The following is a 288,358-nucleotide window of genomic DNA, read 5'->3' as shown; positions in this document are numbered from 1 at the left end:
GGGAGGGAGGGAGAAGAAAGAAGAAAAGAGGGAGGGAGGAGAAAGAAGAAAAAAGGGAGGGAGGAAGGGAGGATAAAGGAAGCAAAGGGAAAGGAAGGTAAGAGAAGGAAGCTGAGCCAATGAAGGAGAAGGGAAGTTACAAAGAAAGCAAAATTTCTGAACATTCAAGTCCCCATATGCACAGAATTTGTGTGGGTTCAAACTTGGCAGCTCGCCTCTCTGACATTTCAGTTGTAGAGCTGAATTGCAGGTGTGAGCCTGGGGGCCAGAGCTCTTCAAAGGTCAAGTACCACTTCACCTTGGCTTTTGTCCCTGGCTCTATGGAGTTGCCCTTAATGTTGACATTTTAAAGTTGCTCTGAATAATCTGTACCGTGAAGTATATTGGACAGCAAGAGGCCAGTAAACTTGCGAGATTCTTTTTTAAACATAATTTCCAGATAGTTTGTTTGCTAGATGAAGTTACTGAGGGAACAATTTTGAGTGATCTTAAGCCCATGGTAAAATGATGTATGCTCCCTCTCCAGCATCACATGAAAATGAGAGTAAGAACTTCATATTAGTTTGTATGACAGCACATAGTTTCTTTTGCAACTTTTTGAATGAGCATGTTCTAATACACACAGAAAACGCATGCTATGACATGCTCCCATGACATTCAGCTCCAACAGTTGGCTAGCCACTAGCTAGCCAGTATCACTAGCCATCTTGTTTCATCTATGCCTCTCCTACCTCCGCCCCTGATGAATCAAAAACAAATTCCAAGCAACATTTTCATTTCACCTTTAGAACTTCTGTATACATTGTTTCTTTTCATTTCTGGTTCCTAGGAATGACAGATGAGCCTCAGGTTGATTTTCAGAGTGAGGAGTCCCCCCAGAGATAACCAGAGGCTTGTGGATTTAGTGGCCAGAGGAGACTGGGAAGGGGAGTTGGCGGAGGCTGTGAGGAAGAAAGGCAGCGGGTGCTGAGTAAACGCGGCGAGTGGCAGGTCAGGGGCCCAGAGCCATGCATGAGGGCTGCGGTTTCAAGGAGGGGATTCCCTATCAGGTGTCCAGAAGGAGACATGGGCATGTTATGAAGGAAAGCAGGGGAGGCCTGGGTTGCCGCTGTGATCACCACCTGGGCCGGTGACATCAGCAGCCCAGAGCTGCCAGGGAGGGCGCTGCGCCAGGAGAGTCAAGGTCAGAGAAACTGGAACTTGTTCACTTGAACTGTCAAAACATTTGTTTCCACCCAGTTTGATAGAAACCTTTCTAAACTGTATTACACACTCTTCTGCCTCCTTGAGGAGAGAAGTGCAGGGAACATTTAGCCTGTTCTTGATGACTGAAAGGAGTCACCATCAAGGACAATTTTGTCTTGACCTCAAATATGGTCATGCCTTCAGAGATTGAGAATCATGTTACAAATGTGCTCCTAAACCTAATGGCCACCAGATTTCTCTTTTATTTTAATGGATTAAGGTGAATGTAGGAGGGATTGTCTCTTCTCTCCTGTTGGCCGTCCTTTTTTACAACTATCAATGTGCCTGACCGTAAGACCCACCCTTGCTTTGCTTCTAACTTGGTGCTTTGAACAATGTTATGAGGATTGTTATGCCTGTATCTCAGGTAAGAATAAATTGACTATGAATGAAAATCCAAGGGTTTCAGCTCTAAGTAAAGTGTGTAGATTGTGTGACATCTATTCTCTGTCTTCAGAGTCCCTTTGTGGCTTACTTTTTTATTAGCTGAGTCCTGGGCAGTTAAGACTGCTGAATATGTGATATATTACTTCTGTATTGCTCACAGCCGATTGACACAAGATTTAAAGAGAACCTAAAATCAGATTTCATCATTTACCAAAGATAAGAAAATATGTCAAGGCATAAGATGGGCAATCAGTAGCCAGAAAATACAGACACACCATGGTAAAAAACATCCTTCTAGATATCCGTGGGTCTTGGTGGGGGAGAGTTTAGAACGAAAACAGTAATTTTTAGAAGTGTTTTATTCAAAAGAAGTATATCTAATGAAGAGACACAAAACTTAATTTAAATAAGAAGACATTTATATAAGATAACTACATCAAAATCAATAAGCCTAGGAGAAAGATATTCATCCCATGAGGTGGATGTAAGATAATTTCCCAAAACAATATGAACTTTTGCATACAGATTAGAAAGCAAAGTCACAGGGCTTCAACTCCCCGGACACCTGCTGCAAGTCTCAGCTGTGCACAAGAAGAGCAGGTTATTTTTCAACTTACGTTACTGAAAATTCCTTTGCTCAGTAAGGAAACCCTGTCTATTAGATTTCATTTTGACCAGTAAGGAGGTGTAATTGGTGTGCTATAAGTGAGAGACGTCTTAGGTGAGATGCTCCGGACGTTTTAGGGTTCCTAATGACAAGAACGCATGGTACTGGCAGACAAGGGGCCTGGGTGTTAGGAAAGATTTTCGAACTTCAGGGAAAAGATAGAAGATGCTAGGAACTGAGACCCCATAGCATTGACTCTCAACACTTACAGTGCAGCAAATCATCTGGGAAACCTGTTCATTGAATTTCCCTTGTTGAGGTATAATGTACATACATTGAATGTACAGATATAAATATTTGTACAACACTCAAGACCTCACTTTGAAAATGAGTTTGGACAAATGCAGGTACTTTGTAACCCACACTGCTATCAAGATATAGAGATACAGGTCACATCTATCAGCCCAGAAAGATCCCTCATGAACTTCCCAGGCACTCACAGCGCCTGTTCCTAGTGATACAAGATAGTAAGAAAGCTAGGAAAATTCCTTGGCAAGTGGAATAGGGGACCTGAGACAGAGAGCTGAACACGATGGCCGAGCAATTTACAGCCAGGTGCAGGCGGTCACCAGGGTGGGAGGGCCCCACTGCCTGGCAGGGGACAAAACCGGGAAAACAAGGACTTGGCCCCCAGGGTAACCTTTCCTCCCCTGGCCTTTCCTCCCTGGAGGTCACATCCAGGCCTCAGGTGTGTTTTAGCTCCAGGCCCAGAAGAGCAGCAAAACCAGGTAAGTGATGCCAGAACCAACTGCAATGACTGAAGACCCCCTGCCCTGTCACTGACCGGTCAGAGGCGACAACGGCCCTGAAAGCGCACACCTGGAGACGGGTTCATGTTCTACTTGAATCCCTCCCGGAGACCTCCCCTAAGATTCCTGCCTGCGAGAGAGAAAAGCCTCAGAACGAAGGACCCAGTGAGCACCCTCCCTCTGGGGAACAGCCTGAGCCATTTTCTTTTCCTTCTTCCCCCACTTCATTCTTCACAGGGACATGGCTCCTCAACTCTAAGGCAATGGGCAGCTGGCAGCTTGTCCCAGACTAATCCCCTGACCTGTCCCAAGGCCCCCTCTTCTCTGACTTCCCAGGGAGCTAAGGCCTACACTCTCCTTCTGCTTTCTCCATGCTAAACCCTCCCTTCTTCATTGTCCCCATCTTTAATAAATGTATCCTCATAGTCACCTGGACTCATGCTGTGAAATCTTCCCTCCACGAAGTCAGGAACCCACGCACTCCAGCCAGCCCTAGGCAGACCCACTCAGGACCACGCCCCTGTCCGGTAACATTAGAGGCAACCCCTGTTCTGATTTCTTTCTCTCTATCTTAATTCTGCTTGTTCTAGCACTTCATATACGTAAATCATATAGTAGGTACTCTTTGCGTGTGGATTCTTTCACTCAGCATCATGATTTTGAGGTCCATTCATGTTGTCATGGGAATCAGTTCTCTCCTTCTCTGCTATTGAGTAGCATCTTATTGTATAGATATACCACAATTTGTTCATCCATTCCCTGGTTGGGCAACATTTCGATTGTTTTGGTTTGGTGTACACATTTTCACTTCTCTTGCATAAAAACCTGGAAGTGGTGTTTTTGTCATTGGGTAGGTGTATGTTTAGTTTATGAGAACCTGCCAGACCAATTGACAAAGTGTTCACACCATTTTGTTCTCCTAGCAGAAATGAATGAGAGTTCTAGTTGCTCTGCATCCTCATGCGGTCAGGGTTTTCTATATTTGTTTTTTGCCATTAGTTGATAATATCATTTTGCTTTTAATTTGCATTTTCCTGATCACTACTGATGTTGAACACCCTGTGTGTTTTCTGGCCATTTATATATTTTCCTTTTTGAAGTGCCCATGCAAGCTTTTTGGTCAGATTTTTCAATTGGGTTGTCTTTTTATTACTGAGTTGCAGGAATTACTCAGATATGCTGCCGGCTATAAGTCGTCTGTCAGATACATGCATGGCCAACATTTCCTCCCAGTCTGTGACTTGTTTCTTCTTTTTCTTAATAGTATCTTTTGATGAGCTGGGGTTTTTTGCATCAAGTGTTCTGCATAATTTTATTTTTTATTTATATTTATTTTTGTTTTTATTCTTTCCATCACCATTTATCCCCCCATGCCCTCTTCTACCTTCACCCACCCCTCCCCACCATAATCACCACACTGATGTTTGTGTCCATGAGTTCTTTCTCTGTTTTTCCCTTCTTTCTCAGTCCTTCCACTCCTCGAGCCTGAGCAGAAGTTTTTAATTTGGATGACGTCCATTTTAAGATTTTTTTTCTTTTATGGTTATCTGGGGCACCAAAAATAAAATATTCCTGCTGGGCCCACCCCAGAGATTTGGTTCAATTGGTCTGTGTTGGGGCCAAGGCACTGGTGCTTTTTAAAGGTTCTGGAGCCCTTCCAATATACAGCAAGGGATAATAACCCCAACACTAAAAATAAATATGACTGGAAATAGAAAAAGCTCTAGAAAAATGAAATTTGGAAAATATAATAAGGCATAATCCAAGTGAACATGGAGGAGGTCCCTAAAACCCCGATGTGTCTGCGCAGGGAAAGTCCCAATGAGGAGATGGGGTGAGGAGCATGTAAGAAGGACAAGGTGTCACAGAAGAGGTTGGGGTGCAGTCCTAGATCTGGCCTCAGGCCTGCACAGTACTCAGAGAGCAGAAGTAGACCTGATAAAATTGTGTTTGAGGCAAATCAATGAATGAGAGGGGCAACGGCCTGGAGTGGATGGGGGACAAGGGGTGGCACTGCCCAGCTGCAGTTTTACTTCTTGGCCTGACGCCCAGAAGCAGACCCTGCAGCACCAGTGAAGCTGAACACAGATGGCTGAGAGGGAGCAGAAGCTGAAGATGGACGGAGAGACAGTGAGAGAGCCCCAGGCAGCTCTGAAGGAGTCCAGGTTTCCGGTCCCAAGAATTAGAGCCTGGGAACTGGATGACTTTGCTGAGGTAACTGAGGAATGATGCTGTAATCTCAGAAAATCTCAGAGCAAGGGAACAGTGCCAGAAAACCCAAGATGAGAAAACATCCAAGTTTCGACAGCCCCATGGCTGTCAGAAATGTCAGGTCATGGCAATGTCCAGCATTTACCCTGAGGAGATGCCCCTTGAAGACTAGGAAGCCCCAGGCACCTGTCCAGAAAACTCACACCTGCCTTACCCACAGAAAAGCAGCTTTAACTGCAATCCCAGGTGACAAGATTCTCCTCTCCGGGATGAATCTAGTGAACACAAGCCTCAGTTGAGAGCATGTTCAGTCCTCAGAAGCTGTGATATTGATTTCTTTGCCCACGACAGCATTACCACCAGCCTCACACTGGTGTTCACTGGGCTCAAATATCATGATACCCATCTGCAGTCTCCACAAAGAGTTCTTCAAGATCAAGTGTTCCACAATGATTTATTTTCCATCCATCTTCTTTGGTCCTCTGTGAAAAAGTAAAACCAGTTTGGTAAGGCTTTGAAATGACTTAAAGGTCTTCAATGCCAGTCATAAATAGCTGCTGCTCAATTCACTAGGCCAGTTTTGGCAGGCATGTTCTCTACCGGATTACGCTTTCAGAGCCTTTACATCTACCCAGGTAAGTAAGTGGTAGACACAGACATAATTCCCTTCTGAACTCGGCCTGTCACTAAGCAAGCTTTCTATGCTCACCAAGCAACAATTATTATAATTTAGTTTCATACAGAATTGTCTACAATATAAAAATATATTGATTGGTGAACATGAATATTCTATCCTCGTAACAATTATCTTTTTCAAAATAAGTTATTTGATAATCCTCCACTCTATAAGAAATGAATCTGTTTCCTATTGCTACTGTTAACAATTGCCACAGACATAGCAGGTTCAACAACACAAAATTATTACCTTAGAGTTCTGTAGGTCAGAAGTTTAAAATTAAGGTGTGGGCAGTGCTGTATTTTTTCTAGTATTTTTCTACAGGAGAATCTATTTCCTTGTTTTTACCAGCTCTTAGAGGCCACTCACATTCCTTGGCCCTTCCTCTATGTCCAAATCCAGAAAATGTTACATCTCTTAGACTCTTCTTGTGTTGATCACATTTCCTTTTGTGACCACAACTAGGAAAAGTTCTCTATTTTTAAGGGCTCATGTGATTGCACTGGGCCACCTACATAACCTAGGATAACCTCTCCATCTCAAGATCCTTACCATAGTCACATTCACAAAGTCCATTTTCCCCACGTAAAGTAATATATTCACACATTCTGGAAATTAGAACACAGACATCTTTGGGGAGGACATTATTCTGCCTACCACAAAGATAAAAGGTAATCTTAATGCCATTTATACTTTAAGTGCCTTTCATAATCTCAGGGTTTGTGAATTAGAGTTTATAATATGGGTATCACATATCTCAGGGTTTTTTTTTTAAAGGAAGAGCCATCTTTCATTTGTTAGACTTAACAGCATCACAAGACAAATTACTTGTCAGAGTATTTGCTAACGCCTACAATATGAGATAGGACTATCATCTAGGGCAGAGTAGTACATGTTCTTTTAGGGAAATGGTTTCAAGTGTATGTTAATTTCTCACCCCTTGTCCAGAAGGCCCTGATTTACATGTTAAATGTAAAACTGTAGAAGTAAAAAAAAAAAAAATTTAACTAGTGAAAGTCAAATTTCTGGGTCCTACCAACTTGAAGCATGACATCTAGATGGATCAACATCATCCCCCAAACACCTTTCCCCTTCAACTCCAGGCCATCAGCGTTTACACTTTGAGGACTTCCCACAAAAAAAAAACAGCTGTCAGAAATCTACATCTTTCAAGAGTCATTCACTGGATCTTTGAAGACTTGAAGAAATGAGTAACGTCTGTTATGACTCACAGCAACATTTCCTGGGATGGGGCTGAGAGTTTCATCATCACAATTGAACCTCGTCAGTCCTCACCTAGTCTAAAAACCAACAGCATAGTGAGGCAGCAGGAACTAACCTCCCAGAGACTATTATCCTTCAAAGACATCTAGACTAGCGCTGTCCAACAGAACTTTCTTCAGTGATGGAAACATTCTGTAATAAGAACTGCTCAACACAGTAACCACTAGTAACTACTTATGGTTCCTGAACACTTGAAAGGTAGCCAGTGTAACTAAGCAACTGAATTTCTTATTTTGATTAATTAATTTAATATAAACACTCACATGTAGCTACTGACTGCCATATTGAACAGGTCAGATATACATGTAGGCCATCTAGGGGAAAAGGAGAACTTGGCTATCAGGCTATATTTTGATCCTGTTGATCCCATCGAGAGGGGTAGGGATTAGGCACTCCAATTATACCATGCATGGATCAGTGCAAACTCAAGCATTTCCAGAGTCTGAGGCTCTAACTAAACATCAAACCTACTGATTCAGCATCAATACGCAAACAGCATCCGGAGCATCCAGAACCACAGGTTTTCTGTTCTGGCTCACAGGATGACCTGGCCCTGTTCAAAGCAGCAGGCTCAATGGGCAAGAATGCCCAGAAATCTGCACAGGTCAGCCTTGCTGGCTTTGCAGCAGCAAAAAACACAGACCATGGCTGCTGCTTGGCCACTGTGCCAACCACAGGGTAAACTTCCCATCTAACCCCCAACACCTAGGTAGGGTGGCCGTGCCTTACCTCTCAGTTTGCACCTGCCATTACATTTTGTTATTTGGAACTTCTAGCAGTTCTAGGAGACACCAACAAAAAATAGACATATTCAAGGAGTGTTCCTGGGTCAACTCTTCATTCAGTCCGTGCCACCTGCTCAGTAACTCAACCCAGTAACTGGGTTATAAGGAGAACCAGTATTATCCTGAGCTCCCCAAAGCAGAGGCTTTCACTATTATTCATCATACCGACGGACGCATTCACTAACATAGCTTATTTCTATCAGACTCACAAGAAATCCATGGTGGCTACAACTGCCCATATATGCATGTGAAATGCATTTTATTTTTATAAATGTCCTCACCTGTGTTGCTTCCTGAAAGTAGCTCCCATTTAAAACCCAATTTTTGCAAAGCATAAGTTTAAAGATCACTTTTCCTCTGTACGCTACTGCCACCATCACCAAGTGATCACTGCTCCTTGCAGTTAAATTTTCCCTATAACACCCATTTGTTCTGCTACATTTACCCCAGTTCCTGCCAGCCCCAAAATCTCTAAAAGCCATCAAGATTGGAATAACTACCAGTTCAAACATCCTGCTGACAGGCCCATTTATACATAATCTTACACCAAATCAGGTCTGTCTAAAAGATTAAGTTGAAGAAACTGTCTCTCAGAAGCCTAGGATAGTTATTCACCAAAATCCCCTAAATCCACCCAATTCTTCCATATACAAAACTCTAAGAAGACAATACTTCCTAGTCCTATACTTCCTAGGAAGATCTGACCTGGTATTTTACTTCCTACATTAATGACATCTGTATAACAATGCTTTTCTCTCACCAGTATCATGTACCAATAGACTAAGCCTTGGATAGAGGAAAATTATGTCTCGAGAGGGAGAAGTTTTAGCCCTGACTGGTGTGGCTCAGTTGGTCAGGCATCATCCCACAAAGCAAAAGGTCACTGGTTCAAGTCTCAGTCAGGGTACATGCCTGGATTGCACGTTCAGTCCCTGGTTGGGGCATGTTCATGAGGCAACCGATCGATGTTTCTCTCTCACATTGATGCTCCTCTCCCTCTCACTTTCCCTCCCTCCCCCTCTCTAAAACTAAATAAATATAATTTTTTTTTAAAAAGAGAGAGAGGACTTTTTAAAGGGCTGGCCTTCAAAAAGGGCTGTTCTCTTGTTATTATTGAATGTATGAATATATGAATAATCAGATTCAACAAACATTGTTTGTTCACCTCTATGTGACAAGAACTGTGTTAAGCGTCAGGGATCCCAAGATATTTTCTGGTCCTCAAGAAACTCACAATCTAGAGGAGAAACAAACAAATAAATAGACTATTACACTACATAGTCATTTGCCCTATGAAAGAAATAGATAAGAGCCCTCAGAAAAGGTCAGATCCTCACAATGGGGAGGGGAAGCAGGTGGTAGGCTGTGAAGACATTCAGAGTGGAGTAGCGATTAGTCAGGAGGTTGGGTTGGGGGACAGGTATTTCTGGCAGAAGAAGCAACTATTCAATAGCATAAAAAAAGAGAAACTACAATATGACCTCGCATATCATGGACTGCCAGAGCATGAAGTATGAAAGATGAGGTGGGAGGGAGTAGAAGGTAAGCCTTCCCAGGGAGGGACAGCTATTTCCAGCTAAAGGCCTGGATTTTATTCTGAAGGTAACAGAAAAACTACTGGAAGATTTTTAAGCAGGGGAGAGATATGATCAAGTTTGTGCTTCAAAATAAGGGCTCAGTCCATGGCATGGAGACTGAACAGGAAGTCAAATCTCAGAGACAAGAGGACCAGTGAGGTAGCTGTGTAGTGATTCAAGAGTGAGGTAACAAAGCAATGGAGAGAAACAAGCAGTTTTAGGAAATATTAGAAGTAGAAATATCTGAGGTAGAAATGAGAGGACTTGGTAATTAAATTGGGTATGGGGGCGAGGGCTGGAGTATTTCAGGAGGACATTCAGATTTCTTGTTTGGACAATGGGTAGTGTCATTTGCTGAGAGAGGGAATGAAGCGGTCCCCATTACAGGACCCCGTGAGGAAGCTCACTTCACCAAGACCAGTCCTCACTCATCTTTCATTAGCTTCACTTCCCCATCCCCTGCTTTCTCGGTTTCTGGTTTCAGTCAAACAACAGCCTCCAGCCTTTCCCTGCCCAGCTGGTTTACTCCCTGAAGGAGCATCTGCCTTTATTCCATTCTTCCTACTTCACTGCCCTTTGATGTATCCTTCGGGTACATGCTTCTAGTCAACTCTCCAGTCTAATTGACCACCCCTGACACCTCTGCACTTAACTCATCTCTGAAGCTACCTTCATTTACTACCCCCACTGGCCTTGGCCTTGCCTGCCACTCCAGGCTCCCCTGCAACACATCCCAGGCTAAACCCAGCCCATTCTGAGTCACTCAGAGCCTGACAAAAATATGAGTTCATATCAATCCACAGAAATATTCTAGAACATACTATAAAAGAGATGTTTGTAAACCAAAGTACAAAAACTATCATTGAGCACGTGCTTGAATGAGTGAAAACTCATTCCAGAGCTTAAGAAGGGTCTATTTGTGTTCATTTTCCTCCCATGCACTCTAGAGATTGCTTTTCCTTTATTCACATTGAGCAAGGCTCTTCCAGAAAAGACAGGAACAAGGGGAGAATCAAGATGGCAGAGGAGTGAGTGGAAGTCACACTGACCTCCTCCCAGGACCAACCTGGAATTACAACTAAATTGTGGAGAAATCACCTGGAACAAACAACTGAACAATAGTGAGAGAGGAGCCTTGTAACTTCGGACAGACAGAAGAATCAGCTTTAGCACAACCTAACCGATAAGAAGTGAGGTAGAGACTCAAGAAAGTGGATGGGGCACCCACGGGAGGCAGCACCAGAAGGATACTGAAATGGCCAATGGGATCCCCCTGAGAAGAGCGGGGTCTAAAACATAAGCGGGGATCTCCAGCCTACAGCACCAGAGCCCAAAAAGTACACAGATAACAGCCAGCTGCAAAAAGTTGCAGGGCGCTCTCTGCCAGAGATAGGCGGATGGAGACACAAAGAGCCGTTTAAAGTGCCGGCGCATAAATTTTTGTTTGCAGCCACTTACCCGGGGCTCCGGCAAAGGTGGGGACAGAGTGGGCTACAGCCGCCTGGGGAGAGACTGGAGAAGGAGGCTTTGGGGAGAGAACTGAGAGAGAACCCAATGGGACCCCAGTGCTGACTCATCCCCCAGATGGCAGCAGCCATATTGCTCAGGCTGACCACTCCCCTGAGTGGCAACAGCCTGAGAGGACCCAATAGCCCCACCCCAGTAGGCTCTGCCTAGCCTTGGTGGCACTAAAAACTGACTGCTGAGCACAGAGTGGCAGCCACAGATAGTAGATCCCTGGCTAAAGGGGGCACAGAGTAGTCTAGAGACACTCAATGAGAGACTGGAGACAGAGACTTTGGGGAGAGAAACGAAAGAGTAGACAGCCTTATCCCAGTGCTGCCTCCTCCCGGATACAGCAGCATCCATCTGGCTCAAGAAGACCACTCCCCTGAGCAGCAGCAGCGAGAGAGGACCCAATAATCCCACCCCCAGGAAGAGTCTCTAAGCTGGCCAGCTGAGTGCAGAGTGCCTAGATTAACAGCTGAAGGAGACAGCCACAGACAGTAGATTCCTGGAAGTCTCGAACAGACTGCCTAAGGTCAGACAGGGTCAACGTCTGACATCATCAGAAGCAGATTCAGAAAGAAAAAAACAGCAGTCTCCTACCATAGAAGTTTACACCACAAAGTCAGGAAATCAAGACAGATCAATCTAAGAAGGAGAAACATAAAAAGAAGAGCCTCACAAATAATGCGGAGACAAAGAAACACCCCTGAGTCAAAGGGAAAGGAGGAATCCCCACAAAGAGAACTAAATGAAATAGAGGCAAGTAAATGATCAGATATTGAGTTCAAAAGAATGGTTCTAGGAAGCTCAATGAGGTCAGTGAGCTCAGAGGGAATTACAAAAAACTACAGGGAAACTATGAGGAACTTACTGCAAACTATATCAGCATAAAAAAGGACATAGAAACTGTCAATGAGACAGGAGGAAATTAAGAATACAATTTCTGAATTGAAGAACACAGTAGAAGGAATCAAAAGCAGGCTAGATGAGGCAGAGGATTGAATCAGCGAGCTGGAGGATAAGGTAGAAAAAAGCTCCCAGAAAGAGCAAGAAAGTGAAAAAAGACTGAAAAATAATGAAAAGGCATTTAGGGAAATGCAGGACAACCTGAAGCGGACTAATATCTGTATAATAGGGATACCAGAAGGAGAAGAGGCGGAGCAAGGGATAGAGAACCTGTTTGAAAAAGTAATGATGGAAAACTTCCCTAATTTGAGGAGAGAAAAAGTCACAGAAGTCCAGGAAGCACAGAGGATCCCATTCAAGAGGAACTCAATGAGGCCCACTCCAAGAAACATCATAATCAAAATGGGAAATATCAAAGGCAAACGGAGAATCCTAAAGGCAGCAAGGGAGAAAGAGGTAGTAACATGTAAGGAGCCCCGATATGGTTAGCTGCTGACTTCTCAACAGAAACACTGCAAGCCAGAAGGGAATGGCAAGAAATATTCCAAGTCAGGAAAAGCAAAGGCAGGCAACCAAGACTGTTCTACCCATCAAAGCTCTCAATGAGTCTATGAATATCCGGTTCCTTTCACCAATACCTGATATTACCAATATTTTTAATACTTATTAATCTGATTGTGACAATGGTGTGTTACTTTAATTGTTCCTTTATTATTTGTTGAAACTAAACCTGTTTTTGTATATTTCTTGCCTATTTCCATTATATTTTTAAAAGCTTTAAATGATTTTTTGGTATTCTTTATCCAGTTTTTGATTATATGTTTGTAGAATTTTTTCCCTAAAAAACCCCCAAAACTATTAACCCTTTTCTAGATGTGTTGCAAATACTTTCCTATTCTGTTACTTGTCCTTTAACTTTTTTTACATGAATATTATTGTATAGCCTTAAATGTTTAATATAGTCATATTGTCAATAGTTTCATTCATAGCTTCTGGGTTTGAATATGTACTTCAGGGTAAGAAATTTATTATTTTGTATTTTCTCTTTAAACTCCTTAAATTTTACATATTGATTTTTAACTCACCTGAATATTTGTTGTATAACGTGTGAAATAGGGCTCTATATTTGTTTTATTTCAAGTAATAGCGGTCCATGCACCTGAAAGCTTATTTTCCCCATTGATTTGAAATATCAATTTAATCATATATTATAGTGTTAGAAAGATACATGTGTTTGTTCCTGGAATGCTCATTTTATTTCATTGACCTACTTGATTATTTCTGTGCTGGTGACATGATTGCTGAGACTTTATAATGGATTTAAATTTTTTAATTTTATAATGGATCTTGATGTTTAAAAAAATAAATAAATAAAATCAATCTGCATTTAAAACAAAAAAAGAAGAAAGAAGGAACTCCTACGTTTTGCAACAACATGGATAGAACCGGAGAATATTACGCTAAATGAAATAAGCCAGTTGGTGAAAGACAAATACCATATGATCTCACCTATAAGTGGACTCTATTCAACAAAATAAACTAACGGACAAAATAAACCACAGGCAAGGAAACATGGAGCAGACTGAAAGTGACCAGAGGGGATGGGGAAGAGGACAATGGTGGAAAGAAGAAGGGACTAGACAAAGAACATGTATGAATGACCCATGGACATGACAACAGAGTGGGAATTGACTGTGGGAGAGGGGGGTGGGGTGAGATGGGTGGAGGAGGGCAAAGGGGGAAAAATGGAGACAACTGTAATAGAATAAACATGATTTAAAAAGAAAGAAAGAAAAAAAGACAGGCACAAGATGGAGTGCAAAAACAGGCTGGAGGAAAGAGTTATGATTTAGCTGCTTCACTCTGTGCTGTGAGATCTCCTTCCATCCAGTGAAAATCTTCATAAGTTTTTTTCAGCAAACAAAGCTCTGAACCTACCAACGTAAGTGAAATAAAGTGTAATTTACAAAAGTGTTTTTAGACCCCTGCTATTAGAAATATGAAGAATTATTAGGAAGAGAGATTACCTGAATTATTCATTGCTTCAAAAAATAATCACTGATTTTCGATGGTGTGCAAGGTTTGTAAACTGCCTTCCAGTAATTTACAAAATAGTGGGATGCCACTAGAAAAGGAATTGGAAAAGGAATGTTATGTGTGCCAAAATGTTGGACACAATAATTTATTATCTTAAATTAGATTATAGTTGTACAATTTGTAAGCCTTTTTCAAATGATGAAATTCAGTGCTGGCAAATTATTGAAAACAATATACCCACACCCTGCTGTCAGCAACATAAACTGATACAATTTTTTACCAAAGCACTTTGCAGGTACACTCAAGAGCCTTAAAATGTTCAGATCCTTTGATTCAGTAACTTATAGAAATTTCATTTTAAGGAAATAAGCCAAAGGAAGTTAAAAGTTATATAAAGAACTATTTTCATTGAGCACAATTTCTAATATTTAAAACTTGGAAGCAATCAAAGCAATGGGGGAATATTAAAGTAAATTAATATAAAGCAACTCAGTGAAATACTATGAAGTCATTAAAATGTCAATAATGAAGAAGTAATATAGAAACATGACAAATGCGGAAGTGCTGAGTAAAAAGATTATAAAATTGTATCTATGTCATAATTGTAAGTAAAAATATATTACTTATTTTACCTATAAATAAGGACTGACAGAAACATGAAAATATGACATAAACAATTTTATTTATATTGTTAGGAATTTGTGCATGAATTTTGTCTTTTTTTTTACATTAAAGTATATTGAAAAGCTTGGTACACAAAAGAAAGTCTGAGCATGAGTGCAGAAAGATTTCTACCAGGCTAATGCTCTCCTCTGCTTCCAGACTACGGATTCGAGAGGCTATTACCATTAATTCCCAACCTAAACATGTTCCTCCTCTCAGGCGGAGGGAGGAAATTGAATTCATAGCACAAGATACTACAGGGTTAGGGTTTTCACAGAAATAAGGTACTGAGTCTCCCTTTCAGTGTAGAAGGAGATGCAGAGACGCGTGATGACAAAACAGTGTCTGACACTGTTATAACTGGGAACTGGCCTGTTTCACGTAAGCCCTATAAAAACTCTATGAAACAGTGTTCTTTCCATAGGAGAAAACAGACTCCTACTTCCTGCTGGCAAAAACAAATGCTCAGAGAGGTTATGGTTTGCTCAAGGTCACACAGCTAGTTGGTAGTGGAGCTGATTTTCAAACTGATTCCAAAATCTCTTCGTTCTACTCTCTACATCACTTTCAAGCGAACTTGGGAGAAGATGAAAGGCTCATTGTTTGTGATGAAGTTCGTCAGTTTGCACCTAAGTCATCAGTCCATTTGACCCTCGAGATTTTAGGCCAGTGTTCTCAATCCCAGTTTTACATTAAAATCATCTGTGACTGAATTTTAAAATCATCTCCAGATATTTCAATTTAATCGTTCTCAGCTGTGGCTAAGACGAGAGAATCATACGAAAACTCCCCAGCTGATGTTTTTTTCATTCAATCGGACTAAGAACCACTGATTTAAGGCCCTTTGCATTTCCAACCTTAATCCTGTAGTGTAAACCTTTTAACTGGCTCCCACAGCAGAAGCTAGAATAGCACTCCAGTCACTTTTTAATTTATTTATTACTGTGGTAAAATGTACATAACATAATATTGACCATTTTTACCATCTCAAAGTGTATAATTCAGTGGTACTAAGTACATTGGCAATGTTGTGCAACCATTACCGCTGTCTAGTTTTAGATCATCCCAGGCAGAATCCAGTAAGCAGTCACTCATTCCTTCCCACTTGCAGCTTCTGGCAACCACCAATCTGCTTTTTGTCTCTATAAATTGACCTTTTCCAGACATTTCAAATAAATGAAACCATGTACTACGTGGCCTTATGAACTGACTTCTTTCATTTAATATAAAGTTTTCAAGGTTCATCCATGTTGTAGCAGGTATCAGTATTTCATTCCTTTTCATGGCTGAATAATATTCCATTATATAGAGATATGTATATTTATTTATGTATATAAATAATCTCACATTTTACTTATTCATTCATCTATTAATGGACATTTGGGTTGTTTCTATATTTTGGCTTCCATTCACTCTCCTCAAATCTGAAGTGCCTTAGGGCACACATTTACAGAAGCAGAACTGGAGCAGGAAAATTTCCTAAGTTAACAATAGGGCTCAGGAGTAGATTTGTGTAACATCAGCAACACCTGCAAACTTGCTAGAAATGCACATTCTCCGACCATGCTCCAGACCTAACTGTGGGGGTGAGGCACAGCACTCTATGTTTAAACAAACCCCTTGAGGTGACTCAGACACAGGATGAAGTTTGAGAACCAGTGGAGCAACTAACACAGGCCTGGGATTTCTAACTCAAGATGTTTCTGGGGCCTTCACTCAGGTCAAGTGGGTCCACACGGTACACAAAGCACAGTCTAGCCCTGGGCAGCCTCTCCGGTGGTTCAGAAATAATATCCCATCTGTCAGCATCCAAGATGCTAGGGTCACTGAGTTCAGCTGGTACATGAGACAAGGTTGACACAACGCCTTCAAGTCATCACAGCTGTCTGTAATAAACAAACACATGGTGTAGAAAATAGACTGAATTACAGAGCTGCACCCTAGCAATTTACATTGTTGAGTGTCTTCTACCAGGAAACTGAAATCAATGCATCCACTTCAGAAATGCTGCTGGAAAACCATGGGCCAGGGTTCCACCGCAGCTTTCTGCTTTTCCTCGTCAGCTGGTAAGGGCCCTGCTCTTCCTGCCGACCTGGACACTGGCTCACCGCTCCGTCCTGTGGGGCCCATGTCCTGCCACCTCTGTGCCTTTGCTCAGGTTGTGTGTCCTCCCTGTGACACCCTCCTCCTCACACCCCACTCATCAAATCCCATCATCCCTCAACCTCAATCCAACTCATATGTTCTCCTTGGAAAGCCTAGGGGGGCCACCCCAGCCAATAGCCACCACCTCGTTGTCCCCCTTATTTTTGGCACTACCATTCCTTACTCAATCATACTGTGTAGCGATCTTCTATCTGGAATCTTTTTTTAAAGAAATAGCCTTTATTTTTTAGAGTTTTGGGTCCACATAAAAACTGAGCAGTCAGTACAGAGATTTCCCATATACCCTCTGCTTCCCTCCATACACAGCCTCCCCCATTCTCAGCATTCTCCACCAGAGTGGCACACGTTACAGTAAATGAATCCACACTGACACACCCTTATCATTCAAAGTCCATAGTTTACATTCATCATATTCACACTCGGTGTACATTCTATACAAATGAATAATGCCATGATCCACCAGTTCGGTATCACGCAGAATAGTTTCACTGCCTTGGAACTCCTCTGTGCTCCACCCATCCCTCTCTCCCCACGGCCCCCGGCAGCCACTGATTTTCTTACTGTCTCTGCAGTTTGTCTTTCCCAAAATGTCATAGAGTTAGACTTAGAGTGTGAAGCCTTCTGAGATTTACTTCTTTCACCTAGTAATATACATTTAAGTTTTCTCCATGTCCTACCCTGACCAGGTAGCTCAGCTGGTTAGAGCATCGCCCCAATATTCTAAGGTTGTATGTTCAATCCCCAGTGAGGGCATATCAAGGATCAACCAATGAGTGCTACAATAAATAGCTGTTTCTCTCTTTCGCTCTCTCCCTCTCTCTCTCTAAAATCAATAAATAATTTTACAAATTCTAAAAAAGTTTTCTCCATATCTTTTCATGGTTTCACAGTTCATTTCTGGTCATTTTTATTATATCGTTATTTTGTCCTTACATTATAAAAATTTAATTCCCAAATATTCTGTAAGCTCTGATACATATGATGTAGCAGGAAAGAAATGCTATTTAAAACTATGACTGTGGCCACTTTAACATATTAGGATATAAATTATCTTATAGTGAAGAAACATATCATGTGAGCCTGGATGTGTGAGACTTCATGGGCAACATAAGCAAGCTCTGGGCATGACCTGGAAATAAAGGAGAAAATGAAGAATTAGCTAAATTTGTCTCTGTACAGAAGTAACTGGAATTTGGGGATTGGAGGAGCCAGTCAGCTGGGAAGACAGCAGCTCCTAGGGAAGAGCAATCCTAAGAAGACAATGGCAACATGGCCCATGATCATATTAAGGGACAGGTCATTTGCTTGTGATGTGTTGTGCTCCAATTCTTCCACTTGGTCCAAATTTTGAGGACAAGCGGGCCCTCTGCGGCAGGGGATGATGCAGGCCGGGTTAGAGCAGCCAACACCAGGACTTGACAAGCCTAGGCAGCGGGCTGCACAGGAGACCACAACCCCTCGGAGACAGTCTCGGGAAACGCAGAGGGCCCAGCCCTCACAGACAGCGAAATGGGACTCTGCCAATGCATAAGGATACACAAGAGGAAGAGCTCAAAGCCGGCATCACTTCTGTTGTAATTATGCAATGTCTACCATGCGGGAACAGCACAATTCTTTATTCAGCCTTCCTAGAACACTGTACTGTTATGGCGGTCACAGGGTGGGGACACTTTGGGAAGGTTTCCTGCCAGAGGGTTTAGGAGGTCCAATACGTTAGGCTAAAATCACAACAACAAAAAAGTGTGCATTGAGTATCCAATGGATGCCATATATTCATTTTTTTAAATAGTCAAAACAGGAATTTAATGCCTTGACATTTTTTCAGACTAAAATTGTTGCAGCCATAATACAGAAAGAACTTTGGGTCCTCAACCATCCATTTCTACATTAGAGTGGAATGAAGATTTCTTTCTAAGGTGGAGCTTCGCCCCACTCCGTTTGACCTCCCTGTTTCTGAGCTGAGGCCATGAACACTTCAGGCTCAAGTTCCTGAGCAAGAACATGTGGGTCCTATGCCATCTCAGCTGATGGGAAACCACACCACTCCACACTTAACTTGCCCCAAACAACATCTGCCCGTCAGGACTTACATATACATTTTCTTGAACTCACTGGTGCCTAAGATTTGGGGTTGTGGGGGCCAGTGACCCCACAAGGATGCTGAGTCCAGCCAGTCTTCCAGAGTGACAGAGGGGTGACGGTTCCAGCCCCGGAGCCTGCTGCCTGGGTGGGCGGCCTGGCTAGCAATCATGAGCTCAGTGGCCCTAGGCCTAGGCCTGTTTTCTGGGCCTTGGTTTACTCATCTGCAAAACGGGGGTGATCTTATTACCAATCTCAAGTGTTTGTTATAAGACTCAAATGATGTAATACATGCAGAGGGCCCAGAGCTCTTGGTCCCCCATTATGCTCATAAGCATAAGCTCTCATGCCCCTGGTTAAGCCAAAACAGCAGAAAGCACTGTGCCTGGACCCTATCACATGCCTCCCAGAGCAGTGCTTTCTAATGGATTATGCTGTAGCTTATTGCCATTAGCCTTTATTAAGGGACAGCCAGTGGCACTTGTCACTAGGTTTACACTAAAGAAGTTGTTGAGGACACCATTTATAACACTGCAGTGTCCTCCTCAGAAGGACTCTAGAGGGATCCTTCTTTCCACCTTAGCCTGGGGAGCTGCCTCTCCTGAGCAGACTGTTTTCCTCTTGTGCTCATTGCGAATGATTCACCGATCAGAGCTGGTACAACTTTGTGACAGGTATTTTTGTATTGGCCTCAAATCTAGCTCCATTTTATGACCCTGCCCCTTGTTTTCCTTATGCTGCATCATTCTCTGCCTTGTAACATTCACCATCATCATCATCATTTGCTGAGCACCTGCCAGGGGCCTGACTTGTGCTGGGAACTTCATGTGAATTGTTATTAATACTCGCCCAGTTCTATCAGGAAGACAGCATTTCCAATTTAAAGGTAAAGAAAAGCAGGTACAGGAAGGTGATGGGATCCGTCTAGGTCCCTGGGAGATCAGCCACACTGTCACACACGCCTAACCGATGCTCTCCCCCAGAATGGGAGGCATTTCTTTATACTGTAATAAATCCTTTATGGAACAAGGCATGGTATGAATAAATCAATCACATTTTAAATGGTGTCTTCTGCCCTTGCTAGTCCCCTCATGTAACTGGTGGGACTATGAGTGTGGTGTCCGATGCTTCAGAGCCCCTGTGTGTCCCAGGATACCCTGACCAATAGCCCTGGGGGTAAAAGGAAGAAGAGATCAGGGAGCAGCAAAAGCACAGGTGAATTCTGCTCCTGGTGCCAGAGACATGATGTGATGATCACAGGACCTGCCTCCCTCGCCCCCCTCCAGGCCCCAGGAGCAATGCCAGGACCGATGGGCTTGCACGTGTGCCATGCCACTAGTTGCCCCAGAGGCATCCATGATCACATGTGGCCCTTGGGCTTCTCCCGTGTGAAGTGTAGGGATGGGAGATGCTCCCTGGAGGAGGTAGCATGACATAGCTCCAGACCCACGCTCTGGAGTCTCCTGCCTGCGTTTGTATCCAGGACTACTTCCTCTCTGGGTGCCTCAGGCTCCTTAACTGTGAAACAGGTATGAAAATAATATTAAAACCTTCTCGTGGGGAGGTAATAGTGTATCAGTTAAGAACACAGAGACAAACCATCTTTGTTTTAATCCAGGCTCTGACACTAGCTGAATGATTCCAAGCAAGTTGTTTAACATTCTGAGCCCAGTTCTCCATCTGTAAAATGAGGATGCTGATAGTTACTACTTCAGAGGAGTACGAGGAAAAAGCATAAATTAATATATAGAAAACAATTTCAACTGCACTTTGCGTATAGTAAGCTCCCTATTAACTGTTAGCTATTACTATTACTGTGCCTGCAAAGTGCTTAGAGTGACTAGCAATTGATGTTAGCTATTATTCCCTCGCATAATTAAGACTGAACTACAAGCAGCACTCTGGGAAACGCTCTCCTCCACGACATGCAAGGGCAGGAAGTCACTAGCAGCTCTTTGCGTGGGAAACTGGGTGCACATCCTCCCAGCTCCTTTGGCCTTGCCAAAGCAAGGAGGGCTGGCTGGAAGGAAGGAAGTAGAAGGTGAAGACAAATTGTCTTAGATGTAGCTGGAGGAGGCTTTCTCAGCTCCTTGAGAGAGAGCCCATCCTTTGAATTTCCAAACTTAATAATCTCATATGCTCAACTCTAAGCTGTACGTAGACCAATTAGCTTTAAGACCTAATGACTGAGGATGTGTTTTTTATGTAAATTCACATAAACAGATAGAGCACATTCTTCCTTTTCTAAGTAACTAAGCCACCTGGGAAGAAGTCGACCTCCAGTTACGCTGGTTAGGCTGGGGTGAGGTAAGGCGATGGTGGGGCAGGGGGTGGGGGGCAACGACATGGGACCACACCAGCCTTTTCTCCACCCTGACAGCTTTCCTCCTCTCTGTCCACCTGAATCATTTCCCCTTATTGTCATACCTCCAGGCATGGAAAGTTATGTCGGCAAATTAGAGATGAGGTCAGAAATAGACACAGGGACATTTATTGAGAAGGATTTCTAAGGAGAAAAAAGCAAACTACAAAAACAGAAGCTGGGACCTGGCTGGGTAGGTCAGTTGGTTGTAGCCTGGTCCCACACATCTGGAGGTTGTGGGTTCTGTCCCTGGTTGGTGCCTATGTGGGGCAGGGGATGGGGCAGGCAACCAATCAATGCTTCTCTTTCACATCTCCACCTCTCTCTCTCTCTCTCTCTCTCTCTCTCTCTCTCTCACCAACAAACATATCCTTGGGTGAGGATTTACAAAAAAAAATAAGCCCAGAAGCTGAAGCACAACAAACTGTACCTAAGGCTTCAGATAAAGTAACAAGCATGACAGAAAAACACAAATAGAATAGGATCTGAGAATCAGGAAGCATATGTTTATTACTTAATCTTTATTAAATGGTCATTGTGTGCCAAGCACATGTGTATCCTATCATTTGACCTTTGGAGAAAGGTAGACACCATTATCTTCATCATCTGTAGATGGGTAAACTGAAGCTTAGAGAGGTTTAGAGATTTGCCTGCTTATTAATGTGCCCAGTATTTATCAGGCAAGACTGGAGAAGATTCAGAAAAGATCCATAAAGATAAATAAATCTAAAATGTAAGGCTTTTATTAAGAAATTAAAAGTCTTAGAATTGTTTAGCATAGTGAAAGGAGGGCTGCAGGGAATCGAAGAGTAGGGGAAAATATTGTACTGAGGCCCCTTCCCTTTTCCTAATAGGTCCCTGAGTGTCCCAGGATGTGGCTGGGGAACTAGCCCCATCCTCCAATTGGAAAGAACTCACATGTGCTCCAGCCAATCAACACTGACCATCTCCCACATACACTCCCCACAGTGAGTGATGAAAGGATGGGTAGGAAACCTGATTTGAGTAATGGAATATGAAGTGTATTTTCTGGGGTGTTCCAAGAAAACATTTGTTCTCTTCCATGGAAGCTCCCCCAAAAGACATTCTGTGTCCACCAGGCCTGAATAAGGAAGAAGCATGTGGCCCTGAGTGGCAACAATCATTGCCTTGTCTTCAAATACTCATTGCTCCTTTCTTCTTGGGAATAAATATGATTCAATTTCCAGCTGGGCATATTTAAGTCCAACAAAAGATTCTATGTCCTAGTCTCTCTTCCAACAATCCTATGTGACTAAGTTCCAGCCAATGAGATGAAAGCATAAGAGTTGTGTGGTACTTTCAAAGAGTTTCCGTGTAATAGAAGAGGCAAGCCTTTCTTATGTTCTTTTCTCCTTCCTCTGGCATAGAATGCAGATGTAACGGTTGGAGCTCCAGCAGTCATTTTGGACCTCGAGGTGACCTTGGGGAAGGGACCAGTGCCCTAAGACTTGCAGCATCAAGTTAGAAATCTGGACCCAGAATATGACGTAGCCACTATACCAGCCCTGGACTGCCTATCTCTGCATTTCTCCTATATAGGGGAGAAATATACTTCTATCATATTGTAGCCACTATTACAGTGGATTTTCCATCACACTGAGTAAATTCAGTTCTAACAGATGGACCCAGACTTCTGCTGACAACGATCTTGCAATTATAAAGGAAGACAGACTTGGAATAAAATTGATAACAAGGGTGGCAGAGAAGAAACGAAAAGAAACCAGACTTTTCAATCCATCTTGGAGCTGCTGAGCCAAGCTAACTTTATCATGGGCTTCCTAGTTACACGAACCAATAAATTCAATTTATTTTTTTAAGTTACTTTGAGTTGGGGGTTTTGCCACTTGCAATCGAAAGCATCCTGGTGGATACATGCTTAATAATATTCTTAAGAAGGTAACATATTAGTGAACAGTATTTCATTTCCAAGGAAAGCAGTATAAGCAGAAAAGTATATTTAAGGTGCATTTGGGCTTTCCTTACAGTAGAATCATTAAACACATGACGAAGGCATGAATGATTTTCAAAAATCACTTAACATTAATTGAATCCCTATTATGGGCCAGGTATTTCATGTAAGTTATCATTCATTCCTGCAATAGTACTGAATGGCAGAAAATATTCTATTTTACAAAAGGCCTAAAGGTTCTCTTTTGTGTTTTGTTTTTAGAGAGCAGAAAGGGAGGGAAAAAGAGAGGGAGAGAAACATCAATTGGTTGTCTCTCAAATCTGGGACTGAACCCTCAACCTAGGCATGCGCCCTGACCTGAAATAGAACCTGTGGCCTTTTGCTTTGTGGGACAGTGCCCACGTACCTGAGCCACACTGGTCAGGGCAAGGCCCAGAGGTTTAAATAAGTTGCCTAAGGTCATATAACTATTAAAGACACAGTTAGGACTGCAACCCAGCCCTGCAGGGTCCCACACCCATAGTTTTTGTACTGGTACAGAGCCCCTAGCCATAGATTCCTTCCAGTCTGAAAGTTCTGCAACTGGTTTTGTTTGTTTTTTTATCTTTGCTTTTGGAAACCTCATAGCTCACGCAATTTTGAAGAGCATTTGCTATCAGTCTCACCAAAAAGAGGGACCTGCAGTTGACTGACCCAGCATATCTTCCTGGTCAGAGATACAACTGTCCCCTTTCTTTCTCACCCTATCTTGTCCTCTCTCTCTGGCTTCCTCAGAGGAATGACACATTTGGGCATTTTGACTATTTCTTCCTCTCGGATTAGACCGAGTGCTGAAAACACATGTCCTAGATACTGGATCCAGCTCTGTCTGCCGCACCAGTGTTTGTTCTACTCCTCAGCTCAATGTTCGAATTTCCCTTTCAGATGATTGCGGCTGATATAGTGCATCCAAACTGAACATACCTGATATCCAATTTACACTGGTTTTTCAAGACTTGTTTTTTGCTGATGAATGGACACATTGAAAAGGTTTTGTTCAATATTTATTGAAGTTTAAGAATGTCATGTTCATTTGCTAACATTATGTGATTCATCACAGGCAAATGCTGGCTCTAAAAGTGAAGTCCTGTGAGGTGTACTACTTGTGACTATGCTATTTAAAAATGATCCTTGTTTGTTAAATATTTTTAAATATTTCAAAGTTAAAAAAAGACAAAATAAAATTTCTTTCTCTTGGTCAAATTACCACATTTTTTATTTAGGTAAGTTATCACCACTTCATAATCCTCAGATGAGGTAATATTCGTGACAGTCGTATGTAAAGGAGTACATAACTATCAGTCATTAATATTTCTTAGAATACTAATGACATTTTGTCTTCACAGACAAGTCAGTTTCAAGTTTTCTATACATACGTTACCGGAGTATGATTTATTGTGGAACTCTCAGTACATTAAACAATATACAAGTGAGTTTCCCAAATACACCAATCCTTTGGAACATTTACCACTGCTATGAGCCACTTAAGAGCTTCACTGGTGGCCAAAAAAAAAAAGATGCAATAGGGATCTTTATACAGGAAACAGGTATTTCCCAATAAGCATTTTATAAGGGAGAAATTCTAGCAGAGCACTGTTAAAATAATATATGTTCAAGAAAATGAGAAGACAAGCCACAGACTGAAAAAAAATATTTGCAAGGGGCTTATCTGATAAAGGACTGTTATCCAAAATATACAAAGAACTGTCAGAACTCAGTCCTAAGAAATCAAACCACCCAGTTAAAAAGTAGGCAAAAGGTATTAACAGGCATTTCACCAAAAAAGATATACAGCTGGCAAGCAAGCCTATGACAAGGTGATCAACATCACATGTCATTATGACATTACAAATTAAAACAACAATAAGAGATCCCTGCATAGCTATTAGAATAGGCAAAATCCAGAACACTGAAAACCCCCAAAGCCGGCAAGGATGTGGAACAACAGGAACTCTCATTCATTGCTGGTGGGAATCAAAAATGGTGCAGCCACTTTGGAAGACAGTTCAGCAGTTTCTTGCAAAACTAAATATACACTTAACACATGATTCAGCAATCCTGCTCTTGGTATTCATCCAAATGAGTTGAAAACTTATGTCCATGCAAAATCCTTCCATGGATATTTATAGCAACTTTATTCATGATTGCCAAAACTTGAAAGGAACCAAAGTGTCCTTCAGTAGGTGAATGGACAAATAAACTGTGGTACATCTAGACAATGGAATGTTATTCAGCACTAAAAAGAAATGAGCTATCACGACATGAAAAGACATGAAGGAAACTTAAATGCATACGTAAAAGAAGCCAGTCTGAAATAGTTACATACTCTATGATTTCAACTATATGACATTCTGGAAAAGACAAAACTACAGAGACAGTAAAAAAGATCACTGGTTGCTAGAAGTGAATAGGCAGAGCACAGAGGATTTTTAGGGCAGTGAAACTATTTGTATGATACTATAGTGGTAGATACATGTCATTATACATTTATCCAAACCCAGAGAATGTACAAGAGTGAACCATAAAGTACAGACTTTGGATGATAACTATGTGTCAATATAAATTAATCGATTATAATAAATATATTACCTAAGCAGGGCACACTGACAGGAGGAGGCTGCGCGTATATTGGGGCAGGAGGTGTATAGGAAGTCTGTACTTTCTACTCTATTTTACTGTCAACTCAAACTGCCTAAAAAATAAAGTCTATTTAAAAATAGTGTATGTTCAATTAACTCAATTTGATTAACATAACTTAATTGATTACTTAATTGTAGGTACAATGATGAATTAAGTTGTACAGATGACAACCCTCAGCCTCTACACGTTTAGTTAAAACAGTTATTATTCTAAGACTTTAAAAGCAATTATATGTAACTCATCTCTTATATTCTGCCTATGGAGAACATCAGGGTCTATTTTGCACCCCCAGGCCAAATAACCAACCACAATCAAGTCAATTTTGTCAAGTAATTACAAAGGTTCAAACAAAGCCAACTACAGAAATGCCACCTTATGCCTCTGTCAACAAAAATTAGCTGCTGCCAATCCAATACCAACGGGAGTCCCCCAGTCTGGGGAAAAAGGAGACTTTATTCAGCTGAACAGTTTGCAAAGAGGGGAAATAGGCTACTGGAGGAAACTGAAAGTGAGCGCCCCGGAGACAAAGGGGAGGCTCCATTTATAGAGAGAAAAACCACCCTGGTACTGATTGGTTCATTTTTATGCAATTGAGAAAACCAAATTTGCACAATTTGATAGGTCCAAATAACACTGTCCTAATCGGTCAGAACTGCACTTTCTGATTGTTATTATGAGGCCACTCTGATGGTTGGTAAAGATGCAAATGAGGATATAGCTGCAAGGCCCTGACTGGATGGGGCAGGTCTCTCAGTCCATTGGTCAAAATACAATTCTAGGAACTCCTTTCTAAGGTACGGCTCAAACAGCAGGAGCTAGTGCAGGAGGCTTGGCAGTTTAGTCTGTGGCTCTTCCCTGAAATCCAGGGGGTGTGCATGTGTGTGTATGTGAAAGAGAGAAGGGGCGGGGAGAGAGAGAGTGAGAGTGAGAGAGAGAGACAGAGACAGAGACAGAGGTCCTCTGTAAACAACAGCTGCTAGGCTCTGATTATGATTTTGGGCCCAGTTAACCACAAGGATCCCTTTTTGCCAGGTATATTCCTTCTCAGGAGCAACACCTCCATTATCACGCAGGGTGGTAGCAGAGGCTCCGCTTTCTGGAAAGCAGAGTAGTGCATTTCCACTGGGCACAGCCATGAAAATAGACCAAAGAAGTTTCTGTAACCCTGGAAACAAAGCCAGACATACCATTTCAGTCTAAAGGGCAGATTCTAAACAGCCCAAATGCTATCAAACACCATTGTTAATGCTGCACACGTAGTCTTCACACTATACACGCATTCATGGGAGGTGTGGCAGGAAAGTCCATATGAAAAGATCAGAACCTTTAGTTTGAAATTAAATAAAAAGTGTGGAAGAATGTTTTATGCAAATTATTTCTCTTCCAAAGCTTAGAACGATATATCATGCCAGGCAGAAAGGTTCTTTACAACTACTGTCAGCTTAAAGAGTAAAAGAAAACAACCCCATAGGGAAGATCATTTTACTGTGCCTCGAGTTCTGAGGAAGTTCATGACCATCAACATGAAAGCATACTCAAAGGGCTTATACATCAGGGTATGCACTGAAGTTTGGAGGTTCATATTTAAAAGAAAATAAGCATATAGTGCAGCTTCCCATTGGAAACCTTACTAAAATGCAAACTTACAACTTGGGATTCTTTGAAAGGACCTTGAAAGGCATTTAGTCCAACCTGTTACCCAATGCAGGACTCTCTTCTAAAGCATGTTTGATAAACCATCTTGCTGCCTCTGCTTAGAGAGAGAAAAAATCTGCTGTTCTCTAAAACTCCCCATTCTGCCCAGCCTGTACTGCTCAGTGGGTTGGGCATTGTCCCACAAACTGAAAAGTCGCTGGCTCAATTCCTGGTCAAGGTACATGCCTGGGTTGCAGGCCAGGTCTCTGGTTGGATACGTGCAAGAGACAACTGATTCTCTTGCACATCAATGTTTCTCTCCTTCTCTTTCTCCTTCCCGTCCCCTTTCTCTAAAAAATAAATAAAATCTTAAAAATAAAAAAAGTAAAACTCCCCATTCCACCATTGGGATGTTTTTGCTTATCGTTAGCAAAATCTGCCTTCATCAAAATCCCTGACACTGGGCCACACCCTCCCTTTAGGACCACAGACTAAGGATAATTCCTCTTCCTGGCTCTAGTATTTGCGAGCTATGTGACCTTCAGCAAGTTCCTGAATTCCTCTGTGCCTCATCTGTATCCACTGAAATGAGATGATAATAGCACCTACCTCATAGGGTGGAAACATGGACAAAATATTAATATACTGCCTGGTTAGGATTAGTGATCCATAATTATTAGCTATTATTATAATTAGCTATTGTACACAACAACCCTCCTAACAACTATGGAGTGGCGATTCTGTTATTAGGCTTGCAAGGAATGGACAGACATTCTCATATTACTTTAGTCAACGATTGTCAACCTTTCCCTGGAATGCTAGATTTTGGGGCTACATATTTGAAGGTGTTTAATAATGGCATCCACATTTGTCCCAGGATTCATTTGTTCCCCTTCTGCACCCCTATTGTTTGGGTCTGACTTTACCTTCCCAACAGACCTTGTGAAAGCCAGGCTCTAGCGTGTTCTCATTTCTTTGGCACCAGCTTGCCAGCAGGTACCACCTCTGACCTGCAGCAGGCTGAAGTCTGACTGTGCATCACTTCATGTGATGCTCAGGTTTGCAATCTGGCTTTCTGGAACTATATAACAATAGAGATGATTTTTAAAAAATTATACATTGCCAAATTTGCCAGCACACTTGGAAAGGGTTTGAGGTAGTGCCATAAACCACCACACATCTATTAAGAAGCAGTATCTTAAATGGGGTTTAGTTGGGGGTCATCCTGGGAAACAGAAGAGTCCAGAATCTTTACCTTGGAGCCAGACCTCATGGAGACTAGAGCTCAGTTCAGAAGCGGAAAGGTTGCTTAGGATACAATGTGGCTCTAACAACTGGGTTATAACAGTAAATAAAATTGCCATCTGTTGAGCTGTTAATATGGGCCAGGCACTATGCCAAACATTTTACAAGTGTTAGCTATCTTTCTTTAAAACCCTGTTTGAATTGTGGGATGAAATACTCAGATTAAAGTGTTCAAAACAAATGTACAGCATAATGAACAATCACAGAGCAAACACTTGTGTAACTACCTCCTCGATCAAGAAATAGAATATCTCCAAGCACTGCCAAATCTTCCTTCCCCAGGTGTCCCCTTCGGAATACAGAACCCTCCTCTCTCCCAGAAGCAATCACTATTCTGACTTTTGTAATAATCACTTCCTTACTTTTTTTATAGTTTGCTCAACAATATGTTATACAATACAAACTTCATTATATAGTTTAGTTTTGCCTAGTTTTGAATTTTAAAATAAAATCATATGCTATGTATTATTTCTTTTAACATTGTGTTCATAAGATTCATTCATGTTTTTCCCTATAGCATAGTTCACTCATTTTTCAGTGCTGCATAGTACACCACATTGTGACTATATTACATCTATTTATCCATTCTACAATTGATGGAGTTTGGCATTTTTTTCTAGCATGAGGCCACGAACAATAAAGTTATAGATATGTTTGTATATATATATTCCAATGCACACAAGATATTCCTCTTAAATACATATATCCAAGGACAGAATCACTGGCTTTCAGAATGTACATGTTTTCAGTTTTACTAGATAATAATAAAGTGTTTTCAAAAATGGCTATGCTAGTCTACATTCCCATTGGCATATAGATTTCCTATTGTACCGCCTCCTTACCAACATCTAGCATTATCAGATTTTTCATACTTTGACAATCCAATGTATGTGTGTAGTTTTTAAATTGTAGTTTTGTCTGTTTTTTTTTAACTTTTAAAGTTTTAATACACTTACACTTCAAGCATTCATCTCTATCTTGCTCCTTTTATTCAGCATTGCATTCATAAGATTCATCCATGTTGTTTCATGTGGAATCTCACTGCATTTCCCTTATTATTAATGAGGTTGATCATATTTTCATATATTCTTTGGCCATGTTAATATCCCTTTTGGTAAATGCTTGTTCAAGTCTTTTGCCTTTTGGGGGGTTGGGGAGGATGGCTGTCTTTTTCTTATTGATTTGTAGAAGTTTTTTTCCCCAACTTTTATGTGTTTTATGTGTTGCAAATATCTTCTCCCATTCTCATGAGTATCTCTTTAATCTTCACAAGCCCAAGAAATAAATATTACGGTGTCTATTTCATAGTTTAGGGAATAGAACAGAGCCTTAGAGTTTAGTGGCTTGGTCAAATTCATCCAGCTATCAGCATCAGAGCTGGGAAATGAAACCTAGATCTGCTCGACTTGCAAGCCTGGCCCTTAACCACTTGGCCACGCTCAGGGTCCATCCGTCCCTCTCAAGCTCTCTGTAGACCTCCAGCACTTCGCCTGCCCCAGCTACTCTCTTCTCGCCTCCTTCTTTCCTCATGACTTTGGCTTGCTCATGACGTCCACTTTCTGTCTTTTTCTATGACCTTTCTTATGTCCCCAGTTCTAAATATTGTCACTCACTTGAGTTCTTTTTCAACTCCCTGAAGGAGATTTCATCAGCTGTGATGGCACAGTCCCCTTCCCAGCCAGGCTTTCATATAGACCATGTCATGGTCACAGCTCAGGCACCCTCCCGGTCCAGCTGCTGTGGCCATGGTGACAGCATCACAGCCAGCTGGCCTCAGGTGGAGCTGTTGGCCTACTAAGGGCTCTCCAAAGCAGTTACCTCCTCTAGATCTTCACTTCGCAGACTAATCATCACCTTTGACCTCTTAACATCCTAATGACAACTCCCATCGATCTATCCTACAAATCTGGGAGTCTTCCATAATATGAACCTCGTCCACACCCACCACCCAAGCCCATTCAAGCATCAATTCCTATCAATTCCGTGGCCTAAATTAATCTTAAATCTGCCTGCCTCTCGCCAAATCTAGCCTCCATCTTAGCCCAGATTTGACCCTAATCCAGGCCAACACCATCTCTCACCTGGATCCCCCAAATAACTCCCTCATGTTCTCTTCACCCCTCTTCTTAATCCCTTCTCCATGCAGCAGCCAGAAGGATCTGCTCAAGTCAGACTTTCACTGGCTTTCCTTTTCTCTTGGGATAAAAACCAAAACCCTTAAGGTGAACACCAAGGCCCTACAAGGTTTGGTCCCTGCCCCCACTCTTCACTCGGCTCCTTTCTCTCTACTTTGTCCTCTTGATACACCAGGCTCCCTCCACACAGGACCTTTGCACATGCCGTCTGAACTGTCTGGCAGTCTTGGGCACCCCTCACCACATCCCTGCCTAGTTAACTTCAGACTTCAGCACATCTGTACTTTCTGATTTACACGGGTGACCTACACCTCCCTGTGTAACTTATTTTGGTTGCAGGCCAAAAGTGGTTCATGTAAAACAAGATATTGCCTTCAGCCTATCAGATAGCAAATGTTAAAATTATAGATAATATCCTATGCTATTGGGGCTGCAAGAAAACATGCACTGATGACATTCTAATTCAGGTATAACCTGAAGGATAGGAAATAAAGTAGCATCTCTATTCTAATTTTTCATACCTTTTCACCCAGTATTTCCACTTTTATTAATTTAGCCTTTAGAAATAAATACTCCCACCTATTATGTAAAAAAAAAAAAAATACTGAACAATTTCCTTTGCAAAATTGTTTATAATAGTAAAAAAGTGGAAATAGTATACATATCAATCAGATAATAGTTAAATAAACCCTGCCATAATAAAATGGAGTATTACTTTGCCAGCTAAAAGAAATGAAGTAGGTTTCTTTGTATTCATGTGGATGTCTGATATATTAAGCTAAACAAATTTAAAAGAATACGGTTTCATTTTTATGCTTTGAAAATATACTATGTGTATTTTTAAAAGTTGGAGGAAAATGAACAACCCTGTTGGCAGTGGCTATTTCTGGGGAAGGAGGATAAGTTTATGGGGAATATTTTTCTGTTATATATGTCTGTAACATTTGATTTTGCTATTTTATTACTGTAAAGTAACTTACAACCTGAAAAAAATCCAATATACTGAGAAAAGGTAATATTACATATTTAAGTTTAGAGTGTTTCTCTTCTCCCTAGAATGAAAGCTCTCCGAGATCAGCAAATGCTTTTATCTTATTGAGTATTGTTTCCCCACAGCCTGGTCAGTGCCAGGAACACAGCAGGTGCTTATTAAAACATTTATTAATTGAATGAATAAATGAATGAATCATTTCTATGACCCTGTAGAATGGGGTGCTTACTCAGCACTCCAAGTACAGAGCTACGGCTAACTCCTCCCTTGAATGGTATTCCATACTTAAAAAAATTGTAAAAGTGCTTCTCCTTTTCATAGCAGCCCCATCAGGTTGCCTGCTGCATAGGTACCAGATGTCTCCCGTAATGCTATGAATTTCTCTGTTAGGATTGGTTTCCCAGTGTCCCACAGATTTTGGATTGTTGTGTCCTCATTTTCATTTGTTTCAAGTTATCTTTTGATTTCTTCCTTGATCTCGTTGTTGGCCCATTCATTGTTTAAGAATATGTTATTAACATGTCTTTGAATGTTTTTCAGTGTTCTTCTTGTGGTTGATTTCTAGTTTCATAGCAGTGTGGTTGGAGAAGATGCTTGAAATGGTTTCATCTTCTTAAATCTGTTGAACTTGTTTTGTGTTCTAACATGGGGTCTATCCTAGAAAACGTTTCATGTGCACTTGAAATGTATGTATATTCTGCTGCTTTGGGGTGAAATGCTCTGAAGATATCAATTAAATCCATTTGATCAAGTGTGTCGTTTAAGGTCACTGTCTCCTTGTTGATTTTCTGTCAGAAAGATCTATCCATTGAAGTCAATGGGGTGTTAAAATCCTCCACCCTTACTGTATTTCTTTCAGTCTCTCCCTTTATGTCCACCAAGATTTGCTTCACATACTTAGGTGCTCCTATGTTAGGTGTGTAAATGTTTACTAGGGTTATATCCTCTCATTTGATTGTTCCTTTATCATTATGTAGCACCCTTTTTTGTCTCTTAGAGTAATCTTGGTTTTAAAGTCTATTTTGTTGGATATAAGTACTGCAACCCCAGTTTTTGTTTCCTTTCCAGTTGCATGAAATATCTTTTTCCATCCCTTTTCTTTTAGTCTATGTTTATCTTTTGATCTGAGATGGGTCTCTTGGAGTCAACATATATGTGGGTCTTGTTTTCTTATTCATTCAGGTACCATTTGTCTTTTGGTTGGAGCATTTAAGCCATTTACATTTAAGGTGATTATTGATAGATTTGTATTTAGTGTCATTTCATTGTTAGACTATTTTCCTCTTTTTTTTTTTCTTTCTCTTTTTCTTCTTATTCCAGTAAGCCCTTTAGCATTTGTTGCGGTACTGGTTTGGCATTAACAAACGCCTTTAACTTTTTCTTGCCTGGAAAGCTCCTTATTTCTCCTTTGATTTTAAATTTTAGCCTTGCTGGATAAAGTAGCTTTGGTTGTTGGTCCTTGCCTTTCATCACCTTGAATATTTTATGCCACTCTCTTCTGGTGCGAAATGTTTCTGTTGAGAGATCAGGCAACAGTCTAATTGGTGCTCCTTTGTATGTAACTACCTGCTTTTCTCTCGTGTCTTTGAGGATTCTCTCCTTATCTTTAAGCCTTGTCATTTTAATTATGATGTGTCTCAGTGTAGGCATCTCTGGGTCCAACTTTTTTGGGATTCTCTGAGCTGCCTGGACTTTTGTGTTTTTTTCCTTCACCATATTAGGGAAGTTTTTAATCGTTAATTCTTCAGGTAGATTCTTGATCCCTTGCTTGCTCTCTTCTCCTTCTGGTATTCCCATGATGCAGATGTTACATTTCATGTTCTCCAAAATGTTTTTTAAGCTCTCCTCATTTTTTAAAATTCTTTTTCACTTTTGCTAGTCTGTCTGGGTGTTTTTTTCTACCTTGTCTTCCAAATCACTGATTTGATCCTCTGTTTCATCTACACTACTGTTTATTCCTTCTAGTGTATTATTTACCTCAGATAATGCATTATTTATTTTTGACTGGCCCTTTTCAATAGTTTCTATGTCTTTTCTCATGCTGTTGAGTGTCCTTATAATCCTTACTTTAAGTTCTCTAATTGCTTGCCTACACTTCATCTAGCTCTTCTGAAGAATTCTCTTGTTCACTCATTTGGGGTCTGTTTCATTTGTCTTCCCATTTTAGCTGCTTGTTTGTATTTGTTTCTATGTAGTAGGTAGATCTGCAAAGACTCTGGCATAGCCATTGTAAGACACTACTTGAGACTGGCCCTGGTCAATGTGTTTGGAGCTATCAGCGACCCACAGCATGGGCCTGTTTATGTGCAGAAAAAACCAGGCTGTGCACTAAGGCCAGCTTTTATCAGCACTGGACCCTGGGGCAGGTCAGCTGTACTCTCAAAGCTCCCAGAGGTCTGTCTTAGTAGTTAAACTAATGAGTGCTGTAGCCTCAAGCTGTAATCAGCAGCCCAGTTTAAACTCCACAGGGTAGGGCAGAGTAATTCCTGGGGCCGGGGCTATTGTTTCCCCTCAGGCTGATGCCACTTGGAGAGGAGTGCTCTGCCTGAGAAAGATGGCTCCTGTAGTATGGGGAATGACTCATCGCAGGGGTCCCGGTGGGCATTCCTTCAGTTCTCTCCCCAGAGCCACCAACCCCAGACTTCCCTCCAGTATCTCTAGTCCACTCTGCCCTCCCTTCGCTGGAGCCCAGGGTATGTGGCTGGAAACAAGATTTTGTGCATTGGCCCTTTAGGAGATTCTGAGTGTCCAGCCATTTTTCCCTGGCAGACAGAAACCCTGTTGCTTTTCACAGCTGGATGGTATCTAGGTTCCTTTCCAGCTGTGCTGCTGTTGGCTGGGGGGCTCAGCTTGGGATTTATACCTCACACTTCTCAGGTGGGAACCTCCTGGCTACAGAAATATATCTCCAGAGCTTCAACTGCTGCACTGGGCCATTTTCAAAGACTAGTTAAACAGACCTTTTACTCTAAGAAGGTTGACCCGAATGGTTGAGTTTGCCTAGGGAATCCCAGATTATACAAAATTATTAATAGCTCCCCCTTTCAGTCTCAGAAGTGTCCTGGTTTGGATGATAAATTTTATGGCTACCCTAATTCTAAGTGATCCACTTTGGACTTTTTTTTGCTTACTCTGTGAATCCTTAGTGGCCAAAGGGATGCTTCTGGCTTAAGGGTATTTGCCAACATATACACTCTGTCTTTTTTAAATCATTGTATTTTCTTTCCTGCATATAAATCAATCATGGCAAAAAAAATTTAGAAGAAAAAACAGCATAAATAATGAGTTATCATAAACTTAGAAATAAGTGTTAATATTTTGATTTATATGTCTATATGTCTCTGCACTTATACATATCTACTGGTCTTTTGATCCATCCTATATCTGTATATTTTTAGATCCCCAATCTCTAAACCGGGCCACTTTATTTGGAGTGGCATTCTATATATACACATATAGATATGGATAGACATACTGTTACCAAACAAGGTGGGATTTGGTTGCCTGCTGCTGAACACAGGCATAACACAAAGATTGGTGGGGAAGGACAATGTTCTTTATTAAAAGGTTGCCTAACTTGGGGGAGCTGGGGACTCCCTGGCTCCAGGCCAGTCTCTTCCACAAAACAGAAGGAAGCCAGCCACGCTTAGGACCACACTCAGTGTCCAGGCACCCTGCTCCTTTCTTATCTGTCCTTCTGGGGCCCAAGGCTGCTATGCAAAAAGTCTTTGGCTCTCCAGCTTCAGGCTCTCTGTCCTCCCAGGAGTGCACGCCTGTGGGACCAGAGTTGCCATTGCATCGCAGCAGCTTCTTTCCCCTATTGTCCTCTGCCAGATCACCACAGCTAGTCATGCGGGGAGGAGGGCGCTCGGGGCCCCCTGGTGCCCAAGGCTGCTCACTCTCCCAGGGTCCGTGCACTGCTCTCAGAGCGAGAGAAAGAGCATGGTTCATGAACCGTGCAGTGTGCCATGGAGCCAGAGCAGCCTGCAGGCACTATCAGCAAGGTGCACAGCGCTGGCAAGCCGGCTCCTGTCCAGGCAAACAAGGGCAAGCGAGGCAAGAGTGGAACTCTACAGCGTCCTCCATTTTAAAAATCCCGGGCCAAAATCCTATGGCCCTGGAAGTTAGTAGGAGGGATTTCTCTCTGTCCAAACATTTCACCAACTTGGCACATGCTCTGTGCATCTAGGCCAGCATCCATCATACACGTGAGCCTGTGCAGTGTCTCTGCCCCTGCTCCTGCCACCATGATCCCTAAGAGGGGAGGACGGTTTCTAGCCACTTGCACTGTGCAGGGCATCATGCACCTGTTTGTTTACTCTGTACCCCGGGGTATGGAAGTCTGTCACGCCCCAGGTGCGATTTCAATCCCAGAGCCTTAGCCATCAGCATTTCCTAACTCCTCTTGGGGGTCCCTCTCCTCTGCCCAGAGATCTGGCCTGCTCCTCCCTGTAACAGCACCATTGTACATAATATTTTATATTTAGAACTATATAGTAGTATAGTCAATGTAGATAGACATAATCACTTTTAAAATAATCACTTTTAAAGACTGCATAGTATTTTAGTGAATGGCTGTTCTTAAACTATAATATATTTAAGTCCTCAATTTTAGGCATTTATGTTGTTTCATTCATATATATATTTAACAGTGCTGTAATGAGTGTTTTCTGTAGCTAAATTTTTTCACAAATTCATGAGTATTTAGGATGCTTTCTTATAAATGGAATTGATAAGTAGAAGGGGATATGCATTTAATAATTTGAAATTGTCAAATTTAGCCAATGTGTTGAGAATTCTTATTCCTCATGGCCTCATCTATGCTGTACCTGTCATTTTTGTTCATATTCCAGTCTAATAGGAAAGACTTTCATCTCCTAGTTATTTTAGTTATATGTCTGATTATTGATGATTTATGTTTCTTTTTTTATAAATTGATAATTTTTCCTTAACAGTATTCACCTTTCTCTTAGTGAATTGTGAAAGCCCTTTATATATTAAATAAAGTAACCCTTTACGTTATAAGTTGCAAAATTTTCTCCTAATTTACTATTTGTCTTCTAACTTTATATATGGTTTATATATGGTATGAATATGTGTAGATTCAGAAGTCTTTACTTTATAGAGCTATATCTACTAGTCTTTTCCTTTTGGAGTTATGTACTTTTTCAGAGGACCAGATGTTCAACAAGATTAACCTGAGAAAATTTCAAAATCTCACCTGATATTCTCAAATCCCTTGAGCTTCTTGTTTCAAACTTTATACTATGGGCATTGTAGATAGATGAGGCATAATTTTCGTTTCTGTTTCTATGATCTGTATATTTCCCAGTAGGGGTTTAGTCACTTTACAAATTCGCTGGTAAGTTACTGCAAGTGAGAACTGGTGATATGCATTCTTTTCCTCAACCACAAAACCTGTATGCCTCCCTTCATGAAAAGCCATAATGGGAGTTTCAAAAGACTAGTTTGTTTAGATTTTTGCAGAGTGAATCATTGTCCCATTGATATGCTTTTTAATTGCACTGATGTGTTCTCAGGAAACACTAACCCATGGCTCTAATACACAGTCAAGGAAAGGCCCCAAAAGCAAGCAGTGCTCCCTGGAATGGAGTCCTCAGGCTTCAAGGCAAAGTTACTGCTCTGTAGTAAAAAGGGCATTCCAGGCAAATGCACATCTAGTTCTAGGTGGAACCATTGTGGGGAGCTTACATCTTGGCCCCTACACTGGTGTGCTAGATTGAACATGTGAGTCTCAAAGACAGTTTCTTCATCTTCCAAGTTAGACCCGAGCATCCTGCCTTCTCTTTGGTGCTCTCCTCTGCCTATTTGGCCCTCTCAATATTCCAGGGCGTAGGGAGAGAAGAAAATCCTCTCCCACTTACAGACCTCATAGAAGTCCATTTGGTTTCCTCATTCCCAGCCCCCTTCCATTGGAGCCCCTTCTTTCTGTAGGGGGAGGGAGGAGAGGTCTTTACCACAATTGGAAATTGAGTGTAAGATTGATGATCCCCGGATAGGGAAACCTGCTTCCATTGTCAGCTGTCCGAGCTTTTCCCCTCCTGCTTACCAGTGGGGACTCCAGGGTCCAGCCCAAGTACAATCTCAGGGTACCAAACCCCAGCCACTGACTTCTCAAGACAACTTCATCATGGGTGGGGGCCTGGGGCTGGGGACCAAGGTCCCTCATTAGTTAGTCTTCCCTTTCTGGTTTAGCCCAAGGATTGTTAAGGAATAATACAAGCAGTAACTGTAGAATAACTTGCTCATATCAGCAGAGAATCAGGTTTATGATGTCACTCTGGGGGCCAGACCAGAGGTTTGAAAATAGTTTTTTAGTCTGGGAATACCCTATTATGGATAAGAGTGGCCCCTCTTCTAGCGCTATACTTCTGTATGAAGAGTATTAGGGCTCTTCCTCAGTTTAGGGAAGATAAACTGATTTCCCTTCTGCCATGTGGTCTCCCTCTCCCCATCTTCTTATTCAGTATCACAAAAGCAAAATAACTAATTTGGCTACAACACAGCCTGCAGAGTGCTGGGGAGGGAGAGAAATCAAATGTGAGCAAAGCCCAAACCCTGTAGTACGCAAGGCTCATTTGTAAATAATTTGAGTATTTTTACCCATTCAATAATCATATCTTTCCCAGTGGGTACTGGCAGCATATCAGATGGAGATCACTTATGAAGAGGTTCTGCATTTCCAAACCCATTCTGGCTTCTTGAGAATCTGGACTGGGGAAGGCAGTTGTACTCAAGGAATTATAGGCTCATTCTTTTCTCCTCTTGAGGACTTGGGTGGGAAGTGGTAGAACAGACCATCATCTTCTGTGCATTTATTCACTCAAATAAATGGATAGTAAGCCTCGCTTACTAAAGTTTCCTCTGTGGCGTGCACTACCAGAGAAGTGAGGAAGAGAAATTGTGGACACATGATGTGTCTCAATTTTGCAAAGCCATTTTCTAGAGTCGTTAATGACATCTGCAGGGGCTGAATGGCGGCTTCCAAAGATATCAGGTAGTAATCCCTGAAACTTTTGAAGGTACTACCCATGGTAGTGTACAGTAAAGTCTTTGCAGATATGATTAAGGTAAGCATCTTGAGTTAGAGAGATTATCCCGGATTATCCGGTTGAGCCCTAAATGCCATCTCATATGTCCTCTTATGAGAGAAGCAAAGAGAGATTTTACAATGACACATACAGGGAACAAGGCAATGGAAAGGTGGAGCAGAGAAAGATTAGAAGATGCTGGCCTTGAAGACTGGAGTGATGCAGCCACAAGCCAAGGAACACTGGCAGCCACCAGAAACTGGAAGAGGCAAGGAACATATTTTCCCCTAGAAACTCCAGAGTGACTGTGGCTTTTTTGACCCTGATTTTAGCTCAGTGAAACTGATGTTGGACATCTAGCCTCCAGAATGTGAGAGAACAAATTTTTGTGGTTTTAAGCTCCCAAATTTGTGGTGATTTGTTACAGCAGCCCCAGAAAACTAGTACAGCATCCTTGCAGATAAAACAGACATGGATCTAGAAGACAGTTCAGGTAGGTGGAGTCAGAGGTATCTGACCAACTCATTTATTTCCTTGGCAAATATCTATCGAATAACTACAATGTTCCAGGCACAGGAGATAGAGCATGAATAAGGCTGACAATGTCCCCACTGACACTAAGGTAGGGGGAGGGAACAGGTAATAAAGAGGTAAACAAAAAAGTGTAAACAAGGTAACTTTAGTCATTGATAAATGCTGTAAAGAAAACAGAAGAGGGTGGTGCGGACATGGGAAGGGGGCTATTTTTAGATAGTAGAAAAGGCTTTCTGATGAGAAAACCTTAGAGCTGAGTCCTCAATATCAAGAAGGAGTTACCATGTGGAGAAAGCTTTCCAAGTGAAGGGAGCTATAAATGCAAAGGCCCTGAGGTGGGAATGAACTTAATGTGATTGAGCTTCATTGTACACAGAAAGACCAGGTTCCTCCCAGCCAATGCAGACGGCCATCTCTTAAGAGGGGTTGCAGGGTTCTGTGAGAGACCCTGTCCTGTGCAATTTTGTTTATAACTAAAGTGGAAGAAAACATGTCATATTTAGCAGGTGTGGGGATAACATAAAGTTGGCAGGACATGCATTTAGTTAGATGTCAAGGATTGGGTTTTCAAATATCTTGGCCGTTTGAACAAACCCCAAAGAGGAAATTTGACAGGGCAAAATGTAAAACCCTGACTTGAGACTCAAAGGAATTTTTTTGCCTAAGTCAAAAGGGTGAACTCAGCTTGAGTGGAGTACTTGTGTGAAGGCCCTAAAGCTCAGCATCAGCTTTAAAGCTCAGCATCAGCTCAAAAGAGGAGAAATAACAACTGACACCAAAGAAATACAAAGGATCGCAAGAAAATATTATAAACAACTATATGCCAACAAACTGGACAACCTGGATGAAATGGATATATTCCTAGAAAAATACAATCTTCCAAAACTAAATCAGGAAGAATCAGAGAATCTGAATAGACAGACTACACCTAATGAAATTGAAGAAGTAATAAAAAAAATTCCCAACAAACAAAAACCGTGGACCAGATGACTTCACAGAGGAATATTACCAAACATTCAGAGAACTAACACCTCTCCTTCTCAAAATATTTCATAAAATTTGAGAAGGTTCCCAAACTCATTTTACGAGGTCAGCATTATCCTAATTCCAAAACCAGATAAAGCCATCAAAAGATAAAAAATTATAGGCCAATATCCCTGATGAACATAGACACTGAAATCCTTAACAAAATATTAGCAAACCAAATACAGCAATGCATCAAAAAGATCATATACCATGATCAAGTGGGATTTATTCCAGGAATGCAAGGTTGGTACAACATTCACAAATCAATAAATGTGATTCACCATGTAAACAAAATGAAGGGTAAATACCACATGGTAATATCAATAGATGAAGAAAAAGCATTTGATAAAGTCTAGCACACATTTATGATAAAAACTCTCATCAAAGTGGGAATAGAGGGAACATAATTAAGCATAATAAAGGCCATATAAGACAAACTTACTGCCAGCATCATACTCAATGGGCAAAAACTATAAGCATTCCCCTCTAAGATCGGGTACCAGACAGGGATGTCCGCTTTCACTTCTCTTATTCAACATAGTACTGGAAGTCCTAGCCATAGCAATCAGACAAGAAGAGGAAATAAAAGGCTTCCAAATTGGAAAGGAAGAAGTAAAACTGTCTTCATTTGTAGATGACATGATGTGTACATAGAGAACCCCAAAGATTCCATCAAGAAACTACTAGAACTGATAAATGAATTCAGCAAAGTAGCAGGTAACAAAATGAATATCTAGAAATCAGTTGTATTTTATATGCCAAAATTAAGAAAACTGTTTTTGGAAAGGAAAATTTAGAAAACAATCCCATTCACAATTGCTACCAAAAGAATAAAATACGAATGATGACCTGTACTCGGAAAATCATAAGACACTGAAGAAAAACACTGAAGAAGATACAAATAAGTGAAAGCACACAGCATGTTCATGGATAGGAAGAATTAACATCATTAAAATATCCATACTACCCAAAGCAATCTATTGATTCAATGCAATGCCTATCAATCAAGATTCCAATGACATGTTTTATAGAACTAGAACAAATATTCCAAAATTTATACGGAACCACAAAAGGCCCTGCATAGCAACAGCAATCCTGAGAAAAAGGAACAAAGTTTGGAGGAATCACACTACCTGAATCAAAGTATTCTATAAGGTCACAGTAATCAAAATAGCATGGCGCTGGCATAAAAACAGACACATAGATCAATGGAACAGAGTAGAGAGCCCAGAAATAAACCCACACCTTTACAGTCGATTAATGTTCAACAGAGGAAGCAAGCACATACTATAGGCCAAACAGTGTTTATTCAATAAATGGTACTGGGAAAACTGGACTGGTATTTGCAACAAAATGAAACTAGCCCACCTTCTTACACCACACACAAGAATAAATTCAAAATGGATCAATGACTTAAATGTTAGACCCAAAACCATAAAAATAGTAGAAGAAAATATAGGCGGCAAAATCTTGGTCATTGCTCATAGCAATAATTTATTGGATATATCTCCCCAGGCAAGGGAAACAAAGGAAAAATAAAGAAATGGGACTACACCAAAATAAAAAGTTTTTGCACAGTAAAGGAAATCATCAACAGAATAAAAAGACAACCCACAGAATGGGACAACATATTCGCCAATACAAGGGTTAATATCTAAAATTTATGAAGAACTTACAAAACTCAACACCAAAAAGAAAAATTCAATTAAAAAAATGGGCACAGGACCTGAATAGGGACTTCTCAAAAGAAGACATACAGATGAGATGGCCAATAGACATGAAAAGATGCTCATCACTAATCATCAGTGAAATGCAAATTAAAACCACAAGGAGATATCATCTCACACCTGTCAGAATGGCTGTCATCAATAAATCAACAAACATCAAGTGCTGGTGAGGATGTGGAGAAAGGGGAACCCTTTTGAACTGTTGATGGGAAAGCAGATTGGTGTAGCCACTGTGGAAAGCAGTATGGCGATATCTCAAAAAATTAAAAATGTATCTGCCTTCAACCAGTGATCCCACTGCTGAGAATATTCTAAAGAAATCCAAAACACTAATTTGGAAGAACATAAGCTTCCCTATGTTCACTGCAGCGTTATTTGCAATTGCCAAGATATGGAAGTAGCCCAAATGTCCTTCAGCAGATGAGTGGATAAAGCAATGATGGGATATTTCCAGAAAGGAATACTTCTCAGCCACAAAAAAAGAGAAGTTTTACCCTTTGCGACAGTATGGATGAACCTGGAGAATATTATGCTAAATTAAATAAACCAACCATAGAAAGATAAATACCATATGATTTCACTCATATGTGGATTCTAATGAACAAACTGAACTAAGAAGGAAAATGGGGACAGACTTATAGATGGAGAGCAGGATGTCAGCTGGCTGGGGTGGGGAGGGTAGGGGGTAGAAGATTGAGTAAAAAGGAAAAAGGACACAAGGACGTGGACATTAGTGTGGTGATTGCCTGGGGGAAGGAGTATAAGGGGACTAAATGGTAATGAAAAAAATACCAAAAAAATTAACTTAAAAAAGAAAGAAAGTGAGCCAATGTTGGAGGTTTGTAGGGTAAGCCTCAAACATTGAAACTACCCTTGTGTTAGCACAATTGGGTGCAATTTCTAAACATGGCAGGCAGAGGGTTAAAGTTCAAAAGTTCAAGTTTCTCACCTAATTAGCTCATTTGGATCGATAGAGCCCTCATTTGAAAGATTTATTCTTGATAATAAGTATTTCAAAGAAATGTACCACTTGACTAAGAACAAACAGTATTATTACCCATGTTATTGCATACTGTAGATTTTAATCTTGGAAACATCCTCTAACTCTTAAACCCTTCCTGATTCTAAATCCCTTCATGATTTACCTGTTTGTAACTAAGAGCTTTGTTTTAGGTAACCGGTGTCTATGTGACCTGAAGCTCTTGGTTAAAATGGCCATTGTTCCCTGGGTCAATCTGCCCACAGGCTATTTATATCCTTCCAGTCTTTCCCCGCCCAGCTCAGATTTCTCCTCTCTCCCAAGCCTTGGCTGCCCACCACCGCAACCTCCCCTGCTCAGCCTCCAACAGCGTCATCTGCTCCTCACACCAGCACCTTCTCACAGGCAATCCTGCTCTCCAGTTTAGGACTGCATATACAACTCCCTTAATACTAGACTGTAAGCTCCTCATGAGAAGAAACTCCTTCCAGCTTATGCTACCTGGCATGGTGGCCAGGCAAGGGAGGTAAACTCGGCAACCTCTTATTCCAATTATGAAATGAGGATTTTAATTCCTTCATATACTACACCTCCCACCCAAACTTGCGCAGTTAGTAGGTTAGTAAGAGATATTTTTTTTTGACTTGCCAGATTCCCTAAATGCCAAGGTATTTGCATAAGCAGAAAAATTAAAGCCCTCTCAACTGAGGCAATTGGTGAGGACTTTCTCCCCCTAAGTATCATACACTAAAGGTTCAGAATGAAGTTTGAAGAGAACATTTCTGTTAAAGACAGCTCCATAGGTACAAAGAATGAAAGCCTGGACAGGCTCTGCCAACACCTGCAATACCATTACTTCCATCCTCCAGTATTTTACTGGTATTTTGATTCTGTCTGGACAGGGCCAACATGGAGCTCATCAGTCAATCAGTTCTCTAGCATTCGCTCTTGCACTCCTAAGGGTCCAGCTGCTGACATTGCTGGGCATTGATCACAACCTGAACAACACATATTGCTAAATCAATCATAGATCAATCTATAATTGATATGACACTCTTTGTACCCCCTGCGGCCAAATGCATTAAACTGATGTATATGTCAATGTCTTTTCTTTCAAGCCAAGCTTAGGATGACTTAAACCCTAACTGAAATGTGAACAACCAAATTTAGATACCAAGACTGTTTAATTTATTTCATCACTCAAGGCACTGTACTTCTCATACATGAGAATCTTCTTAGGAAATCTGCCAGCTCACATGCTGCATCACTCTACAACACTTAAAATCATACATGTAGTCCGCAAGGGAGGGTGACCCCTGCTCAAGCAAAAAGTAAAACTCCCAGCTGAACTGCTAACATACAGAGAGTCACCAATAACCCCATTTCTTCTGCTGGTCCATCTAGCACCCTTGTGAGCGTTAGGAAAAAGCACGCATTCTTCGAGAAATGTTATTTCCACCTGTTAGAAAACAATATTCATAGTCCTGATTTTGTTAGAACAAGCTACTTTAGTGCCATCTATCAGGAAGATTGTCACAATAAATCTACAATGTCTGTGATGTGAACGGTGCTTCCTTAAAAGTGGCACAACTGTGTAGTGCACAATCTATGCAATAGCCCTGGCCAGGTGTTTGATAATTTTGGAATATAGGAAGGCAGTGGGAGGAAGCCATGCTTTACTTTATTTCCCCTCTGTGCCTCAATTTCCTCATATAAATTGGAAGTAATAAGAGTTATCTAACATGGGTGTCTCAGCAATGATAAACTTTCCCATTAGCATACAAAAGCAATGGTCCATAAAGGATTCAAATAAGAAACAGATGACCACATTACTTGATTACCGCATAAGAACTACATACATAAGATAGAGAGCTTACATTTCCTTTGATTCTACAAATAAGATTCACCCAATAGCATAACTTGGCTTTCATATATTAAAGGTAAAGAGACCTTTGGGATTCTCTGGTAGTGATGGTGGGACCTGCAGCCCTCACTATATTGTTGCTAGGTTTCTGTGTGATGAAGAAGGCCATGATGGCAAAATAATTGACAAGAGCTAGGCATTCATTCTTTGGAAATGAAAAAGAAGAAAACTCTGAAATTAACTGTCCACATCAGGGTTTCTTGATCCCATCACTATCATTCTGGGGCCAGAAACATTGTTGGGGGGCCATCTTGTGCATCTCATGGTAGCATGTTTACCAGAATCTCTGGCCTCTAGCCACTAGATGCCAGTAGTATTCCCCACCCCTCCACACTTGCCCCCATCATGACAACCAAAAATGTCTTCAGACATTACAAATATCCTTGGGTTGAGAGAAGGGAGGGGGAAGGCAATAAAATTGTCCCTGGTTGAGAAACACTGGCCTACACTGAAATTCAAATTTATAGCCTTAACATAATTTTTGAGAAATAGTAATCTATGACCAAGAAGGCCTCCAAACAGCAGAGACCTAGGCTTTGCTCTAAGTTCTGCAATGATTGTTTTATGACCTTAAAGACACCAGGCTTCTATTTCCTGTCATATAAGTATACCCCAAACTCCAGCCTCTCATTTTTAGGATTTCCTCCTTTTGAGGCTACTGGGCTGGGGCTGGGAGAAAGGTGTTAGTGATTGCCAGGGCTGACCTGAGACATCACCACTAAGGCATCCTTTCTGCTCACTTTGTACCTGACCACCTCCTGGAGTCTAGGAACTGCTATCTTCTCTTGAATAATGGCGCTGTTACCTCACAGAACCAATATGAAATACAGCTCACAACTTTCACCTTTACTACTGTGGCTCCATATAAATGTAAGCCCATAACTTCCAGCAACACAGCTATCTTAGACCAAGTCATTTAAAAACTTTAAAAGCCAGAGATATGACAACAGAAAACCTTGCAGTAGAATAGTGGGTTTGAAGGATTCCCGACACAAACTCAGGTCATCCCAGACAGCTTTCCGTACAGAACACAACCGGTCCTAGTTCCCAACCCACAAGAGGTTCTCATTTGCCTCATTCCCACCACCTGAGGAAACTTTCAGCCCTCTCCTCTCTGGGAAGTCCAGGGCCAGCCCTTGTCTTAGGCCTGCTACCCCCCCTCTCCTCCAGCCTCCACTTTCCAAGGCTCCTTTACCCTCTGGGATGACTGACACGGAACTATCAACATAAAGTCTCCCCCACCGTCCGCAGAGGTCGGACTTAACAGATACTTAAAAGACAATCTCTCTCAACAACTAATTTCCCTAAATCTAAGATATTGGGTTTGGAAAATCACCTTGGGGGAGGTTTTTACCAAGAGTCTAAGCTGGGTGTGGCCACTGCGCCCACCTTTACCGTGACCTGTGAGCATGAAGTCAAGTCAGGGTTCCAGTGATCTTCCTGACGTGGCCCATGAGATGTCCCTTTACAAATGCTGAGCAATGACATATATAACACACTTCTCGGGAATAAAACGTATTTTTTTAGAGATAGAGTGCTATGGTCGAAAGGTTGTGTCCCTCTCCCCACCCCCCAAATTCACATGTCAAAATTCTAATCCCCAAGGTGATGATATTAGGAGGTAGGGCCTTTGGGAGGTGATCCAGTCGTGCAGGCAAAGTCCTTAGAATGGGATTAGTGTCTGTTGGGGGAAAGCCCCAAAAGTCTAAATTCAGGGTTGATTCTGAAGATTTGACCCGTGGCCTGTTCAAATTCATAAGGGCTTTAATAGGAGAAACTTACACGGGCAAAGCAGCTGCCTGCTCCCAGTGGTGGCCTCCTGGGAATAAATCCACCCCTCCCAGAACAGGGTCTCTTTTTTATAGGAGGTTAACAGTAAAACCATATGCTGGGTAGTCACGTAGACCACCAGAAAGAACAATGCATTTCTAAGTTAAAAAATAACATCAGGCAGTTATCCACACTCTATATATTCATTAACCTCCTTCCTGGGGACATGACGTTTATCTTTGGGCAGCATTCCTGCTTTCTGGATAGTGAGCCAACCCAGAGACTACAGAGAGTTAAACAGTCACAGAGGGTTAAACAGAGAGTCCAGCACTTCCCAGCTGCCCTTGCTGCTGGGGCCGTACTGCATCTCTGACTTCCCCTACGGTGTGCCTTTGGGAAAGAAGCCCTAGAGCACAAGCTCACCCCTTCCACCGTGTGGGGACACAGAGAGAAGGTGCCATTTATGAATCAGGAAGCCCTCACTGAACACCAATCTGCCAGTGCCATGAACTTGGATTTCCAGCCCTCAGAACTGTAAGAAAGAAATTTCTGTTGTTTATAAACCACTCAGCCTGTGATATATTGTTAAAGCAACCCAATAGACTAAGACAGAGTATTCTAAATCCATGATGGAAAAGAAGTATATTTTCCAACATACAGTAAAACATACTATAAAATAAGAGTACTTATCACCATGGAATTGGTGCTAGAAAAAAATAGTCCAAGGGATGGGACAGAAAAGAGATCCATGTATTTCGGAATTAAATATATGATGACTCTCTACAGAAAGGATAAACTATTCAATATATGCTTGTAAAAAGATCAAAAATTAATTTTTATCTCACCTCATTAACCAAAAAAATCTGAGATCTAAATTTTAAAAGAAAAACAAAACAAAACAACTATTATGAATAAAGAGAAAATATTTTATGGCCTTGAGTCTTTTTAAGCAAAACACAAAAAGCAAAAGGTCTCAAGGAAAAGTCCAATACATCCAAATTGATAAAACAACATATGGACAAGATGCCATAAACAAGGTTAAAAGAAGAAAAGCAACAAGATGGAAAACTACATTACTTTCAGACAAAAGATCTAAATCAAGAATCAACAAAAGGATCTAAAAATATCTATAACAAACCATCAAAGGATATTAACAGCAAAATACAGAGTAAAAATACAATGAACATAAAAATGCTCAAAAATATATAGAAATGATGAATATACAGAATAAATAGGATTTTTTAAATCATAATATTGTCAAAAATTAAAATGAGAATGTTGAGTAGTAATTAGGACATGAGGAAATGGACACTTTCCTATGCTGCTAGTGGAAGTATAAATTATTCAGCTATTTAAGAAGACAATTTGGCAGAGCTTATTAAAATTTAAATTGCAGACCTGCCTGGTGTGGCTCAGTGGGCTGAGCACCACCAGCCTGAGAACCAAAGGGTCGCCAGTTCGATTCCCAGTCAGGGCACTTGCCTGGGTTGTGGTCCCAAGTTGGGGGTGTGAGAGAGGCAAGCACACACTGATGTTTCTCTCCCTCTCTTTCTCCTTCCCTTTCTCTAAAAATAAATAAATAAAAATCTTTAAAAAAATTTTTAAATTGCATATACCCAGCAATTTCACTTTTGAGTAGAAATACTTCCTCACATATAAAAATAAAGATGTTGACTACCCTATTTTTTCTAAAACCAGACACCTAAAAGTCCATCAATAAGATACAGATAAATATACTCTGGAACATCTTATGGAATACTACGTTGCAGTTTAAAAGAATGAGGTATGTCTATATGTAATGACACGTAATAGCATATGTGAAAAAAAAAAAAACGCTGCAGGAAAATATCCACAAAATGGTCTGTTGCACCCGTCAGTCTTGTTTATGATCATATAAGGCTTGTTCATCAACCAGAAATAAAAAGAAAAGAAATACACACACACACATATCCACATAACGATGCGATTCAGTTATAACACACACATACAGCAATATCACCTACACCTGTAAGAATAAATACATACAACAAGATGATAAATAGAAAATGGTATGAAAAAATGCCTTTAGACCTGGTGATATGGGAGTGATCTAGGAGCAGGGGAATGACACATTCATACATGATTTATATAATTCAATATTAATTTTCTTTTAAAAAAAAAAGTAGATTTTTCTCAGAAAAAAAAATTTGCCAAGACTCCACTCTGCTTACTATGAGGACGACTGTTTACGTTGTCATGCAAAGGCAGTTCTGTGTCCGCCCAGACTTCGAATTTCGCCATTCCTTTACAAAACAAAAAGGTCTTGGAGGGTCTTCCCTTAACAATGGGGTATTTGCCCTGCCCTGAATTTGTCATCCAGAGGACGTTTCAGGCAGAAGTATCAGAAGTCTCCACCAACTGGTGCAGGGCAGCAGCCCAGTACAGAGGAGAAAGAAGAGCTTTTGTTTCCCTTCTCAAAGAAGGATGTCCGTCAGCAGCAACCACATGAGCCCTCCTAGTGTCCGAGGGTCAGCCAGCTCCTGACTGGCTGCTGTTGTCTACAGAATGCATTGTAACCGAAGTAATAATCATAGTGGACATTTACAGTTGTCCACTGTGTGCAAGGCCCTATACCGGGGTTCAGTACCCAGAATCTCACTTAATCTTTACAACAATCTGAAGAACCTTAGTACCCATTTAACAGATGAGGAAACTGAGGTTCAGATGGATTAAGAAAGGTTCTCAAGCAAATGACTGAAAAGCAACTCAAATTAATGCCTGCCATTCTCAGGCCTGTGCTCTGACCTCCACCCTCCACTATGTCATCAATCATATTAAATGGTTAGTTTGAAGGGGTATGTGGGCCTTGCTCCAATTAATATGTGTATATTAATGTTAAATTTGTATTTGTTTATACTTAGGTTAAGGGCCCAAAGTGATTTCTAAGGAATGCTAAAGGGAAGCTATCTTTCCTCCTAACCCCTGAGAAAGAGCAGTGATCAGGAACGGAGCTGCCTCTGCCGCACTGAGGGCAACCCAGGCCTCACCTCATCGTGTCCGACCTGTTCCAGGGACCCCCACGTGATCAAAGTCACAGATGAATCTGCCAGGGGTTTCAAGGCAGCTTTTCCTCAAAATAATAACACATAAGCATTTTTCTGCCGCAGCCAGAATGCACATTTCATGTTTTTGTAGTTAAATTTATTGAGTCCATGTTTATTCAGACCTGGCACATGGTTAGGGCCCTATATTGAAAAGCCTGGAATTCCTATGTTCTTTCCTACTCCTGTTGCTACTGGGGGTCTTTCATGCAAGTCCCGTTTGATCCAGCAACATGTGCGGGGGCAGGGAAGAGGCAGGCAACCTTGTCTAACAAGGCCAGGGAGACAGCACACCTGCCCTCCAGATGCCAAAAGTGTATATAAAAGGGAACAACGTATGTAACAAATTTCCCCCCAAATTACAATTCTCAGAGAGAGTGGGTTAGAGAAATAAATTTAGAGAAAAGAGTGGCAGATGGGATAGATGGATTCAATTAAGGCAGAGAACATCAAACAATTCCAAGGATGCCTCATTTTAATGGAACATGTCATTTTCTCCTCGTGGCCTCCAGATAACTCCCAACAACCGTCTAGGTGGGAAGCAAGGTGTGCACACAGTGCCTCAACCCCAGCGGGAGTTTAATATCCTAAAATGAGAGAGCTAATATTCCCCCTTCTCTACTTTTCAATAATGTGGTAAAACAGTACATGAATCAGACTAAGCAGGCTACATATTCAGTGCACATTTCTACAGAACCAGGTGTTATTCAAATTAAATAGGTATTTCTCAGTGTCATCTTCACTGAACTGATTTCTTTATTTGGTCTATGGGAGAGTCTCCTTTTTAATTAAACCCACCACTGTCATTTTTCTAAGAAAGACAATAAAACAATAAAAATATTTACATCTCCATTATCTTCCTAAACATTAATCATGAGGGATAGGAGGTGTTATGCCTTTGCTAGAGAGTTTTATCACAGACATTATGCTAACATGCTGTAAATTATTGCTCTGCAGGTCAATTTATTCCTATTAAGAATGTATAAGATACTTATTGTCATTAACAGTATTTTTAACTATTTACTATCAAAAGGAATTCATGCCTTCAATAATTTTGCAATACACAGTCAACACATAAGCATAAATGTGTATATAATAATATATATGCACCATGTTCACCTAAATATTACACCAACTGACCTCAATTTTCATCTACAGTCAAGTGTGAAAGTCTAGTAGTTTGACGAGCAACGTTCCCTTTATTCCCTGGTTCCTAGCAGTGTCATTTAATTGGCAGCCATGTTGTCGTATTTACAAAGTGATAGGTGGGTTGTAGTTTCACAAAGATGGTATTATTATCTCTGTAGTCAGTGGAGAACCTGTGGAAGACTTAGAATAGAAACTCTGCAATTATACTCCATAACTCTAACTGCAATAATGTATAGCTGTTCTGATTATCAGTTTAAATGGCAATGTAGCTGGTCTTTTTTTGCAGAGAATGCTAAATCCCTTTTAGATTCCAGCCCATTCCTTACTATGTTGCAGAGTAAAATCCTCTCAGCTAGAAGAGAATAATATTTAGGCTGTCATACCATCTTCAGGGTGCTGTGCAGAAATAACCTCTACTTGACTCAGCTGAGAGAGTAAACTAATGTTAAAATATCGAACCATTGCCTCGTTTCTCTGCAACTAAGATGCTCTGACTTCACTAAGGAAAAGTCACCTTTGATTTTATGAGTGGTTTTTAAAGTGGCTTCCAGGAGAGGAGTCAGAATATTCTGGAAGATCAAGTCACTGGCTCTAAGCCACTGGGCTTGCGTCCCTTCATCATTGTACATTCCACACACCTCTAGGCAAGGCGGGCAGGGCTGTAACCACCACTAGGCCGGTGGCATTGATAGCATAACCTTGTTTCCAAAGTTATATTATGATCTTGTAGTAGGAGAACTCTTTCTACAAAGCAGGAATTGAGTTTAAAAAGCAAAAACCTGAGTTTCCAAAGGGTAAAGATAAATCACAAAACTCAGAGTATAGGAAATACTAGTTTAAACCAGTTCCACAAAGCCAGCAAAAAAAAAATTTCAGGAAAGATGACACACAATTCACAGGAGGCTCAACAGAGGAAGAGAACACTGCTCAGTCTTTTCCTTTATTAAACTTACTTTTCTATTAAGTTTTTTGTTATCTAATCACATTATACTCAAGTCATTCTATTGTAGTTATGTATTGCTATGTAACAAGTTACTCTAAAACTTAAAAACTTAAAATGACAAACATTAATCCTCTCACAGTTTGTGTGGGTCAGGAATACAGGCATGACTTAGCGGGGAGCCTCCTTCTCAAGGTCTCTCACAGGTTTGGGCCCGCGCTATGGTCTCATCTCAAGACTCAACTAGAGGAGTAAAAGCTTCCAAGCTCACTCATGTGGCTGGTGACAGGGTTCAGTACCTCATAGGCTATTGGACTAAGGACCCCAGTTCCTTGCTGAGGGTAAGCCAGAGGCCTCCCTCAGTTTCTTGCCACCTGAGCTCTCCCTAGGGCAGCTCACAACATGACAGTGCGCTTTCTTACAGCAAGCCAATGACAGCAAGACAGAAGCCATTGTATTGTCTTTTTGTAACCTAACCTCAGAAGTGACATGCCATCACTTTTGCCAAATTCTATTTGTTAGAAGCAAGTTATTAGGTGCAGCCACACTGAAGGCGAGGGGATCACACAAGGGTATGAATACCAGGATGTAGCGATCACCGGGGTCATCTCAGAAGCTGCCAACCACATCTTCCCTTGCATGCACAACCATAGAGGAATAAACACTGAAATGGAAGAAAAATCAGAAAGTAGGGGAAGGTGAAAATGTTCCAGGATCTCATTATTTATGCCTTGCAGCTCTTTCTCTCATTCTCCCAAAATCCAAGAATACAACATACCATAAGTCTCTCATCCCTGTCCCCTCGTCTCTCTTTCACGGGAGCACCAAAGCTCAGGCCTTCGGTTCTTCACGTTATCAGTAGTGTAGCATTACTTCACTTAACCAGCTTCCAAAGTGCAACACATCCTGGACATCAAGGCCAGAGAAATTTTCCTAAATCATACTTTCTACTTGTCCTTACGCTGCAGAAAGCCCCTGGAGTGGCTCCCCGTGGTCAAGCACCACCCAAACTCTTCAGACTACTGTTCCGTGTCTTCCATAATTTGCCCCAGGGCTGACTATACAAACTCATCACCCCCAGTCCCCAACAGTAACCTACCATCCCACGTAAACCACACTCAACACCTAAACACACCACACACACAGCTTGAATCCTCTGCTAACTCTACCACTTCCCCTCCCTTGGCAAGACCAGCCTTCACCTTACCATTATAAACCTTCCCAATTTCCAAGATGCAAAGCAGATTCCGTCTTCTCAATGACACATTTTATGATCATCCAAAGTAGATTTCAGTTCCTCCTATGAACAGGCACAGCTCTGGGAGACACACCATTTACTGCCCTGGCCAGTCACTTGAGCACTTGTCTTGTTTTCCCAAGGAGTTGATACTTTCACACCTTGCTTCTTCCACAGAGACCACCAGACTACATCTCCCAGAGAGCTGGGCTGGACCTCACTTGTTTTCCACTGCCGAGGGTGGCTGGTCCATGACAGGGAATATTTGTTGAAAAGATGGATGGGTAGATGGATGGATGGATGGATAGATGGTTGGGAGGGAGGGAGGGAGGAAGGAAGGGTTAAGCACAAGGTTTGGTATCATAAAAGAAGTCAGTAAGTAATAAATATTTGTTAACACCACCAATCCTTAAAATGAGAATTCTCCACCCAGTGGCACCATGGCCACTTAGTGGTCCCTATGTAGGAATCCTTCCAAAAAGAACAAAGGAAAATGATATTTATCTGACTCTGACAAAATAAACAAGCCCATTCACACAAACATCACAAGTGAAGACCACGGCCCACCCTAACGCTGGTTCGGAGACACAGGATGCCAAGTGGAGGGAAATTAGATGGCACAGTGAGGGCAGAACTCAAATCAGTGCGCTTCAGCCATGGGAAAACAAAAGTGGTAAGAACGAAAAGGGTGCTGGGGAAATAGAGGAAAAATATATCTATTGTGGGGGAGTGTCCATGTTTTAGGTTAAGTCCGAGTAAACAAAAGGATTTTTAAAAAGAGTGAGATACCAGGAGACCTTTTAAGGCCTTTATTGCCTACCGCTAAGAAAAGAGAGGAAATCTCAGTAAAAGCATCAAACGTCCAAAATCCAGAGGAAATCTAACGCTTCCTATCGAGGTGTCTCGAACATTTAAACCTAAAATAAATTCTTCCGGGAAGCAGATTCCTGACCGTAGGTTTCTTGCGCTAAACCCGACCACCCTCCTCTCACCGTAGGGAGCGCTGAAAACTCCAGAGGTTCGGTGGACGGGAGCCGGTGAATTTGCTCTCCCGCTATCGTGATCCCGGAGCAAAGCCTACGCAGTGGGTCTCTGGGAGCCGGAGGCGCGCACCGCGCAGAAATCTGGGGACAGTGGGCGCTGAGTTTGGAAATTTACAAGTCCCGCAGCCTGAAATGGGAAGGCAGCTCCTCTCGCCCCAAACTCACTTGCTTTTTAGAACCACTTCCATCTACTTTCCGGTCTCAGCTCCCAAAAGCATCCGGAGAATCCTCCACGGTCCAAGGTCCACCGTGAAAGAGAAGAAAGGGTAAGGGGAGTGGTGACGGGGAGGCGAGGTCACCGGGGTTCCTTCCCTGGTTTGGTGTGGTCGTTGGCGGGGAGTAGGGGGGAGGTTGCAAACCTGCTTGTCTCCGCCCCACTAAGCCGCGGGAATCCGTGTGGAGGCGCCTCGCCGTGGGCGTCAGGGACCCGACGAGGGAAGGACACCCTGGAAGGGCTGCAGGCAAAAACTTTCCGTCCTCCAGCGGCAACTGTGCAGGAAAGACTACCCCTCCTACGGCCCCACGTCGTGCCTCTCCGGGGTGGGCCACCAGAGCCCCGCCCCAGCCCGTAGGGGCCACTGGGTGCAGCGGCGGCGGCGCAGCACCTCCGCACCCGGCGCACCGCAGCCTCTGGTCCCCGGCACACGGCGCTGGCCGGCCGCGCGGCCCTCCCCGGCGGGCGCCGAGCCTCAGGAGCCTCTCTGCTGCCTCTGGCGGCCGTGCACGCCGCGAGCGGGGCCGAACCGGCTGCGGGCGCTCGGGCGCCGGCTCCTCCTCCTCTCTCTCTCCTCCTCCCCGCCTCCCTCCTCCCATCTCTCCCTCCCTCCCCCTTTCAGAACACTCAATGTCGGAACGTTCCGAAGATGACGTCGGAGCGTTCTCGAATCCCGTGTCTCTCGGCTGCTGCTGCCGAAGGAACAGGGAAAAAGCAACAAGAAGGAAGAGCAATGGCGACACTGGATCGCAAAGTGCCCAGTCCGGAGGCGTTTCTGGGCAAACCCTGGTCCTCCTGGATCGACGCCGCCAAATTACACTGCTCCGACAGTAAGAACCCCACCGCCTCCTCCTCCTTTTATTATCCTGTAACCTTTCCATTCACCTAGAGCCACTGGGAAAAAGTGTGTGTGTGAGAGAGAGAGTGGCCCCCGGTGTCCTCCATGCTTCTCCCTCTCTCTCTAAATAAATACACACAGAGACAGAGCATCAGTGCACAGAGAGAGGCCCTGCCGCCAGGACTGTCTGTCTGTCTGTCTGTGCCCGGCTCCCCGTGGCAGCCCGCGGGGTGGGCTTTCACAGCCCCATGGTGTATCTGTTTAAAAGGCTACTCTGTTGCTGCTTGCATAGTTTTTTTGGTACCTATCTGGGCCAGGTAGATGGAAATCCGGACTTGGGAGAAAACGTCGCATTGTCAATTTTGGAAAGATTTTCATATACAGTATTTATATCAATCTGTTTGCAAATAAACACTCTCCCTCCCCCCCTTGACTTTGGCTTCCCCCCCTTTTTTCGCTTTTTTCTCTTATTTTCTTTTTTCCTTTTCTTTTTCATCTGCAGATGTAGATTTAGAAGAGGCTGGAAAAGAGGGTGGAAAAAGCAGGGAGGTTATGAGGCTTAATAAAGAAGGTAAGTGGAGCTACTGGCATATTAGTGTTAGCATGTGTGGCAGAAATCTTCACAGGATTTCGACTATAATGTGAATTGTTCTGCTGGGTACAGAGTGACTAAGGTTTGTCAAAAATTGAGCATGCCCAGGTGTCTACTGCTTGGTGTTAACTTCTTTCAAAGTATAAATACAACAGGGGGGGTGGTAAAGAGGGGGAGACTGTTGGAGACAGAAGTTTACTGCACTTCGGTTGGAGTCCACGTTTGGACCTTCTGATGCCTATCTGCCATTCGCATTTGCAGCATCATTGCCAAAGGTGGCGGGGGGTGGGGGTGGTCAAAATCTGTGAAATGAGGAGTGGGGCTTCCCTCTGAAAGCATCCCAGCCTATCATGTGGGTAAATACACAAGTTTAATGAACCCCACACGGTCAGTCATTCCAGCAGCTACTTCTTCACTCTTCACTGAAAACCATTGTATATGGCAAACCTTCACAGCAAGTTACCTTTGCCCACTCTGTGCTTGGTCACAGAGTGTTATGTGACCAGCAGGGGTAGGGGCATCTGTGTGTGCAGCCCTCCAGCCGGTTGCCCATCTCTGTTTCCCCAGGGTGGAAATATTGTACCTGAAATGGGACACAGTGAGTAGACAGGTCATCCCATACTGAGACAGGCAAGTGAAGCCACAACCTGCTGGAACTGGGCATCAAACACACATGGTCGTCATAAATAAATCATATCCTGTTCATGTTTGCAAGCCTGCCATATGTAACTCTGGCCTATGGGCTCTACATGGAGCAACTCCAGAGACCACTTTCTGCCGAACAAATGGATGGGTTCATTTGAATTGTGATTTACTAACTGATGTCTTGTAAACATGGTTGGCTGAAATTGGGTGTGGGAGGACCACATGAGGGGCCAAAAGAGGTTGGTGGGAAGTGTTGAAAGAGTTTAGCTCTAACTAGGCCATAGGAGGATTGCTTGGCCCAAATGAATGGAGAAAAGGCCATTAGATTCCAAAGGATGGTCTCCCTCATAAACTGGGATATCATCCTCTTAAGGCAGCCAAAACCTGCTTGGAAGGATGGATCTTATTTTGTGGATCAACACCTATGACAGTTGGTTTTCTGTGCCTAATCATTTCCTGCCCATCCAGTAAGAGGATAATTTGTACTTTAGAAAAAATAATATGGAGGTTAAAATGCATGCGTATTCAAGGACAGTTCTCTAGCATAGTGGTTCTGCTAATTAAGCACTTTGATTGGAAGTGAAACCTTATTTTAAACATGTTTGCCTCTAGGTACCTTGGTGTGATCTTGACATATCTTTAGGATGCGCAAGGGAATGAAGTCAAGTAAACTTCTCATAAGTGGCATGTTATTTGTGCTAAATATCCATGAGTGTAGGCAATGAGAAGTATCACTAGAGATTGTTTTTCTTCACAAACTTGAGATCCTTAAAAGCTAATGAGACTCAGTTATCAAACCACTGGCAATGGAAAATGTTCCATGAAAGGAGATGAGATTGTAAAATCCTTTAAAGTTGAGTAAAGGTCATGGTATGGCACAGAATTGTCATTTCTCGGGCCTGGTGATCAATTATGACAACAAAAAACTCTTACTATACACCCTCCTCCCTACTTCTACTTTAAAAGACTCTTGTTCTCAAACTTTCTTTGCCTCATGAGAAATAGATTCCTTTAAGGAAAAATGAAAAACTCTCCTTTCCTCAGAAGTCACAAGTGGTACATCCTGCTTAATATATCCTTTGTCTTGTAAAGGTACAAAGATTTAGCTCCCCATTATGTGCATTTGCATTAAGGACGTTTCTGTTCAGTATAACATGCAATTGCTGAATTCACCAAATAGCCATATATGGGTGGAAATCTCTGTTCATTGGCCTTGTAGAGAAGACTTGGGTTAGCAATTCCTGAAGGTCTTCCTGGCGAATGCACAGTTTCTTTACAGATAAGAATATACATTAACTAAATATATATCCACCCCTCTGCCATGATGAGGAATTTAAGGGTTGAGCTGGGACTCTGCCAGGGTGTTTGGTTGCCAGGATCTCCAGAAACACTGGTTGCATTAGTCTTGCCATGGGCTTTCTTGTTGGAGTCATCATGTAGGTAGTCTCAGGATGCATACATGTTTGTGGATGGATCACTGCACAGAACATCTGTTTATATGTGTGAACATACGTAGATTGACCATGATGTTGCTGTTAATAAGCTGGTCTTGCGAAGAAATTTGGGCTTTAATAGCAGTGAATGTATTGCAATTGAGAAATGAAGGGATATGATCCAGATTTTGATATGATTTTTTATTGTGATAAACGTAATATAAAATTTACCATTTTAACCATTTTAAAGTGTACAGTTCATTGTTACTGAGTACATTCACAATGTTGTACAACAATCACCACTATTCATTTCCCAGACTTCTTAAATTATCCCAACCAGAAATCCTGTACCCATTCATTATACAATAACTCCCAATTCTCTTCACCCTTGGCCCTGGTTATCTCTATTCTCGTTTCTGTTCCTATGAAGTTGCCTATTCTAGATACCATGTTTAATTTTATATATGAAATATATGATACATGTATATATCATGCAATATTTGTTCCTTTGTGGCAGGCTTATTTCACTTAGCATAACGTTTTCATGGTTCATCCATGTTTCAGCATGTATCAGAATATCATTCCTTTTTATGGCTGAATAATATTCCATTGTATGTATATACCATAGTTTGTTTATCCATCTCTCTGTTGATGGATATTTGGCTTGTTTCCATCTTTTAACTGTGGTGAATAATGCTGCTGTGAACACTGTTGTAATATGATTTTTTTTTCAATAAATTAAGCTCAGGGAGGGAATTTAGGCTGGACGTGTGAAAAAATAATCATTTTGCCTTGTGTCTCTACCTGGCCACAGCTTCAAAAGACAATGGAAAGACTTGCAGACTTCTAAAATAACCTGATTATTGTGATACAGTTCCTTCTCCATTCCTCATTCCTTTCACCTTTGTGTGCTTTAGTTCTCCACCTATATCAGTAGGAAGTGTTAACTGAATGCTTGGAAATCTCTGTAATAAAGTCTTCACATCAATATTATTATTTCATCTAATGTTAGCTAAAACTACAGTCAAGAGGAATTTGGCAGATAGTTTTGAACTTCGCCAGATCATCACCTGGGTTCAGAGGTATTGCTAATTCCATGCCCGGATGTGGTCGTATGGGGTTATATCTAGGGCAGCCTGGCTTGGTGAAAGGATCACAGGGAGAGAGGGGTTTGAGTCAGCTTCCTAAGTTCTCACATATGACCTTAGGGACATCACTTCCTTTCTCTGGGCAAATTCTCTCACATGTAAAATAAGGAAGTGGGGTTAAACATCCTCTAAGGTCTCTTTGAGACCTCTGAACCTAAGTTTCTCTATTGGATGTACATACACTTGAGCTACAGTCGTGCTGTTTTTGAAAAAAAAATTAAAAAATCAAGGCCTCATATTAAATACATCTTAAACTACTACATACTGGGTTTATTTTCCCATTTTGCAGTTTCTTGGTGGCAGAAATCACTGCATCTTATATACAAGGCTATTCTGCTTCAGATAGTTTGTGAATGGTATGAGGCCTTTAGGATTTTGGAATGATTGAGGGTTTGAGTCCAAAACCCAGGGTGATGTGTTCCTCACATTGAAGAGACATCACCCTGTGGGGAAGGGGGGGTGATGTGTCCCCCACAGTGAAGAGAGAGTTGACCTCAGTCAGCTCAGATCAGTCAGGCACTCAGATTTCCTGAGAGGAGGGGTCCCAGAAATCTTGTTAGCCTAATCTAAGGTATGAAATGCATTTATGCTAGCAAATTCCAAGGAAGGCCATTCATCTAGCTAACCTTTTAAAATAATTTTCTCTCTAGCTTCAGAGGTTTATCTGAAGACTGTTTCAAGCTAATTGGGAAAAAGCTCTATGATTTAGAAAGATATTCCCCTTTTCTAATCACCTCACCTGAACTTTTTTTTTTTTAAAGAATGTCAGTTCATGAATAAGGAGCAGGCTGCACAGGGCTCATAAGTGTCCCTGACTATATAAAACAGACAATAACAGGATTGTTGTGAGGATCAACTTAGACAATACAAAAGGGCTTAGCACACAGTAAGCACTTAATGGATGTTTGCCTTTATTCTTTTTTTAATATTATTATGATTTTCATTATCATTTATTAATGAAGCTAGTTCTAGGAAACTTTGTTCTTATGATTAACCAGCATCTTTAATCAGTGATGAATGGAAAAGATAAACTATCAGAAATTTCATTTTTAGAGTAAACCATATTATAATTTTATAAAACTAATGATTTTTTAAACCTATTTTAATGGCATGCAGTTAATATGTAGTTATTGGTAAGTTTTATCAAGATAGAGAAAATACTTAGGTAGCTGTGGGTCTGTGGCTAAGAAGAGTTTACAAAAGTCCTTCTGGTTCTGGGAAGTCTAAAAATAATTTTTAAAATGACCAATAAGTTGTTTTATCTGATCACTGAAAAGAGAAAATCCTTAATAGATCCTTATTTGGGTCTTTTGGAAACCAGCACTAGTTACTTCAGGCATTTGTCTGTGTGCTAATGTGGCCAGATGTTTTGATTTGATGTAGGTAAACTTGTGGAATGCTTCCAATTTGAAAGCTGTTCTGGAGCCAGTAAGATCTTGCTGTGACTGTAAGAGTTTGCTTTCCTCCTGAGATGCTGGTGGAATTGGGCTGGAACACAGGATGAAGCAGGGAACGTGGGAGCCCATTCAGCTCAGGTTTAAGAGTCTTGCAGTTATGACTGAATGAGAGCAAGTTGGAGGAAAAGATGGCAACTGACCTGGTAAGAATGAAGTGTTCTTAGAGTCCAAGCCAGGAGAGCCAGCGACAAGTGGTGGAGATTTATGGGAAACTGCACAGGGATTCCCTTTATCATTACACAGACAACTCTGTTATCTATGCTAATAGGAGATAGGAAGACACCAAGTCCACAGATTACACAGATAAACCTCATTTTGCCATTACTTTCAACTTCTTTTTCCATTAAGGCTACCTTCCTCCCTTTTTGCTAACGGGCGGCAACATTTGTTCACTTTGACGTTTCATTATCATCTCTTGTCCAGCGTTTGGGATGAAAGGACAGGAGAGGCGGAGTGGCCTAACAGTGGTAGGGAGGAAAGATGAAAAGGAGAAGTGAGGGCTTGGAAAGTGAATAAGCTTTACAGTTGCATCCAGCCAATGGAGAAGAAAGCCCCATGGCCAAGACAGCAAAGCTGAGAGAGGACTTTTTCAAAACCACCTAGTTTTGGAACTGTAGAGCTTCTAAATGAGTATCTCTTTACATACATGTATTTCCATGTGCCTGGGTTCTCATGTGGAGAAAATGTGGTTCTGGCTCCTTCCAAAACAGGAAATTAGGCAGGGCGAGCATACTTTGAAACCCTGTATGCGATGCCCTGGCTTCTCATCATAACTCTTTTACAAAATAATGTTTTCGTGTCTGGGAGATATAGATTGTTACACACACACAAAATCATTTCAATGCTTTTAATTTTTATTTTTTTAAAGATTTATTTTATTTATTTTTAGAGAGAGGGGTAGGGAGAAAGAAAGAGAGGGAGAGAAACATCAACGTGTGGTTGCCTCTCATGTTCCTCCATCTGGGGACCTGGCCCATAACCCAGGCATGTGCCCTGACTGGGAATCCAACCAGCGACCCTTTGGTTCACAGTCTGGCACTCAATCCACTGAGCCAGGCCAGCCAGGGCTATTTTTTTAAATAACATTCACATGTTACAAAATTTGAAAGGGTAGGGGTCCATATCAATTTATAAGGCACTACCACATTCACTTTTGGTGCCTGCGTAGTGAAACGATAATTGAAACCTCTAGGTGTCTGACTTAGTTTTTAATACCCACCCCTGCTTTTTTGGCCTCCGTCACACATTTGAGACTGAGTGCCTCTCACAGTGGCCAGCACCAGGCTAGGCCCGGGGATACAGCAGCCGACAAGCACAGCCTCTGCCTCGTGGCGCTTTCCTCCCTGCAGCGAAGGCAGACAGTAAAGCGTTATGGTGTCTGTGGCGAGTACTCTGAGAGGGGAAACGGGTGCTATTGGAAGACTGGGCAGGAGGGCCTGATTTAGGCGAAGGACTCAGTGAAGGCCTTCCCGAGGAAATTTTGTTTACACTAAAACCTGGAGGATGAATGGCAATTACCCATGTGTAGGGCTGGGCAGGGTGGAATTAAAGGAAACGTGTGAAAGCCCAAAGTGTCAGAGAATATGGGATGTTCTAGACACCAGAGAGTCCATGTGCCTTAGAATGAATATAGCAAAGCAGAAAGTAGTGTAAACTTTCTCAGCAGTGGTGCCACTTCATTGTGTTGGGGGACTGTCCTGTGCATTGTAAGATGTTCGGCAGCAGCTCAACTTCTACCAATGGATTCCAGAGGTACCTCCCCCTCACCCTCTTTGAACCAACCAAAAACGTATCCATACATTGCCGAGACCCCTTAAGAGAGAACCACTGGTGTAAGGTGAGGTTGGAGAGGCAAGAACACAAGAAAAATACACTAAGATATTCACAGAAATATTCTGCAACTCTGTGTATGTCTTAGGCCTTCATTCCAGGTGAGTTGGCCTTATTGAAATTTCAGCAGACATATACAAAGCTGTGACTGTCCTCTGGCCCTGGGCTGCATTTGGGAGGATCTGAAGGGAGAGAAGACTGTGCGCCTCAAAGAGCCCTCCTCTGTAGGTTTCCCAGGTGACTCCCCCAAACCTTCAGCTCTAGTCTGCAGAAAGTGGTGAAGTAGTGAGCTTCAGGCTCTAATTCTGGGTGGCCCATCCTCCCGCGCTGTGGGTGGAGGAGACCCCAAGGCGTCGATTCTGATAAGGATGGATGTCAAGAGTACCACGTGGAAGCATTAAGGATTTCAGTTTAAAGGCAAGCTGGAAATATTATTGGCATTCTGTGCAGTGGGATTACCCATGGGACTTATCTGAAATGGGGAGCACGTGACAGAGCAAAGCAGCTGGTTTCAGGGTTTTCCTGTTACAAGTCAGAAAATAGGAAGGGCAGACGAGGGTCTAATTCCTGAAGCCTTCTGACCTGTGTGCCACGTGGTCTATGGCTTTACTTAGGATTGTAAGGACTTGTTCGCTCTAGCCCTGTGGTTCACAGGGGTTTGCTGTCTCTGCTTCAGCGTTGATGTAGAAAAGTTAGGCAGATTCAGTTTCTGTATGGTATCCTGAGTATATCACATTTGTATCCTTTGGGCTAACCTTTTGTTCACAGTGCTTTGTTTAATTTGTGACATCCTTCAAAAGTAGACAGAAATGGTAGCAGATGCCACAGTGAGACCCTGTCCTGGTCAAATCTCTTTTATCCAAGGACCCCGTACTCTGAGCTGGCCCAGTATTCATATTTGGGAACTACTGTCCTTTAGTGACTGCAAAAAGAGTGCTGTCACCAAGATGGTGACAAAGGTGATTCCTGGCTTTGTTCCCCTCACAAGAAGAACAGCTAGTAACTATTTGCAGACAAGACCCCACTGAAAAAAAATCCTAGAATAAGGGCAAGAGGCTGAAGCACCCCCGAGACCACAGAGACGGAGACAGATGGCATTTGAAGGGTAAGAGGAACAGCCACACACAGACCGCTGCCGCTCCCTGAGGCCACGTGGCGCCACACGGGCAGATCTCCCTGGGCCTGCAGTTCCTCCAGTGGCAAAAGAGAGCCCCGGGGGAGACATCCAGCTCCTCCAGTGAGTGGGGCACTTCTTGGGAGTCCACACTTGTCCCGCCTGGGGGGAGGGACTGTGCGGGGGGGGAGAGTCTATGGGACTTGACCACTGGGAGTCTGACTGTGACTGCCGCAATCACACACAGCCCTAATGGAGAGGGAGGGGTTGGCCACTGGGTTGGCATTTTTGTGAGTTGCAGAAAGTAAATGTCAAGAAACTGACTTCCATGTTTCCCTTTGTAAAACCCTTGATGCAAAGTTCCTCCAATGATGGGGTCCCAGCTAAGGCTGTTTGTCTGGCTCTCTCCTGCTCTTCTGTGGCAGAGCCCAGATTGTCCATTGCAGCCAAATGGACCTGGATTTAAACCCTAAGCCTCTTGACCTAATGATGGGAGCCCAGGAAATCCCTTCCTACAAGTGGGCTGAGGCTGATCATCCTGCCATTCAGCGGCTACACTTGGTGCACCCGGCCGTCTTTAAGGAAAGCTGGAATTCTGCTGTGAGGAAGGCTTTTGTTTTTATGTAGATGCTTTATCCCTGTACCTGTGGTTTGATAACACAATTCTGCTTGCCGATTTTAGGGATCAGGTGTTTAAAAAAAAAGGAAATCCAATAAAGACTCTCTAGGGCAAGACAAAGTGACACCAGTTCACCGTAATGGGGAAGATAAAAGTGACTCAGTGATGGGCTCTTTGAACATAGAAACAGTTATCAGGGTACTTGCTCTGTGAAGCTAATTGGTGGTTCTCTGAACATTAGCAGTGCAAGGACACCTTCAGCTGAAGGCTGGCAGGGTGGGGTTGCTGTGCGACCCTACCACAATACACCAGTAGGTCGTGGAGTCCTGGAGTGGAGTGCGGATGGGGAGACAGGACACCTGGACTTATGACACTGACCAGGATATGGGACATGCTTGAGACACATTCCTAGCTTGTTCCTCCGATCAGACTAGCGTAGTGTCTGCATATTTTTAAGAGTGTATTGGACTACCAAAGGACAAATACTGTCTGTTCCACTTATATGAGGTTCTTAGAATAGTAAAATTCATAGAGACCAAGAGTCAAATGGTAGTTGCCAAGGGCTGGGGAAGGGGGGCTGGGGAAGTGGAGAATTGGGATTTAATAAGTACAGAGTTCTAGTTGGGAAAGATAAAAAAAGTTCTGGAGATGGATGGTGGTGACAATGAACTATACATTTAATCCTGTTTAAAATGGTAAATTTTATGTGATGTGTATTTTACCAAAAGGGCATTGGCATTACAGACTTGGAAGTTTCATGGAGCATTGTTTCAGTCTTGACTCAGACACTTACTAGTAAGAAGTAAGAAAAGATAACTTTTCTGAGCCTCAATTTCCTCATTTTTAGAATAGTAATAATAGTAGCTCTTAAGGGTTGTGAAAATAAACGGGATATTATGTGGCATACAGTAGATACTCAGTAATGTGAGCTTTTGTTAGGATGATTGTTACTTTTACCAGACACTTGGTTCCTTTCCTTTGCCTTAAGAGAGATGCCACTTTCAGGGGACGGAGGACATTGTTACTGGTCCAGAAGTACGCCGGGGGTTCACTAGGCATCTCTGGTCAACATTTGTCCCTGTTCTATGAGGATGCTGGGAGTAAAAGCAAAAGGAGTTGGACCAAGCTTCCTGTGCTATTAGCTTGTCAAGAGCAAATCAGTTTCAGCTTTCCAACGTGTGGCCATTTGGGGGGCCCTGTGTTGAAGTTGCCTAGGCACTTAGCAGCCGAGGCCGGTCGTGCTGAATCAGGAGAACTGGGTGTGGGCCACGGGAACAGGCATTTCAAACAGGCTCTGCGGGTGGCTCCAGTGTTTACTGGACTTTGAGAACCACTATTCACTGGGTAGAAGTAGTGGCTCACCCCCCTGCCCACCCCAAGAATTGCTTGTGAAGCTTTATTTTTTTTAAAGAATTTATTTTTATTTATTTTTAGAGAGAGGGAAGGGAGGGAGAAAAAGAGGGAGAGAGACATTGATATGTGAGAGAAACATCGATTGGTTGCCTCTCCCATGTCCCCAACTGGGCACCTGGCCTGCAACCTGGGTATGTGCCTTGAGTGGGAATTGAACTGGCGACCTTTCAGTCCACAGGCTGGTGCTCCTTCCACTGAGCCACACCAGCCAGAGTTGTGAAGCTTTTTAAAAACAGAGACACCAGGACCACTCCTAGAGGTTTGGATTCCAGTTTAAATGGTTCTGGGGACCTGCTTGTGTGTTTTTAAAAGTAAAAATCCTAGCTGCCATTTACTGGGCAGCGGCTGGTTGTAAAACGCAGAGCTACATTTGCATTTTCTCTTTTAATCCTCATGACTACCCTGTGAGGCAATTCCTATTAGCCACCCCATTTTAGAGACTGGGAAACTAAGGCTCAAAGACGGAAAGGTTTTTACCCAAGGTGATGCATTCGGTGAGATTTAAACCCAGAGGCAGACTGGTTCCAGAGGCTGTACTCTAAATTACTGTGTCATAATGTATTAGGAGCAGGATGAGGACTGAGGTGAGGCATGTGGGGCACCCAGAACACACATTTTAAGAAGGCACATACTCAGGCTCCTGCGAGTGCAGAGTGAGGGCCCCCTTAAATGTTGCCTCAGCCTAGTACCAGCCCTGCCTAGGAGAACGTGTTCTCTAAGCGAAATGATTACAGTTTCTTCCTCCTCATACGTGTCAGGCCTGGCCCGCCAGTAGGGCCCCAGGCCTCCCCCTCAGTGAAGTGCTTTCTCATCTCAGGGCCCCAGCTTTGGGTCGGAGTCCTGGCCTCAGGGAAATCTCAGAAGCTGACTCAGACTGTTCCTTTTTGGGAGAAGGTGTTAGCAAGGATGGTTGCCAAGCAACTCCAGGGGCATCTATGTACAGTGATGATTTCTCTCTTTTTCCTCTTTTGAACATCTTCTAGGCGGCTTTTCAGTTTCCCTCTTGGCATTGGGATTGTTACTGTTTTCACGAAGGCTGCGCTCCTTTGGGTGATGGAATGGAGATAGCTTTTCAATACCCCCCACTTAGACGTGTTCTTTTGATGCACCTGCTAAGGGGGAGGTGTGTAAGGCCTTCCCCCTCTTTAGCCGCAGCATGCCATACTAGTCACTGGTTCTGAGGGACAGTGACAAAGAAGATTCTTTGATTGAAATGTCTGAGAAAGGCACAGAATGCATCTCCCCCATGAGGACGGGGAATGTGGTAATGTTGGGTTCACGACTTTGGATTTCACCTACCCCCCACTCACCAGCACGCTTAGCTTTTCCTACTCAATGACCTGGCTGGTCTGGAGAAGCTTCTCTCTCTCTCTCTCTCCCTCCCTCCCTCCCTCTCACAGAGACCAAGGCAGCCCTTGATGTGCATTTCTTCTTCGGCATTGTCCCCTGTCCTGTTCAGCTGCCTCATCGGTGTGGGGTTTCTTTGGCAGGCCCCACGGTTTGCAGGCTGGTGTTTTGATCATTCCAGCACGGGCCAAGAGCTTGTGGGCTGGAGCACCTGTCACGTGTGACAGAATCTGCCCAGACTGGCAGAAAGAAAGGAAAGTACCAGGAAAGTGAAACTGCTTGCATTTGGGTGAGGCTGGCTCCATTTGGCCTACCCACCAAGGACAGCCCTGTTAGCCAGTCCCCTAGACTCCAGGCTGCTGTCCCTTCCTGACCGTCTCTTGCAGAAGTAGGGCAAGACCTAAAGAGAACATGGAACTCAACTGAGCCCTGCCGCTTTCAGAGGCTCAGGCCAAACACTTAAAGGCAGAAGACAATTGAAAACAGAGATCTGCCATTTTTTGCAAACCCCAATATATAACAGTCCAGCCTTAGACAGATTAGGAGCCTATTTGCTTTCCAAGTATACTCTTTGGAGTTTTCATTAAGTAGTAGACTGCCTTAGAGCCTTTTGGAAATCGTATTTTCTTTACCGAAGTTTGGATGACACCCACTTTAGGCCTCTTCTGCCAGCTCCTGGCAGCTCACCCCTCCTCCTCCCTCCAGTTTGCTCCGTGTCAGCTCCCCCTGCTCCGTGCTCACACCTCCTGTGTGGTGATTCTGGCACGTCTGCCTCCAGTCCTGACCTCTTCACAGAGCGCTCGGCTCAGCCCTCTGTTGTGTTGAATCAGAGAGCCTCTCGTGGGTGTCCTTTCTGCGCCCCTCGACCCCACTAGACTGAGTGCAAGCGCAGAGCCTTCTTTGTGTCTTCCCTTATCCATTCTCTTTAGGAAGACTCTCCCTCCCTTCCTGCTACCCTCTCCCTCCCTTCTGCCTTAAGAGCAATTCTCTGCACCTCTTCATTTTCTTTCCACTCCCTCGGTGCCCTCACCCTAGGCCAGCCTGCCTCATAGCCTACCTAGATTTTTATAATAACTGCTTAATTAGTCTCCCGGTCTCCATCTTCCCCACATACCACTTCAAAATTAATCTGTCGAAAAGTCCCATTTTATCAGGTTGCTCCTTAAGTTTTAGGTCTTGCTGCCCAATTAATCTATAACTTCTTTTTTATCACAATCATTGTTGTGCTAGTAAATGTTTAACAACTTGCTCTCTAAATAAATTGTACCTATATACTTTTATTACACACTTTACTGTTAAAAAGGCTGTTTAGCATATAATTTACAAATAATAAAATATTTAATCCTCCTTATAGTAAAATATCATTTAGTCAGTTGATTCTCACAGAATGCTTTTGTTAACTTTCGTCAAATTCCTTTATCCCTGACAACCTAAGGTTGAAATTGACAAACAGGTGTCAATCTGACATAAGTATTGGTTGATATTTTCATTTAGGTCAGTGAGTAAGATGAAAGTGAAAGAACAGAAGGGTATGTGAGAAACTTCACTCCGTTTTTGGTGACGAGTGTGTCTTCCTTGCTGAATTGGATAATAGTTTTCAAGTACCAAGAGAGTATGTTCTCCTTTTTTTGTACTACTCACAATACAGCTATTGACATGATACACACACACACACACACATTTAATCCTCATCCGAGGATATGTTTATCAAATTTTAGAGAGAGAGGAAGGGAGGGAGGGAGAGAGAGAAACATCAGTGTGAGAGAGAAACATCCATCGGTTGCCTCTAGTAGGTGCCCTGATCAGGGATAGAACCCGCAACCTAGGTATGTGCCCTGACTGGGAATTGAATCCACAGCCTTTTGGTGCATGGACTGTGCTCCAACGAAGTGAGCCACCGGCCAGGGCTTACGTGATGTATTTTTAAATCTGCATTACTAAAATTTTCTCCATCACTTTCTTAAATCTAGATCATAAAAAATAATAATAAATCAATCCCTGGTTTATAGCATTTGGTGATTTCTGCGATATAAACTCTCCCACCACCACCTCTCAAGCTCTTGGTGTTCTGTCACTGACCTCAGCTTTGGGAAGAGGTGTGCGTAAGAACACTGTGCTGTGTGATCACCGCTGTGCAGATACAGTGGATATAAATAACTTCAAGAGCAGCAGTGAGCAAACTGTGGCCCGTCGACAAAGTCCACCCTGTCACTTGTTTTTTTTAAATAAAGTTTTACTGAGGCACAGCCATATTCCTTCATTTATGTATTATCTCTTGTTACTTTGCACTACAATGGCAGAGCATAATGGCTGAGACAAAGACACTCAAAACCTGAAATATTTAATGCCTGGCCCTTTCTAGAAAAAGTTGTCAACCCGTGCTCAAAGCATTGATAATAAAATGTAGCAAGATAAATAGGAAGTGATAAGTTTTGAGTATTATTTTAAAATACTATACATTGAATTTTAGCTAATGGAAGATAACTTTTAGTAATCTGTTCATCAGCTCACCAAATTCCTGATACTCTCATGAGACTGTACCGACCAGCCCCAGGTCACCACTGCTTCAGCTTTTAGTGCCAAAATAATAAAGCTGTCACTATCAGGAGGAAGTAGCTGACAATACCAGATTGGAAGGGGAGCCATAATAAGAGGATTTGAACTACTTGAAATTGTGGTCTAATTGTTCATAGAAATCCGAAGAAAGCATTTTTGAGGTTAGTTTTCATATAATGTTATTTTTTCGCCCTCTTAGTGCCTGTGGTTTGTTTTGGTTTTTCAAATGAGTTTTCTTCAGAGCTAATTTAAAAACTCAATGCAGCATGCATTTCTTACCAAATTTTGCAAGCATCTGTCTCGAGCCCATTTAGCCCCTGACAGACGCCCAGCAGCTTTCAGAACTTCTCCAGATGTTGTGTGTCCCGAGAAAGGCCCGCTTCCTTTTTCTGGCCTTGAGCGAGAGGAGAGGTGGTCCCACCAGTTGAGTTGTGCAGGGGTTTTCCTTGCCGCCATTTCCTGCCGGTTGCGTTTGAATGGATTACAGATGGTCAGAAAGAGTTCTTGGCACAGCGAGAGAGCCAACCTCCAGTGCTTTGTGGGGAAGGATTTATAACAGGATGTCAGTTTGTGCCTACTCAGATTGGGCCTGGCTGCTGCCGCCTCACCAGAGAAACCAGCTGCTTGTAGGGACAGGGTCTGTGGGCAGAGGGAATGGCAACGAGAAAAGGATGTTTACATTTATGTGGCACCTTTCATCCAGTGGGGTCTCAAACTGCCAGCGTCCAAAGGTGGCAGGCCCCTGTGGAGATGTTGTGGCCTGGATATTAGGTGTCAGGGTAATAATGTGTTGGCTATGCCCACCTCTTATGGGAAGTATAATAAATCCTCATATCTTTTCAAAATGAGGTAAAGGCAGATGTGGCTATTTCCTTTTCTTTTGATTAAGCCACAATATAAAGCACATTAAATTTTTTAAACTTTTAAGAATATACACAACATAAAATTTACTTTTTCACCATTTTAAAGTATTCAATTCAGTGGCACTAAGTACACAGTGTGATGCCACCATAACCACTGTCCATTTGCAGAAGTTTGCTATCATCCCCAAAAGGAACTCTGTACCCATTAAACAATAACTCCCCATTCATCCTACCCCACAGCCCCTACCTTCTCTCTCTAGGAATTGCCTATTCTAGGCACCACAGATAAATGGAATCATACAGTATTTGCCATTTTGTGACTGCCTTATTTTGCGTAGCAAAATGTCTTCAAGGTTCCTCCATATTGTAGCATGTATCAGAATTTCTTTTCATTGATGGACTCTTGGGCTGTCCACTTCTTTTGACTATTGTGCTTAGTGCTGCTGTGGACACGGGTGGTCAGATGGAGTCAGATGGAGGCCTAGAGAAAGTCGGATGACCCCTCAGCTCTTCCAAGATAGCTCAGCTCGGGTGCCTCTCTCCCATTGGAGCTGCCAGGAACGTGTGACAGGAGGGCTGTGTTCAGGTGCGCCAGCCCACGGGTCGGGCTGCATCTGCCCGGACGGGGCACCTTGTTGGGACTTGCACAAGGGTGCTTTACAATCCAGAGGGAGCTCTGCCAGGGCTGAAAATCTGACAGGCCAGACTGCACGTGGCCACCAGTGCTTTTGCTTCCTGGGCAGGAGGAAGCACTTGCTAGATAGAGGCCGGGGTAAAGGGCTGAGCTGACTGAGCCAGAGTCTCTGGGATTGGGTCCCCTTCTGCCAGAAATCAGGGCAGCCTGGGGTGGTGATGGGGGCAAGGCCTCATGAGCTTCATCTGTGAGAGAAGGGTAGGACTGTAAGGTCCCCTGTACCCAGAGCCAGCAAAATGTGTCAGGGAGAGGACAGGACCGGGCAGTATCCGAGCGGATTCAGTGTACTATCACGAAACACCATAGACCGGGTGACTTGGAAATTACAGACATGTTTCTCACAGTTCCGGAGGCCAGAAGTCCAAGATCAGAGCACCAGCATAGCATGGTCAGGTTCTGGTGAGAACCCTCTTCTGAGCTGCAGACTTCTCATCGGGTCTTCACATGGCAGAAGGGACTAGGGAGCTCTCTGGGGTCTCTTTCATAAGGGCCCTTATCCTGTTCTTGAGCGGTCCTTGCTCATGACCTATTCACCCCTCAAAGGCCGCATGTCCTAGCACCATCACACTGGTGTTAGGATTCCATCATGTCAATCTGGAGGAACACAAACATTTAGACCCGGGCAGACAGGTCTCTGGGGGTGGGCTGTGGATGGCACAGGGCCAGAGAACAGCTCAAAGACTCGGCCTAGAACCCGAGAAGATGGTGGTAGAATTTCGGAGACCTAAGGAGGGAGACATGGGGAGGTGCTTCATAGAAAAGTGTGAAAAAGCAAACAGCGACATCCTTTTTAACCAAAGATGGTGGTGGAAGGAGGAGGAGAAAAAAGGGGTAGCATTTTTTTCTTCATAAAATTATTCAGCACTAACTGCACAGAGTCCCCTGCTGAGGTGTGTGATGTGGGAAGCCCTCCGATTGCCTGAAGACTTGTGGAAGAATGAGGGTGTATGTTGTGTGTGCACACTTTTTCTGGGCAGGGGTTCTGTGGCTTTCCTGAGGTCCTCCTCAAAGATATGGCCTTCCCTCCCCCTTTAAAAAAAAGAAGTGTTTAAAGAAATTTACAGCTGATGCAGGAGGCATGCATGTGCCCAGATAGAACCATGGAGTGAGTTATATGGGACAAGATCCAAGCAAACAGGGAATGTGTGTGTTGCGTTAAGGGTTGAATTTTGGTGTTAGGATTCATGGCACTTTTAAATCTCCTTTGAGGAAGACTTCTCTGGGTTGGAGTGGAGACCTGGGAAGAAGCCCGGGTAGTGGAACCACTTTAAAATCTACTATGTTAACATGATCTGTATTCAGGCTTTTTACCTAGAGACAGAGATAGAGATTGAAAGACAGAGAGCGTGGTATGCTAGATGCGGAAGCCACTTTTGAATCTCATCCCTGTATGTATTTGATAGTAGAGGCAGTTGTTGGCAGAGAACAAAAAACACAGGCTTTACATTCAGATCTTAGCTAACATCTTGGCGCCACTGTCTGCTCACTATGTGACTTTGGGCAAGTTACCTCTCCTCTGTGCATCAGCTTGCTTGGTTTGACAACAACATTGGTCCTAGGGAAGGTTAGGGCTGACTCATGAGCTGGCAGACACATTGTTGATGGTCAGGAAATGGCAGCTGTTATCATTGCCAGACAGAGGGGGTAGGTCTAAGAAATCGGGTGGTTTCCGCAGGTTAACTGCTAGGTTGTGAATAAATTGTAGGGGGAGCAAAAAATGGGCCAGAATTCGAGAGTGAAAGGAAGGAGGTGTTGTGGGAAGGTGAGTTTGGAAGGTCATCTTTTGAAATGAAGAGATGGGTTAGGAAGGAAGGGGGCAACAAGAAGAAATAAGAACTGAAGTGTCTTGGGGACAGAGACCTGCTTTCTGTCTATTTTGATAGTGATTTTCATTCTCTCTGGGGTCTGACTCTCTAGACCTCCAGCTCACCCCATGCACTAGGGCTCCCAGTGAGGGGGTGTAGAGAAGCGGGAGCCAGGTGAGGAGGCTGGGGAGGTCCTGAGAAAGGCCCTCCTGCAGGCAAATGAGGCCTGCTTTTCAAACAGGCAGGCCATGTGTGGTCATGGATCCCCCCTCCTGCAAACAGGGGGTCTGGAACGTGCAAGAGCAGAAGTCCTGTGCTTGCTCTGTGCCTGCTCCTCAGGAGGCACAGGGGCCAGTGATAGGCCTCTTAAGTCAGAGAGACCTGTGCTCGGTACAGTACTTGGAAAGTCCCATCTGAACCTCACTTTTCCTGTCTGTTAAATGGCATGATCACAGTTCCCCCATAAGATTGTTGGGAAGAGTAAATTAAGGAACAGACAGCACTTAGATCAATGCACAGCCCATAGTAAATGCTCAATAAACATTTCCTTTCATTGCCATCAAGTATCCCCAGAAGGGGAGACTGGGGACATTGTTCCGAAGGAGACACAGGTGCCTTGGCAGGCTGTGTTCTGGATGCCATTAGACTTTGTGTCTCATAAGGAAACATCATCTAGAAATGACTCTCATACTGGGGCCATAAAAATGGAGCTGACAGTGTGCAAACCTGGCACATCTTTCACAACAGCAGTTCTAGTTCAAGGGTACTTTCTAGCGGAAAGTATTATTTTTTTATCATTATAGTTCATGGGGAAAAAGCACTGCCAATTAAACGACAGCCACTATTCGTGCTAAGAATCCATTCTGATTTTAAAGGCATTGTAATGTGTGGGGGGGAATACAGTTTAGAATTAATGAAATATAGTAGGACAAAAATAGGGTGTAAAGCAAAATTTATATTAACTTTTAAAATAAAACAAGAAAGTTTAAGAAACATTGAAAGCTCTTGGCAGAGCCCCGAAATGTGGAAAAAGCGTGTGTACCTTTGCCTTCACCATCAAGGTGACTCTATTTAACAGGCTCAGGGTGGAGAAGGAGGAGCTGCTGGGCTTGATCTCCCTGTAAGTTTAGATGTTGGCTGGGGAAGGGGAGGCATGTGACCCCAGACTCCAGAACGCCCATTGTCATTCTGGGGCCTGAACATCCACAGGGAGCCATCACTTGTGTTCATGTCTCTTAGGAGGAAAATCTACATACAGCACTTTGAGGAGGAGGGAAGGGGTCATGAAACCAAGCTAATACACCCCCACCTCTGAAAGGACTAGGAACACCCCTGGGAGGAGGCTGCTCCCTGCGGCCTCCGCACCAGCACACCCCCCCAGTGGGTGCCTAGCCCTGCTGTTTTGGTGTTTTGCTGAAGATTTTGGGTGACAACCAGCCTCACTATCGTGCCCTTAAAAAATTTGTAGCAAGTCTCTGGTGGCTCAGAGGGCTCTGATTGAGCTCCCTGTTTCCTGCCAGAGCCCTTCTGCTCTCACCTGCATGTCACTATGAGGGGCCAGGCCTCTGGGCAGTCCTGGTTTTGTTAAGGAGCCTTCTGTCCCTTCCTTGGCCGCGAAGTGCAGACCAGCTTCTGTGGCGAGTTTCTATTTGTATGAGTGCTGGGTTCTGCAGTCGGAGGGGAGACTGACATTACCTAGAGGGGCTGATGGGAGAATGGAGGGGCTGAGAGGCCCTGTGATTCCCAGGGGGTAGTAATTATTGCAGGAGGGAGAACCTGGAGAGGAGCCGAAAGCAATGAGCTGAGGAGCAGTGTGCTCTAGGCTGGGCACACTGAGCAGGTATTGTGGAGGCTTTGGGCCTCCTTGAGTAAATATATTTAAAACTCTGTTTTTCTTAATACAAAAGTGATCCATGATCACTAGAGAAAATATGCATCAATGAAACAAGAAAACAAAAACTATCCTATGATGCTGTCACCTAAAATTAGCCAGTGCTGGCCTTTTAAAAAATAATAATTTACAAAAACAAGATAAATTTGTATTGTTTTGATTATAGTGAGTATCTTTCCAAGTTTTAACTATTCTGTTGTATCTGTGTTATTTTATTTATTTATTTTTAAAGATGTTACTTAAGTATTTTTAGAGAGAGGGGAAGGAAGGCATAAAAAGAGGGAAAGAAACATCGATTTGAGAGAAAAACATCGATCACTTGCCTCTTGCATGCACCCTGACCGGGGAACAAACCTGCACCCAGGCATGTGCCCTGACCAGGAATCAAACAGGCAACCTTTAGCTTTGTGAGATGGCACGCAACCAACTGAGCCACACTGGTCAGGGCTGTTCCATGATTTATTTAACCAATTCCCTGTCCTTGTATAGATCGGTTGTTTTCAGTTTTCCATTGCTAAAAACAATATTGCAGTCAATAAGTGAATATCCTTGTAGCTAAATTTTTGCACACATTCATGATTATTTCCATAGTATAAATGTTTACAAGAGGAATGCTATTTCTAAGTCTTTTTTTAATAAAAAATAAAATTTATTTTTTCTTTTTTTTGCTTTTTTAAAAAATATATTTTATTGATTATGCTACTACAGTGGTCCCATATTTTTTTACCACTTTATTCCCCTCTGCCCTGCACACCCCCCACCAGCATTCCCCACCCCTCTTCGTTCATGTCCGTGGGTTGTGCATATAAGTCCTTTGGCTTCTCCATTTTCTATACTATTCTTCACCTTCCCCTGCCTATTTTGTACCTACTATTTATGCTGCCTATTCCCTGTACCTTTTCCCTCATTTTTCCCCCTTCGCCTCCCCTCTGTTTTACTGTTCATAGCTTTTGATCTTCTTTTTCTAAGTCTCTCTAACATTTCTTATAATAAGGGCTTGGTGATGATGTCCTCCTTCCATTTGACCTTATCTGGGAAGCACTTGATCTGCCCTTCCATTCTAAATGATAGCTTTGCTGGGTAGAGTAATCTTGGATGTAGGTCCTTGCCTTTCTTGACTTTGAAAACTTCTTGCCAGCCCCTTCTTGCCTGCAAGGTTTCTTTTGAGAAATCAGCTGATAGTCTTATGGGAACTCCTTTATTCATAACTGTCTCCTTTTCTCCTGCTGCTTTTAAGATTCTCTCCTTATCTATAATCTCCAGTAACTTAATTATGATATGACTTGGGGTGTACTTCCTTGGGTCCAACCTCTTTGGGACTCCCTGAGCTTTCTGGATCTCCTGGAAGTCTATTTCCTTCACTAGATTGGGGAAGTTCTCCTTTATTTTTTCAATTAAGTTTTCAATTTCTTGCTGTTCCTCTTCTCCTTCTGGCACCCCTATGATTTGGATGTTGGAACATTTGAAGTTGTCCAGAGGTTCCTAAGCCTCTCCCCATGTTTTTGAATTCTTGTTTCTTCATTTGGTTCTGGTTGAGTGTTTATCTCTTCCTTCTGCTCCCAATTGTTGATTTGAGTCCCGTTTTCCTTCCCTCTGCTGTTGGTTCATTGTCTATTTTTCTTTATTTCACTTTACATAGCCTTTGCTTTTTCCTCCATTTTGCGACCATACTCAACCAATTCTGTGAGCATCCAGATTACCAGTGTTTTGAACTGTGCATCTGGTAGGTAGTTATCTGTTCATCGCTTAGTTCTGTTTTTGGAGCGTCGATCTGTTCTTTTATTTGGGCCATATTTCTTTGTCTTCACTCACCTTGGAAATTGTTGGAAGGGGCGGAGACTTAGGTATTGCCCAGGGCAGGGCAACCCAGGTCACTGTGCTGTGATGCTGTCTGTCAGGGAGGGGTCCGAGAGGGAAGAATGCTGCTTGCTCGGCTCTTGGCCAGCTTTCAGTCACTTCCCCTCCTACCAGCAAGCAAATTGGGCCCTTCTGGTGCTGATCCCTGAGTGGGTGGGTTTGTGTACATTCTAGAACCCTGTGGGTCTCTCCAACAGACTCTCTTGTGAGGCTGGAAGTTTCTCCTGCTGTCACAACCCCCATAGTCTTTTACAGTCAGAGGTTTGAGGCTTTCTTTCCCCACACTGGAACCCTGGGTGGTACAGTCTGTCTCGCTCCCCAGCTGTTCCTCTGGTTTATCCACAGGCAAATGTGGGGCCACCTAGTCTGCCAGCCGCTGCCTCGCCCACCCAGCCCTCCAGCCACTGCCTTGCTGTGCGTCCTCTCTGCCCCAGCTGCCCATCTTCACCCCTCCTACCTGTTTGGATGAATGTTTCTTCTTTAGCTCCTTGGTTGTCAGACTTCCATACATTTCGATTTTCTGGCAGTTCTGGTTAATTTTTGTTTTTAAATTTGTTGTTGTCCTTCTTTTGGTTGTGTGAGGAGATGAAGTGTATCTACCTACACCTCCATCTTAGCTGGAAGTCTGTTTCTAAGTCTTTTGATACTCATTGCTAAATTGCCCTCTAAAAATACTATACCAATTGATACTCTATGAGAATGTATGAAGGTGAACTTTGGCCAATACTTCACTAAAGGTTTTGAAATATTTGGTGATTTAATAAGCTCAAATGTTATCTTCTTTTAATTTGCATGCTTATGATTACTACTGAGGATGAATATTTTTCTTTTATTTCTTAGCCACTTCTGTATGGTCTTGTGTGGGTTGCTTTTTACTGGTTTTTGCTTAGTTTTCTATTGGCCTCCCAATCTTTTCTTTCACTGATGTGTGAGCTGTCTGTTTATATTAAGGCTAACTTACCATGTCTGTAATTTATATATGGAGCGCATCATTTTTAGAAAACCTTTTAGCTCAAAAAATCTGTGACTCTCTGATCTAGCCTGGAGGAGCAAAATAGGTAGGAAAATAGAAGTTTCCAGATAATTCCCAAGCCATGTGGTAAGTGTTTACTAGCAAGGACCACTAGTAATAAAAATTATGCTGACAAGACAGAACTAAGAACGGGAGCTACCATTTACTGAATAACTATTATTTATTTAATCCTATCTTGCTGCAAATTGCTGGGCAAATTGGGGCAGAGAAAAATTAAGTATCTTACTTGAACTCAACACAGCTAATAAGTGGCAGAGCCAGGATTTGAACTTGTATCTGCCCATCTCTACTACCTAGGTGCCTTCTACTCTTCCGAGCTGACTCTCATCCTCAGGGTAAACTACAGTTTTTCAAGTCAGGCCTTCCTCAGCTACTTCCACAAAGAGAAGTGAATTGGAGAGCATGTGTTAACTGGTCCACAAAGATGCCCTTAGATGAACATGCCTCCCAGTGTAGTGCCCCCGTGTGATCCTTGGCTGCCCCTGTGATTCACGCATAGGTGTCTGTTTTAATAATAGCTTTACTAAGATATAACTCATGTACCATAAAGTTCACCTCTTTCATTTCATATTTTTGGCATATTCACAAAATTATGCAAACACCACCACGACTTAATTCCAGAACATTTCCCCCAAAGAAACCTCATACACATTAGCAGTCAGTCCTCACTTTCGCCTCTCCCCCTGCCCCACCCCACGCCAGTCCCTGGAAACAACTAATCTTATTTCTGTCTGCATGGATTTACCTATTCTAGACATTTCATGTAGTATGTGGCCTTTTGTATCTGGCTTCTTTCATTAGCATAATGTTTTCAAGGATCATCCACATTGTAGCATGGGTCAGTACTCAATTCTTTTTTATGGCTTAATAATATTACATTGTAGAAATATACCACATTCTGTTTTTCTATTCACCAGTTGACTTTTGGATTATTTCCACCTTTTGATTGTTGTGACTTGTGCAGCCATGAACATTTGTGTACAAGTTTTTGTGTGGATCTATATTTTCAGGTCTCTTAGGTATATATCTAGAACTGGAATTGGTGAATTACCTGTTATTTCTATGCTTAACTTTTTGAGGAACTGCCAAAACATTTTCCAAAGCAGCTGCATCATCTTATCTTCCCACAAGCAAAGTTTTAGGGTTCCAATTTCTTCATGTCCTTGCCAACATTTGTTATTATCCATCTTTTTATTATAGCCTTGCTAGTGGGTGTGAAGCAGACTCACACTGTGGTTTTGATTTGCATTTCCCTAATGACTAATAATGTCAAGTATCGTCTAGTGTTTCTATTGGCACATATTGGCAAACTTTTTTGGAGAAAAGATTTTAAATTTGTCACTCAAGTTTTATAATCAGTTTCAACATTTTTATTAAGTTGTAAGCATTTTTTATAAATATTCTGGATATAAGTCTCTTATCAAATTTATGATTTGCAAATATTTTTTCACAGTCTATGAGTTTTCTTTTTTTGCTTTGTCTATTCTAAGGTCGCAAGGATTTACTCCTATGTTTTCTTATACAAGAGTTTTATAGTTTTAGTTCCTATATTTACATCTCTGATCCATGTTGAGGTACCCTTTGTAATTGTGTGAAGTAATGGCTCAAATTTATTCTTTTTCACAAGGCTATCCAGTTGTCCTAGAACTATTTGTTGAAAAGACTGATCTTTCTTCCATTGCATTGTCTTGGAACTCTTTTTGGAAATCAATTGACCATAAATATAAGGGCTTATTTATGGATTCTCAATTCTATCCCATTGATCTATATTTCTAACCTTATATCAGTACTGTACTGTCTTGATTATTATAGCTGCATAGTAAGTTTGAAACCAGGAAATATGAATCCCCCAAGTTTGCTCTTTTTCAAGGTCGTTTCAGCAGAAACAATATGGGCCACTTGAATTTCCCTAAGAATTTTAGGATCTGCTTGTCAACTTCTGCAGGGAAAGCAGCTGGAATTCTTATAGGGATCATTTTAAATCTGTACCTCAGTTTAGGGACTATGGCTATCTTTACATTATCAAGTTTTCTAGCACATGAGCACAACGTGTCTTTAAGATCCTTACACTAGATCTTAATTTCTGTCAACTATGCAGTTTTCAGCGTACAAGTTTTATACCTTTTTGGACAAATTTATTTGTAAGAATCTTTCTCATTGCTATTGCAAATGAAATTGTTTTTATAATTTTATTTTCAGATTGTTCATTGCAAGTATATAGAAATATATACTTGTATACTGTTCTTTTATCCTGGAACTTGCTCAGCTTATTAGCTCCAACAGTTTTATGTGTATCTTTAGGGTTTTCTATATATAAAATCATGCTGTCTGCATATACAGATAGTTTTTACCTTTTACTTTCTAGTATGGATGCCTTTTGTTTCTTTTTCTTGCCTGATTTCCCTGGCTAGAACATTATTGAATAGAAGTGGTGAGAGTGGACATCCTTGTCTTGTTCCTGATCTTGGGGAGAAAGCTTTCAGTCTTTTACCATTAAGTATGATATTAGTTGTGAATTTTTTAGAAATCCCTTTAACAAGCTGAGGAAGCTCCCTTTTATTCCTAGTTTGTTGAGTGTTTTTAATCATTAATAGGTGTTGGATTTCACCAAATGATTTTTTTTCACATCTGTTGAGATGATCATGTGGTTTTGTTGTTTATTCTATTAATATGGTATATTACATGGACTGACCACCTTTGCATTCCTGCAATAAATTCCACATGTTCATGATGTGTAATTCTTTTTATATTTTGCTGAATTTGGTTTGCTACTATTTTGCTGAGGATTTTCACAACTATATTCATAAAGGATTTGATCTGTAGTTTTCTTGTGATGTCTTTGGTAGGGCGATAGTGGTCTCATAAAGTTGGGAAAACGTTCCCCTGTGACTCCCTTTTCACCAGAAGAATATGGCAGAAGTGACACTGTGTGACATTTGAGACTAGGTCATAGGATATTTATAACTTCTCCCTTTCTTGGAACATTCACCATTGGCTCACTCCCTTTTGCAACCCAGCTGCCCATGCCCCTTGAGCTGTGGGCACTTCGGTGGACATCCCTCGTTGAACTTCCAGCTGACAATCAGCATTAAATAACAGCCAAGTGAATTGGCCATCTTGGACACCCAGCTTAGTAGATCCTTCATATGACTAATGATTCTGATCCAAAGGAAGAACTGCCCGGTTGAGTCTAGTCAATCCACCAAACTGTGAGGGATAACAAATTATGCTTTTGAACCACAAATTTGGGAGGTAGTTTATTATACAGTAAAAGATAAAGCAGGGAATCCACTGGATTCAGCCTGACTCACTCAACCATACCTTTCTGTAAGAACTGTGGGAGCACGAACTGGTGTCTTCTTCTCTCCTATTCCTGGGGAAGGCCCTGAAAAAATATGAAATGATCAGAAGGCAGCAATGAGAAGAAGAGACAGCGTTGGGCCAGGACACTCCCATTTGGGGTAAGCACCCTTCGCCATGGTCGCCTGTGACCTGTCTTCAGAAAAGTAGTTGCCCAGCTGGACTCTGCCTTTGCTTTTGTTAGAGTGACTCAGAATCTCCCAGTGCTCATGCACCGGTCAACCTGGGGTCCTGTGCTGCCCCTGTACCACAGGAGGCTTTTGCTTCAGTGATGCCCTGATGTTGGCTGGCATTTTAGACCATCTGCTCCCTCTGCTCCTGAGAAGGATCTGTCATGTGGCATTTATGGTTAGCTCCCCAGCTTTTCTTAGGCCTGCAGTTGGTTTACCAACTGAGGATCTTAGAACCTTCACTCCTGGACAAAACTGGGCTGCCATTCTAAAGGTCCGTGAGGCAGCCTAGAAGGCCCATGATGACAGATGTGACCCAATAGCCAGCAAGAGGAACAGAGCAGGAGGGGCCCCACCCAGATGGACCTCAGGAGCCTTCCCAAATCTCACCCTACCCCTAAGGCCACCATTTGCTTCCTACATGTAGGAACTGACTAAAGGAACCTTGTCTATTGGATATTAGGTTTCCCTGCTGTGATCTGTATGTGGGTTAGCTTTGTGCACATACACAAGGCCCATATCTTCATCTAAGAAAAGGGGCCTAAGCCCTGGCCAGTGTAGCTCAGTTGATTGGAGTATCATCCTGTCACTGAAAGGTTGTGGGTTTGATCCCTGGTCAGAGCACATGCCTTAGGGTGCAGGTGGGTACAGGTGCAGGTTCCGTCCTCAGTGTGGGCATGTATGGGAGGGAGCTGATTGATGCTTCTGTCTTGCCTCATGTTTCTCTCTCCCTTCCAGTCACCCTTCTTCTCTCTCTAAAAAAAGCAATGAAAAAAATGTCTTCAGGTAAGGATAAAAAAAAAAGAAAAGAAAAAGAAAGGAACCCAAGACGTGATATCTTTTATCTCAGTTTGCATAATATCAGGAGCCTAAAGATGGACTACACATGAAAAAATGCTCACTGTCATTAGTCATTAGGGAGATGCAAGTGAAAATTGCAATGAGATACAATTTTACATTCACTAGTATGGTTACAATATATATTTAGGGGGGAAAGAGGGCAATTACATGCGTTGGCAAGGATGTGGAGAAATTAAAACCATTACGTATTGTTGGTGAAAATGTAAAATGGAACAGTCACTGTGTAAAACAGTTTTTCAGTTCCTTGAAAGGTTATATATAGTTACCATAGGATCCAGCAATCCCATTCCTTAGCTTATACCCAAGTTCACACAAAAACTTGTACACCAGTATGCATAGAAACACTATTGTCCTCACCCAAAAGGTGTAAATAACCTAAAGGTCCATCAGCTGATGAATGGATAAACAGAAGGTGGTACATCCATATAATGGAATACTATTCAGACATAAAAGAGAATGAAGTACTGATACCTGCTATGACACAGATGAACCTTGGAAACATGGCAGTAAGTGAAAGAAACCAGAAGCAAAGGACCACATATTATATGATTGTATTTATGTGAAACATCAGAATAGATATGGAGACAGATAGTCTTTTACCATGAGCTGGGAAAAGAAGAAAATTGGGAAGTACAGGGTTTCTTTTTGGGGTGGTTAATATCCTGGAAGTAGATAGTGGTAATGATTACACAATGTTGTGGATATACACTTAATTGTACACTTTAAAACGGTTTTATCTCAATAAATTTTTTCAAAAAATAAAAGATGTACTCTGAGATTCTTACTGTAGGATGATGATGTACATTGTTTTCCCTGTGAAGGCCCTTTCCAAGGCAGGATGAGGGACTCCCAGAAAATAGGGGCTTCCCAAAGAAGCTTAACCTGGCATAAAGAGTATAGCCTAGAAGCCAAGGAATTCTAGTTGTCCGTCTCACGTTCCAGCCAGTCAATCTCAGGCAAGTTCTTCAGCCTGTCAGCACTGTGTTAACAGTCACCTGGAATTGGAGATCTTTCTTTAGTAAATGCTTACAGAGTGCTCACTATGTGCTAAACATTAGTATTAGTCCTACTTTTCAGCTGGAGAAACTGAGACACAGGAAGCAGAATGCTTGTCCAAGGTCAGACAGCCAGTGAGTGGCAGAGCAGGGTCTAAGCCAGACATTATGACCACAGATCTGTACTCTCATGCTCTCCTCCTAGGAGTGTGTAGCCCCCACCTCCCATGTCATGGTAGGGATGCAATGCAATTATGCACCATGAAATCCTCTTATAAACATAAATGCTATACACAAGGCCCAGTGTGACTCCTGCCTTAGATATTAGCAATTAGATTTATAGGAAAAACATCTGGGGATTATCTACCCCAGTGATCTCTCTTCATCCCACCCTAGATGCATTCCTTTTGGACTTCACCAAAGAAATTAGGATTGTCATCTCATGTCCAGATTTGTCCAGAATAATCTTCCAAAAAGGTTTCTGGGAAGACTCCAGGATTGCCTTACTCTATGGGGCCAGGGCTTGGAGGCAAAGGTAAACCAGATGGATCCTGGAATTCCCGGCACCAGCTAGGGCATGTAAACCCAGAAAGCTGAACTCACCTTCAAGTAAGTTATTTGTTGTTTGTATTTGGAAATGGACCCATACATTGGATCCAGCGGGGAGTACACCCATCTCCCCCTTGGGGCTTCTGGTCCTGGAGCCTGAGGAGATGCAGGGGAGGACAGGAAGGCTCCACAGCCCAGCGTTTGCCAGTTGGTGGGTGAGAAGTTTGGAAGCTATGGGTAGGGGGGATGCATGATCTGGAGAGGATATAAGAGGTAGAGCTGGAAGCCAGAAGGTTGCTTAGATTCTGGCACAGGGAATCTGGGGATCAGGAAAGTTCAGAAGACGTGGCAGAGAGAGATGTGTTAGCAGGCTGGATATGAGTCATGAAACGCACCAGGCTGTTCAGCCCCAGTAGTGCACAGGCTGGTCCCAGGTCAGCCTCTGTGCCCTCCTGCCTGTGGCCCTGCGGACCGTGCCGCCCGCCCTCTAGCCCTCCTCCTCTGCCTCACAGTGGTGGCCCTTGACCACACCCTCATTCTCTAGAACCTTCACAGCAGCCTCCTAACTGATCTTCCCACTAGTTACTGCCTCTTCGATCCAGTCTTACTATCTGAAAAGAAGTTTTTCCAAAACCCAGATCTGATTGTCACTCTGCTCCTTAAATCACATCAGTAGCTCCCTGGGGTCTACTAAGTGAAATAAACATATGGGCCTTCAAGCAGCTCAAGACCCCGGCCCCTCACCTTTTCCTCTGGTTCCTCTGTCTCTGACCTCTGTCTTGGTCTGCCTGGCAACTTCTTCTGCATCCATGAAGACACAGTTTAAATGAGGTTTTTCTGACCCCATTCTCTGCACAATTAACCAAGTCCTCATCCGTTTCCTAGCACAATTCAGGTGGCTCTGTTATTGTATCTGTTATATTGTATTGTTGTTTCTGATTTCACTTGTCTTTCTTCGTAGTGGGCTCTGGATTCCTTTAAGACAGAACCTGTGTCTCATCTATGCCCCTCATTTACATGCCTAGTACACAGTAGGTGCTTAAAGATGTATTTTCCCATGGGTGTTCATGGACTGAGGGCAAGGAGGTGCAGACTCCCAGTCCTCTCTGTCCTGAACACAGCCCTCATGGGGTGTTAAAGTTCCTCTCTTTTGGGTACACTGAGCAAAGATGCAGGGAGACAGGAAAGGAAGGTCACCTCCCTGTACTCAAACTGCCTCACAGTTGCCATTCAGACGCCCCAGATGGACCATCCAATGTAGGCAAAATGGCCAGAACAGACTCCTACGTGCTAATCAGGTACCGTCTGGAACCCAGTCCAAATAGGAAAGCTGCCAGCATTTTACACCCATGTGCCCAGCCAATGGTAGCGAGGTTCAGTAAGAGTATGTGCGGCAGAGGCATGGAAATCCTCATGTTGGAGCTGGAGTGCTTAGGCCAGGGAGGAATGCCAGACCATCAGGCAACCATCTTCCAGGTTCAAGTTGATTTTCGTTACAAGTGCACAAAATTCACCAGCTTCTTTTTTCCCCTTGCAGCGGCAACAGCTTCCTAAAAAACCTCTCTCAGCTGAGCCACTGCCCGTAGCAGCATGTCATTTGTACCTAGAACACCCATAGCCGAATGTGGCAGATATTGGCTCATTTGGTGGGTTGCTCCCTAAAGTTGAGTGGGCAATTCAACTGGTTCTGCGATTTTGTCTGAAATGAGAAATGCGTATTTGAGCAGGGATTGTCCTTCGTGAAGGAATAGATTCCTTTGCTTTTCTGCTGGGATCGAGTTAGGCTCCTATCAGTCTCCCATGAGAGTGGACAGGAAGCCAAGGCACACTCCAGCCAACCTTCAGATGGGTGAGTGGGTTGATAATGGCTCATTTCTAGATTCCCAGAGCCCTAGCTGGCTTGGTTCCCAAGGACTCAGGAGTTCAGGTCATCTCTACATCCCCCAGGGCTCTTGCTCCGGTGCCAGACTCGGAAGTGTAATTAGAAGGGAGTGGAACATTAGGGGAAAATTAAGTTCACCAGCCACAGGCCCTTTTTAGTGTCTCTGCTGGTTGAGGAGGAGCCTGATCCAGTGGCGATGGAGATGGATTTTATTACCTAGTCGCCCAGCCTCTGCTTCTGGCTGGGATTTCACAGAATCTAACAAATCTCTGCACTGCGACTCCCCTTGTATCAAAAGACTGAAATCCCTGGGGGTGTGGCCTGCGTGGCAGCTGTTTCTCTTCAGGTTTCCAAGGATAATGTCAAGTGCCGCCGAGTGTGTGAAATTCTGGCTGAAAGTGAATGATCAAAATGCTTTTTCCGTTAAATCATTGCCCTTCTGGTACAGGTATTTTCCTAACAACTCTTATGCAAATAACTGTGAGAAGTAGGAAGTGGTAAAATGTCGAGTGTCATCAGTTCCTGGCAGCATTTGCAGCCGAAGCTTCTGGTTTTCCACAAAAAAAAGAAAAAAAAAAAACCAGAAAGAAAGAAAAAAAGGGGGAAAAAAGGAAGCAGGCAGACCACCAGCCCTGGTGCGGCCCTGGGCAGAACAGCCCCGAGGTCTGTGTCAGCTTCTGGTCTGCCCGCTTCTTGGAGGACAGCATTATGTTAGAACACCGGACCATTAAGGGCCTCTAGAATCACACATTGTGCTTCACTGTTTACACAGCCAGTGTAATTATTGATTTGCAAATGGGCAGCATTCCTTTTCATCTCCCTTGAAGGAGGCTAGAGGGAAGCTGTTTTCCGAAGAAGAAAACTCGGTTCAGTTGCACAAATGCTTCCTGTGCCAACAGGTACATGCCACAGCAAAAGGTTGCTCGGTACAGGTTCATTCACAAGGTTTGCCAGTGCTTGGCAAATGCCACCCTAAGCCTGTTGCCCATCCCACAGAGGCCGCAAGCTTGGCATCGGCTCACCTTGTGAGTGGAGAAGGGTGGCCAGACACCTGCACCCCATGGTGGAGCCACCTTCCACGGAGACTGCACATCAATTCCACAGGGAGCCCATACATCCCTGGGCCTGCTTTTTCTGTGGATGCATTCTCATGCCTATTTCTCAGCTTTCCCCCATCATTCTGCACCCCCTTTCGTTGTGCTAGTCAGAGAGGGGTCTGAAGAGAGGGAGGGAGGGAGAAGTGATCCCTGGCATCCCTTTTAATCTATCATATTTTATGCTTCTAAGATGTGCACTAGTTTCACAATTTTAACGTCTGTAAAGCTGAGGTGCATCTTAAAGTCAATGCTTTGTGGTACTTTAACTGGTCAGTCGTTTTTTTCTTTCTTACCAGTACATAAAATAATGAAACATCTTATGGGATCATAGATTTGAAGAAATGGGGAGTAATATGACTGCCTTCAAGATACTCGATCTGCTCAGGACCAGGTGCTATGGAGAAGGCAAAGGAGCCGAGGGCACCAGCTGCCCTTGGTGTCCCCCAAGCCCAGCACTTTCCTTTGGGGGTCCTTATACCACCTGATCATGCTTGCTGTCTGTCCCTGGTAATTCAGTTTGCCTTCCCCTTATCTCTGGAGGCACCACCCTCTGCCAAGCACAGGGGACCTCGTTGCCCTGCCATGTGAATGCTGGCCTCCGGTCTTCTCCCTAACTGCTCTTTTCTGGGGTTTTAATGCATTAATTTCATTTCTTAGGTTGTTTTCTTGTTCCTTGGATTATTTTGGTTGTTTGGGTGACCCTGTAGCTTTTGTGTGATCCCAGGACTTAAACATTTTCCTGGTAAAATAGAACTTCCAGCTAAATACATATTCTCTCTCATGTCATAGAAACATGCGTTATTTACTGGCAATCATTTGCCACTGTTGTTTATAAACTAATTAGTGACCTCAGGGCAGTCCTTAGGCGTTTAGGACCCCCTGGAATTCTGACCCTTGGCAGTTCCTCATTTCTGTTGCTCTTCATGAGGTTCCAGAACATTTGCTTCTGGGCCACAGACACACTCTCCTCTCGGGTAGGGTCCAGGCTCCCCATGGGCTTCATCTCTGAGCGCTCCTCCCACACTCCTCCTCAACCCCTCTTGGTGGCAGTGCCCTTTTTCTGGGGACGCAGCGCATGCCAGCTGCTGCTTCCCTCACCCCTCGCTTACCAGAGCGGATGGGTCCACCTCAGAAGGAACTTGCTCTCACACATTTACTTAAGAATGCTTTCCGCTCACACTTTCGTCCCTTAACCATTTATCTCAAGAAAGTTCTGAGGGTTTTCCCCCTGCTGTACTTTCCTCTTTAAAAAAGAGAGAGAGAGAGAGATAAGAGTGCCACTAGACAGACTTCTTTAGAAAGATTTTTTTAAAGAAAAATTACAGCCTCTGTCATCAGTCCTGTGAAAGTCCCCTTGAGTCTGGTCAATAGGGCTTTACCATCTTTTATGAAAATCAGATATATTTTTGGTTTTATGAAGGGTCAAAAAAGCTCTTGCCAGCCTGAATAGAAATTGCCTCCATTTTGTAGGTAAATATGCTCCAAGTTTCAAACAGGAACTTACAAATGAACTTTTGGAACAAAACCAGTTTCAAATTTGAAAATGAAATGCTGGTTTACTGAGATCTGCCATGTTAAAGCTGAAGTTCTGCCATGCTAAATCCAAACAGCGTCTCAGAGTCGTTCCACCAACTGTGTTCCCTGTACCTGGAGAACTAACATTTTAAAAAATTATAAAACCAGAGGAAAAACCCACAGTCCAGAGAGACATGGAGTAAAGAAGGTGCGCCCCCGCCCTCCGCCTGCAGAGCCCGAAGACGCTTTCCCCTCTACCCTGCATCTTGCTCGCTGCTGGCCTTGGCAGCCAGCCAGGTCATCATCCCACCAGAGTTCACATGGCTTGGACTTGTTCTGTCTAAGGCCACAAGAATGTTCGCCCCAGGGACTACCTTTTACCCTGGGAAAGCTGGTCGAGGGTCCCCGGGGGCATGGTTGGCCTCAGGGAGCTCTGGTGCTTGCCTCCTGTCTGCGGTCCTCTCTTCGCCACGATGGGGAGGCAGCCGCAAATGTCCCATAAAGAAAAGTACCCCTCATCATTTTTCTCTGAGATATGGCAGAATTAGTTCTGGTCATGTGTGCTTTTAATGTAATTCGAGATATTTTTCCAAGTGCCTACAGAGTGCATGGCAGTTTGCTAAGCCCAGTGGGGGAGGCAGGGGAAAACAGTTTCTCTGCAGACTCACCAGATACTAAGAATAAACCCATTCTATGGCCACCTTTTAAGAAGGCAGTTGGCAGTATGTACATATCAAGATTGTAAAATGTTATGACATTTGAAGCCCGTGATTTTACTTCTGGGAGTGTAAACTGAGTAAATAAACATACTTAATGCACACAGATTTATATACAAGGATTTTCATTACTTTATTGGTGATAAAAGTGAAAAATTGAAGATGGTCTCCATGTCCAAAGATAGTAGACCAATTAAATAAGTTGTAGTACATCCATCCACTGGCGTCCTATGTGGCTATTTAAAACCATGTTTTCAAAGACAGTAACAATATAGGAAAATAATAAAATGTTCAGTGAACCACATAGGATACAAAACTGTACTCAGTATGTTCCCAAATTATTTTTCCCAGCATTTTATTATGAAAATTTTCAAACATACAGCATAGCTAAAAAAATTTTACAGTGAACTCTCCCTTATAACTACCACTAGTTCTTCCATTAACATTTTATTCTGTTTCTGTATCATATAGATAGACACATAGATACATAGATATATATTCATCTACCTTCCTCCTATCCATCCAATAAGCCATCTTATTTTTTATGCACTTCAAAGTAAGTTGCAGACATCAGTACACTTTCCTGTAAATACTTCAGCATGCACATTATTAACTAGTGTTCAATATTTGTTTATATTTTTTTCATTTGAGGGAAAATTTGTATGCAATGAAATATACAAACCTTAAGTGTACAATCACTGAGTTTTTTAAATATTTTATTCATTTATTTTTTAGAGAGAGGGGAAGGGAGGGAGAAAGAGGGAGAGAAACATCCTGTGTGCTTGCCTCTTACGCACCCACTATTGGGGACCTGGCCTACAACCCAGGCATGTGCCCTAACTGGAAATTGAACCAGCAACCCTTTGGTTCGCAAGCTGGAACTCAATCCACTGAGCCACATCAGCCAGGACCAATCACTGAATTTTGACAAATACATACCCTTGTGAAACTCAAATCACTATCAAGATTCAAAACATTCTTATTAAGCGACCATACTTATTTGTGTATATGTGTATATTCTTGAAATGGGATTCTAGAGATGATTTATTTTCTTCATTATATTATTATTTATTTTCCAAATGGTATACGATGAGTATATCTATTCATTTTCTTATTGAACCGGTATTTATTGATCCTGTGCTATATGCCTGGCTATGCCCTACATACACGGGATCCAGCGGTCAGCAAAACTGCAAAATTCCCTGCCCTTATGGGACTTACAATCTACTACAGGAAGAGTCGGGAAACCAAAGATAATGCAACAAGGAGATAGAGTGAGTGATGGGCTGAGTGGCAGGGGAGGCCTCTCTAAGGAGATGATATTTAATCAGAGTGCTGAATGATGTGAGAAAAGAGCCAGGTAAGTCTGGAGGGATCAGCAGGTGCAAAGGTCCTGAGGCAGAGAGGGAAAACAGCTGCCATGGCTAGAGGAAGCAGAGTAAGGGGGAGCGAAATAGGAGGTAGGGTCAGAGTGGGAGGCAGAAGCCAAGCCATATAGGGCCTTGTAGGTTATATTAGGAATTAAGATTTTATTCTGGTGTTGAGACAAGCCATTGGAGGGTTTTAATAAGAGGAATGACTTGATCTTCTGACTTTAGTGAGTTAACTAGTATATGTGACAAAGCGGAGGTCAGAGGTGACTTGGACAGGAGAGTGGAGCAGTAAGAGCAGATTTCTGTGTAGGGTGGGCTGGAAAAGAGCACTTACTACTGCTAACTTCTGAACAGGGCCAGAGGGTGCATTTTTAATAAGTCCTTTCATTCATTTATCACCAAATATTTATTGAGTGCCTACTATGTTCCAGGCACAACTCTAAGAATAATACCACTATGAATAATACAGGTGTGGGAGGGAGACAGACACTAAATAAGTGAACAGGGTAATCCCAAGTGATGGAAAGTACCCTGAAAAAAATCTGACAGCATGATGTGGTAGAGACAGCTCCTGTAGCTGGGCAAGACTAGAGCTGACCTTTGTGCCGAGACCTCCATGGTAAGAAAAGAGAAATGCGAGTGCGGACAGTGTGCTGAAGGTGGGAGAGCAGTCCTCATGCAGGGCAGCCTTTGTCCAGGACTCAGGGAGGCTCTTGACAAGGAGATGAGAGCTGCTTGCAGAGGGGACACAGGCTCCCTCCTCAGGGAGGGGGCACACTGAGGGCCAGGCTGGAAAACCAGAGCGACAGCTGGATGGGCTGGTGGGCCCCGGCTGCGGGCTTCACCTCCTGGCGCGTGGGTCTTGAACAAAGTGTGGCAGAGATCTAGCCGAAGATGACCCTGGCAAAGCATGTCCTGAATATGCTAGGCAGTTAGTTCTGGAGGCAGGGGACCAGGTAAGAAATTATTGCAGGGGGGAAAAAGCACCCAATTTGTGTTGTCAGTAAAAATTCTTCCTTTGGTTAACAAGTATTTTCCCTAGCATAACAAATTTTTATTTTTACCAAAGTCGTTCATCTACATAGTTTAAAAAAAAAATCAAACCTTACTATGGGTTATAAGAAGAATCAGCAATCCCCTCTCTTTCAGCAATTTCTACTCCCAGATGCAAAAACTTCCAAAATACTTTTTACTTTTTTTCTGATATTTACTTCTATAATTTAAAATAACTGTCCTTTCCTGTCATTTCTAGATTTTTAAAAATATTTTATATTATTTAATACCTTTCTCTCATGAAAGTTGAACGTTTATTTCCTTGATAGGTCCTCCACACACACTTCTCCATTCATCCTTCCAATATAGCTGCGATTTTTCACTAAATAGGCACTGGGGGCTTGTATCCTTATGACCATGTAAGTATCACAGCTGAGTCACCAAGTGTATTCCATGTTCTTTCTTTTTTCTTTCTAAAGATTTTCATTGTGTTTTTTCCATTACCATTTAGTCCCCTTATAGACTCCCCCCCGCCCCCTACATTCACCATACCGTTGTCCATATCCATGAGCCCTTTTTCCTTTTTGCTCAATTTCTCCACCCTCCTGCCCTCCCCTCCCCTGCCCCCTTAGCCGTCATCCTGCTCTCTGTCTACAAGTATGGGACATTTACACCGTGGGATACTACTCAGCTATAAAAAAGAAAATTTCACCCTTTGCAACAGCATAAATGGACCTAGAGAACGTTGTGCTCAGTGAAATAAGCCAGTCAGAGAAAGACAGATATCATTAATGAACAAACTGAACTAACAGCAAAGTCCAAACAGACTCCATGTCTTTTCTTAAACAACTCTTTGGTTTCTAAAGTCTTTTGCTGGGACGAGGCAAAAGGTGTGGGACTATAAGGTTATACAGATATCCTAGCAAGCTTCCCACGGTTAGCCCACCCCACTCCCCTGTTTTTAAGGGTAGCCTGTGCCTGAAATCCTAGGCCTCTGGGGCTCCCATCAGCCTGAGTCCACCTCCCACGCCACCCCAACCACCAATGTGCTCAGTCCTTCACCATTTGTCCAACTGCTCCCTAGTAGCATCCCAAATTCCGTTGCCATCTTGAGTCTACTCTCATCTCCTTTTTAACATTGTTCTTGTAACTCATGCCTTTTTTAAATTAAATTTACTGTTATTTTACTAGGTCTTTAGGAGAGAGTAGAGACAAACGTAGTGATCAGTTCACCATGTTTAACTAGAAGTCTCGCAGAGCACTTTTCATACTTCCCGGCCCACAGCCTTTTCATAGTGGATGTCAGCAGATGTTCTCTATATAATAATTTGTCCACCTGTTGCCCAACTGAACCCATAGAGTTGGAAATTAGGAATTTGGAAGGGCCATATCATGGCCAATTGCTTTCTAGGCATTTTAAATCCCTCATGGCTTTCCCTGAGCAGTTTAGAGGCCTCCTGAATGGGCCTGATGTGCCCTCAGTTCTTCTCACCATAGTGATGAGATTACACACCATTCTAACTTATTCAGTCGTTTTGAAGCAGGATCCTTCCAGCAACCAGGGTGGCAAAAGGGGCCGTCGTTGTGCAGGTGACTGAAGCTTGTCTGCTAACCAGCTGTGTCGCAGTGCACAACTTACTTTCCCTGTCTGGGCTTCCTCTGTGATGTGACAAGAGACAGAAACATCTCATTTCTTAACCAAACTTTACTTAGATTGCTCTGAATAAAACACAAAGAGGAACTGTTAAGATTGCAGGAGATGGCCCTGAGGTGAACCCTGAGGTGCTTCTGAGGTGCTTCTGAGGCACTCAGGGCTCCTAGGGACCTTGATTGAGAAGCACTAGCTTTGAAGATGTCTCTAATGTCTCAGTAGGACACCTCTGTGAACCTTGCCCTTTAAAATGTTCACTGCTCTGCAGGAGTCTATGACAAAAGCTGTTTGCAAGTGGGGTCACAGGACATACCCAGGGCACTGGACATGTCAGGCATGGCACACACCCTGTCCTTAATCTCCATTTCCCCATGTGAAGGCAGGGATGTTGGTTCTCACTGCCTCTGAGAGAAGGAATGGATTGTTGATTTATGGGTTAAGAGCTTTGGGATGGGAGCCCTCCCAGCACAGGCTCTGTAAGAATACAGGAATTTGCCTTCCCACATTGTTTGCTTTTGATTTACTGTTTTGATGTAGGGCTGCTGTATGACTCAGATGTTATCTTCCGTTGCCAAATCACGCGTTAGGTATGTATGACATTTCCCACACAGCAACATCTTATCCTCTTCACTGTCACCACTGGCCGCACCCCATACCTCTGCAGGGGGGCCAGAGGGACGGGGGCCAAGGGACGGGGCACAGAGGGACGGCAGAAAACTCTTCCAGACACAAATCGAGGCATGCCCCGGCACCGGGGCAGTGGTTTTCAAAGTTGCCGTCTTTGTTGTTGATGATGTTATTTGCAGAATACAACCATTTTCCAAAAGAGAAAAAAAAATTAAGCAAACATTTGATCAGTAGGACAGGTAAAGTGAAACCCCAGCTCGGGTTGAGGGGTGGGATAACGGGGGCTGAAGGTTCTCTGGCCACCCCTCTCACTCCTTCTGCCAGAGTCCCTGGTTGTGGGGACAGACCCCTGTGTCATTTCTGGTTCTACCTCGTCTACTTGGCTTGACCTGGAACAAGGCTCCCAGAGCCTCCTTGTCTTCATCAGTAAGGTGGGGCTGCGGCCACGAACTTTGAGTGACAAGGACTGTCCTTATGACCTCCTCCTTAGAACCCCTGGCACTGAAGGGGGAGCCTCAGGCTTCCTCACAGCCTTTGTGTGAGAAACGCTCTAGAAAACCTGACTCTACCCCAACCTTAGGCAGTAGTTTGTAATAACTAGATATTTTCTTTTTAATCTCTTCTTTCCAGAGAAGGTCCTTGTTGAGGTCATTGTAACATCAGTCATTTAGTGCTTGTGATTTTGCTTGGAATGTAAACAGTGTTCTGTCTCTGGCCCATTTGTTCAGATAGGAAGTTTTAATGTTTTCCCCTCTAGTGGACATAGCCTTACTTCAGTTAGTGCATTTTGGTAATTCTCGCTGAAGTCCACGATTTTGGTCAACATGGAAGATGGGAAAGATGCCAGTAGTGTGATCGTCTCAGTGAGTGTGTATTGTTACTGTTAATTAAATTAATTAAATTATAAAATTGCACGATTATTTCTCTTCCCTCCTCCACATTGGCCCATAGGAGCTTTGTCTCTGTGTGGGAAACGGCTGTATTTTCTCTTTGCTATTTGAGGACTGAGCCTGTGAGAGGTGTTGTCTTCTCCAAGTGGGAGATCAGAAGCTACATATTTGCTCATCTTCCCTGTTGAAAAAGCAAATAAAAGTGCTTATCTAGTATTTAAATTCTTTTCTCATTTACTCTGTCCAAGATATTACCCCACAAAGATATAATTTGAAAAGTATCTTTATAGAAAATAGCTGTCATTGCATAAGCCATGATACCCTTGCCGGCAGAGTTTCTTCAGGAGAAATCGGTGATCTGCACAACCTCTGCCTCTCTCAGGAAGTGTCCTGGCTTCTAAATCCTGTGCTTTGCTTCCTGTCAGCTCCCTCCTTTCTTTGGGTTCTGCCTTCGATAAACTCTGAACTGTGAGCTTGGCCTCAGCCGCCTCCTCTGTAAAATGAGAGTAATAATGGTTCCTCCCTCGAAAGATAAAGTGCTTAGCACAGCATTTGGCATATAGTATATGCTTGATAAACAGCTCTTGTTGTTACTTCTCTTCCCTGACTTCTCAGTTCTCACATTCATATTCATCAGTCTCACTGGTTACTGAGACTGGTTTACCTGATTACACCTGGAACATTTCTGTATTCTTCTCATCCCAACCTTTCCGCGGAATTCAGAGTAAGCACAGCTGTCTCCAAGGTGCTTTGTGTGTCCAGGTCTTTCTGGTTCATGATCAGCTAGATCTAAGTCCAAGCCGTGATCTCCTACTAAGTCATCCTTCCTGTTCTCTAGGGGTGGGAAGCACTGATGTCACCTGGCTGCCTTATAAATCAGCAGGGCTCTGCTTGGGTCAGGATAACAGCTTCCTTGTCTACTTAGATGATGATAATGTAATTTATGCCCTCCACTAACCCTAAGCCTAAACTGTAAGCCTTACACAAGGAAGCAGTATGGCACTGCAGTTAGGTTTAAGGCTCGTCTGCCTGGGGTCAGCTCCTGACCCGCACCACTCGCCAGCTGTGTGAGCTCGAGCAAGCTACATACTTTTTTGGTGCACCACTTACCTCATCTATAAAATAGGGATAACAGTGTTGCTTTATTATTAAGGACCTGAATTTCTGAAACCCAGATACTCTGAAAACTGAAAGTTTTTTCCTAACTTTGAGGCACATGCATATGATGCTAAAATCTGATCAGAATTGACATATGGCTATTTATTATACTCTTTATTTACCCAAGTTGGTATGTGATTAATCCTGTGTTTCACTGCAGAAATATTAATGTTTTTGATTCTAGGAGGAAGCTCCAGACTCTGCTTGGGTGTTATGTAAAGTAATGTGTGCCATATCACCTTACTAAAATTTCGTAAGTTCTGATTTGGGAAACCTAGTTAGCCCAAGAGCTTTGGATAAAGTATTCTGGATCTATAGGAGCCACTTTGCAAGGTTGTTAGAAAGATTAAACAAGGGATTTGAATGAAACTCTTAGAATAATGGTTCCTGGACTGGAAGTGTTCAAACATTAGCTATTTATTATCCCAAAGAGTTGGAAAAAAATACTATGTCCTTAAGTATGAATGGTTTATTTTACCTCAGTAAAAAATGTTTATTTTTTATTGAATGGTATAAATGTTTAATGAATGATATAAAAATGAACTTTACTGCCTGAACAAGAAAAAAGTATGCTGTTTATTTTGGAAAGAGATTCAGAATCCAACAAGAGAAGTCAATTTAAACAAATATGGATGCCACTATGACTGTTGGATTTTTTTTCTGTACCCTTGATCATAGGGCTTGCTTATGCCAGTGAAGACGGAGTCCCCAGCCTTTCCTTTTCGTTCTTGCCTTCTGTCCTGCATGCATAAGGGTTGGAGTGGAGCCCAAGACTGCCTCCGTCAGGGATGCTGTTTTGACACCTGCATCAGGTGGTCCCTGATATTTCATCTTTTTGTCCTCTGCCAAACCTTATCAGTTTTTACTTTGGAAACTCTTCTCTATCCCCAAAGGAAAAGTATTTTTTTAATCCCTTGGTAAAATATTACAGCTTAGATCTCTCATCTCTGTTTATTACATCTACAATCTTATGCTTATGTCAAAATCATTTATCCCTTAGAATTTTCCACTCATGTAAATCTCCTGGGCATGTCCTATTCCTCCTCTCCCCTACATCTGACTTTGACCTTGTTTGGATCCGACCCTTCTTAGCTGTTTTATTATTGTTGCTTTGTTTTTTTTCTTAGTGATCAGGTTGAGTTTCTTTTCTTTGACCGTCCTAAATTTTCTTCCATGTTTCACTCCTCTACAAAATAGATGCGGTTTGCCATTCCTGTTTTTCTGGCAAACCACAAGCCTCTTATTGTAAGTTCTTCCCAAATGCCGATTTTTGGTGGGGGAGAGGGGGAGTGTTGTCTATCCAGAAAGTATCCATTTGTGTCATATGAAAGATAAAGACATTTATTGAAGAAAATACAAGATACAAGAAACATTGTACATAGGACAATGGTGCCTCAGTTCCCTTCAAAGCAGGCACATTGGGACCTCACACAGTTCTCCCAATCACCATCAGCGGCCCCGTCATATTTTCCTGAATCTCATCGATGACCTGAAATCTCTCCCCTTTCAAAGGGAAGAGCCAGAGGTCACAGGGTGCCAATCTGAGCTATAGGGAGGCTGAGTCACCTGGATGATTTGAAGTTTCACAAAAAAAACTCTGCATGAGACATAATGCATGAGCGGGCATGTTGTCGTGGTGAAGCTGCCAATCACCAGTTACCCATGGCTGCAGCCTTCTGAATCATTCAGATAGTTTCTGCAGAGGAATTTTCAAGCTTAACGCAAGATCTGATGCAGATTTGGTGCTCTATTTGCTCAGTCATTTTGAATGTAACAGCCACATGGTACACATGCTCACTCAATGACCTCTACTGCCCCACTGACTAGTACAGTGAAGTCATCCTTGTTCACGCATGTTTTATTCCAGTCTACTCTCCTTAGCTGCCAGGTTACATCAATGTTGTGCAAACCATTCTCGTTATATTAACAATGGTTGGGCTTTTTCTGGACAGACTTTGGATAAATTTTCTTAACACCAGTGCTAATATTAGTTACAGTCCAAGCAGTTAAGTTTGGATGACATCCCCAACATTGGAAGAGATCTTAAATTTGCACATCAGAACGATGTACTCACAGAATTGTTGAGCTGGGAAAGAATTCAGCTTCTCGTTTTATAGGTGAAGCAGCCCAAAGCCTGGAGATCAAAGTGTTGTGTTCAGTGGTACCCAATTGGCTGGTAACAGGCCTTGAGCCAGGTCTCCAGGCTAGCGTTCTTACTAAATAGTTTACTGTGCTTTCTTTTCTTTTCAAAGTAGTACGTGTACTTTGTTTAAACCCCAAATAACACTTAAAACTTAATCAAAGAGCATTCCTTGGCCCTGTCTACCCACTCCTGGCCCTCTCCCTTTAGGCGCAATCACTCTTCACTCTTTTAGCCGTTCAGACAGGGCTAAAATGAAGAAAATACTTCATTTATTAGTTTTCACAGGTTTTCTTCATTTATTAGTTTTGGATATTTCAGAGATTATCAGTGAACTTGCAGTTGGAGGAGAGGAGGGCTTTGCCTTTGCACCCCTTCACCCACTTTTCTTCCCCCATCCCTCCCTTGTGGCTGTGTCTAAGTTCCCAAGTTAAGGGTCCGTGGTTACATTAAGTTTATGTAAATGTCAAGTATCCGAGTCTATTTAGTTCCTGAATCAGATACCAGGTTGAGAAAGTGAAGGGCACCACATGATCCAAATGTATTTGATTTCTAGGTTTCAAATGTAAGTAGTGGAACTTCAGAGAGTGAGGAATGATCCAAATAAAAGAGTATCCAAGTGTATTTACTTCCACAGGATGGAGAGCCAGGGTCTGCAGTGAACAACACAAAGGCCACCTGTGTTGTTTACTGCAGAGCTAAGGAGTATTATTTACCTCTCTCTTTCTTTAAAATATGTGTGATGTGTATATTGACTATATCTTCACTTATCAGTATTAGACATGGGTGTTTATACTTCCTCTCAGATATAAATTTTTTTAAGATTTTATTTATTTTTAGAGAGGGAGAAATAGAGAGAAACATCAATGTGTGGTTGCACTTCATGCATCCCCTGCTGGGGACCTGGCCTGCAACCCAGGCATGTGGCCTACACTGGGAATTGAACCGATGACTCTTTGGTTTGCAGGCCGGCACTCAATCCACTGAGCCACACCAGCCAGGGCTCACATATAAATTTTTACTCGTCTTAAAATTAATGATTGCTTCATGCTTTTACTTGCATTTTTTTCTACATGGGTATCCTTAATTTTTCCCATTAGACTGAACATGTCTCGTCAATATATTTTTCCCAGCTGGTCAGACATGTCAGATAACCCATCAAGTCCTCTATATTTATTGGAGCCCAGTTAGATGCCAGGCCTGCTGTGTCACTGCCCTCTGAGGGCCCCCCGTCCCCCCCCCCCGCCCCGCATCATCCTGGCCTGTTCCTCCTAGTTGGTTTGCTCCCTGTTTTGCTAGAAAACATCTTCCAGGTGCATCCTACATAGAAGGTAAGTTTTTGAGTCCTTGAAATATGAAAACATCTTCAATTAAAATTTGGTGGCTATAGAATATTCAAAGTTGGAAATAATTTTCCCTCAATTTTTATTATTGTCATTGAATTCTTAATATTAGATTCCAGTCCTTTGGGTGTGAGCTGTTTTACTCCCTGAAAGCTTTTAAGACCTTCTCTTTGTTACTGTGGATCTAAAATTTCTTGATAATGTGCCATGAAGGCCTCCTTTCTTTGAGTTGGGCACTCCACAGATGGGTCCCTTTAAATTCGAAGGGGGGGGGGAGAGAGAGAGAGAGAGAGTATGTGTGTGTGTGTGTGTGTGTGTGTGTGTGTGTGTGTGAGAGAGAGAGAGAGAATCATTTCCTCCTTCCCATTTACTTTGTTCTTTCTTTCTGGAATTCCTACATGTTTGTCAGATATTGGACCTTATGGATTCTAAGACTATCCACTTCTACTTTCTGCCTTTTTGCCTTTTGTTTACTTTTTTTGGAGTGTTTACTGTACTTTTTCTTGTAAACCTCCTATTACAATTTTTATTTCACCCATCATATTTTTAATTTCCAAGAGCTCTTGATTGTTCTCTACTGTTCCCTCACCACTGCATCTTGCTTTTGGTAATATTCTCACTCTCTGACAATATGAATAACAGCTTTTCTGCCGTCGTCTTCTGCCCATTCTGTGGCTTCCACATTCCTCTACTCCTGGCAGTTGTCTCTGCCTCTCTCATGTTGGTGTCATTCTTCAAACGTCTGGTGATCCTTGGCAATGAGTATTAGAATGCAGCGCAAGCAGCCTGGAGATTCTGGGTGTTTCTGTGGAGCCTTGACTGGTGCCCTCTTGTGCAGGGGGATTTCATTGTCAGCTCACCGTTTCTTTGGAGATCTTGCAGTTATCATTAGATGGAGGCCTTTTCTTGAAGGCGGTTCTGTGAATGAAAAAGATGCTGTTGACTCATTAGCTGCTGGATTTGGCCTTGGGGTTGCTTTTTGATTTGTTTATTTAAGTAACAATGGGAGACTTTCAGTGCTTCACTTGCCCACCTTCACCCTGTTACTTCTATTACCGTCAGAAGGATTTCTGGATGGTCAAAAAGAACAGGTGGCTGGGGACAGGAGGTAGCTAACTGGTGACACAACTGGGTTTGCGTGTTGTATGCTCTGCAGCTGAAAAAATACCATTGGATATGTCAGTCCATTTTACTTTTCTCAACCACCCACGACGAAAAGTAGAGAAATTGCAGTATTTTTATTACCACTCCACAGATGAAGAAACTGAGGCCCAGAATCATTTTGCTCCTTTCTCTTCCTTTTACTATTATTATTGACTTTTGGTAAGGAAATTTTAATCCTGTGTAATTTTTAGATTGCACCACAACCTTGTGAAGACCCTGGCACCAAGCAATGTTGAGGATTCATTATGCAAAGGGAAAATAAAGTGTTCCAAGTATCAGTTAATAGAAGTACTGTGAGAACTGTAGCAATAATCACAGTTAACTCCACTGAGTGCTGACGTCCTTTATGCCAGCCTGCACATGCACAATTTCATTAATCCTCACTGTTTTCATTTCCATTTTGCAGATAAGGGAAATAACGGTGAGAGAGGATAAATAACTTGCCCATGATCATGGTGGAGCCATTTGAACCCATTTCCCTCTGTCTCCAGAACCCACGTTTGTAACATCTTTACTCTTTTGCCTATCAAATGGGTCCTATATTTCACCTTTAATGACGACTCACCTCTCTCAGGTAGTAATATAACTGATCTTTTCTGGAGTTATAAGAGAACCAAAATTGAAAGGAACCTAGAGATCTCCCAGTCCAGCCATCTCCCCAAGGCCAAGCTGGGGTGGGTGGGTGGATGGATGGATGGATGGGTACGTAGGTAGGGAGGTAGGTAGATAATAGAGATATATAGGCACATATCTACATATATTTTTTTAAACAGTCACACATAATATTTTTCTGAACCATTTGAGGTCAAGTTACATTCTTTATGGGACTTTACCAATTACTTTAGCTTGTGTAAGTAGAGGACTGTTCTCTTACATAACCTCAGTACAGTTATCAACTTCAATACATATAATCTCCAAGCATTTACTTTAATGTAACCTGAAGAAACCACCAACCAACAGTGGTTTATTTTCTTCTGCACACTGAGCAGTAGGCTTTCATTTACATGTGGTTTGTATATAGCAATCTTCAAGTCGAATTGTTTCAGTCTTACTAAAATTGCCTTCTCCTGTATCAACAATAGGTAAAGGGTGCATGTTGACATTTCTGTTCTCAATCAAGTATTTGTTTACTTTCTGCTCTCATTAGGGTCTCTAAATACCCCACCGCATGCCCAGGCCTTAGAAATGAAAGAGTAAACGCCAGTATAATTGAATTTCCTAGTCTGGTGAGGAAATGTTGCCTTTTTTATGTCTGGAGCCTCTAAGGAGGACAAGCTCTCAGGTAACTAAAACGTCATTCACACCCTCTTCACCCAGCTTCCCCTTGTTGATTGACTTTCACCATGAACTCTATCAGCTGAGGTAAAATACTGATAAGTGACCTGTGACTGTTCTTTCCTGATTGTTTTCTGAACTCTAAGGTTATTGTGATCTGCTGCATCTCACTCTTCTCCCCATACCCTCTTGTTTCCTAGAATTCTTGGCTTCTCCTGCCTAGGGAGCAAAATTCCAGAACATTCTTGAACATTCCGGCTCTCAGCTGGAGTCACGTCTCAGCAGCTATATTTCCCAGTTGGAGGCCTCCACTTGCCAAGAGCAGATGTGGTAGAGTGACAGTGATGCAGGGAAACTTCTTCATGGCTGAACCCCTCTCTGAGGGTCATGGACTGTCCCTCTGCTCCAGGTGGGAGGAAGGAGCGCGCAGTGCAGGGGTCCTGTGCTTGGAAGTTGTTGGCAGCAGGAGTATCATGTTCGTGTGTTCTGAATCTGAATCACACTGAGAAGTTTGTAATATCTCCTCTTTGTCCTTCTCCACCTTAATCTCCCTCATATTGAGTTGCTTTGTCACTCCATTTTCCTTATCAAAAGGTTTTTTATATAAAAGTTTCAAGGGAGCCCTGGCTGGCGTGGCTCAGTTGGTCAGAGCATTGTCCCATAACCAAAAGTTTGTGGGTTTGATTCCCGGTTCGGGTGCGTACGGAAGGCAACTAATTACATCGATGTTTCTCTCTCTGTGTCTTCTCTTTCCTCTCTCTCTAAAAATTAGTAAACATATCCTCAAGTGAAGATAAAAAATTATCTCATTGGAATACATTATTTTTTAAATTACTGTAAGTTTTATTTTATCAGCATTTTATAAAAACATAGTTTAAAAGTCAAACAACAATGCCCTTCTCAGCTCCTCTACAGCCCCCAGACCCACTCCCCAGAGCAACCCATTTAAAATCCTTTAGCTATTTCTCCGGGTATTGATCTCCATAAATTAGATGCCTGTGCTGCGTTTTCTGATTTATAGGTTTTAAACATTGCCTGCTGGCTTCCTGTTAGAGGAACCTGGCCACCTGCAGCACCCACCCTCACTTCCCCTCCCTGGTAGAGTTACGCATCAGGTGGGGTGAAATCTGTGGGCAGTGCTTACAGTGCAGTGACGATTGAACTATTATTACTCACTAGAGTACCAACTATTGTGCTGGAATTACACTTCGTTTCTTATACAACTTTTTGTTTTTCTCAGAGTTAATTGCCTTTAAAAGATTGCTTAGTTTACCACATACCTGTTGCACATTCTTTCCAAATGCCCCCGGTAAATCTAGTAAATACCTACCAGTGCCATTTGCCAAATGCTCACAAGCATCATGTAATCTATTGGGTCAGCCCTGCCCTACATAGACCTCCTGAGTCCCCCATCTTCTGCTCCAGTCTAGACTCGTCACTCTTTAGGTGTCATCTGAGGACTTCCCTTCCCTGCACCTCTGTGTTTTATATCCCTGTTTTTCTTGGATCCTAGGTCTTCCTCTCTTATACCTTACCCCTTTATTGGGTGAGGGGGGAGCATATCCTCCAGCAGCTCCTGAGAAAGGTGCATGGGAAGCAATTTTTTTGAGGCCACATAGGTCTGAAAATTCCTTTGTCCTACATCAATCTGATGATGGTTACTTGGATATAGAATTTTTGGTTGAAAATAATTTCCCCTCCAAATTTTGCAGGTAGCATTCCACTGCCTTCCAGCTTCTGATATTACTAATGAAAAACCTAATGCAATGATGTCTTCTCTCTGGAAGTTTATGAGATCTCTTCTTTATCATTCAGAATAACATGCCTTAGATAGTTTCTTTCCTCCTCCCTCTCCCTTCCTCCATTTCTTCTTGGTCCATTCATTGAGCTGGCCATTCATTGGAAGTTTTCGATCTGAATATGCCTTTCTTTGATTCTGGAGTGTGTTCATATTTCAAACTATTCATTTCATCATTTCTCCTGTTCCTTCTTTCTGGGACTCCATGTTAGTTAAATGTTGGCCAACCTAGACTGACCTCCAACTTCTTTCCCTTTTCTCTACTTTCTGTACTATTCCTTGACTGTTCTCCAATATCTTCCACTGAATTTTTTATTTCAGTTGACATATTTCCAATATTTAGGAGTCCTTTCTATTCTGATTCTGTTCCAGAGCACCTTGTTTTCTGAATACAGTGTCTTATATCACTACTGATATTACTTATAGGGTTTGGGTTCTCTCCCTCTCCTCTTTAGGTTTTCTTAATTCTCTCTGAATTGGATGTTCACTTTAAGTTCCTTTCCTCCTGGTTTTGGTTTCACTGTTTATTTTGGGAAGCTTTCCTCAAGTGTCTGGTGATATTTATCAACAGGGGGTTTATCCCCCACTGAAAACACAGGGACCATTCTGTTTCTCCTCCTGGGAGGTAGAAACTATGGCGCCTGGGGCTGGGGCTTGGTCTGCTGCTCAGGACAGGGACTTTCAGCTCATTCCCTGTGTTTATCCAGTGCCACGATCTGCTCTGACAGGAGCCGGCCTGGAGCAGTTTCTCCTGAGAATAAGGCCCTCGTTGCCTTGATGGTGTTGGGGTGGAGAGGAAGGAAGTTTAGAGGGAACCTCTAGAGAAGGACCTGGGCCCAGCCCCCCTGACTTACCTTCTTTTCCCCTGTCCGCTCCCTCTGGTGTAGGCGCCTCCAGCCCCAAGTCTTTCCACGCCTGTGGGAAACCCTGTAGTAGCTTCCCTGTGCCACTCAGAGCCACTGCTGGCCTCCTCATGCTGCACCCCGCCCCCATTCTGGCTTCATCGCCTTCTGCCCTTGCCTTTGTTTGTGCCTCTCCAACCGCACTGGCCTTCCTGCTCTTCCTCATGCGTTCCTGGCTCGCCCCTCCTCAGGATCTTTGCAGTAGCTCTTCCCTCTGCCCAGATATCCTCCTGCCTCATGACTGAGGCTTTTTCCTCACCTTCTTTAGTCTTTGCTCAAATATCATCTTCTCAGTGATAATTTTTACAGTTTCAACTACTTTTCCCACTTAATGTTCCCAATCCCCTATGTGCTCAAGTGTTTTTTCCATAATACTTTCCCCTTTCACACCCTAAACATTATTAGAACTATTTACTATGTATTCTTTTCTCCCCCGCTATAACGTAATCTCCATGAGTCAGGGATCTTGTTGGTGTGTTCGTTATTGTTTCCTGGGTGCCTGGAGCAGGGATAGAGCCAGAACTGGACCAAGGCCCTCCGGCTCCAAGGCCTCCCCACTTGCTTCTATGAAGGACCACATCCAACTACACAAGGTAATTCCATCAGACACCACCTCTTGTTTATTCTCCCTGATGCCCCATCTTCCACCATCATCCTCAGTGACTTCAGTATCTCTATAAGCCTATTTACCAAAAATAAAAATTTTAAACTGTACTGAAACAACTTTGTATGTGTTATGTTAACACCCAGAAGAGCTTGGGCACATCCCTTCACCTCCCTCTGCCTCAGAAGGAGATAATAATGGTATTCTAGTTCACAGGATCTCTTTGAGGATTAAATGAGTAAATATACATAACTATTTACCATTTCAACAGTGCATACCTTGTGTTATTATAAGAATATAGTATGTTTGAACCATGAAGACATTATGCTCAGTGAACTCAGCCACAGAAAGATCAATACTGTATGATTCCACTTACCTGAGTATCTAAAGTAGTCAAACTCATAGACGCAGGGACTACTAGCTAGTATGGTGGTTGCCAGGCCAGGGGAGAGGAAATGGGGAGTTGCTGTTCAGTGGAAATTGAGTTTCAGTTTCAGGATGAAAAGTTCTAGAGATCTGCTGTGTAACATCCTGCTTATACTTAACAATACTGTGCTGCATGCTTAAAAATTTAAGAGGGTAGATCTGATGTTATGTTTTGTGCCACCACTTTTCTAAAAAAAGAATTATTTTAGTCACTAACCCCTTTGTTTTCTTGAATTTTCTCAAGGGTAAGGAGACTTGCTCAAAACCTCATAGCTAGCAAATGGTGGGGGTTGGGGGACGACCAGAATGCCCCTCAGGACTCTTTGTCCTGCCCAAAGGTAGGCACCAGCCCTGTCCATCAAAATCCAGGCTATTAAAGGATCATGCTCTACAGTACGGGAGAGGCACATCCATACTCCCTTGGGAGAAAATGCCTCCCATTTTGGCTCCATAATATTATTGTATGCCCCATGGGTTGGCCAATGAGAAATAAATAATCCAGACATTGGTGTTATTGATGGGTGGTGGCTCGGGCTTTATAAATAAGGAGTAAACAAAGGAACCATCTTTATTTCAAGCATCATTAGAGCTAGCAAAGACCACAAGTAATTTTTCAAAATAGTGGGCAGCATCAGGCATCTGTCCTCACCTGGAAGGGGCCCTTGGTCTATAAAGTCGCAAAAAATAACTGTGTCTGCTGTGTCACTTGGGTAGAAGCTCCTGTCCTAATTAATTCTTATCTCCTCCTCCCTTTATAAATACGCTTGACATCCTAGCATTTTTTTCCTGTTTTCTCTCTTCCTAACAAGGAATTCTCTCTGCTCAGGCATTTTAGGTGCTGATTTTTCTCATGTCCTAGAGATGCTTCTAATTAGTTGATCCTTCCTTCTCATAATAGTTCACCACAGAGAGTGGGTTTGGACTGGAGGAGGGAACAATTTTGTCACCTTATCAAAGTGCCACTGATCAGGTTTGCATTTGGGGTACTCATTCATTTTTATGCCTCTCTGGAAACGGAAACAGCAAGCCTTGCTGGAGACTGCTGGGTTTTGCAGTCTCCCAAAAGAGCTCCTCCAGCACCTTTGATGAAATGCTGCCTCGAAGCCTTTGCATTTGCGCTCGCTCAAAAGATGTTCGTCTTTCTTTCTCCTCAGTGGAAAAACACTAGGCTGGGGACAATATGGCAGAAGCATGCTACTGTGTCACCTTGTCCCCAGATAACCTGGAACCTGTCAGGGGCTGCCTGCTGGCTGGGAGCTGGTTCACTGTGTGTCCCAGAGAAAAGGTACACAGAAGGCTGTCCCTTTCCCCATTTCCTTGAGGAGCACAGGGACCCTATAGGCCAAGAATAGTGTTATATTCTTGTAGTGGCTCTTCCAGTTGCTGAAGGAGTCTGTGGACACCAGAGATCCAAGAATTTGTTTCCACTGCTTCAGAGCTGGAAGGAGAAGCTGATTGGGGGCCTTCTTTCAGGACTTGTTATCTATCAGTCAGCTCTTGCTTCTAAACAAACACCCTAAAACTTGATTGGTCACTGTGGTTGTTCTCTGGTGTGGACAGCTCAGCTGGGGCTGGATGGTCTAGGATGGCCTCATTCACTGTCTGATGGTTGGGAGGCTGGTTGATCTGGAGGGGCCTGGACAGGGATGGTTCATCACAGTCTATGGTAGGACAGCCTGGGCCTCTGCCCCTAAGGTGTCAGGGTTCCAAAGAGCAGCAAGAGAGGACAAACAAACCCAATGTATAAGTACTTTATATATCTCTGTCACATTTGCTGTTGTCTCACTGACCAAAGCAAGTCACATGCCCAAGCCCAGAGTCGGTATAGGAGGGGAACACCCACCTGTGTGGATGTGAGGAACAGAAAACAAATTGGGGCATCATTCTTGCAACATCTGCCCCAGGTGTGGTGTGTCAGAGGTGTGTCCTATTCTGTGCCTATATAAGAAGGCGCAGGGCCAGTACACGGCGGCTCTTTCAGGGAGGGCATGAATGGGAGAGGTTCTTTGAGGGAGGTGAGTATAGTGGAGTCGGACACACATGGGCACAAATTGCCCCATTTACTAGCAGTGTCACTCTAGGCAGGTAACTTTACTTCTCGGAGGCCCAGTTGATTCACCTCTAAACTGGACCTGAGCAAGCGTCCTTCACAAGGTTCTTCAGAAGACTGAATGCAGGTTGGGCAGAGAGAGTGAGCCCTCAGCTGCAGCCCTGCAGGTCCCAGGAGGCCAGGCGAAGACACCAGAAGAGCAAGAGGGCTCTCCTGGCTTCTTGCAAACTAAAACCTTACCCACATGTTTGTTTACAATCAAAACAAACAAATCACCCTTCCTTAGCTGCTCGTGACCCAGCAGTAGCCACTTGCTTCCACACCCCACGTTGTCCCCAAAATAGCTTTTGTTCCTAGTTGTCAGAGGCATTGGACACCTCGCAGTCTGACCTCACATCTCTGTGCACTGAATGCTGTTGCTTGTGTCCTCTTACCGCCTTCTGAGCATCCGTTCTCAGCTTCCCACACTGACCCCTTTCTCTCTTCTTGTCCTTTGCGGGCTGATGTTCCCCAAGTCTCATCCTTAACCCAGTTATTGGCAGTGTCATCTCTCAGGCCGACCTCTGCCCTGGTCCCAGCTCAGGGACCATCTGCGTGCTCATGATTGTCTCAGTCTTTCTCTGACCCCAACTTGCCTCTTGTTCAGACTCAGTAGGTACAAAACAAATTATCTGCCCCATCTGTTTTAGTCCACTCTGGGCTGCCATATAAAAAACATAGACTGGGGGGCTTAAGTGACAAAAATTTATTTGTCACAATTCTGCAGGCTGGAAGATCGAGTGTCAGCATGTGGTTGGTTCCCAGTGAGGACACCAAATACCATCACACTGGGGGCTAGGGCTTCAACATATGAATTGAGAAGGGAAACAGGTCAGTCCATTGCACCTCCTGCCCTCCTGCTACATTTCTATCCACCTTCCTCTCTTCGCAGTAACCCCAGCCAGAAAGCTAGAAGTTGTTTCCCACAGTGGGCCAGTGCCCACTGTCTTGGGTCCTTTGTTCACTCTATCCCTGTAGCCACTGTCCCTGGGTCAGATATCACCACCCTCCCACAGACCCCTGCAGCAGCCTTCTTACCTCCAGGGTTGACCCAGCAAGTTTAACATTGCCTTCAAAACAAACGCCCATCGCTGTTTTCCACGTTGTCCTCAGACACATGTGCACACAGTAAAATCCTGCCTCCCACCTCTCTGGCCACATCTCTTCCCCTTCCTCCTGGCCTCCTTGTTCTCTCTACACTCAGCTACCTGCAGTACCCTGAACAAGCCTCCTCACTGCCTTACCTGCCCCTCCACCCTAGACTGCCTAGACACTCCGCTCGTCTGCCAGGACCCTGCCCTGGGCCCTTCCCTGCCCTCCGCTGCTGCTGCATGAGCTCTCCCTCCTTGGTCCTCTGTGCCCCATCGTGCATTGTTTCCCTATGGTCTGGGAGCTCCTTAAGGGCAGGAATCACCTCATTCATTTCTCTATATTCCAGTGCTTAGCATATGATCAGTGACAATAAATAAGTGTTGAATGAACGAATGAATAAATGAGTGAGTTAGTGAATGAGGCCAGTGGGTGAGCCCGCAGCCTCCTCTTTCCTGCACTGACTCACCTCAGATGCCCAGTTGGCCCAGGTGCCATTAGCTGCCAGCCTGCACACAGCACTTACCAAGCCGAAGAGGCATGAGTGTTCCCCTTCCAGCCCCACATCTGCTCTACTGCCCACATAAACCATCCTCAGAAAGCCAGCCCCTCGCCCCCTCGGCCAGGTTCACCACTCCTTCCTCCAGTTCCTTTGGCCCTGTCTGCCTGTCCTGCTGCTCAGTTCTCACATCATCTTATGCTCTCCTTTTCTCTAACTGTCTGGCACAGTTCAGCCCTTTCTTGTGTCAGGATATCCTACTGTCTGGCTTGTTCATTGTTTGAATGTGTATGTTGTCCTAGCTGCGCCCTCTTTGTGAACTGGGACTTGGGTCTATGCCTCTTTTGTACTTTCTCAGCCCTTGGATATTTGGTAAATGCTACTTCACAGGTCTTTATTCCTAACTGACTTTGGAGTTCCTGTCACTTCCGACCCATCTCTTTTTCTCTGAGCTGCCATTTCCTTGGAAGACAGGTGGCCTAGGAGTTAAGTCAGCAGACCTGGCCTCACTTTTTAGCTCTACCGTTTTCAAGCTTAAGACTGGGAACAAATAGCTTACCCTCTTTGAGCTTCTATTTCCTTATCTATAAAATGGAGATACTGTCACCCCTACAGGGCTATTGTGAGGATTAAATGAAACTTTCAATATAAAGCATTTATCATAGCGCCTAGCAGGGAGTGAATACTTAATAAGTGCCGGCCGCTATGACTGATGTTGTTTTCAATACTATTATTTCATCAATAATCCTTCCCCTAAGGATCTAGCATAGATCAGCCCCCTGGGTACCTAACACATGGAGAAAGTGTTTGTAGAAATATCAGACTGGCTGGCAAGTGGTTTCATGGAGCTGAAATTCTGAAATTCTACCCCTTGTTTGTTAGTGGGAAATCAGGCTAATTTCCTCTGGGCTAGGAGGGGGCATTTCCATTCCTCTCCCACGAGAGCTCTTCTCCGTGAACCTAACCGTTCTGATTCTTATCTTGGTACAAGATGGGTTGTGGCTGCTCTTTACCTGTTGACCAAGCACCTGGGACAGCCAGGCACAGGAGCCCCCTTTAATCAGGCTTTTTAAAAGATAAGACAACCAAGCCCTTCCCATCTTTTTGCTCTAGATGCTTAGGGTTCACTTTTCCTGGTTGGAGTTGGTGTCAGCATGCTGCCTCCTGTCTTCTCCTGGCACATCAGTGAGGGAAGGACAGCTGGAGGGACCTGACAGGGCATCCAGGGAAGACTGGGCTCCAAGGCAGGACAGGGCCTGGGCCACAGCTGTCCAGCCTCAGGGAAATGGCTGGGTCAAGGCACCATGGCTCTTCCTCTGCCCTTCCCAAAGCCCAGTCCATCAGAGCTTTGCGGGGCACTGATAGACAGGACTTTGGGAAGGGAAGAGGAAGAGCCATGGAAGACATGGGAGACACCCATCCTTTACCTTGTAAAGTCCCTTAAGGGTAAACTGGTGGCCACTTAGCTGGGTCAGAGAGGAGACAGTATCATAGGCCTATCTCTGTTTGCTGGAGAGGCAAATTGTGAGTATGAGTCTCACCCCTGTGTCTTCCCTTCCCCATCCCAGTTCATAACTGGGTGAAAGTATATAAAGTAATAGATATTTCTATGGAAAGGGATCTTTGGGGGAGTCTAGCTCAGTATGTATGGGTTGAACAGCTGCATCAAAATCACCTGGGAAGCTTTGTTCCAAAATTTTGGGGGACTCACTCCCAGAATGTCCAATTCAATCAGTATGGGTGGGACCCAGGAATCTGTCCTTGAAAAGCTCCTGAGAGATTTAGACCCTCAGTAAGGTATAGAAAACCACAAACCTGGTCCCATTGCCTCATTTTGCCAGTGGGAGCAGGGGCTCTCTGGGGACCCAGAGAGATCTCATGTCTTGACAAGTTCCTGACAGAGGCCAAAAGCTTCACAATTACTGCTCAAGCTCTGTTTTCTCACAACAACCAGGCTAGAGCTATCTCCTCCCTGCTCCCTGCAGGATGGCCTCTGGGTCTCTGGGGTGAGGACCGACCAGGAGGCATTGACTCAAGGGGCCCGGAAGCCCTTGGTTTCAGGGAAGCTAAGGAGGAGCCAGAAAAGAGAAGAGGGGCTTTCAGACCATTCCTTAAAAAGCCCTGCAGTGTAAACGCATGTATGCCCTGTACCTCCACCCCCACCCTCTCTAGCCGCCCGTGGCACCTCTATGACCTACCATTGCTGGCAGGTAGAAAGTACAATGTGCGACCTGCCACTGGGGTTCTGTAAAGGGTCCAAGTTGAAGTTGGCTGGATGGTGACCCAAGTGGGTAGATTTGACATAGAGGTAGAAAATAACACTGGGACAAGGTCTAAGTTTACCAATACGGACAGCCCCAGGCCCTGAGGACACTGAGCACCTTTGTCTTCTGCTCTGAGCATGTAGCCCTTCTAGAAAGATGAGGCTGTCGAAAGACACCCAGCTCTGCCCCCAGCAGTTTACACTTGGAAGCCTCGAATAGCAGTTGCAAACTCCACGGAGATGGGTTGTGCATCTGGACCAAAACAGCATTATAACCAGAAAAACAAAAATACATGGAGTCTGGTCAGCCCTGGATGGGGGAAGCTATGCAAGGTGCTGGAGGGAGCTGCCTGCTGCTGGGACTCGAGTGCCCAGAGAGCCGCAGTCCCTTGGGGAAAGCATCTTCCTAAAACTGCTCACTCCGGGGCTGCACACAGCGTTTTGCTAAGGGAGTTAGGGGATGGGATGGCGGGGCAAGACTGCAAGGACTGGAAGTAAAGGCCATGAGGTTGGGCTGCTGCTGGTAGTATTCCAGGAAGGTGGAAGCTTTTTTTTCTGTTAAGCAAGAGGCAGTTTGATGGCACTCTGAAAAAGCTGCCCCAGGCATGCAGACCTTAAGTAAATAAAAGCACAAAAATAGATTTTTCAAACTGTGTCCTTCCAGAGCATAGTAGGATTCACTGAGAAATTGGATTGAATCCTCCCTGACTCACCTAACTGCTGAGTGGAGGAATTCAAAGGAAAAGTGTATGTTTCCCCAGTGCATCTGCTGAACAGGGCTGGCTGCAGGGCTTACGGCTCTTAGCGGGTTACCTTCTGAAAGGCAGCTGGGGTATATGAACCGCAGCCTGGGAACTGGGGCTGCAGCTTAGCTAGGCCACCCCTGCACCTGAACCCTGCTCCCAGGATGAAGAGATTTATTGTAGAACCTCGGCCCTCTCTGCACTTGCCGATTAGTTTCCTGCGGGTATGAAGGCCACGGGGCAGCCCTCAGGAGAACAAAGCTGTTTTTCCAGTGGTGACGAGGGGTGGCCCTGAAGCATCCTGACTCCATTCCACTGGGGTATCAGGACTCCAGTTTGCCAGATGGCCAGCCCGGTGCTGGGGTTTTGGGAACGACCACAGAGCACAAAAGAGGTTTTCTTCTGAACCAAGCCTTACGGACTAAAATACCAGAATACCACTAAGGTCATATTTTAGGTAGATTTTCAGAAACCAGGCTTTATATGGCCCCAAACCATCCAAAGATCTAAATATAGTGCTCTGGACCATGTTCCACAGAGTTGGGTTCCAGAACTTTATTACAAATGAGAACCAGTGGTGTGCTGGTATACTGGCTGTCTGGACAAACCTAAAAGCCCTAATTTGTAACATTTGCTGATTTCCGAGATAGAAATATCCATGGTGAGTTTCAAAGGACCAACATGAAGTTGCTGAATGTGGAGCGGGGAAGAAGGGCGCACAGTCGGCTCTGATGAGCGAGCTGCTCCTGTTGGCTCCAGCTCACCACTGAGCTATGTCTCCAGCCCATAGATCCGAAGAGTTTGTAAGTGGAGGTACTTAGGAGGGGCACAGCAAACCACATGCCGGGGGTACTGCAGGGACACCCCTACTTGTACAAAACATTCCCTCTTGGCTAACAGATTCTTTTAACCAGCAAGAAGTCCCGTTATCTCCAGGCTAAAACAAGGTTGTACCAGTGGGTTCGAGTGACCAGGTGTCTCCATGTTACATGTTAGTAGTTTCCTTGATTGGACAATTTTAGGGGTTATCTCATCCCTTGAGGAGCTTGTTAAAAATATGACCTCCTGAACTCCACCCTCAGAGAACCTCATTTTGTAGATCTGGAGTAAGGTCCAGGCATCCACATTTGGCCACCAGATTACAGGTAGATTCATAGTTTGAGAAGCCCTCATCTACCGCTCACTCTGCCCTGTGGTAAACCGAAAGTTCACAATCTGGTGGCTTTTAACAATGATTTCTTTCTCAGCGCTCGCTGTTTTGCTCCAGTGAAACAAGGTTGTTGTTGTGTTTTTTTTTTAAGTCCCTCCATGCAAAATCTGGTTCTAAATCATAATAATAGCTAACACTTATCGGGAGCTTTCCAAGTACCAGACGTCAGATTTCTATTACCCCATCTCATCCTAACAGCTACTCTATTATTACCATCCCCATTTTGCAGATGAGGAAACGGAAGCCCAGAGAAATTTCCCAAGCAGGTGGTACCAGGATTTAAAGTTAAGCAGTCTGACTCCAGAAGCTTCATTAAAAGCCTCTGTAAAAATGTTCCACTAAAGCTCTTTGTGTTTGGCCTTAGCCAGTTCAGGCTAAAGTTTAGTTCAACTTCATGGGCATTTAATGAAGTGCCTATGAGATGCTATGGGCGTGAGTTACCCCATTTAATCATTGCAGCAACGTTTTGGGGAAATATGATCACTGTCTTCCAGCAGAGGAAAGGTAGATTCAGAAAGGTTCTGTGGCTTGCCCGTTGTTGCACAGCCAGCCAAAGTGGAAATTTGTTGCTAAGCCCAGTACCTCACAGTTAAGTCTCCTGGGTGGTTCTTAGCCCAAAATAAGGCAGCTTTGATTCATTGACACTCATTTAAGCATTTGAACACGTTGCTAGCAGTCTTAATTTTTTACTGTTGAATGTCTGTGTCCATATGTAAACCATTAGTGTACAAATGAGGAAGGCAGGCATATCCAGCACTCACTGTAAACACCGTGTAGAGCGGGCAGCGAGTAGCAGTAAATACAGAGGACTGTGCAAATACAGAGAAAGGGTTAATTTTCTCTGGGACTCAAAGAGGGATCCCTAGAGGAGGCGGCACCAAAGCTGGCCTGGAAGAATGTGTAGGGCTTTGGTGAGTGCGGAGGGAAGGTGAGGGAGAGTTAGTGGGGGCGGGGGAGTTCATGGTGGAAGGCAAACCTGGTGCCCAAGGGTCTGGCCAGATCCCAGAGCCCCATGAACCTCTCTGAGTCTCCCTTTGCTCCTCGGGCGCAGAACTGGCTTCATGCTTCATTTGTGATTGAAGGCACTGTGATTTTTCTCCTCCAGCTGATCGATCCTATTTTCCATTACCTTAAAACAGCTTTCTGTAATCCTCTCATGGTGCATTTTTTCTTCCTGGGCTTCTGAGCTCAGAAAGCTGCTGGCTTTAAGCACTGGCCCACCTGAGTGGTTACCAGGTGTGTGTGGCTGCTTTGAGGAGCCTGGATGTGATGAGATGCTCAAGCACTTTTTTTTGTTCTCTTAGAGCAAAGGTACATTTCTGTTTTTCACGGACATTGGTACAATGGTGGGTCCAGCTGGAGTGGCTCTGGCTTCCCTGTAAGCAGCCCATTCCTCAGAGAATGTCTGGGACATCTGTCAACCACTTCCTGGAGTCTGGCTGTCCCAGTGGCTCAAGTTCTTTGGACACTGATTCCCAGGGACGTTAAGCAGTTCTTGCCACTGCCCTCTGACTGTGCCAAGTGGACACGTCTTGTAGCAGAGCCACATGGCACGTGTACCTCTGGGCTGTGGCAGTGTCTGGGTGATCATTGTAATCTCCAAGGACGCATGCAGGGGCTCCCATGGCGGGGGGTGGGGGGGGGAGCGGGGGGAATGTCGCAGTCTCTGTCAGTTACAGAAAAACCGCAGCCAGAGCCAGCTCTGCTTTACACTAAGAGCTACTGGCAAGTGCCACAGGATTCAGGGATCTCTTACCTTAGACCCTCAGAATAGGAATCAGCTCACCACTGCTGGGGGATCCATCAAAGCCACCAAGAATTGGGACTGCCTGGTGTTCTGGCCACAGTCTGACAGATCCTGTGCCTATACCTCTTCACCCCTGAATTTGCAAGCAGAGTGTTGATGGAACCCCACAGCTGAACAGGGGTTGGTGTGTCTGAGGTGAGGTGGAGTGCTCACAGGGTGGGCATTTTCTGTGGTCCCTGCTGCATGTTCTCAATGGCATTAGTAGCAGTGACTTGCTAGCTGAGGCCTGCCATGGGGCTATCTAACAAAGGCCTCTGCTTGTGCCTTTTAAAAGGTCACATGTCTTGTGCTCATGATGTACCTCTGGAGGACTTCTTCATGGACTTGGATTTCAGCACGACCTGGCAACCTGTTATCTAAGAAATCTCAGTGGTTGATGCTGCCTGACTCCCTCCGCTTTTTTCTAAATTCAGATCTCTCAACAGTGCCAGAAGGCCTAATGGGAAGGGCTTCTCTCTTTGTCCTGGTCTTAGGAGGACTGTGAAAGCCCTCAATACCCACAGTTTGACTCCCATAGGCAGCTGGGCACCGCAGCCCCACCCCCTTCCTTTCCTGGGGCTCTCCGTGTTGCTTTCATCAATATAGGATGAAAGCCTTGTGGCATGTGAATCTCAAGACAAGATGGTGGACATCACGTTCTTCAGTAAGCTTCAGAGCCACTGTTTCTTAAGCCTAAAGTCTATTTCAAAGAGAAGGCTGAATTCAGTTGCCTGCAAGAACTTCGATTCATCTTCCGCTGTGCTCCCACTGCGTGAACAGCATTGTGCTGGGGCGGGGGGCGGTGGGGGGGAGATGAAGCTGTGCAGGAGGCTCGGTCTTTGCTCTCATGTTGTTTATAATTAGCCCTTGAACACCAACTGATGTTTTTTGCTGTTGTCTAGGTTTCTTTTTTCTTCTCCTCTTTTTAAGTTTTTATTTATTTTTGTAAAACCATATCACCCTTGTCACCAAAAAATGTAGCAGTTGGTGTAACAATAAAACAGATTGAGACTGAGTTAAGTTCACCTCAGAATCACAGTGCTCAAAAAATGTAGTGCTTCTTCTGATCAACAGAGAGATGATAGAGGTAAGTAAAAAGATACCGAGATTTTAGATGATAGGTAGGTAGGTAGATGAGACAGACACAGTAAATACAATAGATATATATATATGATTGATAGATGATAGATATAGATAGATGAAATAGATGAAATAGAGATAGATATAATAAATATATATAGGATAGATCGATCAAGAGAGATGTTTGATGGCTAGAGATAAGAGACATAGATGAAATAGATATAACTGATAGGTGATAGATGAGATAAAGATATGACAGAATATATCAAGATAGATGATTGATAGGGATGATAGAGATAGATGATAGATGAAATAGATAAAATTGACATAGATGATAGGTGAGATGATATGATCAATAGATGAGATAGAGATGATAGAGACAAAAATAGATGAGATAGAGATAGAAATAATGATTAGATAGATGAAGATAAGAGATAGATAATAGGTGAGATGATAGATATAATAGATAGGACATGTAAGGTAGGTAGATGATTGATAGAGATGATAGAGGTAGATGATAGATAAGGTAGAGACATGGATAGATAGACATAGATGATAGATGCGATAGAAGTGGTAGATGAGATATGATAGATGAGCGATAGATAATGATAGATGAAATACAGGTAGATGGCCTTCACTTAAGAATAAACCACTCAGATTTTGTGCTGTTTTGCAACATGGATGTGGTATCCTCCCCTTCCTCCCCTCTTGCTCATTCTTCTCCTGACACACTCCCAATCAGACCAGTCATCGTAACTGAAGAGCCGGGAAGGAACCAAGGGACCAGTTGGCTCATCCTCCAGACTGAGTCAGATCGCCACAGCAGGAAGGGGGACCGACCTGCATGAAAAGACACGAGAGGAGAGGTCCCACTGATTCCCCTTGACCCATTTCAGCTGTTCTCAATATCATTGCTCTGTTCAGTCTGAAAATTCTCTTTGATCATAACATTTCCTGCAAGGAAAAACATCATATGCGGGTCTCCTCCTCCTCCTCCTCCTCAAACCCACTGCCCTATTCCTGGAAATAGGGCACCAGCCTCCACCTCACACAGATCTCTCTGAGTGGGGCTGGAAAGGGAAGGCATCACAGACAGTGCCAGGAGACGCGGCCTGGACCCAAGAGATGCCCCAGGATGGCAGTGGCCGGTCGCCCCCGAATACCTGGAAGCTGGCCTCACACAGGCTAGGGAGGCTCACAGTGGGAAAGGCCTGGTCCAAAGAAACAAAGCAAGCCCTGCTGAAGAATGGTTCAGAAAAAGTGCTCAGGGGGGTCTAGTGATAATGTGAAAACAAACATTCTCTAAACCATAGTCCTCAGGCTGAAGGTAATGTGAGCATAAAGATTCAAGTAAACATTTAAACATTTAAGTGACCCCGGTGGGAGACCCTGAGAGGGAAGGGAGTCTGGCGATGACGCTGATGACTCAGAGTCCTCGCTACTTACCCTTCAAGTGCCACTAGGCAGAAAGCCCGAGGAGAGGACTAGAATTTCCCCCGCTAGGCTGATGTTTTGCTTCTCTCTCACTGAGTCATAGTGAACTGCACAAGCCCTTGGTTAAAATGCCCTATCCTCGCCCTCTACACAGGAATTCCCCCGTGCTGGGCCTCGCACTGGGGCCAACGTGGTGAGCAGGTAACGGTGCTGTCCCGTCCATGCAGAAGATCTCCCAAGCCCAGACAACCTTTGCTGTAAAAATAACTTTAGCCAGGATACCTTATCAGGACTCAGAAACCTGCCAAAGTGGTTACATGTTTCTCATCTGTCCCGAGGACCAGAAGGAGGGGTATCAGGCTAGAAGCCACTAGCTGACCCGGCTGGAATGACGGACAAGGATGTGTATGACTGGCGAGGAACGAGCCTGGCTGCTCTGCAGCTGCTTGAGAGAATCAGGTATAAGTTTACATCCCCAGGAACAGTTTTAGGGATAAATGGTTGGCATTGTTGCCTAAGCCAGGCATAGCAAAGGGGAGCCCTTTGCAAAGTGATTCTCTTGGCTACCGGGGATATCACTGCGCAGCCAGACAGTCAGATCCTCCGCCAGGTTGGTCTCAGATCGCTGAGTGTACCCTGGGCTGAGCCTGGCCACTGTCCTGATCCAGTGTGGTACAGGACACAGCTAGACTGGGAAGGGAGGGCAAATCCTGGATCTTCTGGACCCTGGAGCACTCACTGCCATGATGTTCAAAACACCTTGCAGCCCCAGGATGAGGAAATAGAAAATGGGACCAGACGGAACACCCAGAAAACACCCCTAAGCCCACCCCAAACGCTGACTCTGAGAGGCCATCGCTGGGGGTAGAGGGTGGAGTGCCTGTGTGTGCCAGAGAAGAAGGCGCCAGCCGTCAGGAGCTTATGGTGAGAGCAGGAATTTACCACAACTGCAGGTGGCCCTTGTGGAGCACACCTCCTTCTCCAACTCACATAGCCCTTGTCTCACAGAATGAACAAATAGACATAACTATTGACCTTTTAATCTTAGATAATAACATGGATATTAGGGCAATTTTTTTTTATCTTTTACATCTTCCCCCTTTGAGAGAAGAGAAAATTAAGGAGCATCAAAAGTAAATCAACTTGAGTACTTCATTTATTAGGCAGCTACTATGTGCCAGACTGGTTGGCTATGAAGATATATAAAGTCCCGATACCTATGATTCCCGTCTTCAAGAAGATCCATCTGGTGAGAGAGGTGTAAACCAATCACCCTACTACAGCATTAGAAAAACTATGGACATGTGCTGGTCATGTGCTCAAGGCAAGGTTGGGGGAGGGGAGGACTCTGCCTCTCCTCTGGGCGAGGCAAAGAAGGCTTCCCAGAGGCGTGGAAGAGACAGGAAGAACACCAGAGATAATAATCCATTGTATTTTTTCCATACTTACTGTGTATCAGCCTCTTTACAAAAGTCATTTAATTTCAGATGAGGAAACAATAGCTTAGAATGGATTCTTTATCAGGCCAAACGGCAGAATTAGGATTTCAGTTTGAGGCTGCCTGACTCCAGGGCCTAGCTCTCAGGCTCAATATTTTACAAGACCCACAACTTGTAGTTTTTGCTGTAAACTCTGGGCTACAGTCACCTCCTGGGATCATCTGTCTTCACTCTTTGGGCTGCAGGAGCAGAGTTCTGTTAGATCTAGTGGAAGCCAGAGGAGAGGCTGGTGAGAGGGGCTGACCTGTGGCCCGAGGCCTGAGGGAACACCACGCCCCCCACCCCCACAGTTCACTGTGACTGCATCTCTGTAAAGGGCTTTCTGAGGAAGGGGGATGCTGCTGTCTCGTGTGGCCACGTGGGCTGGTTGGGGTTTGTGGGTTGGTTGGATTGGGGATCAGGAGGGATTGGTTTGTGCAGCATAACAGGGAGCTTCTACATGCCACCAGACCTAGCTCTTGGCTCCAGCTTTGCAAGGGGGTGAATTCCAGCTCAGCCACAGCACGAGAATGCTAGGGCTCTTTTTAGTCCTTGGTTTGTACGAGAAGAAAGGTTCCGTGCATGCCTGCCACCCACGCACACGCGCTCACCTGCCCTCATTGATGCTGGAGAGCTCATGGCGCTGCTTGCTTCTCTAGTCCTCGTGTTTCAGTTTCTGTTTTTGAAGCCCTCACAGTCAGGCCCTGGGTTTTCAGAGGTCTGAAAACTGGAAAGTGGCCGCCTTTTTTTTTTATGCATTTTCCTAAAGGGGAGCTGAGCATTCCGTTAGGCCTAATGTCACTGCTTTGAAGTCCTTCGGTTGTTTTGTTCTATGAATTGAAGAAGATTTGGGGGATGGGGAACATGTAGAATCATGCTGTCAGAGCAAAGGAGAAACGTTTTTTTATATGCCCTGAAGCTTTCCATTTGACATAAGTGATTAAAATGCAGCGGAAAACTCCACTAGCAGAGAGAAAAGACAAATTAATAAAAACTGTATAATGAGCATATTAAGATTAATGAGGGAAAGGAAGGCTCTTAGGACCAGCCTCTTCCAACATGAGAGGCTCTCCTTCTGATGTGACATACGTCGTTTTTGTAGGTGTCTTCCTGCGTCCAGATTCGAATCTGCTTGGAGGCAGTCATGTGTGTCCTTGAAACACTGTGACTGTTCTTCCCAATAATTTCCCATGTCTGAGTTTATGTAAGTGGAAACCCACAAATCAGAACCACTGCCAGTAGCCAGCTCATCTTTTTGATAGTTTTCCAAGGAGGCCCAGTAACACCCGGCTCTCTGGCCATCGTCACTGGGCTGTCACATCCTTAGCTTCTGTCTGTGCCAGTCCCCCCCGCCCCCAGTCCCACCCAACAGGCAGAGGCTTACATTTCAAGCAGGACTCACACTTGCCTTCCTGGAAAGGGCCTGGAGTGTTGAAATTACATAAATACAATCTCAATCTTTTTATTTCTATATTTTTTAGAGTCAGTTAAAAAGGGAAGCATAATTTTAAAATTAAATGAAATTGTTCCTATAATAGAGTATTACTACCTTGACATTTTTATAATTCCTATAGCAACGGAGGTGGTTTCGCAACTCTGGAAAAGACTTTTAGAGAACCCAAGCCATTTTCCAGGGCTTTCCTTTTCTTTTCAAGTAACTAGAACTCAAAGTTGTATGTTTTGCTTCCTTTTCCCACAGCAAGCACAGGTATCACTGGTTGCTGATACGCTGTTCCCCTGCCTTCAAAGCAGGTGTGTGGCTTGCAGCTCCTGTGTGCAGACTGCGCTTTACTTGACATCCCCACTTGCAAAGGGAAGGAATCAATCATCATTCACTCTTTCTTAAGTTTTTCATCTTTTGAGCTCTCACCAGTTGCGGCTTCATAATGTCAGTCTCAAGCTTTGGAAGATGTCCAGGGGCAAATTCAAAAGTGCACAGCATCTAGTTTGATCCTAAATCCACAAAACCAGCTGTCTTCCCATCTTAGAATCAAGTCCTATACAAATAGTGAATTGGGGATGCCACCTGCCTTTTCCTTCACTTCAGCCATTTTCAAAAAGTGAATCCTACATGTAAACTAAAGTTTATACACACAGGACTTTGTCCAAAGTATTCCCCTCAGAAAGCTGTTTATCTTGAATAAAATGCTACTCCCATTCTGTCCATTTCCTTTTCAGTATTGACTTAAGAAGCTGTTAACCAGCTACCCAGGATCTCAGTTATTTCACTTTCATAGAAACTATTCTGTTGTCCTAAGTGTTGCCTCTCCTTCCATCACAGCTGAGCTCTGTCCCCTCCCTCCCTCCTCTGCCTTCTGGAAGAGGAGAGGAGCGAGGCGGGGGTGTGTTTGGGGAAGCCGTGGGAGCCGATGAAGGCCTGCGGGAACCTCAGATGCTGTCCAGAAGCCGGCCGAGGCTGCCAGACTAAGATGATAACTTGAGGGAGCACTGGCTTCAGAATCAGTGTCCTGTAATCATCCTACTTTACAAATTGCTACCATGGATCTCAAGCAAATCACTTTACTTTTGTTTTCTTGCCTGGAAAGTGGAGATGACGGTAACCTCGTAGGTTCATTATGAGGATTAACTAAGATAATGTCATCACATAACAAAGTCTAGAAGGATGTATGCTCCTTTGTCAGCAGCAGTTATCCCTAGGTGGTGGTGTTACACATCGTTTCACGCTCCCTCTTTTCCCCATCGTTATTCCGCAGTGCACTGGTAAATGTTAACAAACAGCTCTCTAAAAGAAAAGACCTTCTTTGTATTGTTTGCCCATTTTCATGGTGTAAATACTCCCAGATGGCTGATTCGAGCTACCACCATGATTATCACTGAACGAGTTGGAAAAAGATATGCACAGTTGGCTCTCCCAAGCTGTTACAAGCCCACCTCAACAAACCACTGTTTTTATGTTTCACTGTGCACTGAATGTTTTATTTGGGTGGTAAATTCAGAGAGAAAGAGAGAATTAATTAATAGACTATCTAGCATTGTGCTCTGCATACTAGTTTTCAGTTCTTCCTGTCGTTTCTTCTCATCTCCAACGCAAACAGCACACTGACCGGGACCACCCAGCCACCTGAAGCGGTGGTCTTCCGAGTGGCCAAGTGCCCTCATCTTGCTCCCCATCTGCCTGACTCTCAAGAACTGGGCAGCCTGTAGAGGAGATTGTAAGGCCACCCCACTGAGGAATAATCAAGTAAGCAAGCAGGTTCTCTCACTTTCCACAGAAGACATGCGCTGAGCAGACATGTGCGAAGTTGAATCTGCCCTAGAGGAGATCAAGAAAAGTCCCAGTGGAGTGAAGGGCCTGGAGAGGAGCACACCCCCGGGCGGCCGGTCTCTGACCAGCCTAACCTTTACCTTCAGCTCCTGGTGTAAGACACGTATGAGGCCCCGGGGGTGGAGGCTCTGCAGTTTCTGAAGGAATACAGAAACAGTGGGACGTCAAGTGGAGTCCCGGCAGACCCCCAAGGTCATCTGGCATGTATAACACAAGTGCAGACACAGGGCCCAAACCCTGCAGTGTCTGGTCTCAGCTTCCAGCTCTTGGCACAGCTTCTGGCACAGAGTAGGCACTCAAGAAATTTTTGTTAATGCTTGTTTTTTTTTTAATTAATGAATTTCTTTTATTCCTTTAGAGCTTGATCAATTGCAGAAAGGGTATGAGACAGCTCAGGAAATGTTTGTTGAATAGATAAGTGTCTTAGCCCTCTCCAGTTCCTGGTTTCACATGTTCCTGGATATAAAATGTGACTATATCTAAATGAGATGCAAGGTGTTGATAAAAGCTGCCAGTGATTTTTTTATTATTTTTCTGGCTTTTCTGTATTTTCAAATGTGTCTTTAAAGAGCATGGATCACTTTTGTTATTTTAAAAAATATATGTTATAAAAGTAACCCGTAAGTAAAAAGTAAAACAGGAGAGTAACAGCAGTTAAGAAGCGAGAGGCATCCTGTCCCTGCTGTGAGGCTCCGAACCTTGGGCCCCTGGCAGGCTGGGTGGGCCGAGCAGGGCCTCGTCACGCTTCAGGATTCTTGTCACAGCTCATTCTCTCTCAGCCTCTGTTTCCACAGGCCTCACCACCCATCAGGCACTGACTAATAACGCTCCCCTTCAGTAACAAGTCTTAGTCAGAACTGGAAATAGAGGTGAGTCCTGGATGGGGAAATAACAGGCCTCGCCCAGGGCCCCAGACCAATTAGAAATTCAGTCCGCCCTTACGCCCAGCCCTGCCCCATCATTCACTGTCAGGGCGAGGTGCGTCGTCCTGCACAGAAAACCCAAGGAGGACCCTGCAGTGGGAGCCGGTCTCACCCTTCTAGTAGCACGTCTCCTCCAGGGCAGTGGAGGTCTCAGCTCCTTGCATATGACAAATGTCCATCCCACTTCCCTCTAAGAAGCACAGCTGGCTGCTCTGAGTAGAGAACACAAGAGCCAGGCATGCCTCCATTAAAGCATTTGCTTGGTTATAAATGAGCCGTCCCCATTTCCATGAGGAACTCAGTTCTTCTCTGTGGCCTAGCACTGCAACTGAGGGAACCATTGTGTGTTTGGTGGTTTTTTGTTAAAGACATTGGTCGTGTCAAGAAAATGAGGGCTCAGGGAGTTGAGGAGAAGTTGTTTAGGGGGGTTGTGTCAGAAAGCATTTTCATGTGTACACTGTCCTAATTCCTCCATCGGCTCTGGCCATGGTTATGAGCACCTTGCTCTCAGAGCTGAAATGTCTCTAGAGCCACTGGGCTAAGAGGCAGGCTCAGCTGCCTCGCTGGCTCTACCTCTAGCCAGTGGTGCACAAGGAGGTGTGACCACCTGCTTCTTCAGAACTGCTCACTCGCTCGCTCGCTCTCTTTTTTTATTCTTTGACAACTTTTGTTCACATGCTGTACCATTCATCCATTTAAAGTGTATAATTCAGTGGTTTATAGTATATTCACAGTGTTGTGCAACCATCACTTCTACCAATCTTAGAACATTTTATCACCCTAAAAAGAAACCCTCTGCCTTTTAGCAGTCACTCTTTAATTTCCTCCAGGCCCCCCAGCCTAAGACGAACACTAATCTAATTTTTGTCTCCATAGTTTTGTCTATACTGGGCATTTCATATAAATAGAATCATTCAATATGTGGCCTTTTGTGTATGTCTCCTTTCACTTAGCATAATATTTTCAAGATTCGCCCATGTTGCTCTGGCTGGTGTGGCTCAGTGGATTGAGTACTGGCCTGCATACTGAAAGTTTGCCAGTTCAATTCCCATTCAAAGCACATGTCTGGGGTGCTGGCCAAGTCCCCAGCTGGGGCATGCGAGAGGCAACTGACTGATGTGTCTCTCACACATCGGTGTTTCTTTCCCTCTTTTCCTCCCTCCCTTCCCTGCTCTCTAAAAAATAAGTGAATAAAATTTAAACCTTCTACAAAAAAAAAAAAAAAGTTAAAAAAGATTCGCTCATGTTGTAGCAGGTATTATCACTTCATTTCTTCTCATGGCTGAGTAGTATTCCACTGGGTGATTGTGCCAGACTTTATTTATCTTTTCACCAGTTGATGATATTTGGGTTGTTTTCACTTTTTTGGCGGTTATGAATAATGCTGCTATATGAACATGCTTGTGTAGGTTTTTGTATGGACATATGCATTCATGTCTCTTAGGCCACACAACTAATCTTAACAGTAATGTCTGATCCTATCATTTCTTTGTTTAAAAACCTTCACTAGGTTCCCATTGTCCTTAAAACCAGACTCAAAAATCCTTACCTTAGTCTACAAGGCTTATGTCTTCTGGGGTCTCCCCTTGTTCTTCTGTCTTAGCCAAGAGATTCTGCCAGCACACAGACTTCCTTCCTTGGCAGGCCTGGGGCTTTCCTCTTCCTCCCCTGGCCCTTTGTTTATCTAATTCCTACTCATCCTGATGTCTCAGCTGACATAGCTGCTCCTCAGGGAATTCTTTCCAGTGCCTCAGATGAGGTCCACATGCTGTCATGGTGCCCTGCACATCTCCTTAGCACAGACCACAATTACAACCAAATGATGACTTGTGTGATTAACTATGTAATGTTCTCTCTTCTCACTGTAAGCTCCGAAAGAGCAGGGCCCTCATCCTTGTTCACTTATCCCCAGCACCTAGTGTGGTACCCAGGACACTTAGACTCTCGGTAAATAGTAGTCAGATGAGTAACGCAGAACAATGGCAGCAATCAAGTCCCGTGCTTTGAGGCTTCCTTTTGCCTCAAGATCTACCTCAGGTGATGGGAAAACACAAGCAACTGCTGAGGCTAGGATGACTCCTCTTTCTCTCCCCAGATCTCCTTGCCCACTCATTCACTTGAGAGACCTCTGCTTAAGTCAGAATGGGTTTGGGGGAGGCCCCCTTTTAAAATAACTTGTGACTCATTGAGTCCCAGCTAGCACGCGCTCTCTCAGGACAGGCTAATTCCCCATAGCGTGGAACTCAGAGCAGCCCCAACATCACGGACTAAACCAGTAGCGGCAGCGGCAGCGGCAGCAGCAGCCATCCATTTCCAAGAGTGAAATGAGGAGGTATTCTCTGAGGCAATTGCTTCTCTGAGAGTTGGGGAGCTGCATTATGACTAACCACGTTCCCTTTAGTGAAGATTATTGCCTTTCTGCATGTCTCATTTGAAAAACTGTCCTTGAGGAAACTCCAAGAGGAAACTATACACCTTCTGAGACTTAATTGCTTTTTCAAAAACACCTGTTTTCATTTCCCCCACAGATATGCACTTATTTGGCCATTATCCAGCACATGACGACTTCTATCTCGTAGTGTGCAGTGCCTGTAATCAGGTCGTCAAGCCACAGGTTTTCCAGTCGCACTGCGGTAAGTGGACTCCTGCAGCCGCTCGCGGAGTATCGCCGCCCCTTTGGCTCCCAGACGAGGTCTGGCCCTCTGTCTGTCTTAGCCCAAGGCTGTGGGCTAATTCTTCCTGGGGCTCTGCCTCTGCTCCCAGGGTAACTATTTTAGGATCTGTAGTCCTTGTGCTGAAATGCTTAGTCCTGTCAGAACAAATAAGACCTGTAACTTGTTTAGGTAGATGGGACTAGACTGAAATCATTGACCCAGCCTTTTAGTGGCCTCTGCAGGTGACAGGGGAGGGAACAGCGGTGGCTTGAGGAGTCATCGTGTAGCCTGGTATTTTGTTCCCCTGAAAGAGAGGGCCAGACGGAGTCTCTGGGGTCTACACAAAGAAGGGACAGGAGTCAAGTGTAGGCCCCTGTGGGGGCCATTGGGGTGCTGCCCTGAGGAAATGCCTTGTATATAAAGCCTCAGGTTCAGCTTCTCCATTTCCAAGAATCCTCCTTGCTTAAAAAAAAAAATAACTCAACTGTGTTTGGGAATTTGCCTTCCCTCTGTTTTTATGTCCTTGGTGTAATAAATTCCCTTCACCTGGTCAACAGCAAACCCTGGACTCCCCTTCAATGCAGGTGCCATGAACATACAACAGATAAAGCCCACATTGGCCTCTCCCCTCAGGAACAAATAAATAGCTATTTACCTGAGATAGGAAGTTACTCAACCTCTCTGGGTGGAAGTTTTCTTATCTTTAAAGGAGGCATTGAACCAGATGATTTCCAAAGCTATAATATGCTGAGTTCCAGAACAGTATGTCCCAATCTTTTTATTTAAGCCATACTCCCTTTCGATGAACATAAAATCTAAATGCCCTCCTTTAGTGTTAAATTACAAAGCACATTAAATATTGTACCTTAAAATAAATCAAAGCAATTATAATATTGAATAAGCTTTTGCAAACTACATGTTATCCCTTTCTCACACTCAGAATTTCTAATTTCCACACCCCTTCAGTTATCACTATTTTGTAACAATAGGTATGAAATAAAGCATGTTGTGCTTACGTAAGCTGTTCAGTAAATGTATTTGGGACTATAGAATACAGTTAACCCTTGAACAACACAGATTTAACTGTGCAAGTATACTTATAAGTGGGTTTTTTCAATAACTGTACAGTCAGTCCTCCATATCCACAGGTTTTAAATCTGCAGGTTCAATCAACCACAGATTGAAAACAGTACATGTTTTCAGTTGATGGTTGGGAATCCACAGATGTAGAGTGCCGACTATATGCATTGTTGTACACCATTTCATGTCAGGGATCTGAGGATCTGTGTATTTTGGTATCTGTGGGAGATCCTGGAATTAACCCCAATGGATTCCAAGGGATGGCTGTAGTTTTTTATATCCTAATATCATTTATGAATATGTAGCCCTGTGATATCTACATATCTGTGTATATACTGTAGGTATATTTCATGTTTATAATATGCAGAAAGAAAATCCAAGCTTTAGGCACACTTTCCAACCCTGTCTGAACTGCAGAGGTAGAGAGGGGCCCTCAAAGTGTTCCCCAAAGAGCTCCGTTTAGAGGCCAAGTCTCCTGCCCACCCCTGCAGCCAGTTTAGTGACCTTGAGCTACTTGCTTAACGTCTCAAAGCTTTGGTTTTCTCTTCTCTTTCCTAAAGAATGACTTTTGTGGGTACTTCTAGTGCTAACGTTTCTGGCAGAGTGAGCATGAGAGGAGCAAGTTGTGTGCTCGGCACAAGCTGACCTTCTTGCTCAATGCTTTGTAGTAAGTGACCTTCCCTTCTGCCAGGAAGAGAGAAAAGATCAAACCTCTCAGGAGGGACACTGTCAGAGACCCAGTGGCGGTGCTGCCAAATAAGGTGACACGTGGGATCAAGAGCAGAGCAGGGAAGAGAAGATCCCACACAGCTCATTGGTTGGCAAATGACCATGGAAGCTCTGTGGACACTGCTTTTGTATGTCTATGAAAATGCAGAGGCCAGATCACCCTGAATGGGATCATCATGCAATCATTCATTCACAGGGATATGCTGCTGTTCTGGGCACTGAGATACAGCAGCAAACAAGGCAGAAAAAATGCCTGTAAACCATTAAAATCTTCACTGGAAACTTAATTCAGTGACAGTCTTCAATGGAAAAAACCTGAAAAGGACCCAGGACCCCACTGTGCTCTCCAGAATTCTGCCCGAGGCAAAGCCCCATCTAGCCAGTGAAGAAGGCCTCTAGGCACAGGGGTGTCCAACCCGTGGCCCAGAATGGCTATGAATGCCGCCCAACACAAAATCATAAATTTACTTAAACCTTTTTTTTCACTCATCAGTTTTCATTAGTGTTTGTGTATTTAATGTGTGGCCCAAGACAACTCTTCTTCTTCCAGTGTGGCTCAGGGACACAAAAAGGTTGGACACCCCTGCCTAAGGCTGACACATGTGCCTTCCTCTATCCTAGGCCTTTCGGGGCAAGAGCCAAGGCGAGCCTGGGGAAAAACCAAGTGTTTTGTGGCATCTGCTATGAGCAGTGGCAGTAAATTTGTTTGGGGGTTTGGATTATTGATCTTATCACCCACAGCCCAGTCTCCGTTGAGTTTCTCACTGAAGGCTGACAGGCAGCAACAAGGACACCTTGTTCGGGCGTGTGTTCTGTCGCCTCACAGCCCGTGTTCATCAAGGCCAGGAGAATGCAAGGCGGAACTCAGAGCTGTAGCGACTCTTGGTGGGCAGTGAGGTTCTCTTAGTTTCCCTAAGAATTCCTCCTATAGTTTCATGATATGTCTTTTTTTGCTGTTTCAGTCTTACTACTTTGAAGAAGTTAGTAAGAATGTCATTGTGCTAAGTGCCAGGCACTGTGCTCAGTGCTTTCCATACCTTTGAGCACGTAATCCTCTCAACAGCCCTAAGAGATAGGACCAATATGATCCCATTCTGAGCTTGAGGAAACTTAAGGCCTAAGAATGCCTTGCCCCGCACCTCAAAGCTAGGCAGGTGCAGAGCCTGGCTTTGAACACGAGCAGTATTCTCCCCAGAGTCAGGGCAGTGCATGCTTCACCCGCTTACTAGTCATTGTCCCTCACTGCCTGTCTGCATAGACCACATGCTGCCCCTGCCTTGCCCGAACTCTAAGGCCTGATGCATTCACCTGCCAGGTAGCACCTCTTACATAGCACAGGGCTTCAAACTTGCTTTTGTTAGCTGCAGAGCTTTTATCAAATAGAATCTCATGTGGAACCGCAATCTATAAATATATATACAAAGCAGAGCCATCGGAGTTGAACTTGGGGTGGGTGCTTGAGCCGCTCCTGAATTCCCTGGCCCACCCCTGACCTCCTAACCTACAGGCCCTCACAGAACAGCTTTTGAGGTTTGTTGTAGTGAGAGAACATGGGCTTTAGAGCAGATAAAGCAATTCGCATGACTCCCCATTAACTGCGTGGGCAGGTCGCCTCCCATCTCTCCATCTTGTCTACAAAATGAGTTCTCTGCCTGCCTCGTGGGGCAAAATGACCGATGTGGGGCAAAATGAGTACTCTGCCTGCCTCGTGGGGCAAAATGACCAATGTGGGGCAAAATGAGTACTCTGCCTGCCTCGTGGGGCAAAATGACCAATGTGGGGCAAAATGAGTACTCTGCCTGCCTCGTGGGGCAAAATTCTTGCATGTGCATCCAGGGCATGGCTTCATTTCCTCTCCACTTCTCCCCATGGTGTCTTTCTCCCTTTGCCCCACAGAACTCTGTTCTCCTGTGCCACTTCCCACCCCCTGCCGCACACTTCAGTTACCTGTGGACTGTCTCAGAACATCTACCAGCTTCTAGGAACCTTTCAGGACCAGGGATGGTCCTTTTCAACTCTGTATTCCCAGCGCCCAGAATCATCACAAAGCAGAGCTACAGTACAGTGGGAGGGACACTGCCCAGGGGCCAGTACATCTGGGGCCAAAGTCCAGCTCAGCCTCTGCTTAGCCCTGGGACCCTAGACTTGTCGCCTTGTTAAATGGCAGGGGACTGGAGTGTGTGCTCACAGCACCTGTGATTCAGCTGAATTTTGAGGATTGTGGCATGTTCAGAGAGATGAGCTCATGGCTGCATTCAAGATCTGGTCTCCTGCTTGTTTAAGTTTAAAAAGTGTGTGTGTGTATGTGTGTATTTAGGCATTTGGTTTGGGGGACTTTGGAGGTTGGTGGTAATGTGAAAAAGCCATAGTAGAAACATCATGAATTCCGGAGTCAAACAAACCCAGGTTAGACTCTCCAGTAACATTTACTAGCTGTGTGACCTTGGGCTAATTACATGACCTTTATGAGCCTCATTTTACTCTATAATGAAGATAATCATCCTTGCCTAACAGAGTTACAAGAGAAACAGAGATAAAGTAGTTTCCTGGCACATGGTAAGGAAGTAAAGAAAGGGTAGCTATTATTGTCAATAAAGTGTGGCTATTTTGTATTAAGTTGAATGTTTCTTATGAAAAATGGGAAAACCAATTTAGTCAAATACTTCCTGCCTGCGTTTCTTGCCCCATCTCAGGGGACATGCAGAGTGAGGTTAGCCCACTGACTGTGGCCTGTGATTCATCTTATGCTTCGCGCACTCTTGGACACGAGAACTGTCGGCCTGAAGGTGATCACGTTGCAAAGAGTCCTGAGGATCTGGCTTTCTAAATACGTTCACGTTCACAGTAGGACACAGCGTCAGCTCCCAGGATCTCTCTGGGGTCCCTACTGGGTCCGTCTGGCCTTGGCCACCTTGTCAGCCAGGAGTCACGTGAAGCTGCCTCCCAGGACTGGCCACATTCCTTCTGCTCCTGGCTTGTGCCCCAAGCTGGTGTCCCAGACGTAAAATGTTTGGGAGACCCTGTGCTCAGCATGGGGTGGAAGCTCTCTGGGAGCCACCTTCTGTGCGCCGTCTCCTCTGTTGGCCCCTTGGGTCTGTTTCCTAAGTCTGTACAAGGGCCCTTTAGGTGCTTTGTAAACCTCTTCCCAGGAGACCTAGGACTTTAAGGGATTGTTTTGTTTCTCAAGTCCCTTAGGTGAGTTGATGCCGCTATTAATGGATGGCTGAAGAAAGCGGGAAACGGAAACAAAAAGCCTTGCCTTGGGAGTCCTGACCCCACTCCGCAGGCATCCCAGCCCCAAGCTGTGGCTTGATGCACTGACAGAATGTGAGAGCCTGGTGGTTGGGAATAGCCTCTCTGGGGTCAGTCTGCTTAGATTCTAGTTCCAGCTCTACCACTTATTAGCTGTGTGACCTTGGGCAGGTTGTTTTGCCTCTCTGTGTTTTGGTTTTCGTATTCTTAAAATGGGGATAATAGTTTACCTCGTAAGATTATTATGACGATTAAAAGAACTCATAAACGGAAAGTACTCAGCACAGTCGTGAAACAAAGTTTGCTTAAAAAAAAAAAAAGTTAAGCTGTTGTTAACCAAGTTAACTGTTGCAGAGATTTTTAATGAATCCTTGTCCAAAGGGTCTTCACTGGTAATTACTGCAGAATGGGTAGGTGCCATGTGTGACTCTCCCTCTTGTGTTTAGTGCTGTGGTGGGTCCCAAACTCAGCCTAGAAAGTGTTGTTGCCATTTCTTCCAAAAAGAATCCTCTGTCTGTGATGTGTGCATGTGCCTCTGTGTGTGCTTGCATGTGTATGTAGGAAGTCCTTTTTGTGTGCACAGGCATGTGTATAGCTCAAAACAAGGAAATGCAAGGTGCCTGCAATAAAAAATACTATATTAGTTTTAGTAGTAACATATTTTTAATCAACTTGGAACATTATAATTAATGAGAGCCCTGGCTGGTGTGGCTCAGAGGATTGAGCTCTGGCCTAGGAACTGATACGCCACCAGTTCAATTCCCAGTCAGAGCATATGCCTCGGTTGCGGGCCAGGTCCCCACGTGGCTGTGTGCAAGGGGCAACTGATCGATGTATCCCTTGCACATCGATGTTTCTCGCCATCTCTTTTTCCCTCCCTTTCTCTCTCTAAAAATGATTAAATAAAAATGTTTTTAAAAAGAAAAATAATAGGTGAACCCAAGTTGTAATTTTGTAATTGGGTTGAACATTTATGAAGTTGTACGATTTGCCTAAATGAAAGGAATCTGATTTTTTCTGTTTTTATCTCCTAATATAGTCACATAATGAACTTAGTATAAAGCAGGGTTTCTCAACAGCCTGACTCTTAACATTTGGAGCTGCATAATTCTCTGCCATGGGGCTGGCGCGTGCACTGTAGGGCATTGAACAGCTTCCCTAGCCTCTATCTACTAGATGCCAGCAGCAGCCCCCACCCCCACTCAGGACAACCAAAACTGTCTCCAGGCTTTGCCAATATCACCTAGGGAACAAAATCACCCCCCAGTTAAAAACCACTGCTGTAAAATATAACACCCCCATTTGTCATATCATATTCTGTGCTTTTCTATATTTAAAATGTTCTCCAAGTTAAAATGTGTGTATGTGCACATGTACGCTAAGCTCAGAAATATCTTCTCCGGAATCACATGGCAACATGTAGAAAGTTTACTATTTCAGCTTCCACAGAGCTTGTGATCATCAGGATAATTTCCTCATCGCAGTCACATGCAAAGCCTGAAACAAGGTATCTTCCAGAAGCCCAGAAGTTGCAGTCCTTCCCACCTCAAAATCAGAAAAAGAAGAAAAAGCAAAAGAAACAATACATCTATACACACAGATCCTTCAGAATTTTTCAGCCACATTTGGTGCTCGCCTTCTAAGCAGAGAAACATACAGCCCCACACCCCATCCATCAGACAGATAATCCTTGGATGTCACTGCTAGTTAAAAAGAAATGTATTAGAACCAAAGAACCTAGATGTCATTCAATAGACGTGAGGATTAATTTTTTCCCCTCTTTTCAGAGAGGGCTTTTTATTCCCTTTTCTGATTATATTTTTGAATGCCCTTCAAGTAGCTGTTTTGCATGTTGATGGTGATGCAGTAGAATTTAATGAACTGTGAGCTAAAGCAGAGAGGCTGAGCTGCAAAATAAATGAGTGACAGCGACTTGCTCATGGAGGCTGGCACCTCTGTTCCTTCCATGCATATCCAGATGCCGGTATCGGCTGGGTACCGAGAGCAGCACAGCTTAGCAGTGCTACGCATGGGAGCCTCATTAATAAGGTTCCAGGGGTTTCTGCAATTGTTCTTTTTATTTTGTCTGTCTCCAGGTGACCTCTAGGAGGAACCAAACCATTTGTGCTTCTGACCCCTGGAGAAAGTCAGCCCGTCCCAGTGTCAGTGCCCCCTGGCTTTCGGGGGACCATCCCTGGCTAATTAGCCTGCAGAGCTTTTTTCTTGAAGGCACCAATTGACACTGTGCAAGGCTTGGGTTTTTTGGTCAGTTAAGTTGAATTTGTTGAGATTAAGTGTCTGCTGTTGTTATAGTTAGTTGTCTTATATGAGACTCGATTATTTACATCAGAGAAGTATAAAATAAATAAAGGAAATTGGTCTCATCGAACATATTCTTTGTCAAGTCTGACAGTATTAATTAATAAGACTTGGCAAGAGCATGTGAATCTATGCAAACTTTATTTTGTCCATAGGATTCTTATTAACTTTAATTTGATGAATGTATCTCTGATCCAGAATTAACTCCTGGACTGCTATGTCTTTAGGGTTCCTTATGATCAGAAACAATATGTGCTGTTGTTTCTTTTTGTTTTGTCTTTTCATTGTCCCTAGTGAAGTGCAGGTCATACGATAGATCCTAAAAAATTCTTGTAATAGATCCTAAGGAAAGAAGTGACAGACTGATTGATTAGCAAATGGTTACACCTTAAATCAAGCATTACGACAAGGAGAATCTACAACAAAATACCGCATTTGGCTCCACTTTAAATGTTTATATTTTGAACTTACTACTGTTCAAATTAGAGTTAGTGCTGGATCTGAATATAGCCTGATCTCAGACCCTGGCTTTTTTGTTGAACTCTACTAATGGGAGATAAAAAAAAAAAAATAACCTCCAAAAAACCAGTAACAATAAGGTCAATACACATACTGAGCCCTTACATGTACGAAGTTTTCTGTGTTATTTAACCCCATGGCTGCCCTGAGGTGCTATGGCCATGTGATTCCAATCCCACACCCAAGGACAGGGAGACTCGGAGGCTTTAAGAAATTTGCTCAAACTCAGGCGGAACCAGGATTCCAGTCTCCGTCTGATTCCAGATCACTTTAACTACTGTGCTGAGGGACTGCTTTTGGATCTGAAACTCTCTGCAACACCTTCACTCAACTTTAATTCAGAAAAGTCGTTTTGGTTTCCTGAGGGATGCTGGAGACCAAACGACAGCTGTCTGGGGGCAGCAGAGCTCTCTGTCTCTCTCACCCTTGGACGCTGTACCGCCGATCCTGTCTGCTTCGTGGCATTGGTAACAACCTTGGGCGCAATTTTGCAGGAAAGAGGAAGGGAGGAATAAATCAGTTACAGTGACTTGTGTTCAGAGCCTTGGCTACAGCATTTTAAATATACCTTGAAATATCAAAAAGTAAAAAGCATAAAGCTTGTAAAAGAGGTGGGGTGGGCACCACCATCAGATCTGCCTCTAGCTTCTTGTTTGTCGCTAACAAATGAGCAGACCATGAGACCCACAAACAGTCGGTGATTTCCTCTAAATTCTGTGAAATTCCTTTTATTTTTGCATGTTTCTGTGAATTAAGTAGGAGTGTCATAAATAAACAAATAGCCGATGTAGTGATGCAGCTCAAATTTGGAGATAGATTAATAGGATTTCATAACCTTAGGATTATTGAATTCATCTTTAATTGAAAACGAACTTCTGCTTATAACCTCATCAAAGCCTATTTCTTGAAGGCTGAATATCTCGGATTACCTTGTTCAAGTCACCTGGCTTTGATTCATTCATTTATTTGAACACATACTCTATGCCAGGCATTGTTCTAGTGCTGCAGATAAAGTGGTTGAACAAGACAGGTAAGAGCATGGCTTTCTTGAAACCTACTTTCTGGTGGGTTAAATAATGTAAACAAAAATTTAATCAATCCATGTGAAGAACCGGCACAAGAGTGTCCCAGCCAAGAGCCCAGCAGGTGGGGTGTGCTTAAGCACTTCAGGAAGGTGGGTAGGGAACAGAACTGCAGAGCCGTCAAAGCCAGAGTCCAGAGTTTGGGGTTTTTTCTGGTTATGGTGAGAAGACACTGGAGGGTATAGAGTGAGGGAAAGACATATTCTGGTTTTTATTTTTACAAGATCACTCTGGCTGTTTGGAGCCTGGGAGACTTTGTAAGGCCTAGAGCATAGCCATGCAGATGGGAAAAGGATAAACTTGAGATCCATTTTAGAAATGTGGCAGACAGAATTTACTGATGAATTGAATTGGAAAAGGCTGGTGTCAACACTTAGGGTTAGTTTGAACGAATAATAGCCAGTGATCTGGCAGGAAAAGCAACAGAGGGTGATGACCTGGAAGCCAAGAGAGAAACCGTCTTGAAGTCCTGGTCAAATGTGAGAGGAGGTTACTAGATTTGCCACCAAAGGTTATTGACCTTGACAATAACCATTTTAGTTGTGTTTGGGATATTTTTTCCAAGTACAGATGACTTCATTTTATATCACTGATAGACCTGTTTTTAGGCCAGCAACACCCTAGGTGTTTTTTTGCATTTCTGCTGAGCTTAGCTGCCACCCGACCCAATTGTCACCTGGTCCCTCTGCCCCCTGTATCTCTGTGTCCTATGGCACTAATAACTGTGCAGCAGTCACCTGTGAACACTAGATGCTGAGCTACAACTGAGATGCTGGGACTACAACTGTGTCTTTTGTATCCCTGAGCCCCAGCTTGGAGCATATCTCCTGACTTGGAAGGAGGGACTCCTGAAATCTCAATTCAAATGCTCTTGGCCTCCTCCACTTCACTGAAATTTGCATATATGACAGCTATTGCAAATTCTTGTTTACTTCTCCATCCCTATCTCATGCGCGCACGCACACACCCCCGGGTAGGCAGTTCAGCAAGCCAGGAGCCCTATAGACATGCTCTTCGTTACATTCCCTGAGTCAGCATACTGAGCGCAGGATCTATAGTTGGTGCTCAATAAAAGAGGGAGGAAGCGAACAAGGAAGGAAAATTGGCTTGCCAATTGTGAAAAAGCCAAGTTCTACACATAGGCGTGTATGTTCATTTAGAAGATAGTCCTCCTGGAAAGAGAATGGCCATCTCTGTTCAGATGTCGTTGGAGAAGCTGACGCGGGGGAACTGTCCCTCCTCGCAGGGTGCTGCTGAGGCTGCTGCTTTGATCCGGACCACAGCTGAGTTCTGGCGTGAGGGCTCTGTAACGTGACCCCCGGCCTGTGACTCATCGCTGGCCCGTCCTCGCTGTACAGGCTACTCCATTCCTCAGAGCTGTATCAGCCGAGGAAAATTGAGGGAACAGTCATCGCTTTATTTAAACCCAAGGAAAGAATGTTGCCAGCACTGATTCAAAGGTCATTTGGGAATTCTTCCCGTCCTGAGCAGTGAGTAGAGCAGCATTTCCCCAACAGTGTTCCTTTCCCAAAGAAGTAAATCAGTGCTCTGACAGCTCAAGTTTGGGCGGACACATACTTGTGAAACACTGTGAGCCAGGTTCCGTTCCGGAGGGAGATTCACAGCAGCAGTTAGCTTATCACAGCACTCAGAAGTCTTGGGGTACAAAAAAAAAAACACGTCTCTTTTGCTTTGGAGTCTCATCACTGTTAATTCATCTGAATTCAACCACAAGCACTGGGTAATAATAATAATTCACTTTTGTTTCTAATAGTGTGGCCCCAGATGCAAGCCCATTCCTTCATCTGGTGTCCAAGCAGAAAAAAGATCTCTTCCAACCCTAGAGGAGAAATCAGCCATGGGAAGAGTCCACTATCCCCAAACCATGTGGTCTGGATTTTATGAGCAAAAGGGTATTCAAGGGTGGTTTTCATTCTGCGTGATGCACATCTCACACCCTGATGCTAGAGCCTACCTCCCGTCTAAGCTGCAACTCGCTGTCACAGCCTTCCTTCTGGAAGAGCCTATGGAGCATTTGCTCAAGGAGCTCATTCTTAGTGCTTTGCCCCGGGTCACTGACAGTTTCCTACGAAAGTGTCACATATGAAAAACCTGTGTGTAGGCTGACCCTGGGAATACCCTATTGTTTCTAAAGGAAAAGTGCTTCTTACCATCACTGTGTATTTACTGTGGCAGGCTTCTTCCCCCCACCCCCAGAAAAAGGTGCTATTAAAGTGATGTGGTGGCTTAAATGAATGGCATCCTGGTGTCGAGGGAGTCCTGGAGTTAACATTTTGTGTAGGATGTTCCCTCTGCTCTTTCACAGGGCCAGGCACTTCTGAAAAATGAGTGCAAATTGGGGACTGCTGCGTAGGAGACACATGGGAAATGAACATGTTGAGGGGAAATGTAAATGGGGAGGGAATAAATGATGACAGAGTAAGTAAACCATTTCACTTGATGAATCCTACTTTACATGGAATGAATACTTTTTTTTTTTTTTTTCAGAGAAAATAGCTGCAGTCTTTTACAAAACTGAAATGACAGATTTCTAGGGTTTGGTTTCTGATTAACCTTGTTATTTGCTTGTTTATTAGCATCATAGATGTTTTGCTTTTTTCCACCAGGAATTATTTCTTCAAATTACTGAGCCTTCTCTAGAGGTGCGTTTTTCTAAGACAAATGGGGTTTCATTTCTGTTGCGGCCATGGTTTCCTGCCCATTTCTGTGTGGCCACCGCATCCCATGCGCAACCCTCTCCAACAAGCGCCTGCCAGTCCCCATTAGTGAGACCACGTGGACGCGGGCCCTGACTGACCCCTAACTCAGCGACCTGTGTTACTGTCACGGGAAGGCATCATCCTGATGGTGACTCCAAATATGCATGAATCCAGTTCCTGGTACACTTTAAGGAGGCAGGGCTGGACAGCAGCTCTTTTAAAATTCCTGTGCCACTTTCTCAGCCACGCCTATCATGTTCTTACCACTTGCAACATTCACCCTAGGGTTTGGTGGTGAGGAACCTCCGCCCTCACAACAAGCCTTTGCCTCAGCTGTCCTTCGAAGCAGGGGTGATACTGCTCTGTGTTTGCTGAGAGGGGACGGGTGCCCATGAGAGCTGCCCCTCTCTGTGGCTGGTGATGTTTTTGAGTCAGGAAACCAGTAGGCTGTTTTGACCACCACAGACGCCCACGGCACAGGCTGTGAAGGTCTATGTTCCTCTCGTTTCTCTTCCTGTTGTTCCATCTCCCCTCCCCAACTCACCTGCAGGACTTGCAGACCTGTCATCAGTGACTTGATCAATATTACCCTGATCCTGCATTTCATCCTTTTTAGGTTGTATGGTGTTTTCCTTTTTAATATTTGTTCAATTGCTCAGCAGCACTGGAATTGTGTTGGGCTGGCAGTACAGCCCAAGGGAAGGACCATCGGTCTGGTTTCGATTTGGTTTGGGGGGTACTCTCTCCCTCACAGGGACGCTTGGGCCTCTATTTATCTTGTATGTCTCCTATGCAGCGTTCCCTGATCATTTTTAAGAAGTGCTTGGTCCTATGAAAGAGCAGACAGAAGGTCTCGTACAAACTGTTAACTACAGTATTTGCTTGATTCCAGGATGCTCTTAATTGTGGGGTGCCTTGTCAGTTGAACAGCACCTTTCGCAGGGGCCAGGCGCACTTCCAGTACAGCCCCTTTCTCCCAGCCAGCACTGACGGGTAGAAAGATGGCAGAACAGGGCCTGGTGTGGGGACGAAGCCAAGAGCAGCTTCCAGTGTTGCATAACTAGGTCATAATTAACCCACGCACATCCCTTCCTTTTTTCTGAAAATCAGGTACTTCGCTGTCCCTTTGGTTTAGAATTGAGTTCAAAGTACAAAATAATGAAGCTATAATAGCTTGGGGAGATTCCTGTTTCTGGTGATACCTCTGACAAATGTCATGTAAATTAACCTGGTCCCTTAACAACTAGGCCACCTGTAGAAAAAAAATCACACTGATTCCAAGTGGTAATTTAGGACCACGGATTTTAGTTTTCAAATGTAAAGAGTGGTAAGGTGGAGCCTTACAGCTGTTTTATTTTTGATTTCTAGTTTCATTTCTGATGGCCACCAGAGAATATGTTATCTATTTTATAACTCATGATACTTCCTTTGTGACTAGTTAGCATGTGATCAGTTTTTTTAATGTGTCGTATGGGATTAGAAAATTTGTATAATCTCTCTTTTTTTTTTTTTTTATTATTCATGTACTCTCTGAGCCATTTTTGCCTGCGTGGTCTGTAATTTCTGAGAAGGGGGTTTTAAGTCCCCCGTGATGGTTGTTAGTGTGTCAGTCTCTCCTGGAATTCTAACAGCTTTTGCCTTAAAATTTTGAGGCTGTGCTATTGGATGCATATGTTTATGGCTCATGTCTTTTTAGTGGCCAAGTCTTCATCCCTATTAACGCTTTTGCCTTAGGTTCTATTTTATCTGTTAACATTGCTACCAAATTTTCTTTTGGTCAACGTGTATTTGCCTTATCTCTTTCCAACCTTTTATTTTCAACTTTTTCTGTGTTATTTTGTTTTAGGTGTCTCTCTTGTAAGCAGTATATAGCTGGCTTTTTAAAAAGTCCAATCTGATAGTGTCTTATAATAGGTGAGTTTTATCCATTTACATTTATTGTGATAACTTTATATATTTGGACTTCTTTTATCTTTTAATTTGTCTTTCTGTTTATCTTGCATTTTATTTGCTTCTTTGTACTCCTTCCTGACTTTCATTAGATTAGCAAAGTTTTCTTAACCCCCTTTCTGTTTTTCCCTCTGCTAGCTTGGCCGCAATAGATTTTATTTTATTTCTAAATCTATCTATGTATGTAAATATCTACTTATGCAATGTCGCCATTAAGTTTTTAACATGCATACTGAAGAATACTTTTTTCCTAATAAAGACTACCATTGTCCTGAATCTTTTTTTCTCAAACAACATAAAGACCTTTGCATACTTTTCTTACTTAAAATCAACTGGTAATTACAACAAAGAATGAAATTCTGGCCCAAAACATTGCTGTGTTTCCTCAGCCTCCTGACTCACAGGGGCATTAGAGGTATCCTGATTGATTTGTAAAGCATGAGCTTTTCACTAATTTACTCTGTTTTACACCCTGGGATGCTCTGGGTTGGCTCTCAAGTTCAGAGTGATACATTCATTCCCAGCTCATAAAAACCTGTCTCTCAAATTCCTGAAAATGTTCCAAAGTGGGATTGGACGAAAGAGAACTCAGTATCCTAGGGTTCACTGCTAGGGCCTGTTCTTACAAATCCAATTTTTCCCGTGTAAGATTTCCGGTGAGCTTCTCCCTGTTAACACCTGCTTACTTATACCTTGATTCCCAAATTTCAATGTGCGTGTGAATCACCCAGAAGTTTCTTGCTAGAATGCAAATTCTGATCTAATAGGGCTGTGTTTCTAACATGCTTCCAGGTGATGCTGATGTTTTTGGTATGTGAACCGCACTTTGAAGAGCAAGTGCTTGGAGAATAAAATTTATCTAGGAAAATTGGGGCCTCAGCTCTAGGTGAGGGTTTCTTGATACTTCATAGAACAGCAGATACTAGAAGAAATGCTCCCTTTGAAATGGTTTGGGGTTCAGGATTGTTTTCTTTCCAAAGCCCTCCCCACTGAAAGTGAGTGTTCATTAGCCCTTCCTGGAGACCCTCTGGCCTCCATCCCTCTGGAGGTCAGCACAGCACACGTTTCCCGCCGCAGGCCTATCGCTGTGGCACACAGATGCGACTGTGAGTCAGTGCCCAGAGGAAGAGCCTCCCTAGGCCCAGGGGCGGGCTTCCTGGTAATTTATGTTTAAGATAAGCTTTTAATAGAGATAGACTTTTAAATAGTAACCAGGAAAAAGATTCTCTCCTCTTAACGGGTATCCATTTTTAGGACTCAGCTGTTGAAGCTCAAGGGTAGCATTAGGCTTAAGTTTAATCTTCTGTATACCGTAATTTACAGCGCTGAGTAAAGCATTGTACGTACAACTATTTCAGTCATTTGCTGTGATAAATAGCTATTGCTCTTGGCGGAACAGAAACGCCATCTCTGCTTTCCATTTATGAATATTGAATGGTCTCAGGCAGGCTTTTGCTGTAAGTTTTTAAAGGGGAAATCCCCGCTGATCACATCTCCTCCCTGGCCCAAGATGTAATTTTCCTGCCATGTGCAGCAGTCAGCTCTGGATCCAAATGGCAGTTCTGCAGCACACGTGTGCTCCTGGTGAAGATCGCAGAGCACTTCTGACGATTCCAAGCGCAAGTCCTGCTGAAGGCTGCAGTTCTCTCCTGAATGCCTCGAGCCGTTAAGTAGAAGATGGTGGCAGGAAGCCACCAACAGGGACCAAGGAAATATCTTAGAGGCGATAATCTGATGCAGGATAAATAGACAGGGCGTGATTCTTTTGGATCCCTGACAGTAAGAAGATAGTGTCAGCTAGGGAAATTGAAACTAAGGGGGGCAAAAAGGGCTGGGGGGAGGGGGCTGCCCAGGCTATAAATCTCTAGGGATCCACTCTCTGGAACGCAGAGACATACATGTTTTCCACTAACTTTCCCTTAGTTCAGGTACTTTATTCCCTGCCAGCTGGGAGAAGACAAAGTGGATATTCAAATATGAGTGACCAGTTCATCCCGGGAAACCCCTTATGTTCAAGTCAGCTGATCACCCCATTTTCAGGCTTCCCGAAATTCCTCCTGTCGGACTCCCCCTAACCCCCAGTTCTTTTCCCTTAGATGTCCTCTCTGAGCCAGAGGGACTAAAATCCTGAGCCTGGCATTCTTTGGTTTGTCTCACATTTCTGAGAACGCACTAGGTGCCATGCACTGCAGCGGTGGTGAGACAAGGACTGACGGGCAAACGCGAGTCAAGGTGGTGAGCAAGTGAAAACGGTGCGCTTCGCCTTCTGAAGGCGGCGGCGTAGACGGCCGTCCGTGGTCATGCTCCCTAATGCCCCTTCTCAGCCATATGTCTAGATGATTCTTTAGAAAACAGAGATGAGAGGCTTCTGTTCTCACTACCACATTTTGAGGATGGTCATAGATCTTAGAAATATCTACAGCATTTGCCATTTATGAAGCACTCTCATGTAGCTTGTTCATTTTGATTTTCTTAACAACTCGGTAAAGTAGATGGATGGGTGCTGGCTTCCCTGATTGGGAAGCTCAAAGGGTTCAGTGGCTTTTCTGAGGTCACACAACTGAAAGGGACAGAGCTGGGGCTGACTAGTCCTCCAGACTTGACACTCACCCCAGTGCACTTTCCAGGAACAGGGACCTCAGGGGAAAAAATGCAGAGCACTAGCAAATTCATGTGTCCGCTCTAAGAGGCAGACTTGCCTTTATGAAACCTCAAACATTTTCACTTTCTAAATCCAGACTTACGTGCAACAAACACATCCTCTAGCTTTCTCCTATGTCTTTCACGTGGAATCTGGGCTTTCTGTAATAACTATTTGAACAGTCTTACAATGTTGATTCTGAAGGAGTATTATTCAGTTTGCATTTGGTTATGCATTTACCCTTTCGTTTCCCTGCCAGAAGATTCCATCAGAACAGAAGTCGTGGTCATTTCAGCAGACACTAAAGGCAGTTGGTTGTGTTCTGCATGAGAATAAACCACTCAGCATTCTGATTAGTTTCAATGGGCGATGAGAGAATTGTACAGACCCAAAACTCTACATATGTGTTTCATGCATGTAAACCTACCAATGAGAATGGGTTTTGGCAGAAAGCTAAACATTGATGTTCCTGCCGCCAGAGCTTAGAGTTGCTTATTAGTATTCTGAGAGCTCGAGTACAGACACAGATACACTACAACTCAATCTTGATAACATCACTCATTCCGGGGCCTTAGATAAGTTTGTGAATCAGGAAGATGAGAGGAAGCAATCCAGGGGTAGAATTGTACATAAGTGGCTCAAGAAAGTAGCAGTTTAGGGCACCTTTGCAACTTGCCTGTGACCTTCCACCTCCCTTTGCCCATCTGTGGAGAGGGCATGGTGGTTATGCTCCAAGGTTATTATTAGAAATGATAAACTTGTAAATGCCTCGGCATGTGACTAGTGCTATAAATATGCCTCACTGCCAGGTGGAAAATAGAAGTTTTGAGCTGAAATGTACAATGGGCAGGGAACCTCAGTTGCCGGCAGCTGTATCATTGCCAGAGAGACAGGAGGTGGGGGTGGGGACCAGGTGCTTGTCTAACAAAGGAGGGCAGCAAGGCCTTCTACGAAGCAGTCTGGGGCAACATGGTAAACGTTCAAACAAACAAGTACCACACTAATGTTTGGACATCTGACCTGTGCTCCAGCTCCGAGCGCCCACAGAATTCCAGAGGGCTGGGACTGGGAGTGAGGAAGACCTGGGCAAACCAGTGCACGTGGGGTTCAGCTGCTGTGTAAGACTGAGGGTTATGTTAGGAGAGGCTGAGAGAGGTTAGGAACCAGGCAGACCCGGGAGCCAAGCTGTCTGGACAGGACTGTGGCTCTGCTGCCCACCAGCTAGGTGACCTTCAGCCCATCTTTCAGTGTCTCTGTGCCTCAGTTTCCTCATCTACAAAATGACGAGAGTATTATTGCCTGTCTTAGAGATTGTCAGGAGGATAAAGTGAGTAGGGGTGAGTGCAATGCTTAGCAGAGTACCTGGCATCTATATGCATAAGCATAGTGAGGCACTTCTCTGGCCATGTGGATTCCAGCACATGGCAGAGAAGAAACAAACTGGATTGGCTGAGGAAAGGTCACCTCCAGAGGACTCAGTGTGTTGACCATGAATTACATGGTCATTTCCAGAGAGGAAGCATCGGCTAGAAAGACGGAAATAGGGCCACCACCGGAATGGTGCCCAGCCATGGCTGGACCCCTGGCTGGACCCCTGGCTGGTTAGCAAAGGGTTGTGGAGACCTGACCCGTGCTCAGGTGGATCATCCTGAAGCTTCCCACATACCTCTTCCCTGCCCACAGGGAAGTTGGAAGCTTTGGGGATTCTTAATCTACAAGGCAGATTCCAGTGGCCAGGATCCTAGGAATTTTTTGCATGAAAATTTTTGTCTCCTACCTCACAAGAGTCAGTTTTCCCCAATCACTTACCAGCATCCTATCTGCACTCTGGAATCCTGCAAAATCATTCCCATTATCTGTCTGCCTCAACATGGGACAAATCCCTCCCATCCGGAACTCGTGCATGATGCCTGCCATCTTGCCTCGCTGCAGTGTGTGGGCAGATCTGCTCTCTGCTGCACACATCTTCAGAGTGACTGGATTTCAGGCTTTCAGAGCAAGTGTCTTAAATCCACTGGTGAAAGGAGACAGCAATCACGTGTTGGTTGATGTTTGCCAAAATGGGGCCTTAAAACGGGATGAAGTGATGGCTCCTGGCATGAAACCTGGTTCCCCCTGGGTGTACCCATCCTGAACAGCTCCGTTAAAACCAGAAGCAATTTGTCATCTTTTGATTCTCTTCCAGCACTGTCCCTGTCACAGGTAGATAAATGAGGCAGCATACGGGTGTCCAAACACCAGATCGTCTAATCCCAGTGGTTTCCCATGGAGCCGTCACTCCGTGTGGATGGGGAGCACAGTGGGGTGGTCCCTGGCCTCGGGATTGTGACCATAAGTGCATTTTTTCATCACATGTGCCATTTATATGCATGAGACACTTTCAAAGAATCTCCCAGCCTCCACTGTGCCATTGATAGGTCCATTTCTCACATCAGAATCTTGAAATGAATCATACTTTTGCAAGCTCAACCTCTCACATCTGTAGTTCCAAGAATGCTGCTAATCAAATCAGTCTCTCAGCACCCCCAGTTAGAAATGGATAGGGGTTGGGCTTGGTGGTCTAAAAAGCTGTGACTACAGAAAGCCAAGGGAAAAGGCAGATGCGTTTCCGTTCACCTCAAGTTTCATGCTTGTAAGTGGTTTGAAAGATACCCACACAATTTCTAAAGCCCATGTGGACTTTAAATTTTCCTGGTGCATGTAACTAAAGTCACTAGGTTATTCCTAAGGGTGCAGTAAGTAGACGAGGCCTCCTGATCCTTCTTGGTAGCCAAAATGTGGGTGACTCATGACGCCCTGCAAATGAAGGATAGGCCTGTGTGGCTTTGCAAGGCGGTTATCACACCCGCTCCGTGGGGCTGAGTGTGCCGATAGCTTTGATTTCTTCTGTGGCTGTGGTCACCTCATTCAGCCCTGCAGCTGCTGGGTTATGGGCATCCGTAGTGACAAGGGCCCAGGCTCGGCTGGACCCACTCAGGTTCATCCCCAACCACAGGAAAGTAATCTGCCCTGTGGGTGACAGCCACTGAGCATCACTGAGGCACCCTGAGGAAGGAGCACGTGCGGGGCGTTTTCTCACATCCGGATCTGGTGAGCAGGGAAGAGATTTTTACTCAGGCCACCACGGCTGGTAACCATAACCAGTTTATAGTCAGCTCCTAACTATCTATGGTACTGAAGGAGAGACCCAGCATGAACTTTAACATTTAAGAATAAATCCCCCAGTGGTTTCATACTACATACAGATCTTCCAGGGGAGGGGTGGTATTTCCTTGTTTGTTTCCCCAACTAATCAGTAGTTTTCATGAGCAGCAAAATGACCCAATGGGGCTGAAAAGAACAGCACAGGAGGATGATTCATGTGAGGTTTAGAGATGCGTCTGGGTTCCTTTCCTGCCTCTTCCAGCCTCTGTTCTTCATCTACCGATAGTGTGTGTTTGCTACATCTTTATAAGGCCAGGGAAGCACACAATACATATTAGCTGTTGTGACTTTCTTAGGCTTACAGAAAAAAAGGGGAAAACTCTTACTTAATCAAAGATGATAAAACAACAGAATAGTTTGTTCATTAAAAGACACACACAAACCCAAGTGAATCTTTAAGGCATTCTGCATTTCATTCATGGTGGAATTACATAATCTTTTTATTTCTTTAAGCTTAAAAGACTAAGTCAATTGTACATGATATATTAAACCCACACGTTTACTTACTTCAGAAGAGTTACTATTTTGGCAGTATGATCGTTGCTGGGAAAAAAGAAATCAATTTCATTGTGCCTCCTGTCCATTGGCCAGAGTTATGTGTAAAGAAGATTTCCATTCCCTGGATTAGCGTCTTCAAATTCCTGCTCTCTTTTCAAGCTTTGTCATAAAGCGAGGTAGGGGAGGACTGCGGACTCCTTGAGGAAGGAGTTCCTTATAATTCCTCATCATTGCCCCAGTGTCTGGCAAGTAGGAACTCAGTCAATGTCTTACAAATGAATGAATGAATAATTTAAATATTTAATCCTTTAAGTCAGTGATACCCAGCCTTTAGCCGTGCATCAGAATTGTTCGAGAGGCTGTTAACTCGGATTGCTGGGCTCTGCCCCCAGAGTTTCTGATTCAGTAGGTCAGGGGTGGGGCCCAGGAATCTGCATTTCTCCCAAGCCTCCAGAGGACGGTGATGCTGTTGGCCTAGGGGCTCTGCTTTGAGAACCACTGCATTGGGGTCCATCCCACTGCTTCAGTTCACTGCTTTGTTGCCTTTTCCAAGCCTTCCAAGAGATTGACATCTAGAACTATCCTATCTTGCCCCATAGAACTGAAATTTTGAGCAGATAGAAGAGCAAGCTGGACTTCTTTTAACCAAAAGCTACAGTCCATCCCTTGTATAATTGAGAGAAGTGAGAATCGAATCACCACCCCCTTCGCGACTGTGTCTGCACCGGCAGGATGCAGCCAGCAGAGGTGGAGGAGAGCAGGGCGCCTGGCAGTATTTAAGCCAGCTGGCATCTCCATCCAATTTTGGAATCCCCACTTAATGCTGGGTGTGCTTAACTGCAAAGTTGAAACGAGACATGGCCTTTTGCAGAAACTGCTGAAGAGCAGAAAGGGTACAGGAGATGAACATAGGATACAAAATGGAACACGTTTGCTGACTATTGGCCTGACTAAAGTCACTAGGCATCCCCCAGGTTCAGAGACCAGAGACTTTCATAGTCTGAGGAAGGCTGCCCTCTGCAAAAAGTCATTCTCCTAATCCCAGATGTCACTTTGGATGGCAGGCAAGGAACTGGAACTCCAAACTCAGGCCTCTTCCCGATTCATTCCCCCTTCTCAGGCAAGAGTCCTCAAGACTAAGGACACATGGTAGAAGTCAGGGACCCGTCGGGTAGAGGGTGACCAAGGGGTACAGACTCTCTGAACAGATAAGAGATCAAAATGGAACCTGAAAAGAGAATCGAAAGGAAGGAGGGGACCAAGGCCTTCCTCTCAAGTAGTAAGGGTGTATTAGTAATCTGTCGCTACATAACAAATAGCCCAACATTTAGCAGCTTAAAACAGCAAATATCTATTGTCTTGTGCAGTTTCCATGGGTCAGAGACCTGAGAGCAGTGTAGCTGGGTGGTTCTGGCTCAGGGTCTTTTATGAAGTTGCAGTCAAACCTGTCATCCAGAGCTGCTGTCAATGAGGGCTTGGCTGTGGCTGGAGGACCCACTTCCAAGGTGGCCGACTCGCATGGCTGTTGGCAAGAGGCCTCAGTCCCGCCCCCTCAGTACCTCAGACCTCTGCATAGGGATGTTGACAACGTAGCAGTTAACTTCCCTCAGAGCCAACAACCAGAGGGAGAGATGGAAGAAGTCAAAATGCCTTTATGGCCAAGTCTCAGAAATGACACTGTCACTTCACGGTATTCTCTTCATCAGGAACGAGTCACTAAGTCTGGCCCACGTTCTAGGGAGAGGGAATTACGCTCCACCTCCTGAAGGAGTAGTGCCACTGCCACCACAGAGAGTGAGCGTCTTCGCCCTCCCCTTCCAGGCTCAGAAAAGCTCAAGGATAATCGATGTAGGGCCTTTGGTCAAAAGATGAGGGGGAGCTTTTAAAAGGACTTCAGAGGGAACTGTGGCAGTTTTAGATGACTGGGCTGACGAGAGGTGGGTGGACAGGAGCGGGTATCAGAAACTCTCTGTGGGCTTGGAGTCCACCATCCTATCGGGGTCACACAACGGCCCTTCTCTCTTTAGGCCAAGGATGATCTTACTTAGAAAGGACGGAAGCCACCGATGAGTTCCAAGCCTCAGGTCTGGTTCCAGAGAACAGGAAGAAAGGCCTGGCTACTCAGAGTCCACTGTGTGCTGGAGAAAGAGCTGTACATAGCACTGTGCATCTCCCAGGTCATCTGGCCTTCAGGTCCCTGGTGGGGAGAGTAGGAACTTAAGGCAGAAGTGGTGTCCTGGGCTGTGCCTCTCAGGAAAAACTATATGGGAGGTGGGGACACATTAGGAAGCAGGAGGGAGAGGACCCCCACTATTTTTTATTAAAGTGATCCCACTCAGGATGATGGCTCAGTACCACTAGGCACAACAGCAGTTGGCCCTTTGTGGCTATGGCTTCCGGGTCCCACACAGAGATCCTGCCACGGGGCAGGAGTTTATTTTGGCCACCCCAGCTCCATAAATGAATTCCGTTTAGCAGTCTTCTCTTGAGGATGCAGAGTCATTGGTGGTGGTCATATTGTGCTGTGTCTGTTCTTACCTCCGCTATGGTCCCCAGGGAATAAGCTAATCAAACTTGCTGATGATTTTACACTGAGAAGGAGATAGCTAATAACTTGGATGACAAGTATTAGAATACAATGTGATGTGGATAAATTGGGTCCAATGTATTAAGGGCTATAAAATGAGATTCCATCAAGGCATGAATAATGGTGCCTGTAGAAAGGATTAATCAAATACCCCATTAAAAGGTATAGAAATTCTGTTCAGATAGCCCCTGTTTAATTACACTCATGCCCCTACCCCACCCCCACTCCATTCCCCTTGAAACTGCTTTTTATTAGGAGAAATAGCGAAAAGAGTCCAGAGGAAATAATAGAAAAATTGGGACATACGTTTTGATAGGACAAGATCATAAAGACAGATTTATTCAGCCAGTGTTTAATTTAGGGGAAAAAGGCAATTGGCATGAGTAATCATTTACAAGTGTAATTTCCCAGGGAGCCCTGTTGATACCATTCAGCAAATGCCAACAAAGCATTTACTTTCCAAAGGGAGAAAGCAAGACAACAAGAGAAATGAGGCATCTCCAGGAATGGACCGGAGAACAACCAAGCCATAGAGAAGAATCAGGTGTGAGATGGACAATGCAGAAGATAGACACAACTTCTGCAAGATTTTGGAGGACTCGCATTGTCTGGAGAAGGCTTCCTGGAAGAGGAGACTCCGGCAGAGGCCCGAAGTGTGGACAAGCTTCCATGTACTGCAAATTCGTGAGCACACTCTGGTGACAGGGTTTAGGGAGAAAATGGGCTCGAGCAGAGCAGGGGGCACCTGTGGGATTCTTCTCTCCATTTCCACCACCACCACCCTGGTCCAAGCTACCATCACTTCTCGCCTGGACAACTACCAAAGCCTTCCAGCTGTTTCCCTGCTTCCACTCTTGCTCCTGTACAGTCCCTCTCCACACAGAAGTCAGAATCAAAATCAGACTTAACCATAGCATCTCTTGACTTGTGGCTTCTTAAGCTAAAAGCAAAAATTATTATCATGGCTACAAAGTCTTGCGTGGTCTGAACCACATCCTATGACAGGCTCCCTTTCACTCTCTACATGCCAGTCCAGCTGGGCTTTCAGAATTTCAGCACATTGGGTCTTCCTGCCACCAGGCCCTTGCACGTGCTTTTCCTTCTCTGTATGTGATTTTTCTTTCACCTTCCCCTGCCCCCACTTCCTGTAGCTAATTCTGACTTGTCCTTCAGAATGCATCTTCATGATTACTTCCTCCTGGAAGACTTCCCTGATTTTCATAACGATGTCAGCTTTCCCTCATACCTCGAAAACAAATGTTTATTGTGTGAACATATGATTAATGTCTGTCTTCCACAGTAAGCTGTAAGTTCTGTGAGGGCAGGGACCCAGGTTTTGCATCCCCCAGAGCCTAGCACGGACTCAGTAAACATGTATTGACTGGGTCATGACCTTTAGTTAGGAACAGTAAGACTAGCTGAGAAATTATACTTGACCAGTATGGGTGAATTCTTGCTGGGAGGTAAACCTGAACTCATTTCCAGACTGCCCCCTGCTGGATGTGCTGTTGTTAATAAATCCCAGACCCTCTCAGAGCCCATTTCCTCATGTATAAAGTGGGAGAAACAACAGACACTTCACGTGGTTGTAGGGAGAAATTAATGAAATTATATTTGTAAAGGCATTTTAACTGTATCACCAGACATAAATATACTGTCATTTTTCCCTGTGCCTAGCACACTGAGGTCAAACATATACTGGGTGGATGGATGGATGACCAGTTCAAGAGCCAGGAGGGGGCCTGGCATGTGGATAGCACGATGGAGGTCAAAAGAGGAAAGAATTTCAAGAAGAAGGAGGAGGCTTGAGGATCATCCACAGTATCACATATAGTAGAGCAGACAAGGAGAGGGGTGGGGGGGCGGGGATCATTTAACTTGGGTAGAAGGAAGTTAGTAATGACCTCAGGGCACGTCCTTCTCAGCCTTCTTATGTTGTCTGTGCTTTCAATGACATGCCTTAATTGTAACTTAATCACTTTACTGATTTTTATCTTTGGAGGGGGATCAAATTGATTTGCACATACAGCAAAATTGGTGAGATTATTCCAGCTGCTGCCAGCAGGTGCTGACAAGTGAAGAAGTGAACGTCAGAGGATAAGAGAATACACTAAACATTTATTTTAATAAGGCCTAGAAATCCTTCGTTATTTAATAGATTGCCATGGAGAATTAAGTTTCCGTTTCAAGGGTTGTTTTATTTTTAACTCCCTGTGTTCTGGTAGGAATAGGGCTGTATGTGTAGGCAGGGATCTGTGGCACTAGATTCATCTGAGGGCACCTGCACATTTCTATGAGATTTTTTCTGGCGCACAGACACACACACATACACACACACACACATCTAGTCCTGTGACTGGTTACTCCTTCAGCTTGGTGGCTCAGGCCTCACGTCCCTACCAAGCCTCTACCCAGCCAGTCTGGAGTTGGGGCAGGGGCTTTGGGAGTAAGTGGCCCAAGCTGAGTCCAAACCCATACCAATCATCTCAGGGCTGAGTTCTGATGAATAAGAAAGACACGATGAAGAAATGAAACTCCATGGCTACTTCAGCAATCATCTGCACCTCCAGTGCTCCAAACTGGACTGACAAAATTAGTGTTCAGTAGGAAAAGTTAAGAACAGACTAAAAGAAAAGGCCACCAAATATTTCGTTTCTGTGAAGTGGCTCTTGGTATGGAACGTAGGTCAATGGGGAAAGGAAGTGGTATTGCAGAGACATTAAAATGATTCACAGAGATTAGGGCCTTTTCAGCAGCAATGGCACGAGTGTTACTGATCTAAAGACAGAATTGTGCAGGTCTCTGTCCTCTTCTCCACATCTCCAAGATCTAGGATTTCTTTGACAGCTGTAGGTTCAAATATTTAGCCTTCTCAGTAGAGAGGTTTTCTATGAACTGATGCACATAGTTTGTCAAGAAAGAATGTTGAGGCCCTGGCCCTTCTACAAGAAGCATAGTGCCGTCCGGAGTAGGAAGTGTAGTGAGGCGCAGAGTAAAGGCTTCCCACACCCACCGCCCTTCAGCAGTGGACTCCTATGATAAAGCCGGTGTCAGTGAGGTGCCTGGTTGCAGGAAGGGCAGGACCCTCTCCCTGGGTTGCATGACAAGGACAGCAGAGCTGTAACCCATGTCCACCAGTCTGTCCTTTTGCTGGTCCACCTCAGGAGCAAACCCCAGAGCTCTCAAATCCTTCAGTGTCCAGAAATGTGAAGACAAATCTTCCACTCAGACAGAAGAGCTTGATGGTTCAGAGCTGGACCTGGAGCTAGGTTCACAGCTTAGCTCTGCGTCACCTGTCTCCTGCTCTCTTTTGAGCTTAAATCTTCTCATGTGTGAAAAACGGGTATAATCATGCTTTCTCAGAGAGACGGAAATTAAATGTCATAATGCATGGGACGTGCTTAGAGCCAGGCCCAGCATGAGATGTGAGCTAATAGAAGCGTGGAAGCCTTGTTAGACTGAACCCACACTCTGGTTAACTCTTTAAACATCCCTGCTGTGCCCCAGCCCAGTCTTCCCTTCAGAAATTTCATATGGTGGGTATTTCATACACTGGGTGGTTGTTAGAGTCTGAAGGTGAGAAGAAAGGAGTCCATGAAGGGGTTTCGAGTGGGAGCTGAGGCGGGCGCAGGCACGAGAGGAAGATTTAGGGAAGAACCCTGTGGAATTTCTAGTGATGAGAGATGGGGCCTGGGGAGACGCTGGGAAGCCAGAGAGGCAAGTGGTTAGACCTGAAACATCAGACTAACAGTGTCGCAGAGTCAGGCAGGCAGGAATTCCAAGGAGTATCAAATCTTTCAGAAAAGTAGACTAGACAATAACTGAGGAAAAAAAGCTTGGAATCATATTTGCCTTTCAGTGAAAGTGAACTCAAATTAATTTGGTTTTGAGAACTTTAAACACACAGATTGTAATCATTAGATATACCCGAGAGTGCTGTAAAAACTAGGGTTGGAAATCACTCACCATCTACACTGTAAGAGCGGGAACCCAATTTTGCAAGCAATTTTAAAAAACTCCTGTGTCCAAGAAAAAAAAAATCTGTCTGCCTGTCAAATTTGGGTTAAGTCCTTCTCTTGATTATCTTTCCCTCCATGCTCCGTCCCACCAAACACACAATCCAGCTTGCTTTCACAGATGCAACCTCTAGGAGAACCAAGGAAAAGAAATAAGAATAGAAAACCAGACCATTAGGGCCTCTGCCTAGTTTCTTTTATTCTCCTCTGATGTCTTTTAGGCTGCTCTTGTGGCTGAACAACTAATACTGTAGTAAAGTGTTGAAGGTAGTTTTGGTAGCCTTTTGGGTTTGAAGAGTGCCTTGACTTTTTAATATTTTTATTGTATTTGTTCTGGAGCTTTGTTCCCCTGTGCAAATCAAAACAGACCCCAAACATATTTAAGGCATTACAAAAACTTTTCATCTCCTAGTGTGACATTGCTCATTTATTTTGTTCATTGTGTGGGGGTGCCATAGCTCTGGAGCATATATTTTAGGGCCCTGGAGTTATTGGGGGTGCCTAAAGGTCACCGTTAAGTGGATGCACTCTTTTTTAAGTCAATATTTGAAAAGCCTTTGAAAATGTTAATAATTATGTTGGTGGAACTGCCTGGTGAGGTTAGAAAAAGGAAAAAAAAATTAAGCTTATTTTTCTTGCTCCAAACCATAGTAAATGGCCAGATCTAATCTTCCTCTCATCTGCCATTTACACTTGTTACATTTGGTGAATCTGGTTAGTGGTTTAGATTCTTTAGGTTTCTACTACATCCAGGCCCCTATTATTCAATCATCTCTGATAAACCCTACTGGTATATAACCCCGGGCCCCAGAGCATAAGGTGATGCCAAACCCTGTTTCAAATCTGCTTTCTACTAAAGCAGACTATATTGGGAGACCTTAAAGAGAAGCATTCCCTAGTCACTTTACAAACACGTTTTTTTCATAAATCACTATTTTCACAGAGAGCTTCCCCCAAATCATGTTTCCGTTGCTGCCTCATCCCTTCTATTGTGAGAGGTCCCTTGCCCACGCTCACGGGAATGTGATTATGGTGGGTTGTGCACCCTTAAGAACGTGGCTTGCATACATCTTATGTTTTTAATGGGTGATTGTTTGCATTAAGAGTGAAGGCATTTGAATGTGTTGACATGCACCAAGAGCAAAATCCAGACAGTAGAAGATGACAGGTTAGACAGCCTGAGTCTTCAACAGATAAATAGTAAGGAAAAGAAATAGGAGGAAGGAGAACTGGTCGCTTAAAAGACGAAACATCTAATGAACTAGATTAAACACAGTGTCCGAAGATATGCACTTGGGTGATAAAACCATAAATGAACACAAAAAAATAAGTGCTGCTTTTGGAAGGGGGGCGCTGCCACTGGGGGCAGACTCGTGGCTGGGCCTCTGGGGTGGCCGGGCAAGTGCTCTTCCTTCGCTTGCCCGGTGGTTACCAGGGCGCCTGCTTTCTAATCATTCCCAGTGCAGTATGTGTATTTGTTTTTGTATGGTTTTGTGTGTCAGTGCTTTATTTTACATGAAAACTTTTCTTTTAATGGGTCTACTTGGGGTTCACATTACCTATAGCCTTTCAAGAATTTGGCTTTGGGGAGTATCTTATAATAATGATGCTTTTTTCACTCAGAGAAAAATTGGAAATTCATCTCAAAATTCACCAGTGGGATTGTCTGGCAGCTTGGTCAGGATTGAGGTGAAATAAAGAGGCTCTATTGATAGAGCTTCTCCAGGTTCTGGCTACTGAAGACTCCTTGCTAAATAAAAGCTAGACCCTGACATCATTGCTCCTGCCCTCACTCCTCGTTGACCTTCGGTAATCTTTAAAAACCACAAGGTCTGTTTAGAGGAACTCATCCCAACCATTATCCCCCCCTTTCTCTACTTCTTTTGTCCCTGCAAATGCCAGTCTGAAGTGACTGCCCTCGTAGTGAGATTTTAGGGTAACCCTGGCATGCCTCCCTCTCCAGCTGAGACATTATTCCTTTACCTTAGGGCTTTCGCCCCTAGTAAGGCCACCTCCACCAAGGCATTTACCACTAAGCGTGAGTAAGTGACATCAGAATCAGTTTTCCTAGAGGGTCAAGTCAGCAAGAACAGGACTCTGGAAACCTGGAGTAGGGGTACAGTAAGGGACAACCCAAAAGAGGGTGGCAGGGTTGGAGATCCAAATAAAGGGGAATCAAGAGCCAGCATTACCCTCAAGAAGCTTAAAATCTAATTCAGGCACAGAAAAGTACTTTAAACAATAAACATATTTTAGCACTGCCTGATCCCTTCCTGGTTTTACTTCCCAGAGATGCAATGAGTCTTTTGCTGTTGTTGTTCTTAGAAAGGTTCTCTCTATGTAAACTTATTTAAAGAGTTTAGAATGGGGTGATTCAGTAGTCTTCCATTGTCTGCTGTAATGGTGAGGAGAGGGAGAGTATAAAAAATAATAGAAAGCCAAAGGAAACCCTAAAGTCTAATTTTAATTAATTATACCAGTCTCACACTTCAGCAGATCTCATTAGAAATAACCATCTAGAGCCCTAGCTGGTGTAGCTCAGTGGATTGTGCACTGGCCTGCTCACCAAAGGGACACTTGATTCTCAGTCAGGGCACATGTCTAGGTTGCAGGCCAGGTCCCCAGTAGGGGACGCATGAGATGACAACCACACATTGGTGTTTCTGTCTTTCTCCCTCCCTTTCCCTCTCTATAAATAAATAAATAAATAAAGTCTTTAAAAAAAAAAGGAACGTATATTAAAAAAGAAAAAGAAAGAAAAGAACCACATAGATAGGAAAAGGAAAGGAAAGGGCCTAAATAATCCACAATATAAATAACCATTTCCATACACCAGTGTGGTCTGTAACAGAGCTAACCGTACTTCCTTGCACATAGAAGTGTCTATGACTTTAGACGTTTTCCCCCCAAAACTCTTTCACATTTCTTCTCTTTCCTGATGCTCTCAATGACCCTATGCAGGAGATAGGGCTAATACTGAGACTTAGAACCATTAGGTGACTTGCCCGTGCTCCATGTCCCTTGAGTAGAGCAGTGGAACTTGCACCTGAGCTCTCTCTGGCTCCTAGCTCTTTTCCCACTTCCTCTCCTCAAATGGCCCTTCTCAGCCTTCTCTTTTAGCGTCCTTGAGAAAGACCCAGCAGTGCAGGCAACGCAGCGACCTGTGAGTCCACAGCATTGGCTCGTGCCAACGCTTGCTTGTATTGTGGTGGTTGAGTGTTCACTGACCATTTTGTGTGTGTTCTAATCATTTAATTAGTCTATGCCTAGGAGGAAAAGATGGTTTATTTAGAAGCTTAATAGTGAAAACGCCCAAGTCTTCATTTCACTATGAGCTTGATGGCATTAGGATGATCTCAGTCTGCCCACTGTGCTCCTCATCCACTTACTCCAGGAGCAGGACCGGCAGTGGCTTCATTCAAGGCACAGCCAGTGTGCTGAGGACAGCAGGAGGGTGGTGGCTAGGTTTGAAAAGAGAGGACAGATAGAGGCAGGAAAGCAGGATGATGAAAAAACATTTTAGGGACTTTGTAAAAATAACCAGATCTCTTTATGCTCCTCTTGGGGCAAAGAGAGAGTAGTGTTTATCTTCTTGGGCCCTGGGTTGGGGACGGCACTCTGACGGGCAGCCAGGGTTTCTCAGCACCCGCCGCACAGTCAGGTAGCCTCGCAAGTTTTTGCACATCCTGACGCCAGGCCGGCCGTCAGGTGGGTCATGGCGGCGTTGTCACCTGCTGACCTGGTTAGGCTGAACCACATGTCCCAGAATTCCCTGTCCTGTGGGTTTCTAATTGGGATGGGGCCACAGAGAGGTTCTTGGATGCTCTGGAAGGCACAAGGGAAGCAGCAGCCGTTTGGCAACACAGGCATTGTCACCTGTCTGCTGGCTCACCTCACTGGCACGAGGCGGCGACCATGGCTATAGTCGTTCCACCTCCCCTGAATCCCTTGTCAGGTACACTGACTTCTGGGCCAGGTGTATGCACTTAGCTCCCTAACAAAGGTCCCAGGCACCTGGAGGACGTCCACACCATCCAGGTCAAAGGTAACAAGACCTGACACGAGTTTCAGTCCATCCTCATGGGGCTCCTGTTAAGGCTTGTAGGTTCCAGATTGTTCTTGGTCTCTTCCCCTTTCCATTCTTCTTTCCTTCCCCACTGCCTGTCCCATGGGCTTCACGCTCCAGCATCAGACGCAAAAGGAGCAGCCTTATAGAGGCCATTTAACCTGCAATTACTGTGGTGAAAGGTCAAATACGTATCTATAATAGTACATAGACAAATATATATGTATCCATGTCTATCCTTGCAGGTCTTAAGTTGAACCCTGACTGATACAGGTGGTTTTTGGAATTGTGGAGCAAGAGATTGTTTTATCTGTAGATGGTAGACCAGTATGAGAAGATGCAAAAGGCTCTGATTGAAGGCGAAGGCAGGTCTGACAGCTCCATGTCCACCGCCACCCCTACCCTGAACTGACACCTGTGGGCGATTTGAAAGCCTTTGGTAGATTTCTGGTCTCTTAAGTCTGGTGATATGTGGGGAAATCCCTAGGGAGAATCTTAAAAATGCAAATCTCTGGGCTTCACCTCAGATCTAGGAATCAGAATTTCAAAGGATTGGGAAAGTGAGAATTTTTTAAAAGCCTCCTAACCCCAGCCTTCCTAGGGTGCCAGCAATATTCTGTGTCTTGATCTGGGTGCTGGTGACACAGGGGCATTTTGTCTGCCCAGTGTCGTCAGTTGGCACACTTACGATTTGTGCCCTTTCCTGTGTGTACGTTATACATCCATTTAAAAAATTAAATAACCCCGCCTCCCACCGTCTGCTTCCCCATAATCCAATATTCTAATGATTGGCCAATGTTGAGAACCACTGGACTAGATGCTTCCGTAGACCATTCCTGGCAAAATTCAAAGAAGAGAAACAGAAAAATGTTCAGTAACTGGAGAATGGCTAGAATCTATCCGTAATCCTAATGATATAATCCTATGCAATTATTCCAACATTAAAGAATTTGAAACCCCGAGGCAGCCAGCCTTTGGAGTGGGTTGAAGCGGGATGCGAGGGGCCAGTTAGGAAGACCACACTAGAACCAGGCCGTGGAAAGCTTTGAATGGCAAACTGAGAAAAAGCAAAGCCACTTTCAAAGACTTAGGGCTTTATTTTGAGGAGGGGCTTACAGATTTTTGAGAAAACTGATTGATTGAAGTAACATTTTTTAAAGTGCATATGTAAATATAAAATTATATTATTCATCATATTTAATTGCTCACAAATATGTTGTTTAAAATGCAGGCTAAGTGAATGACAGAACAGGCCCTGGCACCGGAAATGGGAACTTTACCTTCCTTTGGTTTCAAGACACAACGTCTCTCTAAAGTACCCACAGTCCATGCACACTGTTCTGGAGTGCATTTGAGAAGGAAGGAAGGAAGGAGAGAAAGAGAGAAGGAAGGAAGGGAGGGAGGGAGGGAGGGGGGTAGAAAGGAAAAGGAAAGGGGGAAGGGGGAAGAGGGGAAGGAAGAAAGGAAGGTAAAGCCCCAGTTGTCCCATTTGAAGGCCTGGTGGGTTCCTGTGGGGCACAGCTGTTACAGGTATATTAAGATTTTATAATTATAGGGCAGGGAGAAGCTTCACAGGCTGACTCATTTTTTTAAGCAAGAAGTGTCCAGGGCAAGTCCTACAGTTGCTCTCAACAGAGGGGTTGGACCTGAGGGAGGTTGGTTCTGGGGGACAACAGAGAATTGGTTTGAATTACAATCTTCTCTGGGACTTTTGAAATAAAGAAATACAGGCTCTACCCCCAAGTGATTGATTCTGAAGCTCCCCTTGATTTAAATCCACCAGCCTAAATGCTTCTCCTATCTTCTTTAATATCCAGGGACAGAGTTTCCACAACCTCTTTTAGGAGCCCTTTCCTGAGTGTGACGACTTTGTGCACCTCCTTCCCCTTCTCTCTCCCCCACAAAGACAACTCCAAACACTGGAACTCTGGAGCTTTCAAAGTAAGGGTAGAATTAGGCTGAAAAGCATCAGTTAAGAAAACCAAACCATAGACATCAAACTTCTTTTGAAAGACACATTTTCTTTCTCATTCTTGTTTGACTTGCAGTATTTTCATTTTACCCTCTCTCACTCTCTCATACTGTAACCGAACCCTCAACTCAATTTTAAGGGCTGCCCAGAGAGGATTCTTTGTGGCATTTCCACAGGAAATTCCCTCTGGAACTCAACACACTCCCACACATCTCTCCCCCAATTCGCTGGCATGTGCAGAAGGAATGCACCGCGATCTTAATGTTACTCAGTCTAAAACAGTTAACAAGATAAACCTAATAAGGGAAACAGTAACATGGGCATTCCAAAGCGAGAGACCAATTCTGTGCCATTTCCTTTCTTCTTGTTCAGATAATTTGAGAATCAAGGTCTGTGAATTGCCTCTCCCACTTCCCCACATCGCTCCCTGACTGAGGCCCTTCCCCAAAACAGGGTGAGAGAACTTCTTCACAGTTTTTTCTTCCAGCATTTTTTCAAGAAAAGGGAGTTAGTTCACCGTCCTGGTGGCTCATGAAGCCACCTGCTGTTCTCCTTGATCTCCAAGGTGGGCTCAGCTCTGTGGACACAGAGGCAGCCCTGGCTCTAAGATACTTCGCTCAGCTTGTATGTGCAGCTCCCCGGAGTGTTTTCCTTGGCTAATAAAAGTTGGCAGAGGCCCAGGGTACAAACACCCAAGCCCCGGGCTTAAGGAGGAAGCCTGTGGAAGCAGAAGGATGAGCCTCAGCTTTCTGGCTCAGTTGTACTCAGGTTCAGGTGGCCAGGAGGACATGCAACTGGGTCCCTGTCTCCAACATCAGTGTTATGTCTACGTGGACCCTCAGAGGTATAGCAGCTGTCCGTTTGAGCAAGCCGACAGGTAACATCTACTCAAAATAAAACTACAGAATACTAGAGCTGGAAAGAGACCTCTAAAACGACAGGCTCAACCTCTGCGTCCCTTGTTATAGTAGAGGAACCCGAGGCCCACTGAGGCCATGCAGGCGATTTGCCCAGAGTCACTCAGAGAGAGAGCTGGGTCACTCACCCAGATGTTCCAAGTCCAAGTCAAGCATTCCACCAGTGTCCCTTGCCCCTTCTCACAAATGCAGACTAAGTCTGCTATGACTATCTTCTCATAATATTGTATTATCAGGATTATGGGTGGCCAGCAACATTAACAGGTTGGGTGTAAATGTGTTTCTATGTTTTAAATAGATATATACTTTTTTTCCCTTTTACCTACAAGTAAGCCTTAAAGCTAATTTACCTTTGTTTCTTCTTTCTTAGCCGTCCTTTCAGTAATTTTTTTTTAGGTCTCTAAGGAACTTTTGCATGTAAGATGCTGAGAACTCTGACTATAGGCATAAGATGTAATATCTTTTAGCCTGGGTTATGATAAACTGCACTGAATGGTTTCAAGTTTTCTTTTAATCATATCTTAAATTATATACTATACAGAGAACTATACATATCTTACTATAGTCTACCCAGCAAAGCTATCATTTAGAATTGAAGGACAGATAAAGAGCTTCCCAGTCAAGAAAAAGCTAAAGGAGTTCATCACCACCAAACCAGTATTATATGAAACGTTAAAGGGACTTCTTGAAGAAGAAGAAGAAGGCCCTGGCCAGTGTGGCTCAGTGGGTTGGGCGTCCTTCCTGCAAAGCAGAAGGTCACCAGCTTCATTCCCAGTCAGGACACATGCCTAGGTTGTGGGTTCGGTCCCCAGAACTAATTGATGTCTCTCTTCCACTCTTTCTCCCTCCTATCCCCTGTCTCTAAAATAAATAAATATTTTTTTAAAGTTAAAAAATAGGAACAATAAGATGGCAATAAATACATCTTTCAACAATTGAATCTATAAAACAAAATTAACAAGCAGAACAGAAACAGAATCATAGATACTGAGAATGTTTTGATGGTTGCCCGGTGGGAGGGGGATGTGGTAAAATGGGTGAAAAAGGTGGAGATATTACAAAGTGCAACTTGGTAGTTACAGAATAGCCATGGGGATGTAAAGTACGGCATAGGGAATAGAGTAGCCAAAGAACATCTATGCATGACCCATGGACACGGACATTGGTGTGGGGACTGCCTGAGGGAGGGGTGGCGCTGGGTGGAGGGGGGCAAAGGGGGAAGAATTGGGACAACTGTAATAGAATAAACAATAAAATATAATTTAAAAAATGTGCTATACCTATGAATATGTGTTTCATGATTTTATATTTGTAACGCATGTGTGTTTTCACATATTGGTGGAAGTGTACCTTACAACATTTAGGGGGAGGAAATGTGCATTTAATTACAGTGGACCTTTTCTGAGATGTAATTGACATCTACCATTGTATTTGTTTTAAGATGTACAACATAATAACTCGATGTATGTATGTGTGTATACATATTTTTAATTCATCAAATCAGTAATACATGAACCCATAGAAAACTCAAAAGGTACCAGAAGGGCTTGTGCTGACCACTGTCCCTGCACCCTTGGCCCCAGCCACTCGTTCACCCTCCCAGAGGCCACGGCTGTTGAATCCTCGCAAAGATAGGCAAGCATAGATGTGTTTATTTCTTTTTAAATAAATGGGTGTGTGTTATATACACTGTTCTGCTCCTTGCTTTTTCAACTTAACAGTGCGTGCATTCCTTGCTTTAACAAATATACATTGAGCTCCTACCATGTGCCAAGCAGTGGCTGGAATACAGAGCAAACCAAATAGATTCCCAACCGCCAGGAACTTAGTGGGGGGTAGTCAGGGAACGAATAAGCAGATGCTGTCAGGTGTCAGCGTGGGCAGGGTAGGGAGTGCCCCCTTACGTAAGTGAGTCAGAGAACGCCTGTCCAAAGGGGCCTGAGGGAAGTCAGGGAGTGGGCCTGGGCAGGGAGAGCAGCGGGGGAAAGACCCTGACGCTGGGGCAGGCCAGGCCGATCGTGCTCCTGGGACAACGATCGGGCCGGGCACCGGGCGGTTCTGGGGTGAAGAATGGTGAGAAAGGAGGAGGGAGGCCCAGCCAAGCAAACGCTTGCAAAGACTTAGGTCTTATTTTAAGTGAGGCAAAAATCTGGGGCAGTTTTGAGCTGGGGAGGTATAGGCTCACTCTGGTTGCTGAGCAGGGAACACATGATGGAAAGGGGCAGGGTGGGAGCAGGACACCGACCGAAGGTGTCTGTGGGAGTCCAGGCAAGAAATCGCGGTGGCCTGGATCAGGCTGGGGGCGGTGGCGCTAGGGAAGCAGGTCCTCGATATGCTTGGAAGGTCAGGCCAGTAGGATGTGCTGGTGGTTGGGCTGGGAGGTGTGAGAGAACAGCAGGAGGCCAGGGTGCCCTTAGGTTCTGGCCTGAACTGGGTGAACGGTAATGCTGGATTGAAACAAGGAAACGCAGGGGAGGGGAGAACTCTAGCATTTGGTTTTCGACATGTTACGTTAAAGATGCCAATTCAATGGGCAAGAGTTGGCAGATGGATTCAGGAGCATGGACTTCAGACAGACGTCAGTGATGGAGAAACAAATCAGACTCATTAGCACATAGGTGTTACTTAGAGCCCTGGGAACAGATGTGATTAGAGCAGCTGCCCAACCTTTTCCCTACTGTGTCCCTCTGGAGTAAATGGTGAAAAGGACACTGCCACCAGGGCCTCCCCCGCCTCCCGATAGGTCCCATCCATTGCCCCAAAAGGCCGGGGGGGGGGTCAATGTCCTGTCACAGCTGTCACTCCTTGGCAGCCAAATGCATTGTGTGGTCACGCTGTGAAGAAGAAAGAGCAGTGGGCTGGGGGTCAGGGCCTGGCATCCAGCGCCCTCTCAGGCAGTCAGCCATGTGACCAGGAGCCCAAGGCCCCTCCGGGCCGGTCACATCGCCCGGGAGGGTTTGAATTAGGTGGTCTCTGAACTCCTACTCACCACTCCCCTTTAAAAAAAAAAATCATTATAAGGACATTCACAAAATGAAAGGGAGACACTGCAATCAGCTGTGGAGTGCTTTTTTGGGTGTGCGGGGGAGGAAGGTAAGTTTTTATATATTTTTGTATGTTTTTTGAACTGAGAGTATGCTGCAAATGCTATGTCCCTTTACCCCTAAATATTTCAATATGTATTTCCTAAAAACAAAGATATTCTCTTATATAACCATAGTATTATTACAAAAATCAGGAAATAGCCACTGAGACAGACATTCAAATTTTACCAATTACCCTGGATAGCAAAAAAAAAAGTTTAAAAATTCAGTATTAGATGTTACATTTAGTTGTCATGTCTCTTAGTCTCCTTTAATCGGGGGCCATTCTCCAGGCTGCCATTCACAGCCTCGACGCTTGTGGAAACTATGAGCCATGTATTTTGTACAATGCCCCTCAATTTAGTTTGCCTGAAATTTTCTCATGATTAGGTTCAGGTTTTGTATTTTTGTGTGGAAGGCTCTTTACAAGGGATAAGACCCGAGTCTGGGTGGTTGAGACAAGGGCAAGGGGGATCAGGACAGTGCTGCTGAGTGAGGAGAAAGAGCCCTTTGCATGGGAACCAGACATCTCAGAAACTTGAATGGGAACTAAAAGAGAATGTTCTTTCACCTGGTTTTGACACAGCAGATGTTAAATACATTCAGAGCTAATGTTTGGCAAGAAAAGGGACCCTCTCCCCAGTAGATTTATTCTCCCCAATTATTTCGACTGTGTCTAATACAAATCATTGGTTGTGTGTAGAGCCTGGATGGGCTACATACTTTACATGCATTCTCTTGGTGATCTTAGGGGTGACAGTGTTTTCAAATGGAAAAACTGAGGCCCAGGGTGCACATGTATTTAGAGGCAGAGCCAGGGATTTAACAGGCCTCAGCCCCCAAGCTCACGCTCTTTCCACTCCACTGAGCTATTTCAAGCCTGTTAGCTGGCTTTCTCCACAATCAGCCCTTGCTTTGCTTTTCTCAAAACAAGGCTTGAATAAAGACTCCAGCTCTATTTTCCACTCATGTCAGTGACTGATACTTGATTAATGTTCAGGATTGCTGTCATCTAGAGCACAATTTTCACAGATGCAAAGACCAATTTTGTCGTTACTGAGGCGGAAAGATCTATTTCCTTGTAAGTTACCAAACAGATTTGGAGAGAACCAGTGACCCTCGGGGGTCACGCTGGCCGGTTCTGAATGGAAGCCTTGCCACATCTGGCGTCGTTAGCTTTGATGGAGGGAGAGTCAGAGGGCCCAAGTCCGCATGGGTGGGCACTGCCCGGCTCCTGCGCCACAGTTGTGTGACAGGGCACAATCATCAACCTTGGAAGAGAAACCACCTCTCAACAATCGACTGTAGGTGCCTTCTCCACGTTGCCCTGGGGGCACAAGGAACCCTGGATAGATCGCCTTGTAGACTTTACAGAATGTGATACTGACCATCACCTCCTTACCCAGTCAAGAGCTGTCCTTGAGAAGACTCCCTTCTTGTCAGGACTGCTGAGCAGGGCCACTGCCCCCACTGCCACGCGGACACCCAGCAGCAGCGGGGGGAGTGCTGTGGTTGAGCCAGCTCTGCAGCAGGCCACCTAACCTCTGGGAGTTTCCAGCAGTGAGATCAGTGTGCTTATTACCGGGCCCCAGTTCCTGGCACAGATATGCAGTCATCCTTGGTTTTCCTCCCCTTTTCCAGCTGTTTGCTGCTTATATCCTCCTCCTCCATGTTGTTCTTCTGCTCCTTCTCTTGTCTCTGTGATTCCTTGAGTAAAAGCAAATTATTATTTCATACCAAAATGTTAAATCACATACACAGGTTGGGAAGTCAAGTCCCACTCATCTCTAACAAGGAAAGTTAAAAGATCCATCGAATCCTACTTCGGAAAACAATGAGTTCAGCCTGAAAATGCCTGGCTTTCCCCGAAGAAGCATTCACTTCATGATTATAACTGGGGCTGGAAGCTGGGGTGGGCACAGCTGTGTTGAAAGGGGCAGGGGCCCGGGCAGGCAGCTGGACCCTGGAAGATAGCCACTTAGGGGTAGCTGTAGGATCACCAGCCAGTGGCCTGTTTCGTTAGAGGAGCCAGATTGCGTGTTTGTGTATGGGAATTGGGAGGCCTTTTTTCATTCAAAGTAAAATAGTTTTCCTGGAAGTATGAATATAGAAAAAATAAACAGTCTTAGAGCTTAGATAAATGGTTGTGAATATGAAATGGGTTAGAATATAAGACTTTAGAATAGCGCCTTCCCCAGGGTAAGGCCTCAGCAAGTGGTAACCATTTTTTGTAGTACTTGAGGGACTCTAGACCATTGCTTGGGTCTACATCCCAACTCCAGCATTTCTAGTTCTGTAGCCTTGGCGAAGTTACTTTATCTCTCTGTCCTTCAGTCTCCTTATGTGTAAAATGGGCATAATCATAGTCCCTACAGGATAAGGTGGTTGTGAAAATCAAATGAATTCATGTCTCTAAGTCACTTAGAAAAGTCTGGCATGTATTAAGGACAACATAAGAGTTATTACCTACTATATTGATGAGAAGGGCCCCTGAGTTTTGCTCATATTTGAAAACATCAGCAAAGAGGCTGGTAATCTTAAACTTAAAACACAAGCTGTATTTCAAGGCTAGTTCCCTACACCAGGTAAAGCTTGGCACCTCGACCATGGGTTAAGAGTCACACATGGGGCAGAACATGCTTTCTCTTCTGCAGTTCTAGTTCTTCAGTGTATGCATTTGGGTCTCTTTACCTCCATGTATGACAGTGTGTTCTTTGAACAAGGATCTGACATTTACTGTATTAGCTTATTAGGGCTGCTGTAACTAATTACCACAATGGAAATTTATTATCACATGATTCTGGAAGCTAGACGTCTGAGGTCAAAGTGTCGTCCAGGTTGGCTCCTTCTGAGGGCTGTTGGGGAGAATGTGTCCCAGACTTCTTCCTGGCTTCCCATGGTTGCTGGCATTCTTGACCTTTCTTGGCTTGTAGATTTATCACCTAGCCTCTGCCAACATCTTCACGAGGCATTCTCCCTGTGTGTATCTGGCTCTGTGTCCAAATTCCCCTTTTACCAGGACACAGTTGTATTAGATAAGGCCCACCCTAATGACCTTGTCTTAATATGATCATCTACAAAGAGGTTATTTCCAAATAAGGTCACATTCACAAGTACTGAGGGTTAGGCCTTCAACATCTTTTAGCAGAACACAATTCAACCTATAACACCCACAGTCCCTCCCTCAGCCTCTCATGCCTGAGTTGCTGAAACTGCCTTTCAGCTTCCTGGTCCATTATTCCTCACCTTCCACTCCCGCTCACCTCCCACTCCCACTCACCTTCCACACAGTGGATGAAACCTCATTCTCCAACGCCATTTTCACCATGGAGACATCTATTTCATTTCCGATGAAATGATAGGAAAAGGACATCAAGCCCAAATGGGTTAAAATCAAACACCATCAGCAACATGTTGAAGGCCAAGTTCATACAAAGTTGTAAGGAGGAGTATGACCTGGTTCTTGGGTAAAGAAAACTAAGGCTTGCCCTGACTAGTATGGCTCCGTTGGTTGGGTGTTGTCCCACAAAGCAAAAGGTCACTGGTTTGATTTACAGTCAGGGCACATGCCTGGGTTGCAGGTTTGGTCCCCGGCTGGGGAGTGTATGAAAAAATAGATGAATAATAGAAAATTAAGGCTTTATTTTGTACAAGGGACTCTCTACTGGCTGAAGTTCAATATGGAAAGGAGGGAAGTGTCCATTTGGAGTCATTTGACTTTTCTCTGGGCTCTTTTCTCGTATCCAGAGGAGGCCCCGAGTGCAGTAGAATTAGCAGCTGGAGCTGAGTATCATCTCTGCTGTGCTGCTGCCCAGCTCTGTGAACTGGGATCTGCCTTTCTGGGGTTTAAGGTTCTCATAAGTCCACTGAGGAAGCCAGGTTCACAGTGAAGTGACTTTTGACTAGATCAAAGGTATATGTAATTTATCTTATTTAATCTCCACAGCCACTAAAGTGGATGTTAATATCCCCATTGCATAGACAGGAAACCTCAAAGAAATTAAGGAACTCCAAAGCCCGCATGTTTTGTGTTATGTGACCCCCTCCCCCTTTTAACTCTTAAATCGGTGATTTTCTATCTGGGCTGCATAGTCTAAACCAGAGCTCCCCAAACCCTGGGCCTCGGACAGTTCCGATCTGTGGCCTGTGAGGAACCGGGCTGCACGGCAGGAGGTGAGTGGTGGGCCAACTCGTGAAGCTTCACTTACCTTATGGCCTGAGCTCTGCCTCCTGTCTCCCTGCCTCCACGAAACTGGTCCCTGGTGCCAAAAAGGTTGGGGCTCGCTGGTCTAAACACTTGGGGGAGCTTTGGGTTAGAGGTCTAACAACTTTGGGAGTAGGACCTGAGTATTGGTATGTGTTTTTAGTGTTGAGAACTCTGGTCCAGAAGCTACAGTGCACAGTGCTTCTGTATTAATTGGTAAACCTCCAAGTCTGAATCTGGGGACTTTCACCAACCCCTTTTTCTAACTTCCAGCTTCCCTGACCAATGCCCCTTCATTGTAGTCTCAGATCCTATGATCAGTTGCCTATTGGGCCCTTCATGAACTAGACTGGTTATCTTGGAGCTCTGTGCCCTCTACCAGATGAAGCTTATAGATCCTGGCTGTCTGGGACTGCAAAAGTCATCATGAGTCTCCCCTAAGAAACTTGTTTAAAATGCTGAATCCTTAGGCCCAGCCCCGGGAATTAAAATTCACTTGACCCAAAAATGTTGTCAAATAAAGAACATCCAGCCTGAGAAAAAGTCTTACAAGGGTTTACTTGATGCTAACTGATGGCAATTGCTGGAAAGCAAATCTCAGTGCATTGGGAAAATGCTCTGGGGAATGGCAGTTTCACAGTTTACTTTCTACATTAGAATGAAAGGAGGAGATGTGAAGAAGGTTACAGGGAATCCATTGGTGGTAGAACAAGGAGGTGGGGCGGGGGGGAATGGGGACATCTCTGAGATTGAATAAAAAATAAAATGGAGAGACACATACTTCTTTAACTTTGGTGGATACAGGGTAACTAACATTTCTAGGCCATAGAGGTCGGACATGGGGAACAAGATGATAATGTTGTCTTGTGTTCTGGTGCTGGAGGTGGTGCCTTCCAGGGGCCTGGAAAAGAAAATTACTCTGACATTTTAAAGATATGTGACCTTAGATGCACAAACACAATAGATAATTTCAAAGTTAAAGACTGACCTTTGTCAAGGGAGCCACAGGCCTAGGAAGTGACTACCCAGCATGACCCTCTTTTGGTTAGGAAGTTTTACATTCAGACCATCCTATGTAGTTACTTTGGTCTCTGGGTTTGGCGGACCTTCCCTGAGCTTGTCAGGGTTAGTATGTGGCCCCTTCTTCATCCACGTGTATTTTCTGATTCCGAATTTGGTAAACCACTGATCTAGTCTACTTTCTTCTTTGACATTGAACAGTGTGCCCAAGGTCACATAGCTGTCAGTGGCAGACCTGGGGTGCTCCAGGCCTTGCCCTTCTCCATCTTTCATGCCACAGGTCACCATGGAAGGCTGAAGCAGTAGTTCTGACCCCAGTGCATAGTAAATTGCCTTAAAAAGGTTTTTAAAAATATGGGTGCCCTGGCCCCCACCCCAAACCAATTAAGTTACTATCTCTGGGGTTGCTTCTCAAATTTTAATATTCACATGACTCCTCTAAGAGCCTTGTTAAAGTGCAAATTCTCTTCCTGGTCTGGGGTGGGGTGTGAGATTCTGAATTATAAACAGGTTCCCCCTTGCTGGTCTGAGGATTACACTTTGTATGGCAAGGCCTTAAGTATAGTTCCGGTCTCAAAGAGTCTACAGACTTCCACAGCTCTGCCAGCATCTCTCTAGCTTATCTCAGTTTATACTCTCTGGATTTGCATTTGCTTTCTCTTCAGCAGTGATTTCCCACTGTGTCATTTGTCAAAAGTTGTCCTCCCTACCCTCACTTTAAAGTATCATGACAGCGCTGACTTGGTTCCAGATTCTTTACCCTCACTCTTCCCAACCCATCCGCCTAGTACTGTGTTCTTCTCTACAAAGTCCCTGATAAAGATAACAATGCCATGGCCAGCTCTGACTTAGCTCCATCCATCAACAAATAGTATGGCATACAGCCCTGACTGGTGTGGCTCAGTTGGTTGGGCATTATCCTGCAAACGGAAAGGTCATGGCATTCGATTCCCAGCAGGGCACATGCCTGGGTTGCTGTTTTGGTCCCCAGTCAGGGCACGTGCAAGCAGCAACCAACTGATGTTTCTCTCTCACATCAATGTTTCTTGCCCTCTTTTTCTCCCTACATCTCCTCTCTCTAAAATCAATAAAAGAAAAAAATTTTAAACTGATTGGGTTCAAAGGTCACCAGGCCCAGACCCACAGCCTTTCTTGGAGGAGCTTGCTGTCCCGTAGGAGAGGTAAGATAAGTGAGAAAGTCACTGTAACTCATGCCTGATAAGATGCACGGGTACTGTGCAAAGGGGTTAAGAGCATGAAGCTGGATTTGCCTGTGTTCAAATTCCCAACTCTGCTACTAGCAGTGTGGCCTTGACAAATAACTGAGCCTCAGTTTCCCCAATTATAAAATAGAGATAAGAATAATATATGATTCATAGTGTTGTTTTGAAAGTTAACTGAGTGAACAGATGCGGGCACACATGGTTAACTGTGTGTATAGTGCTAGCATTATTTACTTGTAGGAGGAGAGAATTGAAAACAGTATTATGACATGGTAGAACCTGACATATGCACTGCATTTGAATCCTCCAGAGTTGGAAAAAGGGCATTCGTGGTGGTGGGACCAGCATGGGCACAGGCCCAGAGGCAGCCACACAAGGACCCATAGAACCAAGACTTTAATGTGACCGACGCTGCAGTGGTGCCTGATGGGAGCAGGAGCTGATGGATTTAGAATTTCCAGGCTGTGGAAATCCTTGAAGGTCAAAATAAAGAGTTCAGATTTTATTCTGGAAGAAACAGAGAGCCAGTCCGAGAAGATCTCTTAACTATATCTTTTTATACAAAAGTTGCACATTGCAGTGTCGCTCTGAGTTGAACCACCTCCCCCTTTTAGGTAATTGTAGTTACTTCCTTCATTCCTTTTCGTGTCTACCTTGTGGTGTTGATACAAGCTTCTCTTACAATCTGAGTGAACATTCAAGGCAATTAAGTCACCAATAGGGTCACATAGTATGGGATCCATCTAATCATTGGAGCTTCACAATCCCAAGCCTCTGGGCCACTCTTAGCCAGTGGAATCTTGTCACTTCCCAGCCACAGAACTCTTAAAAGACCATACACCCTAGTTAAGAGCTTTGAGCAAGAACCCACAGTCCCAACACAAGTGTTACTCTTTTTTCCTCCCCGTTAATTCTTTTTTTTTTAAGCCTCACCCAAGGATATATTTATTGATGAGAGCGGGGGGGAGAGAAAGAGAGAGAGAAACATTGTACGCACCCCAACCGGGGATTGAACCCACAAATTTTTGGTGTACAGGATGATCCTCCAACCAACTGAGCCACCCGGCCAGGGCTCCCCCTAGAGTAATATACTCAAATAATGGGCTTTGTCTAACCATACTCACACACACGTCAGTAGGCAGTGTATAGAGATGCATGCTGCTATGTGACCTAGTGACAAATTGCTTAACTTCCCTGTACACCCAAAGGTGTACAAAGAATTCATCTATAATATGTATATCATAAGAGTACTTACTTCAGAGAACAGACTGACAGTTGACAGAAGGGAGGGGGTTTGGGAGTGGGTGAAAAAGGTGAAGAGATTAAGAAGCACATATTGGTAGTTAAAGAATAGTGCTAGCATTATTTACTTGTAAATAATTGTAAATTGTAAAAAAAATAAGGAATATAGTCAATATATTGTAATAACTGTGATTGTAAATTATAGAATTATAAATTACAGCATAAGGAATATAGTCAATATATTGTATTAACTATGTATGGGGCCAGGTGGGTGCTTGAATTATCAGGGGGACCACTCTGTAAAGGACTTGATTTTCTAACCACTATGCTATACATATTAAACTAAAACAGGTTAATACTAAATGTAAACTGTAATTGAAAAATTAAAAAATTAAAAATTAAAAAAAGAGTACCTACTCCATGAATTGTCATGAGGGTTAAATGAATTAGTGCAAGTAAAGCAGTTAGAATCATGTGTTTAACACGTGACCGGTGGTCAATAAGCACTACTTATTATTACAGTGGAGGAAATTTGAAAACAACATTAAAATGAGAAATAAAATAATTACCAATTGGGAAATGAATAAAAATTATAAAAGAATCATGTGAAAATTTATGGCAATAAATTTGAGGATCTTGAGAAAATGGAGAATTTCCTAGCAAAACATCAATTATCAAAATTGTCTCTGAAGAAGTAGAACACCTGAATAGACCAATAACCACAGAATACTTTTGAAAATTTTTATACCATTTTTCATCCTTTTTAAAAGGCCTTCATGGTCTTATAACTGCATACAATTTAGCCTTCAAAAACCAGGTATAGCCTTTGTTATTAAAACTATTTTAGCCCATAGCATAAGATGAAAATTTCTCTCAATTTTCTCAATTCATTTTCTGAAGCCAGCATGACCTGAATATTCAAAGCTAAAAAGCACATCTCTTCTATGTCAAAAGCTTTGAGGATAAAGGTGACCTTGACAAAGAAAGATGGGGAAGAAAGCAAGCCTTGGTGTTCATGACATGCTCTTGCTTTATGGCCATAAGTCTCCACCTGGGCAGCACCAGGCCCCACTCCCAGAGATCCTGATGTCATTGGTCTGGGGAAGGGCCGGGCCCTATATATGTTTTCAAGCTTCCCAGAACCACTGCTCTAAGGAAACTAGAAATCACCTAAATCCACTGTCCTGGTTTATGGTTCCAAACTATCCCAGCACAGCAGAGTAGTCCAAGGAGGGACTTTTTGCCAAACCTCTGACTTGATCAGAGCTAGAAGAGGCAGCCATTTGCCATAGACTTGCCCAACTTCCCATCAGAGCCTAAGGGGTTCCACAAAGCTGCAAGTGCCCTCTCTTCAGAGACCTAGCGGGGAACAAGGGCACTCATGTTTGTAAGTTCTGAGCCAGCAACCTAGCCTGCTGTGCAGGAAGGCCAGGAAAGCCCATGGAGAGTTTTTAATCTCTGGAATCCATTAGGACTTTAATAACAGACCTGTTCATTATCATGCTGCAAGGTAATTAAGCCCACGTGGCAAGCAGTTACATATATAATTAATTAGCAGTATGTGCACATACTTCAGTGTCTTCTCCTATGTCCATTCCCCAGTTCCTATATTCAGCACCAGCAGGGACAGCACTGTTACAACCCAGCACTGAAGCCTCAACAAACAGTCCTGTAAGCCCCAAAGAGGAAGGGATGTCCTGGACCCCATTTCTCCAGTAGTTACGGTTTCCTGACTGGGGGTCCTTAGAGTCCCTTCTGACTACCCATCCTCCTCAGAACCCAAGATAACTATGTATGTATTAATTTTATCATGTCTTTAACCTCAGTCATAGGTATAAATCTAGTTTCTATCCCTTGTTTTATTTAATAATAATAATAGTAAGGCAAGTTGAACAACTCTTAGCATAAGACATATAAGAAGTAAACAAATGAGTAGATTATTGGCTTAGGTTTGGTCAATTAATATAGGAACAATGCAAACTATATGCCTGTGTATACCATACCCCCTCCATTCACAGTTAATAACAGTGACTCTGAAAAGATGAAAAATACCAAGAGGTGGTGATGAAATGTCTTGTGTTTGCTTCACAATATTCCCTAAGAGAAACAGTTGGTGGTAGAAGTAAATGAAATGGGACTGGCAAGAGATTAATTGTTGAAGCTGAGTGGTGGGTACATGTATGGTCATTATACTTTTCTCTTTTTGTATATGTCTGAAATTTTTCCATAAGGCCCTGGACAGTGTGGCTCTCAGCTGGTTGGAGTGTCATCTCGTAAACCCAAAGGTCATGAGTTCATTTCCCAGTTGAGGTGCATACCCAGGTTGTGGGTTCAATCCCCGACCCAAGCACATGCAAGAAGGCAGCAAATCAATGTTTTTCTCTCTCTTCCTCCCCCTTTCTCCATTAAAGCAATGAAGAAAATGTCCTGTGGTGAAGATTTTTTTAAAAAAGAAGGAGAAATTTTTCCATAAGAAAAAAATCCAGGGAGAAACCACAAGTTGGTGGGGATGAGCTTCTATCAGCGCACGACTAATGGAAGGTTCTGGACACTGAAATAAATGCAGGAAAGAGGGACTGCCATCTCAGTTCAGAAAATGCTGCTCGCTGTTGGCAGTGTATATGATGGTTAGCGTCACGCTTGGCTCATAGTCAGCGCTCTATGAAAGGCAGCCAGCAGATATCATCGTTGTTATTATAGATGTTACTGTGGTCCAGGACACAGGGACACAGTAGGAAAGAGGATGAGGAAAAAATAATTTCTTCTATTTGAAACCATTTTAGTTCTTCTAGGGGAGAACACAGAGAGGAGTGTCTTTGTTTCCATAGAATAAATTTGCTAGCTCTGTCCAAAAGCTTCTGTGATTTCAGTTAATGCTGACCATATCATGCCCCCCATGAAGAAGAGCATAAATGTAGAGGCCAGAAAGTTACAGAGCTTTTGGAGAAATTCAGTCATGGCTCTGGGAAGGATTTTTTCTCACATGTATTCTTTCTCTCTCTTTTTTTTTTTAATCCTTACTTGAGGATGTGTTTTATTCATTTTAGTGAGAGAAGAGAGAGAGCTGGAAAGAGAAAGAGACATCAATGTAAGAGAGAAACATCAATTAGTTGCCTCCCATAATGACCCACTGGGCATCGAACCCACGACCTTTTTGTGTACAGGACAATGCTCCAACCAACTGAGCCACCTGGCCAGGGCTGTTGGTTCTCTCTTTGCTCCATCTCCCTCTTATTTGGCCTCACATTTTATTCTCATAACCCCTCCCTTACCACCCATGCCACTTACTCACTTTGATTAGACTTTGGAATAGGACCTGGCCTGGTCAGTGATGTTCATATGTCAACATTCAGGAATCACTTTCATTCACCAGAAGCTATCTTAGAAGAAACTCCAGAATCAGCCAAGTCGAGGGTTTTAAAAATGTAAAAGGAAACCCATAGGGCTGCTACAGCTCGGAACAGCATAGGGGAGGCAAGGATAGAAAGAGCTGGTACACGCTCGAATCCAATGCTAATCAAAGATTATTGATGGTCTACTTAAGCTGCAAAGGATCACCTTGACGAGAATCGGGCGCCTATCCTGACTTGTCTCCAGCCGTGGAATTTTTGAGTGATGGCAGATGGGGCCCGCCAGCAGCAGCAGCTGCCTCACGCTGTGAGGCCCACTGAGAAGCGATCTGAGGAAAGGCTTGAGTTGGGGTTTTTGTTTTGTTTGTTTGGGTTTTATTTTTGTCTTTAGCATTTACTGACTGAGAATCCCTTATATGTGTTTAGGACTCACAGTGCAGAAAGCACATTTATTTTGGATCATCTCATTTGAAGCTCCCAGCAGCACTGTGAGGCATGATGTCCCAGAGTCTCAAACCCTTGTTTACAGATGAGGAAACTAACACTCACAGTTTAATGATTTTCCAAGTCAAAATATTAGTCACTGGCATAGATACAAGTAAATTCTTCAGTTCTCTGCCATTAGGAGAGTTAACAATCCAGAGAGAAAGGCAAACTGATGTACCAAATACTACTTAAACATGCATGTCTGGCACTTAGCAGAGCCTCAGGAAGATCGGGTGAATAAATGGACGGATGGATGGAGCTCCAGGAAATTGGAAAATGGGTCTTACTCACTTTTGTACCCTGGTGGCCACCATAGTGCTTTGACATATAGGGCCCACTTAATAAATATTTTTAATGAATAATTCACTATGTATGCATATACTTTTGTACCAAGACAAACAAGAGTTTGTGAAGAAGGTAACTTTCTGAGCTTTCAAGAATAGCCGTAGCCAGGTGACTTGGTTAGTTGAAGCATCGTCCTGTACACCAAAAATGTTGTGGGTTCAATTCCCAGTCAGGGCACATACCTAGGTTGTCTGTTCGATCCCCGGTCCAGGCATGTACAGGAGGCAACCGATCAATGTTTCTGTCCCGTATCAATGTTTCTCTCCCTGTCTCTCTTCCTGTCTCTCTAAAATCAATAAACATATCTTCGGGTAAGCATTAAAAAAATATATAAAGGACTGAGGAATACAATGTGAATGTAATTACTGTTGTTTATCAACACATATTATTCACTATGCTGGATATAAAAGATCTCTCATTTAGTCATGTATTCATTCAACTCATACTACTGAGTGCTTGCTAAGTAGTAGATTCTATTCTAGGTATTGCTGATACAACAGTGAACAACAGAAAAAAAAGGCAAAGTCTCTGTTCTCATGGAAATCACTTTCTTTGGGGATGCTAGATAATAAGCAACTAAATAAACAACATATTAATACAGAGGAAGAAAAATTAAGCCATGATGTAGGAGTTGCTGTTTTAGCCACAAGAACTTCTCTGATCCAAAAAGAGAGACCAAAAAGAAGTGGTAAGGGCAGGTCGTGAAGTTTGCCAGGGGAAGATCATTCTAGGAAGATAAAATGGCAGGTGCAAAGGCACTGAGGCAGGAACATGCTTGGCAGGTTAGAGGAACAGCGAGAAGCCCTGTGTGATTGGAAGGGCGTGAACTGAGGCAGAGACTTACAGGAGATTAACAGATTCTGAGCAGAAGAGTGGTGGGAGCTCACCGGGCCTTGCCTGCTCCGGCTCTCACCAGCCACTGCCCACATCGAAATCAGCTGCTATTGGGATGCGTCGGGGGCAGACGGGGTAGACTGAGAGCGACAGAAGTCTGGCAGTGACCTTACCTCCACCCACCATTGGCTCCATTTTGCTCAATATTGACCTAAAAATGCCCATTTCAGGGCAACTGCATGCTTGGCTTGCCAAAAGCTCATCAGCCATCACTGAGTGCTACAAGGGCCTTAGTGGTCAAATGCCCCAAGCTGCCAAATCAAACTACAAATTTATTTCAGCTATCGTCCCAAGCCGTTGGCCTCCTGGTCCTTAAATTTCTTCTCCAGGAAAAAAATTCCATGATTTATCCTTGTAAATTTGAAATCTGTACTTAGATTTTGGCTTTATTTTTTAAGAAATAGAGAATTATGTAATTAAGGAGACACTTTTTAATAGACTTTATTTTTAGGACACTTTTAGATTTACAGGAATATTAAGAAGATTATAGACAGCTCCCACATGCCCCACACAAAGTTTCCCCTATTGTTAACATCTTACATTAGTATAGTACACTTGTCACAATTATCGAACCAACCTTGATGCTTTTATTAACTGATGTCCATAGTTTATCCAGATTTCCTCGGTTTTACCTAGTGTCTCTCTGTTCCAGGGGCTCTTCCTGCATAACACATTACATTTAGTTGTCACATCTTAGGCTCCTCTTGGCTGTGCCAGTTTTTTAGACTTTCTTGTCTTTTGTGACCTTGACAATTTTGCTCAATACCAGTCAGGAAATTTGTAGGAAGGCCTTATGTTGAAATTTGTCTAATTTTTTTTTTTTTGCATGATTAGACTTGGATTATGGGGTTAGGGGTAAACACTACAGAGATGCCTTTCCCCACATCATTTCAAGGCTAATATGCTATCAGTATGATTCATCACTGTTGATGTTGATGTTGACCAGGATCACCTGGCTGAGGCTGTGTTTGCCAAGTGAAGTTACTCCCTATCCCCACCTTTTCCCATGCAGTGCTCTTTGGAAGGAAGTCAGTATGCACAGCCCACACCTAAGGATTGGAGAGTTATTCTCTCCCTCCTTGAGGATGAGGGTCTACCTCTATTATTTGGAATTCTCCTGAAAGAGAAATATGTCTTCTCCCTCATTTATTTGTTCTTCAATCATTTATGGATATGAGTATGGACTCATGGGTCTTTATTTTATATTTTGAATTCTAATCCAATACTCCTTTTTTTTTTTTTTGCTTAAATTGTTCTTGTTTTTGCCACTGGACACTTCCAGTTGGCTCTGAGTCCTTTTGACATACGCCCATCTATTTTAGGGTTCCTTTATTTTATTTTTTGAACTATTCCTTACTTTATGGTACTACAAGATACTTCAGGCTCATCTTATACATCTCTATCTAGAATCAGTCATTTCTCCAGTGAGTCCAAGTTCCTTTTATTGAAGAATGGTATTAGAAACTAATACCTAGACACTAGGTATGCTCATTGCCACTGGAGTATTGTTGCTCGTAGGTCCTCTCAGCTGACAGAGCAAGAACTTAGATGTGTGTATACTAACCCATGTGTATATACCAACCCATGTGTGTGTGTATTTATTTATATATATATAATATATATATTTCTATATGTAACCATCTATACCTACATTAAGGTAAACATGAGTTCACACAGATGTTTCCAACTCTAATCTGTTGCCATATTCGATTGTTCTAACCTCCTCCCCTTGCTTATCTGTAAATTTCTACTCCAACAGTAGGAAACGTGGCTTTCACCATATGTTGTCCATTTAATTGTTCAACTCCAGTCTGCACCCATAGCAGTATCAAAATTGTTAAACAATATCCCCATGGGAACAACTTTATCAACTAGAGTACAGTGCTTACATGCAATCTCTTTTCCTTTAGTCTTAACAGACTCCACTCATTTTCAAAGTTACGTAGGTCAGCACTTTTCCCCCAACCCTCTGCAGCAAGGTGGTCTCATACATTCGTAATACCATTAGATTTTCTTGTCAAAGTCTTCGTTTCTTCTTGAGATCCTAGGGCACACTTTTTAATAACATTTTATCTCCAGGTAGATAAAAGTATTCACAGAGAACAACTGCCATAAGAAACAACGTACTCTAGTACATACTTTTTTGTCATTTTCTTGTTTTTTTAAAGTAATTCTTATATTAGATAAATTTGACATTAATACATGTTAAAGGCCCCTTTAATACTACTCCAAGTTTAGTTCTTCCCCTAGAGGGAAACATTGTTATTCATCTGTACACACTTTTGTCTGTACACACTTTTTTCTTGCATTTAATCTACATATATGTACCAATAGAAAATGTCTAGTATTGCTATGAGCACTTTAACATAAATGGTATCATTCATAACTTCTGCAACTCAACTTCCTCCAAACCATTCAACTTGGATATCTTTCAGGACTATATGGCTGTGTGCCTCATGAACAGCATTCTGTAGAAGGGACATGTTTGGATACAATTGTAGGGTTTTTTTCCGCTACTGTTACCAGCAGTGCTGCAGCGAGCATTCTTGTGCATGTGCAAGTGTTTCTCCAGGAATTGCTGGGTCATAAAGATGCACATTTTAATTATAATAGCTACAGTCAAATGGTCCATCAGTATACTCAAGCTACAAAAAAAATCATGTTCCATATTATGTGGCTAAGTGGGACATAGAAGAGAATCAGATTGTTAGTATTTAATTTGTCTTAATGTTTCTCTCCAGAGAATACTAACTAGGGGGTAAGACTCATTGTGAGTTATTTAAAAGAACCTCATGCTGTGATGATTTCAACAGCTTTTAAAATGTTAATAATTAAGTTATTAGAAGAGGGGCAATATGGTCTAGTGGTATACTGCTCTCGCTCTAGGCCACTGATTCTAAGTAGATGCTGCAGCAATTGTATGAATCTACGGGAACTCCTCACTTGCTTGACAGGGGCCTGACATGCCACAGCACAAAAGAGCCAAGATGGGAGATGCAAGATGAGATTTTTTTGAGGCCTCTCACATGCTCCCAATGAATGGGAAGTTCATGTGTTCATTTATTCAGCAATTGTGATTGATCATCCTCTAACAGCTAGGCACTGAAATGTCCTTTTGCCATCCAGTTATTCAGACAGGCTTGTTTTTTATTCAGAATTGCCCAGAATGCATCTGCAGAGGGGGCCACTGCATTTCTGAACCTTCATTTCCTGTTTGGTTGAGTGCATGTGAGATGCCAGGCAGGAAGCCCAGCGCAGAGGAAACAGGGAAGGATGACGTGCCGCTGCCCAGGGTTTGCTCACACCTGGCTTTGACAACCATCACCTCAGACTCTCAGCTCCATTTTGGTTTGGCCAGACTAAGGTGCATGTGAGGCATTTCTGTGCTACCTGAGGGAAGGGGGAATGTGTTAACCATCCTAAAATAATGTGAATGGTAGATTCAGTCCTTGCAGATGTACCAGATGTGCACCATTTCCAACTTCACTCTCACAGCCTTCTTCGTGTTCCTGGAATTATTTCCTAGATGATTAGGTGTTCGGATGGATGTGTGAAAGCTAATAACTTGCTGTGCTGCTATTTAATCAGAAATGGAAAATTAAATTAAATTAAAGTTGCTCCCAATGTCCCTATTCTGATTAATGAGAACCAGGTATGTGCTTCACATTCAAAGAGCACATTCCTTATGGAGGGGGCTCTAGTCACACAACCTCTCAACTCTGGGAAGTCACAGATAGAACCATCTGAGGAGGAAGTTGGGGAGTATTCAGATTTTTTAAAGCTTTATGGGGTAACTTGCATTGGGACACTAATTATTGGGGTTTTATTTTGCCAGTAGTCTATTATTTGCCACAATTGATCCCAAAGTGGGAAGTGCAGAGATGGAAGAGGCCTAGTAGCTCCCACTTACTATTGTTTTACATCTTTTCTCAGAGCAGAGGCTATTTCTCTTGTTTTATCAGTGGTCAAACAGTTAACTCTCTCTCTTTTTTTTCTGTCAATTCTATTCTGGACTTTGTTTGTCCTATGTAGTGGCTTGAACTGTGCCCCCTTAAAAAACAGTATCAAATCCCTCCCACCACCTCCCTGTGAATGTGACCTTATTTGGAAATAGGTTCTCTAGATACAATCAAGTTAAGTTGAGGTTATATTGGATTAGGGTGGGCCCTACATCCCATGACTGGTGTCTTTATAAAGAGGACGGAAAGGTTTGGACACAGACACACACAGGGAAGAGGGCCACATGCACAGTGAGGCAGAAACTGGAATGAGGCAGCCGCAAGCGAAGGAACTGCAAGGACTGCCAGTGACACCAGGAGCTAGGAGCGTCCTGGAACAAGTTCTCCCTCAAAGCCTGTGGAAAGAACCGGCCCTGCCAACAACGTGATTTCAGACTTTTGGCCTCCTAAACCATGAAAGAATAAATTTCTCTTGTTCCAAGCCACCTGGTCTGTGGTGCTTTGTTACAGCAGTCCTCGAGAACTAATACACTGTCTTTTGGGGGTTTTTGCTTTAAACCAAACATCCTTTTTCCATCAAAGAAAGATTCAGTCCCACATCTAGCAGTGCTTTTCAGTTCCAAAATCTAGCCTTTTCGGTGAGCATCCCTTCTCTGTTTCTCCTAGCTTTGCAGCAAAGTCAAGTGCCAACCAAGTGTGTCTCAGCAGCCACAGGGACACTTGAAGCCTGTTAGCTCTGACCCCAGTGGTCACCTAAACAGCCCAGCGTAATGGAGCTGCAGCTCAGAGGTGGAGCTGGCATTCACAAACAGGCAAAACAAAAAGGGTTTTGCCCTCCTTACTCTCCAGCATTCACAGGGAAGAGGCTACAGTGCCATGGGCTATCCCAGTTGGTGCCAACTTGAAACATGCATGTTTTGTAAAAAAAAAAAAAAAATGCACATACAGCGTCCAGGAGTGGGGTAGGCAGCCTAGACCTGGGTTCTCTGCGGCCTTTCTCCCTCTGGCTGGTTTTGTTCTTCACAGGGTCAACTCAGGATTCATGGAGTTTTCCATAGTATCATAAAATTGTGGGATTTTAGAGCTGCAAAAGACCTGAGGTATGATTCAGTCCAACTTCCCACCCATTTTATTTATAATAATACCATCTGGTATTTGTTGAATAATAATACAAATAATACCAAATATTTATTGCATACATACTATGTGCTAGGAAATTTTCTAAGTGCTTTGTATATATTAACTTATTTAGTTAGCTCAGCAATGCTTTGCAATAGGGATTCTCATTATTCCCAATCTGTAGGTGAGGAAACTGAGACACAGAGAGTAAAGGAACTTGCCCAGAGAAAAACAACTAGCAAAACGGCAGAATTAGGATTCAAACCCAGGTTTGTCTAATCTTGAGTCATCTTAGCCCTCTGCTCTACAGAGACCCCAACATAAAATGATACAACCTGCTTCACATAGCCAGAGAGTGAGAATATCAAGCAAGACCCAGAGCCACAGTGCCTCAGAATTGGAAGTAGTACTGTATCTTCTTAATATAGACCTGCCTTGAAACACAAGTACACGTGCAGGCAGATGCATGCACACACACGCATCTTTTACAAAGAGGATACACCAGTCCCTTCCAAGAGAACACAAGCTTAGAGGTAGGGGTTTAGGAGGAAAACCCCACTGTATTATCAATTAGGTTACCCTGTTCTCATTAATGTAGTAAGTTTCTCCAATATGAGTTTTCCCTGAGAGATTCCCTCCCCAAAAATGCACAAGTTAAGAGTTGGATCTAAGAGGGGCAGTCCCAGTAAGGCCAAAGCCAGCCACGTGGTCCCAGGATGAGGAGCCCTAGAAGGGAAGACAGAAGTCTGTGGGCTCTATCTGGCTGAGCAGAGCAGCAGGCCTAGGCTGCCGTGCCAGCCCCGGGAATCCTTCCAAGTTGTCCTCTGGGATGACCCTCCCCTCTAGTGTAGGGTGTTCACAGTTTTTGCAAATTGAGATCACAGAGGAATGACACCAAGTCAGGGCCAGCACATGTCCTGTCCCCATTGTTCCCCACCCCCAGCTCTGGGACAAGAGCTCTTCGCTACATGGCGAGGCCTCCAGGAGTGGCTATGATAGATGCGTTGTAGAAGAGAGAGCAGGATGCAAAGGGAAAGGGTAGCTGCCCTCCGGCTGTCCTGCACCAGACCCCTTCAGTGGCCTCAGAGTACATTTAATGATAAGCTGCTTCAAGGCTGCCTGTGCCAACAGCTCAGTGCAGCACCTTGTCCCCTGCCCATGACATACATCTGTTTCGAGTCAGGCCTTCAGTCCCTCCCCTTCCACTTCCTCCATGGGAAGCTGGAGGCCATGGTGGCCATGAACAGAGTCAGAGATCTGAGGTGACTTCCATGTCCTGACAGTCACCCTGTGACTCTCTTTGTGCGTTCTCTCTCCCCAAGCCAGCTGACGGCCCAGCCGCCAGAGATAGAGATGGGACAGAAGAGCCACAACCGCCCTGACCCTGCTGTGCAGCACCCTGGCGGCAGTGTCCAGTGGTGTGTTTTCGCGGTCGTTGCTGCTGGGATCATTGGGTGGGTGAGGAGTTTCCTTGCTAGAATTTCCATGGGTTCAGAGCTGGGGCAGAGAAGCCGTATGTGTGGAGCCAACGAAATGTTCCCATAGCCTGAGATCCGAGAGAATGAAAAGACCATAGCAGGTGAAAAGACAAAGGAGGTGGAACAAGTGGCTTGGCCCAGTGGAGGGAGGCAGGGCTGCCCTTGGGAGCCCCTTCAGGGCTTACCAAGGTTTGCCTTGACTCTGCCAGACAGGTGGTGAGTGCCCTGAGGTTGTCAGTGGATGTTCAAAAGGTGCCAGTTCCTTTGAGGTAAGAGAAGTTGCCTGGATTACTAAGTTAGAAGAGAGCCGGTGTTGGCTCTGCCCATTCAACACTACACTCTGCAGATATTAATGAATTAAACACCTGCACTGAGGATAACTTCTCCAGAGAAGTATCTGTCGTCCAAGGGCTGTACCAAGATCAAGATTTCAGGCTTCGTAAGCAATATTCAGGCTGAAGAAACAAGAAGCAAATTCCAGGTTCCAGATTCCAGCCCACCCACCAAGCTTCTTATGGCTTAAGATATAATTTAATATATCTTTGGTAGTTTGAGGTTCAGAAGACGTGTAAGGGATTATACAGTCACCCTGGGTTTTGGAAGAATCCAGAGTTTGGGGTATGGCTGAAGAGAGGCACCCTTCCTTGGCTCTCTGGCAGCACAATTTGGAAATGCAGGCTTCGCCAGGCCTCGTACAGTGGCTCTTTCTGTTCCTACAGCTTGCTGAAAAGCAGAAATCTACTTTGAAAGCAGTACTCACTCCCTCTACCATTGTTTTTTCTGTATTGGTGGGTTTTAGTCTGTTCTCTGCTATGGACCTGCCAAATCCAAACTCTTCCTGTCTCTACCGTGGGCCCCAAGTACACCCCCAACTTAAATAGGTATTGGATTTACCCAGAACGTAACCTAATCATCCTAGACATAGTACCTCCTGAAAAGACCTAGGTCCATGATCAATGTACTTGCTCCTGCTCCAACTTAAGAGGAAGTCCCAAGGTACCTCTGTGTACCCTGGGAGTACAATTAGTGCCATGAGGGTCTTTGGAATCCTAGCCTGGTGAACCAGGGGACAGAATTATGCATGAGTTTAGGAAACCAAAAAGCCCCAAAGCCCCAGGTTTTTGGTACATGGAAGCTCTTTAACTTATAAGGCCTTACGCAAATATCTGGCATAATGACTCTATCAACTACCGAAGTCCCCTAGAGAAGGCCTTCCAAGCCCTTTGAGAGGTGGGGCACGGTCTACCCCATGGGAGCCTCATGGACTGTGTGGGAAAGGTGTTCCCCAGAGGAAAATCAAGGTCTGTGACTGGAAGAAGAGACTCAGGGGAATGAATGCCAAGCTGGCCATACACTAAACATTCTCTTACCCATCCACTCCTATTTCTCTTTCCTTAGCTTCCCTTCACTTACCTACTACTGATTGTTTTAGTGGTTATTGGCCATGGGCCACCGTGCCCGTCCTGCTCATCCTGGAGTCTGGATGTAATATGGAAACACAGCAGGCAACTTGACACCGGCTTCCATCCCTCGCCTGTTTGCGCTGTCTTTCTGTGCCTGGAGCAGGTGCTTCTCCTCTCATCCCAGAGGCCCTCCCAAGATAAATCCTCTCTCCCAAACTGAACTCCTGGGCTGCAGCCTTCTCTCCAGCTTTTGTTTTGTTCCGGACTTCCTGTTCTATTTTTAAACAGCCCTGGCCTGGACACATGCCTTGGCAGACACGCAGCCCGTGTGAATGGCAAGCATCCGACCTGAATACCTGCCCTGTAATTAGTGACCTGGGTTGGCCCCCAAGTGCAAGATGGTTGTACGGCTCCCACCAGTCTTCACCCTCTACCCTCCAACCTGGCTGGCCATGTTCTCTCCTGCTGCATCAAGTGTGTATAGAGGTGTTTCTTGCCTGGGAGATTCCGGAGTTAACAGTCTGTGCTCAGCCTGTTCAGGGAGCCCTCAGGAATCCACATCAAAAGGTGGATGTGGCTCTGCCTCTTTGGAACGGTGAAGCGAGCACTGTTGTAGCTTCCTTAATCTTCTTCAGTCCTGTCCAGCCTGAAGGTGGAGCTGGATCCCATTTCTGTGGGATCTCCTGATCACTCAGCTCACTCCAGCTGGCACATAGAAACTCAGAATTTGGATCACTGACTGGTTGGCTCTAATCCAAACAAGAACCTCTGCAAAATGCCCTGCTAGGGCTGGGCCCACATTAGTCAGTGCCTATGTGAATGCTTTTTGCTACTCAGGTGTCCTTCAGCAGATTAACCAGGAAGCTACTACCTAGCATAGGCACAGGACTCAACCCAAGAGGCCATCCTTTCATTATTTTATGTCTGGAGTTTTATTGTTACTGCTATTGCTTTAAAAAGGGAGCCTTTTTCCTTTTAATTGATTTTGGAGAGAGAGGAAGAGAGAAAGTGGGGGGGGGGCATAGATTAGTTTTTCTACTTATTTATGCATTCATTAGTTTATTCTTGTATGTGTCCTGACCAGGGATCAAACCCTCAACCTTGGCGTATCAGGCCAACTCTAACCAACCTAGCTACCCGGCCAGGGCCTAAAAGGCAAGTCATTTTAAAATGAGAATTCCAGCGTCAGTTATGGTGACAAAGATTTTTTTTTTTAATCTGATTTAAATTTCACTTGCCCTGGCCAGGTAGCTCAGTTGATAGGAGTGTCATTCCATCCACCAGAGTGTTGCAGGTTCGGTCCAATCAGGGCACATACTGAGGTGCTGGTTCGGTCCCCTGTCAGGGCACATTCAGGAGGCAACCAATAAATGTTTCTCTTTCACGGGGATGTACCTCTCTCTTCCTCTCTCTTTCTCTCCCCCTTCCTCTCTCTCTGAAATCAATGAACGTATCCTTGGGAGCGGATTAAAAAAAAAAAAATTCACCTCCCACATTGTCCTCTCACCAACCCCCCCACACAAAAAAGGTTTTAATGCTTGATGATATTAACCATTTCACCATTGTCTTATTAATAAGCAATGATAATTTAAACTTCTGACTTGCAAATTTTAATATTCTTACTAATAAAAAATTCTTGCAGATTAATGACAAAAAGGAAATATGCTAATTAAAGAATAGGTATGAATAGGCAATTCATCAGAGAAGAAATTCAAATAGCCAATGAACATGAAAAATATTCAACCTCACTGGTAATCAAAAACAAAAATTAAAAGAGTATTTTTCACTTAACAATATCCAGTATTAGTTAGAAAGAGGAAGGCGATTGCCACACTCTTGGATATATGAATGGGAGGCTCCCTTCTTGCTGAACATTTAACAACATGTATCAAGGGCCTGGAACCAAGAATTCTGCTCCTAGGAATTTATATAAAAAAGCAAGATCTTACGTAAAGGATGTTCATTACAGAATTATCTGTAAGAACAAAACTTGCAACCAGTGTGAATGCCAAATAGTCAGGGCTATTAGAATACTAGTTACACTTCTGAAAATAATCTTTCTAAAAAATATTTCGTAATGGGGAAAAGTTCATGATGGGGAAAAAGTGGGGGGAAACAGCATTAAATAGGGAGTGTTCAGTACAATCACATGATAAAATACATGTATGTATGTATATTCTTAAATGAAAGGTGTGCTGACTGTGGGTCACTTTTATTTTCTTCCTTATTCATATCTGAATTTTATAAATTTTTTTCTTACACACTATTGTTTATGTAATTAGATTGTTTTAATTTTAAAGAACAAATAACTTAGTAGCAGGGCCAGAGTAAAGGTACATGAGAACCCATTTTGGTTTTGGGTTTTTTGTTTCATTTTGTCTTTTCCCTGGGCCAGGACCTAAGAGAACATAACAGAACTAGGCCTTCCTACAAAATAGTCTAATATCTTTGTGGAGATCTCCAAATCCTGAAGGGAATAAAGATAAGATGAGATCTGTTCACATTTTCATTTTGCCACCCACACCCTTTCATTGAAATTTTTTCCTTACAGATGTAAAGAGTAACTACTGACATGTCTCAGTGGGATTTTAATTATATAATAGAGCTAGTATTAGGTTTTTAAAAAATTCTTTAACCTCGGCCGGTGTGGTTCAGTTGATTGGGCATCATCCCACAAACCCAAAGATCACCTGCCCGATTCCCAGTCAGGGCACATGCCTGGGTTGTAGGTTCAGTCTCCAGTCAGGGCACTTATGAAAAGCAGCCAATCCATGTTTCCTTCTCACATTGATCTTTTTCTCCCTCCTCTCCCCTCACTCGAAAATCAAAAATAAAAATTTAAAAAAATAGTAAATTGTTTAAATTCTGCTTGTACCCCTTTCTCCTGATTGGAAAGCAGACTTGATGGCGGCTTAGCTTTGACATAATTGCTCCTTGAGGCTGCCTTCGCCCTTTCCCACATCCTCTCTCTTTTCTCTCCTCTTCAGTGGGAAGGGTTCCTTTTCTTAGCCTATGCCTTAAGCCTGCGGGTGTTGGAGTGACAAGCCTCAGTGACCAGGGGTGTGAAGAACTGCTGCTTCCGAATGTGTGCAGGACTGGAGACAGCAGGACTCGGACAGGCCTCAGGTCATCGTTTCAGTGTTCGCTCCGTGCTAGAAGCTGATCTGCCACCGTCGGTATCCCTCTCCTCCCCTGCAGTATGGAATGGAGTAGCTTTTAAAAGACATGCCGCTGGTAACACTTTTACCAGGTATAGTCCTATAATAGCTATGGGAACAAAGCTATTGCTTAAATGGGAATTTCTACTATTCATGAGTGAGCACTTTCTCCCACTCATTTGGGTTAGAACCTATGTCAGTATTGGGGGCACATGCCCTATATGAGTGTTAATGGTAATGCCATTAAGGCATTGTTTAGCTAGCTCACTACTCCAGTTATCAAAAATTACAGCTTTTTTTTTTTTTTTTGAAAGCTGTAATTGGCAGGGTCAGAATTTAAATCCAAATTGTGCAGCGCAGAGCCTCTGCCTGCTGACTGCTGCCTCCACGCCTATGGCAGTGCTGTGCCAGGGGCAGGCGCAGGCCACTGGTGCACAGTATCAGCACCCGCACTCCCGGACAGCAAGCGCCCCACCCACCCCAGACACGCCGAACTGGAATCTGCCTTGGTTTGGCCAGCAAAGGAATTCGGGATTCCTGCTGCTGTAAAGCATGATACAAAGAGACATGAATTTTAGGAAATTGGGATGTTCTGAGGAGGTACTGGGGCTGCTGCCCTTTACAGAACACCTCCTGGGTGTTAGACATGGGGCAGAATGCTTTATATAGTTACCTCACATGATGGACTCTAGGAGGAAGATGCTACGTTCCCATTCTCCAGATGAGTAAAGGGGAGGCTCAGAGAAGTGAAGTTCTTTGCCCAAAGTTTCCTACCTGGTAACTGCTGCCGAACCTGGGTTTTGAATCCATGCCTGTTCTTTCTGGTATGTATACCAAGCCACCTCCCAAAGCATGAAGCTAAACAGTGAAATCTAAACCTGAAGTTTCACTTGTGCTGTTACCATCAGTCGGACCTGGAAGATAAGTTCCCATCATGCTTGCTTCTGACACAGGGCTTCTCAAGCTCCAGTGTGCAGCAGATGGCCTGGAGAGCTTGTGCCACGCAGGTTCGTATTCAGCAGGTCTGGGGTGGGTGAGACCTGCGCCTGGACAGCACTGCCCTAGGCGTGGAGGCAGCAATCTGCAGACAGAAGCTCTGCGCTGCAGAATTCGGATTTAAATTCTGACGCTGCCAATTAGTGGGCCTTGGGCAAACTACTTAACCTCTCTGGGCTTGTTTACTCATCTTGAAAATAAGGATTTAAATTGCAGCTACTTCTTAGGGTTGTGAGGATTAGATGAGATAAGCCACAAGAAGTACTTAGAATTGATAGTTCTTAATCAGGATTTGCTTTTATTAGTTACACATGGAGCCCCCATGGCCTGGTGGGGAGGAAAGTGCTCTGGCCTTCAAGTCAAAAAGTTTGAGATGCTGTCTAGGCCCTGGGGTGGGGAGATCTACAAAGCCCTCATACACCTCCAGGGAGGAGGGCTGATGGGTAGACGCCAGGGCAGCTTGTTGCTGTGGGGACCAGTAAGTTGCTTGGATTCCCCCCGCTTACCCTAGAGGTCCCCTCGCGCCTCCTGACGGGGGTTCCCGAGGATACATGCCTGGCATCCATTACCCATGTCACACATGGCCCAGGCGAAGAGCACACTCTGAGTACCTATGCCAGCCCACCTGCCAGAGTCCTAACCTGTCATCTTTGGGCCTTGGGTCACCCTTACTGGCACTGTGCCTGCCATAGTTTAAAGGCCTCAGGCACTGCTTTTTTTCATTGCAGCTTTTTATTTAATTTTTATCTAGGAAGGCTCCAGGACCCCCATCACAGAGAAAGTGAGAAAGAAGCACTAGCAGTCACCCTCAGCCTGTCTCTGTAGCAGCCTCGGCCACTTTTCCATTTTATCCCTGTAGAAGCACACTGGGCTCCAGTGTGGGTCAAATAGTCACAATCAACAGTCATTCCCCTCAACGCTGAGCCAGAGCACCCTGTCCCAGGACAGGAGAATCACAGTTTAGAGCCCTACTGCACCAAGTGTGGCTCTCAGATCCACAGTTCTGAAGCCTCAGGCCCCACCCCTGGCTGTTTGAAGATGTAGAGTTTATTATTCAGGTCTGGTGGGGCCATCAGATCTGGAGATGATTACCCTTAAAAAAGAGTTTGTTACAGTTTCCAAGACAACGGCACGTGACACCACACAACACCACTTGGGTCAATCAGAAGGCAGAGGAAGATAGAAACTATGGGCAAGAGCCTTTGTAGTGGTTTCCACGGAAGGGCTGGCAGCAGAGTCAGCACCCTTAAGACTGGCTAGCTTGGGGTATAAGGTTGTCTCTCGTTGTCTGGTACCTGACCCTGGGATGATTGGGCAGAGGAGTTTGAGAGTTCCGCAAGGAGGTGATTGGGGGTGGGCTTTGGATTGGTTGATTTGCATGTGAAAAGTACACTTGCAGGTAGAGCCCTTTACTGTTTCTTGGAATCAGCTGGCCCAAATCATCAAGGCCCTAAGATGTCAAGCATCAGAAATACAGAAAAATAAAAAGGCATGATTAATACACTGCCCTACAGAACCAGAATCTGCTTTTCGACAAGATCTACAGGTGATTAATGAGCACACTAAAGTTTGAGAAGCACTATTGCAGGGCATGCTTCTCTGACATTGTGAATCGGGTATCATACTAAAAGCAATGTATGTCCTAAGCCATTCTGTGAACAAATAGAGACAGTGACTGTGGGTTTCTGAGACCAAGGACACTAAAACAAGGCTGAAGTTTTAAATGGGGCAATTAAGAGAAAAATGGCACAGAACATTAGCAATGCCTTCCATTTCCTGGGCATATGCTCATTAGCATAATATAGTTTTGATTATTAATAATGATTTGTATAGCAGTCATAGATACTGTGCAAACAGCGGTAGCATTACTTTCTATAATAGGATGTATTTAAAAAGAGGAAACTTATCACCTCATCAGTGAATGGAGACAAAAGCAAATTATTTTTATCCCATTTTACAAAGGGAACCAGTCAATAATTATCCAATAAAACCCTGGTTTCCCGAACTCCCAAAGGAGTAGTGCTTTGATTTTTTTTTTTTGTAATTTTATTTTTCAATTACAGTTTACATTCAGTATTATTTTGTACTAGTTTCAGCTGCACAGCATAGTAGTTAGATAATCATATACTTTACAAAGTGATCTCCCCCCACCCAAATTTCCAGCAGCCACCTGGCACCATATATAGTTACTACAACATTACTGACTATATTCCCTATGCTGTACTTTACCTCTCTGTGACTATTTTCTCACTACCAATTTATACCACTTAATCCTGTCACCTTTTCACCCAGCCCCTCAATATCCCTCCCCTCTGGGAACTATCGGTCTGTTCCCTGTGTCTATGATTCTGTTTCAATTTTGTTTGTTCCTTTATTTTGTTCTTTAGATTCTACATAAAAGTGAAATAATATGATATTTGTCTTTCTCTGACTGACGTATTTCACTTAGCATTTTACCCTCTAAGTCCGTAGTTGTTAATGATAAGATTTCATTCTTTTTATGGCCGAGTAATATCCCATTGATTATATGTACCACATCTTCTTTATCCACTCATCTATTGTTGGGAACTTGGGTTGCTTCTGTATCTTGTTTATTGCAAATAACACTGCAATGAACACATGGGTGCATATATTATTTCAAATTAGTGTTTTGGTTTTCTTTGGATCTATTACCAGAAGTGGAATTGCTGGGTCATAAAGCAGCTCCACTTTTTTTTTTTTCTGAGTAACCTTCATACTGTTTCCACAGTGGTTGCATCAATCTGCACTCCCACCAGCAGTGCATGAGTGTTCCCTTTTCTCCACATCCTTGCCAGCACTTGCTTTTGGATTTATTGATATAGCCATTCTGACAGGTGTGAGGTGATAGCTCATTGTGGTTTTAATGTGCATTTCTCTGATGATTGGTAACATTAAGCATCTTTTCATATGTCTATTGGTCATCTGTATGTCCTCTTTGGAGAAGTGTCTGTTCATGCCCTTTAGTCATTTTTTAACTGGATTATTTGTTCCTTTTTTGGTGTTGAGATATGTGAGTTCTTTATAAATTTTGGTTATTAACCCTTTATAATATGCATCATTGGCAAATACCTTCTCCCATTCAGTAGGTTGTCTTTTCATTTTGTTGATGGTTTCCTTTGCTGTGCAAAAACTTTTTAGTTTGATGTAGTCTCATTTGTTTATTATTTCTTTCGTCTCCCTTCCCCAAGGAGAAAAAATATTGCAGAAAGAAATGTCAAAGATTTTACTGCCTATGTTTCCTTCTAGAAGTTTTACAGTTTCAAGTCTTACATTTAAGTCCTTAATCCACTTTGAGTTTATTCTTGTATATGATGTTAGAAAGCGGTCTAGTTTCTTTTTTTTTTTCACATATCTGTCCAATTTTCCCAGCACCATTTATTGAAGAAACTATCTTAACCCCATTGTGTGTTCTTGCCTCCTGTGTCAAATATTAATTGACCATATAGATACTGGTTTATTTCTGGGCTCTCTATTCTGTTCCATATATATATACACACATATATATATATGTATAATATATATATATCTGTTTTTATGCCAGTACCATGCTGTTTTGATTACTGTGGGCTTGTAGTGTAGTTTGATATCAGATAGCATAATGCCTCCAACTTTGTTCTTCTTTCTCAAGATTATTGTGGCTATTCATGGTGTTTTGTAGTTATATATAAGTTTTTTAATTATTTGTCCTAGCTCTGTGAAATACACCATTGGTATTTTGATAGGAATTACATTCAATCTATACATTGGTTTGGGTAATATGGACATTTTAATAATATCAATTCTTTTTGTCAGTGAGCACAGTATATGCTTCCATTTATCTGTATCTTCTTCAGTTTATTCAGTATCTTATAGTTTCCAGATACAGGTCTTTTACCTCCTAGGTTAAATTTATTTCTAGGCATTTTTTTTTGATGCAGCTGTAAATGGGATTGTTTTCTTAGTTTCCCTTTCTGATAGTTCATTATTGGTGTATAAAAATGCAATCTATTTCTGAATACTTATGTTGTGTCCAGCTACTTTACCACATTCACTTATCTGTTCTAGTAGTTTTTTGGTGGAATCTTTAGAGTTCTCTATATACAGCTTCATGTCATCTTCAAATAAAGACAGTTTTACTTTTTCCTTTCCAATTTGGATGACTTCTTTTTTCTTGTCTGATTGCTGTGCCTAAGACTTCCAGTACTATGTTGAATAAGAATAATGAAAGTTCCTGATCTTAAGGAAAATGCTTTTAGTTTTTCCCTGTGGAGTATGATGCTCTAGCTGTGGGTTTGTCATATGTTACTATACATCATATATGTTATATATGTCATATTATTATGTTTAGATATGTTCCCTCTATTTTCACTTTGCTGAGAGTTTTTATCGTAAATAGTGCTGGATTTTGAATAATGCTTTTTCTGCAACTATTGATATGATCATATGATTTTTATCCTTCATGTTGTTTATGTGGTATACCACATTAATTGATTGCACCCCAAAATAAATCCCAATTTATCATGGTATATGATTTTTTTAATGTATTGCTGAATTTGATTTACTAATATAGTGTTGAGGATTCTTGCATCTACATTTATCATTGATATTGACCTTTAATTTTCTTTCATTGTAGTGTCTTTATCTGGTTTTAGAATTAGGATGATACTGGCCTCATGAAATGAGCTTGAGAGTCTTCTTTCCTCTTGAGTTTTTTGGAATAGTTTTAGAAAGGTAGATGTTCTTCTTTGCATGTTTGGTAAAATTCACTTGTGAAACCATCCGGTCCAGGAGTTCTGTTCGTTGGGATTTTTTTGATTACTGCCTGACCTCAGCTGTTTGGTCTATTCAGGTTTTCTTTTTCTTCTTGATTCAGTTTTGGAACTTATCCATTTCTTCCAGATTGTCCCAATTGTTGGCATATACTTGTTCATAATATTTTCTTATATTCCTTTGTATTTCTGTATTGTCAGCTGTCACTTCCATTTCTGATTTTTTTTTTTTTTGAGTCCTCTTGCATTTTTCTTGATGAGCCTGGTTAAAGGTTTATCAATTTTGTTTATCTTTTTAAGAAACAGCTCTTGGTTTTATTGATCTTTTGTATTGTTCTTTTATATTCTATTTTATTTATTTTCACTCTGATCTTAATTATTTCCTTCTTCCTGCTCACTTTGGGCATTGTTTGTTGTTCTTTTTTTGGTTCCTTTAGGTGTAAGATTAGATTGTTTGTTTGAAATTTTTCTTGTTTCTGGAGGTAGGCCTGTAATACTATGAATTTTTCTCTTAGGACTGCTTTCACTCTGTCCCATAGATATTGCATTGTTATATTTTCATTTTTATTTGTTTCAAGGTATCTTTTGATTTCTTCCTTGATCTCAGTTATCCCATTTTTTTAATAATATATTATTTAGCCTTCGTGTATTTGTGTTTTGCAGTGCTTTCTTTTAATCAGTTTGTAGTTTTCTACCATTGTAGTCAGAGAAGATGTTTGATATGATTTCAGTCTTATTAAATTTAATGAGACTTGTTTTGTTATGTGGTCTATCCTAGAAAATGTTCCATGTGCACTTGAAAAGAGGATATATTCTGCTGCTTTGGGATGAAATGCTCTAAAAATATCAATTAAATTCATCTAAGCCAGTGTGTCATTTAAGACCGCTGTTTTCTTGTTGATTTTTGTCTGGAAGATCTATCCATTGATGTCAATAGGGTGTTAAAATACCCTACTATGACTATATTACTGTCTCCCTTTATGTTCATTAATATTTGCTTTATATAGTTAGACACTCCTCTGTTGGGGGCATAAATGTTTATTTTACAAGAGTTATATTACTTTGTTGGATTGATCTCTTTATCATTATGTAATGTCCTTCTTTGTTTTAAAGTCTATTTTGTCTGATATAAGCGTTGCTACACCAACTGGGAGTTTTTTGTTTCCATTTTTATGAAGTATTTTTTCCATAGCCTTATTTTCAGTCTGTGTGTACCTTTCATTTTGAGGTAGGTGTCTTGCAGACAGCATGTATATGGGTCTTTTTTTCTTATCCATTCAGCTACCTTATATCTATTGATTGCTGCAGTGAATCCATTTGCATTTAAAGTGATTAATGGAAGGTATATACTTATTGCCATTGTATTCTTTATAATTATGTCCCTCTTCTCTTTTCTTTCTTCTTAAAGAAGTCCCTTTAACATTTCTTGTAACACTGGTTTGGTGGTAATGAACTCCTTTAGCTTTTTCTTGTCTGGAAGATCTTTATTTCTCCTTCAATTTTAAATTATAGCCTTATTGGGTAGAGTAGTCTTGGTTGTAGGTCCTTGCTCTTCATCATTTTGAATATTTCATGCCAATTTCTTCTGGCTTGAAGTGCTTCTGTTGAGAAATCTGCTGACAGCCTTAATGGGACCTCTCTTGTAGATAACTAACTGTATTTCTCCTGCTGCTTGAAGGCTCTCTTTGTGTTCAACCTTTGCATTTTAATTATGATGTGTAATGGTGTGGGCCTCCTGTTTAGGACTCTGTGATTTCTGGACTTATGTGTCTATTTCCTTCACCAGGTTAAGGAAATTTTCAGTTATTATTTCTTAAAATATATTCTCAATCCCTGTTGTCTCTCTTCTCCTTCTAGTACTTCTGTGATGTGGTTGATGTTATGCTTGACATTGTCCCAGAGGTACCTTAAATTATCCTAATTTTCTTAATTCTTTTTTTCTTTTTACTGCTCTGATTGGGTATTTTCTGCTACCTTGTCTTCCAAATTGCTGACTTGATCCTTTGCTTCATGTAGCCTGCTATTGATTCCTTGTAGTGTACTCTTCATTTTAGGTATTGTATTTTTCATTTCCGAATGGTTCATTTTTATGGTTTCTGTGTCCTTTTTTATGTATACTATCTATGTAAGTTCTCACCATGTTTATCTACTCTTCCCCTATGTTCTTTGAGCATTCTTTTTAAAAATATACATATATTTTATTGATTGTGCTATTACAGTTGTCCCATTTTTTTTCACCACTTTATTCCCCTCTGCCTTGCACTCTCCCCCTCACCAGCATTCCTCCCCACCCCTTCGTTCATGTCCATGGATCATACATATAAGTTCTTTGCCTTCTCCATTTCCTATGCTATTCTTAACCTCCCCCTGTCTATTTTATACCTACTATTTATGCTTCTTATTCCCTGTACCTTTTCCCCCATTCTTCCCCCACACCCTCCCCTCTGATCTACATTTCTGTGATTCTGTTCCTGTTCTAGTTGTTTGCTTAGCTTGTTCATGTTTTTGTTTTGGGGTGGTTTTTTTTTAGGTTCAGTTGTGATAGTTGTGAGCTTGCTGTCATTTTGCTGTTCATAGTTTTTGATCAACTTCTTTTTCTTAGATAAGTCCCTTTAACATTTCATACAATAAGGGCTTGGTGATATGAACTCCTTTCACTTTACCTAATCTGGGAAGCACTTTATCTACCCTTCCATTCTAAATGATAGCTTTTCTGGATAGAGTATTATATTGGATGTAGGTTTCTTGCCTTTCATGACTTTGAATACTTTTTGCCAGCCCCTTCTTGCCTGCAAAGTTTCCTTTGAGAAATCACTTGATCATCTTATGGGAACTCCTTTGTAGGTAACTGTCTCCTTTTCTCTTGCTGCTTTTTAGATTCTCTCCTTATCTTTTATCTCAGGTAACTTAATTATGATGTGCCTTGGTGTGTGCTTCCTTGGATTCAACTTCTTTGGGTCTCTCTGAGCTTGCTGGATCTCCTGAAAGTCTATTTCCTTGGCCAGATTGAGGAATTTTTCCTTCACTATTTTTTCAAATAAGTTTTTAATTTCTTGCTCTTCCTCTTCTTCTGGCACCCCTATGATTCGGATGTTGGAATATTTGAAGTTGTCCAGAGGTTCCTCAGCCTCTCCTCATGTTTTTGAACTCTTGTTTCTTCATTCTATTCTGGTTGAATGTTTATCACTTCCTTCTGCTTCCAATCATTGATTTGAGTCCCTGTTTCCTTCTCTTTACTGTTGGTTCCCTGTCTATTTTTCTTTATTTCACTTTGCATAGCCTTCGCTTTTTCCTCCATTTTGCAACCATACTCAACCAATTCTGTGAGCATCCAGATTACTAGTGTTTTGAACTGTGCATCTGATAGGTTGGCTATCTGTTTATTGCTTAGTTCTATTTTTGGAGCTTTGATCTGTTCTTTAATTTGGGCCATATTTCTTTGTCTCAGTGCACTTTTTGCACTGTAAGGGGAGGAGCCTTAGGTATTCGCCAGGGTAGAACAACCCATGTTGCTGCATTGTGACATTGTCTGTGGGGGAGGGGTCTGAGAGGGTACAATGCCACTTGCTAAGTTCTCGGCCAGCTTTCAGTCACTTCCCCCATTACCCACAAGCAAGTTGGGCCCTTCTAGTGCTTATTCCCAGGTGGGTGGGTTTGTGTACATTCTAAGACCCTGCAGGTCTCTCCAACAGGAGAGTTCCTGTGAGGCTGGTAGTTTCTCCTGCTGCCGCAGCCTCCACAGGTTTTTAAAGCCAGAGATTTTGAAGCTTTCTTTTCCCGGACTGGAACCTTGGATTGCGTGGTCTGTCTTGCTCCCCAGTTGTTCCTCCTGGTTTATCCTCACACAGATGTGGTTCCACCTTGTCCTCCAGCTGCCACCTCACCCGCCTCATCCTCTAGCCGCTGCCTTGTCACGTGTCCTCTCCTCCCCAGCTGCCCATCTCCACCCCTCCTACAGGTCTGGATAAATGTTTCTTTTTTAACTCCTTGGTTGTCGGACTTCCATACAGTTTGATTTTCTGGCAGTTCTGGTTATTTTTTGTTTTTAAATTTGTTGTTGTCCTTCTTTTGGCTGTGCAAGGAGGCAAAGTGTATCTACCTACCCCTCCATCTTGTCTGACCTTGTTCTTTGAGCATTCTTATAACCATTATTTTTTTTCTTGGTATCTGGTAGATTGCTTGCCTGAATTTCATTTAGTTCTTTCATTTTGGACATGTTTCTTTGTCTCCTCATTTTAGCTCCTTCTCTGTATTTGTTTCTGTGTATTAGGTAGATCTACTATGCCTCACAGTCTTGATATGGTAGCCCAACATAGTAGGTATCTTGTGGGGCTCAGTGGCACAGTCTACCTAATCACTTCAGCTATATTCTCCAGGAATGTTCCTTGTGTGGGATATGTGAACCCTTTTGTTGCAGTTGAGTCTTGATTGCTCTTGGTCCATCCATGGGTAAGGTTGAACCTTGGGCTGGCTAACTTTAAGGATTGACCCCAATCGTAGTACACAAGCTACTGTGCAGGAGCTGACCGTATAGAGCCAAATTTGCACCAGCAGTGTCTGATGCCTGCTGAGATCTCCCTTTGGGTGTGCCTCTTGTGGAACTAATTGGGTCATGCTCTAATAAAGTCTGAATTCTGTCACTAGGTGTGTTGGTTCTGGAGCCTCTTGGGAGGGACTCTAGTGCAGGTCAATTTCGTGCTTCCTGTGACTGGCCCTGGGCTACATGTTTGGAGCTACAAAGCTATCCGTTGTTTGTGACTGCCTCTTGTGGGCCTGGCTATGTTTGGGAGGGGCCAAACTGTGTACCAAGGCTGGCTTCCACAGCACTGAGGCAGTGAAGTGGTCAGCAAAAAGCCCAAGGCACTCCAAAATGCACCTTTGCTTACCAACTACCTGTGAAGCTCAGTCATTGAAAAAGGCTCTCTGGTGGTACTCTAGTGGCATAAAGTGGGTTGTCAGTGAGTCACCAGGTAGGGGTGAGTGGTATTGACCAGACTGGCACAGATTCAAACTCGGTACTAGTGCTGGGACTGAGGCCACTCAGCAAAAGTCTCAGAGTACACCAAAACCAACCACCACTCACCTGATGCCCTTGGATGTTTGTGTTGTGGGAGGATCTCAGGGAGTCATCAGGGTGTGGTCAGCAGAATTCTTCAGGCCCAAAAAGACCGAGGTTTGGCCCATGAAAGTTGGGCTCTGCATAAGAATGGTGACGCCAGTCAGGTGTGCGAGGAAAAAATGACCCCTGCCCTAGAGCTACACAACTCAGTCTCTCCCTCCCTGAGAGCCTTCCACAAGAGTCTGCACTAAAGGCCCAAGCTGACCATAGCCAGCTTTGTCATCTGCAGGGTGCAAGCTGTGCAGGCCACGGTCACTGGGAATTGGGAGGGTGGGGCTAGTGGTTCTCCTATGGGTGAGTGGCACCAGTCAGGTCAGGGGGCAAGAATAACCCCTACCTCAGAGGCACACAGCATATTCTCTGACTCCCCTTGAGGTCGCCTTCAAGAGCCCTTCAAGAAAATCTACGCAGTGGGCTAATGCAGCTGGGTGTAAGGTCTGAAGGGTGGGGCAACAGGGAATTCAGAGTGTGGGGCTAATGCAGTCCCTCAGGCTGATGCAGTAAGGAGGGGAGTGATCAACCCAGGAAAGATGGCATCTGTGAACAGTGTGGGAGAGAGACTCAGCACAGGGACCCTGGCACCTGTCCCTTCAGTTCTCTCCTCAATGCCACACAACCTAGTCTGTCCTTGCATGACTCCAATCTGCTCTGATTCACCCCTTCCCCTGCCAGAACCCAAGATGAGCAGCTGCAAATGAGGTTTTGTGCACTGGCCCTTTAAGAGGGCACCTGGGTTTCTAGCAGACTCCTGTCTCTCCCTGGTGGACATGATCCCCACTGATTTTCACAGCCAGATGTTATGTGGGTACCTCTTTTTAACTGTGGTGCTCTGTGCAGGGGAGCCCAATGCGGGGTTGAGATCCCACATTCTTCAGGGTGTACTTTTGCAGCTGAGTTCTCTCTCCAGATTCTCAACCATCCACAAGGGCTTGGGGACAGCCCTTTTCACACTTCTGCCCTTCTTATCAGTCTCGATGTAGCTTATTCTGCAAATCCTTGGTTATAAGATTTCTGTCCAGCTAGTCTGCGTTGGTTATTCAGGTTGATTGTTCTGTAATTTATTTGTACTTTCAGTTTGGTCATGCGAGGAGTTGAGTGTACCTTCCACCTGCTCCACCGCCATCTTGGATCTCCTCCAAATTCTTTTAGTGGGACATTAATCTCTTTGGAGTGACCAATTATCTCTTTGGATGACAAGTATGACTTATACTTGTTATCCCACACAGAAACTCTTCTAGAAGGAGCCCTGATTGGTCCACTCCACTTGGAGAAGAGGTGGTATTCAAGAAAGAAAAGAGAGAAAGAGGAACAAGGGCCAAGTGTGGGTGCTGCTTAGAATCACAGTACTTGGACATAGAGAGATCTTTTAAATTACCTAGTCAACCTCATTTTAATGATAAGAACACTAGGGCTCAAGATGTTAGTAATTTGCATGAGGCTCTGTAACTCCTTAATGCAGAGACAGGACAGGACCTAGGCTCCAGGGCCCAGGACCAGCCTTTTCCATTTTCCCCTCCTCCCTATCTTCTCTTCCCATTTTGTCAGAGCGCCGCCTTTCTCTTAGATTGGAGCTGAAACACTTCATGCTCAGTCCAGCAGTGCTGACAATGCAGCCATGTATTTTATTTCTTTGTTTTATTTACTTATATTCAGTCTCGTTGCAAAGAATTTAGGGTTGTTAATAAAGAGGCAAATGAAAGCAAAATAAAAATTTAAAATAAGTGAGCCCTGGCTGGTGTTGCTCAGTGGATTGAGTGCCTGCCTGCAAACCAAAGGGTCACCGTTGATTCCCAGTTTGAGGCACGTGCCTGGGTTGCAGGCCAGGTCCCCAGCAGGGGGCGTGCGAGAGGCAACCACACATTGATGTTTCTCTCTGTCTCTTTCTCCCTACCTTACTCTCTCTATAAATAAATAAGCAAAATCTTTAAAAAAAATAAAATAAAATGCTGCCTGCTTTTTTAAAAAATAATGAAATTAAATAAGTGAGAAAGATGAGACAAAAGAGTAAGTGGCTTCACAGTGACTTTGCCTGTTGCCATTCTGGTAGGGTCATGGAGCGTTTAGCCAATGAGTCCAGGCTCATGGCCCCACTATTCAAGTGCTTTGGTGGATTTTCCGCTCTGGCTGGTTTTAGAGCCTTTCCCCATTTGGTGATTGAGATGTCCTCAGGGATCACTTTGAAGGACCGAGAAATTCTCTTCAATGAGTCCCATTTGTGGGGTGTAACCACAGTGGTGAGGGTGGCAGTGAGAGAGTTGTTGTTGTGTTGTGGGTGCCCTGTTAAGGCCCAAAAAGAGAGGAGAATTAGTTAGTACATGGAACCTTGGAACTTTCCATAATCAGTGACCTTCTTGGCCCCTTCTTTGCACCCTTGCAGCCTGAGAGGAGGAGGCCGAATATAGCCAGGGTTCAGAACTCTTGCCTGGGCTTTTCCCTACCCCCTGCTCATTCTTTATTCCTTTTGTGTAATTTGACCTCTGCTCAAGTTCCAGTCCTTGGTTCTGTGAGGCATCCTCCCTCACTGCTTTTACATGTTCATTCAGAAACTCAGGTGTTCTCCCTGCTCTCAGGACTTCTGCTTTCTCCCACAGAAAGGCCCTGGTCTGGTACCTCCTTAACTCATTTGTGCTCTCTCTGACTCCCTGGGCCTGTCCCAACCCCCGTCATTGCTTTAGGTGGCCTCTTCAGTCCCTTTCAAGATTCTCCTGCTGCAAAATGAGTCAAAGTTAACCCACTGGGAATCCAAATCATGACAACCCTCACCCCTAGAGATGTCTGTTTGGAAAGGTGCATTTTGAGGCTGTCATGTAACTGTCATTGATTGGATCAGAGGTGCTAAACCCTCTACAGTGGGTGGGATGGTTCCATCAAGGAAGAATTACTCCACCAAAATGCCAGGTACAACCCTGCTGACACACTGATAACAGCTCAGAGAAGCCTAAATATTTACAGTTGTACAGTAGCATCAGAACAGCCACACTGCAAATTTCTTGGTCTGTGCCCAAGAGTTTGGTGGGAGAAGATCACTAAATTATTTTTATCTACACAACGTGGTTAAAAAGAACTACATTTACAAAGGACAGGCTGTGCTAGAAATTGTTTATTTCATTAAGCCAGAGTCCCAGTGGATGAAGCTGTGGCTTACTCAGGTCAGGCGTTGGCCTGCTCCTGGAACCTGCTAACTTCTGGGCGTCAATAGGCCCCCTGGAACTACCAGTGTGTCCTGTCACATGGGTGCCTTCAGATCACCCCGCTCTGGGGGATGCCAGTGGTTGGCACAGCATTAGCAAGTGGGAGCTGTCTGCACTGGGAAAAATCTCTCCAGAGGTTTTTTTTCTATAACAGGCAAAGGAGCAGAGCACTCCGAATTAAATAGTCTATTGCCTCTGATAAAACCCACTACCATGCTCTTAGGCTTAAAAAATGATTTTTGAGTGCACTGGTCAAGACAAGTAATTAAAGTTAGCTAGCCATCAGACCACTGGAAACCGCTGGCCCGCTGATCCCTGTGTTTTCTCTTGCTTCGCTGTGGATTGGCTAATTATTTCCTGATTTATCCATTCATTATCTAACACACTTTGAGTGCCTGCTCTGTGCCAGTACTAAAACAAGGCCTCTGACTTCAGCTCTTTGTGGTGTAGCGGAAGAAGGAGGCAAGGCAGTCAGTCGATACCGAGCCCTGTGCTGAGTGCGCAGGTGGAGGTGGGCTCAGTGTGTCCTGGGTACACTGGTAAGGGGCCTCAAGTGAGACCTGGCAGAGGTGCAGAGTGATGGGAGTCTCCTGGATGTGGACATGTTTGAACTGGGTCTTGAAAGAATGAAGCATTAACCAAGGTGAAGAACTAAAGGGTGGCTGAACGCTCTGGGGAGAGAACACTGTACACCAAGTCACAGAGGCTTGAAACAAAAGGCTCTCAGTAGTCCAGGGTGGCGGGAGGGCAGGATGCCTAGGGGGAGGGTATCAGAATCCGCTGCAGCGCCTGGTGCCCTGGAGACAAGGAGAGCGGGGACAGATTCCTAGGGACCGATTCTTCTGCAGCTCAAAGACTTGAAAGGCCATTAGACATCCCTCAGTGCCACATGTCAATCAAAATAATTAAAAGCAAAGAACTAGAAAGCTGGTTCATATATTCCAACATCCATCTAGCTCCCCCTACCAAAAAAATCTTTTGATAAAATAAAATGAAACGCCAGAAAGATGTGTGTGTTCGTTCAATCATGTGACACAAAGTATAGTTTAAAAAAAAAAAACAAAAAACTCAATCCCTACAAAACTGAGTGATTGCTAACTCTAAGTAGCAGAGCATACTTGGGCTCGGAGTCAGGCATGAGGTCAGGTTCTAGATTTACTAATTTAAGTTTTAACCTCTCTGGACTTTGATTTCCTCATCTGAACATGGGAATGATAATACCAATCTCATCATGTTATTGTGAGGATTAAACCATATAAGCCCAGTGGTTTTTAATCACCAGCTTCTTTCTTACCTTTTAAAGTACCATCTTAATCCAGGGCAAGAAATAAATTATGGTATATGAAGCTCAGTTATAATTAGTGGAGTGAAAAACAATCACAGATTACAGTTAATAAGATAGATTCTGGAAATAATAGAACTCCAAGTCATTTATTTTATTCACTGGACAAATATCTATCCCACACTTTCTATGGGCAGGTGCTGCATGAGGTTTAGGGACTAGAATAGTCAACAAGACAGACCCAATCTCTGCTTTCATGAGGCTCATAAACTGGTGAAGAGGAAAATGTATCAAGGACTCCCTGAAATCTACCCAGAGGCATGTTCGCTGTGAGTTGACCTAAGCTTGTTTGGCCATGCAGAACTTAGTAGGTATTTTATGGTAGAAAACAGCTGCCACTAAAGAAGTTTGCAGGAGGTTGAGATGATGAGGATTAACTTTCCCCCATTACCTATCAGATTGTAATGAATGCAAGTGTTAAGCTGGCGTCTGCCATAGGTACAGGCATTTATCAACAATTTGGGAGAAAACAGTTCACTCAACTTATTTGGTAAACTCGATGAAGTCCCAACCTTCTGTGCTTCAATGTGTTTCATCATACTTCTTATGAAAGGTTCACTTGAAGCAGGGGCAAGAATATTCCAGAGACAGGACTCTGATCCCCTGACTCAGCTCTATGCTGTTATCAACACTTATAAGGCAATGGCTGCTCACAAGCCTCACTGGATTCCAATACTCTTTTTATTCGAGGGTGAGGATGTATCTAAAGGTTTTAGGCCACACCTCTACCTTGAATACCCTTAATTTTACCAATAAGCACCTATTTGTAGCATTCATTATGCTAAGTCACAAGTTTTGCCAATAAAAACACATTTTTTACGTTCAGAAAGTTGATCAGATACATAAAACAGAAAGACTGAAAGTAGCCACTTTGGAGTGTGACCCCCTTGGGTTAATATTAGTTGCCCGAAGCACACTTTGTATTCTTGGAAGCATGTGCGCTAATCACCCCTAGAGGTAAAGCCTAGACCCTTCAGACACAATGAAATGCCAGTTATACTCAAGTATTTTCCTTTTCTCTCTCTTATTTATTTATATACACAAGTACTTAAAAGTAAATTGTAGGCATTATAACCACATTCCATTTCTCTCTTCTATTCAAAAGGTATGATTTCATGTATGTCGAGGAGGGTAGGGGTGAGTGCTGTATTATATCTAAAGTGACCATAAATCTGGATTGGTCGAGTCACAACTTATGCCTATTGCCCTGAGGCCCACCCACTTAGCACCCCCTTTTACTTTCAGAGGTGTCCAGTTAGGATGATGAAGTATATATAAATTCTCTCTATTTATAGAGAGAATGCAGTGACAGAGAAGAAAGATAACAAACCCAGAAGAAGTGAGTTTAAATTCTGTCTCTCCTGGTTCCCAATAGGATGGCCTTGGGCAAACAACTTCCCTTCGATAAATCATATTTTCCTCATTTGTAAACTGAGAATAAGACACTTACCTGCCCTTTCTTCCTAGTCATTTTTTTAGGCAATACATTTACCCGATGGATGTAAATAAACTATGCAGAGAGAGAGGGCACTGACCAGAGTTAAGGATGATTCCTGTCCTTAACCCCCAACCTGGTCTGTGCTCTGGCTTGAGGGAACACTAGCTTCCGCATACAGATCATGGCGGCTTTTCCACTTGTCTTCCTGGAGAAGGAAGGGACCTGTGACTCGCAGAGCAGCCTTCTACTTGGGGATTTACATTTCCCCAGACATCATCAGAGAAGGGAACATGACCCTTAAAAGTAAAACCAGAAGCCCTTCCTTTGCCATAAGATGCATTCATGTAAAAATTTTTCAATAAAGCTTCAACTTACCCTTCTTTATGAGTGGAGCTCTTCAAGGCTGAGGGGACGTCATAGCTAGTGAGAGGCGAGTGCAAAAGCTCAGCATGAGTGCTCTGCCTTGTGGATGCCCAGATGTGGCCAGTGCTCCCATGGAAAGAGTCACAAATGAGGTGAGCCTGAGCGGGGTGCCCCAAACATAACGTAGAATTTGACTTTTTCAAAGGGCAAATTGCTTTTTTTCCTTATTACAAAAGCAATGCATTGTAAAAAATTGCCAAAATTCCAGGAAATAGAAGTCAATATTTCAGTGTTAGTGTAAAGCTTCCCAATCTTTTCTGTGCGTAAGTCTCTATGTTATATGTATGCACCTATATACATGTATTTTTAAAATAAAAGTAGAATCCTATTCTAGACAGTGCTTTGAAATCTGCTTTTTTTCATGTAAAATGATTGTGCACACATTTCAGTAAATGCAGATCTACATCAATATTTTTATAACTTCCCAGCATTCCATTGAATAGACGTGCCAATAGTTCGCTTAACCAGGGCCTGCTCACTTGATATTCAGGTTTGTTTAGGGGCACAGTATCTACCTTTTGCTGTAATTTCTTAAAAAACCAATATAAGATACCTACTCCCTACACACACACACACCCCCACCCACCTTGACATACTTTTCAAAATTCGCCCCGAAGTTTCAAATATTTATTCGTCTATTTTCTTTGCACTTAGGTGCCAGAACTCCTGACAGTGGAGGTGCAGACAAGGAGGAGCTGTAAACAACAGGCAAAGGGCAGCTCAGCGCAGAGAGCCCACATACTACCTGGTTGCAAACTGCCTGAAGTGGGGCCAGTTACTTTAGGAATAACTTCCTCACACACTGGAACCCAGATCATTCACAAAAGCAAGATCACTGCCACGAGCTGCTGTCACTTAATAGCCCTTCCAGCCTGAGGCCCAACCCTCAGAATACTCCTTTCAAAAAAGAGAAATTCTTGCACACATGCGGGTATTTACACATGGTGCCTCCAGTAACACCTAAGTATCATGAACTCTGCCACAGAGTAAAGCTTGGGAACCCAGCCAGCTGCTCTGAGTACTTGAAGGGCACCCAGCCCCACTCAGCACCAATGGGGCACCCTTCAGGCTTTCATTGAGAAAACTTACACTTAGTTTATACCTAATACTAGCAAGCTTGACAGTCTGATTTCCAAGTTCGTTACATTAGCGCTCCGAGGACAGTGGAGGCAGCCCTAAGAGTAAAAAGAAGTCACATCAGGCTCCAGAAAATAAAAGGCAGAAAGTGGGGAAGCTGAGGCCCCTTTTGTGCAGGGACAAATACCTCTGCCAACCTTCTCAGTGTTTGCAAAGGGTAGGCATCACCCGTCATGGTGGGGCAACATCAGTGTGTGAGAGAAACATCGATCATTGCCTCGCACAGGCCCCCAACTGGGGACCTGGCACAAAACCCAGGCCTGTGCCCTGACTGGGAGTCAAACCAGTGAACTTTCAGTTTGATGGACGATGCCCAACCCACTGAGCTACACCAGTCAGGGCCTGACCAACATTTTAAACAGTGGAATAGAAGAGGTGAGAAAATATCAGAGTGTTTTTTACGTAATTAAAGATAAATACTATCCTTTGGAACTTTTGTCTCATATCCATGTGTGCATACTAGGCTGCAGTGTGAAATTTATTTCTTAAAGTGGATCAGGGTAAAAAAGTTTGAAAGTTACAGTCGTAGGCTCTGAAGTCATCACCATTTTATAGCAAAGGATTGAAATAAGTGTCCTTAACAGTGACCTTGAGTTATCCAAAAGTAATCAAATAATGTTCAAAGTATGTAACCTAAGAGGACAAAGTACAGTGGGATGAAGATCTTTTGGAAAAATTCCTGGCTACAAAGTGCCTACAATTTTTTTTTAAGATTTAGTATTTTAAATTTTAAGTGGAAAGCATTTTTACCTTCTCCCTAACTTGAATCAAAACCATAATTTTAAAAATGCCAAGTTTGACCCCCCAGTTGACGAGAAGGAGGATACCTGAAAAATATAAAATAAAATATTTAAAATAATTTTTAAAAATGAATTCCAACACCGAATTTAATACATATCTAACATAAAGATACTCACCTTTCAGATAAAACGAATAAGATACGCATATGTCTTTGTGGTGCACACTAACAGCAACCTTATTCATTCATTCAAAGCCCTAATTAAAAATGCACGGCATGGGGAGGATTGAATGTGGGAGGTGGGGGTGGGTAGGACAGGGGAGAGTAATGGGGGGAAAATAGGGGCAGCTGTAATCGAATGACAATAAACAAAAATAGGTAACTTTCAAAAAATAAAAATTAAAAGAAATAAAAATGCCCAGCCAGGCTTCTCTGCTCAGGCTAGGCATTGGCCTACAAAGATAAGTGAGACTTAGAACTGGCCCTCAAGGAACTTACTGTCCGGTGATCGAAGTTTCAGTCAACCCACATTTATGGACCTTCACTTAAACTCCTTTTTAAATTATGCTGCAGTACTGACTAAGGTTGATTGAAATTGGCACTGTCCTGAAAAACCTAGGGCATATGGTCCCCATATGTGCAACGCTGGCCTTGTGGCTTTGGTCATGAGCCCACATCACAGAGGATTAAGCCAAAGCCAGTCCCAGGTAAGATCAGTCAGGTTGGCTCAGTCCCCATGAGCCCCGGTACCAAGACAAAATTAAGAGTATGGAGCTGAGCCCTATATTCTGACCTGGAAGTACGCATAGCAACTTCAGGGGAAAAGTGAATTCTGCAGCCAGTGGCTGACATAGCTGCTGGCAGCTCAGGCCTGCATCCTTTTCTGAGTCTATCCTTTTCTGGCTCCAAACTTTTTTAAACCAACTTTCCACATATCAAGGGGATGTTTTAGATATCACTGTTCCCTGACCAACTTCCCCCTCTGTATATGTACTCTAATGTGGCTCCCTTCACTGGGGCAGGCCCATGGGGAGGGGGCTTGTCTAAGTGCCCAAAACTTGGGCACAGGGCCTCAACTTTGTCTACGTCAGTGTTGTCATCCTCAAGACCTGGATGTACTGTGTTCACCAGCCTTCCCCAAACCACTGTATTTGTTGGCAAAGCAGGATTTGCCTGTTCTATGGTAGAACTACCTTTGTTAAGCACACCAGTACTAACTACAGCAAATTTATGCTAATAGTCCATATCCCAAATCAGTCCACTTTTACTAATTTGATATTACAAGTTTGGTAGCCATGCCTCACAGATTTTCTGATGTTCTGATCTTAAAGCCTATCTGTCTTCCCTAAATATGCCAGCACCTGGCAAACCATGTGCTCTAGTTTTTGGTTTTTAAAAAAAATAGTCTCTCTTCAGAGGAGTCACAAGGTACATAGAAATACTGTATTCTACACACTTTGTAAATTGTGAGCAAACAAGTTTTCCTGTCTAAACTGTTCTAATATGCCCAGTCCCCCTATTCTTTTCAGGAAGCATGGATACAGATGTCCTATGGTTACCAAACAACCCCAAATAAACCAATGCGAGGTACCTCCTGTGCATCTCTTCTACCTACAGAGCTTCTCCAGTTAACAGGAGACGTGAATTTCATTAGTCTTTACTACCTAGGCTGCTTTAGTAACATCCAACATAAAGGCCACTTTGATATCCAATTTCTTTGACCTTTGGTTCTATGTATTGTTGTGTTGTGTTTTAAGGGAGAAAAAAAGGGAAAAGGTAGATTCATGAGGCAGTGGCATAATATTCTAGAACTTTCTAATTATCCCCTCATGACCATCTCCCCACTTTCTTTCCACATTTGGCACCTCTGGTCATGGCCCTGAGCCCTTGGACTCCTGACTAATGTCACCATTCCCTCCTACAAACACCTCAGCATCTGCAGTAACTCACTATCATGTTCCTTCAGAGGAAATGCCCCAAACATGCAATGAACCTGCCCATGTGTGTCACACAATAGTGATGGCACCCCCTATCGAGCTGTGAGTGTGTCCACTTGGCACAGGCAAAGCACATGACAGTGGGACCCTTCATTTGGTCCAATATTTTTAGTAGCCTCTGTTGCCAAAGAACTCAGCAAAGGCACAACTTTGAAATATCATGTTGAACAAGAGATCCACCAAACCATGTACTGAGTCAGAACCCTTCGATATGCAAGACAGCACACCTTGGAGATGCAGGTTACGCTGCACAGCTTGGCAGGCCTGCAGGGCCATTCTGCTGCGGCTTCTCCTTAAACCAAGATTACGTGAGGAACCTGGGGCCAGCATGGTGGCTGAACTAGACAGAGCAAAGGACAGGATGCAAACTGGGCAAAATGGTTGCTTTCCATGTCAATTGAAGTCAGAGCTCTGGTGTGCAGCTGTCCAAAGCTTACCAGCGTAGAGAGGAATCCTTTGGCGTGAGGGGGTTGCAATCTGTGAACTATTACAGAAAAATCATAAATACAGGGAGTTTTGAGGACACCAAGCCCTTTTTAGTTGTCATCGTGTGTCCTGGAAACATAGAAGAAGCAAGCAAGAAGGACTGGGTTAGGAGTTGGGAGACCCAGTGCTGTTAATGATTTGCAATGTGGCCTTGGCCATGATTTGTGTGACCTCTCCAAAACCTCAGTTTACCTGTTTGGGAAAATGGGACTAATAAAGCCCACCACTTTTTAAAAGAAATCTTCACCCATGGATATGTTTTCTTGATTTTAAAGAGAGGAAGGGGGTGAGGGGAGAGAAAGAGAGAAACATCGATCGATTGCCTCCCGTATGCACCCTGACTGGGGATTGAACCCACAACCTAGGTATGTGCCCTGATTGGGAGTTGAACGCACAGCCTTTTGGTGTACAGGACAGTGTTCCAACCAAATGAGCCACCTGGCCAGGGCAAGCCCACCACTTTCAAAGTGCTTTATGAATAATAAAACTCCACACCATCACAAGTCATCATTCATGGGGCTAAGACCAAGGCTTCTCTGAGCCTCAGTTTTCCTCCTTTTAAATGGTGATAATACCAGCCCTTCCCATCTCTCAGAAGGCTTCTGAGGATCAAATAATAGAATGTGCACGAAGGAGGCTTGGAAACCACAGAGTTCTAAGTGAGCAGCAGGGCTTACAAAAGTTCTGGGGTCGCTTTAAGCAGTCAGTTGCCAGTCCTGAGGCTGGGGCTGGTTAAGTCGCTTTGCCAGACCTGAACCTTCTGTCCAGGGTGTCCCTTCCCCCTTCTCCTCTTCCTCATCTCAGCATTCCTCCTCACTCCTTCCTTTGTCTTGAATGCTTTGAGTTGCCTTGGCTCTTGTCTCTGGATCTGTCAGGCAACTGCTGCATCTTACTTCACGGGGCTTCATTTCAGAGCCCAGTGAAACCATTTCTATATATAGTTTGTAATAAAACTGGGCTTCTTGGGAAGAAAGGAGCAGCCACCATGTGGGTCCACATCTACCACCATTGTACCGGTGACTCCCAGAAACGAAGGAACTACATTTACTTTCTTTTTTTCAAATTTATTTTTATTGTATTTTTTCCATTATCATTTATCCCCTTTATACCTTCTTCCACCCACTCCCCTCCCCTCCCACACAATCGCCACACTGTTGTCCCTGTCCATGAGTCCTTTTTCCTTTTTTGCTAGATGTCCCCACTCCCTAACCGCTCCTCCCCCAGAGCTGTCAGCCTGCTTTCTATCTGTGAGTCTGTTTTTATTTTGATTGTTAATTCAGTTTGTTCATTAGATTCCACTTATTAGTGAAATTACATGGTATTTGTCTTTCTCTGACTGGCTTATTTCACTAAGCATAATGTTCCCCAGGTCCATCCATGCTGTCAAAAAGGGTAGCATGTTCCTCTTTTTTTTTTTACCACCAAGTAGTATTCCACTGTACTTGGACCACGGCTTATCTCCTAATTCAGTGATGGACACTTGGGCTGCTTCCAAATCTTGGCAATCGTAAATAACGCTGCAATGAACAAAGGGATGCTTATGCTCTTTTGAATTAGTGTATCATGTTTCTTCAGATAAACCCCCAGAAGTGGAATCACTGGGTCATAAGGCAGTCCCATTTTAAATTTTTTGAGGTATCTCCATACTGCTTTCTACAGTGGCTGCACCAGTCTGCATTCTCACCAACAGTGCAGAAGGGTTCTCCTTTCTCCACATTATCACCAGGCCTTGTTGTTTGTTGATTTACTGATGATAGCCATTCTAACAGGTGTGAGGTGACATCTCACTGTGGTTTTAATTTGCATTTCTCTAATGATTAGTGATGTTGAGCATCTTTTCATATGTCCGTTGGACATCTACGTTTACTTTCTAGAATAAACGAGAATCTGGCCCAAAGTTACAGTGACTTTTACAAACAACCCGTTTCTACTTACTACTTTTCCCTAGACTTCTGGAGTGGGAAGGGGACATTTTATTTTTCAAATCAGAAATAGATGATAGATGGGGAGGGAGGGGGAGAGAGAGAGAGAGAGATGTGGGGAATAGGCTTGAATCCATTAAGCAATTTAACATCCCCTCCCTATTTCTTCTCGGATAACTCTAAAATTTTATCTAGTTAATTGTCTTGGTTCTAAAATGAGATCGTGCTTGATGCATTCTGAGAAAATAATGGAAAATCTTGTTAAGTGAGTAATTTAAAATTCGTTTTTATTTTATTTTGACAGATAAAAGTACTTTATTCACTGTCAGCTACAGAGAACAGACACCAGTCCTGGTGAGAGAGGAAGGTTGACTCTCGCAACCTTAAACTCGAAGGGGAAAGGGAAACCTTTCTCAGAACCAGGTCAGAAAAGCCCAGGGATGCAGCCCCCTCTGTTTGCTTCTCCATGGCTCAGTGGCCTCACTGCACTAAAGCAGGGACCTTGAAAGTCCCTTTCCTGTGTCTTGAAAACTCCATTGAGCACGCCCCTTTTTTCTCCTATGGGATTTACCAGCTAACAAATTCCAGTGCTTCTACAGGCATTCCAGCTGCGTGCCCTGGCTTTGGCGTTCGCAAATCTCTTAAGTCAATCCGTAAGTAAAAGATGCTTCGAGCAGGCACCCAGTCAGTTACTTCTAATAACCGCAGTTTGTCATGTGACACCTGCCCCTCCCCCCCCAATGATTCTCTGTGAAAACCCCCAACCCACCCCACCAATAAATACACTAGGTTGACGTCTGCCCTTAATCTGCCAACGTCTACATTTCCTTCAAGGTGGTAATCTTCTGCTTTTGTTATTTAAGTTCTGTTTTATTCTTAATGGTTACCCAATTGCTTTGGGGCTTGCATAAACAGTTAACAAAAACACGGCGCACGAGGCAGCCGTTTCGCTTTCTGCGCTTGTTGTTCTTGGCACTGAGTCAGTTCTATGAACTTCTGGTGTCCAACTGGTAGGACCTGAAACTCTGTGTTTAACAAGTGCCTGTAGTCAAAACAGTTGGCGTGTGCGAGCTGGGATAGCTGGTACTGACTGCAGCTGGTCGGCCGTCGGTCCAGGACCGTGCGGAATACCGAGTCGCGGGGCTCCGAGGCGGGTTTGGGCTTTTGTTGTTGTTTAGTTATGGGGTTTTTCTTTCTTCTTCCTTTTTTATTTTTTTGTGGCGGCACCCGTGCTAATGTGGATCGCTTCAGGTTCCAAAAGTACAACATGTTTACAGTCGTCGTAGAATCAGATTAAGTTGGCAGCCTGAGTGTCTGTAAGTGGTTTTAGTTTACATTTCTTCTTCTAGCAGGATGTTTTGCATAATTTTGCTGATCTTGGGTTATATATAGGCTTTTTTTGAAAAAACGGGGATGCATGAGAGTTTTCTATTCTAAGGCTGGAAAGTGAAATCCGTTTCAGCAGTTAGAGAAACGGCAGTGCATGTGCAGTAGAGGCATATTTTATCTCCTGAAAATTAATTTCTGCGCGAGGTCATTTGATTACATTCCGGAGCATACTCCCGGGCCGCCAATAGCAGATACCCTGATAGCTGTCCTAAGACGTGTTGTTTTCCTTTGGTCGCTCACAAACGGAGTAAAATGAAAGTAATGATGCCATTTCCTCTGGGGCGCTCTGGGAGGGTGGATGCAGTGATCGAGCATTGTTTCAGACGTCCGAAGAGGGTTCGCGATGGTTGTTTTGTCCAACCCGCAGGAGCAGTGTTAGCTGGCGTCCCCAGCCTGCCCAGAAGCCGGTTGGCTGGACGCAGAGAGCCTGGGGGAGGGGCAGAGGAACGCTGGCCGCAGGAAGTTAGTGGGTTTTCAAGTTTGTCCTCACCTAAACAGTGTGATACTCAGGTGTTTATAACATTTAAACAAATAATCAACTGTAAAACGGTATACCAGCTCATGGATTCTCTGATTTTCTGGGCTGTCCTAGCATCTCTGGGGGCACGGTGAGTGAGAGCTAAAACTGGGCACGTTTGAAATCAGTAAGCCAGAATTAGCACTCTATGAAAGGGTTTCCCATAATATTTACTAGAACAGTTGGCTAAAAATTGCTCTGCTTTGCCCACTGAATGGCTGTGTAATTAAATCAGCGCTTGACAGCTACCTTGAGCACCTCCCATCTCTGTGTCGGCAGCTCCTGGAATTTGCATGGGTAAGTAGCACGTTCATCAGCATAATGAGTGTGGAGTCCCAGTCTAATAGTCCAGGAGAACGTCGTTAATGAGACACTTCATTGTGCCTGGGGCTAAATATTTTAAACCAAACAAATCGAAATGGGGGTAGAAAATGGTAAGCATAGTTTGGGCCACATGAAAGGCCCTCTAAGTCAGGAGTCTGCCCCGATCCAGGTGCTGGGTCCCTCGCAGACAGGTCCAAACCTCCCCTCACCCCCCAGCATCACTGACTCACACCCACAAATGAAAATGGAGAGTTGAAACGGAAATTTCCGAGGTAGTAAATGTGACCATTAGGCCAAGGCTTGGCAGAGTTGTAACTGCTGAGTGCCGCCGACAAGAGCCAATTTCTTTTTCTCTGTGTTTCTCTCGTCTATGAAAGCAGGAGGGGTTTGGGAGTGTTATTAGGGGGAGGGGATAGTTTGTTTTTCTTGTCTCCTTTAACCTTGCTTGCAGAGAATGACCAGGCTGCCTTGCTTTCGAGAGCATGCACTGTGCTTTCTCATGCTAGCGCCACTGAGCTGGTGAAGGGCAAGGCTAGCCCTTTTCTCCCAGTAGAAAAGGCTGGGGATGCGGCTTGACTTGCATAGTGGGGCTTGGTAGCTTGAACTTAGGATAGACGTTATCCTTCAGACCTTCACCTCCTCATTGCCCCATCCAAACTAGGTGAACTGACTGCCTTGCCGATGTTTGATACTCTTTGTTCTAACTTGACTCAAATCTGCCCCATGGATGGGTGCCTGTTACATTTCCCCTTTCCTCCTCCAGTGGAACAGATTGGGATAGAATTTGAGACCCACCTTTTGAGGGCCTCAGGTTTGAGGCATGTGTTGGTTTGTGTGCTTCTCAGCTAGCGCCGACTATGGGGGTTCTCTCCCCACTGTGTAAATAACCTCAGTGAAAGAAGAGTTGTGAAGGGGCCCTTCAGGCCCCTACGTGGGGGTCGGGTCTGAGAGGGATGGCAGTGATTACTGAAATGTGCCCCAGTCCTCCTGCCCTTTTGCTTTTGCATTTGAATTGGCCAGACCCGCCTTCCCTGCTCTCCTTGGGAAAGTAAAGGCGCAGCCATTTGCCAGCCTGTTCGTTCAGTCTCCTAGAGCATGTTGCCCCTCCCAGCCCCTCCTCACATCAGCCTGACAACACCTTTCAAACACCCTCCATCCTTGCTTTGATTTCCCTCCCATCCCGGTACCCCACACACATACACACACTACCACACCCAGCCTGGAAAGAGCTCAATAACAGTATCAGTTCTTGGATTGATCTCTGAGTCCTGCCAGCCAGTGTGTCTGGGCCCCTTAGCAGCAGTGAGCATTTGTGGGTTCCTCTTCTTGCCTGGCCCCTAGGGGAAGTGGTTCTGTCTGTCCCATTCTCAGTGGGAAGCCCACGGTCAGGGAGTATGGGAGAGGACCAAAGCATCGAGGTGGAACCTGGAGGGTAGGTAGATCCCTGGTGAAAAGCAGCACTGGGCCAGATGGTCTGATTTAGTTTGGCAAACCTGTGAATGTGCTGGTGGTTACCTCACTCTGCCGTTAGCTCACTTACCCCCACAACCTTATCTTTTTCTGTAAAAATAGCATTGATAGATTAATCACAACCTGCAAAGGTAAGAGGCCAGACAAGAAGGTAAGCTGATAAAAGTTGGTTTCTCCCAAACTGTGGCTTGAAGTCTCACTATTTCAGAACAGCAGCTAGGTACCTGTAGACAACCTCCACCTCATGCCTCCAGGGCGGGCAGGATTTGCCAGATGTCAAGGATCAAGAGACTGTTCCCACCTTGACCTTGCTACATGGCATGCCCCAAACCAAGGAGGAAGGTGCATTCGATCGACTGCATGTCAGAGTTTAGGAGTCCCTTGCCCTCTGCCCTCTATATTATAGTTTTTCTCCCTTCTCCAGTGAATATGAACAGTTTTTAGGTAAACCAATTATATTAATTTGCCTGGGCTTTCATAACAAAATACCACAGATTAAGGGACTTAAACAACTGAAATTAATTGTCTTGCAGTTCTGGAAGCTGAAAGTCCAAGGTCAAAGTACTGGCAAGGTTGGTTTCTCCTGAAGCCTCTGTCCTTGGCCTGTTGATGGCAGTCTTCTCACTGCCTCTTCATATGGTTGTCCCTATGTGTGCACACACTCCTAGGGTCTCCTACTCCCACCCTAATTGGCCTCATTTTTTATTTAATCACCTCTTTAAAAACCTTATTTCCAAATACAGTTATATTCTGAGGTCCTGAGGATTGGGACTTCAATGTATGAATTTGGGGTGGGGGATAGAATGCAGCCCATAACACCAACCATCTAAGCTTGGTCCTGCTTCAGCTCTGCAGGACCAGCATCAGAACACTGCAGTAACCGCCATGGTGTAGAGTGATTCCGCTGTGACTTGTTCCGCACATACTCGTGTGTAGAACCAGGCACTGTCTCTGTGTGGGTGTATCGTCAAGGAAATGCAGTAACAGAACGACAAGAATAAGTTCAAACGTCACAAGAAGTCACCAGTGGCTATGAAAGTCTGAGTTAAGCTTTCACGTGTCCTGCAATGATTTTTAGGTGACTTCAGCAGCCCATCTACCTTGAGGGAGGCTATTGTAGGAGTAGGGTGAGTCAGAGTAGCTTACAGACCAGGGGGCTCCAGAAGTCACCTGACAGAAATTGGTGCCTTCCCTCTGGGCCTCTTCCTCCAGTGGCTTTCTGAGCAAACTCCCTAATCTGTTGATAGATTTACTGGCATGATCCTCTCAATGTCTTGCCAACAATTATATGTAGATATATATTTAAAATCTGCTCTCAACATCATTGCCCTTGGCAATTGGGAAGCCAACTTTATGTGGACTAGAAGAGGAGAATTTAGCCAATTATTGCCTTGCATTTTAACTGCTGCTCTTTTCCCAGGAGGATATGTAAACCATAGCAGCTCTCTCTCCCTCTTCCCTTGCTATGGACATCCTGACCCTAAGATGCTAGGGGCCTGCAGGTTGACCTCCGACATCCCTTTGCACCCCTCCCTCCCCAGTCTTGTCTCAGTGAAGACCATTTCTTCCCTGAGGCAAACATCCTAAACTGAAACAAGAACAGGGTTCCTGGGGGCCTGCCCTGCCCTGAAAACATCTGAGCCAAAAGCTTGGTGTTCTTAGAAACTGCCATTCAAGACAGAAACCCAAGGATTAGTTGGGGTCAAGCCACAGGGGAGTGAAAAGCAACCCTCCCAGCCCTTCATTACCTGCTAGCTGTCTGCTACACATTACTCAAGTCCTAGTCTCAACAAGGTGATGATGGAGAGACAACATGTTCCGCAGGATAGTGGTGACTCCATTACCCTTTGTAAGCCAACCTGGGTTTTGGTCTGAGATGAGAGAGAAGGTGATTGCTGCTGGGAGAGGAGACTGGAAATCTGTTCCATTGCAACAGTATGGCTGCTCTGTGCTGAAAGGCTGCCTTCTGGCAGCCTGCGTGCATCGATAGGTTCTTCCTTGGCTTAACAGGCAGGTTTCTACCAATGGAAATGGATTCATAACAGTAATATAATATTATTCTTTTATGTTCGCTTGGCCTGACTCAACTTTTAAACCTCTTTTATGTGCCCGATCTCATTGACTCGTCCCTAACGCCCCGGAAGGGCAAGTATTGTGGACCTCAGAGCATGGAAATTCTGGAAGGACTTCCAGGAATCCGACTGCAGCTCTTGGATACCAGTGCTCCTTCTATTAACTCCAGCAGCCTGATGCCTGTATTTGGATGCCAATGAGAAGGGTAGTTTAGGAATTGGAAAACCAGGTTTTTTTCTATTATTGTATTTGTTGTCAGTTATAAAGGCAATATTTAATTGCTTACTGTGTGCAGTGCCCGGCTCTGAAGCTTTACTCTTAGTCTTTTCAACCACTGGTCAGAGGGGCTATTGGGAGCCTTAGTTGTCGGTTGTCTGTGAGATCCTTACAGGGAAAAAGAAGAAATACGGGCCAAGTGGCATCCCTGCCCTGAATGGTGGGTGGCTGTGTAGAGTCAAACCTCAAGAGTGCTGTTCACAGGTCACTGTCATGTTAGGGGATGTATCGAGTTGCACACTTGGTTGGCCCTTTCTTCTTCCACATTGTAAATGAGGGTTTGTAAAAGAATAGCATTAGTGGTAGGCTTATCAAGTTTTCAGGTGGTAGATTTGGGAGGGAGAACAGTTACGTTAATGGGTCAGGATCCAAAAAGATCTCAAGAGGCTGGACTCAATCCAACAAGGTGACATTTTTAAGAGACGCCTGTGAGTAAGCGGCCTGGCAGCAAAGTGTATGAAATAAGAGTTATGGGTGATGCAGCTATCAGAAATAAAATGTCTAGATTGGCTGTTTGGGTTTCATTAATAGGAGAATAATATCCAAAGCTGCTAGGAGCTACTCAGACCCCACCTGTAATGTTCTCCCTTCTCAGTTCCACAGCTCTGGAAGGACAGCAGGAGCGAAAGAGGACCCAGATATCAGGAGGAACAGTGAAAATGATGTTTTGTGAGGAATGGTTGAAAAAGACACCTGGGGTTAGCCTGGAGAAAGATTTCGGGGAACAAATACTTGGCAAAGCGCCCCATAGAAGGGGCAGTGGACTGGTTCAAGGTGACGCCCATAGGGCAGAAGTTAGACGAATGTGCAACCATTATAGAGCAGCTCTGCACAGGGAAGAACTGCCACCTGGTGCGCACTGGGCAAGCACCGTCCACTCAGGGGCCCGCAGCAGAGAAGCGAGGCTGGGCAGCTGCTGTCTGGAGCGCTGAGGCGGTGACAACAGGTCTGGGCTGGGAAGGGGCCGAGGGGGCTTAGCAAGGACGCCGACCTGTAGCATTTCCTACCCATCAGGAGTTTGTTACTCTGTCCCGTTTTAGGGTGTAAGACCTGGGTCCCTTTGATGGAAATAATGATTCTGTCATTGGAAGGTGATCCCCTTGGTGAAAATGATGGCTGTGTCAGGGATGAGGGGGCTGCCAGAGGGGAGCTGTGCCTCAGTGTCCTGTTTGCGAATAGTTAGTGCACCCTGGTGTGTGTGTGCGCGTGCACGCGTGCACGTTAGACAACACTCTTTCATGAACCTGACTTGGCCGTGTTTAAGAACTGCTGTCTAGGAGTGCCTGTGTCTTCTCTCCTGCTGGCTACCTTAATTATCTTAACTGAAAAATAACCCCCTTTAAGTGATTCTAAGAAGGGCTTTGAAGGTAACTTCCAGTTATCCTGAAACTCATTGTTCTGTCTGTGGATTGTCCTGGTCCTTATATTCTGTGGGGCTTTTTTTATTGAGGTGAAATTCATGCAACATAAAATTAACCATTTTAAAGAGAACATTTCAGTAGCATTGAGTACATTCACAATGCTGTGCAACTACTACTTCTATCTAGTTCCAAATGCTTCATCACTCTAAAATAAAACTTCATACCCATTAAGTCTCACACCCATGAAGTCTGCCCCCAGTCCCTGGCAACCACCAATCTCCACAGATTTCCTATTCCGGAAAATCACATGAATAATTCATACAATATGTGACCTTTTTTCTGGCTCCTTTCATTTGCATAGTGTTCTAGACTCATCCAGTTGCAGCATGTATCAGTACTTCATTCCTTTTTATGGCCGAATAATATTCCCTTGTGTGTGTAACAGTTTGTTTATCCCTTCATCCATTGATGGATGTTTTGGTTGTTTCCATGTTTCAGCTATTGCAAATGATGCTTTTAGGAACCTTCATATACAAGTATTTGTTTGAGTATCTGTTTTTAGTTCTTTTGGGCATATACCTAGTAGTAGAATGTTGGATCATATGGTAATTCTATGTTTAATATTTTGAGGAACCACCATACTGTTTTTCATAGATATGGCACAATCTTCCGTTCCCGCCAACTGCGTCCAAGGATTCCAATTTCCATTTACCTTTGTTTTGTTTTGTTATATAGCCATCCTACCACGTATAAAGTGGTGTCTCTTTGTGATTTTGATCTCCAGTTCCCTAATGACTAATGATGTTGATCATCTTTTCATATGCTTGTTGGCTGTATGTATGTCTTCTTTGGAGAAATATCTTTTGAGATCCTTTGCCCATTTTTTGATTGAGTTGAGCCTGTCTGTTTTTGCTATAACAGTGTAAATATTGCATCTTTTTAAAAAATCTTAAGCCCCCTGTTTGCTAAGAACTTAGGCCACCTACTTATTACTTGACACCTGCAATGAGGAGAGAGAACAGGGTGAAAGAGGCAGGGCAAAGTGCTCCAGAAGGACCCAAGGACTCTGGGACAGCTGGCCCACGTAACTGTTCATATCTCTGTCCTCCAGGTCATCCTGGAACTTCAGAAAACAGATTCTAGGAAAGCTGTTCACATTTGTCTCTGGAAAGACTCGGGCTCCTGGGCCTGCCCTTTCACCTGTGTTTCTTCTAAGTATTGCAACGTCCAGCAGGCCTCCTCTTGACTCTGAGCGGGGGAAGTGTGTCCGTGAGCCCTTGACCCGCTAGCCTAGGGTCTGGAGGACAAGGCTCACAGCCTTACCCTCAAGAGCAGGCTATCTCTGGCCAAAGCTGCAAAGGCTGCAAAGGGCCAAAGAAGGAAGGCTGGACGCTCCTTCCAGTGGGGCTGGGTCAGGCACGAGGTCAGGTCATGCCACCTTGTTCCCTTGGGCTCCGTTGCAAAGAAATGGAATTGTAGAAACCAGTCCTGCTTTACCAACCAGCACAACCCCTTCAGAAATTCAAAACTGGCTAATTCTCCTTCATTGTGGGAAGAAACTCTCTACAAAAGGGGAAAGGGAAGCCAAGAGCCCAAAGGCCCAATGTCACATTCCCCTGAGAAAATCTCCCACAAGATACTCCGTCCCTCTGGTTTTGGTTATGTTGTCCAGCTGCTAACAGAATGGATGGTCCCAACCTGAGATAATCTCACAAAGACAAGGAGGCACTGCCTAGCTCCGTGGCACAGTTTGAAATGACGCCACCTCCCCACAGAGTGAAATGCACCACAAGAGCCACACTTCTGGGTCTTGGAAGCTTTTGTCTCTGAACGGTTTGTTTTTATTTTTCCTTCTTAAAAGACATATACTCCTTAGCCAGGGTTAACTAAAGAGTATCAAGTAATAATCAGATTTTACAAAGAAATATTGGATGAAACATAGGAGAGATCCTAGTAGAAAATAAAGTTGCTCCAAACACACTCTCTCTCCCACTGAGTTTTTTTTAAATTGAGGTGAAAGCCACATAACAAAATTAATCATTTTAAAGCATGCAATTCAGTGGCGCTGAGTCCACAGCCATCACCACTTTGAAAACATTTTCATCGCCTCAAAAAAGACCAATTAAGCAGTTACTCCCCACTCTCTTCTTCCCCCAACCCCTGCCAATCACTAATCCAGTTTCTGTCTTTATAGATTTACCTATTCTGGATATTTCATACCAATTGTGAACCATTGTTGTTTTTTGAACACCCCCACCCCAGTCTGCTCAGGGCATAAACTTTTGAATATCCAGAATAAATGAAAACTCCCTGCTTGAATTAATAATTGAAATGTCCCACAAAAGTATTTTTCCATCTTTATAATGATGCCTCTACTCTGTCCAAAGCAGAGTGCTAGGCGTTGCAGTGGACTCTGCCCATCAGGATGGACAGGCCCCAGGGGCGGGGGAGTAGGGAGGCCTGAGGCTCCCACAGACTGCCGGGGACCAGGTGGCGGGGACAGCAGCTCGCACGTGGCCATCACACTGTGCGGCTGCAGGAAGGCCCAGCCCTTCCCCAACGGGGACTGCTCAAATCAGCCTCTGAGGAGCCTGCTGCCTCTGGCCACACCTTGTGTGTGCAGTTCAGGAAAACCCAAGTTCATCTGCCAAATTCAGGATACAACCCTCCTGACTGTTCCGGGCTTTTCTTTCTGCCTTTCCCTAATCGCATCTGGGCGTGCTCTCTTAAAGGGGAAGTGGTGCGTTCTGACTGGCCAGGGCCCTCCTCCAAGAGCCAGGAAACGGCTCCCACAAGTCACATTGCCCAGCGTGTCACAGGCTCAGCCTCCTTATCCTAACTGCAAGGCTGCCTCCCGGGATGTGTAAGTGTGAGCACAGGGCACGTTGGCCGCACAGGATGGCGTGGGGCTGGGCCCAGGTCACAGAGGAGAGAGCCTGGCAGGCGGAGCATGCTGTCAGCCCACGATCCAGTTAGCAAGCCTGAGCTTAGCAGAGACTGTGCTCCTGGGCTGTGAGCTGGTGCCAGAGCAGAGACAGGGCTGAGGCGTGGAGTGGGGAGAGGCACTGCCTCAGAAAGAGGTCAGGAGTAGGAGGCTGGGTTGGGGGCCAGCCTGTTTTGTGGACAGCCCTACTGCAGGCGCAGCCCTCAGGGCCTGGGAAGGAGTGGAGTGGAAAATTTTATAGCGCACCTGTCATAGCACCGGGAAGCCAGCTGTAGCGAGCCTCACCACGTTGTCACCCCCCACTTCTCTGCCGTTCCAAGTATATGCATTTATCTCTTTGGCAATTTTTTTTCTTTGTCATTTGTATATGTGATTTGTGTTAAGAAATGTTTCAGGTCTCTTTTACTCCAACTTTAAAATTGTTTGAAACTAGTGATCCGTGTTTTTCCTTCTGTCCTGTTCTTGGATGGTCTGGGTCCAATGTGTGCACACGCCGGGCCCCAAGTGAACCATGGTGGCCAGCTGCTGGCAGACTGGCTGGCTCAGCGGGATGACTGGCAGTGTACCTGGCCTGGTTTCTAGCTCAGGTTTAGTTTCCTGTGAGCCCACAGAGAAATTAAGGAGAGAGCTCACTCCCAGTCAGTTACTCAGTCAATGCCACAAGTGAGTGAGTGGTGGGAAAACGGACCCATCCTATATTTTATAGTCCTTTCTGCACCAGGTATTTGTTTGTATGGTGGTGATAGTGGATCTCAAATCTTGTAAAGGGGAAAAAAAAGAGCTTTGTTTTCACCAAAATAATTCAGACCTTTTGCTCCTAAAGAAGGAGCAGAAAGAAACTGAAGGAGGCTGGCAGGAGGGGGCGGGGAAAGTGTGTGTCTCTGTTGGCATATATTGACAGGGTACAACCACACCCTGTTTCAAGACAACTTCCTGTTTGCCACTGCCAACTGCCACTCCAAAGAGAACAGAAATGGTTCCGTTATTAGTGGCTGCTATGGGACCACGACAGCCTGTGGGGTGAGTGGTTGTGAGTGACACTGTGAGCCTAGCAGTGAGGGGAGACTGTGCACCGTCTGTTGGAGGGGATAATGGCCCTGCAGTCTTGAAATCGGAGGTCGGTACAGATAGAGATCAAGCAGCGGTGGCCTCTCCTTGCTCAGCTTGTGTGCCTTAAACAGTCTGCTCCAGGATCTTGTACATGGAATAATGTTACTTCAGGGGCAAGGAGAAGGCAGAGACCTGCCCACTTAGGAGAGCTACTACTTGTGTTTTGTTTTAATGTACGTTTTCGTGTATTAAGGGAGCTTATGTGAAGGGCCTGCTGTGAGTTGGCACTGAGGTAGCCACCTTCCATGGGCTGTCACTCCTCACAACACTCATTTCTTCAGCGGTGAAGGGAGCGCGTGCCTGTGAGGGTGAGACCCTGGGCTAAGTGCCAGGGACGAGAGGCTGAGCGAGACACCTGCCCTCGAGGAGCGTTTAGTGACAGGATGCCTGGCCCAGTAAACCAATGATCACAACATGTGACGTGTGCCAAGATGTGGCCCTCATTGTGCTGCAGGGGCATCTTCCCACTTGCAACTCTGATGTAGGCATTATTGTTCCCCTTTTTATAGGTAAGGAAACTGGAGCTCATGGGGTTAAGTTATTTGCCCAAGTTACAGAGCTAATGAGTGACAGAGCTGGGATTTGAGCCCAGATCTTTCTGATTCCAAAGACTGCAGTATTCGGTCCATATTTCTAGTGACTTCCAAAGCTGGTGCAGAGCATGAGAATCACCTTGGAACCTTTTAAAATACACAGATTTGGGGCCCTTGCCCTGCTGTCCCAAACGTGAGGAGCCCTCTCACGCACCAGGTGGCCTCTGAGGTGTAAGTGTGGCCTGTGTTCTTTCTCTGCCTCCTGCATAAGGATCCTCCCTCCCTTCCTTGAGGTGTGGGCAGGGCCTGCCTGTGACAGGGGCAGGGCTTTGATGTGCTTAGCCCAGGCACCCAGGAAAAGGCCCGTGACGCTGCCTGCCTCAAGCCAGTGTTGGGAAGAGTCAGTCTAGCTGTTCAGGAATTTTAGACTTTGGGAAAGCCTGTTCACGTATCTTCTCCCCAAAGACCCCTCTGACTGTGCCTCCTACACCACGAAGCTTTGACTGCCTGGGATGCCTGTCCCTTTGGTGCCCCGAGGGCTGGGATGATGTCAGCTGTGGCATTATCAGGTAGAATCCAGCAGCTACTTCTAAAACTTGAAGCCACTGCCTTTCACCTAAGTTTCTGGTGGCTCCTGTGTTTAAACTTGTGTGACTTACGCAGTGCGTATGTTGGGCAGTTGTGATAGGGGGTCACCCTAACAGAGAAGTTCATGCCAATGGAATTCCTTGTCAACCCCTCCACTCCATGTTGGCTCTGGACACGTGGGAACAGCTGGGGCAATAAAAGGCCTCATGTTAAGTAGATTGCAGAGTCCCACAGAGCAGGAAGACTATTCATTTGCCTCAGATCCTTCAGGCAGCAGCCTGCCTCCTGAGGGATAGTCTGTCCTCCACTACTCAGGGTGACAAAGTGGTGGCCAGCCCAGGATCCGGGGAGTGTCTCCTGCCCTGAGGGAACCCTGTGCAAATGACAGTGTCTCTTTTATCACCCCCCCATTTTAATCTCAGTGCCTGGCACATGATAAGTTCCAAGGAAATGAGTGAATGAATGAGATTTGATTTTCATACACATTTCTCTCTCCTTCCTACCTTTGCTTTTGCACATATTGTCTTCCTTTGCTCTCTCTGGTTAAGCACTTTTTGGCATTTTTGTTGTCTTTTCTTTCTTTCTTTCTTTCTTTCTTTCTTTCTTTCTTTCTTTCTTTCTTTCTTTCTTTCTTTCTTTCTTTCTTTCTTTCTTGAGATAGAGAGAAAGAAACCTCAGTTTTTGTTGTTCCACTTATTTACGCATTGGCCAACTCTTGCACATGCCCTGACTGGGGATGGAACCCACAACCCTGGTGAATGGGCACATCGCTCTAACCAACTGAGCTACCCAGCCAGGGCTGTTTGTTTTTAGTCTTTTTCTTGTAAGGACTTAAGGAGCTTTAACAAAAACAAAGCCTATTAAACAATCCATCCTATATCCTTCCCTTTTTTTCATCTCAATACACTATATATTCTTATATATAGCATATGTGTATTGTTTTATGTTTTTATAAAGTAATGATGAGCATTAGCATGTTTTTGTGATATTTTTAATTGTGCTTTTCTTTCTTGTGAATTTGGATTTTCGCTTATGTGAAGGGCCTGCTGTGAGCTGGCACTGAGGTAGCCACCTTCCATGGGCTGTCACTCCTCACAACACTCATTTCTTCAGCGGTGAAGGGAGCGTGCGCCTGTGAGGGTGAGACCCTGGGCTAAGTGCCAGGGACGAGAGATGGAACAAGACACCTGCCCTTCACATTTCCTTAAATTTGAGATAATCCTCATACCTTGCATTTTTAGTTATTCTATTATAGACCATTCAGGTTAATTTTGCTATTTTTTCACTATTGTAAATAGTGCTGCTGAAAGTATCTCTTGAAAGTTTTTGGAGGAGGGGGATATTTCCTTGGGGTCTGTTTTCCAGACTAAAAGTACCAGATTACCAAATCAAAGGCTATAAGTGCGTTTTAGTTCTGGTTGTTATTACCAGGTTGCTCTCCAGAGAAACGTCATCCCTTATAAGTACCCACAGCAGTGTGTACATTTTCCGTTTCCCCGAAGGTCTATATTTGCTGTATTTTTTAAAATTTATTTATTTATTTAATTTTTTTTTTCTGTTTTTTTGTTTGGTTTGTTTGGTTTTTTTAGCTAAGTTAGGTGTCTAGTGAGGACATCCTTAGGGGCTGATGGCAATATTTTAGGACTCTGGAAAGTCCCTGGGACTCCCCAAATCCTACCTAGTGATGGTTGGTGCCATAAATTTGCACCTTAGCGTAAATAACCAATAGAAGAGTAGGCATGAGGTGGAATGCTTCTACAAAGCGGGAGAGACAGGGAGGATCCCATGTTACCTAACTTCAGAGTTGTATTCTGGGCCAGGTCTGAAAATGGAGAACACTTTGTCAGGAATCATTTTAGAGGTTTGTAGCTAAAATGCAGAGGGAAGAGGACAATCCAGTCGTGTGGCATGGTAGAAATGGCACTGGCTCCAGGGCCTGGGCTCACCTCCCAACTGCTGAGGTCTGCATGACCTTGGTCTTGTTTCATAATTTTGCTAAGCTTTAATTTCCCATCTGTAACAAGGAGGCTAACAGTACCTGCTTGTGGAGTCGTTGGGTAGACGGCATAAGCTGGTAAATGTAAAAGCGGCTTGTACAGTGCCAAACACATACTGGGTGCTCAAGAAATGCTGCTTCTCTTCCTGACCGAACACATGGGCTCAGAGTGACCAGATAGCTAAGAAACCAACCCAGAGCCTGGGGGATTTAAGATGTGAGCCACCGGCCCACACTGGCATTTGTCAGAGGGCCCCACGCAGTGCACATTGCCTGGCAATGGGTGAGAGGTGAAGGAGGAAAAGAAGACCTGGTATAAGCTGATTGGCGACAGGCACCCATGCTCCAAGGAACACCTGCCCAGCCACTCAGGCCCTGGTATATTAAAGAGGCACTCCAGCCGGAGGAGGGAGTGGGCGAGCTGCTTGGCACGCTCTGCCTGCCACTCACGGCCTGCCTCAGTTGCTTGACTTCCCTGTGTCTTCATTTCCTCCCCTGCTGAGGAAGGTTGATTCAGTATCCCTGGTCTGACCACCGCGGCACTCTTTAGTGTCTAAGTACAGCTGTGGCAAATGAGACTACAAGCTCAGATTCTAGCCCCTGCTCCTCCACTTAATAGCCCTGTGGTTTCAGGCAAGTTTCTCAGATGCAGTTGGCTTCAGCTTCCACAGCTGTAAACTGGATAAATCCCTGCCTCACCGAGTAGTTCCTACATGGTTCCCCCTGCTAAGGTCTATGCTCTGCCCCTCACCCTGCAGCTCCAGTTACTTTTGGAAGAAGGTCCTTGGAATTCCAAGTTGTCCTTTATGGAAAGCATCCTGACCACAGCTACTGACACAGATGCAATTCATTGATAAAATAGAACTGTGGCTAATGATTTGCCAAGTACCTGCCCTCAGGGGAAGAAGCTGAAGGAGACTCAGCGCTGTCAATGAGAAAGCCAGGGGCTAGTGTCAGCCTGAGTGAGCTTACACACCGTGGTGGGCCACAAGTGACTGTGGTGCTCCAAGCCTGTTGGGAGGGTATTGGCCCCTTAAAAGCCATATTGGAAAATTCCCAACAAGTTCTTTCTAAAACTGGAACAGGGCCCTGCTTTGGGTATTGGCAGCCGGCTCAGCCATTCACGAGGCATCTGTGCTAAGGTTTTAAATGCAGGACATTGATACTGTGAGTATGAAAATATCTCGATGAAGGAGCTCAGGGGAAGGGGAGGGCTCTGAGTTTTTACTGAAACGGAATTGCTTGAGAACCTGGTAGAGTTTCTGTGGAAAATAAGGGGAGAGAATTGTGGAGACACCAGGGCTCCCCACACTTTATGAGATTTTTAGGATGCTGAGAAGCAGGGTCCCCAAGCACCCCCTCCGCTGGTCTCCGGGATTGTGCCCTGGCATCGCACAGGGATGGTTAAGGTCTATATAGTGCAGCAGAGTCTTAGGACAGCCAGCTGCTGAGCCTGTGGTCTGTACTTCCTGTGGTGGAAATGTAAAAATGTAGAAGGACTTGGTTTTTTATTTCTGTGGCCTTGGGGGTCCCCAACTCTCGGGTTGAGATCTTAGTCTGTGGCATGGGTCTGCTGATTGGTACCAAAAAGCTGCCCAAACACCTTGTTTTTTTCCTTTCCCTAGAGGAGTCAGGTACACTGCTGAAATGCCCGGTCACAGGACGAGGGCAGCGGGCTCTTCCAGATGACTCCCAACAGCTGCAGCATCTTCTGGCATTTCAAGGTAGTAGAACTCAGAGTTAAGACCACAGGCTCTAACGACATGACCACGTCTGATGTTTCCTAGCACTGTGACCTTGGGCAACTCGTACCTCTGAGCCTCAGTTTCCTCGTCTATAGAACATAGATAATAATACCTCTCTTAGGGTATTGCAAGAATGAAATGCTATAAGGTAAATGGGGTGTTTAGTGGCATGCCTGGCACATAGGAAAGTCTTCATAAATTACTTTTACTATTGGCCAAAGGACAGAAGGGGTAAGACCAGAGGTTGGTGATCCCAGAGCACTCGCTGAGGTTGTGTTTGATATAGTAGACACTTAATTCTGCATGGGTGTTCTGACAGTGATTTTATGTTTCACTTCACTAGGTAAGTGGTACTCATATTCAACATTAGCACAATAGATTGGTTTGATCTTCCTGCCACACGGTCTGGAAAGAAATGTGTTGCATGAGCTATAAACTACTGCAACATTTCACTATACCTCAAAGAAATGATCCTAAATCACTTTTTAAATAAATTGTTTTTTTTTTAAGCTAGACAGTAAGTAGAGAGTAAAAGAGTGGCTAAGTAATTTAGAGCATGTCAATGATTGAGTATTACCATTTCAAGTGACCTGTATATGAGAGTTAGAAATGTATAAATGGAATAATGTCAGCTGAAAAAGAATAGCCCAAAATATCAATTGATTACAGTCTTGTTAACACACCTATGTACATTAACAAAGGATGAGAAAATTTGGAGGGACAGACTCTTTTTCTCCAAAATTGCTTCAGTCTATAAAATATTTTAACAGTGAATAAAAAACATGATGTCTATAAAGTCTTTCTGGGCAGAGCAAATGAAATTTAAATAATTATAAGGATCTATCTAAGGCATTCCCTTGGCCAAAACAGGGGGGAAAAAATGAAATGAGTAAGCCCAAAGTAGGTGAGAGCTGGTATCAGAATGATTTTAAAATAAATATGGAACACTTTACTCAAAGACATTCTACCTGCACAGCAACATCTTCTAACAAGAAACTAAGACCCAGGAAAAAAATAATTAAAGATTAAATCAAAGAAAGAGAAAGAGAGAGAGAGGGAAAGGAAGGAAGGGAGGGAGGGAGGGAGAGAGGGAAGGAAAAGAAAGGGAAAGGAAAGGGAGGGGAAGGAAGAAACGAAACTAAGAGCCTATCATCAGCCCACCCCACCTCTCTGCCAAAAGTCAAAACCCTGTAAGTAATCTATGGTTAGGTCCTTACAGACTAGGGAAACACAGATTGAACAGGAATTGGATCTTTCTGAAAAAGCAGATCTCCTCCTCACTCTGCCTGACCGGGACCAGTTCTACCCATTTTCCAGAGCTTACCTGACTGAAGGATGAAACCCACCTCCTGAGTGAAGCTCTGCTTACTCTGACCATGGTCCCACTTTACTCTCCCCGGCACCAGTGGCTGTCCAGATAGGTCTCTGTGAAGCTCAGTGGACAGAGGTACAGGTCTCTTCATGAGATATCTTGAAATAGTGGTAGATTTAATTCAGTCTGAACAACATGGGACAGTTTCACAAGTAGTGAATACTTTTTTAATCTGTTTGTTATAATATGAAGTCACACACAAAAAAATTGAGGGTAAAAGGCTATCTTCAAGTTTTGATAAATAGTCTCTCATATGCAACTTGTTCTTTCAGTTAGTCATTTGTGGAACTAAAATATAAAACCAAGAAAAAAGCTTTCATTGATTTAATTTTTTGTGAGGTTAGCTGCAGGATCGCTAACCAGAATTCTCTAGGAAGATGATTTTAGAATGGTTGGTCTGGCCCATTCATTTTGTCCTTAGTGGCATCCTTCCTTGTGATTTATCTTTGTTTATTTGTATTATTTTTAACTCTTAGTTTAGCAAAATAAAGTTTCTCTTTGTTATCAAAGCTTGTCTCCCCAGCAGAACTGAGGAATATTTCTGCACATCCTTCTCCCCAACCTCCTCTAGCCAGTTTGAGCAAGTGATAGCAAATGAGTGAAGGAAGGCTGCAGAAAAATCCAAAACAGTAGTGGTAAAAAGCAAAGTCTTTTTTTAGTTTTGGAAACCTCTGCCAAAAAAGAAATTGCTAAGCAAAACATTTCTGAAGGGCAGAAAGATTTGAAGTGAGACAACTTGGTTCTAGTCTCAGTATTCCCTCCAACTACTTTTGCCCTGCAAGCTGGTAACAGAGAACCTCTCAAACTGATAACCTCATCAGTCAGCAAGGAGGTGGGATGAGCTAACTTTTAAAATCCAGTTCTAACCTTTGGTGATTATAATTCCTGTACTTGCTAGTTTCCTGGTTCCAAATCTCGGTCACAGTACCCCTCATTTCCTGCCTTCCTGAGAAGTGGTTAGGCCCCATTCTTTGTGTAGCCTTTGGCCCTGACCTTGGCCAGTCACCTCGCCTTTCTGGGTCTTCTCCAGCCAGTCAGGCGTGAGGAGGGTAGAGATGCCTGGCCGCTTCCTGCCTGTCTCACAGGGCTTGTAAAGGCCAGTGCAATTTTACGAAGGCTGAATTCCTCCAAGGAAGATCTGCCCGAGTAAAATATTTCAGTACTTCAGCTGTAATTAGTGCTGTAAATTCAGGAATCATGAGGGATGAGAAGAGAAGGAGCAGATGTAAGTATGCCTTATATTTATGATAATGGAGTGGAAAGGGGCCTTAGAAGCCATCTAGGGACCCACTTCATTTACAGATAAAGACATGGAAACTGAGAAAGTTTAAGTGGTGAACTCTAGGCCCTAAGCCTACTAATGTGGTATGGGTGGAGCTGGAGCCTAGATCTCTGGGCTCCCAACCCTCAGTTCTTTCTGCTATATCAAAACAGAGGCCCTGGAACTAGCTCTTGGTTTTCAAAACCTTCAAAAGGATGGCTCTGGAAACCAAGCATGTATGCACGGTCTAGTCTGATTCAATGAAGAAAAATTACCTGTAAAGTTATTCAGTGTAGGCCACATATTAACGCTGGTCTGGCAAAAATACCCAGCAATCACATGATCCTCAAAAATCCACTATCCCCCTGCCCCCAATTCCTACTTCATCAGAGGACTGGAGTCAGTCCGCTTGGAGACAACCTGGTAGGCATTGGTACAAGGGAACACAGAGAAACTCCACAGTTCCATTTCAGATAGCCAAGTTAGTCTGGCTTTCTTCTCCTAGATCGAGTGCCTGGAACAGCAGCCAGAAATGTCTCACTGTTGAGAAAAGCCTGAGACTCAGCTTGGAGGTGGAGGGAGAATGTGGTCTGCCATCTTTGCCTCCCACCCTCTTCATATCATGTTCAACCCAGATTTCCTGACTTGTGCTCTCTAGTTCTTCCCTTTAGGACATTTTTTATCATTTCATTTATTTATTAAACACATATTATTAAGCACTGACTATATGGGGCGCCCTGTAGTAGGCACAAGAGGGCCAGAGAGGACTTAGGATTCTAGAGCCTTTGTGTTTTGGGGGTCCAGGATTCCTTCCTGCAGTGGTGTACGAAGTTGGGCGTGCATAAATGTGCATTCTTCTGGGACAGGGTCCTTTGATCAAATCTCTTAGCCTAATTAAGAACCATGACAATGAGTGGACAGTAGAACTTTTACTTCATGCACCTGCTGTCCTGGTCAGGTGTCTTCATCCTACCCATTGAGTCCAGACCACAAGGTTGACTGAGTGTGAACAAGGGAGGCATGTCTGCCCAGAGCTCTGGTATTTTCTCTTGCACCTCAGGAAGCTGTTCCTACTCTCATCTGTGGATTCTGCCCCAAACATTGATGTCCTCCTGCATGTCCTGGCTTAACAGTTGTAACCCCGGACCTCAGTGAGCCATGGAGAGGCCACTGCTGACATGTGGACAGATGCCGGGCCACTCCTGGCTCTCAAAGACTTTTTCATTCAGCCCTTGCTGTCTTTCTGACCATAGTGATCCTGCTGCTGGTCCAGTTCAAGAATTTCCTATTTATTCTCTTGAGAGTTCTGCCCTGCCCACTGCACTGAGCGACCTTGTCATCTCTGTGTAGCTGCCTGGAGATCACTTTGGGTATACAGTTATCCCACTGTGTTCAGGGGACATCTGGTGTCCCCTCTGCTAGTCCTGTGGAGGTCGTTTCGCAGAAAGAAGGCCTGGTAAATGCTTCCTCTGAAAGCCTGGGTTGGTTTAGCATGCCATTTGATACAGAAATTCAGAATTCCATCATTGCTAGTTAGTGGGAGAAGAGCGGGTGTCAAGACACATGGTAGTCAGTAGGCAAAGAAAAGAGGTTTAAATAAGTGCATTTTCATGTTAAGTTACTGATTGGAGTTTCCACTGGTATTTGTGGAAACATCATTTTTAAAGTTATAATAAAGAAGTTAAGTAAAAGCAATTTCTCACTCAGGGAAAAGAAAAAAGACAGATAGTAGTCAGAGCTGAGGCTTCAGGGAGGCAGACATTGCAAGATAAGCACTTTCTCTTTGCCCGTTGTATGTGAGCGTGGCGTGAGTGCGTGAGAGACTCACTTGCCACAGATGATGTGCTGAGTTCTATCCTTTCTCCCTCTGCAGAGAGAAGACACGCTTCAATGTGCAGACCTTCTCCCTCTCCAGCGTCTCCGCCCTCCAATTCCAGGACATCACTAGTACAGGTGAAAGCAAAAGCCTGTCTCAGCGGCCATAACTCTGCCAGCAGCACCTCAAAGCCATTCAAAACGCCCAAAGACAATCTACTTACCTCCAGCAGCAAACAGCACACAGTCTTTTCTGCAAAAGGATCAAGGGACAAACCATGGTAAGTGTCCGGTGATGGCAGCCAGCAGCTGTCTGTCCTCGCTGCTTGCCCCTGGCACCACAGGAAGCAGTGTTTACCCTCTGGCTTAGGTCCTGGGCATCGTGTCTAAGAAGGGGCAGGGACAGAACACCCAAACGATGGGGTGAGGAACCAAAACACTGGAGGGAACACAGGACCTTAAAGTGCCATATGCATGACAGGAGAATTTTTTTCTGCTCCTAAGAGCTGAGCCAAGTTGTGTCTAAGAAAAGGGTAATGGGGAAATATTCCTCAGTGATACAGTCACCTCTCAATTTTCTGCCCCAGTGAAAAGAAGCATTGGTGTGAATAATCAAAAGCACAGTCGGTCTGCTCAGCAGGGAGCGAGGCCAGGCCCTGCAGTCCTGGGGGGCTGGCCCCCTGCAAAGCCGCCCTCCTGTGAGCATCAGAGTCTCCGCTCCTCGGAATAGTTGCCAGCAGAGGCAGGTGATTGGGAGCTGACCACGGAGGGGAAAGAGCAAATCCAAAGACAATGGCGCCCCTTTGATGGGGTGGGACAGAACTGGTTGCAGGTGACTATGAAAAATCAGAGGCTTTTAATTCGTTTTTTTAATCTCAGTCTTCACCAAAAAGTCAGAAAAGGTTACCTGTGGAAGGGACAGATAGGAAACCAAAGTGAAAACAAGGACAGGAAGTAGAAGATGAATACAGGCAGACCTCAGGCATATTGTGGGTGCCAGACCATGGCAATGAAGGAAGTATCACAACAAAGCAAGGTATAATCTTTTTGATGGTGGAGGAGCCTGCCTTCAATTTGTACAAAATGCAAAGTTCGTGACGCACAGTGAAGCAAAGCACAGCTAAACAAGGTATGCCTGCTGCCTGTGTCTTCAAATGCTGAGGGACCCCACTTGGACCACTTGACTATGGGCTTCTAACAGAGCCCCTAGCTTTATCTTTCAGGGGTCATTGTGGAGTCTGATTTATATATTTAAAAAGAAAAAACGTTCTGTTTATTAGTGATAGTTAATTACATTTAAGTTCAGACCTAGAAAAGCTGTGGACTAAAACCAAGCATCAACTGGTTTGTCACTGCACACTGGAAATTATGATGATTTTGTAAAGAGCTAATTATGCCAGATCAAGCAAAGAGCCTTGTGATAGAGTGGAAAGGTTTAGCCACAGCTCTCAAGAGGAGAGGAGTTCCCCATCATGCCAGTGGGCCTCGCGGCCTAGCTTTACTCTCTTCTGATCATTAGGATCTCAGGCCCATCCTGTAGGAGGATGTAGCTGGTTAGGGAAGATCCAGCCTGAAAGTGACAATGGCGGTTGTGCTGGGCCACGGGGGGTAAGTCTCCCTCTAGTTGGCGACCTTGGAAAGCACCTGACGATTGTTTGTTGAGGTAACACCAGGTGTCCTGAAGTAAGCACAAGCCCCAGAATTGCCTATGTACAAATCTCAGCTGGGTGACTTTGGACAAGTTCCTCAATCTTGGTTGCCTCTGTTTTACTCATCTATAAAATGGGCTAATAATTGCTCTATCCCATGGGATTGTGATGAGGATTAAGTGGGCTACTTTTTATAAAATCAGCAAGTACAATGTCTGGAGCAGAGTACACATTTGGTAACTGAGATAATCTTATCGTTATCATTGGAATCACATGTGCCAAAAGACAGAGCTCCTGTAACCGGAATGAAGGTTGAAAAGTCAAATCCCTCTGAAAAAGTAGAGAAATGGCTCTGACTCTGACAGAAGTTGAAAATGGAAAAGGATAAAATCATTCCAAATACAGAAGTGAGCTACAGAGAAACCAGATGAGGAGAGCTAGGCAGGGGCTTGGGAAGAATAAGCTGGAAGGAGACGCCAGGGTCACAGAAGACCATAAAATGAACACAAGAAACGATAAATGAGAAACGTGGCCCCAGAGGGGTGAGACTCGGCACCGAGAATCCTCCCAGGAGGCAAGCCTTTGGGGGGACCATTGGGGTCAGGTCAGTCTCCACGTTTGATTCAACTAACTGAACACATACTTCATAAGACCTGCTGTGGGCAAGGCCCCTTCAGCTGGAGGCAGAAAGTAATTATGAAAGAATTTGAAAAATCTCCCCAGGTCCCAAAGAAAAGCAACCAGAAGAAGTATAAGGTGGGAAATAGCTCATAATAAAAAGACTTAAAAAACCAGAGCACTTGCCCTGTGTGAAGAACAGAAAGCTAATGGGCGGGTAATTTACCTAACTTGAAGTAGGCAGATATTCTGAAGACAGACCCAGGGGTGCACCATGAGAGAAGCTCAGCACTGATTGCAGTGGTCTCCTTCCTAATCTCACCTGTAGTCAGCCAGGCTTACCCTCCTAGCCACCCTCACAGCCTCCTGCATTGGGAAGGCTGACAAGATTTGGCTTGGAGACTCTCAGGGCTCAGCCTCAGTTCAGGGAAGCTTTCGCAGAGAGCAGTGTGGGAGAATAGCCACACAGAGCTAAGGGCAAGAAAAGCCAGTTCAAGGGAGTGCCCTTCTAGTTGCTAGAGGGGATGCTGCCCAATTCACGAATCACTCAATAAAGCCCATTTAGATCTTTTTTTTTAAAAAAAAGAAAAGACAAACCGGTTTAAGCCCCAGTTTGGTCACTAACTTCCTGTGTGACCTTGAACAAGTTACTTCTCTGAGTCTTCACTTTCAAGCCTGAATATTTTGTGATTCTAAGTCATAATATTCCCTCAAAAATTCTTGAAGGTTCCTGAACTAAGAGTTTAGCCCCTCAGCCCAACATAAGGGACTGTCCACAAACTGCCTCCAAACCCGCAATCCAATCCTGATCATGCAATACTGTCCCATTACTCCCGTTTCCCCACCACACCTTCCCCTGGTACCTTTGCCTAGAATATCCATCTGTCTTTACTCAGCTGTTTAATGAGCATCTACTATAATACTACGTGTCAACTCTATAACAAGCACTGGCATTACATAGGGCCCATTGATGTTACCCATGGAACATTTATGCGAATAGAAAAAAGCCAGGATATAGTTCAGGACCAGGTAAATAATTGGCCAATGGTCTTCATCCCCTACTCACTCCCTCAACCAGGCATCCTAGTACAGTGCATGGCCTGGACAACTGTGCACTGCTGCCCTGGGGATGCAAAGTTAAATAAGACAGACAATGTCTTAGGGAGTCTGTAAAAAGAGACATAAGCAAACACGGAGTACAGTGTGATGAGAGCTAAGATATTGAAAGCACAGAAGAAGGTTCCCTAACCAGGCTGAGGACTCAGAAAAGGATTTCAGAAGAGGTCGCACAGAGCTGAATTTGAAAGATAAGTAGAAATGACCTACACAAAGAAAACCAGATTAGAATGGTAAATGTCAGGTTATATTTTTTTTTACCACAATTGAAAAAAATTTTTTAAGAAAGTGGGAAGGGTGTCCCAAGCAAAGGAAACAGAATGTGCAGAAGTATTTGCATGTGGGGGGGAGGCAGATGAACTGGGTAGGTGGGCTGGGTAGATTATAAAGTTCCACCGTACGTACTAAGTTCAGGAATTTGGACTTCCCCCTGAAAGCTGCATGGAGCTGTTAAAGGAGCAGTTTTCAGTTATAGTGAGATTGCCCTGACAGTAGGATGAAGGATGGCTTGAGAGGCCACTCAGGAAGCAGCAAGAACAGTGAGGATGCTTTGGTGTAATTCAGGTGAGGCATGGTGACAGCCTGGACCAAGTAGTTGGTAGTGGGCATGCACAGACAGCGTCAGATGGGAGAAATATTAAGGAGGAAAACTCCACAGGACTTTGGAGCTGGTTGTTATGTAGGTCTTGCAATACAAGGGAAGAGTTGAGGATGATGTCCAGGGTCTTGACTTGGACAACTGGGTTACTAGTCCTGTCACTTCCTCCAGAAAAGGATAGAAAGGTCCAGCGTTTAGGGTGGGGAGGAGAGGATCAGTTCAGCTGAGAAGTCAATGTAGTCTGAAGTATCTGAGAAACATCTACAATCTACACAGAGACGTTGGTGGGCGTTGAATGTATGGACCCAGGGGTCAAGAGAGAAATGTGTTGGGAATGGAGATTTGAATGTTGTCAATGTAGACACGGGCATTTGAAGCCATGGGTACACATGGGGCCTCCCAGGAAGCTACGAGGCCTGCGAAGAGCAGGGGCCAAAGTCAGGGCCCTAGAGAATGGGGGATCAGGCGAAGAGGAACCTGAGGAAGTAGGGACTGCTAAGCCAAAGTTCTTCGCACAGCATTCTGTGTCCTCTTTTCTGGCCCAAATCCTCGCTGTTCCTCACTGGCCACCTTTTTCTCAAAGCCCTTCTCTCTCTCACTTCCTCCATGGCAGCCACCTGATATGCTGGTGTCTCTTTTTAAGCCCGGCGACACTTCACTTTTCCTTACCTGTGACTCTTTGTGTGGTGCTATAGACTAGGCTTATTACTATATCCCTTCTGCTCAGTAGTAATTGAGGTCCTCACAATTACTCCTACATAGGCGGTCCTCACACTCAGCAAACACAGTCCCCTTGTCAGTAAGTATTTGCTGAATTGAATGAAATGGATCTGATCATTGAAATGAGTAGTAAGATTTCCATTCCTGGAGGCTATAACTTTTTATCTACAATTGTTTAGACTGGCACTATTCAATGGGCATATAATGTGTACCACACATGCAAATTTTTTAAAATTTTTACCTGAGGGCATGCTTACTGATTTTAGAGAGAGAAGGAGGGAGGGAGGGAGGGAGGGAGGGAGAGAGGGAGAGAAACATCCTCGTGAAAGAGAAACATCTAACAGTTGCCTCTCATATCTTGTATGCTACCTGATCATGCCCTGACCGGGGACAGAACCCACAACCCAGGAATGTGCCAGGACTGGTAATAGAACCCATGATCTTTCAGTTTACGGGATGACACTCCAACCAACTGAGCCACACCAGCCAAGGCCACACATGTAATTTTAAATTTTCTAGTAACCACATTGAAAAAGTGAAAAAAAAAAAAGGCAAAATTAATTTTAATATTTTATTTAACCTAACATATCCACAATATTATCATTTGAACATATAATCACTGATATAGTTTATGTTCTTTTTTTATGTCTTCTAAATGCTGTGTGTATTTTACACTTAGAGCACATCTCAATTTGGACACTAAATTTTCATCAGAGATACTTGACCCATATTTTGATATTATTAAAAATTTACAATTATAAAATAGATTTGCATATCCAAGTTGTTCCAAACATACTTTTAAACATTTCCTAACAACTGAATCAAGCACTTATTTTTAAATTTTAATGAATTAAAATTAAATAAAATTTAAAATTGAGTTTCTCGGCCACACTTTAAATGTTCTGTAGCCACACATGGCCAGCAGCTGCTGTCTCAGACAGCACAGATCTGGACACCTAGGCCAGGTGACCCTGGGAGGGTCTCTCTGGTTCTGTGACTCCCAGGGGTATTAAGGTGTCCCCTCGCTCTCTTTAATGTTGTACTTCCCGACAGGAGCTGCTAAATTCCAAGGTGGAAGGAGCTCTCGCCTCTTTCTCACATTAGTCTGCAACTGCAACTGGGCGTGTGCTGGAACAGGCCCCGAGCACCCAGTCGGGCTGCACAGTCTCCCCTGCTGAAGTCCTGTTCCCCTGCTCCGAGGGAGCTCGGCATTGGCCCTAAAGGCCAAGAAAGCACCAGCCGTGCGTGGCCTTTAGATTAAAATTAACAGCAGGTCGGAGGTGCTCTTTCTCAAGTGGCTCGAATTCACATGTACAATGGTAAACACCAGTGCTGAACCCAGGCAGACCTCCTGGCATCTACATCACATAAATTTAAATGGTCTATGGGTTTGTTTTTTTTCTCCCTTCTGTGTCTGAGGAGACTGAAAATAACTCTGCATGAGAAGAAAGGGGGAAACAGAGCAGGCATCCCTGTGCTACTGGACACGTCCCCCGCAGGTCTGCCCGACGGCACTCCCTGCTCGCCCCACACCGGGCACTCTGAGCCCCTCCACCAGCTCACTGTCCGCTGGGAAAGGCAGAGAGGTGGGCAAGATGAGTCTGTCCCCAGGTAGAAGGTAAGAGGGAATTAAGACTCTTCAGCTCTTTTGAGCTAAGATGAGCATTTCAGACTTTACTTATGAGTCCCTGCTTGGCCAGGGGACCTGCCCCTTGTACTGGGGACTGAACCAGCCAGTCTAACTTTCGAACCTGCTGTCATCACTTTGGCTCCCCTTGTCCAGTGTGTGGAGCCACTGGGGGAAGTCAGACCCGCTGATGTGGGCAGAAACGGGCAGGAGGCTTTCCGCCCCTGCATGGCGTGTTGCCTTCTCCTTAGGCCTTATCAACCCACACACGTGTGCTGAATGCTAAATATGCTCAGCTATTAAAAATGCAGAAGATGAGCCTGCCGCTCCAGAAGGAAAAAGAGCCAGAGCAAGGGAAAAATCAGCAGGCGCCCGGCCTCCCGTGTGTGCCGACGGCGGGGTGGGGAGGAGACCAGCTCCTCCTCTGGTGCTTCCAGTGGGAGGTGTGTCCTCCTGGAGTGGAGGGGGCTTGGGCAGGAGACGTGCTCTGGAAGCCTTCCCAGCGTTTTATGGAGAGGAAATGATAACTGAGCAATCCTGGCCGAGTGCCTTGGGAGAAGTGAGACTGGCTTATCGCTTCTTGCCTGGTGTTGTCATGAACTGGGGGCAAGAGCCAGTATTGATGGCCCCAGAGGAGCCATCTCAGGGCTTCTGCACAGGCTGGGAAAGGTTGCAGACCCCAAGTGTTGTGGATGCTTCCAGTGGCCTTACCTCTCTGGCCACCCCAGTTCCTCAGCAGGATCCTTGCAGTGGCCTCTACCTGGTCCTCTTGCACCCTCACCTTGCTCAGAACATTCAGTGGCCCTCGGTTGTTTGCCCACGGAGTAGAAGTTTAACCTCTTTGGAGGTGGGTATATGATCTGGCATTTCTCACTTATCCAACTGCTACTGCCAGTATTTTAACCCCTTCATTTTATATTCCAGATGTCCCCATCTATTTGTAGCTCCTAGAACATGTCTTCCATGTGTTGGCACATTCTGTTTCCCTTCCCAGAAGCAGCCTCCCGGCCTGTCCTTACATGTGCTTTAAACTCTCTGCATAAGCATCATTTCCTCCATGAAGCCTTCCAGGACTTTTTATACAGACTGAGATGTTCCTTCCTCTAAGATCCCATTAGCACTCAAGATACCAGTTTAGGAGCTACCATCACACCCTCTTATTTATTTGCACCTTTATCCTCCCCTGCTCCCAGCTGGACCTTGAGCTCCTTGGCATCCCCATGTTTTAGCACAGAATCTGGCACCCAGCAACTATTTCATAAATGAATGGATGATGAGTGAATAAATGATGGAGTTTGTGAAGTGAAACTACTTCTTCCCCTCCCTTCCAGAGATTTTTCTACAGCTGAAGGAAACCAGATATCAATAAATATCTTTAGAATTCTTGAGGCGAAATCAGAGTGCCAGTTTCCATCAGGGAATTATTTTTTTCCCCTTTAGAGTTAGGAAGGGAGAACTATGGTCCTGGATGATAAGAAGGAAAAACCTGCAGTGCTCTGGCAAGAGGGGAAAGCTGTTTTCTTTTAAACTAAAGAGGAGGCAAGTACAGTGCACCCCTGTACCACAGCCCCTGCATGGTGTTTGTGCCTACGGCCCAGGATGCACTTGGCCACGTGAGGAAAACCCTAATCAGAAGGAATTAAGGTGTTGGGGTGGCATTGCACAGAAGCCCCTCCCTGGATGTCCACTTACAAATCCAGCCCCTCATACAAGAGATGGGGTCCATTCTGAGGCCAGTTTTGCCTCTAGTGCTGCAGGCTTGGGTGTCAAGGGAGAAGGGATGGGACAGAGGATGAGGGAGGAAAGGTGAGTGGACAAAAGGGAGTAGGTGGAGGTTATTGTGATGAGCCGTAGAGGGGAGGAATAGAAAGGGAAGGTGGGTAAGAGGATGGGATGTAGACAGGCCAGAATACTCAGGCGCCCCAGGGAATAATGTCCCTGCCAGGACAGGAAGGCATCAGGAACTTAAACATGTAAGTGCTACAGACTTACTAGGTTTTCAGATGATCAAGGTAAGGACAATGGACAGCTCCTTGGGTATAAACTCAGCTGACCTTGCCAAGTCTCAGAAGTGCTCAGAAATAAGGACTAGAGTCTAGGGATGGAAAATACAGGCCCGGACAGCTGGGGAAGGGGAAACTGGCCTGACAAGAGAGGGAGTGTGAGCCCCAGAGATTAGTAACCATGGCCCTTCATATTTGCGTAGCACCTTGTAATTTTTAGATGCTTTCACAGCCCCAGACTCTATTTTTTTTTAATCCTCACCCAAGGACATGCTCACTGGTTTTAGAGAGAGGGGAGAAAATCCGTGCAAGAGAGAAACATCAGTGGGTTGCCTCTGGCATGCACCCCAATGGGGGGGCCAAGCCCACACCTGACATGGACTGTGACTGGGAATCGGACCAGTGACCTTTCTGTTTATGGGACAGTGTTCCAACCGACTGAGCCATACTGACCAGGGTGCCCCAGACCCTTTTGGGCCTCAAGTTTACTCGGTGATGTGATGAGGAAATGGAGGCCCAGGCGGATGAAGTGACTGTTCAGTGGTAGAGCTGGGACTCCACCCCTGGTCTCCTCACTTGCTGGGATAAAGAACACGCCCGTAGAGCTCCCCAAGTCACTTTGCGGAGTGCATGCCCTGGGGCAACCTTTCTAAGCCCCAGGTTCCTCGTCTATAAATCAAGGGTGAGGATAAAACCCCGTCTTCCGCGTGATTGTGTAGCCGGCTGCGCACCACAGGGCAGGTGTTCAGCGTGTCAGTGTCGAGGGAAGGTGAGAGAAGAAACCCTCCACCCTCACTGTTGCCATCACTCTGGCTCTTCTGTCAGGAAGAGAGACAGCTGCAGGCTGCTCCTTCCCTAAAGCATTTGTTTTGGTGGAGAGCTGGTTTGGTTTTTATTCGTTATGTGATTTGACTTTCACTGAGAACATTAATTCATTCATCAAACATTTAAAGCTCTTCCTAAGTGCCAGATAACGTGTACATCACTGGGATAACTTTGGAGCAACATCTACACTTGGTCCAGATTCCTGTCCTCAGGTAGCTCAGGGTCTGGTCAGACCACACAGACACAGAGCTAAAACCTGGCCATTGGATGAGATAAGTGTGGCACAAACCCCTAGGAAGAAAGTCAGCCCTCTGAGAAAGGATCTCCTCGGGTCTGGGCGGACGGAGGAGTGTTCTCCTGGAGAGGGGAGGAGGGCACACTAGCAGGAGGAACAGTCCAGAGCCAGGTGGGGCTCTGGCTGGTTGAAGGTGTCCTGGCAGGAGCTGTGGATGAACAAGGCCATGAGGCTGAACTCCAAACTCTGGGCTGTGAGCCGCCCGCAGAGCCCTTTAAACAGCTGGTAGCCAGGTCACGTTTGCATTGGTGGCTGAGTGGTGGTGGATTCAAGCACCAAGAGGCCAGGACAGAAAGACGGGTGGTGAGGATTCCCATCGAGGTTCAGGCAAGCGATGACAATGGGCCTGACCTGAGGGGTCGGGTAGGGACCTCTTTGGGAAGGTAGACTTGAGAGGCAGAATGTCGGGAGGGGCCAAGGGTTCTAACTGGAGTTTTGAAGAAATACAAAGTGAATTTAATGTGGGGCAAAAAAAATGTCCTGAGTTTGTTGTAGGTCAGTGTGAACACTACTCTTAAAGGCTTAAACAGTATGCTTAGCATTCCAGGTAGAGGTGGTTTGGATACAGGGCTGTCTACCCGGATTCCAATAAGGAGAAGGAAAGAGCAGAGTAAGCGGCACCCCAGGCTCCCAGGCCACTTGAGAGGGAAGGCGCTCCTGGGAGCTCTTCCTCTGTGAAGGAAGCTGGGGAGCAGAGGTGAGGTGCTGCCGGTAGCCAGGGATGCTGTGCCATTTCCTCATTCCCAGCGTGCTCAGAAAGAGCTTCCTGAAAGCAAAGACTGGAGACAGGAGCCCAGGTCCCTGATCCTGGCCTTCCCTGGCATGAGAAGGGAGGATGTTCTGTGAGGAGTCCTCTCCCCCTGGATCCATGTTGGCTCCAGGATTTAAGGGAGACAATAAATGTCGGCTGCACTGGCTCTGGAAGGTGAGGGACAGGCCCAAAGACTGGGGCAGCTTGCTGCTCCAGCAACAGGAACCAGTGACCTCTGGTGGCTGCAGAAGGGAGTGTTCCTGCTTGCTCCTTCCAAGCGGAACCTGTCCATTCCAGAACCAGGGCTCTTGAGGCTCTGTCCCACTCTGCACCAACATTCCTTCCGGAATCCACTTGCTTCCTGACCTCTGCTCGAAGGTTCTGATACTATTTATGCCCTGCTATGGCTTTTACTGGATATTCTTTTTAATTATGAGGCCTTTAATTCTCCTAGGTGGAAGAAAAGGCACTGAACAAGTATAGTTGGTTTGGTCTACGGTTGTCTTAACTCCCCCCTGGACTGGCTGCCTACCACTGGAGGCTGGCTGGTCCCACGTCAACTCCAGAGAGCCTGTCCTGTATCATTTACCCTACTGTGCAAAGACTCTGTGTTCCCCTCTTTCTCTTCCCTAGCTTGCTGATCTTCTCCCTCAGTCTTGGACTGTCAGGACACCTAATGCCCATTGATCTCCCAGCAGGTTTGGAGACCACCTTCTGAGTTCTGTGCCTTAGGAAGCCCTGATTAACAGAAGTGCTGCAGATTCTCCTCACAGAGGCTGGTGCTGGGCCTCTTGCTCCCAAGAAATCTGGAGCTGTCTAGATAGGAGCTCACACAGTTACTCCTCCAGAAGGCATCTTAGAGTCAACAAGAGCCCTCATTGCCTGACACACTTCAGGGTTATAGAGTCAACATGTTTGTATGTCAGGAGCCTGGAGTTCCTACTCACTTTTCTTCCAGAGTGTGTTGTGCATATAGGAGCATCAACCACTGGTCCAGGCTTGGGCAATGCCTGGAAGGCTAGGGGTTGAGCAGCAGGTGGGATTGAGAAGTAGGAGTGAATGCTCTTAGGAAGGGGTCGTCGAGTCTGGAAAGGCTTCTTACGTCCTGCTTTTCCTCTTCATTGCACAACCCGCACCCCCCACCCTCCCCCCTGCCAAGAAGTGGTTCTCCACTCCCTGAGAATACAGGAGGCTCCCTGCTCACAGCCATCTGCTCCCTGGGACATCCCTCCCTCAGTGGTGGGGCCAGCAAGGCTAGCAAAACAGAAATTTCCTTTTAACATTTTTTTTAATTAATTGATTTGAGAGAGAGAGAGAGAGAGAGAGAGACATTGATTTGTGGTTCCATTTGCTTATTCATCCGTTGATTCTTGTATGCGCCCTGACCACTGGGGATCGAACCTACAACCTCGGTGTATCGAGATGGCATTCTAATCAGCTGAGCCAGGGCCAGGACAGAGGTTTCTGATGCTGATGATGACTTGCACTTCAGATACACACACGCACATGCACACCCCCCAGAAGCATCAGGGTCAGTGGGGAGTGGATGGCATGATCCACTCTTCCCCCTTCTTTTCTATTTTTAAATCACAGTTGGCTTTCAGTAGTATATTAGTTTCAGGGGTACAGCATAGGGTTAGATGTTTATATGACCTACAAACACTTTTCCCTTTTTGTTCTAGCTCCAGTTTATTTAGGGACAACCATGTACCCAGTACTGTGCCAAGCACTTTATACATATTATTATCATTTAACCACTTCAGATATCTATTATGATCTTCATTTTACTGATGAAGAGACTGTGGCCCAAAGTAGTAAAGTCCCAGGATAAGCCAGGCAGGCAGCCGCGTATGTCTGTGTGGGTTTTGTGCTGCATGAAGCTGTCCCGCCAAGGGGGCAAGGAAGAACTGAAACCAGCGCTCATATGCTTGGCCAGCCCCCCTTTATCTAATTCCCACAAAAGTCCTCATGGACCCGCGGAGGCCCTGCAGCCAGGAAGTCAGATGTTTTCCCACCATAATGCAGCTAGCAATAGAAAAGGCAGGATAAGACCTAGGTTTGTCTGATTTCAAAGCCTATCTTCTTAACCATTATCCTAAGCTATCTTGAAGCATCCTCCATATTCTGTGAATCTGCCAGAACAGGGACAAGGCCCAGACCCTCAATTCAGTCCCGCTTCTCCTCCCTGATTTTATTTACTTGCTTCTGGCCACTTTTACAATTCATCAAAGTCAGCTTGCTCGTTTCTCCCCTGCTCCTAACTGGCTTAAGGGAAGGCCCCATATCATTCTTCCCAGAGGCTAATCACCTCTTTCCCCAAATGAGGGAGGAGGTCTTAGTCCATCATCCAAGTCACTTTAACTTTCTTGGCCAGCAGTGGGCCCCTGTGAGCTCCGCTGGGGCAGCCCTCTGGGCTGGCGCGAGAATCTTTTTTCCTCCGCTACCGTGGCCATCCACCCCCAATAACAGTGTGGTCTGACCACATTTTCCCACTGAGGGTGTGTTATGTGGGAGGGAATCCAAAGCTATGCCAACGCCAGGAGAGATTATACACAAGGCTTCCTTCCTGACCACCAGGCCTGACACTCAACCGCAGAATATTACTGTATTAATCTTGCAGATTTTCTTATTTCTGTGTTCTGTGGTTGGTTACCCTGTTTGCTCCATATTCTCTTTGCTTCAGATGTTTACAAATTGGCTTTCTGAAAGTTTTCTCAATATTTTTCCACATCAAAAATACCATTTATTGGTTTGTTAGGATTTATGTCATACCTCCTGAATCTGTTGCATCATGACAGGACTTTATAGCTCCACTATTTAGCTGATTCGTAGTGATTGCCTGACTCCCAGCCTTCAAGAATGTCCCAAGTATTTCTTTGACTTAAAGAATTTAAATTTGATGGTGAACATGCAACACAATGTACAGATGATGTATTATAGAAGTGTATACTTGAAACCTATGTAATTTTATTAACGGATGTCACCCCAATAAATTCAGTAAAATAAAAAAGAATTTAAATTTGATATAGATAATGTCCTGATGGTAGTCCCCAAAATGCACCCATGAGACCCAAGTAGAAATCCTTCTCTGGGAGTCTTTGAAAAGAGGGTAAATCTCTTTCACTCGGCATGGCTTAAATGCTATCACTGCTTGGAAGGCAAGAAGCTGGCTGAGACAGCCCTTTCAAGGATCTGCCAGTGAATCAGAGATCCTCAAAATTCTGCACATGGGCCTTTGTCAAAGGAGTTGGTGGGAAGAAATCAGACAGCTGAGAACTCTTATCAGACACATAACCCACAGCACAAATACCGTATGTTTTCAGGCTCCTGCCTGTCAAATCCATCTTTTCGCCGTGCTGGTAAGTGGAGCAGGGTTGGCAATGATTTCTGCAGGACTCAAGATTTTCTGAACCATTCTCTTAAGGCTTATCTGTTGCTGATAACAGAATAAATCATGATCACCAAGAAGATGTAGCTGGCAGGACAGCAGCTGGCCCCGCGATTGTCGGTGGCACCGTAAGATTCTTCCCCTCTGCTCTTTTGCAGACATCACTGGACAGGGAGGGGAATCTTCTCAGTGCCAAGAGAACCATTTTTCTTAAAGCCTTGGTTCAGCAAGATAAATGCAGACCAGCCAAGCACAAGGGAAGAAGACATGGGCAGCCAGAGCAGCGCAAAAGAAACTAAGTAGACATCGCCCCCACATAGCAAGGACGATGAGAGAGGGCTGTTCTCTCTGGGCTGTAGGATCCCTTCCCAGGACAGAGACAGAGGTGCAGAGATAACAAGGAGATAACTACTCCCAGTGTATTAGACACAGCAGGGGAACAGGCTGCAGCCGGGCTCCCTGAAGGAGTTCATCCCAAGTGAACAAAACAGGCATTATGAAAGCAGCAGGGAAAGAGCGGGGACTCATCCTTCCCTTTCAAATACTGCTCCTCAAAGAAAGGACAGTAGTGATTTGATAAATGCAGCTAATTGTTAGACTTCTGGAGTGTGTAAGTGTATTGCTTAAGACTGAAAGGCAAGGAGCTTGAAGGGCTTTGGCTGACCTTAGCGGTAACCGCCAGGCTTGTTTGTCACCTAAGCAAACAGAATAATAAATTGCTTAGCTAGTCATCTAGGTGTCGCCGACTAGCCACCCCTCCCAACGCCTAACCACGGCATGAGGTATTGGAGTTACTGTGATTAGACACCGGAAAGGGGGAGACACCTGTGAGAGCAGGGGTCAGATTCTCCTAGCTTCTTTCCAAATGGAAAAAAAAATTAAATCTGTTATTCAGTGTCCACTGTCATCTGAAGGAGCCCTTACCTGCCCAGGCGGGACACTGTCCTGGCTGGGGAAGGCGATGACGAGGAAGTGAGGGAAGTGAGAAAAGGGGCAATGGGAGAAGGCAGAAGACAATTCTGAGGTGCTGACCCCCAGACAGCCACATTCCCTCGCCCCCTGGAGTGTACATACAGGCAGGGACCGGGGATGTGGGTGGAGCCGGGGCAGGGGCCCCCAACAGCTCCTACTGCTGGCCAGAGCTCTTTGCTGAAAAAGACTGAACCTCTCGGATTGGTTTTCCACATTGTGTGGCACCATCTCGCAATCATTTCCTCTTTTGTTCATCAGTTGGGGCTGTTGCCAACAGCAGCGAAGAAAGGAGGCTGAATGCTCAGATCGACTGGTGGCTGTAACATTAATACTGGGGGATGAGAGTGGCACGGTCAAATCAGGATGATCTCACTTCTGTCTCTCATTTCCTCTGGGGATGTGTTTGACCCTTCCCACCTTCACTGAGCTGCCTACTTCCCTTCTTGTCATACCTCTTAACTTCTCAGCTCAGGCCAGAGGCAGGTTACCTTAGAGGAGAAGCTCCAACCTGTGGGGAAAGAAGGGACACCACAGACAAAGGGTCAGGGCGCTCCGAGGCCCCCCTTCACTCTGTCTGTAGCCCTTCTTCATTAGCTAATGGCCTTAGATTCCCACCCACAATTCGATCTCCCTCCTTCCACTTCCAAGAGGTGGCCTGTGTACCTCGCATCAGGAGTGTTTCCTCAGTGGCTCAGTTCCCCACTGACTCACCTGGTCTGTGGAACCCTTCAAAACATTCTTGGTTATATTTTTTTTCTATAACACCTCCCATCCCAATCCAATAAAACTCAGTCCCATCAGCTTTTCCTTGTTTCAGAGGGGCTTCAATTCCACATCCTACCTACGGGCACTAGGATCGGAGTGTGACTATAAGTCTGGAAGCATTAGCAGTAGAGGGTATGACTGGGCCACACTCTATGTGGTGGAGAAAATTCCCAATTAGCAGATCAGTCCACACGTATTAGTTGGCTTGGCTTAAACTCAATTACTAAACACAACTGGGAAGAAGCATCGCCAGAGAGATGGGTCAACTGTTGCTGTTTCAGAAGGCCAGACCTAGGCTGCCTGGGCTCCCGTGGCTCCTAAGGAGCACGTCAGAACTGGACGTTGACTTTAGGGCAGAAATGCAGGCTATACTGTGAGCGTTTGAGAACCACTTAGCTCAGTTTTAAAATTCATTTCAGTTTGTAAAATTGTTCTGGGTTATTTTATCCCAGCATCACCCGCTGAGCTCATGAGTACTCAACATGTACCAGGGCATTTCTTACAGAAACTTGAGGCCTTCCCGGTCCTCACACCGACTCATGTGACAAGAGCTAGATCTGGAACTCAAAGTTTCTAACTTCCTTTCCCAAACTCTTTGGCTTCACAAAAAAGTACATCAGAAAAGACCACTCAAGTGCTAGAGAATCCTCTCAGCTGGCTGATAGTCCATGGAGTCACATCAACATTTAAAGTTTAACTTTTTTCCTCAAGAAGTAAAAGTCAACATATCAGAACAACAGCGATAAATAAATCATCAAGAATTTTTTAAGCAGGTTCTTATATGTTTTTAAAATCAGGATACTGAAGTATAATTTAAGTAGTGTGAGTTTTTTACTTTGTAAGGGTGTGTTTTAGTTTGTACATTTCTTTCAATTTTAATTGTGGTAAAATACACATAAAATTTATCATCTTAACCACTTTAATGTTCTGTTCAGTCACGTTAAACGCATTCACATTGTTGTGCAGCCAATCTCCAGAACTCTTTTCATCCTGCAAAAGTGAAACTCTGTATCCATTAAACAACTCCCTCTTCTCCTCTGCCCCCAGCCCCTGGCAACCACCATTCTACTTCCTGTCTCTATGAACCTGGCCACACTAGGTACCTCGTATCAGTGGAACCGTACAGTGGGTGTCTTTTCGTGACTGGCTTACTTCACTTGGCATAATGTCTTCAACATTCGTGCATCAGAATTTCCTTCCTTCCTTCCTTCCTTTTTTTTTTAGAATTTCCTTCCTTTCTAAGGCTGAATGATATTTTGTTTTATGTATAGGTCTCATTTTGTTCATACATTCTCCAGCAATGAACACTTAGGTTGCCTCTACCTTTTGGCTATTGTGAATCATGCTGCTCTGAACAGGGGTGCACAAATATCTTTTCAAAACCCTGACTTCTATAATTTGTGTCCTTAAAAATTGAGTGAAGGAATGATCCTAGAAGAATTACATATTCAATGGTTTTGCATTTATTACCATTTGGAAAAAATTAAGAATGCAGCACTAATTTCACCAGGTGATATCTTTACAGCTTCTTAGCGTGCTGACTTTTCAAGGGCTCCTCATGCTGTTCTTCAGGAATGTGTGAGTGCTTTGCGAATTGCCATCAAGTAGAAAGTAGCAGCAGTTCAGCTCTGTCTCAGTGATTGGGATGCTCTGATCAAGGGTGAACGGGCAGTGACTTGTTGTTTTGCTGAAAACCACTGTTCCCATTTCCCCTCCCATGGGACTCAAAGCCCCACCCCCTCATCCCCAACCAGGAAGGCATGTAGCTCTACAATGAAGCCGGTGAAGCCCAGTGACAGTCTACTCTGCCACTGAGTGCCCTGCTCACTGGGGAAGGCCTGTAAATAACCTCTGTGGTCCTGTTTCACAGGAAAAGAGACGGGCTGAGGGGTTGCAGGAATAATTTCATGAACGAATGGATCAAAGAAATGACCTGTGAATAAATGTTAGAGAAGGGAGAGACAACGAGCCATGTGGACAAATAAGATTCCTCCCCTGCCCAAACAGCCTCCCTTTCATGCCCTACATTGTCTGCAGGCACGTGTAAGCCATATTCTAGATTGCTTGGCATTCAGGTAGCCACGTTGCCTCAGCGATGATTGGGGGGCTGAAGTCTCAGCACTCTGCGCTCCTTCAAAGAAGAAAGGAAATCCAGTTCAGGAACCAAAACAAAGCTTATTCATCTTATCTCATCTTTTAAAACCCAAGACAGAGGCCTCCACAGCCCCCCAGAAATAAGGTCCTCCTGAATTAAGTGCACAGAAATGAAATGCATAGCCATTACAGGAGAAATAGCAGGGGAGCGGGGCTTAGGTGACAGATTCTGAAGAACAAACACACACCTTTGTGCTCTGTCTTCTTAAAATTCATCCTCTCACCTGCCAGCCTTGAGCATTGCCTATTTACATAACTAGCTGCCTAAAATGGAATATTAGATAATGTTACATGGCAGCTCACTCAATTTGAGCCCATCCCCAGGATATGAGAGTGATCCAGGAGTCCTCGACAGCATGCAATGTGGCGCGCTGGCCTGCAGCCATGCCTCCGTGCGGTGTGAGCCTGTCAGCACTCCTGAGCTCAGCAGGTGTCAGGCCCAATCGCCGATCCCGGGGGGAGACCAGCTGAGCAGCAGTGGGGAGGGGGTGTGATTCAGCAAGTGGCATGGTGCGTGCACTGTCTTCAGGAGACAAACAGCATCTCTTCCTGAGCTTCACAGCAGGCACCTTGTTCTTCCCAAGGTGTTGTCTCCAAGACAGCTGACAAAAAGGACTGAGAAGGGGGAGCTGCAGGATCTATGGGGACAGTAGATATGGGAAGTCATCAGTCAGCTCTGATGCCACCCCTGGCACCGTGCCAGCCTCGCACCCCGTTGGTCCTTTCCAAGGAACAATTTCCCCTCCCTTCAAAACTGGAGTCGTGCTGCTCACTTATAGGAGAAGTATAAATAAGTGATAAGGAAGTGTTCTGATAATGATAAGCGGGTATAGCTTCTCAGCAGACTAGATGTATCAAATAAGGCAATTGTGCATGCGTTTTCATTTATTTTTCAGCGTTCCAGTTCCTGTAGTAAGTTTAGAGAAAATTCCTAACCTAGCGAAGGCAGATGGTGCCAATGTCAAAATGAACTCTACAACCACTGCTGCGGTCACCGCCTGCTCCACCTCGTTCTCGGCTGTCTCCGCCCCACCCTTAATTAAGCCGGTCTTGATGTCCAAGTCAGTGCCACCTTCCCCAGAGAAGATCTTAAATGGCAAAGGAATTTTGTCCACCACAATAGACAAGAAACACCAAAATGGCACCAAAAACAACAACAAGCCTTACAGAAGACTTTCAGGTACGTGTCTGTGTCCTTTGAGTCTGGCTCGTGATTAGATTGACACTGAGTCACGTCCCATAGCCAAGGAGTGATGTGTTCTTAAAATTAAGCAGATCTGTTTAGTTTTAAGAAGGACATGGAATTTACCTGCAAGCGGGACCCCTACCTAAAGATGCAAGCAAGAGCTGGTTCTCCTCTGCCTGGGCCAGATGAGGCGCTGACACAGCTCAGTGCTCATTGGGATTACCCTGGTGACCCAGGGGGTGGATTCTGAGGGTCTTATTATCATGCTGACAGGCTGAACTGCCCCTGGGTTTTGTAGAGGTCTCACCACCGTGAAGCTGGACAAACCCACAGCGAAATCTCACAGTAGCTCAGAGTATTGGCTTGGGACAGTCCCCTCAGTGACTGCCCCACAGAAAAACACAGGCCTCTGTCCTTTGGCCTAGTTGGTTTCCAGGCTGATTCTGTGGTCTGTGGCTACAACTGCATTTTCCAGTAATCAGCTGGAATTTCTATGGGTACACTAGGTGAGCCTAGCAGATGAGGTATTGGGGGATGTCTCTTGGGTGTACCCCTTAGTTGTCTGAGCGGGCACTTGTGCCAGGAAAGGTGCTCATGGCCAGTCTCAGAGGCAGTGGCTGCCCTCTCGGGGCCCCCGTGTGGGTGCTGTTTGCTTGGATTTATTATAAAACTAAATCTAGTGGTTTCTGCTTTTTCCAAAAGACTAAAATGAGCTTCATAACTTAGTCACACACTGTGGACGTTTACCTAATGTTGACAAGAAAAAAAATATTGTGAAAACCACCCTGTGAGAAAGAAACTATGTCTTCTGGTATGAGCATACTTCTTAAGCACCCCAAAAATTGTGGATCATTTTTATTTTCTACTTTGTGTTTTTCTGTACTTCAGTATTTCTACCTTAATCTGTAACTTTTTTAAGAAATTATTTTTAAAAGTACCTCCACCCAAAGCATTCAAATGACAAAAGTATTATACCTGCAAACCTCTTCACGTACTCTTCACCCCCTATCGAGAAGTAAAGGTAGAGCCTGCTGCCTGCTTTGTGCATTGGGAGGCCTCACTGTGTGGACGGGAGCCCCGACTCCTGGCTCTCCTCCTGAATGGCAAGTTCAGTTCCAACTGATAGGCCTGGCTGGGCACAGTGTCCAGAACCTGCGGTCCTTGCTGTGGCAGAAGCATGACCATGGCTTCCAGCCTGCACCCCAGTCTGAAGTTGTTTGGGGATTTTTTGCTGTTTGTTTGTTGTTTTGTCTCATTGGGTCTTTTGCTTCTGTTGCGCTTTCACACTTGGCAGCCAGGCAAACAACCTGCTCAGTTCAGGCAAACATGAGTACTGGTGTGCATCTGGGTACGGGTCTGACTCGGACAGGCCCAAGGGAAAGAACTCCATGCCAGGCAGCCCGGGGCCTGGCACCCAGGCACTCCTTGGTGGGCGGAGAAGAGGTCTTTTAAGAAATAGGCATCTCCAGGTCAAGTCATTTCCTATTCTTAACAGTAAAGTATTAAAAAAAAGAGAGAGAGAGACAAAAGAAAAATAAGGGCAGGAAGCATTTTGATAGACAACCAGGGAATCTGTCTTGTATATGAGAATGGTTTTGTTGTACATATTGCCATTACTACCATCACAACCACCCCATGACCATCAAACCTTCTTTTATTTTATTTTTTTAAGATTTTATTTATTTATTTTGAGAGAGAGAGAGTAAGGGAGGGAGAAAGAGAGGGAAACATCAATGTGTGGTTACCTCTGTGCGTCCCCTACTGGGGACCTGGCCTGCAACTCAGGCATGTGCGCTGACTGGGAATCGAACCAGTGTCCCTTTGGTTTGCAGGCCAGCACCCAATCCACTGAGCCACACCAGCCAGGGCAAAACCGTCTTTTAAAAATAGAATCCATTCATTGATTATACTCAGAGTCTCAGAGTTTACTCCACCAGTATCAGAGAGTTTTTCGGACTAGGCAACCTCTTCAAAGTTCGCAGCTATCCAGGGCTCTTGAGGATACCACCACATTCATACACACCCCTCACCCACCCACTAATTGTCTTCCTGAATGCCCAGAAGAGCTGTGCCACTCCTGTTCCACAGGAGGCAGGTGTGTGACGGGTGCCTCCCAGAAACAGCACAGGCCACCTGGAGGGAGGAACTTGAAGGCCTAAAGGGAGGGTCCTTAAGAGATTGCCCTCACTTCCCCTCATTTTCCTGGAGGAGAGCACTTCTGTAATCCAGAGGGGATGAAGGATCCAAAATGGGCCTAAAAATAGCAAGTTTCTTAGAAGTAAATTAAACACGACCCACCAACAGTCCAGTGGGAAGGCAGACAGTGGGGAAGGCCTGGCCTTCTTGCAGCCATCCAAGAACATGGCCTGTCCTGCCCATTCCCATTTGGAGCAACAGGCCCATGTTGGGAGCAAAGCAAGAAGCTGTGAGACTAGCAGGCTCTGCCCTCTGTGCACCTTCAAGTTCCGATCTGCTTAAGGCACACACCCAGGCTTTCCCCCTGCTCCTGCCTATGATACCTCCAAAATGTTTCTGAATCAGGTAAACAATTTTTATGGTCATCAAGGCGGTATGGAAAGCCTTGTGCTGAGCACTTTGCAAAGCAGGAGAGAGGTAAGGTCACACTGACATGTCAAGGAATAATCTCCCGTTTAAGTGGCTAAAACTAGTAGGAAGGCAGGGTGGGGTTGAGGAGAGAGGATGTACTCTTGGAACCACCTGGGAAAAAGTAGCCCTTAGGCCTCAGGTGGCTCTCCCTGGTCTGCAGCTAGCTGTGCCCAGAGGGGCCGGGTGCCTGGAGAAGCTTTTCAAGCGAAATAAAGTGTGAGAGCAGCAGGGCTCCTCCCGCCACCCTCTAGTGCACACCCCACCCCACTGCCTGTGCCCTGTGCTACATCCCACAGCCCTACCGAAGCTGGGCTTGGGGACGCTGGGTTCAGAGGGGTGTCCCGTTTCCCCCTAAGCTGTTCTTGAAGCATTTTAGCAGTCGGTTGGGGAAAACAAAAACAGATTGCCTGACAATGTCTCACTTGTTGGTGCAAATGTGCATTTTTTTAATGTAGTCTTAATGCCAAATCCTATTTAGTCTCCTTTTTTCTTATATTTTTTGTTTGTTTCTTAAACCAGAGAGAGAATTTGACCCAAATAAACACTGTGGAGTATTGGATCCCGAGACAAAGAAACCTTGCACAAGATCCCTCACCTGCAAGGTATTTCTCTTTCCATAAAAAATACTTCCTGCTCTCGCTGGGGCCTTTGTCAAAATGTTTGCATGCCACTCTCTGCACACGGCAGGGTGTGGAACCTAGACATGACCCCCAGCTGTTCTTTGTAAAGGAAATGCTTTCTTCTCTTCCATGGTAGCAGAGTGCCTGCCTCAAACTGGCTGGCTTTTTAAGAAGGGAAAAAAAAAAAAAAAGGCATCCCCTGTTACTTGTGAGGCCAGACAGTAAATTGTATTTATAGGCACTCACAGGCGGTTCTAAACCCTGCTACGTTTTAATGTATGCAGGAGCGGCGGCGCGGCGGCAGCGCCCTGAAAGACAGCCCTGCCGCGCTCCTCATCGGGCCACGCTGGGGTGGCCAGGGGGACGGCTGGCCCAAGGCAGCCACCGCTGGGGAGCCCCCAGCCTTATATTTCATGCTGAACTGCTAGTGCTTCTTGGGATTAAGGCTGTGGCCCTCTCTGCTTGGTGGCTCTGTGTGTCTGGGCCAAAGCGAGCCTCCCACCTGCACCTGGATTAACTCTAGACTCTTTCACGGTGGCCTTTCATCAGAGAGATTTTCCTGGGTTCTGCACTGAAGCTCATCATCTTATGCCATTTTTTTGGAGGAAGCTTTGGCTTAACGCCAGGAAAGTAGGGCATGGTTGTGTTTGTGTGGTCTCTGCCTCTTCCCAGCCACAGAACAGGAGCTGTTGCCTTGAAGTTGACTTTTCAAGCACCTCTAAATTCCCATGAATTGCTGTTTCTGAAATGGAGGGCCCGGAGAAGCAGGTTTATGTGCTGATCAAAGAGGCTGTGCTTTTCATCTCTCTTCTCCTTAGACGCATTCGCTAAGCCATCGGAGGGCAGTCCCGGGCCGGAAAAAGCAATTTGACCTTCTTCTGGCGGAACACAAAGCCAAGTCCCGGGAAAAAGAAGTTAAAGATAAAGAGCATCTTCTGACTCCGACGAGGGAAGTACTTCCAAACCAGTCCGGGCAGTCACAGGACCCGCTGCCAGGATCTTCAGGGAGCTCTGGGCCAGAACCTAAAGTCACATCCCCTGCAAAATCCAGGCCACCTAACTCTGTGCTTCCTAGGTAAGTCCCACCATGGCCATAGAGGCCCAGAGTCCTTGGTCAAGTGACCCTGCCTTGCTGGGTTGTGTGTGGTCTGTTCAGGTGTTAAATGGAAGTCATAATAGTCCTGCCACATAAGGCGGTTGTGCAGTTTAAATGAGAGCGGGCCTGAGGGGCTGAGCCATAGTGTTCAGGGGGTTTTACTGCTGTCATCATTGTCATCATCAACATTCTCCTTAGCAGACCTATTCAGAGCAAGAGTAAGCTGAAAAGAAATGCCTGGCTGACACATCAGCCACCGGGCAACTTCCTGGCTGCCTGGGATTTCAGATTAGTAGAAGATTCCTGGAGCAGAGAGTGCAGAAAACATGGGTGAATGGATAATTGGCACATGGTAGGAGCCCATTTGACACAAGATATGAATTTTTCACACGACACTCCAGTGCCCCGGGTGAAGGCAAAGGTGGCATAACAGAGACTTTTTGTTCTTCTATTTCCCTGCACACCCAGATAGCTGAGCCACCTGTCTGTGGTTTTATTTGGTTGTCCTGGACAGAAAGGAGAGAACAGAAAAGAGAAATAAAACCCATTTGGATTAAGAGAGATTTAAAATCCATGTTTGTGTTTTAATGGGCAGTAGACTGTCACGTTTAGAAGCTGACCAGTTTCTAGGTAATAAGAAAGGGAATTCTTTATTCAAAAATACTTATTGAATGCTTGCTCTATAAGCTAGGTAACTGTGGTAGGTCCTTTCTGGCAGGGGTACAGACATGAATGAAATTCTGCTTTTAAGAATTTAAAGTTTAGAACATGAGATAAGACTCAAATATTCATAATGTCATTAAAAGGAAACATTAATGATATAATATGAGAGGTACAGGTCCTGGTATTACTGATGATTTTTAATGCATGCTATGTGTCTCACAGGGTCCAGTCAACAAGTAGGCTTTAAGGGAACATAGTTATAAAACAAGAGGAAGGAGTTGGTTTTTAAAGCAACAGCAGATATTTGGTGGCAGTTGTTGCTGATCTACAGGGCTCTCGCCCTCATGCCTTCCACTTCGGAACAAGCCTGACCCAGTTTGACAGTCATAGCCGCCCTGTAGGAATGCGGGCCTCAGCACCGGCATTCTGGAGACATCATGGATCGCGGCCCGCACACCATCGTCATAGCCACTGCCATGTTGTTGTCATCCATTTACATGCCACTTTTCTTGCCGCCCCGCATTTTGCAAGATTATTTTATTATTACTGCTCACTTTAATGTGGCTGGAAGTGAAGGATATTACCCTTGCTTTAGAGCTGAGGAGACAGTTCTGTTCCAAGCCCTGTTCCAAGCTTCTGCAAAGAGCTTCAATTCTATATGCAGTGACTTTCAGACTCCTTCGGGGCTGTAGAACTTTCATACCCACCAAGCCTTACACGGGATGCAGTATACAAGCAGACCTGCCTCCACCTGAAGCCAGCTCAGCCCTGCTTTCTTCACACATGTACCCAGAGCCCGCTCTGCCCCCCAGCCTTCCAAGGGATCACCTCATACTCCCCAGAGATTCCAGGGACCCAGTTTAAAAACCCATTTTACTATGTGATTTTGACGGATGGAGGTATTTCTCACCTAAGTGGGGGTACCTGATTAACAGAGAAGCTTGGGGCCGCCATTTAAAAAAAAACAAAAACAGGCAATGGAGTCTTAATAGCTTCTTCTGCCCATTCCTTTCTGGTTTAATTTTGAGAGGAATGTTTGTTGATAGAGAAATGCCAGATATAGGTGTTCACTTACAGAAGCGGAAAAAAGAGAGTGAGGTTAATCACCAAAAGGGATGTCTCTGAAAGGAAAGCGGAGGCAAAGAAGAGCATTACAAATGTTGCTAACAATAATTTTTGAGGATGCTTTTCAAAGTAGATGTAGGCACCAAAAAACTCAGGATGGACTCTGATCCAGTGTTCATAGGGAACAGCGTTCTCATGTAATCAGAGACCAAAAAAGCATGGTAAGAGTTTAATGTTATAATTACATAAAACTTAAAATATTTATTTTACTCATATTAGTCATATACATATGATAAATATTTCTTTTTTAATATATCATATTGATAATACTATTACAGTTGTCCCAATTTTTCTCCCTTTGTCCCATTTCAGCTGGTACCCATTCCCTCCAGCAGTCACCCCCCTCCTAGTTCATGTCCATGGCTCATGCATGTTGCAATAAGTTCTTTGGTTTATCCATTTCCTGTGCTATTCTTAACATCCCCCTGTCGATTTTGTACCTGCCAGTTATGTTTCTTAATCCTTACCCCTTTATCCCATTCCCCTTTCCGCTTCCCAGCTGATAACCCTCCAAATGATCCCCATACTTATGATTCTGTTCCTGTTCTGTTTGTTTGCTTAGTTTGTGTTTTTAGATTCAGTTGTTGATCGTTGTGAACTTGTTGCCATTTTAGTGTTCATAGTTTTGATCTTCTTGTTCTTAAATAAGTCCCTTTCACATTTCATGTAATAAGATCTCAGTGATGATGAACTCCTTTAGCTTTACCTTGTCTGGGATGCACTTTATCTACCCTTCCATTCTAGATAAAAGCCTTGACGGATAGAGTAATCTAGGTTGTAGGTCCTTGCTTTTCATAACTTTGAATACTTCTTGCCAGCCCCTTCTTGCCTGCAAAGTTTCTTTTAAGAAATCAGCTAACAGTCTTATAGGAACTCCTTTGTAGGTAACTCTCTGCTTTTGTCTTACTGCTTTTAAGATTCTCTGTCTTTATCCTTTGATATTTTAATTACGATGAGTTTTCTTTTGGTCCTCTTTGGGTTCAACTTACTTGGGACTCTGCTTCCTGGCCTTTCACATCTATTTCCTTCACCAAATTAGGGAAGTTTTCTTTCATTATTTTTTCAAATAAGTTTTCAATCTCTTGCTCTTCCTCTTCTTCTGACATCCCTATGATTCAGATGTTTGCACATTTGGAGATGTCCAGAGAGCCCTCATGCTATCCTCATTCTTCTGAATTCTTGCTTCTTCTTGCTATTCTGGTTGAATGCTTATTTCTTCCTTATGTTCCAAATTGTTGATTTGAATCCTGGCTCTCTCCCCTCCACTGGTGGTTCCCCGTAGATTTTTCTTTATTTCACTTAGTGTAACCTTCATTTCTTCATTTATGTTGTTGCCATACTCAATGAGTTCTTTGAGCATCCTGACCACCAGTGTATTGAACTCTGCTATTGATAGGTTGGTTATCTCCATTTCACTTATTTCTTTTTCTGGGGTTTTGTTCTATTCTTTCATTTGGGCCATATTTCTTTGTCTCCTCAATTTGGCCTCCTCCCTATGTTTGTTTCTGTGTATTAGGTAGGGCTGCTTTGACTCCCTGTCTTAGTAGTGTGGCCTATTGTAGAGAAGGCACCTGTAAATTATGTGAGGTAAAGCCTTTGGTAATCACCAGGGCAGGACAACCCACTTCACAGCTTTATGGCTCTGGGTCGGGAGAGGGCTTGGAGAGGAGACAATGCTACTGCCTCACTTCTGGAGGTTTGTCTAGAAACACCCTCTTTCTAGTCACTTCACCCACTTCCCATATGCAACTAACACCCTTCCAACTCTTGCCCTGGTGGTGAATCCCAGAGTGGGTGGGTTTGCATATGCTCTAAGTCCATGCAGCCCTTTAAACAGAGTCTCCTGCAAATCCAGCAGTTTCTTCCACTGTCCCAACCCCCACCGGTTTCTATAGCCAGATGTTACGAGGATTTATCTTTCTGGCTCCGGAACCTTGGGCTGTGCCTAGGGTTGGGATTGCTCACTCCCAAGGTATTTCTCCTGATTTTTACCTGCCACACGTGAATGTGGGACCATCCGTTACATTGCCACTGCCACCCCATGTGTCTGTGACTCCACCCCTCCCACGCATCTGGATGAATGTGGCTTCTTTAAATCCTTTGGCAATGGACTTCCATACAGCTTGATATTCTGACAGTTCTGTGTGTTATTTGTTTTGAAATCTAGTTATAATTATTTCTATGGTTGCTCTTAGAAGCAAAGTGTGTCTATGCTTCCTTGACTGGAAGTCTATAATGGATATTTCAGTTACACTAATTATCTACAATTGGCAAAAATATATATATTATCACACATGACTAGAATTATCATAATCCATTCCTGATCATGAATTCCTTTTGTTGAAAATATTAATGTGTGTGAATTTATTTCTTACATGTTATTTTGATAACCTTAAAAATAGTTCAGCTTTCATATTTTTGAATTGCAACCCATTCTTGTCAGTGGTTCCTAGAAAGGAACTTGAGTGTAGAATTGGAAAAGTTGAAGTTAGAGAACACAGGTGGAAACAGGATTGGAAGTGCATATCACAGCTCCATGTTACTAACTAGATGAGCATGGTCATGATTCATAGTCTCTCTAGCCTCAATTTGCTCACATGTAAAATAGAGCTAAAAAGAATTTAGTGAGATAAAGTACCAAGCTCATAATAAGCCCTGAACTAATTATAGCTGTTAGCGATGGTGATATTCAGTGGGGAAGCAATGAGTAAACAGCCCTTGGTAGTACCTGATTTCCATTTGCCCGTCTTCTTGCCTTCTGTCTCCCAACCTGGGGGCCCTCAAGTAACACACGCATATGTTCTCTTTCTTTGCCCCCTGACACTAAGGGAATGCATTACTTTCCCCAAAGTACCCAAGGGCTATGGATGACCAGCCCCGCCATACTGTCAGGACCCTGTTGGAAAGGAGGAGGAGGGAAGAGTGTCTAGCTGAACTCTGAGAAGCCAGAGTCTGACCTGTGGAAGCCAGGTCTGACAAAATCTGGACACATTCCCTTCAGTCTTGAGGATGTTCACACATCTAATCTTAAAATATAAAATGCCAAAACCCATTAAGTTTTAGACTGACAAGGGGCAGTGAGGAGAGAGGCAGAAGGTTCTAGATACCTGAAAAAGATAGAGATGAGACTGGAATGAAAGCAACTTCAGTTTTGAATAATTAGGATAGTGTTATTGCCATATTGTAAGCCATTTCTCTCCTTGACTTATGTTTGTCCGTGTGTTTTCTCTACATTCATTTCTCAATATGGGGAAGCTATGAAGTCTGATTTTCACCTCTTATTAACTTTGCAAGCCATTTCCTCATCTGAGAAATGTCGATAATAGTTAAATGCACAAAGGCAGTGGGTAACTTGGATGAGGAAGTGTATGTGACATGCCTAACACATAGCAGGGACTCAGTTAAGGTCAATTGTCTGGTGCCCTCTTTCCCAAAGCGATCAGACGGACTGGTGCTCATGCTCCCTCAGAGTGGTGGCAGTGGAGACTTTCTTTAAGTTTCCCTGAGTAAAAACAAACAGGCAACATCATCACATACACTGTCTTTAGACCAAACTGGTAAGTGAAGAGAGGAGGGATGATGTAATATCGAGGGAGAAAAGATGGATGGCAGCTTAACAAACTTGAGTGATTTTTTCCACACTTTCTCATGACTAGTTGCACCTTTTCCCATCACTTCTCACCAAGCCCTATTTTTTCCTGAGACACAGTTGGTTCCAGTGAACTGCTCCCTTCCAGGTTCCACCATGGAGTGCAGCAATCAGAGATAGAAAGTCTTGAAAGCATCTACCACTCCATCATCACCGGGAGGGTACATGCATCCTGAATGAAACAAGCCTAAAAGGAATAGATTCGGATTTCCTACTCCTCCATGTGTTCTGTATGATAGGCACACCATCCTTCATTCATGTTTCTGTCTTGCCCCTACAAGCTGATTTTGTTCTAGGACACAGAAGTTCCATGTTCATCTTTATTCTCTGGCAACTGAAACTTACTATTGGGTATTTCAAACTTTTGTGTTTGTTTGGTTGGAGTAAGGAAAGGTTTATTGATCAAGAAGGTGCAAACTGAGAAGGTGGGATCCCTAGTGGTACCTCAAATCCATCTTAAGAAAGCACAGAGTTCAGGCTTCTTTTATGCCAAGGGAAGGGGTAATGGGAGTGGCAAGAGGTGACTGACCACCTCAGACATCTGGATGCTGCCAGTCAGGGTCTGAGGAAGATGGGTACTGGTTGCTGGGAGTCTGGTCTCAGTTGCAAGGTTCCTGCAAATCTTTGATAAATAACCCTTACTTCCCATATCTCCTCAAGCCACAAGCAGAATTCCTCTAAAAATTAGCATGTCTATATGCAAGTCTAAGCAGAAGCTACTAGTCTGAAGGCCGTGGGAACAACTCAGGCTTGGAGTCAGAGAGGCTGAGCATTTTTCTGTTACATTTACCCCCTTTTTGTCATTTGTTTCTCAGTATTGAGGGAAGGCAACCAGGTCCAGGTTCAATTAAGAGGGAAGATTATCTTTGAAGACGAAGTCAGATCTTCCTGCCCATTGAGCCCCATTTATCTGGCTTGTACAATCTCCCATGCCCACCTCTTCCATAATGGGCCCCAAGCCTTAGAAGGAGCACTCTGAGTGTTCAATTTAGACAAAGAATAAAGAGTAACTTTTATTATTATGTAGCCACCTCTCACTTGTACCCCAACCAGGAACAGAACCTACAACCCAGGCATGTGTCTTAACCAGGAATTGAAGCAGCAACTTTTCATTTTGCAGGACAACACCCAACCAACTAGGCCACGCTAGTCAGGGCTCAGACTGAACTTTAAATAGCCTCTCAAAGATGAGAAGCCAAGCCACATACTTGCCATCAAATTTTGACTGCAATACCTACACATTTGAGTGGATCCTCCTCTCTTCTCAAGGCCCCCAACATATCCTGAGGTTCTTTCCTTGCATCTTCCAGGAAGCAATGTTTGTTCCCCACCTGGAAAGTCTGTTGTGAACCATGTAAACTAGGTACCAGACTGTTTTCCCAAAAGGGCTTTATTGGCTTCCAAAGTCAATCTTAACTCCTCAAAGTCTTCTGGTCTGAGCCTATGCATGCCTCTTTCAAACATGGCATTCCATCCAAAGCCTGGATAATAAAACTAGTCTAGTAGATTCTTATTGAACTTACATTGCTATGAAAATAAGAATACTTACTCATTATTGTATTCTTCAAGGATCAAGTAGTGAGAAAAATAAATGTTTCAATTCTGCTTATAAATGTATAATTTACCAAACTGCTAAGTCATGAGTAAACAAGTTTCCTTTTATCTGGAAAACAAAAAGATTAAAAAATCAGCAACATCAAACAAAAAGCCATAAATACCGTAACCAATGTCGTCATTTCATTCAGCCCTATATAATTAAACTTGCTGTGCTTGAATCCAGTTTTTCAATTAATTCTCTAGACTTTGCCTGATAATTCCATGAAGTTTGCACAGCTATCAAGACTCCTATGATTTGCTCAGTGAAGTGGGTACCTGATCACTAGAGATTATGGAAGGTATATTCTAAGTGGGAAACCATTTTCTGACTGTCTCTTTGCTTTGTGAGGGCATCAGCCTGTGATAGGAGGAAACCTCAACTTACTCAGAAAACATACACACAAAAACAAGAATATATTGATAACCCAAACCAAGTGGCAGTTGGATGAAGTCCAGCTTAAATGAACTATAGTGGATGAAGAATGCAAAAACTCAAAAAATGCCAAGGAGCCAGGTTTCCCAAGTGGCCATCTTGGGTTTCCCATAGCCCCAATTATTCATTTAGTTTACAGCCATTTTTTACCCACCTTAATCACTCTGATTCAGAAACAGACTGTTGCCATATTACAAAAATATCAGGATGGCAAAAGTCTAGCAATGGGTCCCTTTTCTTTTTTCTTTTTTGTGGAAGCAGGATGGACTTCATTCACTTGTGCCACAATCTGATGCTCAGGTTCAGTGGTTTTAATGTGTCCCTCAATTTCGATGACAGACGTCTTATGTCAGGATATCTCAGATCTTCAACAACATATTTTTGGAACATTTATAATATATACTTATAAAAATACAACACAAGGAAGACTCACTGTTATTTTTTTGACAGAACTTTTCATACAATTTCAACTCATCAAAATAATATTTAACAATATTATATTTAACAAAATTTTATATATATATATATATATATATATATATATATCTCCCAAGAGGTTTAGACTTTTGACTAAATAGGATCATATCATTATAAAGCAACGCTTAATTATCCATTTAACCAAAGTGGCAGTAGAAAATTTCAAACACAAATACAAAAGTTTACGTAATTATTAACAGAATAGTTCTTACTATTGAGGAGATGCCATTTCCTTAGGTAATCAAGGATCTGGTTAAGGCAACATAAAGCACAGAAAATTTTTTTGATGAAACACAAAATCTTTGCTTTCTAGACAGAAAACTTTTTTGCAGTATCAGTAGCAGACCAATAGTCCAAGAAGCTTTGTCCTCTTCAGCAGAGAGAGAAAACCAGATTATAATTTCACATCAGCTTCCTTTTGATGTTTAAATTTTTTCTTTTTCTTAACTAAAGTTATATAGGCATATAGTTCAAATATCGAATAGTAGTAAAAAACATAGAATGGAAAACAGTACTTCTTGCTGTTCTGGAATCCTCCTTACCCTCTCTGTTTAGAGCACCTGTTTCCTGGATCACATTGCCTTCCTCCCTCTTGGTTTGCTCTTTATTTTGATGGAATATCTCCCCCAATAGCTCAGTTTTTAGAATTCTTACGTACTTAAATGCTTTTATTCTACCCTCACACTTAATTGATAATCTCTCTGAGTAAGTAACTGGATTGAAATAATTTCCCTAAGAATTTGGAGACATATCTCCATTGGCTTCTAGTATTAAAGGTTCTTGTTGAGGAGTTTAATGTCATTCAAACTCACATTTCTTTTCAATGACCAGTTTTTATCTCTGAAGATTGGGGCTCTGAATATCAAAGGAATTACTCTTAATGTAGGCATTTTTTTCATTTATTGTATTGCGTACTCAGTAGATTCTTTCAATCTGGAAACACCTGTTTCTGGGATATTTTCCTGTCTTAATGTCTTGAATACTTTTCTCTCCATTGTTGTCTTTATTCTCTTATTTGATCTCCTGTTGGTTGGATGTTGGATGTTTTGCTCTGATCTTTTTATTCTCTTAACATCTTTTCTCCTGTTGTCTCTCTTAATTTCTTATTCCACTTCCAAAAGATTTTATTTTCTAAAAAGCTCTTTACCTTGAAAACTGTATATTAAATAATCAACTTATGATTCACTTTATACATTTTTAGAATCTGCTTTTTATTTGATTGCTCCTTATAATATCCGATGAAATGTAATCATTTTGTAGAGGTAGTACATTTCTAATATCTTTGAAGATAGTTTTTTTTAGTTTTTCCTCTTTCCTTCATTGTCTTACTTTCCTCCAAGTTTGTTTTGTGCATATGTTTCATGTTTGGTTGAATAGTCTCATGTAGAGATGTTCCAAGAATGTTTGGTGATCCCTAACCACCTAAATATTAGAAGAGAGGCTCTAACAAGCTGATTGGAAGTCTGCATTCCAACAGGTCATCAGGTCACCAGTCAGCCTTTTTTGGAGGATTCCCACAGGCAAGATCTGGGAGTCCTTTCTCTGGGGTCATTCAGTTTCTCAAGGGAAGAATCCTGCTGAGTGATGTGCCTAGCAGTGGGCATTCTGAGAGCGCAGACAAAGGAACTGACTAGGGATAGCCCACAGTCACCGTGTTTCCAGCCCTGTGCCTCACTCCTGATCTCTGCTGAGCCTGGTCTCCAGTCTCTCCAGTTCGGTTTCTCTAGAAAATAAGCCTTTTTTCTCTTATTGGAGAGCTGATTGGAGAGGGAGCGTGGTCCTGGTAGGTAGTAAGTCATCTGGCTGTCTGATGTAGTGGTGATGACTTGTAGGACATGTTAAGACTTTAAACTCTCCGTGCATAGCTGTCACATTATCCATGACTTTTACAGCTCTGGGTAGCTCCTGGCGCCCTCCTTCTTGGAGGTTCTGTGGTAGGTCAGCTCCTCTCCCATCAGTTAATATTCTCCAGCCACATTCTGTCTTCTTAAAATATGTTAAATCTCTCCTTCACATTTGTATCAGTTGGGATTTTTCAGGTGCAAGTAGCAGAAAACAGTCATTTTTTTTTTCAATCTCAGTTTATACTCAATGTTATTTTGTATTCGTTTCAGGTGTACAGCATAGTGGTTAGAAAATCAAATACTTTACACAGTGATCCCCCCCAATATTTTAAATACCCACCTGACACTGTACATAGTTATTACAATATTATTGACTATATTACCTCTGCTGTACTTTACATCCCTGTGACTATTTTGTGACTACCAATTTATAGTTTTTAATTCTGTCACCTTTTTCATTCCATTCCCCAACCCCTCTTTCTGACCAAAAGTCTGATATCTGTGTCTATGAGCCTGTTTTTGTTTTGTTTGTTCATTTATTTTACTCTTTAGATTCCCCATATAAGTGAAATCATATGGTATTTGTCTTTCTCTGTCTGACTTGTTTCACTTAGCATAATACCTTCCAGATTTATCCATACTGTCACAAATGGTAAGGTTAAATGGCTAATATTCCATTGTATATATGTACTACTTTTTCATCTATTCGCCTCTTGATGGGCCTTTGGGTTGCTTCCATAGCTTGGCTATTGTAAATAATGCTACAATGAACATAGAGATGCATATATTCTTTCAAATCAGTGTTTTGGGATTCTTGGGTTATATACCCAAAAGTGAAATCTCTGGGTCATAAGGTAGCTCCATTTTAATTTTTTGAGATCTCCGCACTGCTTTCCATAGTGGCTGCACCAGTCTGCATTCCCACCAACACTGCAGAAGAGTTTCCCTTTTTCCACATCCTCACCAGCACTTGTTGTTTGTTGGATTATTGATGATAGCCATTCTGACAGGTGTAAGATGGTATCTCATTGTGGTTTTAATTTGCATTTCTCTGATGATTAGTCATATTGCACATCTTTTCATATGTCTATTAGCCGTCTATATGTCTTCTTTGGAAAAATGTCTGTTTAGGTCCTCTGCTCATTTTTTAATTTGATTGTTTGTTTTAATGTTGAGTTGTACAAATTTGTTACAAATTTTTGATATTAACCCTTTCTCAAATGTATCATTGGTGAATATGTTCTCCCTTTCGGCGGCTTGCCTTTTCATTTTGTCGATGGTTTCCTTGGCTTTGCAAAAACTTTTTACCTTTACATAGTCCCATTTGTTTATTTGCAGAAAACCTAGTCTTTTTTTTTTTAAAGACTTTATTTATTTTCAGAGAGTGAGGAAGGGAGGGAGAATGAGAGGGAGAGAAACATCGTGTGGTTGCCTCTCGTGCACTGCCCCCCCCCCCCACTGGGGACCTGACCTGCAACCCAGGTATGTGCCCTGACTGGGAATTGAACCGCCGACCCTTTGGTTCACAGGCCAGCACTCAATTCACTGAGCCACACCAGCCAGCGCATGAAAACTGTCTTAATAAGTGCTGAAATAATTAGCAAATTTCTAATCACATGAGATGAGAAGTCCAGAGGTGAAAGGGTACCTGTCCCCAGAGATTAGAAATTGACTCTGCTTCTCTGCCCTTTTTTCAGTCCACACTCTTAAGCCTTCAAAATCTATAGCAAGATGGCTGTGGTACTTTCAGACACATCCAGATAAAACAAGGTCTATGAGGATAGAAAACACCTTCTCCTTGTGTTTCTTTTTAAAGGTGAATACAATCTTTGCAAAAGCCCTCCCCAAAGAATACATTTTCTTTTATTCCTCATGTCCTTTTCTAAACCAGTCATTAGCAAGATGAATGAGATTTCATTATTGGTTTAGGGATTCAATGGAGGCTGTGAATTCATCACTGTAATTATCACCATATTTCTGCTGACGTTTTTGTTCTTTGGGGCTAATGCCTTTTTTTACCACTTTACTGTGGTTTCACTAGGGTTTTGGGAGAGAGAGGAGATAAGTGTTTAGTCTATCTGCCCTCTTAACAAGAAGTTCTTCCACCACTTTCTTACACAGAAAGTACCTGTACTACTAGCTCACTTTCTTTTCCTTTTTTTACTTCTTGTTATTAAATTTTAACCCATATACAGAAAAGGAGAGCTAGTGAACACCCTTTTACCTAGTTGGAAGAGTTGTAATATTCAGGTTTTGCAATTATATTTACCTCATCTATATTTTTTGGTGATATATTTTGAAGTAAACTGCGGATATCATGGCATTTTACCTGTAAAGATTTCTAGATGCATCTTTTAAAAGTAAAGATAATTTTCTGTGTAATTATGACACAATTATCACACTTAACAAAATCTAGCTAACTTTTATCTCCTGCAGGGCAAGGGGGTCCTATCACATTGGAGAAGGCTTCAAAAAGTTTGAAAACAATTTACATGTCCGTCAATAGACTAGTTAAACAAATTGAGATGTGTCCATACTATGGAATACTGGGGAATATTTAAAAAAATGACATAGTTCTATACATGGGAAGATTTCTACAATCACTAGGCTTTTTTTTTGTTAATGTCTCAAAATAGTATGTACACTGTGGTCCATCCAGTTCTTGTTTAAAAATGCATGTGCCAGTATGTGCACACTACAGAAGTCTGGAAGGAAATATCAAAATGGTAATAGCACTTGATCTTAAGTGGCAGGATTATGGATGCTCTTTTCTTTCTTTATACGTTTTCATCAAAATTGTTTCACCATTTTGGTCTTCAGCTGTAAACAGACAATAGTGTACTTGCCCCTTCTGATACACGGGAGCAGGTACCCAAGAATGTACCTAGGGAGATGTGGGCTCTGGACTGTAGACTTTTAACATGCAGAGTGAATGGCATCCTTGTTTTTATAAATATGGGAAGGTGATAGTCAATAATAAATTGTCATACTCATGGAGTTTTATTTATTTATTTTTTATTCAACATCTGAAACATGAAAAATATGTGACGTAATTTATGAAGCAAAATATTAAAATGAATCACTCTAAACTCACAACTTAAGATCTAAAGTGGAGTTGTTTTAGTAACACTGAAAAACTACCTATGATTTTGTTTGGAGGATTTTTTGTGTGTTTTTTATAGTAAAATACGCATAACAAAATTTAACCTTTTAACCATTTCTAAGTGTACAGTTCAGTAGCACTGAGCACATTCACATTGTGGTGCAACTATCACCACCGCCTCCAGAATTTTTTATCTTCCCACACTGAACTTCTATACTCATTAAACACAAACTTTCCATTCCCCCTCCCCCACTGCCTGGTAACTACTGCTCTACTTTCTGTCTCTATGGATTTGGCTATTCTAGGTACATTGTGTAAGTGGAATCCTACGATCTTTGTCCTTTGTGATTTGCTTATTTTTCTTAGTATAACGTCTTCATGGTCCATCCATGTTGTAGCATGTATCAAAATTTCATTGTTTTTTCTGTAAGACTTTACTAATTTTTTTTTGTGACTATACCATATTTTGTTTATCCATTTATCAATAGATGGCCATTTGGGTTGTTTCCCCCTTTGTGGTTTTGTTTTTAAAGAACTGTGCTTTCACGAGCTGGTTTGAACTCAGGTATTTCACACTTGGAAAGATTTTATAGCAACGAAGAATCCAGCGTGAAAATGAGGGAGAAGGAAGACAGATCAACAGTGCTGCTTCATGTGACTTGAAGGAGCAGCTTTCAAAGAAGGGTGTAGAAAACCAATTTTTTTTTTTAAGAATCTTGATTTTTTTCCTCCAAAACTACTTTTTCTCCCTATTTTTTCCCTGATCAGTCACCTAAGAAGCAATAAACACAACTGACAACTATTTCTCTTCTAACTCTTCTACTGATGTGGATGTGTTTGTTTTGTTTTTGTTTTTGCCTTGTTTTGTTTTTTACTGCTTTGGAAGCATGTAGTTCTACCTCATACTATGACCTTGCTCTCTGTAATCTTAGCCATAATTGAGTTGAGACCTCTTGGATTACTTATACACATGGAATTCATTTATTCCTTCATTGAGAAACATATATCTTCTACACCTACTATGAGCCAACCAGGCCAGCAGGAGGGTCTAATGCCTTGCCAAAAATTAAACATTCATCTGCAGAAGATACAATTAAACTACATATGGCTTGGTATTAAGAAACTGGCCTGGCTGTGGGGTAAGGGACGTGTGGCCCCATCGTTTGGACAAAACCTTTTCTCATGCCAGCATGATAACAATCTCGTAAAGCTATAGTTCAGTAGCGCAAACAAAAGGAAGGGTCTGTAGGGCTGTCCTTCATCATTACTGATACTTTGTCAATTGGTTTGAATTTGTTTATCTGTCAAGTTCTACTTTCAAAGAGAAGCGACTACATGGCAAGTACCGATGAGTCACATGCAAGTGATTGAATAGTTATAACCGAACTCATAGAAGACTCTGTCACTGTAATTTACATTCTGCCCTCGCTGTTTTTGTTTTCCCTGATTGCCCAGACTGAAGCAGGGCAGAGCCTCGCCTCCACTGGATCTGTAGAGAGCTGATTGCTGCTAACTCTCTCAGCCTGACTGTGTCCCTGCGCAAATTTGCCACTGACCTGGAAAGGATAGTTGGGCTGCCTTCTGGGCTCTGTTAAACTGTGGGTTTTGTTACCTCAGAAAAGTTTATTCTGTTTGTTCTCTCTTGCCCTTAGACCATCATCTGCAAATAGCATAAGCAGCACCACATCTTCAAATCACAGTGGCTACACTCCAGAACCTCCTCTGCCCCCAGCTGGAGGTGACCTTGCCAGCCGACTGTCAAGTGATGAAGGGGAGATGGACGGAGCCGACGAATCCGAGAAGTTAGATTGTCAATTCTCCACCCACCACCCTAGACCTCTTGCGGTAGGCCAACGAATGTGTTGCTCCATGCATTTCCCCTGTGGGTATTTAAGTGATCGTGTCAAAGGGCATGCGTTCCTAAGGAGAGGTCATCAGGACAGGCAACCCTGAGGTTAAATGATTGCCTTAGAAATACACTTGAAAATCACAGAAGCAAAGGAAAGGTCTCCCGACTTACTATAATCCTTTAAGCACCTAAGTATTTGTGGTCCACCTTGAAGCAATAATGCTTGAGAAATGGTGTTTATTTAAGTGCACTGGGGAGCTGACCTTCTGGCTTTGCCCATCTAAAAATGGAGCCTTTGATTTCAAGAGTTAGTCTAGCTCACCTTCATTAGAAACCGTCTATCTAAGCAGAGTGCCAGGTGCTAGCCCTAGCTCTTTCTCCCCTGTTGGTTCTGAGTTTTTATTAAGTGTGACCATATGGCACCAGTAATGACTGTGTGTGTGTGTGTGTGTGTGTGTGTGTTAAGGAAAGAAGGAGGCTTTTCATATCAGCTTTGATTGCTGATAAACAAAAAGGTCATTTTCTTACCAATCCTAAAAAAGAGCCCACTTTAACAATTCAGATCATTGCAATCGAGCTGAGAAACATAAGGAGGCGTGAGCTGGAGGCTTGTTTATGTTTGCCATACAAGCACTTGAGAAGGAGATGCCTGGTGCTACCATCACAGAGCTGAATACTGGGGGCCTGGCACACAGGACCCCATGGCTGGTTTGCTCTGGTGTCAGCTTGAGCCCTGCAGGAATAGTGTGGACTCTTTCTGGAGCTCAAGGACTGTGTAGGTGAAATCAATCCTGCATCAAGATAGAGTGATTCCCCCCTCCCTTCCGTGTTTGAGATGAATGAAGAAAAAAATCACTTCCTGTTGAAGGGACCAGACATTCACCAACACCTGAGAGTTTGCCTCTTGGCTAATCCAGAAATAGTGAGGGAGAGTTGGGAATGCCTTTGACTACCAGTAATAGAAAACTCAACTCATACAGTGCATGTACTACAGTCATTTAATTATCTCATGTCAAAAGAAGCCTAGAGGTAGGTGGTTCTAAGCTGAGGGACACTCTCTGTAACCCTCTTCACCTTTCGTACCTGGTCTCAGCGTGTCTGCTACAGCTCCAGTCCTCACCCAGTAGCATTTACACAGGATGGAAAGGGACAAACAGAAAGGGAGTCTTCACTTATAGGGAAGAAAATCTTCCTGTGAACTGCCCAACCAATTTCCCCTTACCTCTACCAGAGTGGGTCACATGCCCACCCCTACACCACTCAACAGCAAGGAAGGAAGGGACTACAGTGACATGGGATGGACCCACCCTCCTGCTCACTGCTCCATGTCAGATATCAGAACAAAAGTGTGGTTCTGTTAGACAGGAAAAGGCAGGGACAGGTGACAGTGGGTGGCAGTTGGTGAGACTGGAAGCCTGTGGGGTCCGCCGCAGTGGCCAATGCAATGAGAATCTACAGCTCTGTTGAGGGCATAGTGTGCAACCAGCAACAAGAGCCTCTGAGGACATCCAGCCTTGCATCTCTACGGAATTAGAGATATAGGTAGCAAAGACAAAAAGGTGCCTTCAGCTTCCAAGTCAGAAAGAGAAACCAGGCTCTACGAGAAGGCCGGAGCCTGGAACACATCAGGATGTGTGTCCAGATGACAAGCTGCCAGGCTACAGAAGATTCGCTCAGCTTTGGCCACAACGGATTTGTGTGCCCTTGATGTCATGCTGATTTAAATGGAAAGGCCATAGATTTGTTTCTTTGTTTTGTCCTTTCTGTCATGGTCAGTTGCTATATTAAATCATTTTGTAATGGACACTGGTTCATTGTGTCTTTAGCAACTGGGGTGAAAGAAGAAAAGGTGTCTAGACCTGGAAGAGCTCCCACACGCTGCTGGGGGCCAGCTTCATGCTGGAGAATTCCCTTTGCACATTTTCTTCTTTGGTCAATAAGCACTTAATATGAAAGTTCAGAAAAGACTTTTTCATCAAATTACCAGATTTGATGGGTGGCATGATTTTAATACAAAACCCCCGAAACATAAGCAGAAACAAAACAAAGGGAAGATCTTGCATTTGCTCCTGAGAACTGTTCCAGGAAGGTTTGTGGAGCGAGTGCCAACCCAGCACTGTGTCTGGGATGGAGGCCAGGAGCTGCTGGGAGGCCTGGGGAAAGGGAGAGAAGCTGCGCTTGAGTTATAGAGTCATTTGCAGACTCGTGTGAGCTCTAGAGCAGCCAAATGTCACCTTCTCAGAGGCCACTTCTTGCATTTCTGGTTGTCTTAACATCATAATAAAATGATGTTTATTAAACATCTTACTGCCCATATTTCAGCCATATGTTTTAAATGTGATAGTTTGATTTAAACATTTTGTGGGACCTTATCTCTCCAACCCATCATTCTGCCCAAGTCCTTGCTATCCTCATTTTGAAGAAAAAGAGAATGGGGTCCCTGGCCTTTATACATTTATAATCATGTCAGGCACACAGGTATTACATATACCATAAAACTATGTCATGATTCCAGGGTGAAATGTAATAAAGTATGCAATACACGTAGCTGTGGGAGTTCAGAGTGGCAATGTTACCCAGATAAAGGCCAATGGAAATGAGAGTCTTGATAGAGCGCTAAGGGCAGGGAGGACTGGGACTGGGGTGGACGGGGAAGAGGGAAGGAGACAGGCAGGCAGAGCAGCGTGAGTAGAAGTGCGGAAGCAGCGGTGTGTCCCAGGCAGCCTGTAAGTGCTGACTGGAGAGGAGAGGAGGTCAGCACTAGGAAAGGAGGAGTTAGCCTAGTTAGAAATGATGTGGCTCTGTTGACAACAGATAGGAAAGCGATGAGCAGTTGGCCGAAAAGCATCAGAAAGAGGTGTTTCCGTTACTGTGATAAGAAGCAAGGAGCCGCCAAGTTCCTTAAGAAGATGGATGAATCAATAAGCAGGTAGTGCTGAAAAGTCACCTGGCTGCTGGTTGCTGTTGGTGTGGGTTTTCTCAGCCTAAATGCTGGCTCAATCCCAGAGGCAGAGGAGGCACCCTCGGTGCCACAGAAAATTAAATGTTACTATTGTTGAGTCATAATGTGATGTTCTGCAGAAAATCTAGAGCTCAAACTAAAGCACCACAGAAATATTTTTGGCTTCAGTACTATTTGCTTCTTTATTTTGAGTAAAATTGTACCCCTGTGTGTTTTTATGCAAATGTTATATTTCTCTGTATGGTTTATATTAGCTTATTAACCTGTAATCAAAATTAAAACTTTTTTTTCCTCACAGTTTTGCTCATTCGGGAGTCGCCTCATGGGACGAGGGTACTATGTGTTTGATAGAAGATGGGATCGTTTTCGATTCGCACTAAACTCCATGGTAGAAAAACACTTGAATTCACAGATGTGGAAGTAAGTGAGCAGTTTTTGTGCAATATAAGATCAGAGCTGCCCTACAACTATCTGAACCCCAACTTTTTAAATGAATATCTTTGCTTTACATAGAACAAAATGATTCTGAAATCAGGATTCATAATTAATTCTTAAATGTCAGCTCTCCTTAATGGCTTGCCTGTAGTTTTTCAGACACACATACGACGTGTGTTATGCTTTGTCGTCTTTGGAGATCATTTTTGTGTTGGTAGTCTTCTAAATGAAAAGGGTATTAGATAACATCTTATTCATTAACAGTGATAAAGGGCCTTTTTGCTATGAGTAAAAACACCTAAGGATATTAAGAATATGTTTCTGTTTGTAATGTTAAGGCTATAAAATTAATACTAAAAATGTCATCATGGTTATGAACCACTTTCTAATTGCTTAATATCCTGTGAAAAAATACGTACATCAGCCAACAGGGCAGATCCTGAGCGATGTTGTGAAGTTGGTTAAGCTTGTCTTTGGCCCTTCCCACCTCCCTAGAACTCTTTACTCACATTTCTCTCTAACTTAAACCCAAGCTTATGTTCCATTTCTCTAATGTCCCTTTATTCTCCAACACCCCCCAATGTATTTACATTTTCATAGGAGTTTCATAAGAAAGGAAGAAACCTTCTTAGGAAAATGCTGTTCTGAAGGAATGACAGGCTAGACCCTCTCAAACCACAGCACTTGAAACTGCCATTCTGGCCACTTGATAATACGAGACCAGCCTTCCCCAACCCCCACTCCTATAAAGGTGAGCTCCTAAGATATCATAATCAGTTAGAGTCATAGCTCCCTCAGAGCTAAGCCCAGGTAGTTCAAGAAAGCCAACCCTGAAGCCCTTGCTCAGCCCAGTGAAACCCAGGAAAGGCAAGGAAGGCATTCCTGAGAAATGAGAGGGTCCTGGCAGCAGGGATGGGGACAGAATTCAAAACTTGCCCTTCCCCCAGGTTTCCTCCTCTCTCCCAGGCAGCTGTTATGCCTCTTCCTCATGGTGCCCAAAGAGCTGCCAGACCTAAACTGCTAGGAGGAGTAAGCTCCGTTGTGTCTGCAGTAAATTCTCAGGGTCGATTTAGTACTAAACGAGGATACCTCCTATAAAGTAGGAAAGGGCCACAAGAGAAGCTTATCATTTCTTCCCATTTAAGTGACTGCCCGGTGTGTCTAAGAGGCACTCTTGGTACCTATTTGTGTCCATTCTAAACAGCAACAAATTGGTGCTGCATGCAGGGTTACCGTGTTTATGGTTATTTGTTCATTTATCCTTCTGCGATTGTTCCCCCAAAATGGCAGCCAGCCCTGGTGACTCTCGCAGCTCTTTGCTCTCCTGTGTTGTGGAAGTGTAAAACCCAGGCACGTGGAAGGAATGTGTTGATCTGTATTTCGCTACCTGCTGTCCTGTCAGCTCAAGCTCCATATTCCTTTCCTCCTCAGGCACAGAAACCCGAGCCACAGGGCATCAGGTCCCTCCCCCCTTTTCAGGACTTGCCTAACCAATCTACTGTCACTGAGCAACATTGGGGCTGCCTGGGTGTCAACTCTGGAGAGCGTAGCACCCCGCTGCCCTCTCAACCTCGCTGCCCAAACCCCAGGCCCGGACGGGCCCGAACTTGGAGGGATGGCAGCCGATGGGGGCGTGGAAGACATTAGGAAGAAAAGGAACGGCCAAGACTCTTTTTTCTTTAACAAGCATTTAACTCTGCATCAGGAGACGCCAACACAGTATTCTCTTTCAGCCAGGTCAGCATCTGGAGCTCCGTGCCAGCTGGCAGGGGAGGATGGGCACTGTCAGTAATTTATTCGCATCTGTGGGCTTTTTACGGGACTTCCCTAGGCCAGTGTGCAAAGCTTAAACCAGGCACAGCCCACAAAGCTGAAATCCACTGTCATTTGGTCCCTAGACAGACACACAAACTGCTTAGCATGGGGGGAAGGGGGTCCCGGGGACAGTGAGCAGGCACGCGGCCCTTGCCCCGCTTCCCCCTGCTCTTCTCCCTTCCGGCCTCTGCTATCCACTTACTGTTAGTGGGATAAGAAGGAAGGGGAGAGAAAGTATGCCCAAAAATAGCCCCCATCCCAATCCTGAGTGTCTGCGAGGCAAGATTAAGGACTTCAGCTCAGTTTGTCAGCACAACTGAAGCATAAATTTATACTATTGAATGGGGAAATTACAAACTGGGACATTCAGAGAGATCCCAGTTAAGGTCTTTGAATGGGGTCCTCTCTAAATGAGCCATCTGGTATTTGTAAATAACTTTTTATTATAAGTAACTGCCAAACCTCTGCCCACATGTATTTCTCTCCAGATTCTAACTGGTAAGAAACCTGAGTTGAGGGAAAATTGAGTGTGAGGCCTACAGTCCAAAGCAAGGCAGCTGAGACAGCAGGGCAAGTGTGCTGATGCCGCACGTGCTGAGACACGTTCCCTGGCACTGTTAGGAGGGGGTTGTGCAGTGCCAGACAGTTCTAAGGGCCTATTTAGACCTTTCCCCTCCGATGATAAGGAAGTCCTTGCCCAGCATGCACAGTTACGTTGCTACTGAGAATTCACCAGCTCACCCATCCACCCACCCATCGGTCCATCCATTCATTTACTCATTCATTCATTGCAATAGTGCAATTAATGGAGCACTTGTTTAGTGCTGACGGGATCTTCTACATTCTTTAGGCTTGAGAGAAAGTAGATTTTCAAACACCATCACGGCCACAATGGGTTTGGCGACATTTTTCTCTTATCTTTGGTCTCCTTGGTCTATTTTTCAAGGACTCTGTTTGTCTATATTCAAGGATTCCTCTTGATTTCACCCTAAAGATTGAAGCCATAGCTTCACCCTGTTGCAGGCAGAAAATGGCATCCCCAGAAACAGCAGTGTTGTGAGAGGCATTTGCTTGTCAGCGGGGCCTCTTTCTAGAGTTTCCTGATGCCACGGCTGGGAGGGTGGCCTCTCAGGAGAGAGGAGACTGGAGAAGCCCCATCTCACACCTTGCTCCAAGCTCCTGGGTTACAGGCCCCAGACTTGCTCACTTTCAAGTGCTGCTTTCAAAGGAGAGTGAATTCCTAAGTGCTGGGGAGCCCTAGCTATGCTGGAAATGATGTCTAGGGGACGCGGGGAGTGGGGAAAGGTGAGAAATAAAAAAAAATATTCACCTAATTCCTGAGGTCAGTATTCTTTCCTGCAAATCAGGAACAAACGGTGACCCCAAGACTCTATGCCCCTCTTGGTCCCCAGAGTAGCAGCAACATCAGGCCATGGCTTGGAAGTGGGAGCCGCTTCTAGCACAAGTCAAAAGATGGAGTTTGCAGGGGCACCCCAAGAGTGGCCCACGACCTGGTTCTGGCCTTGGCTCCACGGAGTATAAGAGTCATGGGGTTTGCACCCCAGCCTCCAGGACGACCTTCCCCATCCATGTGTTCTCCTGTGCCCATACCCTACATTTGTCTTCAGAATAAACTAGAAATTCCTGGTCCCCTTTTCTGGATACACAAGGGTCCCTGCACTTTCACCGCTTCCTAACTCGGGGACAAGAAGACCTGTTGAAGGGCAGCCACACTCCAGTTATAGCTCCTCTGAAGGAGAGCTGGGACAGGGCGGGGTGGACGGGAGAAAATCAGTCCTGGGTCCGGGCAAGGTAACATCTGCGTCATTTCCCAGCCCCGACCCTCCGCTTCCCACAGCTCCCACGGCTTGGCCAATAGGAGCCAGCAGCCACAAGCTAACATGGGAATGCCTCTCTATGGAAGGAACCAGAGGCTGCAGACAGGAAATAGGAGGCGGCTGGCCTGTGAGGAGAGGGGCATTCCCCACTGTGCCTGGAGCCGAGAGCAGGGTGAAGTGCCAGGGGACAGGCAGTGGCCAGAGGCTGCTCTGGCCCATGTGTGCAGGTGACAAAGCCTCATCCTTACACTTCTCACATGAGGGCAGGACCTAAGTGTAAAATGACCACTTCTCATTAAAAACAACCATCATCCCTGCCCCCCCACCCCCACGAGAAAAGGAGACAAAGTCTGTTGGGGAAAGTTATATTGTAAATCACGATTGCCTTTTATTCGTGAACCCAACTCAGTAGCCAGGCATGGAGAAAAGGATCTGAAAACCTGAAAGTGATTGAAAAGAGGTTGCTGGGTATTACAATGGGGGGAGCCATAGAGACTAGGGAAGGGCCATAATTCAGATTTTGCCATCCTTCAAGGCTTCATTTTCCATAGTCTGGTTCTACCGGGGTTTTCTCTGTAGCCCTGATACTCGAGCCTCCAAGGGATGCCAAGCCTGTTTCTCACTGTTTCTCTTTCACTCTTCTCTCATGTTTAGGAAGATCCCTCCTGCGGCAGATAGCCCCATGCCCTCGCCAGCAGCCCACATCACCACCCCTGTTCCAGCATCCGTTTTACAGCCTTTCAGCAACCCCAGTGCTGTGTATCTTCCTTCAGCTCCCATCAGCTCGAGACTCACCTCTTCTTACATAATGACATCAGCCATGCTCTCAAACGCAGCTTTTGTGACATCGCCGGACCCAAGTGCCCTCATGTCACACACCACAGCTTTCCCTCATGTGGCTGCAACCCTCAGCATCATGGACTCAACCTTCAAGGCCCCATCCGCGGTGTCCCCGATACCAGCCGTCATCCCTTCCCCATCCCACAAGCCATCCAAAACCAAAACCAGCAAATCCTCAAAAGTCAAAGACCTGTCTGCCCGTAGCGACGAGTCTCCAAGTAACAAAAAGAGGAAGCCGCAGTCCTCGACTTCCTCCTCCTCCTCATTCTCCTTGCAGACATCCCTCTCGTCTTCATTATCAGGGCCCCACAAAAAGAACTGTGTTTTGAATGCCAGTTCAGCTTTGAACTCCTATCAGGCGGCCCCTCCCTATAACAGTCTGTCCATGCACAACTCAAACAATGGGATGAACCCACTCAGTGCCAAACTGGAGCCCTCAGGACGGACCTCGCTGCCCGGCGGCCCCTCGGACATAGGGAGACACGTGGGCTCGGTGGGCGGCAGCAGTGACTCCTGTCCCCTCTCAGTGCCCTCCCTTGCAGGGGACTTCTCTCTGGCCTCACACAATGCCGTGTCTTCTCTGCCCCTCTCTTTTGACAAATCAGAAGGAAAAAAGCGTAAGAACTCAAGTTCTAGTAGCAAAGCCTGTAAAATCACTAAAATGCCTGGTATGAATAGCGTTCACAAAAAGAACCCGCCCAGCCTTCTCGCACCGATGCCCGATCCCGTTAACAGCACCTCCTCTCGGCAGGTAAGGGACCCGTCTTGCCAGGGGCCTCCTGGCACTGCCTTCTCAGTCCCTGGGAAAGGGGGAGCAGGGCAGCACCCCTGCTTAGGCTGGTGACTCTGTCTCGTTTTCCCCATAGGAAATTGTCCCCCTCTGCTGTGAGAGCAGTTTATTTAACAAATACTTCCCACAGCACTCACTTTGTGCTAGCTGCTATTGTAAGCATTATGCAAGTGTTTTCTCATTTAATCCTCACAACAATCTAGTGCAGTTGGTAATAACTTACAGATGAGTAAACTGAGGCACGGAGAGATCCTGAGTTCCCCACTCCACTCCTAATTTGTATCTTGAGGTTCTGAGGATGATTTTTATTAAAGAGTTCTGTTTCCAAGAAGTTTTATCTGCTTTTTTGGAGCCCCTTTAGGGCGAGCTGAGGCCCAAGCAGGTTAAATGATGACCGCGGTCCCACCAGGGCAGGGGCGGTGGCGGAGGGGGGCGGGGGGGGGGGTGATAGCTTGTGCTTCCAGCTCCCAGGTGACTGCTCTTTTCGCTTCACTGACTGCCTTGAGGGACCCCTCTTACTCATATAACTCTTTTTTTCTGAAAGTAAACCTAACTCACACCAGCCAGCACAGAGCTGTTCAATGCCATTGTACGAATAGGATGGTGTATTGTGAGGAAAGCTATGGGAATGTGGCGTGGCCTGAGAAGAATCTGTGTTTTTTTTCCTTGAGTTCTGTTCACATTCTCAAGTCCAGTCTGTCTCCTCAGGCTGGGGAAGCTAGTTAAGAAAGCCCCCACCTTCACCAGGCTCTGACGCCATTTGGGCACAGAGGAGGGGCCGCGTCTGGTGGGAGGGCCGAAACCCTCAGGCCTGCCCAAGGGCCTTATGTGCGCCAGGGCAGCCCCAGGCTCAGGGCTACAGGATTAAGTGGGCCGGACCCTAAGCCTAGCCCCGTCTGGGGATGAGGACTTGGGAGAGATGAGAGGCAGTTGTTAAAAAGATGTTTTATTGTTTTGTGTCATTTTTATATGAGACTTGTTAAAACCTCACGAAGAGAACATCTTGAGGGGAATTCACAAATCACAAGTAAACACTTGAAAAACAGCAAATTTGGATCCCAAGGGCCAGACAAGCTGCACCCGAGGCCAAGGTGAGAGAGGGGGAGACACAGGTCATCTCACTAGAGCCCGTGCTGCCTTCTGACGCCGAAGTTCCAGGGGTGCAGGGGGAGGGGGTCCAGCACCCACAGAGCCCTTTGCTGAGGCTGAACTGTGGATTAGTGCCACCTCCAGGTCTCAGGGTGGACGGCATAGCCAAAAATTGAATTGCACATGAATTACCTGGGTGTTTGTTAAAATGCAGGTTCTGAGCCAGCAGGTCCTGGGTGGGGCCTGGGAGTCTGCATTTCTAACAGGCCGCTGGTTTGCCAGGCCACAACCCAGAGCAGCAAGGCTGTAGTATCACCCATTTTAGAGAAAGTCCTAGCAGCTAATGCTTATGGGATGAGCTCTGTTCCAAGTGCTTCAGAGATACTAACTTATTTATTCCTTACCTGTTATCACCCACCCGCTTTTATAGATGAATAAATCAAGGCACAGGAAGATTAAGGAATGGACCCAAAGTCACACAGCAAATAAATAGCAGGGCTGGGATCTAAACCAGGCAGTTTAGTTCTGGAGTCTGGGCTCTTCCCCCCCATGCCTCTGTGTTAATGGAGCACCTCTTATTGAGTAAATGTTGCTTGCTCTTTTGACCCTTTGGTCTGCAGGAACATATGACATGTTCAGTAAACACTATGAATCAGTCACCACCAGTGGTAAGAGGAGCAGACGAGCCTTAACCAGTGAGTGCCCATCAGGAAGGAAATCAAATAAGCTGATGAATGTAACAGCTGCCTTGGGTCTGGCCTGCACTGGCTCTCTAATGCAGGTGATACCCGGGTGCTTGTCCTCAGGCCGTTAAGAAAAGATTTTGTCCCAGGTGACTACCAGTGATTCCCAAATATTGGAGAAAAGCCTTTGGAATCTTAATTCTCTTAGAAGGTTGGAAAGTACATGGCTTGAGGTTGAGAAATTCAAGGTAAACATGTGTTTTGGGGATGAGTTGTAGGCCTGTTTAATTGTATCTGATAGGTGTAAGACCAGAATTTGCACAGAAGTATTAAATGGAAAAAAAAACAAAACCCAAAACTGTGAATGTAAGACAAATGTCTTTATGCAAAGTTGAGTTAAGTAGAGGACCAGTTCTTATAGGCCAAAGGCAGGAGCTGCCTGTGAAACAGTACTCACCTGAGGACCAGCCCAATAGGTGGTGCCAAGGAAGCCAGCGAGGAGGGGAGGAGCTGGACAGCCACGCCTGGGCACTCCCAGTGCTCCGTCCGAGGGCCCAGCTCAGCCTCCCACTCGAAAGGGAAGACCCGTGCCATTTGGCTATTTTTCTCAGGAACAGTAAGGTGTACACTGTGTCTCCTGGCCAAGATCACTGACCCAGAAAAAGATCCAGGCTTTTAATCCCCTGCTGGTCCAAAGGAGTCTGGGTTAGAGACAAGGTGGGTCTGGAACTGAGTTCAGAGGTAGATGAATTTGTATAACCCTTTGGCCACTGATGGAAAAGCTGGGCGTCTGCTGAGTTAAATGCTCCTGGGGGTAGGGGGCAAGCCTCTAGCCAGATACCTTTGTCCTCATCCCTAAAACTCCTAGTATCTACATCTGGGAAGCAGAATTAAGAGTGCCCCTCCATGACGAGAGGGGCCTCATCAAGGTACCCGCCCTGAAACATGCTCGCTTTCACTGCCATTTAAAGTGGAAACACAAGTTCCAAATGGATGCAAGGAGACTGAGCATGTTATTACACAGCCCTTCTCCTTTCACCAGCAGCACGTGGGATCGGTGGGTCTTTCCCAGGCTGGCTCAGGTATCTAAGTAGGGCTTCACTGGTGTCTTTCAGGTTGGGAAAAATAGCAGCCTAGCTTTGTCACAATCCAGCCCCTCAAGCATGTCCAGCCCAGGACACAGCCGACAGGTAAGTTACTGGGGAGCAAAAGTTCTTAGGGCATCAGCAGGGTGGAAAGAATGTGGGTGTTGGGGTCAGACCCTGGTTCAAATCTCTTCTCCAGTTAAGAGTATGGTTGTCTGGCTCCCAAAACTTGCAGTTATTAACTCTTTTCCCTTGAGCAAGTTACTTCTCTGTGCTTCAGTTTCCTTACATTAAGATGAAGATCATAATGGCCCCTACCTCATATGGCTTTTTTGAGTATTGCCATTTATTCACATAAAGCCTCCAGAAAATACCTGATATAATAAACACACAAGTTTAGCTCTTATTATTATTAGCAGCTGTGTAGTATTAGGTAGATTACTTCTCTGAGTCTAATTTTTTTCATCTATTAAATGGCAAAATCAATGCCTACCTCCTAAGGTTATTGTGAAAATTAAATAAGATGATATAGACTAAAGGGCCTTGCTCATGGCAGATACCAGTCAGTACTTTCTCAAGGCCTCGTGGTATGAACATTCAGGGTAGATTTAAGAGTTCTTTATAAACTTGAGATAGGAGAGTAGTCAATGTATAAATGATTTTCTCCAATGAAGTGTGTATGCGCCCAGGGGAGACCAGAGAGAGTAGGAGATGGGGTTCTGTATGTTATACATGATTGCAAAAAACACAAATATGGTTGTGTTGTATTGTCTTAGATGTGCTTTAGGTTTTATGGATAACAAATTGCAGTGCATTTGTCTGCATTTTGGCCTTTGGGGTTTCCCCACAAATCTGGGGTCATGTTGGGATGAAGATTATAAGGATATAGTCTTTGTTTCCCCAGATCTAGGAGGGAGTCTCATTTATTTTGAGTCACTATGGCCCTTTCAGGGCCCGAGCACCTGCCGCCCACCTTCTGCGCTGGTGGCGTGTCTATGCGCCGGCAGTCTGCCTCTGTTTACCGAAGGCCTCCGGCAGAGGTGGCTGAGTGCACTTGCCCAAAACTCCAGACGCACCCATGATAGCCCAAAATGCTGGCAGTCGGCTTTAACAAATGTAATAATAATAATTATTCTTATCATTTGTTGAATGCTTACCCTGTAGGTGCTGTGCTCAACACCCTTTACATACATTTAAACCTTCTAACAAACACTGAGAGGCAAAAATGATTATTCTCATCTTACGGATGAAGATGAACGAACCAAGACTCTGTCTCCAAGGTCTCCATGCTTAACCTAATAGTTGGCTTCTTTCTTAGATAAGTCTCTATGCTGTCTGTAGGTTAGATGGGAAACATCCCCAGTGAACAAATAGAAAAATAACTGAAGACAGGCCACTTATTCCCGTCCTCTCTCCTGGAGAAAACCCCGTGAATGTCCACAGGATTTGTCCCTGCATTTTCCTCCACAGCTACGATCTTTGTGGCTACCGCACATTTATGGAGTCCTCTACAGCCATCCCCTCATTTGCTCATTACAGCTGCCTTTTGCCGGATGCAGCAGTTGGGATGGTATCCTTTTTGTTACAGATGAGAAAACTCACTCTGTTTTTAAGTCCTCATGGTAATCCCAAACCTTTCTTTTTTCTTTTCTTTTCTTTTCTTTTTTTCTTTTCTAGAAGACTACAAACAGAACCGGCAGGATAAGGACTCTTCCGTAACAAGATTATGAAGCCACTTCCAAACCAATGCCTGGCCAACCCAGTCCCACCCAGGAGGTGGGGGGGCGGGGCAAGTGGGAGAGTGGGCAGTGGGGGAGTCCATTTCCTGGGCCCTGCCTGTGGCTCTGGCCTTTGTTCTTCTATTTTTAAAGACCAATTTTTAGTTTTGGAGAAAAAGGAAAAGGCAAGAGAACGCAAATTTGAGATTTACAGAAAACAATACCAGTGTTTTGTTTCCGTTGTCTTTTGTTTGCCATGTGTACACATTCTTCCAAGCTTGAGGTCACTCCACTCCTCCAGCTTCTGATTTAGCTACTGCACATCCTTTTGCTCCAGCCACAAGAACAGACAGTGCAGGACGTCAGTTCCTCGTGGGCATCGTCAGAAACTCGAACTTGAGCACATGCAGTGCTCCTTTCCTTGTCCTCACCCATTCATCGCTCCCCTCCCATCCCCTCCCACCTGCCACTCACTGGGTCTCCGAGGCCATCAGAGGAAGCTGCCTCTCCTAAGCCCCTCTCTGGACAGTATGCTGGAAGGGCACTTTGCTGTGGAGCAGCCTGTGTTTGGGTAGCGGAGAGCAAGGGTGGGAGGTGGCCGAGTGCACTCATCAGGTTTCTATGGTGCACCGGCACAGCGGGAGCCAGATGCAATTGGTAAAATTGAGAAAAGCGACCTTTGAACAATGTGGTTTACCCAATACCACTGTCCAGCTGTGCAGCTCAGAGAGGATATACTGGATCAGGTCTGGAATGGGCCTGGGAGGTGGCAGGAAGCAGAGAATCAGGGTTAAGAGAAGATATCCCTCAAAAGATGGTGGGAACTGTGTGGCTTGGGTCATCTGAGCTTGTTAGGAATCCATGCTGCAAAACGCCTTCCTGGGCATCGTGTACAAGGCCCCAAAGCTGGGCAAGTCAGGGAGGGAAGCACCCAAGGGAAAAGGCGGGAGCCTCCAGGAAGGTACTCTGGAGAAGGCACAGTGCCTGCAGCTGTGGAAATCCTCAGGCTGCCCTCCAGGACTAGGCAAGAGGAGGAAAAGAGAGGGAAGGAGGGGCTGGGGGAAAGGTTCCATGGAGGGCTGTATATCAAACCCTGGTGAAAATGATTACTAGCATGGCTCGCCTACCTGCACGCCCTGGGCCACAGGCCCTGTGAGTCAGCACACCCGTGCATCGGGGTGTGCTGGGTTAGCGGAGGCCCCAGCTCAGACACAGCTGCCCTGGGAAAGAGCGAGCGGTAAGGCCAAGCCCCTCCCTGGTGAGGGAGAGCCATTGGAAAGGGAGAAGCTCCTGGAGCTCTGCAGCTAACAAACTGTTCACACTGGAGTTTTGAACGAAACATCAGTACTGTAAGCTCTAATCAGGAATCACAGTCAGGAAAGTAACTCACAATATAAAAGAAATGTTCTGTGCTATTCATCATGTAACTACAAATGATATAACAGTACAGACAATAGGAGTTTTTGCTTCATCCCTAAATCAGAAATGAAAGCCAGTTTTGCAGTTGGACACAAACCTTCATCCCTACCCTGGCGTTTTCCTTTCCCATCCTCCAACCCAAAGATCAGACTACTGTTAAGTTTCACCACACAATTGGATTTTACTAAGACGGGAGGCAAATGGAGTGATTTGCATCAATGAAATTGCACTGACAGTGTTTCTTATAGGATTACTAAAATTTTTTAATATAAAATGAAGATTTTTTTTAAATCATGAGTTGATATTAGGTTCCAGGATATTAGTTCAGATGATTTCATTTTTATTTCTACAGTGTTAAAAGTGCACTTATATGCTGGTTTATTTACATCTTGGAAAAAAGAGACTGCAAATTGAAGGGAAGGTTGTTACTTTTTCTTTAAAAAAAAAAGGTTAAGGCAGATTTAAGACTTATAAATGTTTAAGAAGTTATAAGCAAGATTTGACCCTTTGAAAAAAGTTTAGAAGATATTAAAGTAAATTTTTATAGCGTTAATTTTGTAATAATTTATGTTTTACTATATTACAGAGCTAACTGACCAGAATAGTTTCAAAAACAATATGAAACTTAGGAAAGTTTAAGCAATGTTTATATTTTTAAAATGTTCTTTGAATTATGTTTTTATTGTACATTTCTTCAGACTGAAAAGTGTGTACATATCTTTGTTATTTTTGCACAATTTTTGTCTTGTTTGGTTTTAGAAGTCTGTTTTTATAATTTATTTTGAGTTGTAAAAGTTTCAGGAGTAAAAAAAAATCTCAGCAACAAAATAACCCTCTGATTTATAAACTCTTACATTCAAAGAGGGACAAGAAAGGTTGAGAGATGAAGTGTCTGCTTCTGAGAAATAGTGTCTCGACAGGGACTAAAGGAGCAATTCAGTAATAGGTTTAAACATTTTAGCTCTCTGCATCTTGAACTGCAAGCTGGAATAAAGAGGCTCCCCACCGAATGCTGCTGACTTGGTGAAAGACTGGCTCTGACCAAGGTGAGGACATTTCTGGAAAACTGAGCAAAAAGGGAAAACCCACCATGTTTCTTTCTTCACAGTCAACCACAGGTTTACTTTATGATGATGTATTCAAAACTCACAGCCTGAAAAATGGAATGCAAATAAAAGGTTTTCTTTGGTTTTGTTTTAATGGAGTTCAACTGGACCAGCGTATAAAGCACTATGAGGGTGATCCCCTTTGGGTACTTCTGTTTTGCCCCCCCATTCAGCCCTCTCTCCCAGCCTCTTGACTGCACACCCCCATTTGCCTGAAGATCTCGTGACTTGCTGCCAGCCACGGAGGCTCGAAAGTTCTGGTTGTTAAGCATAACGCAATGCATAGACCTGTCAGCCATAAAAACAAAGCGACTTGGATAACTTGTATGCCTTCTTTTGTATCAATGTACCAATTGTAAATAATGCTGATCAACCTTTGTAGAGAATAGTTTATACAGCATATTCTATTATTGCTGATTCTCAGTGAACTCTTGTTTTAAAAAAAGGAAAAAAAGAAATTTTCTATTTACACCTTCTATTTTGTTATGCTGTCGGCCCATGGCACTTTAACAAAACTGTGGGTTTTACGTAGCTGGTCAGTCATGGGGTATATTAAATAACTGTTGTTGCACAGAGAAGAATTTGCACCTGCTCATTTGTCCTTTCCTACTACTGATTTTAAAACCTTTTCCAGAAGAATTTTGAAAAAAGCATGTCCAAACATTCTAAACAAATGCCACACTCGTGGAGTGGGTTTCTTTTCTATGATCCATGTTTTGTAACACTAAGTATTTTCCTTCTTTGTCCCGCACCTTTATGTATTAGCACTATCAGAATTCATTCCATGCCTGTGATATTGTAAGCAGAATAAATGTCTAAAGTAGGTGTAAATAGTAAATTCTATGGCTTACAGTTGTAAAAAGGAAAGAACAAACATGTATCTACTGATACCGCCATGGTTCAGCATCAGGCCTGGAGACATTCTCCAGTGAGCGATTGTATTTTTCTTTTTGGCCTTTTTTTCTTTTTCTTCCTTTTTTTTTTTTTTTTTTTTTGTAACATGGCTTTGTAAATAAAATAATTTATATGTTTGTAAAAAAAGACAAAGTCTTTGGGTTTTCATAAAATTTAGATTTTGGGTGTTTTATTTTTCCCTTTTGGGTGAATGTGTTCTCACAGGATGAGACTTCCTGCTAGGACATACATGTGAGGAGTCGAAAAGAAGAGTGATTCATTCAGCAAATATTTATGAGCATCCTGGCTGTGGCTGCCCCTGAGCTAGGCACTCTATGCTCAGTGATAAGAAACATATAATCCCAGCTGCTTTCGGGAGGCAGCCCAGTAGGAGAGATGGTAAATACACGATCGAATGTGTAATTACAGATTGTGGCAAATGCTATGGTTCTACGAGAGAAAGTAGGAGAAACCTAGCAAGCATGTGAGGGAAGTGCTGTCAGGGAGTTCTCTCTGAGGAAGTGAGCGGAAGGCACAGGGTGTGGGGAGAGAATCCCAGGCAGAGATGGTCCAAGGTACGAGAAGCTTGTGTAAGTTCCTAGACCCTAAGGAAGATCCATTGTGGATGGAGCCAGGAGAGAGGGAGAGGTGGCAAGGACAAGGTCACAAGAAGCTCTTAGAGTTTAGATTTTGCAATTCATTCAGTGGGACTCCTTTGGAGGGCTTTTAGTAGGAACACAGCATGACCGGATATGTTAAAAGATCACTGTAGCTGCTGTGTGAAGAATCAGTTAGAAGCTATTGCAAGAGACCAGATGAGACATAACGTTAGCACGTTCTGAGGATGGTGACAGCACATATAAAGAGAAGTGAATAGATTCAAGATATAGTTTACATATTAAGTTGACAAGACTCACTTAGGAATTGGATGCAAGAGTAAGGGAAAGAATGACTCTCAGGTTCTGGCAGAGTAATTGTGTTGGGTGCAGATGCCATTTTTTTTCAGATGTTGAAAACCAGAGAAGGAACAGGTGTTTTTAGGGGGTGGGTGGGAGGAATGTGTCTTGAAGATAGGAAGTTTTCTTTTGTGCATGTATAGTTTGTTCATATATGAGACAACTATGAAACACCTGAGCTCCTGTGTCAAGAACATGTGGTCTACACATGATGGGAGCTATCAGCAGGTCTAAGCTGGAGGTGTCAGTTTGGGAATCTTCAGTATATTTAGGGCCATGGGTATGGATGTGATTACTTGAGAGACTGTAGAAGGAGAAGAACAGTAATTTAAAGGTTAGGCAGAAGCAAAAACTAGCAAAAACCCCTAAGCTGAAGCATTCCCAATGAGAAGAGAACCCCAATAGAAAGTGGTTCCCTGCAAGCCAGGACTGTAAGATGTTTCAAGGAAAGAACAATCGACTGAGTCAAGTACTGCTGTAAGATGGGAGCGATAAATGGTATCGTGTCTTGGCGTGCAACACAGAAGTCATTGGTGACTATTAGCTTCCTAAACTGCCATAACAAATTACCACAACTTGGTGGCTTAAAACAACATAAATTTATTCTCTCAGGATTCTGGAGACCAGAAGCCCAAAATCAAGCAGAGATGCATTCCCTCCAAGGGCTCTAGAGTAGAACCCTTCCTTCCCTCTCCCAGTTTCTTGTGACTGCTAGCAGCTCTTGGCTCATAGATGCATTACTCCCATTTCTGCCTCCATCTTCACGGGGACTTCTCACCTGTGTTTCTCCTCTGTCTCAAATCTCCCACTGCCTTGCTCTTATGAGGGCATCTTCACTGGACTTACGGCCAAACCTAAATCTGGAATGATATCATCTCAAGATTCTTAACTTAATCGCATTTTTTTTCCAAATAAGTTCACACTCACAGGTCTAAGGGTTAGTACTTGAACATATCTTTTAGGGGGTTATTATTCAACCCACTGCAGTGACCTTAGCAACGCCTGAATGATGGAGTGGTAGGAACCAAGGCCAGACTGGAGTAGTTTGAAGGAAATTCAGTTGTACAGACAAGTCTTAAGGAGGTTGAGAAGTGCACGAGAGTGGATTTGGATTGTTTTGTTGTTATTGTTACTTACCTTGTTTTTCAAGGGAGAAGAGGCCAGATTACAGCTCACAGGCTGGTGAGACTGAGATGGTAGGGGAGGGAAAGATTAAAGAAATAGGAAAAAGACCCAACTCCTAAGAAGGGAAGTCCTTGAGAAACAAGTGGGAGGTGAGCAAACATACATGGGGATATTGGCCTTTATACTGAAAAATAGAAACTGAAGCACATTTAAACTTATAAGTTTATTTGAGCAGCATCAAACCCAGAAGTGGTTCGGAGCGCTCCACTGACAGGAGCTCAGGGAGGGGCTTTTATACAGAAAAGGCAGACGCAAAGTAGGCAGTTATTGACTGTCTATAGTCAATTGTGAATGGGGAAGAAAAGCATGGCTCTGAAACTTTTTTGTAGAAAGAATCAGGTGCATCTTTTTTGCTTGCAATTTTTATGTCTTTTGGTTCTATCTAACTCAATAAACTGAGAAAATTTTGATATGGATTAGATGCACCGCATTAAGTAGAGAACCAAATTTCTCTGCGAAAGGAGATAACCAGAGAGGGTGCTTTCAAGGCCTGCGCTCACCTTCGGGCACTTGGTGGGAGGATGTTCCCACCAGGCCCACGCCGAGTGCAGCGTTGTTCAACATTTTAATGAATTGGCATTCAGAATAACCTTGGTGAATTAAAGCCATGAATATGTAACAGGTGGACTTACAGAATAGCTGCTACCTTTGGCAGGGGGTGAGGGAGGTGCTTGAGGGAGGTTTCTCATGCTGGAAATATGCTATATCTTGACCTGGGAGCTTGTTAAATGAATATAATCATTGGTGAAATATTTATCAGGTTGTGTACTTAAGATTCATTCATTTCACTGTGCACTTTGAAATTTAAAAGTTTACAAACAGACACAAAAAGCCTAATGGCAGACTTGGAGTGGAATTGTCTTTGCAGAAAGAACACAGTTGCAAAGTAGTTTGAGGAGAATACTAATGAGAAGCCCATTTTCTCCCCAGCTCCCCCGGGGGCAGTAGGTACCACAGAGAAAGGAGTGTAGCCACAGGTTGAAAATAGGAAAGTGGGGTTTGAAAGTCTCATATCAGGTTGTTGGGCTCCCCAGAGCTCCCCTCACCTCTGACCTACAGCCCAGTGGCTACTCACCACCATCCCCCAACACCCTCAACAGGGAATGAAAGGTTATTTTGTGGAAAAAAAAAAAAACGAATGGAACACTGAGATT

At 44.1% G+C, this 288,358-nt stretch overlaps 1 protein-coding gene and 1 long non-coding RNA gene across 5 annotated transcripts; one reads left to right on the top strand and one right to left on the bottom strand.

The window, feature by feature from the left end:
- Positions 1 to 52,747: 52,747 nt before the first annotated feature.
- On the bottom strand, positions 52,748 to 53,771 carry LOC129063381 (uncharacterized). The gene is made up of 3 exons (XR_008528340.1): positions 53,367 to 53,771; positions 52,938 to 53,065; positions 52,748 to 52,823 (listed from the first exon to the last, which is right to left on the bottom strand). It is a non-coding gene; the product is annotated as an uncharacterized LOC129063381 (long non-coding RNA).
- A 1,531-nt stretch (positions 53,772 to 55,302) lies between these two features.
- Positions 55,303 to 281,734, top strand: ATXN7L1 (ataxin 7 like 1). Of its 4 annotated transcripts, XM_054564435.1 has the most exons (14): positions 55,303 to 55,483; positions 55,994 to 56,062; positions 125,686 to 125,790; positions 230,719 to 230,941; positions 249,038 to 249,321; positions 252,454 to 252,536; positions 253,373 to 253,629; positions 253,849 to 253,980; positions 268,193 to 268,385; positions 271,650 to 271,771; positions 273,218 to 273,523; positions 276,094 to 277,030; positions 279,957 to 280,031; positions 281,604 to 281,734. In XM_054564435.1, the coding sequence occupies exons 1-14, from the start codon at positions 55,303 to 55,305 to the stop codon at positions 281,643 to 281,645; spliced, it is 3,009 nt and encodes a 1,002-aa protein (XP_054420410.1). In that variant the 3' UTR covers positions 281,646 to 281,734. The 4 variants fall into 4 exon arrangements, with proteins under 4 accessions (XP_054420410.1, XP_054420407.1, XP_054420409.1 ...); XM_054564432.1 differs by lacking the exon at positions 253,849 to 253,980; XM_054564434.1 differs by lacking the exons at positions 253,849 to 253,980; positions 273,218 to 273,523 and having other exon boundaries at positions 281,607 to 281,734.
- Positions 281,735 to 288,358: the final 6,624 nt, after the last annotated feature.

The sequence above is a fragment of the Pteronotus mesoamericanus genome, unplaced genomic scaffold (genome assembly GCF_021234165.1).
Source record: "Pteronotus mesoamericanus isolate MK-2021 breed Mesoamerican mustached bat unplaced genomic scaffold, CSHL_Meso_final scaffold_85, whole genome shotgun sequence".
Lineage (NCBI taxonomy): Eukaryota > Metazoa > Chordata > Mammalia > Chiroptera > Mormoopidae > Pteronotus > Pteronotus mesoamericanus.
Note: the sequence above shows the minus strand (reverse complement) of the source record. Positions and strands in the feature narration are given on the sequence as shown.

Bases quoted from the DNA above. Each gene is read 5' to 3' on its own strand.
- ATXN7L1 (XM_054564435.1), top strand. From the start codon at position 55,303: ATGACGTCGGAGCGTTCTCGAATCCCGTGTCTCTCGGCTGCTGCTGCC. The intron at 55,484-55,993 runs GTAAGAACCCCA...TTTCATCTGCAG, and splicing joins CAAATTACACTGCTCCGACA to ATGTAGATTTAGAAGAGGCT. The intron at 56,063-125,685 runs GTAAGTGGAGCT...TTTCCCCCACAG, and splicing joins TATGAGGCTTAATAAAGAAG to ATATGCACTTATTTGGCCAT.